Source organism: Cervus canadensis, chromosome 13 (genome assembly GCF_019320065.1).
Source record: "Cervus canadensis isolate Bull #8, Minnesota chromosome 13, ASM1932006v1, whole genome shotgun sequence".
Lineage (NCBI taxonomy): Eukaryota > Metazoa > Chordata > Mammalia > Artiodactyla > Cervidae > Cervus > Cervus canadensis.
In genome coordinates, this window is record NC_057398.1 from 19,405,490 (window position 1) to 19,693,847 (window position 288,358).

A 288,358-nucleotide genomic window follows, 5' to 3' on the forward strand; every position below is an offset into this window, starting at 1 on the left:
GGTTTGATAAAGGCATTTCTTAATGTTGATGACATAAAATGTACATTTTATGGCAAGACAAGATGGATCAAAGAAATTTTTTCTCTGCCTCTCCAAACCTCCTTTCCCTTTAGCATGTATTATGCACCTGCATTAACCTGACCTCCTTAGGAGATAACATACCTTCCTAATCTCCTCAAGGGTCACAACTCCTTCAGAGATAACCTTCCCTCTTAATCTTGGAAAGGGCCCCCATGACCCATAGTTCCCATGGGGGTTGTGCAAACTGTTAATAATGTCATTTAATGTATAGCCTCTGACTCAAAATGTAACTATCTATGACCTCTCATAGGTGGAACAGTTCTTAGAACTTTCTGAGAGGCTGTTCCCAGGTTATAATCCTCAATTTGGCTCAAATAAAAATTTTCATTTCTTTTTTAAAAGGACTTTCTAATTTTTTTCATCAACAATGCCTTTGTCCTCTTTCTCTGAGGAATTAAAGTTGATAGAAGCTGCTGCCACCCAGGACATAAGGAAGAACTCTATTGTGGACACTATCAAGTTTCTTTAGCCTCCTCCTTCTTTCACATATCCAAGTACTGATGAAAAATAAAAAGTGACTTCTTATTACTGTCATTCCTTTTGTAAGAGGGAATACAGAAAAACATAGTACAAGGAGTGCTCCACTTCTGCCTTCTTTTGAGTTCTTCTATTAGATGAAATTGGTTTTAATAGAAACTTCAAGACGTGACCACAATAAATCTGTCTAAAAATGTCTATCAATAATCTTAAAAAGGAGACTGAATGTTATAGGCTTTCTAATGTGTTTATCTTCTCAATCTCATCCCTATTAACACTCATTTCAGCCAGCCATGGACTATGATTGTCCCAGCACAACAGATGGACAGAAGGATGATGGAAGGAGGCAGACCATTAACTAGAAACTATCTAAGCACCCTGCTTTTCTAATTTACCAAAGAACTTTGTTTTTTAAAACAAGCAGCTGATGAAGACAACCTCTAAGATCTTAAGAATCCAGAACCACCACCATGAAACAAAGATCCTATTGTTAGAACACAGTGCAGACGTGCACTAGTGATCAGAGATGAAGCTGGAGAAGCAAACATGGTCTCGTTCATGACCGACCTTTAAGCCATTTTAAGCTTTTATTTTTGGGCACACCACGAGGCTTGTCGTATCTTAGTTCCCCAACCAGGGATCAAACCAGCACCCTCAGCAGTAAAAGTGAGAGGTGCTAACCACTGGACTGCCAGAGAATTCACTCATTTTAAGGATTTTTTCATTTTATCCTAAGGACAACTAGAAACCATAATAAACCATAAAGTGTTTTAATAAGCACAAGGTTTACAAACACATTCACATTTGCACTTTAGAAGGAGAATGCGTCTACAATAAAAAGCGTTCCAAACAGGGGTTACTTGGATTGAATCTTAAAATGAGAAAAAAGTAGGATTGTTTTTGGATAAAATAACCCTTACAGAGGCATGAAAAAAAAAAAAAAAGTAGGCTGAGAGAAAGAAACACCAAGTAAAAATATATACTCTGAGCACAGAGCACAAAATATTATATTCTTGAGCTTCCGGGCTGGTGAACACATGACGATGCTGGGAGGATGGCACCGTCAGAGGGCATGGAAGCTCGGTGTCCTTTCCCCATAATTGCCCTGTGCGTCTCTCCCACCTGGCTGTTCCTGAGTTATTATATCTTTTTCTAATAAAATGGTAACTTAGTAAGTAAAAAAGGAATTTAAAAATAAATTATACTCTAACTCCATAAGGTCATACCGCCAGTTCATGAATTACTTGTTTCTCTGATTCACTGCCTGGCTTTGCACAGAGAATCTTTTAACCTCACAGTGGCATGGAACCAGAAACCTGACTTTCAGGCAAAGTCGGTAACACAACAGAATAGGTTAATACAGTGTTTAAATTGACTGTCCAAGAGAGGTCTCCCCTGACAATTCACTCTAAAATTACTGCATCTTATTCTTTTCCATCACTGCACTTAATACAATCTGAAATGCTATATAGTTCTTTTTTGGTGTCTTAATGTCTACCTTCCCTGCTTGGCTTTAAAGCTATGTCTATTTGTTAACCACAGTACAGCCAGCTCTTAGCAAAGAGACTGCCAAGAAAATAGGTGATAAATACATTTCCTAACAGTTTTTGAAATCAACTCCTGCCACCAAAACTCCTACTCATACAACTGCTCACTTTACTCAATGTCTATTACTAATATAAAGCAGAAAGTAGATACTAAAAAAAAAAAAAATAGCCCTGACTTCTTTGTGGAAACTATTAAGTGGAGGGGAGTAAAAATCACCATGGTTATTATTGTCTGCAATGACTGTTATTAATTAAATGACGGCTTTATGCTAGATACTCTCTAAGGGGCTTTTATGTATAATTTCTAGTCTTAAAACAATCTCTGAAGTATGTAACAGAATGCCTATTTTACACATCAGAGATCTAAGCCTGAACAAGTCAAGTGATGTGACTTACCCAAGGTCACCACTTGTAGGCTACAGAACTAGGATCAGAACTCCAGTATATGACCTAAGTTCACATTACATTATATTGCTTTCCACCATACTTTATATAAAATATTTTCTATATGATTAACGTAAGTCAAAAAAGTAAAACCTAAAAAGTCAATGATGTACGTACATGTAGCCTGAAAATGGCAGGTAATATAGTAAAAAGGTGTTGTTTAGCAGAAATTTACAGTCCTAAGTAGTGCATTGTAATAAATTCCTCCTCCAAAGGGAAAAAAAGTCTTGAGTATAACTATTACATAGTCCTTAAGAAGGAAGCCAAAGTTCAAGATAAGCCAAGAACTAATGAAATCAGAGCTCTGAATTTTAACCCCTTTTTGTTTAAAATAAAATTCATCCTGGGCTATCTCCCAACTTAAGTTAGACTCTAATATTCTTGATATCACATTGTTATCAGCCTAAACTGACCTGAAACACACTTTTTAACCTCAACCTACTTAGGTAGCTCTCTCATCTTAACTATCCTAATGGTATATTTTACTGCTTCTCATCATCATTGCCTACCTCCTTCACTTCATTAGCCATTATTAAATGCTAGAAAATAAAAAAGGAGTAAAACTACATTCCCAGTAGTTACCAAATGATGTATCCATATAAATGACTATCATGAAATCATTTTTTTTTAAATCACATTTTCAAAGAATATTTTAACACACAAAAAAAGCCCACAAAATGATGTTAAGAAAAATACACAAACTGATTATATAAATTGATGCTGATTTTGCCAGTGTATCTATGACACAAATGCCTACATGTGTCTACCTGGATCTGCATGTATGATACAAGAAGGAAAACAAATTATTTGGAGGAAATAAACCAAAATATTATTTCCAAGTGATGGGTATATGGGTTATGTTTCCTTTTTAAACTTTGTCTCATATAAATTTTCTACATTGAGCCTATACTACTTCTACAACCAGGAAAAAACCTACATTAAGAAAATATATTCCTCCTGTTCTTAAAACAATCCTCCTGTTGTGATATGGTATCACAACATTAAAATAAAATCTGTTAAAACCTTGTGCTTTTTTTTTTTGAAGAAAATACTTAATCTAATACTCCACTGATTTTTGTTTGGCACTAAAAAAGAAAACAAATATTTGAAAAGAAAGTACCTCAATCAGTGATATGTAGAACATTACTAATTTTGATGTTTTAGATTCATTAATTACAAAACAGAGAGTAACCATCACCTGTAATTTTTTCAATAGAGCTCTAAAACCACATAATTTCTTATCACAAATACCAACTAACAGTAACATCACTTTATAGCTTTCAATGAACACTTTGCTGCTGCTGCTACTGCTAAGTCGCCTCAGTCGTGTCCGACCCTGTGCGACCCCACAGACTGCAGCCCACCAGGCTCCCCCGTCCCTGGGATTCTCCAGGCAAGAATATTGGAGTGGGTTGTCATTTCCTTCTCCAATGCATGAAAGTGAAAAATGAAAGTGAAGTTGTTAAGTCGTGTCTGACTCTTCGAGACCCCAGGGACTGCAGCCTACCAGGCCCCTCTGTCCATGGGATTTTCCAGGCAAGAGTACTGGAGTGGGTTGCCACTGCCTTCGCCAATGAACACTTTAAAGGTATCTAATTCAGTTGTTGCCCCTCTTGCTTATCCATTTTATATGTAGAATTATCAGCTAGCATGAAAAATGACTTCTCCAAAATCTAAGCTCCTAAAGTAGTACCTGACAGACCAAGGGACCAAGTTAAGTGTTGTTCACAGAACTAAATTACTGAACACTCCCAAAGGCAGTATATGGGAGGGACATTTCTTCATTTTGTAAATAAGTGATGAAATCATAAAGAACAATGAACTTTCTCAAGGTTCCAAGTAGACTAGAGACTAACACATTTATGTATTTAAATAAGAAAAGGCAGAAAGGGAAATAGAAGAATGTAGTCACACTTACACAGCCAGAAGAAGGTAAGAAATGATCAGAAGACCAGAGGTAGTAAACTACAATAGACAGTTGTTGCAGTGACTGTTACCAGTCAACCTATCATTTCCCACCCCGTTCCTTAGTATCAGGACCCTTAATTTGCTACCTGGGCATTTAAATTCCAGAATAAATAAATTTCCCAGTCTCCCTTTGCACCTTGCTGTGGCCAGGAGACTAAGTTCTTACCAATGAGATACAAGCAAAATTGGTTTGACCAAACCTCCAGAAAACTTCCTTAAAAGACAGCTGGTACCTGGTTCCTTGCCCCTGTTTCCTTCCCTATGTTAATTCTGTTCTTTGAATCTCAGATGAAATGGCTAGAGCCACTTGGACAATGAGAAAATGGGTCATGACCTACAAATGGTGAGGCAGGGAGGAGGAAGGAACCAGAGTTACCACACCAGCTGTGGACCTCTCACCTCCAGATCATTCCCATGAGAGCAAAATGTACTTCTATCTTGTTTAAGTCACAATTATTTGGGTCCATTCTGTGTTACTGTTACAGCACAAGCTAACCTCAACTTATACAAATGATCAATGAATTTCTAGGCAGAAAACACTTAGACCTGTCTTTCTAGCAGTCTTCCAACAAATCAATACACAGGGATTATCCAAAAACTTCTTTAGTTTACTCAAACAAATCAAAGTGTGAAGAGGAGTGCTCATCTGCAGACATTCCATTTCAGTCACATTCATTATGGACTGCTCCTTTAATGGTCAGGCAGCTGCATTAGATACTGATGTGAAAAACAAGACTAGAAATGGTATATTACGGTATATAAGAAACAAACAAAACATAAATGTATATTTTTAAGAAGTAGAAATAGAAAGTTTTCATCCCTTCCAATTTTCACATTAGACCTAACATTTCCCCTATAAAATCGTGTACATTGATAAAAGTTCTACAAATATCTATAGAAAAGATATCCTCTTTCCTCTTCTCAATATACTCAATTTCCTCTGGAAATTGTCCTCAAACGTGAGAAGAGGCACCCCAAGTCTAGGTTAGGGTAGTGCCATATGGCCCTGCCCTTCTGAACAAACTTCAATTCTCTCACTCGTAGACCTGAAACTCTGAGCTTAGAAAGTCTGACTGGAAAACTTATTAACTGAAAAATTCAGAAGTAGCTGAACTCTTGCCATTAAAATAAACACCCTTTCCAAAGTCTGAGTGTTCAACTTCTCCTAGGATTCTGACATACATTAATCTTTCAAATATACTTCCTTTTATACTTAAATAAGGCAAAGTAGGTGTCTGTTATTTGCAACCAAAAAAAAAAAAAAACCACAATGTTAAAGATAGCTAATTTCTCTACTACTGCAGAGAATGTAGTTCTAATCTAATCATTTGAATCTCCCTTGGACTGTTCCAACAAAGGTCTGTCTAGTCAAGGCTATGGTTTTTCCAGTAGTCATGTATGGATGTGAGAGCTGGACTGTAAAAAGAACTGATGCTTTTGAACTGTGGTGTTGGAGAAGACTCTTGAGAGTCCCTTGGACTGCAAGGAGATCCAACCAGTCCATCCTAAAGGAGATCAGTCCTGGGTGTTCATTGGAAGGACTGATGTTGAAGCTGAAACTCCAATACCGTGGCCACCTGATGCAAACAGCTAAATCACTGGAAAAGCCCCTGATGCTGGTAAAGATTGAAGGTGGGAGCAGAAGGGGACGACAGAGGATGAGATGGTTGGAAGACATCACCGACTCAATGGACGTGAGTTTGAGTAAACTCCGGGAGTTGGTGATGGACAGGGAGGCCTGGCTTGCTGCAGGTCATGGGGTCACATAGAGTTGGACATGACTGAGTGACTGAACTGAACTGGACTGTTCCAAGATCTTTAAAGGCTTGTTACAACACAATTACGAGGCTTTTAAAAGGTCATGACTGAGAGTTACACAATGCCGTATGATCCCCCTAGCACCAGATTTTTTTTAATTGAGTATTTCAAAGTTTTTTATGATGGCATTTAGATCTAGAAGTGACTTCAAGAAATTCAATCAGTTCAACCCACTAATGCCATCATTTCTCTCATTTCTCTTCCCTTAGGTCTAAAGAGTTTGCTTGACAATCTTAACATCTTTACAAGTTCAATTCCTGGGTTGGGAAGTTCCCCAAGGAAGGAAATAGCAATCCACTCCAGTATTCCTGCCTGGGAAATCTCACCAACAGAGGAGCCTGGCTACAGTCCTTGGGATTACAAAAGAGTCAGACACAATTTAGCAACTAAGCAACAAATTTGAATTTGATAAACAACTAACTTTGAGACTAGGTTATGTCTCAAATATTGCATGATGATTAACAAACTGTTGTTTGTCTGAAGTTCAAATTTAACTAGGTATACTGTATTTATATCTGACAACTCTAGTTACATAGAGTACAAAGAGTTGCCCAATACAATCTATAGATTATCTATTCTATTTACAATAGGAAGTAGAGAATTAGGAGCAAAAGTTTAAGTTAGCTACATACACAACAATGATACATACTATTAGAGCTGAAGGGGAGCTTGCAGATAACTAGTCCAGTGTTCTCACTTTAAACATTAAGGGAAAAGTGTGCCAACCAGATTGGAACATGACACCAAATAACAAATGACTAGAAAGATTGTTTATTTTCATTTGTCTTTAAAATTATTTCTAAGACCCACAAGGGAAAAGAACAAGTAAATTTCAAGACTCTGAAAAATATTCACATACCTCCCATCTCAATGGTCATTTCACATTAGTGAGTGTAACCAATAAAAGAAAACAACAAAAAAATATAACCAGTTAGACATTATTGTTATGAAAGGGAGAATTTAAGTAAATAAGGTTATATATATAAAATACCTAGTTTAAGGCCTAGCACCCAACAGGACTTCTTTTTATTTTTTTTTACAACAGGACTTCTAAATGTGGTTCCCTTCTCCTCCTTGCCCCTGTTTAGTCACTAGACTATTAAAAATATTACAGGAGCTTCCAATGTGGTCTCATCTTCAAACTCGATAGTTTCTTCAACTTTGATATCAGTATAGCATTCCTAATACATCTCCCTCAGAAACATTCTAATTCATTAATAATGGCAAGATGTTCAATCTCATTTGATACCAAATTGCCAATCAAAACACTCCTAAGTTAAATTGTCTATAAGTTCACCAGAGGAATTTTGGTGATTCATTCAGAACAAAGCTGTGTATAACAATTATAGAGTATATGCTAATGGCATAAACTAAGAACTTAGACGTATAAAGTAGGACGGGTAACATTTCAAGCTGGGGTTTCCGAAAACTTCAGAAGCACCAGCATTTGAGTTAGAATTTGAAGAATATACAGGATTTTGATTGGTGAAAGTAGAAAGTTAAAGAAAATTTCACGCAGAAAGAGCTTCATGAATAAGGGCATGAAGGCAGAGGAAAAAAATGCCTTACAATCTAGCCCAAATTTTATTTTATCATACTCCACCAGGGGCACAGATGTCAATCAAGTGTCATTTCCAAGATACAGTTTAAGTTGCTTACCTCCATACCTCTGCTCAAGCTATGCCCTGCATATCTTACATATCTATTTTTATCTTAGATATACTGTTTTACAAAATAAGATAAAAATCTAAATTTACAGTATTCTATATAAATGCATGTAAGTGAAAAAAGTTGAAAGTGTTAGTTGCTCAGTCGTGTCTGACTTTTTGCGACCCTATGGACTATAGCCAGTCAGTCTCTGTCCATGGAATTTTCCAGGCAAGAATACTGGAGTGGGTAGCCATTTCCTTCTTCAGGGGATCTTCCCAATCCAGGGATCAAACCTACAGGCAGATTCTTTACTGTCTGAGCCACCAGGGAAGGCCAAATGCACGTAAGTTGACTTCAAATACAAGGCAGACCCCCTACCCCCACCCCACACCTTGTAGGGGGCTTCCCTAATTGCTCAGTGGTAAAGAATCTACCTGCCAATGTAGGAAGTGCGAGTTTGATCCCTGGGTTGGGAAGATCCCCTGGAGGAGGGAATGGAAATTCACCCAGTATTCCTGACTGGGAAACCCTATGGCCAGAGGAGGCGGCAGGCCATAGTTCACGGGATCGCAAAGATACAATTTAGTAACTAAACAACAATATAAATGTGTATATGCGTGCATGCACATGTGACTAATTAATAAATGAAAACAGGGTTATTTCATCTACATCACTGGACATTTATATTTTCAGGTTGGCTAATCAATTTGGAAGTAATTTTCTTACTGGGAGAAAGGGAGCCTGTCTGCCTTGCATTTGAAGCCAACTTACATTCAGGCACACATAGTAGTTGACTTTTTTTAATGAATTATTATTTTTGGCTGCACTGGGTTATTGTTGATATATGCAGGCTTTTTCTAGTCGCCACAAGCGGGGGCTACTCGTCATTGCAGAGCAGAGGCTCCAGGCTCACAGGCTTCAGTAGTTGCAACACATGAGCTCAACAGTTGTGGTTCATGGGCTGAGTTGCTCTGCAGCATGTGGAATCTTCCTGGACCAGAGACTGAACCATGTCCTCTGCACTGGCAGGCGGATTCTTCTCCACTGTACCACCACCCGTCCTTCATTTTTTTAAAGTGTTCTTTGTCCTCCAGATTTCCTGAGGGCTCTGGTGAAATTAAACTTGTAGAACTGTTTCCCTTGCCTGAAAGGTCTTTGTTTGTTTACTTACTTATTTATTGGTTGTACTCAGCAGCTTGCAGAATCTTAGTTCCCTGATCAGGGATTAAACCCAGGCCACAGCAGCAAAAGCATTGAGTCCTAACCACTGGACCACTAAGGAATTCCCTGAAATCTCTTAATGTTGTTTGCAAATTGATATTTCTATTTGTTCTACACCCCTAACAGGGAATCTCTAGTTTCAGATTCAATGTTTATTGAAGGCCCATTATTTACTATGAACCATGATAGATACTTTCATACAAGCATCAACTGTGCCATGTTCACTAAACCTGAGTTTTACTGGTAAAAGCCAGGAAATGTGACAGATGGATGATAGCAGAGGGAAAAAATGATAATCTGGTTCTTAGGCAGAATGACAAGATGGTAGATCTTATCTTCCTGTTCATCACAGGATAATGTCAACTGATAAGAAAAGTAAATAGTTCTTTAAACAGTTTAGCATTAAAAACTGCACTGAATAAAACCCTTTACTCTAAAACTCTACATTTTTGTTTCTGGAAGAGAGAATTACTTACCTCTGCCTCTGCTGTCAACTGTATCTTCTTTGATATCAACTGTTTTAAATCAACCCGACCTAAGGAAAGAAAAAATGTAGTTTTTAGATGGGAGAGCTACCTATCAGCATTATTTAAATCATGAACTTAAAAAACAAGCAAAAAATGACAAGTACAAACTTTAGTAAAACCACAGAACATAACACAACTTTTAAAAAGGAAGCATGGGCAATATAAATAGAAGAAAATTTATACATAAAAATGATAAGCTGAAAAAAAAACAAAAAACTACTATAGGTACACACCATGCTTACAACTGTATTAATCATAAGATGCTACAAGATCCAATTCTGACAATAACAGGAAATTAGATTGTCTGAATGGATCCTTTAACTATGACTAGTAAAATGTACAAGCAACAATAGAAAAATTAGATAGTAGGATTTCACTAAAATTTTTTAAAAAATCTTTTCTGCTTCAAGGGATATTATCAAGAAAGTTAAAAGACACAAAATAGGGGAAATTCTTGCAAATCTGATCAGGAACCTGCATACAGAATACGTAAACAACTCTCACAATTCAATGGAAGAGACAAACAGTCCAATTTAAGTGTCTGAACAGACATGCTCCAAAGATACACAAACGGTTGATACCATCTGAAAAGGTGCTCAACATCACTGCCATCAAGAAAATGCAAATCAAAACCACAAACAAATATTCCTTTACACCCAGTAGGATGGCTGTAAGTGCTGGTCACTGTACACCTTAAGCTTATACAATGTTATGTGTCAATTATCTCAGTAAAGCTAGAAAGAGCTGTACTAGCACGAAATTTTGAGAAGAGAGCTATTTCAGGGACTGGATGTGACAACTGTTCCATCATACAGTTAGAGAAGTGTTAATACATACTTGTAAAAATGAAGTTTTTAAGAGTGGAACTACTTGGTACAAATAAAACAGTTTAAGCGAGGAGGAAAAATTTTGACCAGGATATGGAGAAATTAAAACCCTCCCACACTGCTGTTGAGAATGTAAGTGCTTTTGAAAAACTCTGGAACGTCCTCAAAAAGTAAACACTGAGTTATTATCGTATGAGCCAGAAATTCCACCTCCTAGGTAATACACAAGAGAAATGAAAACAGACTCCCTGTTTCCATTTATAGAAAATTTTTAAAAATCCAAACCCCCCCACCCCCCAAAAAATCTAACAAAATCACCCACTACCCTATGGTGTTTGCATAACTAATATTTTGGTAAATATCATCTGTTCTTTTACTTTGGTAAATATAAAATAATAATATTAATAAATATACATATCATAAAAATGGGGTCATTATGCATACTGTTTTCATTTGTTATATTGTTAATATTTGCATGTCATTACATAGTCTTCTACATCAATTTTACTGGTCTACTATTATTCTATTTTTATGGCTGAAATAAAACTTATTTAATCCTCTATTTATCTTTTCACAATAATCAACTTGGGGAAAAGGGCATGGAGAATGTGAAGGTCCAAAATACATCTAATAAAAGCCCTAAAATGAGAGAAAAAACTTGAAGCAATAATGGCTAAAAACTTTCCAGAAGTGTTAAAAAATGCCAGAGCTCAAAGGAAGATCAAAGAATCCCAAGCTGGGTAAAGATTTATGATAGTAAAACTGTATAATACAGAGGTTTTTTAAATTTATCTTTTACACAGAGGTTTATTTTAAAGCAAACCACAAAGGCTCTTAAAAGCAACAAGAAAGAAAATATCACCTTCAAGAGAACTGCAATTATGCTGAGTATTGACTCATCAATACCAACAGAAGAAGCCAGAAGACTATGCAGTAATACCTTTAATTGTTGAAAATGGTGGAATTTATGACTGGGAAGGAGGCTGGAGGTCATACTGTGAAGGGTCTGTATCACAACAGCTCTGAGGAAATTAAGAATTTTAAGCAAAAGAGTAACTGATCTGATACTAGAAAAGTCCACTCTTCGGCAGGAGAGAAAGAAAGAGTCACAAAAGTGAAATGCAATAAATCCTGACAAGAAATAATACTGCCATAAGTCAAAACAATGGTGCTGGAAGTGAACAGATGATAAATTTTGAAGATATTCTCAAACTGGTAACTTATTAGGTAAGAAATATGAAGGTAAAACAAATATCCACTTGATTTTCCTATCAGTAGTAAAAAGTACTTTTATTTAGCTCTCTACTATCTATGATCAGACATGGATTCCTAAATAAATGAATACAGAAGCTTCTTCCCTTCAACTAACGACCACAGGGAGATGGGGAAGAAGACACCAGAGACTAATTCTCACTACTTGCGCATCACTTCCAAAATGAATATGTCTATCCATAAATAACATCACCACCATTTCAAATTGGTTTTGATGAGTCAGGGACTGGAAAGCTGGGAAAGTTTTTCCCAGTTAAACTAGAATCTCTGAAGGCCCCACTCCAAGTGACAATAAAGTTATATAAAGTCAGAGAAAAATACATTAACAATTCATTTTCTTTCACCTCAAATTAACCTCATATAACATTCAGAAGAAAATTGCTTTCCTGCTATCCACCAAAACTGAAATGTCATAAAAATCAAAAGAATAATGCCATAAAAGCAAACATCCAATGATTTAAAGACCTATATATAGACAACCAACCACCTGAGTAAACTCAAGGCTTCTAAATTTCTAAAATGTTGACTCTGAAGTAGTGATAAACAAGGACTGAGTGTCTTGCAGTGTCTGAAATATCTAAATCATTAATATCACTGTTAACTGATCATAAACTGTTAATATCTACTAGTAGACCCAAAGATAAATCCTTAAAGAAAGCTATTCTAGTATTTTTTTTCCTAACCTACTGATTTCTAAGAAATCAGGCTTGCAACATTTATCTTCATGAATACTACCCCACACTTGTAGAATCTATAACACTGAACTGAATATTTAAAAACGCACTCCCTAAAGTATCAAAAATCTAATTTGAACCAGTTTTGATAAAGCCCCTCCTAAAATTAGCACCTTTAAAAAGAGAAAAAGACTGTACTATACATAATCTTTATGTTTAAAAAAAGATCATTTATTGCATCATGCTATTATAATACTTTTATTGATATTAAAATGGAAATGAGAGCAATGGAGCCTACACTAAACAGCTCCAGAAAGTTCTGCTTTTCTACCTGGGTTGCTTCTTCACGACTTTTCACTAAATCTGACTCCTGTAAAATCCTATGCTTACATGCCTAGGCCAAATTAATTGCCAGTGTTACCCAGAAGGAAAAGACAAATAACCAAGCTTATTAAATTAGCAACTCATTTATTCACTCAATTATATATTCACTCACTATGTAAAAATCCTCTAAGAACCCAATACATACAGTACTAGGCATGTATTTCAACCACCCCCTCCTTTAGGATCTCAGGAGAAATATGCAAACACAGATAATTACAATACACAGAAGGACTGTGGAATTGTCAGGGTGGAGTGAGCTTTTGCAGAGGAAGTCAATATTTGATATTTGAACTGAGTCTCAAATGATAAGGAAAAATCACAGTGAACAGGTACTAGGAAAGATTATCTCAGGCAATGGAAACAGCATGAAGACTTGTAAGGACTTGGGTCTTCTGGGACTTGACCATGAGTCAAATGCCTCTAGGTGCCAAGCTTTACAGACTATACTTACTTTACTTATGGCTCCCGCACTGGCAGATGGGTTCTTTATCACTAGCATCACCTAGGAAGCCCTATTGTACTTAACAGAGGCTTTTGCTAAAGGGCAGCTTTTAATTCCTCACTTTCTAGGTTACCAGTTACTTTCTAGATCAAAGCTGTCCAACAAATATATAAATGTGAACCACATATGTACTTTAAAATTTCCTAGGAGCCACATGAAAAAGTAAAAACAGGTGCAAGTGAGTCTTTGAAACGTGGTACGTATTTTACAACTATAGTATTATATCAGTTCGGACTAGCAACGGTTCAAGTGTTCAACTGGACCATACTGAACAGTATAGTCCTCAATCAGGGATCAGCAATTTTTTTCTGTAATGGGCTGTGGGAGCCATATAGTCCAGAAGCACTACAGGCATAAATGAATGAAAGTGGTTGTGTGTAACAACTTCTGTTCTAGAGGGCTAAATTTACTGTGTCCAGCTAACAGATATGCAGTTACTTTTTATAATCACATGTGACTATGGTGAACAAGGTTGGTGCTTCCCTCACAAGGGCATGTGTTTCAGTCCCCTTGCCAGAGACTGATTCAAGAATGGGTATGAGTACTCAGTTAGAGATGGCCCACTTACATTTACTGAGAAGAGTCTAGAAGGAACTTTTTTATAAATGTGTCAACAAATTTAAGAAAAACAATGAAAGATGGCGTAGATTTTAGGGCTAGGAACACACAACCAGAAAGCTGTTCAGTCAGTGCAGTTCAGTCGCTCATCCTGAAAAGCCAAGGAAAGCCAAAGAGAACACTTTGGAAAGAACTGAACAGAAGTGATGGTTACCCAGCCCAAAGGGAACTGATGTTACAAAAACACTTCTTACTCTCTGCCCTTGGATCTCCTATCAGTGCTGCCCAACCCAACCATACCAAACCCTACCAGGAACAAGACAGCACAGGAGCCGCTGGATTGTGCCCTGGGAGGCTGATGCTATGGACTCTAAATAGGGTAGAAAAGAGTAAAGAGGCAAAGGGAAGACAGCATAATTTATAACCTAGTTCTGGCCAATGAGGCATGAGAAGTCTGTTGGACAATTTCTAGAAAAGATTTCATTGCTCTAAAGAGAAACATAAGGAAACAGATTTTCTTCTGATGGAAATTACTCTCTTGCTTTCCCAGTTTTCTTACCCAGCTGAGAGTTACTAACCCTCTGTCATTATTTCCATCCTTTCCTTATCACCACCACCAATTTCCTGGACCTGCCAAGCCATATCCCAATCCCAGATATTGTCTATCTGCTTCTTCTGATTTTGAATTGCCACACCTTGCAGAAATAATATAGAAAATAGGTCCACTATATAAACTGATGCTGTCAAGTCTTAACCAGGCCTGTAATAAAAAATGTAGTATCTGTTTTTGCCTCTTGATGAATTTCTGTAACATTCATCACAAGCATAGATCCAAACATTTTCCACCTTTTTCAAGTCCCAACCTTACCAGGCAGCCTTATCTTCAATTGATCACCTTAGGTACCAACTCCTGAAATGTCTTGTATTTTAACGTTCACTATCTTTAATCCTCTTCTCCACTACTCCGAAGTCAGAGAAAAGGGTAGCCCATCTCTTTTTCAAGACTAACCCTTTAAACTATTGCCTTGATCCTTTTTATATGTCTTTTGAGAAACTGTTCAAATCATTCAACACATTGACTCATTTATATCACCCACATTACACTCAGAGCCAATGCAGTCTTTAAAAATTTGCTGAAATTATGATATGGATGTCATCAGTGGTACTCAAAATCAAATCTGTGAATTTTTGTCAAGTAGTACATGTTTACTTAACATTTTAGACACAAATATGTAACTGAAACAAGCCTATGCCTTCACAGAATTTATTGCTTAGGAGGAGGACTTTTCAGTGAAATTTTCTAACAGTATATACAGTACAGAGATAATGGCAAAATTAAAAATAACTGAAATTTTGGAAACAATGCCCTTTGGAAACAAATGGCAGCTCTTTCCAATGAACCTCATCTTTTGTGACCCAACCATGCTATTCTTTTCTTTTTAATAAATGCCCTAGAAAAGTTATGTATGCTATCTTCACTTTCTCACTAGTAACTCATCCCCAACCTGTTTTTGTAACTCCTCCTTTTCTGGAGTCACTATGGTCTCCAAATTTCTAAATCCTCATCCTCGTTAAACTTGCTGCCAGGAGTTCCCTGGAGGCCTAGTGGTTAGGATTCTGGATTTTCACTGACAAGCCCTGGGTTCAACCCCAGCTTGGGGAACAGATATCCTGCAAGTCACGTGGTAGGGCAAAAAAAAAAAAAAAACTTGCTGCAAAATTTCAATATTTATAAAGTATTGATCATACCTCATTACGTTTATTCTTTATAACAGCCCAGTGAGATAAGAAGATAGTTGGGGCTTCCCTGGTGGCTCAGTGGTAAAGAATCCATCTGCCAATGCAGGAGGCATAGTTTGATCTCTGATCTGGGAAGATCCCACGTGCAGAGGCACACCTGAGCCCATGCGCCATGGCTGCTGAGTCTGTGCTCTGGAGCCCAGAAGCTGCAACAAGAGAAGCCACTGTATAGAGAGGCCCACGCACTGCAACTGGGGAGTAGCCCCTGCTCACCGCAACTAGAGAAAAGCCCGTGAGGCAACAAAGACCCAGCACAGCCAAAAACAAGTAAGTAAATAAAGGACAGTTGGTGTCATTTCTATTTTCAAAACAAAGAAATAAGATTCAAAGACACTAACCATCTTGCCCACAGTCCCATGGCCAGTAAATAAATGAACTTGAAGTAAAACCCATCTTCTGATCTCTAGCCGTAGAGATCAGGAAAAAAAAAAATTGATCAGTCATAAAAAAGAATGAAATTATTCCAATTGCAGCAACATGATTGGACCTAGAGCTTATCATACTAAGTCAGAAAGATAAATAGCCTATGATATCACTGGTATGTAGAATCTAAAATGTGATACAGATGAACTTACTTACAAAACAGAAACAGACTCACAAACTTATAGAGAACAAACTTTCGGTTGCCGGGGGAAATTTCGATCAGGGGAAGGGACAGTTTGGGAGTTTGGAATGGACATGTACACACTGCTATACTTAGAATGGATAACCAACAAGGACCTACTGTATGGCACTTGGAACTTGGCTCAATGTTATGTGGCAGCCTGGATGGGAGGAGTGCTTGGGGAAGAATGGATGTATGTATGTATGTATATATGTATGTATGTGTGTGTGTATGTGTGTGTGTGTGTGTGTGTGTGTATGTATGTGTGTGTGTGTATATATATATATATGGCTGAATCCCTTCTCTGTTCACCTGAAACTACCACAACAATGTTGATGGGCTATACCTCAATACAAAGTAAAAAGTTTTTAAAAATTAATTAGTTACAATTTAAAAAATCAGGTGCTACTTATAGTGATTAAATTCTTAAAGATGACTAAGGAGTACAAGGTAGTGACTAATAACCATTTTTCAAGTTTCACTTCTTTTAGCTAGTGTTTTCTTTGTACCCTTGTGGCAAAGTACAGAATTAGCTAATGCGTAGGCACTGACTAGCAGGTTTTTACTTCTTAGAGAAGTTCAAACTCACTTTAAAATGCTGGTTATTTTCTAAAAACTTCTCATTGACTATATCACAGAAGACCTTCATCCCAACTTCACCTTGCTCTCCACAGAGAGATATATAATCTAAAACCATGATGGGAAAGCCATCTCTATGTGCACAGGATGGATGGGTTTAGGAACAGTCCTTGGAAGAATCAATCATTTATAAATCTCAGAAGCAAAGGGGGAGATTTTTTAAAAAAAATGTATAATTCATCTAAATCCTCTATTGCTCCACTGACCTCAAAAAACCTTTCAAAATTCTCTACTAGTTACATCTACACTACTGCAGAGAAATGGAAGCTGAACTAGAAATGAGGGTGATAGGTATTATACAGAAAAGGAGATTTAATAAATAATGTTCAAACAATTGGGTAGCCATTTCAAAAAACTGTAAAATTAGATCCCAGCTCACTTTTTATTAAAAATAAATTCCAGATGAATCAAGTATTTGAATCTTAAAAAAAAAATCATCCATTTTCCTTTTTCATAATCTTGGATGATTTCTAAGCATGACAAGATATCTAAAAGCAATATAAGAATTATGTGATTACATAAAAACTAACATGCACACTATCAGCAAAGTCAAAAGATAAACAGTTAAAATACTCATAGTACATGATAGTCAAAGGGAGTAACTTCCTTAATATAGAAAGAACTCTTCACAAAAATAAAAGAAAAATAACAGCCATCTGATAGGGAATAAAAATGGGCAAAAAATAACAGACAGGGCTTTTGAAGAAAAAATATAATAAATATATGGAAAAAGTTTTCTGCCTCATAAGTCATAAGAACAAATTTATGCTATATATGATACTGTTTTTCACCCCTCAAATTATCAAGCTTAAAAAAAGATTAGCAAGACATATTAACAAGAGTACAGGGAAACAATATAGATGGCAGTATAAACTGGTATAACTTTTTTTTTTTTTTTTGGTGTTTAGTCACTAAGTCATTTTCGACTCTTTTGGGACCCCATAGACTATAGCCCACCAGGCTCCTCTGACAATGGGATTTCCCAGGCAAGAATTCTGGAGTGGGTTGCCATTTCCTTCTCCATAAACTGGTATAACATTTTTAAGAAAGACAGTAATATCTAAATTTTAAAAGAAAAAAATCTTTGATCCTCCAATTTCACTTTAAAGATTGTATCCTACAAGTATAAGTAAGCAAGGGCATGGTTTCAAGAATGTTCTCTACAGCACTTTTTATAATCTAAATTCATGGAAGCAACCCAGATGTCCACCCAAAAGGGACAAGTCAAATTACTAAGCACTTGTGCAACAGGGCTCTTGGGTAGCTCAGACGGTAAAGAACCTGACAGCAATGCAGGAGACCCCGTTCGATCCCTGGGTCAGGAAGATCCCCTGGAGAAGGGAACAGCAACCCATTCCAGTACTCTTGCCTGGAGAATTCCATGGACAGAGAAGCCTGGCAGGCCACAGTCCATGGGGCTGCAAAATGTCAGACTGAGCAATTTTCACTGTGCAACAGAAATGCTACACAGACACTTTTAAGACAATTTCACTTACATATACTGAATTAAAAAGACTAAGTTTAGAAAAAGCAAATTGCAGAAAAGATCCCAAATATGATCCCACAAGTAGGAAAAAACAGAAAAGCAAAACATGATTACTTAAGGGAAGAATTATTACTTTATAACTTTCTATAATATTTGATTTTTTAAAAAAAGAGCACATATTACTTCAAATTTTAAAATTAATAAGCACAGTTCAGCAATTTGTTTCTTAATTAAATCAAACTGTCTTTTACTTCTTCAACAAGGACAACTGAAGAGGTAATAGCCCCAATCTATCATGAGGACAACAGATTGAAATCTTAAAGGTATATTATAGGTAAACTGCAAAGGCAATAAGTGGATGTACCAATCTCATCTGGTCTATAATTTTTAAGCTATAAACAGATTTCTATCCTATAACTGAAATAACCCTGAACTATACTACTCAACCAGAGCTAACTCTGGTTTATTTTTTGTCACCACACCTGTATCAACTGTATGGGCTGCCCATATACGCAATGAGAGAATTGGTCCTATTACCATTAAACTTTTACAACATCATATAATGTTATTTTAAAATCAACAGAGATAACTTTTAATAGAAATGTTAGAAGGTTTGACATAGATTAAAAAATTCCCAGCTCATGTATTATATAGCAGGGACTTCCTAAATCTACTTTAAGCCAGCACCATCAGCAAGAAGATAAACGAATACCTTCCTGAACTTAATGAAAGAATACTTTAACAGTTGCTCTCCTTGGTTCTGCCTAAGAAAAAAAAAATCTAAGTACGTCTGACGGCTGTAAGTCACACACACAGGTACTGGGTTTACCAAGAAGTTTGTTCGGTTTTAAGTAAAAATAAGACATATTTTTCATTTTCACCAAGAACTTTATTGAACAACCTATTCACTAACCGAACCAACCCAGTCAGTCAGTCAACGACTGCATATACAGTTAGTCAGACTCCAACCTGATTTCCTGATTTCAACTCCTCTGATTTCCTTCTGCCTTTCCAATTTTGTCCTCCTGTCCGTAAAAGAAAAATAAAAACACCACAAATCCATCTCTGAACTACCTTCTCACCCCACAATCCTCTCCAAAAGTGAACAAAACCCACACACATAACACTGTACAGTCTTAACTCTATACCTTTGAAACCCATTCCTTTCTACCTGGCTTTCTTAAAAGCCCCTTCCCAGTTTCCTCCTCAAAGATCAAACTGAAATTATACTTCCTCTGTGAGATACTCCCCTCCATTTGAAAGCAATGTTCCGCCTACTCCCACTGCAGGTGGTCTCCTATGCCATTTAGTCACTGTATTTATTTAATTCCTTTTTTTAACATAGGACTGTTAACTATTCTTTTGACCTTAAAAGCTATAAAAAGTACTATTTAATATTCAATAACTTTATTGCTGCTGTTAATTATGCCTCATTGTACAAAGCCTTTTTTCAGTAAAGTGGAATCTGTCATCTCTCAAATGCCACAGAGTTTATTCAAAAGGTTATAACATCCATGACTGAAGAAAGGCTGAAGCAATAAGCCTCTCATATTGCTACCGGGAGTGCAATACTTCCGGAGGGCGATTTAGCAATACTCAGCCCAAAAATCTTATGAGCATGTATTCCCACTGACCTAAAAACAATTTCTAGGGGCTTCTCTGGCAGTGTAGTGGTTAAGACTCTGTGCTTTCACTGCAGAGGGAATAGATTCAATCCCTGGTCAGGGGACTAGGACCCTGCATGCTGCCTGATGGGGCCAGTTCAGCCAAAATAAATAAATAAAAACAATTTCTAGGAATACAGCCAAGGAAAAAATCACAGACAGTTGAACTTCTGTTCATCTGCACTTTCTAAAACAAACATGTTTTGGTTTTACCCTAAGGGGGAAAAATGTGTTCTCAATCTACTTAGTTGATCAAAGCTCTACCTAGACCAGTCAGTTTTATGATTAGATGCATAAACTGAATGAAGGTGCCAAATTACACAGTAACAATAATATTCACTTTTTTTCATATATTTTTGCCAAGAGACTCTCAATTTTTACGTAAGGCAGGTTGTTCTCTCTGTTCCAACATTTATGCATGTATCGCAAAGAACCCTAAAATCAAATGAAACTAGAAGTCTACTAACCAAGTTAATATTTGTTAAACACTTAAAATAGTGCCTGGTATATGATAAACTATTAGTAGCTATTATTATGTATGCTCAAGTCACTGAGTCATGTTCAACTCTTCGCGACTCCATGAACTGTAGCCTGCCAGGTTCCTCTGTCCATAGAATATTCCAGGCAAGAATACTGGAGTGGGTTGCCATTTCCTCCTCCAGGGGATCTTCCAGACCCAAGGACTGAACCTGCATTTCCTGCACTGGCAGGCAGATTCTTTACCAATGAGCCACCTTGGAAGCCCCAGTTATCATATTACCTTTACTCATTAATCAGCTATCAAATGAACAATGTAGCAAAATAAAAGGCAGTGAAGAATAGGTACTATCTATAAATTAATAGAAAGATAGAGAATGTTCTCAACCTGATAAAGGGTACCTGCAGGAACCCACAGCTAACGTTAAGTATCGGAAAAACTAAAAGCTTTCTTCCTAAGATCAGAAACAACCCAAGAATGCCCAGTGTGCACTCCTGCCAAGTCTATTCAGCATTTTACTAGAAATTCTAGCAAGTGCATTTAGGTAAGAAAATGAAACAAAAGGCATGTAGATTGAAAATTAAGAAATAAAACTAACTCTTATGTCCAGATGCCATGATCTTGTATATAGAAAATAGCATAAAACACACAAAAAAAACTCACAGCTAATAAATGAGTTCAGTAAGGTTGAAGGATACAGTATCAATATACAAAAACAAGCTGTATTTTTACATTAGCAACAAATGATTGGAAAATGAAATTAAGAAAATTCCGCTTACAATAGCAGCAAAAGGAACAAAATATTCAGAAATAACTTAAAAGTGTAAAACTTCCAAACTATAAAACATTGTTGAAAAAGACATTAAAGAAGACCCAAATACAAATATACTTCATTTTACTGTGCTTTGCAGATATCGCAGGGTTTTGGTTTTGTTTTTATAAATCGAAGGTTTGCAGCTACTGTACCCTGAGCAAAGATATCAACACTATTTTTTCCAACAGCATCTGCTCACTTCATGCCTCTGTCATAGTCTGGCAACTCTCGCAATATTTCAAATTTTCCACTATTGTATTTGTTATGGTGCTCTGTGATCTTTCATGTTACTACTGGAAGAAGAAAACTTGAGAAAAACAGATGATGGTTAGCATTGTTTTTAAATACGGTTTTTTTAAGATTCCTTTTTTCTTTGATGTGGACCATTTTTACAGTCTTCATTGAATTTGTTACAATATTGCTTCTGTTTGGCTTTCTGGCCGACAGGCATGTGGGATCCTATCTCCCTGACCAGGGATAAAACATGCACCCACTGCATTGCAAGAAGTCTTCAGCACTATGCCTAGCGCTTTTTAAATTAAAGGCTTTTTAAATTAATGTATGTACCCTGTCTTTTTTTTAAGACCTAAGGCACATTTACTAGTTTACAGTGCAGTGTAGGTCCGGGAAGACTCCACATGCTATGCGGCAACTAAGCCTATGTGCCACAGTTACCAAGCCTGTGGGCTCTAAAGCTGCAACAAGAGAAGCCACCACAATGAGACGCCCATGCACTGTAATTAAAGAGTAGTCCCTGCTCGCTGCAACTAGAGATAACTCACACACAGCAATGAACACCCAGCGTAGCCAAAAAAAATAGACAACAAAAAAAGTTTTAATGGCCAAAGGGTATGGACAGTTCTCCAAGGAAGATCCACACATGGCCAACAGATATATAAAAAAGTGCTCAATACTACTAAATGAGAAAAATGCATAGCAAAACCACAGTGAGCTATCATCCTATACTTATTAGGATGGCTACTACTAAAAAGACAAACCAGGGCTTTACTGGGCGCTCAGTGGTAAAAAATCTGCCTGCCAATGCAGGAGACATGAGTTTCATTCCTGGTCGGGAAGATCCCACATGCCACGGAGAAACTATTGAGCAACTACTGGCAACCAGGCGCCACAACTATTGAGTCTGTGCTCTAGAGCCCGGGAGCTGCAACTACTGAAGCCTGTGCACCCCAGAGCCGTGTTCCACAACAACGGAAGCCACCGCAAAAAGAAGCCCAGACACAGCAACTAGAGAGTAGCCCCTGCTGGCCGCAACTAGGGAAAAGCCCTTGCAGCGACGAAGACCCAGCACAGACAAACCAACCAAAAACAAAACAAGTAAGCACAGGTGGATGTGATGAAACTGGAACCCTTGTGTGCCACTGGAGAACTGTCAAATGTGCAGCTGCCAGGGGAAACAGCATGCCAGTTCCTCTAATATTAAAATAGAGCTACCACAGAATCCAGCAATCCTACGTCTGGGTATCAGAGTCTCCATCTGAGCCAGTCTCTTCGTGTTTGTGTATATATCCTATTGATTCTGCTTCTCTGGAGAACTCTGACTAATAGCACATCCCAACTGAGAACTGCTACTCTTAACAGCTGTCTCTCAGACTTTAACCTACACAGGAATCACCTGGGGATCTTAGTAAAACAAAATTTTTATTCAATTAAGTGTGCGATGGGGATTTCTAACAGGCTCCCAGGTGATGCAAATACCCCTGGTCCCAGCTGGCAGGCCACAGTGACAGGCGTGGCATGGTGTTCTTTAAGCCCTCACTATTCACAAGCCACATTTTACCCATCTGCTTGCTCCCCAAAGTGAATCAATGTTAAAGTAAACGGAGAAAAACTATTTTCAGATCGGCATTACTTACATTAAAACAGGGAGGAGCTCAGACTTCTTGCTTCAGGCTAAATAATTCAATTTTCATTATCTGCACTAAAATCTGAACCAATTAAAACTTAATTGAACTAAGACAATAAGGTGTGCTGAAAACATGTAGAAGTTATACATGTTTAAACACGTTATTTTAAAAAAAAAAAGGGGGGGGACATAGAGAGAAAATCATCTGATAGCAGAAAGTTTCAATAAAAACAAAGTGAGTTAGCACCCAGTCCCTAAATCATGAAAGGGGAAGGTTTCTATACAATGTTGGCTTACCATTTTGCACAATTTTCACATTTTATAATTACACTAAAACTAGCTCATGTACCAATATAAGTATTTCATAAATAGCTAATTTAAATAAATAAATAAATAGCTAATTAAGAGTCCAATAACCAATAAACTTCATTATGCAAACTTAAGCAACAACATTTATATTCCTGATCCAGTGACTGTATTTACAATTAAATTTGAACAGGAAAAGCAAAAGCTTTTCTTTATGAAAGAAGTCTCAGGATGCCAAAGATAACCCATCTCAAAAAGTTCCACACTTATTCGTTAACCAAACAAGCTTCAAATTTCAAATCCTCATTGAAATCAAAACTATACAAATGTCACAGCAAAAATAAATAGCCTGATGCAATAGATGACATCAAGTGAAGTTGTGTTTACCAGTCTATCAGTCTTAAGCATAAACCTTGACCTTAACAAACAAGTACTGTGTCAGTCTTCTTTGTATTCATGCTAAGCAAACCTGGACAGGAGAACTAACAAAATTCCCTCATCTGTCTCTCCCCCAAGAATTTTACCTAGGTTATGTACCCTGCTAACTATGCTCATTATGCTCATTACAACTATTAAAAGAGTAATTAGTAGCACTTATTTCTAATAATCTAATTATGTTAAACAGGGAGAGGGGTTCTCATTCACTCAACTTGGAGCTCCACAAGGGCAAACACATCTGTGCCGATCACTGCTGTAGCTGCGACACTTAGCAGAACACCAGTAAATACTGATAGGAATTAGGGAGCTAAGAAATGAATAAAATGAATGAATGCTGTCTAAAACATAATAGATACCCAAAAAATGTTCAATGAATCACTTTAAAAGGGCTTATTTTCTAGTTTCTTTGTTACCAAATAAATAGAACTAAATCATACACTGCAAACTCCACTTTCATCAGTAAAGCTCACCTCTATTATGAGAGGGGCAGCAATTCACACACCAGTGTCGCAAGCAGTATTGGAAGCGGCTCTGACTGGCAACTAAATCGAAGTGTTCCTTTCTATTTCCTTAATTTCTTTCTCTCCTCTGCACTTAACAGTGCCCACCAGCACATCCATTTTTAAGAGCTTAAAAGGGACTTTCCTGGTGGTCCAGTGGTTAAGATTCCAAGCTTCTACTGCAGGAGATGCAGGTTTGATCCCTAGTTGGGGAACTAAGATCCCACATGCCTCACAGCACAGCCAGTTAAGAGCTAAGGAGATGGTAATCCTTGTTCGGGAACACTAAATTTGCTCCCTATTTCATGAATTCACCTCAGAAAAAGTAAAAGCCTCACCATTACTAGGTGTCTCTTGTGACTCCTCTGTACAGTCTCTCTGGCCTTCTTCCTCTTCCTCAGCATGGTTACTGGACTTCAACAGCCGTTTTCTTAGAGACATCTTCTCTTCACCCACTACCGTGCTGTCTAGCAAAGAAAATATAAAAAGCTTTAAGGGTATGGCATAGGTAAATTTCATAATATCACCAAATTTAATGGGAGGTGACAAATAATATATTTTCTTCCTTTTGTTATACTTTTAATCACGTTTAAACATTTTTTGAGTACAAGATACTGTAACAAATATGAAGAAATCAGTCTTGATAAAATCATTGGCTGGTTTCAAAACGGAGCCCCCCTTCTTAAAAAAAAATTGAACAAACAAGGCCTAAGTACATAAAAAAATAAGAATTAAGTAAAGGGTAAGTTAAAAGATGCCACAGGATAGAACACAATAAAGAGTCGAGTCAGTGGTAAGAATGATACATACCTGAAGTGCAGAGACAGAAGAGATCATTAAGAGGTGCAAAGGTTTCATAGGAAAGAAGGTATGTGACCTGAGTCTTGAAGGAGGAGAACGGAGCACTCCACGGGTGAGAAAGGGTGAAAGCAAGGTCCTTGTAAGCCCTGCTCAGGGGCCCATGACTGATCAGACTACTTTGCTAGAGGACAAGAAACAAGCTTCTGTTGAGTTTTACTAATTACCAGGACTCTGCTAGGTGCTTTAAGTTTTCTGTCTAATCTTCAAAATTCTGTCAAAGAAAAAAAAAAAAGATCCTATTATTACTCCTGGTTCACATATGATAAAAAACAAGGTTCCAGGTAGTTATGGTCAATGCCTTCCACGCATACACTAAGAACATACCAACGGCTGGACGAGTTTATTAGGAATGTGTGTCATGGGAAACTGTGGGGCATCTCAGGGAGAGAATATTCAAAATGACTTATTTAGGGCTTGGGATCTAACTAAGTGATTTTGCGCAGAGTCCAAAGAAGCAGGAGTTCACTCCGGCTTGAGGGTTATCAGAAAGTTAGGACAGTTTGATGATTGGGTATACCAACAAATCTTCTCTACAAGGAGGCAGACTAGAGGGTGGCTAAAGCTGTGACTAGCGAAACAGCAACAATCATTCCCAGTAGACTGGGGAGGGAGATGTTGGATTCTCTGTGACGTGGGCAACCATGATGATTACATGGTCTTATTCCTGTCTTGATCTATCATGTTGACAGAATGGTCTTGTCTAAAGCTGATGTTCAGTGAAACCATTTATGTTAAACAGATTACCCTGAAGACCTAGCTGTCAAGTGCCAGGCTTGCCCACAGAAACTCCAAAGCCTAGCCGATTGCACCAGAGCAGCTCCAGGGCTATTTGCTTCTTCTCCTGACAGTAACTTGTCCAAGACCACAAAGCTACTGGCAGGATCAGATCTGAACCTGGATCAGATCCAAACTACAAACATCACCTGCTGCTTGGATTTTTTCCCTTAACTTGATAATAGAAAAAGACTTGAAAAAAGAGCTGGGGTCAAACTGTAAAGACTTAACAAATTAGGACTTTTTTAAGGCAGTAGTGGGCCATTTTAAGCACTGACAAACATAATCAAAATCAAATTTTAGGCAGATCAATATCAAGACTATAATATGCTTACTCCAAAGCAGTGTTCATCTACATAAAAGTTTCTGGCACTCTAAAGCAAAACATAATAAAGTATTCACTACATTATTTTAAAATCATAAGATTATGGTCTTTTAAAACAGTTATGTTAGGCGGCGCGGTCCCGCGGGCCGCAGCGCGGGCGCTACTCTCGGGCCGCCGTCCGCCGCGCCGCCTAAAAAAAAAAAAAAAAATTAAAAAAAAAAACAAAAAAAAAACAGTTATGTTAAAATGCCCTTTACATACAAAATGGAGTACATGTTGAATTTGATTGTTTTCTTAAATATCAATGCTGGGCAAAGCAAAAATCTGACAAATCTAGATCACTTCCCTTCTATTTTTTGTGTGTGAAATCAAACAAATGAAGCAGAATTATGGAACAGTCCCAGGTAGCTCAGTGGTAAAGAATCCACCTGTCAAGGAGAAGACTAGATCCCTGGGTCGGGAAGATCCCCTGGAGAAGGAAATGGCGACCACGCCAGTATTCTTGCCTGGAAAACCACATGGACAGAGGAGCCTGGTGGGCTACAGTCCAAGGGGTCATGGAAACAATCTGGAGACTAAACAACAACATACCAAGTAGAAATTTTAGGAGAACAATAGATCCAATTAAGAAGAGAAACCTAGGGAAGAGGTCAGGGTAACTGCTAAATTTAAAATCATTTGTGTAACAGTGACAGAGGAAGCCAGAAGAACATCTAATTCTCCAACGCCAAAGATTAGAGAACTGACAACTAAACTCTGAGGGAAGCCTGCTAGTAAGACAAGAAGAAGTAGAAATCAGGGACAAAGAAGAGAGAAAGAAAAGATGCAAAAAGAACCAAGATGTTTCAAAAAGGAATTAATTATACAGGGGTTAACAATGTGGAATTAAAAATAGGGACTCTTACTTTTGAGTCCTTACATGTTTTACATGTATTATTATTTTAATTTCAATATAATCTTTAAAGTAAATACAACTATTTTATTCCCACAGTATTGTCTTTGGTTACCATGTCTTCCTATATACTCTTTCCTGTCTCAAAATATAGTTTACGGAGGTGATTGAGTTTCATACAGGGACTCAGAACTGCAGAATAGAGATTCAAAACCAGAATTACTGGATTCCCCAGCCTCTCTCTAGTCAGCAGGTGGCCTTGACTCATCTCTGCTAAGGTTTCTTTGATCACCTCACCTTCCTCTGTGGCCCAAATACACCTTGTGTATCCTGTCACACGAAGATACTCAGCAATACTATCTGCCTCTTCCACTCAGCATAAGCTTCTTAAAGACAGGGACTAAATGGTATTTTCTCTTTGAATTCCCCAAATCTAGTGGGAAGTATCTGGACTATGATAGGTATATATTATTACAGAAAGTGACGTATCAGTTAATACCACAACCAATTATTCTGAGTAATACGATACAGTTCTCTAAACTTAAGAGAATCAAGAGGAAAATCTACAATGGAAGACCACCAATGAGCACCATCTTCACTGTTAACAGCTTTACACCTTCTACTCAACAATAAGATTGACAATTGCTCTTAATTGGGGGGGGGGGGGCCCTAGACTAAGGGTCTGGGGAAGCTACTTTGGATATTTCAAATATAAACTGAAATAGACAATTACACATTTGTCACATAAAGCAAACAATACAGGCTAACTATGTCACTTTGCTTGTGGCTTGAGACTGTATCAACTCAGTGAGAAATCAGTAAGAGGTTTAAAAAAAAAAAAAACAAGTTTGACAAACAAATGCTGTTAAACAGATCAAAAGGGGAAAAATATCTAAGCCTGAGTACCGTGTAGAATAGCAAAAACTTGAAAGGAGTCCTTGGTGATGAGACTGGGAACCATCAACCTAGAGAGTAAAGCCTAACTTCACAAGCTAAAGCACAAGTACTGAGTTTGTACAATTACACTGCCACAGATCAACGGAGTGAGCCAAACAAGAAAACACTAACTCTTCATAAAGACCTTTATGTCATAGTCTATACCAGTATCTTTGCCCTCAATTTCCTCCATTAGCAGGAAAAGAGACCCATAAGACAGCAGGGAAAGCTCAAGATGTGGTATCACAATACAAAGAGGTAGTCAATGTCTCTGCTCTATTGCACTGCATCGTCACGTAAATCCTCCAACCCCTGAATCCTTCACCTAGAAAGTTAAATACTACTGCACACACACACAAAGATAATAAAATGTTGGCACTCCGCTGTGTATTAACAATCTAGTTTAAAAAATTAACTAAGTAAATGCAATCCCTACATATCTACGCCCTGCATGCTACATGACACAAATATAAAGTTGTATTGTCCCTCAAATTCTACATGTTTGCTCTTAATAGGTGCTAGATGAGGGCAGAGTTCCATAATTACACACTTTCTCAAATGCAGCTCAAGCATCATATGGCTTCCAAGAAAACATTAATAAACTTTGCTACTGTCATACACACAGAATTTAGGAAGGAAAACTATTACCTATGCTCCATCTCAATTTTGACCAAATCCAAGATTATGAGATGTCTGAATTGAGTTCGTCCTGCCATGCGTGTCAGTAACAGTACATGACTGCTGCGGCAGAAAATGGAAGGAAATTACAGTAACATTCAGTTCAGCTGTTCCTTCTCTACACAGATAGATCCCTTCAGTCTCTGTGTGCGGAGCAGACCACAGGAGGGCAAGAGTGTAAGCAAGGAAACTCCTTCTAACCAGGTGAGACGAAGGAGAGATGAATTTTTGATTATTCATTTCGATGGGACTGTGAATCCACTCTCTTACCAATCTAGACACAGGCAGGCTACTTCAGCTACTGCAAAGTTAAAAATTCAAACTGTCATTAATTCTAAGTGGTTTCTAGGTGCCGGCATGAATCACTGCCCTTATATGTGAGATCACAGTCTTTTCTTGCCCTTCTATTATTAATAACACAGGAGAGGAAGTTATCCTCCTCATTTCCTGTTATTTCCAAGTCACTGTTCCTCCTTCCCTTTCTTAAAATCAGTCAGATTATCACACCTGATACTTCTCTTTGTATGTATTGTCTTCCTGATCACTCCCCTCGTTTATTAAGAATGTGAATACATCACTCACTCCTCCTGTCTCCCTTCTATTAACTCTTCCACACTTTTTTTACTTCAACATCCATGTTCCTAGACCCAAGCTCCTGGCCTCCAAGCTCCTAGACTTCTTTCTTTCTCCAAAAAGCTGTTCTTATGTCCCAGTCAAATCCTCCCCCAGAACTTACTGATACCAACAAGTGCACCATGTCCATAATTCTAATTTCCAGTGGCTAATCCTCTGATCACCACCAGTTCACTCACTATGATACCCTTCTCTCCTCACCAGACCCAGACTTCCCTGAGATCCAGACTCCTATCCAAAGGCCTACCGGACCCCTTTATGTAGGTAGATGTCTCATGGGCATCTCGAACTTTGACAGGACCAAAAGTGAACTACTGATGTTCCCACCAACTCCATTCTTCCATCTTTCGTAATTCAGTTACTGGAACTAGCAGTCAATCTTTGCCCAGATTAAAAACAAAAAATCCCAAATTATCCTTCTTTACTTTCCCTTAACCAAGCCAAGAGCAGGGCCATTTTACTCTGCCTTCAAAATATATATCCCATTCTAACATCTTTTTATCCCACCCACCACCTTCAGCACAATCTAAACCACCACCACTTCTCACTGTAGTAGCCTAAACTAGTCTCTCTTCATCTTCTCCCTTCTGGTCACACAGGGCCCAGAGTAAACTTTTTAAAAGGTAAATCTGAGCAGATCATTGCCCTACCTCAAAATCCTTTAAGCGCCGAAACTGTTTCAAGTCCTCACCACGGTCGAGTAACTCCTCCGTCCATGATCCGCCATTCAGCTCCCTAGCCTTCACCTCCCTACCCTCCACCTCCTACGACAGTTCTCACTTGCTCTCCTCCTGTCACTTTGGCCTTTTGCTGTTTCTTGGTCAAGCCAACCTCATTCCCACTTAAAGGTCTCTGCTGCTGCCTTTCTCTGGCTCATCTCCCTCAGAACCCTCAAAGATTCTTCCTTTACTTGGTTCAAGTTCTCAAATGTCCCCTCCCCAGGGACTAGTATCTACCTCCAACTAAAATAAACACTCACACCCACCTTAGTCTTATCACTTCCCCTGCTTTACTTTTCTTCAGAGCATGTATGGGCTAATACATTATAGTGTTAATTGCCTATCTACCCCATGAAAAGACTAATCCCCATGAAAAGCAGAATTTTATCCACTTTATCCAACTATCTAGAACTCTGCTTGAACAGTCAGTACCTAATACATATTTGTTGAAAAAGTTAATAGCTATCAAGCATTTTCACACTGTAGGAAAATAAAACTTCCTTTCACATGTTCATGAAACAATCATCAAGAGGCTAGAATGGAGAGCTGAATGAAACTCATGTTCATTTCTAACTTTACATTTTAATACTAAAAGATAAATACAGAAACCAGCTTGGGGTTTAAGTTGTATGGATATACCTAAAAATGATCTGTTCTAGAGCTTAAGATTTTCATCAACATCTGCCATTCTGGACCCAAAAACAAACTTAGGCTATGAAAAACATCTGCTAACAAATGCTACAATTTTTACTTCACTGGAAAACCTCTCAAACTTGAAAGACCGTTCTCCTGAAATAACTCAAATAATTAGAATAAACACTACTTTCTGATAAGACCTTTGTGTATTTTACCTCCTTTAAACTTAACAATAACCCTGAGGCAGGTAATCCTGTCACCATTTTCAAAAAGAAAAAAGTAGTGACATCCAGAAGCATAATTAGAGACAACAATAAAGAAAACTTTAGAAGCAGGAAGAAAGGAGAAAGTAAGCACAGGTTTTTCCTCTTAGGGTTAAACAGCTTACATTTCTTATGAGTCCCCCAACACATCACTTCATCAAAGCAGACCCTACTTCCCTGGCCACAGCAGTGAATTCGAACCACTAGGCCACCAGGGAACTCCCCTGAAATTTATACTTTAATGATGCTGGCACACCTTTTAGAAGGTGTGCCATTTAAACATAGAAGGCAAGGAAAAAAATCTTTTTTTTTTTTTTTAAATCTTAACACTGAAAAACAATTTTTTAAACTTCTGACACAAAACATAGGTATCAAGTATCTGAAAATTCAGGTATTTTAAGCATCTCTTTCTACAATGATGTGAGATTTACCGTAAATAATACAAAGGTCTACCCCATTAACTGTTCGCGCATAACCAACCACTTGGAGAAGTTGGGTAAGTCCTCATAAAGGTGACATTAGAGCCAAAGTTCAAAGAAATGGAAGTTTGCCAGGCATCAAAACAGAACCAGATGAAAAGCACTCTGAAAACATGAACAAGTACAGACCTTGGTGATAGACCTATTTCTTCAAACATTTTATTGAAGTCTACTACACACCAGGCCCTGGGATACAAAGAAGATTGCAACAGTCTGAACCCTCAAGGAATGAAAAATTAGTAGGAGAAAGACATAAAAACATAATTACAGGAGTATTACAGAATACTAATTGAGATGTACGTACATAATGAAGAGAATACAAGTCTCATGCCCAATAGAGTTTAGGGGCAATTAGGAAAGGTTTCCTGAAGTAGGTAAAATCTAGGTTAAATCTAAAAGGAAGAAAAGGAAAAGGCTGGAACACAAGGGAAATGGTAGGGCAAGGACAAAAGTCAAGGGCCCTCAGAGGCAATTCTAAGGAGTCTGGAACTTAACACAAACAAGGAGTTGACAGAGGCTTTTAAACAAGAGAGTGACTGAGTATTTGTCTGAGGTAGTATCTGTCTTTTAGTAAGGATTCAGGCAGCAAGATGGAGGATGTGTTAAGAGAAAGGAGAGCTTGGCAGTGCTGGGGCCCAGGGCAGGCTGCCCCAAAATATGCCTCAATAGCACACTGACTGTATTGAAGAAAGAGCCGTGGTCAAGACAGACTTTGACCCTCCTCTCTGTCCTGCTTTCCTAAAAGCAGGAAATAAAATCTCCATGTAAAAGGTGCCCTCCCTGTATGGGGAAGTAGAAAGACATCCTTATCACCAGAGATGGGGAATGCAGGGCCCAGAGGCCTATACAAGGAAACACCTGGCACTTCTTTGCTAATTTACTACCCAAGCCCAAACTTTGCTTAAGATTCTTACTAATCAAGCACCCAAACCTAAGTTTCTTTGTCCAGTGAATTCCTAATTTATTGCTGGTCTAAAACATGTAAGAGCTGCCACCTTCACTCACTTCTTAGGTCCTGTTTCCATGAGTAATCCATGCCCACGAATTAAAGATTCTTTTTCTCCTGTTAATCTACCTTGTATCAAGAACTCAAGAGGGGTTCAATCAACTATATACTCCAATATAAAATAAAGTTTTCATAAAAGGTTAATTTATGTATTATTTTATCAAAATAAAAAAGCAAATTCTAGCGGGGGGAGAACTCAAGAAGGGTGAAGGGGGAAATTTTGCCCTCCTGGACCACAGGGAGAACAATGAGCTCTCACAAAATGATAAAAGCCTAAAGTAAGGCTCAAATGACATGTGTTTCTTAAAAGAACAAATTTATTTTATGAAGAAGAGATAAGAAAGATCAGATTAAGTCACAAACATTAAGCTGAGGCATCTATGAGACACCCAAGTGCCTACATCCAGACTGCACGCATGCTCAACCACTAAGTTCTATCTGACTCTGTGACTCCATGGGCTGTAGCCCACCAGGCTCCTCGGTTTATGGCATTTCCCAGGCAAGAACACTGGAGTGGGTTGCCATTCCCTTCTCCAGGGGATCTTCCAGACCCAAGGACAGAACCCACATCTCACATCTCCTGCATTGGCAGGCCGATTCTTTTAACACTGAGCCACCCAGAAGCTACTACATTCCAGAAGGCAGTTGGAAATACAGATCCCAAGTGAGTTTCTGAACTAAGCCTCCGGGTGTGACACTAAGCTAAGTAACTACAGGAGAAGTGAAATGAGTAGGTAAGTTCGTATGATATGCCTATGAGTCAGTCAAGTGATGACGGTCAACAGGCAGAAGAACATACAAACCTGGACTGAAAACAGATGTGGGATTCATTGGTATACAAGCAACAGCTAAGGCCAAGCACAGGCAGGAAGTCTCAGGAGAAACCATAAGTCAAGAAAAGAGATTACTTAGAAAATAATAAAGCTAACATTTGCCATAACTTTGTCTAATTTAAGCCTCACAACAACTTATGCAGCAGGCTTTTTTTTTTTTTTGGCGAGCTACACAGCTTGCAGGATCTTAGCCCCCTAACCAGGGATTGAACCTGGGCCACAGGCAGGGAAAAGGTCCTAACCACTGGACCACCAGGGAAGTCCTACTATTATCCCACTTTAAAAGTGGTTTATGATTTTCCCAATACTACAAGGCAATTAAAGAACTGCATAAAAGAAAGGCCCAGGAAAGATGAGAGGAAAACCAGGAGCAAGGAATGTTCCAAATCAAGTTAGAGGACTCAAGAGGTAACCTACAGTCAATATCATGGAAAATTCACATAAGACCTTAAAAAGAGAGAGAAATAAATGAAAAAAAGAGGGTGGGACATAGGCTATTTCACAATCTGGGGACATTATTAGCTACCATTTACTTGCACTTGGTTTCAGGAAGGACAAAGAAATATATTGAATTGGGTTGCAAAATAAGCTGAGGAAGTAAAAATCATGATCATAAGACTAAACTCACCAGAGGTCCAGCAAGAAAGGAACCAGGCACTCACGTTTACCATGCCAGTAACATTTACAGAGCTGGGTGCCAGTGTCAGATCATACCTCACTTAACATTTCCTTTTAAAAGGTGCAAACGATTCGGAAATACTACTCAACTCAAAGTCACATGCCAGTAAGTGGCAATAGAAACATTTACACCCAAAGTGACAGAAAGCTGACTAAATAGCTATTTTAAAAATACAACACACTGAACAATTATTCCTTAAGAATCCAATCATTCATTGGTTTTGGTATGTTCAGTGCGGTAGTATCTAACTTGTCTTACACAAGCAAAACAGAAAAAATTGGACTGAACCACTGAAACGTATTGTGCTAGAAAGAAGAATTCAAGTGTTCTCGGTTAGCCTGTCTGCAGTGTTCTTATTAATAAAGCTTTCAAAAGAACCGGTAAATCTATAAAACACTGAACACCTACTCTAGGTGAAGACTCTGCTACAACACTCCCAGATTGAGTAGTGGTAAAGAGAAACACTTTACAGATGAATCTAACAATTCAAAACATAAACTTGCTCTTCCTTCCTTCTAAAGGCTGGCCCTAGTACAACACTGTATTTAAATATCAAAGAACTAGGTCATTAAGTCAATCAGCAAAACTAAAGAACACAAATTCTCATTCAGATCTATCACAGCAGTATAAGCACTTACCCTCAGTGGTAAATTCCAAAAATAAATTTCTAGCCTTTTTTAAGAGGCTTCCCTGGTGGCTCAGATAGTAAAGTCTGCAGTGCGGGAGACCCGGGTTCCATCCCTGGGTCAGGAAGATCCCCTGGAGAAGGAAATGGCAACCCACTATGGTATTATTGCCTGGAAAATCCCATGGACAGACAAGCCTGGCAGGCTACAGTCCATGGGGTCGCAAAGAGTCTGACAGGGCTGAGAGACTTCACTTTGAACTTTGAGCCTTTGTTAAAAACCTTTTCCTTTTCCAAGGAAACAGACAACCTTCTCTAGTGAATATTTTTCATTCAAAAGTCCCCTCCCCTCTCCTCCAACTCTTTCATTGTGCAAGGTGCTGAGTCTTGAGAATTAAGACCTAAATAAGATGGACCAATCCAGCCTTCATGAAATGCTAGTAGAGGAAACGAGCGTCGAAGTAACTAATGCAGCTCATTACAGCTGACAATGAACTGAAGCAAAGGAAAACAGAACGCTGGGAGGGATTAACCAGGGCTCGGTGGGTTTCCAGAAGAGATATTTGGGCTGACACTACAGGAAATTAGAGAATGAGAGGTGGAGTAAATCCTAAAGACCAGGAGATAGTAAAGAGAAACTTTCTAAAAACAAAAATAAAGCTGGTATGGTTTGAGCCCAGAGAGCCAGAATACCCGCTCAAACTGAACTGGAGATCAGAGTGGCAGTAATGTTTTGATCTTTATCCTAAGAATGTGAAATCTCTGCGAGCTCTCAGCACGTGATGCAGTGAGACACGTGCATTTTAAAATAATTAGGCATTAAAGCTCCTTGTAAAATCCGTTCTCATGCCTAGACAACCCACAGCTTCCCTAATAAGCCATTCATCGATACTGTCCAAGTTAAAACAAGGGGGAAAAAATGCTTCAAGTTGAATTCTACTCAACAGACTCTGAAAAAATAATAGCTCAAACAGCTAAGCATCCACTTTAATATTAAGTGACCAATACACTTAATCCATATACAAACGTGGAAAATAGAATGTACCGTTGTTTCTCGCTTACAAATAACTTCTGAATATACATATCACTTAAACTGCATGCCTATTAACATTTAAGAACGACAGAAACTTAATTACATCCTAATACGGCAAAATAAAATATGAGCTAGATTAAACTCTGGCACCCAGATTTACCACACTTTCTTCCCCCGAATCAATCATTAGCTGACTCTCTGAGTGCGTTTTTGGTATCGCTCTTTCAGGAATAAAATATCTTCTAATTCATAACTTTCTTTACCAATGGCTTGTTAAAAGCCACAGAATTTGAGGGTGGACACCAAACAAACTCTAAGGTTTAAAAGGCTGCCAGCCATCCCTGCGCCCCAAGGTAACTTTCCCGCCCGCCCCAACCCCCAAAATGACCAGAACCCGCGGAGCCTCCCCCTCCCCCGCAGCCCCGGGGCAAGGCCAGGCCCGCGGGGCCGGAGTTGTAGCCGACACGTCTCTCCCCTTCCTCTTAGGCAGTGGTGGGCGGACCCAGGCGGAAAGTGAGGAGGGGAACAGAGGAGCATGGCCCGGGGGCCGGGGAACCTCACCACGGAGGGCAAAGCCGAGAAGCTGTCCCAGCCCCGCTGGCAGGAGGTCAGCTCCGGGCCGCTCGCTCTTCTGATGCTCCAGGCCGGCAATGCAGCCAGCCCAACCGCAGACGAAGATAAAGCTCCCGACCCCTCCGCCTCCAGCCTCCGAGCCCGCTACGCAGCGTCACGCGCACGGCCAGCGCCGGCTGAGGATTTCATTGGTGGTCCCGCCAGCCGCCAGGCTCCGCCCACCGCCCACGGCCGCCCCGCCCCTTCCCGGGCGCGCGCGGTTCTACGGGCTAGAGCCCCGGGCTGGCCTTGGCCGGTTAACGTGGTTAGCTTCGCGCAAGCAGCTGGTGACTCCCGCGCCAGCCGCTGCTTTCCCCATCTGCCCCAGGGATCTAATGTGCTGCAGAAATGAGACCGAGCCAACTTGGGACCCGTCTGAAAAGGCAGCTTTTGCCTGGTAGCGCGGGACTGGCGAATTTGGTTGCCTCTTCTAGAGACTTGCGGAATCCGCCTGTAGAACTGTAGACCATTGCAGTTTGAACGGACACACACCATCCCCACCGCCCGCGCTAGCCCGAAGCGTTTGTCATGGGATGATTTAATGCTTTGTAAACAGTTCTTAACTGTGTCTTTCAGGGAACTGGATAAGGATACAGTAAGATAAATGAAATAACGAGCCAATTAAGAAATTTAAAAGGGAACTTGACAATTAAAAACTGGTGCAGAGTTTTGGGACATAGGTTAGGTTGTGTGTATTTAGATCGTTTAGGTTTTAGGAAGATAAAGGTATGTGTCAGTCGGTCAGAGGTCTCTGACTCTTTGTAGCCCGTCTGTCTCCTCTGCCCATGAAGTTCTCCAGGCAAGAAGACCGGAGTGGGTAGCCATTCCCTTCTCCAGCGGATCTTCCTGACCCAGGGATCGAACCTGCCTGTCTCCTGCATTGCGGGCGGCTTCTTTTACGGACTGAGTCACCAGGGAAGCCCTTTATGAAGAGAGAAGTATAGGTAAACTTAGGGTGAGGATAGATGAGGAGGGAATGATGAGGGTAGCAGAGACTGAAGGGTCACACTGACAGCCTAAAACAAGCTAACCCAGCCCCTGTAATCACTGCAAGCAGGTTTGAGATGGCCGCCCATAACCTAATCAAGCAGCCCTGAACAAATGAATCAAGGTTACCCGAACTGGCTACTCTCCGTGGATCTTTTAACAAGATTTGTATAGTTCCCCTGGCCATCCAGTACAGCCAGTGTTGTTCACCCCAAAGCAGAACCTGGCCTCAGCATTCATTCAGTTCAAGACTCCCAGTCGTTGGCAGACCCACCCAGTTTACCTATTCTGATAGGAACTGAGTAAAAGGAAAAAGTAGGGGATTAAACAGTTAATATCACTAGGGGATTGTAAGTATAAAAAAATATGGGAGACCCCCTTTAAGTTAATGATTATTCAAGAGAGCAGATTTGCTTAGCAACAAAACCATGCAGCAGAAGCACAAGCTATGCCCCCAAAACAGTAAAACAGTGGTGGCCGAGACACACAGCCTGCCCAGTGCTAATTGTGTCAACTGGATGACAGGATCTGATAGATCCCAATGGCTTTTGTCCTTCACCTCTCTAAATCACTTCTTATCGATCATTTTTCCTCAAGCGGAATTCTTGCTAAGACATAAAGGACTATGGTACCAGAGCTCTTTGTTGGGTATGTGTTCCGTCACATCCGACTCTTTGCAACTGCGTGGACTAGATTCTGCCAGGCTCCTCTGCCCATGGAATTTTTCTAGGCAAGAATACTGGAGTGAGTTGGCGTTTCCTGCTCCAACCAGCTCTTTGACGCCACTAGAACAATTTCCAAGCAGTTTCACTTCTACAGTTGCACAGTTGGGGTTGCTAATTGTGTCAACCAGATGACAGTAGGATCTGATAGATCCCAAAAGCGTCTGTCCTTCACCTCTCCCCTCCTATCAGTTTAAGAGCAGTAGGAACGCAGTGACTCCTTTCTTTGAGACTCAGCTTGCCACTATATACACACTTGTTTGACTCGTTTATTTCCTCTGTTTCATTTACTCATTAAAAAAATACTGCATTTTGTTGTCATCACTAGGGATACAGTAGTGATTATAACAGAAACCCAGCACTTACGTGTCTAGTGGAAAATATAAATTTTTTTATAAAAGTAAATAGGATAATTGCAGGCAAAGATAAGTGTTAAGAAGAAAATAAAACAGGGAGTTCCTCTGTGGTCCAGTGGTTAGAACTGCAAGCTCTCACTGATGGGGACGTGGGTTCAATCCCTAGTCAGAAAACTAAAACCCCACAATCTGAGCAGTGTGGCCAAAAAAAGAAAAACAAAACAGAAGAGTCACTAAAGGACTTTTTGAGGAGACGATATGAACTGAGACTTAAATGAGAAGGAGCCAGCTATGCCAAGTATGGGGAAGAAGACCATTCTAGACAGAGGACATGGTGTGGAATGCAGATGTTGAGCAACTTTGGCTTATTTTGAGGAACCAAAGACCAGGAGGCTTGAAACACTTGTGTGGAGGGTATGAGACTGAGGTTGTCAAGTGAAGTAGAAGCCTAATCATGTTGTTTGTATTTTGGGGCGTTTAGTTATGTCTTGGTTTTGTTTTGCTTTGTTTTTAATAATTTTATTTATTTACTTATTTTATTTTTGGCTGTGCTGGGTCTTCATTGCTTCAGACTTTCTCTAGTTGTGGTGAGCAGGGACTTACTCTCTAGTTGCGATGTCCAGGCTTCTCATTGCGATGGGTTCTCTTTAAAAAAAAAAAAAAAAGTATTTATTTATTTGGCTGCCCTGGGTCTTAGTTTTGACATTCGAACTCTTAGTTGCGGCATGTGGGATCTAGTTCCTTGACCAGGGATTGAACCCAGGCCCCCTGTGTTGGGAGCATGGAGTCTTTAGCCACTGGACTACCAGGAAAGTCCCAAGATGGCTTCTCTTGTTGCAGAGCATAGGCACTAGAGCATGAGCTTCAGTAGTTGTGGCAAGTGGGCTTAGTTGCCCCACAGCACATGGGATCTTCCCTGACCAGGGATCGAACATGTGTCCCATACATTGGCAGGTGAATTCTTAACCACTGGACCACCAGGGAAGTCCTTGTCTTATTTTTTAAGTCAACATCTTTCGGAGAGAATGACAGGCAGAGGGTAGAAATGGAACAGGGAAAATCAGAGAATGATAGGGAGCTATTGGACAAGTCCATGGGATATAGGATGGTGACCTGGATTGGGTTGGTTGCTATAGAAATAGAAATTAAAGGATCTCAAGTTATTTTCCTGAAGTGCAGGTGTGAAGAAAAGTAGTAAACAAGGTAACTCCCAGGTGGTTTTCTTAAGCAAGTGGGATGATGCTGTTTAATACAAGGGGGAAGGTCATTTAATATGACTGAAGTGAAGTGAAGTGAAAGTCACTGAGTCCTGTCCGACTCTTTGTGACCCCATGGACTGCAGCCCGCCAGGCTCTTCCATCCAAGGAATTCTCCAGGCCAGAATACTGGAGTGGGTAGCGTTGCCTTCTCCAGGGGATCCTCCCAGACCAGGGATCAAACCCAGGTCTTCCTCATTGCATTCTTTGATATCTGAGCCACCAAGGAAGCCCAATATGATTAGAGGGCCCCTGAAAGCCTCTGCCCAAACTCTCCTACCACTGGCCTGAAAATCTCGTATCACTCACTCCTTGGGGTCAGTTCAGTTCAGTTTAGTTCAGTCTCTCAGTTGTGTCCGACTCTTTGTGACCCCATGAACCGCAGCACGCCAAGCCTCCCTGTCCGTCACCAACTCCCGGTGTCTGCCCAAACCCATGTTCTTTGAGTCGGTGATGCCATCCAACCATCTCATCCTCTGTCGTCCCCTTCTCCTCCTGCCCTTAATCTTTCCCAGCATCAGGGTCTTTTCAAATGAGTCAGCTCTTTGCATCAGGCAGCCAAAGTATTGGAGTTTCAGCTTCAGCATCAGTCCTTCCAATGAACACCCAGGACTGGTCTCCTTTAGGATGGACTGGTTGGATCTCCTTGCAGTCCAAGGGACTCTCAAGAGTCTTCTCCAACACCAAAGTTCAAAAACATCAATTCTTCGGCACTCAGTTTTCTTTATAGTCCAACTCTCACATCCATACATGACCACTGGAAAAACCATAGCCTTGACTAGATGGACCTTTGTTGACAAAGTAATGTCTCTGCTTTTTAATATGCTATCTAGGTTGGTCATAACTTTCCTTCCAAGGAGTAAGCGTATTTAATTTCATGGCTGCAATCACCATCTGCAGTGATTTTGAGCCCCCAAAAATAAAGTCAGCCACTGTTTCCCCATCTATTTGCCATGAAGTGATGGGACTGGATACCATGATCTTAGTTTTCTGAATATTGAGCTGTAAGCCAACTGTTTCACTCTCCTCTTTCAATTTCATCAAGAGGCTCTTTAGTTCTTCTTCACTTTCTGCCATAAGGGTGATGTCATCTGCATATCTGAGGTTATTGATATTTTTCCTGTCAATCTTGATTCCATCTTGTGCTTCTTCCAGCCCAGCGTTTCTCATGATGTACTCTGCATAAAAGTTAAATAAGCAGGGTGACAATATACAGCCTTGACGTACTCCTTGTCCTATTTGGAACCAGTCTGTTGTTCCATGTCCAGTTCTAACTGTTGCTTCCTGACCTACATACAGGTTTCTCAAGAGGCAGGTTGGGGTCAACCAAGGGTTGAATGAATGTATGAATGTTGGCTTCATCACGTTCAAAAAAACCACGTGTACAGAACTTCTATTAGTTGCTAGGGATAAAAAGATGAACAAAAACAATTATATATTGGGGACATTTATAATAACTAAGCCATTTTAAGACAATAAGATAAGTATGTATTATAATAAAAAGAGGTAATAAAAATGCCTCCCTCACAGAGTCATCAAAATGAGTTAATGCCTATAAAGCTCCAAGCACTGACACTGGGTTATAGAAGTACTCAATAAATATTAATTTTTTAAATTCTTATCTACACTGAATTTTATCATTATTGTTGATGTTATTATCTTCTGGATTCAGTGGGAGCAGATGGAATAATGATGACAGCCTGCTACTTTAGGAGAGGGAAGGTCGAATAGAGGAAGTCTACTTGACTCTAGCCTTCTGAACCAGTAGGAAGAAAGAGGAGTTTAGTTGGCAAGCAAGGGAGAAGGGACATTCCAAGGAAAAGAAGGTCAAAAGTTAACACGATGAGAGCAAGCCAGAACTGTCCAGGAGACAGGAAAGCTGCATATAGTTCAAGTATAGGGTGCTTACCAAGAGGAAGCAAGAGATAAAGTTGGTGTCAGAGCTTAAGAAATATATAGACCATACTGAGACATTTGAACGCAGACTCCCTTAGACAGTGGGGAGCCAGTGAAGGACATTAAGTAGGAAAGAGTCCTGATTTAGGAGACTGTATAAGGCTTCCCAAGTGGCTCAGTGGTAAAGAAACCGCCTGCAAATGCAGGAAACGGGTTCGATCCCTGGGCCCAGAAGATCCCCTGGAGAAGTAAATAGTAACTCACTCCAGTATTCTTGCCTGGAGAATCCCTTGGACAGAGGAACCTGGCAGGCTACAGTACATGGGGTTGCAAAGAGTCGGACACAACTGAGCAACTGAACACACATACACAAAGAGGAAATGCAACTGGAAGTGGAGAGACCAACTGAAAGGGCCTCACAGTAACATAGGTGAGTGATGATAAGTGCCTAAACTGGGACAGTAGGAAGTGTAGTGGGAAAAAAGGGGCCATATTTGAGAGGTATTTAGAGAGACAACTGACAGAACTAGGGAATGTTTAGATGTGGTGGTTCAGTATGTAAACAGGATTTCCAACTTAGCAGACTGGGTGGCCGAAGTTAATGCTGACTGAAGTAGTAAAAGGCATCCTGGAGAAGGAGGAAGAATAAGCTTTACTCAGATTAATATTTAAGCTGAACGAGTTCATCTCCAACTGAGACCTAAAGAAACTGAACAGGAAGTAGTCAAGTGTTGTTTAGTTTTACAATAAAATAGCTTTAAGTTTCTCTCTTCTGACTGTGCATGTGCGACCTTGATTCCCTGATTGGGAATCGAACTTGTGCCCCCTGTAGTGGACACACAGAGTCCTAACCACTGGACTGCCATGGAATTCCCTAACTTTGATGTTTTTTGCTGATTATATCAATAATGTGTTCATGTTGCATAAAATAAAATCAAATACAGAAAAATACAAAAAGACATGTAATATCCTACCACACAGGGATGCAGCTAAACTTTTTCATGCAGAGAAAGAAAAGGACAATTGGCCTGAGCCTGAGGACTGAGCCCTATTACAGGAAGACATTGAGGTCTACAGGGAAATTTAAGCATGAATCAAATCAAGTTTTAAAACAAAAATATCTCAGTTCTTCAAAGGCTCACATCTCCCTTAATGATACCAAGCAAGCAGTAAATATTTATTCCATTGCAAATATGTGTAATTTCTCAACTGGCACTCAAGCATAGCAAAAACACAGACTCATCCAGAGTTAAGGTTTCATGACTAAGGTAAGAACAATGAGGGAAGAGTGTAAATCAGGACGACCTTGATTGGTATGTCCCTGAAAACTCCTGGACACCTGAATCCTCTCTTGTTTATGTATTCTGGAAGTACCCAGCGCCATATGTAAAAGAGTACCTGATGAACATGTGGAATGAGTCTGTGAGGTCAACTTAAAGAAGTCAGCTGAAGTATAGGATTGTGGGCAGATCCCAAACTAAAGAAAGGTCAGATACAACTTCATTCCTTCTGTTAGTGATTCAGTCATCTTGCATGCTGACATCACTTGTTTATCTACTAACAGATATCTTTAGATATAAGGGAGAGCACTACCTATCCCTGTTAAGTAGACTGCAGCTTTATAAATTGCCTCTAGCTCTAAATAGCACAGTACCTTTTAGGTACTGCCATAAAATAATAGAATAATAATATCAATAGTTCAAGCAATATACACACACGTAAGAAAACACCCTCAAGAGGATTCTTATGGCCCAGTGGTTAAGAATCTGCCTTGCAATGCAGAGGACATGATCCCCGGTCTGGGAAGCTCTCACATGCCACAGGGCATCTAAGCCCGTGAGCCACAACTACTGAACCTCCACTCTGGAGCCACGAGCCCAACTGCTGAGCCCACGTGGGGCAGTTACTGAAGTCCTCCTGCCTAGAACCCAGGCTCCACAAGAGAAGCCACTGCAACGAGAAGTCCGTGCATCTCAACACAAAGTAGCCCTTGCTCTCTGCAATTAGAGAAAGGCTGTGAGCAGCAACGAAGACCCAGAGCAGCCAAAAATAAATAAATAAATGTTTTGTTTTCTTTTAAGAAAGAAAACGCCCTCAAAATTTCCTGAATCTCCAGATAGTTTTTTTTAATCTCACTTGAATTAAGTTGGTATAAATCTAAAGTAGATTCTGGTCTGTTAAGATGATATGGAAAGCCCTAGAGAAACCACTAAGAAAATAACTCCAAAAAAATATAGGGGAAAAATCATTCAAGGAATTTAAATGTTACACTAGGAAATATTAAGTTAATGAAAAAAGAGTAAAGTAGAAAGAGATGAACAAAAAAGACATGAAACATAGAAAACAAAAATTTCAATCTCAGACACAAATTCAACTATATCAATAATAATAACGTTGTGTGAATGGATTGAACAAACTACGTTAATAAGCAAGATCCATCTATATGCTATCTATGGGGGCACAGTTTGAAATCAAAGATACACATAGGTTGAAATTTAAAGAATGGAAACACATATACCATACAAAAAGCAATCATAAGAAAGCTGGAGTGGTGACAGTAATATTGGATAAAATAGACTTTATAGCAAAAATATTTAACTGGGTGCAACCACTTTGCAAAAAAGTAGCATTACTGCCATTGTGACCCAGTAATGCCACTCCTAGGTATATATCCAAGAGAAATGTCCACACAAATACTTGTACAAAAATGTTCATAGCAGCATTATTCATAATAACCAAAAAGTAGAAACAACCTAAATGTTTATCAACTTGTGAATCAATAAATAAAACATGGTATATCCATATAATGAAATATCATTCATCCACAAAAAGAAATTAAGTAGTAACATAAGTTTCAACATGGATGAAACTTGAATATATTATTCTAAGGGGAACTAAGATTGTCACAGAAAACCACAGACTGTAAAGATTCCATTCATATGGAATGTTCAGAATAGGTAAACCTGTGGTGACAAAAAGAACATTAGGGTTATGCTGAGCTGGGAGAACTGAATGGAAATTAGGGGTGACTGCAGAGATATACAGTTTCTTTTAGGGGTGATGAAAGGGTTCTGAAACTGATTGTAGTGACAGTTGCACAACTCTGTGACTACACTAAAAACCATTGAATTGTACGCTTTAAATGGGCGAATTTTATCCAAATTAAGTTATTTTTAAATACAGGTTAAACTAATACCTAATCCTGAATATTCATTGGAAGGACTGATGCTTAAGCTGAAGCTCCAATACTTTGAACACCTGATGCGAAGAGCTGACTCACTGGAAAAGACCCTGAAGCTGGGAAAGACTGAGGGCAAGAGGAAAAGGGGGCAACAGAGGATGAGTTGGTTGGATGGTATCACTGACTCAATGGACATTTCGAGCAAACTCAGGGAGATAGTGATGGACAGAAAAGCCTGGCATGTTTACGGGGTTACAAAGAGTCTAACACGACTTAGCGACTGAACAACAACAGAAACTAATATAGAGGTCTGAATGGTGGTTACCTTTTGCCAAGTTGTCAGTTGCGAGAAGGCATGAGGGAGACTGCTGGTGTGTTAGGAATGTTCAGTGTCTTGATTTGGGTGGTGATTACATGAATGTACACAAATGTAAAGTTCTTCAAACTATATACTGAAGAATTGCAAACTTTACTACATGTAATATATCAAACAAAAAAAAAAACATATTAAAATGTCATCTTTATTTAAATAGTTTGACTTAAAATATTAATATTCATTAACTATATTTTATTTTTCCCTTTAACTTTAATAGAATATTTTATAAATGAAATAACTTAAAACAAATTAAAATAATTTTTATTTTACATGTTTTACATGTATTTATTAATTAAAATATACTTAACACATTCAATTTTTGTGCATTTTAAATTCTACTACATTTTGTGTACTAATGCTTTGGATCATTACTGTAGATTTGTGTGTGTTTTTGTGTGTGTGTGTTTAGTCATTCAATCGTGTCTGACTCTTTACAGACCCATGGACTGTAGCCCACCAGGCTCTTCTGTCCACAGAATTTTCCAGGCAAGAATACAGGAGTGGGTTGTTTTTTCCTATTCCAGGGGATCTTTTCGACTCAGGGATCAAACCTGTGTCTCTTACAGATCTTGCTTTGGCAGGCGGGTTCTTTACCTCTAGTGCCACCTGGGAAGCCCATTACTTTAGAGAAGACCTAAAGAATGAAAATCTGAATGATAATAACATACTTAATGCTTTTGCTGATGGTGGCAAGATAAAAGTTATGAATAAATACATGATGATATATGAATTACATGTGTTTTAATTTTACTCCCCATCCAAATATCATTGGATCATCAGTCCTTCAAATCTAGATACATGCAATAGCATTTAAATAGTAATATTTGACATTTGACTTCTCTTTCAGTCATATAAAAACTATAATTTTTTATAATTAAAATGTATTTACATATATTTTCCCATTTGTTGTACATATTTGTTTGATATATTAATAAGAAGTTATATTTTATTGAATAGTCTTATATTAACTTGATAACTTTTAAAGACTTAAACATAGGCACGTGGGACTCAACTTATTCTTTCAGCCTCAATCCCATGTATGTTATTGGTAGGGCTTCCCTGGTAGTTCAGTGGTAAAGAATCCATCTGCCAATGCAGGAGACACAGGTTCGATCTCGATCCTGAAAGGTCCCACATGCCACCGGTGAACTAAGCCCGTGGGCCATAACTACTGAGCCCCTGTACCCGAGAGACCATGCTCTGCAACAAGAGAATCCACAGCAGAGAAAAGACCATGCACCAACTCGAGAGTAGCTCCTGCTCATGCAACTAGAGAAAAATAAGCGCAACAGTGAAGACCCAGCACAGCCATAAGTGAATAAATAAATAAAAATTTTAAAAAGAAAGTATAAAAAATGTTATGAAAAAAAAAAAAAAAGAAAAAAAAAATGTTATGGGTGGGACTACATATAGCATGTGTGACCTGCCTTGTTTACAGTTATCTATATACTTTTTAACTACCTACTTCAATTTCCTGCTTACACACACAAACATAAGCATACACAAAAACACACACAAAATTCTCTATTGTTCCTGAAGAACAGAGATGGTCTTACCCATTCTTGATTTGCCATGTAGTGTGTATCACAGTGATTGTAGGCACCAATAAATAGGTTTTGAATTTAACCAAATCACATATGTAAGAAGTGGGAGGTACACTTCAAGAGATTTCTCGAGAAATCGTGGATTTAAGAAATCCAAAAATAAGCAGGAATGATAGGTATGAAGAGTCAAGATTTTTGCCTTCAGGACACCTGAAGTATAAGCAATAGAGAGCAAGTTAACCCAGTATGCTTCACTAATGTACATCCTTTGGCACGATGAACAATTTATATAGGTGAGAATTTCACTGACAAAGAGTTGGACTGGGAAATGTGTGGTAATGAGATATTATTCATCTTCTGGTATGTTGCTTCAGAAGGAGATGTAGGAGGACATTAAACTTCACACTCAAGGATAAAAAGCCATTCTCCAGAATCATGTAAGATCCTCTATGCAATGTTCTAACAGTCCACCTTAAATTTCCACTGGAATCTAACTCTGTAGAAATTACCACTAAAAATTCAAGCAATGATTATGATGGTTTTAGAAATACAGTAAATAGCCGTCTGTTGGAAATTTAAAATTCCCTGCATGAATTTTAAATTACAAAAGTAATATTAAGCAACAATGAATTTCACCAAACAGTTATTAACTGGAAACAATCGCCCTTATTGGCTGAGTTGGTACAGTTGCGGGATCAGTATCAAACAATGGATCCAGGTTTTAAAATTTGAGGTCAAAGGCAGACTTGCACAAATGTTAGAGGATTGCTTCCCTTCTGTAGGAACACAGAATGCAAATCCGAATTTTGGTGGTTCTGGGCAAGAGCGAGTTGGCTTGTCACCGCTTCCATCTCACCAAGTGAATATTATGACCTGAAAGGTTTGGCAGAAGCAAAGCATATCAGAAGATACAATATATGTTCAGGAAATGAAGTGTAATCAAGTTGGCCAGGAGACTCAGAGCTTCTGAAAACTTTCCTGCCAAATTAATCTACTTACAGAGAAAGAATAAACCTGATTGTCCCATTCATCAAAAAATTTAAGCATTTGTCCCCACGTCTTCTCTCAATGTCTTTGACATTTCATGTTTTATCTTCAAAATGAATGCAAATATTCCATACCAGGCTATCATGTGAATGATGTTTTAAAAATGTTTCAAAGATCTATCATCAGAGGAGAAACAAGTTTTCTGTTTCTAAACTTGGCTAATATACTTTCTTGGAAAAGAAGTTTCTTTATACGTGTGTCCTTTATATAAATGCATATTTTTTGAAATTTTGTGAGAAGTACTGTGAATATATACACATATTTTAAATATTATTATTAAGCTATTTTGACATCTAATTCAAATTAAAAATCTAATATTAATAGTTTGTTACTAATCTGAACACTAAGTAACTACCACTCAGCTTAAGAAATAAAACAGCCCAGAACCTTAAAGTCCCAGTATACCCCTCCAAGATTATTCTCCTGCTTGTTTTCCCTCCAGGAAATTTCATGAATTTTATGTTATCCATTCCTGTGTTTTTTTCTCTATAATTTATTAGTTTACCACAAATGTAGGTATTCCTAAACAGTATAGCATAAAGTAGCATAAATAAACGGCCTTAATATAAATGATATATGTTTGCCTTTTCTGTTTCAAGTTGTTGTTGTGATTCTTTCACATGCATGCATGGTGTTCATCCACTTTCACTTACAAAGAGTATCTTCGTATATTTATCCTTTCCAGCATTGCTGGACATTTTGATTGTTTTCAGTTTCTTTGTGATCACAAAGTGTTGTGTCTCCAGATGCATGTGGGAAGGAATTTTCATAAGGTAAATATCCAGGGGGGTGCTTCCCAGGTGGCTTAGCAGTAAAGAATCTGTCCCCAATGCACGAGACATGGGCTGGATCTCTGGGGTGGAAAGATTCCCTGGAGAAGGAAATAGCAACCCACTCCAGTATTTTTGCCTGGGAAATCCCAAGGACAGAGGAGCTATACAGTCCATGGGATCACAAGAAAACAATTTGGCAACTAGAACAGCAACAGCAAGTATCTGGAGTGAATTCAATTTTAGCAAATGGTGCCTATGGCACACAATATTTTCTAAAGATATCTTCCATCCAAATGCTCTTTTTACAATGTGAATTTGACATATCTCCCATTAGAGGTGGAATCTATATCCCCTTTCTTTGATAGTGCGTGAACTTTTATGACTTTCAAATAGAGAATGGCAGAAGTTATTCTGTGTAACTTCCAAAGCTAGCTTATAAAGGGCCATACACCTTCTCAACTGTTAGCTAAAATACTTGCTCTTAAAAGACTTTAGCTTACCTCCAACTAATAAAAAAATTAAAAAAAAAATAAAAAAATTAAAAAAAAAATTAAAAAAATTAAAAAAAAATTAAAAAAAAATAAAAAAAAATAAATAAATAAAAATAAAAATAAAATGGAAAAAAAAAAAAAAAGACTAGCTTCTTGATGAGGACTGAGCACCCAGAGGCCTGAGGCCACCATACTGTGAGCTCAATCTAGCCGACCAAGCGGAGATCCAGGGAAGGGTGCTGAGACAACATGAAGAGTGATTCCAGGGAATTCCCTGGCGGTCCACCGGTTAGGACTCTCTGCTTTCACTGCCATGGGCCCAGGTTCAATCCCTGGTCGAGGAACTAAGATACCACAAGCCATGCAAAACAAATAAATAAATGAGAGTAATTCCAGACAGTTCCCTTAACTCCAACCCCCAGATGACCGATTGTAATTGAAGGAATGATTTCAGTGCCGCCCAACCAAGCCCTTTCCAATTTTCTGAACCATAGGAACTATGGAATTTTCTCTATTTTTGGCCACACCACTCAGCATGTGAGATCTTTTTTTTCCCCCAATTAATTATTCTAATTGGAGGATAATTACTTTACAATATTGTGATGATTTTTGTCATATGTCAACATGAATCGGCCACAGGAATACATGTGTCACCCCTTGCACCTCCCTCCCCACTCTGTCCCTCTGAGTTGTCCCAGAGCACCAGCTTTGGGTGCCCTGCTTCAGGCATTGAATTTGCACTGGCCATCTATTTTACATATGGTTTTATATATGCACCCGACTCCAGTACTCTTGCCTGGAAAACCCCATGGATGGAGGGGCCTGGTAGCCTGCAGTCCTTTGGGTCGCGAAGAGTCAGACATGACTGAGCAGCTTCACTTTCACTTTTCACTTTCATGCATTGCAGAAGGAAATGGCAACCCACTCCAGTATTCTTGCCTGGAGAATCCCAGGGATGGGGGAGCCTGGTGGGCTGCCGTCTATGGGGTCGCACAGAGTCAGACACGACTGAAGCGACTTAGCAGCAGCATATACATGTTTCAGTGCAGTTCTCTTAAATCATCCCACCTTCGCCTTCTCCCACGGAGTCCAAAAGTCTGTTCTTTACATCTGTGTCTCCTTTGCTGCCCTGCATGTGGGATCATCGATACTGTCTTTCTAAACTCCTTATGTGTGGCACTTGGGATCTTAACTCCCCAATCAGGTATCAAACGTGTACCCCCTGCATTGGAAGCATGCAGTCTTAACCACTGGACTGCCAGGGAAGTCTTGGAATGTTATTTTAACATTGAATTTAAATTTAATATTTAGATCACTAAATTTGGGGTGGCTTGTGTGAAGCAACAGAAGACTAGAAAAATATCAAATTGTCTTCCAGAGTGATTGTATCAACTTCCGCTGGTAGTGAATGCGAGTACCTGTCATTTGACACTTTTATCACTCTTTATGTTTTGCCTGAATGGTACATATGGTATGAAATATGATTACAGTTTTGGACTGACTTTCTCTGATTGCTAAGGACTTTGAGCATTTTCATATATTTATGGCCCTTTGTGTTTCTTCTTTCGTAACATCAAGACTTTTGCTTGTATTTCCACTAGATTTTCACTGTAGAATTTAAAAATAGTATGAGTACTAATGTTTTGTCAGTTATATACATTACAAAGTCTTCTAGGTGTTTTATTGAATTTTCTACTGATCCTAAGTATATATTGATGGACAAAAAGTAGCAGTATTTTCTTTTATGGTTTCGGTTTTTTCAGGTCTAAATTCTTTCGCCATGGTATCACAGAGAAGGTTTTCTGTAATTTATTTTAGGAATTTTAAAAGTTTTGTTTTTCACATTTAAGTCTTTAATCATCCACTTGGAATTTATTTTTGTTTGATATAAGGTTAATTTTTAAATAGGTCCAATTAAGCATCTTTTCTTATCTAAAAACTATTGTATATCAAGTTCCCAAAGCTTGTTCTATTTCTGGGCTTTCTTGTTAGTTTCATTGGCCTATTTGTTAATCCTTTTGTCAATAACACAATGTTTCAATAATTACAGCTGAATGGCAACTGTAATTTAAAACCTCCCAACAAACAAAAGTCCAGGACCAGATGGCTTCACAGAGCATGTGTTCCTATCTGTATGCAGAAGTTTATTTTTTAAAACTATTGACTAGACAAGGAAAATCGTTAAAATGTGAGATTAGGAAATAATTACAAGAACATCTTTTAATATTCTAGGTGCCTGCTAGGTACTCTTGCTAGGTGGAGAAGTAGCAATCCAAGTCCACTTTAAGCTATACTTGTAGCTGGAACCTTTTGTTATTTTGTCTTTAGCATAGTTCAGAAATTTCACCAAAGTCAAGTTTTTCGTTCAACAAAACTTAAGTTGAGACAGACAAGAGTCACTGATACATCTTTCTCTGTGGTATTTTCTTCCCCTTGTTTACAAGCTGAAGTAAAGAATCTCCTTAGGATTCTCAGATGTAAATAGGGATTTCTATCCAATCTTTTACCATAAGGGGACAAATCTTAGTTTTCTCTTCTGCTCACTGCATCTGTTAGAACTCAAGTTTTTAGGCCATCCATGTAGATGATACCTCCAGAGTAAATACTAACATTTGATTGATACATACATATACATATATATATATGTATATATATATACATCAGTAATTTTAGGTGTTAAATACCAGGAGAATTTTTCTGGACATCTAATCTCCATAATGCCTGAAATGAAAAATCTAACAAAGCACGTTTGTGGAGAAGTTCACACTCCCCATTCCACTCCCACTTCCCCCCACAAAAGTATTTTAAGTCAACAATAGTCTCTGGGGAAATGCACTATGTTCATTCTGTGACTTCTTTTTCCCTCTGGACATTCTCACATCAATCATTCTGTCAGGAACACAGTGGAGGAGGGAAGGAATAGATTGAAAAGTTAAGTTGGGGTCACATTTAAACAGTCTTAAATGCTGCAAGGAGATCCAACCAGTCCATCCTAAAGGAGATCGTCCTGGGTGTTCATTGGAGCTGAAACTCCAATACTTTGGCTACCTGATGCAAAGAGGTGACTCATTTGAAAAGTCCCTGATGCTGGGAAAGATTGAGGGCAGGAGGAGAAGGGGACGACAGAGGATGAGATGGTTGGATGGCATCACCGACTCAATGGACATGGGTTTGGGTGAACTCCGGGAGTTGGTAATGGACAAGGAGGCCTGGCGTGCTGCAGTTCATGGGATTGCAAAGAGTTGGACATGACTGAGCGACTGAACTGAACTGAAATGCAAACATAGGAATAGTCAGATTTCTAAATTATCACTTTTTGATACAATAGGTTGAAATTCCATGACAGGCATACTTTCAACTGAGAGTTGCTTTTTTTTTTTTCCAAATATCTTCTTTCATTCAAACTATTGATGAAAGCAATTTTCACATGGGGTATGTGGTTAAAATGGGGAAGTCAGTCTGGTTCATCCATGAGTTAACTTGAATTTTTTGTTAACTAAAACAGCCTGTTTATGGCCTATCAAACATACATTGTACATCTGCTTTAACTATTAAAGGAAAGGGTGCATTGACCAGAAGTAAAGACTGTGCATGTTAAAAGTAAACATCAAATGCTTCCCTTCCTGGGATGCCAGAGCTGGTATTCCTTTGATGATAAGACTCCCTCCCTAAATGCCAAGGCCGTACTGACTGGTTGTGTATATGGTGATCTTTTTAAACTTTGAAAGAATGTATCCCTTGTTTGATGTTCTTTGTTCTGACAAGATAGCAAGCTGCTGAAAATCATGCTGCTCTGGAGCAGTTCTTCAGAGTTATCTGAGAGGCTATCACCTGGGCTATAGTCCTTTGTTTGATTCAAATAAAACACTTTGCTTTTCTATTCCTATTATAGATTATATCGACATTGCTTGGCGTAGTTGGCAGGATATCAGGAAGCCCATCTGAGGTTACCTTGAGTCAACACTGGACCAGTGCTTGCTACCAAGCACAGGCCCTTGAGCACCCCCTGACTTCACAGAACCCTTCAGGTGCTTTTGTGAGTTTTTCCTGATACCTAGATGTTCTTTTATTAAGTGACAGTCCAAGACTTTTTTGGGGGCTGTTTTCTTAAGACTTGGAGTCTTCAAGGGGTACTGATACATTTCCTAGGTGGAGAGGGCCTAGGGGAAAGATGCTAGACAGAAGGCATAGGAGTATAAACTTTAAAAATTGTGAATCACTTTCCTGTACACCTGTAACATGTAGTGTATATCAACTATACTTCAATTAAAAAAAAGAATGATTATATATTATGGTCTGTCTACCAAAAAATAGTTTCTCCAATTTTTGATAACTTGAAACTTTGTTGTTGTTTACTTGCTAAGTTGTGTCCAGCTCTTTTTGTGACCCCATGAACTGTCTGCCAAGCTCCTTTGTCCATGGGATTTCCCATGCAAGAATACTGGAGTGGGTTACCATTTCCTTCTCCTGGGGGTCTTCCTGATCCAGGGATGGAACCTGTGTCTCCTGCATTAGCAGGTGGATTCTTTACCACTGAGCCACTAGGGAAACGCTACTTTAAACTTAAGAGTTTTGCTAAGTTAAATGAAATAGTGAGAATTCATTGAATATCCAGATCACTTCCAATTAAGACAAAATACTGAAATATTCATTCCTAAGCAAGTCAAGTTTACCTACTTTTGTCTTCTTATTAAAAGAAAAACTAAAGATTAAAGAAAAACAAAAAGATGTTTGGATTTATTAGACCTATGTCTTATACCACATTGAAGGAAGAATGCTATGAGAAAATATACATTTCTAGAGGCTACAAAATATGTTCACAAATTTGCCAGTCAGGAAGTGCTGATATGACTGTTTGCATAGCTTGCTTCTCGAGGGGTTAAGGTTTCTTAAGAGTTAAAAATTATAAATGTAATTAAAACTACTAGAAAAAATAAGGGAAATATTTCAGTATACAAGGAAAGTAAAATGTGTGTTTTCAGTACAAGGAGATACCAAGAATGGAAATGCATTTTGTTAAGGGGAAAGAAAGTGATTTTGTCCTGAAGCATCTCAAAGAGAGGTATTAAATGAATTAGGCTTATTTTCTATATTAAATTACAAGGGGGGCATTGTCAAATAAAAGATAACATGAAGTCTTCTTTATGTTATGCTTATATATAAATATCATTATTTATTATGTATAATTATACAAAATTGATGGAAATTATATAAAATTCATGGAAATCTTATACATCTTGGCATAAAATGTAATCTGTCATCATAACGTAGGGTCACCTTGAAGGGACTGAACCTGAGTATTAGAGAAATGTCCCAGCTGACTTTCATACAAAGACAGCAACAACAGAATCTGTAAAGATTATGGCACATGTAGCTAAAGTCCATTCTATTTCTTCAAAAATTAACCCCTTGTCAGACTTTTGCCATCCTAATGTCCTTATAACATGGCAAAGTCTCCTTCTCAATTAGAGAAATTAAGATGGGTATTGGTAAACAATAGCTGGGAATTAAACAGTCAGGACTACAGAAAACCCAAATAGCTTGTCTCTTCTTGTCACCCTGGCAAACCCCATTTTTTTATTTGAAGGTTAAATCCTCCGCTTGCTGCAAGATTGATGCCCTCACAATGACAAAGAGATGTAGAAAATGTGTTTTCCACTTTGGGTATATGTCTATAGTCTCCAGTGATCAAGGCACCCACTTCACTGGGCAACTCATATGAGCCTCAACAAAAACCTCAGAAACTTCTTGAAATTGCCACTGTCAATACAATGACCCTGTCATCAGGCAGTATGGACAGAAATAATGGAAAGACTGAAAACTAAAAACTCAAGTATTGCTAGAAAAAAACTTACTTACATGGATTTCAATGAACTGATAAATATGGGAATTTTTAAATAATTTATTTTTTTGCGGCACTGGGTCTTCGTTGCCACGTGGACTACCCTCTAGTTTTGGTGAGTAGGGGCTCCTCTCCAGTTGTGATGCCCAGGCTTCTCACTGTGGTGGCCTCCCTTGTTGAGGAGCATGAGTTCTAGGCGGGAGGGCCTCAGAAGTTGTGGCTCCCAGGCTCTAGAGCACAGGCTCAGTGGTTGTGGTGCTAGGGCTTAGTTGCTCTGCTACATGTGGGATCCTCCCAGATCAGGGATCAAACCTGCATCTCCTGCATTGGCAGGTGGATTCTTTACCATTGAGGCACCAGAGAAGGCCTGATTATAATTTTTATGACTTTTTGTCAGAAGTTTTACTGTCTTTTCATCTTTCTTGTCCAAATGCTAGGGAAACTTTCTCTTTAAGCTAATTATGACATGGCTTTTTAGTAAATTATATCCTTGTAAAGAGAACTGATGGAGAAGGAAATGGCAATCCATCCAGTATTCTTGCCTGGAGAATTCCATGGACAGAGGAGCCTGGCGGGTTATAGTCCACGGGGTCGCCGAGAGTCAGACACGACCAAACGACTAACATGACAAAGACAATTGAGACATTTATCTTTTCTCTCATTAGATCCCTCCAGAATTTGGAAACTCTTAGGTTCCCAGCAGGAACCTTTCAGGAAAGAAGAAAAGAAGGTCACTTTCTGGCAGTTGTAGGAACCTCAAGATATTTTGGATTTCAAGATGAGAGGAGAGGCAAATTAATGGTGAGGGTTCAAAGAGCTAAAGTTCAAAGCAGGGAGTAATACTTCCAACTTGGACTTGGGGGCGGTGACCAATGATCCTGGTTCACTGAGGACTGCAGGGCCTCCTGGAACATAGAACTTTCAGAGAGAAATCCAGGATAGTTCTGGCAAACAGGACAGCTGGTTATGTTAATAAAAGCAATGTTGTAGAGGAGTCAGAGAAGGCTTTGCAGAGGACAAGAAGCAGCAATCCCTGTAGAATTAGTTGGACTGGATCACCTGCCTTCATTAATACCTTTGACATAATTACAAACTCCCTTCAACACTCTTACAGACAGCAGTCCGAGCAACTGCACAGTGATTTCATTTACTGAGTACTTTCTTTTGATTGTCATGTGAGCTGAAATCTTTCATCAACCACAGGCTTCTGTTTTCATTATTGCACCTGTGTATCCTCCATAGTTTTCTAATTTCCAGGTGCTATACTTCCCTTCAACACTGTGTTAAAAGAGAACTCTTATAATGCCTCTTCCCCTCCAAATGTATTAAATTACAGTGGAGTCTCTACTGTTGCTGTTGTTCAGTTGCTAAGTCTTGTTCAACTCCTTGCCACTCCATGGACTGCGGCACGCCAAGCTCCCCTGTCCTTTGCTATCTCCCAGAGTTTGCTCAGAATCATGTCCATTGAGTCGGTGATGATATCTAACCATCTCATCCTCTGCCACCCTCTTCTCCTTTTGCCTCCAATCTTTCCCAGCATCAGGGTCTTTTCTAGTGAGTCCGCTCTTTGCATCTGGTGGCCAAAGTATTGGAGCTTCAGCTGCAGCATCAGTCCTTCCAATAAATACTCAGGGTTGATTTCTTTTAGGATTGACTGGTTTGACCTCCTTGCTATCCAAAGGACTCTCAAGGGTCTTCTCCAGCACCGCAATATGAAAGCATCAATTCTTTAGTGCCTAGCCTTTTTTACAGTCCAACTCTCACATTCAAACATGATTACTGGAAAAACCATAGCTTTGACTACACAGACTTTTGTCAGCAAAGTGATGTCTCTGCTTTTTAATATGCTGTCTAGGTTTGTCATAGCTTTCCTTTCAAGAAATTTAAGGGCTGCAGTCACCAGCTGCAGTGATTTTGGAGCCCAAGAAAGAAATCTGTCACTGCATCTACTTTTTCCGCTTCTATTGGCCGTGAAGTGATGAGACCAGATGCCATCATCTTAGTTTTTTTAATGTTGACCTTTAAGCCAGCTTTTTCACTCTCCTCTTTTACCCTCATGAGGAGGCTCCTTAGTTCCTCTTCACTTTCTGTCATTAGAGTGATATCATCTGTATAACTGAGGTTGTTGATATTTATATCCAGCTTCTAATTCATCCAGCCCAGTATTTCATATGATGTGGAGGCCTGGCGTGCTGCGGTTCATGGAGTTGCAGAGTCGGACATGACTGAGCAACTGAACTGAACTGAACTGAACTCTGCATGTAAGTTAAATAACCAAGGTGACAATATACAGCCTTGTCTTACTCATTTTCCATTTTTGAACCAGTCAGCTGTTCAATGGAAGGTTCTAATTGTTGCTTCTTGACCCATATACAGGTTTCTCAGGAGACAAGTAAGGTACTCTAGTATTCCCATCTCTTTAAGAATTTTCCACAGTTTGTTGTGATCCACATAGTCAATGAAGCAGAAGTAGTTGTTTTTCTGGAATTCTCTTGCTTTCTCCATGATCCAACGAAAGTTGGCAATTTATTCTCTGGTTCTTCTGTCTTTTCTAAATCCAACCTGTATGTCTGGAAGTTCTCAGTTTATTGTAATGCTGAAGCCTAGCTTGAAGGATTTTGAGCAGAGCCTTACTAGCATGTGAAATAAGTGAAACTGTATGGTAGTTTGAACATTCTTTGTCACTGCCCTTCTTTGGGATTAGAATTAAAAGTGACCTTTTCAAGGTCAGTATTGTAGGGAGTCTGTATTAGAGGTCAAAAATTAGAAGGAAGTCTGCTTAGAAGGATAAAATGGGTTTTCATTTGAATACAGATTCTCACAAGCAAGGGTTGGCTTACTTTAAACTAGAGAGGAAAAGTGTTCACCTATGTGAAATACTGTAAACCAATGCTTCTCAAACTGTAATGTGCAAAGAAACCACCATCTCCTCCTCCTATCTTGTAAAAATGGCAGATTCTGCCTAGTGGGGCTGGGAGGGCCTGAGATTCTTAATATTTAATAAACGTCCAGTCAGTTCCATTGCTGCTTATCCTAGTACCATACTTTGGGTCACAAAGGCTGTAAAGCAGAAAGCTCCTTTCTGACATTGGTCTTTGCCCAAATTGCCCCCGATTCCCTAAAATTCTTGTATGTTGCTGGTGAGCCTGAAAGTCCACCAGTTATTCTAAGTTGCAGATATATTCACAATGTAATGTTAACTCTTGATCAGATAGTTTCCTCATCATATGAACTGAATTAGGAATAATCAACATCCATGTGGATTTCTGTGCGTCCATGGGATCTCAAAGAGCCGGACATGACTGAGCAACTGAGTACACACACATGCTCAGAAAAGAATTTAGTAATGAGGAACTGTATAAAGGGGTGAACACAAAGACGGAGCATGAGGAGGTTAGGAAGAGCTGTGGGCGTTGGGCACCTGCAGAGTATTATGAAAGGAAGACTACTTGGGTTTATGCTAAAGGCTATATTAGCAAGTAGGAGGAGGTGAAGAAAGAGGTGAGAGGCTACTTATAATGAACCTCATAGTTTTAAAAGCCTTGCCTTGGGCCAGTCTGAGGAAACCCAACCCTAATAAAACTAGCAAGTCTATTCCTAATTTTGCATAGAAAGACAATATGATGCCTGTGTGTATCAGTAAAGATTCACTGTTTTTTCTCAGTTTGCTTATGCAGTTGTGAAGTGCAAGAAGTGAGCCTGTTAAATGCACATGCTAGTTGAAACTATAGGAAATGTCTTCTAATAAATATTGAAGATTCCAAGATAGGACTTAGAGCTAAAATTATGACCAGTGACTGACAGCACAGCATGATAGCACTTAAAAGAGATGGAGATCACTGAACCTCTTTAATTCCATGGATGAAGAAACTGAAAACAAGCAGGTTTAAATGGATTTCTCAACTTCGTTCAGGTAGTTAATGAAACAGTCTGAACTTGAATAGCACAACTCTTGACTTTTAACCAAGGGCTTTCTATAATATGGTGTAAAGGTCTGAGAAACCAGGTTAAATTTTCCTGAAAGTTTTCACATTTTAATTTCAACAAGTTGTTTTTTTTTAATGTCAAGAAGCATGTTTGTGCTTAATGATTTTATGCTTAGTAGTTCAATTACTTTTGACAAATTTCCAATTTTTTGAAACTTTTTCTTTCTTTCTGTCAAGGGTTCCATTTTTTGGATAACCAACAAGGACCTTCTGTCTAGCACAGGGAGCTCTGCTCAATGTTATGTGGCAGGTTGGATGGGAGGTGAGTTAAGGGGAGAATGGAATCATATATATGTATGGCTGAGTCCCTTTGCTGTCTACCTGAAACTATCACAACATTGCTAATTGGCTATAATTCAATAAAAAAAAAAAAGTTTAATGAAAAAAGAAAATAAAGAGCTTTATTTTTAAAGCAATTTCTAGAAGACCTATGCAATTTATTATATATAAGATCAAGACCAAGATAAATCCATTTATTTTCTGAATATATTCCAGATGTCGCCAAGAGTCCTCCTTTTGATAAAACAATAAAATCTACTTTCCTATCCTTAACGTAAGCCTGGTTTTTTTCTGAAATTCCTCTGTCTACTATACATGTTTTCCCGTGTCTGGACATGGATAGCCAAAGGCAGAAGCAAAGTAGAAGTTCAAGTCAAATGAGATATACTTGTGAGGCCTGACCTCTGAGGCTACTCCACCTGTCAATGTAGTCTACTTAGCTTGGTTCTAGTAGTCTACTGGTCTAGTAGTCTACTTAGTCAGCTTAGCCTTGTTCAGGACACACCTCAAAGAATTTGGAAGGTAACTAAACAAATAAAGGTTAGTATACAATGCAGATTGTAAAGCAGTGACATTTCTCACCAGAAATGACACAAACTAATATATTACTTTCCCAGTCTCCTTCCTCCCCCTTATCAAAAATGCACTACGAGGAACTTCCCTGGTTGTTCAGTGGTTAGGACTCTGCACTTGCACTGCTGAGGTTCAATCCCTGATCAGGGAATTAAGATCCCAGAAGCCATTCATCACTACCCGTCCTCTAAATGCATTATATCAAACTTTCACACTCGAATGTGAGTTTTAACTCAACAGTATGGCATTTTCTGAGACAAATTCGATCTTATACCTCAGGGCTTCCCTGGTGACTCAGTCAGTAAAGAATCCATCTACAATGCAGGAGATGTGGGTTCGATCAGTGGGTAGGAAAGATCCCCTGGAGAAGGAAATGGCCATCCACCTCAGTATTCTTGCCTGGAGAATCCCATGGACAGAGGAACCTGGTGGGCTACAGTCCATGGGTCACAAAGGGTCAGATACTAAATCACTGCCACCTCAGCGCTACCCTAAGTAAGAGTGACAAAAAGGTGAGGTTTCCAATCTCACCTATCACTGACATTGGTAGAGAACAAGAAAGAACAAGAAAGCATTGTGGAGAAGCTGTCTAGAACCCCTGAAATCTCACTTGGTAGAGAACAGGCTATTCTGGCATCACATTATAATCCACATGCCTGTGCCTGCAGGTTAACTCATTGGGTAATAAGAGTTCACCACAGTTCGCTGAAAAGGTGAATGCGAAACTCTGGACTCAACGTCTCTGAAAACAAGAGCACATCTTTTCAGAGGAGTTTTTTAAATATAAGTGAATTTATGTTATGCCAGCAGGACTTTCTTTTTAGTGCCCCATTCAGTGGAATTTTAATTGGAATACTTCTGGATGTCCATTTATATTGTCTTCAGGGTTTATGTTTAAACAACATGTTTTTAATAGATTACCTTAGAGGCTGATGAATCAAAATAATAAAAATAAGAAATATATACATTCATCTCTCAGAGGAAAGGCAATAGATAAATCCACAGTAATGTCGTTATTGTTTTAAGACTACTCTTTCTTTTCCTAGCTCAGGAAAATCTGTTTAATAATTTTCTGAATGTCTCTAAAAGTCCAAATGTCATCTCTTTATGTTGAAATTTTGTCTGTTTTAATGAGATTTAATTTATAGCAAAACTCACCCTTCAGAGATAGTTAATTGTCCTGTAAATTGATGTGATAAGCTAATCCCTGCTGATTTTTTTTTTTTTCTTTTTCTTTTAAGGGGACATTTTACTGAGACCACTGGAAAAAATGAAGATTTGAAAAGACAGCCAATACAATGTAGAAATGAACTAGCATCTCTAAAGTGAAAGTGAAGTCGCTCAGTCGTGTCCGACTCTGCGACCCCATGGACTGTAACCTACCAGGCTGCTCTGTCCATGGGATTTTCCAGGCAAGAGTACTGGAATGGGTTGCCATTTCCTTCTCCACCTGCTGATGTTTTAACAAGTATGAACTTATCAGTGTGTTCTCTAGTAGAATTACACTTCTAGAAACTTTTTGAAATAGTGTCCTATCCAAAGTCAAGATTCTACTCTACATAATTCCAAGGACACTGGCAGATCTATAATCAGGGTACTTTGGAGCAGGCAGATCTCAAAGAAGTTTTACTGCACAGACCTTTGACTAACAGTCCAATTCCTTATACCATATTACTGGACTGCCCTATAAAACTTTCCGCTATAAATGCAGCGGTAAATGAGAATTCCCCTTTCTGACAGTATATGTAAAGCCTTTTTACAGGTCAAAGATGAAAGAGTAGAAAATAAATCCCTTCAGCGTAAGAGCCAGATCATAGCATGTTGATATCTGTGCTTTCCTTTTTCTTAAAAAAAAAAACAAACTAGCAGACATCCCTCTGATAATTTTTAACCAGAATATCTTCAAATACAATTATTTGGCAAATGAATAAACATTTACTGAACACCTGCTATGTGTTAAATACTGTGCTGTGTGGCATTAAACATGCATGGGCACATTTCATTATTCTTACTTTTCTAAAGCCTTTTTATAAAGCCAATCCAGTGTTTATGAGGCTTACAATCAAGGCTCTAAATTTCATGTAAAAGTGAAAGTCACTCAGTTGTGTCCGACTCTTTGCAACCCTGTGAATTACACAGTCCACGGAATTCTCCAGGCCAGGATACTGGAGTGGGTAGCCATTCCCTTCTCCAGGGGCTCTTCCCAACCCAGGGATCGAAACCAGGTCTACCGCATTGCAGGTGGATTTTTTACCAGCTGAACCACCAGGGAAGCCCCAAAATTTCATATATGTAAATATAAATAAAATGGTTATTTGGTTTATATATTCATTAGGCCACATTCCTTGAGGTAGAAGACTGCCTGTTTACTCTTCTGTCCCCTGAGCCTGAACCTAGTCCAATGCCTGGCATACACAGGCTCTCATTAAATCTTTTTGGAATAATTATTTTTTTAAATATTTATTTACTTATTTGATTGTGCTGGGTCTTTATTGCAACACTTTGAATCTTCAGTTTTTCTTGCAGCACGTGAAATCTTTAGTTGTAGCACTCAAACTCTTAGTTGCAGGATGTGGAATCTAGATCCCTGACCAGAGATTGAATGGGAATGCAGAGTCTTAGCCACTGGACCACCAGGGAAATCCCTGGAATAATTTCCCAAAGAAACTGTGGAACATTTTAGTGGACAGATCATTTTGATTAGTTCTTCATAAGTGTGTTACTGAGTAACTGGGGTAGAAAGTTTTGAGTAACTGGGGTAGAAAGAATTAATATGTGACCTTGATCTCCCCAACAGTGCTTTGTAATAATGAGCACCCAATTGATGCTTTTGAACTATAGTGTTGGTGAAGACTCTTGAGAGTCCCCTGGACTGCAAGGAGATCCAACTTGTCAGTCCTAAAGAAAATCAGTCTGGAATATTCATTGGAAGGACTGATGTTGAAGCTGAAGCTCCAATACTTTGGCCACCTGATGCGAAGAACTGACTCATTGGAAAAGACCCTGATGCTGGGAAAGATTGAAGGCAGAAGGAGAAGGGGATGACAGAGGATGAGATGGTTAGATGGCATCACCAGTTCGATAGACGTGAGTTTGAGTAAACTCCGGGAGTTGGTGATGGACAGGAAGCCTGGTGTGCTGCAGTCCATGGGGTCACAAAGAGTTGGACACAACTGAGTGACTGAACTGAACTGAATACAGATTTAATTGAATGAGAAGCTTTTAAAAAAAAAAAAAAAAGAGCATTGCGAGGGGTACAGAGCTGTATATGACATGGTTTTATAAAAATTTTTTAAATGTCATATACAGCTCTGTACCCCTTACAATGCTTAAAAAAAAAAAACCAAAAAAACAAAAAACAGGGCTTCTCTGGTGGCTCAGACAGTAAAGAATCTGCCTGCAATGTGGGAGACCCAGGTTCAATCCCTGGGTCAGGAAGATGCCCTGGAGAAGGAAATAGCAACCCGCTCCAGTATTCTTGCCTGGAAAATCCCATGGACAGAGGAGACTAGCGGGCCACAGTTGATGGGGTGGCAAAGAGTCAGACATGACTGAGCGACTAACTTTATAAAAATATATGTAACCAGAGACTCCACTTCCCTAGTCCCCAAGCTTGAGGTTTACTCGTGTCCTTATTTTTCCTCAGAATGTGGATACTGGATTCTAGTAGTCTAGGATGCTTAGAGAATACAGGGTAATCAGTACACAGAATTTCTTGCTGCTGTCACATGAAATGGAACGCTGACAGTAAATGGCAGCTGGCTTCTACAGAGTGCTGGCTGGTCCTCTATTCTGGCTTCTTCCAAGGCATTGGCAGGATGCTTGTTAGTAGCAAGCTCCTCTAGCCGCCTGCACTGCTGCCTTATGGGCCATAATCTGGCCCTTGACCCAGAATCAGGATGTGCTAAACTGTTTGCCCCTTTATGGACCCAAGGCTCTGGCTAATTTTACTCTTTTCCTCTTTAGAAGCCTGGCAAGTTACTTCTAAATTTAGCTCCAAATAGAAAGAGACATTGTTTTTCTAGCCCAAAATTCCAGCCAAGGCTTCATCCTCAGAGTTATGACCATCTTCTAAGTCTCTGGGCCCCACAGGAGAGAAGAAATAGCTCTTTATTTATATTTATTGGCTCGCCTTCCCGTACTCTTCTTGGTTCCCTCCATAGGAGTCAAAGAGTGGACAGCAACTGCTTTTTGGTAGATAAGTAGGAGAGAGTCTAGTTTGGATATGACTAGCCCCCAGACTGCTTTATTTCTATTGTTTCGTGAGCCTTCCAGCCTCTTTTCTCCATCTTGGGTCCTCTAAGACAGAGCTTCTATCAGCGTTGGGATACTCTTTTCTCTGGGCTCACCTTTGTTTCTTGAAAACTTCAAAATATGCCTTAGCCATTATGGTTCATCCTTCTATAAATACCCACCTTTTCCAGAGCGAATAAAAGCACGGACATAGCTTGGCAATTCCTTCCGGCCTTAAAAGTCTTTGATGATTACTTCCAGACAAAGTTCAGAGCTGCTGACATTCCCAGTTGATTGCAGGCACCTTAGAGTGGTCTTGATGGTGCTTTCAAAAGGATTATGTCTTCTTTTCCTCTTTCAGAAGTAGCGTCCTTAATTCTAGAAATCTTGGAGGCAATTTTCACAGCTTTAGCCTACATCTCTGCCCTTCATTAAGAGCAGTGTCTCATGACTTAATTTCTCCATGGCATCCATTGGAGATAAATTTTTGGAGAAAAGCCCCCAAATGTGTATGATATCTTAATAATTTTTAATCTGGAGACTCCTCTTCCTCTGAGTCTAGTCTTAAAAACTTTTTGAACAGAGAGATCTGACGAGTTTCTATATTCTGAAAAAGAATTTTTTTTTTTTGGTCTTAAAGTCCCAAATCCTAATACAAGCAACAAAGTGGATGGATTGCAAAAGCATTATTCGAAGTGAAACAAAGTTGCATGCTATATGATTGCATTTATATGTCATTCTAGAAAAGGCAGAGGTAGTAGGGACAGAAAACATGTCAGTGGATGCCAGAGACTGAGAAGGCTCAGGGGAGGGACTGATTACAAGAAGACAGGGCAGTTTTTTGGGAAATGGGAAGAAATGTTCTATATCTTGATTTTGGTGGTAGTTCAGTGACTCAGAACTCACAGAACTGTACTAGTGTACATTGTTAGTAAAGAATGTTTTTTCATATTTAATTATGATTTTTTTTAAATGGAGAAAACTGTTTTGCCCAGCTGCTTTTAAGAACCTACAAACACTTCACCACATTTATAAAGATATTTCCTACCTGGGGTCATCAATAATGTTTAGGGCACCATTGCTGAAACACTTCGTTGATATCTAGTCCCTTTCTAATATCTGCTTCTTCTGCAAAACTTTAGCAATTTGTTTAAAATTTTATTTCTTTCTTTCCTGGGAATGGAAAGGTCATTCCAGACAATACCCTCAAATTCTGGAAATCATTATTTCTATAACAGGCTAAATGGCCTTTCCCATAGGTTATTATAACATGGGCATATCTCTGATGGCTTGTCCAGGCTTGGGGTAATTTGAGTTTTCTTGTATACCAAGACTTGCCACAGTCCGTGCAAGAAGATAAAACCAGTCCATCCTAAAGGAAATCAGTTCTGAATATTTAATGGAAGGACTGATGCTGAAACTGAAGCTCCAATACTTTGGCCACCTGATGCAAAGGGTTGACTCATTAGAAAAGATCCTGATGCTGGGAAAGATTAAAGGCAGGAGGAGAAGGGGATGACAGAAGATGAGATGGTTGGATGGCATTACCGACTTGATGGACATGGGTTTGAGCAAGCTCTGGGAGGTGGTGATGGACAGGGAAACTTGGTGTGTTGCAGTCCATAGGGTCTCAAAGAATTGGACACGACTGAGTGACTGAACTGAACTGATATTTCAAGAAGAGTGCTGTTATTTTTTAGAAATCTCAGGGGTCTGAGTTAGAAACTTTAGAAACTACCTTCTGTACATTACACAAACTCTGGGATGGGGATCACAAAGAAGAAATTAATATTATGTCCTCTCTCCTGCACATTCTACCAAGCACTCTGTATTTGTCTGGTTTTGAAGATAAATAGCTTAGAATCCTCTCAAACTCAGACTAATCACAAACTCTAGTCTCTATCTACCATATTAGCAGGGACTTTAAGTATCTCACCCATCCATGTGTTCTAACCTATCTGCAGCATCATCAGTTCAGTTCAGTTCAGTTCAGTCCCTCAGTCGTGTATGACTCTTTGCGACCCCATGAATTGCAGCACGCCAGCCCTCCCTGTCCATCACCAGCTCCCAGAATTTACTCAAACTCATTTCCATCGAGTCGGTGATGTCATCCAGCCATCTCATCCTCTGTCATCCCCTTCTCCTACTGCTCCCAATCCCTCCCAGCATCAGGGTCTTTTCCAGTGAGTCAAATCTTCACATGAGGGGGCCAAAGTACTGGAGTTTCAGTTTCAGCATCAGTCCTTCCAATGAACACCCAGGACTGATCTCCTTCAGGATGGACTGGTTGGATCTCCTTGCAGTCTAAGGGACTCTCAAGAGTCTTCTCCAACACCACAGTTCAAAAGCATCAGTTTTTTGGCGTTCAGATGTAGCATCATAGTCATTGTCTAAAAAACACTCAATACTCCCCAGTTTGGGAATTTCAGTTGGTCCATAGTACAAGTATATGCTAAATGGAAATTCATAAATATCCTGGGATAAGGCCACTGGTAATGTAATTTATTGTCTCCGTGAACACGTAATACAAAGATTGTCCTACTTTTTCATCTTCCAAAATAAATTACACTAGTTCCAAACCTACTTACCAGGAAGTCTAGAATTGCTGTCTCTTCAGGCTTCTTCCTCCCTCTGAATTTTCAAATTAACTCAAGGCCTTAAGCAGTTTAAAAGGTCAGTCTGACACCGTTCCTGTGACAAAGACTGTTAGCTGATCATCTAGGATTATTAGAAAACTAGGAAAACTAGGATTATTAGATTTGGCATGTAAAAAATACAAGATGCCCAAATATTAACATGGGACATACTTATAATAAAAAAATTATTGTTATCTGAAATTAAAACTTAACTGTATTTTATCTGGCAACCTTACAATAACCATTTCTTCTCTCTGGGTGTACAGTGCTACTATATTTCCCAGCTTCCCTTGCAGTTAGGTGGGGTCATGTGACTGAGTTCTAGCCATAAAAGCCACTTAAGCACAATCCTCCTTTTCTCTTTTTCTTTCTAGCTGGCTGGGGACTCTATCTGGTAAAGATGATGGAGCCATAGGATGGGAGGAATCTGGGTACCTATCACAACTTGGGTAGGAGCTGCCCAGGAGAATCACCAAGTACAGCCATATGCCATGAATCCTGAACACTGCATAAACTGTTGTTTTTATTGTTAAGCCACTGAAATCGAACATTTATTTATTACAGCAGTTTTACCGTAACCAATACAGAACTTCAGCATCTTGAAATGGATGAAATATCACTGTCGTCTGCTCAGCTGCTTTAACGGAGAACCATAGACTAAGTGGCTTATAAACAACAGAAATTTATTTCTCACAGTTTCAGAGACTGTGAAGTCCGAGAGCAGGGTGCTGGCGGATTCCGTGTCTGGTAAGGCTCTGTCTGCTTCCTGGTTCATAGAAGACCATCTTCTTGCTGTGTCTTCACATAGTAGAAAAGGGAAGGGATTTCTCTGGAGTCTCATTTAAAAGGGCCTATATCCCATTAATGAGAGCTCTATAGCTGTCATAACAAAACCCTAAAATTTGTGACGAGCTTAGTGGATCAGCAGTGGGAAGTAAGAAAACAGATATTATAAACCTAGGAAAATAGAGATGCATATTATGCACTAACAAAAGATTTGATAAGGTGTCACTTGAAATAACTTAGAAGGATGACTGTGTGATTAAATGAATTTATAATTCTAGGGCAGAGAGGTTTAATCTTTTCACCTGTTTCTTTTTTTTGCTTTCTTCTTTCCGTCCTTCCTTCATTTTCTTTTCTTTTTGGTACCATGTACCCCTTTGGCAGTTTGGTGACGCTGACAGACCCCTTTTCAGAGTAATACTTTAAAAGTTTATTTAGTTTTTTGGCTGTGCTGGATCTTCATTGATGTGCGGGTTTTTCTCTAATTGTGGTGACTGGGGGCTGCTCTCTAGTTGCAGTGCATGGGCTTCTCATTACAGTGGTTTTTCTTGTTGCAGAGCACGGACTCTAAGGCTGGTGGGCTTCAGTAGTTGCAGTTCCTGGGCTCTAGAGCACAGGCTCAATAATTGTGGCTCACGGGCTTAGTTGCTCCATGGCATGTGGGATCTTCCCAGACCAGGGATTGAACCCATGTCTCCTGCATTGGCAGGTGAATGCTTTACTACTGAGCCCCCAGGGAAGCCCCAGAGTAATATTTTTAAATGTATAAAATAAAATGTGTATAATAATACCAAGTGTATTGATAAATGCTTATCAAAATACTTTCAAAAAACAAAGATATGACACAGTAACATATTCACATCTTTCTTAATCCATTAAGTATCTAGAAAGAGAAAGTGAGAAAGTCAAGTCGCTCAGTTGCGTCCGACTCTTTGCGACCCCATGGACTGTCATCTACCAGGCTCCTCCATCCATGGAATTTTCCAGGCAAGAGTACTGGAGTGGGTTGCCATTTCCTTCTCCAGAGGGTCTTCCTGACCCAGGGATCGAATCCGGGTCTCCCGCATTGCAGGCAGTCGCTTCACCATCTGAGCCACCAGCGAAGCCCATCAGCAGGCGCCCGAACAGGACTTGAACCCAGGACCCTCAGATTAAAAGTCTGATGCTCTACCGACTGAAGTATCTAGGTGCCCAGATATTTGATCAAACATTCTGGGTGTGTCTGTGAGGGTGTTTCTGGATGAGATTAGTATTGAATCAGTATTTGAATCTATTTGATTCAAATATTTGAATCAGTAGGCAAGCAAAGCAGATGGACCTCCCAATGTAGGCAAGCCTCATCCAATCCAATGGAGGCCTGATTAGAACAAAAATGCTGAGTAAGAGAGAATTCATTTACTCTCTGCCTGACTGTCTTCACACTGGGATATTGGCCTTTTGTCTTGGGACTCATACTCAGGCTGGAACTTACATCCTTGCCTCTCCTGGATCTCAAGTCTCCAAATGCAGAATAGAACTATACCATTAGCTCTCCTGGGTCTCCATCCTGCCAACAGCATTTCTTGGGACTACTGTAATTTCAAAGTAGTGATAACTATAAATAATATCTTGAGATATGTTACAACATGTATGCAAGAACTATAATATTATATGAAAATATTGTTGTTGTTCAGTCGCTAAGCTGTATCCCACTTTTTGTCCTTCACTATCTCATGGAGTTTGCTCAAACTCGTATCTATTGAGTCAGAGATGCCATCCAACTATCTCATCCTCTGTCATCTTCTCCTCAATCTTTCCCAGTATCAGGGTCTTTTCCAATAAGTTGGCTATTTGCATCAGGTGGCCAAAGTATTGGAGCTTTAGCTTCAGCATCAGTCCTTCCAATTCATAATCAGGGTCGATTTCCTTTTAAGATTGACAGATTTGATCTCCTTGCTGTCCAAGGGACTCTCAAAGTCTTCTCTAGCACCACAGTTCAAAAGGATGAATTCTTCGGCACTCAGTCTTCTTGGCCAGCTTTTTCACTCTCCTCTTTCACCCTCATCAAGAGACTCTAGTTCCTGTTCACTTTCTGCATTACAGTAGTATCATCTGCAGATATGAGGTTTCTGATATTTATCCTGGCAATCTTGATTCCAGGTGTGATTCATCCAGTCTGTCATTTCACATGATGCACTCTGCATATAAGTTAAATAAACAGTGTAACAATATATAGCCTTGACATACTCCTTTCCCAATTTTGAAACAGCCCGTATTATATGAACCAAGAGTTATATGAAAATACCTGGAACATAAGTCACAGGTGCTACTAATACTCCTGTGATTTGTTGCCTACATTCACAATGAATAAAGGAAATGCTAACTTTCAGTTGGGGGTTAGTGATACAGCCACTGTGGAGAACAATATGGAGGTTCCTTCAAAAACTAAAAATAGAGCTACCGTATGACCATACAATCCAACTCCTGGGCATGTATCAGGAGAAAAACGTGGTCTGAAAGCATACATGCACCCCAATATTCACTGCAGCACTGTTTACAATAGCCAAGACATGGAAGCAACTTAAATGTACATCGGCAGAGGAATTGATAAAGGAGATGTGTACGTATATACAACAGAATATTAGTCATCCATTAAAAAGAATGAAATAACACTATTTGCAGCAAAATGGATGGGCCTAGAGATTGTCATACCAAGTGACATAAGTCAGAGAAGGAGAAATATTGTATAACATCCCTTATACATGGAATCTAAAAAAAAAAAAGATACAAATGGACTTATTTACAAGCAGAAACAGACTCACAGGCTTAGAGAATGAACTTATGGGGATGGGGGAAGGATGGGGAAAAGGGATAGTTAGGGAGTTTGGGATCAACATGTACACACTGTTATATTTTAAATGGATAACCAGCAAGGACCACTGTATAGCACAGGGAACTCTGGTCAATGTTATGTGGCATCCTGGATTTGAGGGGATTTGGGGGAGAATGGACACCTGTTTATGTATGACTGAGTTCCTTTGTTGTCCTACTTGAAACTATCCCAACACTGTTGATCAGCTATACTCTAATATAAAATGAAAACTTTAAAAAAAGATATAATTTGTTTCCCATGTTGGTGGACACTGTTGGTGCTCTGCCCAATCTCCCCAGATCCTTTTTAGGGGTTCCATCTGCTAATTCCAGTTTCTATTACCTAACTTTACCAGCTCTCACCTGAGATTTATTTCAGAGCACTATCCTTGGGCTACTACAGCCCTTTGTCTACAGATGTAGAAATTTGGGAATGCTTGCGTGTTTCAGTTCCCAAAGGGTGAATCATAGTCATTGACAGGTGAGGATGTATGACAGCCCAGTTTCTTTACCTTGAGAATGTAACATAGGCTCCAGTGGGATCAAGCTGAGGCTGGAACTTTGCCTAAAATTTCATTCTATTGTTATTCTGCTTTTCCCTCATTCCCGGTTACTCATTAGTAAATCACTTGCACATGAATCCTCATTTCAGGGTTTGCTTCCAGAGAACTTGACAATACACCATCCAAGTTACGAATCCCTGGGTCAAGAATCCCTGCTCTAGGGAGAGTGGTTGGAAAGAGTTTGAATGCTAGTGTATTTGAGTTTTAACTTTCTGCTCTCAGCAAGTTGTTATTCTTGAGAGAGATGGGCATAGGTTAGAACTGAACTGATCTCAATTCGGGCAGAGGTCAAAGGGGATGAGGAAAACCCAGATGTCATGAACTTTATCCGGCTGGGAAATCCTACTGCTTCTAGATTCCAAATAAAAGGATAAGATAGAAAAAGCCTTGAGCAAAAAAGGCTCAGTGAGACTGTTGGGTAAATAATGTGACAGCTGTGTGGCAACTAGGTAACTAAGGATGTCGTCTTCTCTGCCAACCCTTAAGGTGAAAGAGCAAATCATGAAGTAAAAAAGCAAAGAAGATGACCCTGAAAACTGCATCTAGATATGGTTGCCAAATTTAGCAAATAAAAACACCGGAAACCCACTATTTTATCTGGCAACCCTCAGTTCAGTACAGTTCAGTCAGTCAGTCATGTATGACTCTTTGTGACCCCATGAATCGCAGCACGCCAGGCCTCCCTGTCCATCACCAACTCCCGGAGTCTACTCAAACCCCTGTTCATCAAGTCAGTGATGCCATCCAACCATCTCATCCTCTGTTGTCCCCTTCTCCTCCTGCCTTCAATCCCTCCCAGCATCAGGGTCTTTTCCAATGAGTCAACTCTTCACATGAGGTGGCCAAAGTACTGAAATTTCAGCTTCAGCATCAGTCCTTCCAATGAACACCCAGGACTGATCTCCTTTAGGATGGACTATTTGGATCTCCTTGCAGTCCAAGGGACTCTCAATAGTCTTCTCCAGCACCAGAGTTCAAAAGCATCAATTTTTCGGCACTCAGCTTTCTTCACAGTCCAACTCTCACATCCATATCTGACCACTGTAAAAACCATAGCCTTTGCCAGACAGACCTTTATTGGCAAAGTAATGTCTCTGCTTTTTAATATGCTATCTAGGTTGGTCATAACTTTCCTTCCAATGAGTAAGTGTCTTTTAATTTCATAGCCGCAGTCACCATCTGCAGTGATTTTGGAGCCCAAAAAAATAAAGTCTGACACTGTTTCCGCTGTCTCCCCATCTATTTCCCATGAAGTGATGGAACCAGATGCCATGATCTTAGTTTTCTGAATGTTAAGCTTTAAGCCATTTTTTTTCACTCTCCTCTTTCACTTTTATCAAGAGGCTTTTTAGTTCATCTTCACTTTCTGCCATAAGAGTGGTGTCATCTGCAACCCTAGGTCAGGTAAAAAAACTTTGGAAGTAGTTACTGGCACCTGAGTTTTTCTGAAAGCAAATAGATCAGAACATCCAAGTTTTTATGTGGTTTCCGTAGTGTAGTGGTTATCACGTTCACCTAACATCCAAGTTTTTGAGGGGATTATATTGATAAAGAACCCACAAGTCTAGTCTATAAAGCGTTTGCCTATCCAGGAAATTTTATTTTTTAAATTAATTTCTATTGGAGTATAACTGCTTTTCTTCCCCAATGGCTCAGCGGTAAAGAATCTTCCTGCATTGTAGGAGACTCAGGAGATGTGGATTTGATCCCTAGGTTGGGAAGATCCCCTGGAGGAGATCTGCCAACTCACTATTCTTGCCTGAAAAATCTCATGGACAGAGGAGGCTGGCAGGCTACAGCCCAAAGGGTCGCAAAGAGTTGGACACGACTGAGCGACTGAGCAGACAAGAATATTTGCTTTATAATGTTATGTTAGTTTCTACTGTACGGCAAGATGAATCAGCTATATGTTTACATGTATCCCCTCTTTTTTAGATTTTCTTCTCATTTAGGTCACCACAGAGACCTGAGTAGAGTTTTGTGAGCTAAGGTTCTCATTAGTTATCTTTATACATAGCATTAATAGTGTATATGTCAATCCCAATCTTCCAGTTCATCCCACTATCCCCCTTTCCCCATTTGGTGTCCATATGTTTTTCTCTCTGTCTGTGTCTCTATCAGGAAATTTTAAAACAACCCTCAAGCCTCCTCGTTTGCATGGGCAGGGAGCACATGGTGAAAGAGCCTAAAGATGACACATTCTTCAACATCACCTTCAGATGTGACCGTGAAGGATAATGGAAAAGGGAGAGCCTCGCAGAAGATGTAATTATAGAGAAAAATGGTAACAGGAGTCCCACACAAAGAGCAGGACCATAGTCTAATCAAGGAAAATTTTTCCACCCCAAGGTAGGTATCTGCACAATGCCTGTCCAGCTGTTTTTCACAATTGCAAAAAAAATCAGCAACTGTATCTCCTGTTTTTCCTTTTCCTGAATGGGGGTTTGTTTGTTTTAATGAGGATAGTAATGTCTCTTCTCCACCACTGAATGTAGGGGAGGGAAAAGGACAATTTACAGAAAACTTGTTTTTCTAATTCAAAAATCCTCAGATCATGAGAACCTATATCCAGACCCAGGGGAAAATACTGGGTCACCCAGAGATCTTGTATTTTGAGATTGATGTGATAACTGAAAGATTACGCTAAACCACAGAGATTCCGAGGATTCATCTAAAACTAAGGCTAAATGGCTCCCAAAGTATGGTTCCAGACCAGCAGCATCAGTATCACCTGGCAACTTGTTAGAAATCCTAGGGAATTCCCTGGTGGTCCAGGGGTTAGGACTCTGGGCTCTCACTGCCAAGGGCACAGGTTCAATCCCTGGTTGGGGAACTAAAAATCCCACAAGTAGTGCAGAAAAAAAATTAGAACTCTAAAGTTTCAGCCTCCACCCCAAATCAGAAGTCTGGAGGTGGGCCAGCAAGACCTTCCAGTACCCTGATGCACATTTACATTTGAGAACTATTGACTAAAGAAACAGCTAGTGTTAAGTGGACAAAACTAAGAATATTTACTGTCTAGAGTCTGTGGTTCACCCACTTTCTCCTTGGCTACCATAGGAGCTGTCCCTCCTTCAGAGGGCTTTAGAAGCCATGAAGATGTGACTTCTGCTGTCAAAGCTTCCCTGAGGGCCCAGGTCACTGGCAGGCGTAAGGTACACCCTGATTTCTCTGACTCTAAGGATACCACTGTATCAGGCCAACACCTTCATTCAGTCACTGGACAAAGGTTGATTGTGCTCTTATTATGTTCTAGGAATTGTGCTAAGCACAGAAAAAAACAAACAGCTAGTGTTAACTAATATAAGAAAAAAGCTGGTATTAACTAATAAAACATCTGAGCGGGCAATCCTTAAAGTGGATCCATTTACTGTTCCTATTGTTTCACAGGAATATTATTGATCACTGGTCTAACGCTACATAGTCAAAGCTATGGTTTTTCTAGTAGTCATGTATAGAAGTGAGAGTTGGTCCATGAAGAAGGCTGAGTGCCAAATAATTGATTTTATATTATAAAATATTAAATATTTTATATTTTAATAGTTTATGTTAAACCTCTTAGGTAATTTTGATCTGTCTCTTTTCTTTTGGAAATCATCATTTTAGAGAAGGATTTCTTAACCTCAGCAATACTGACATTTCAGGCCTGATACTTTTTTGTTGTGGGAGGAGGCTATCCTGTATTTACAGAATCTTTAGCAGCATCCCTGGCCTCTACCCACTAGATTCTCATAGCACCACATCCTGGGTCATGTCTCCAGACAATGCAAAACCCAGAGGTAGGATTACCAGAAGAGCTACAATATGCAGGATATGTACATTTATGTGGGATATACTTACGCTAAAAAAAATTCACTGTTTATCTGAAATCCAAATTTAACTGGACATCCTGTATTTTTAATTGCTAAACCTGGCAACCCTACCTAGAGGTCAAAATTGCTCCCAGCTCAGAACCAACACCTGAGAACTAGGCTGGAAATGGTTACTAAAGTCATAGATAAAAATAAAACCAAGTATAATTTAATATCCCTTTATTAGAGACACATTTTATTTATTAAAAATATTCATTTATTTATTTGGCTGTGTCAGGCCTTAGTTGTGGCACAAGAGCTTGGTACCCTGGCGATGTGTGGGATCTTAGTTCCCAGGTGGCACAGTGGTAAAGAATCCACCTGCCAATGTAGGAGATGCGGGAGATGTGGATTCAACCCCTGGGCCAGTCAGAAAGATCCCCTTGAGAAGGAAATGGCAATCCACTCCAGTATGCTTGCCTGGAAAATTCCATGGACAGAGAAGCCTGGCGGGCTACAGTCCATGGAGTTGCAAAGAGTCGGACACGACTGAGCAGAGTTTTCTGGCCAGGGATCGAACCCCAGCCCCCTGCATTGAAAGGTGGATCCTGGACCACCAGAGAAGTCCTAGAGATACATGCTTTAAAGAAAGACACATTTTCCCATATATTCCTCAAATAAACAGCCAGACAAAAATGGTTTGAATGATAGGGACTCAGAAACGTAACTGGAGCTCAGGAAACAATATATAGTCTATGAAGGCAGGGATCCTTGTTTTTGTTTACTGATACATCCCACCTGCTTTGAACAGTGCCTGGCACATAGTAATCAAACAATAAATATTGCTGAATGAATGAATGAAAGCATTGGTAGTGTTGAGTATGGAATGAAAATGTTTGTAAGACTGTATGCATGTGTGTGTGCTAAGTCACTTTAGTTGTGTCCAACTCTGTGAGATCCTGTGGACTGCAGCCCGCCAGGCTCCTCTCTCCATGGGATTCTCCAGACAAGAATACTGGAGTGGGTTGCCATGCTCTCCTGCAGGGGATCTTTCTGATCTAGGGACTAAACCCACAACTCACATCTCCAGCATTGGCAGGCGGATTCTTTATCACTAGCGCCACCTGGGAAGACCAGAAAGACTGTATACTTCCTTGTAAATAATGTATCCTTTCTCCAGGAAAAAGATAGTTCTATCTCTGCCATGTGCAGGACATTCCAGAAACAAGTTGAAAGGACTATAGTCTATGCGAGTTATGTGTAGGAAAGGGGTGGGGAGAAGAATTGGAGTTGATCCAGTCCTTCAGTCTACCTAGCCTCTTTTCTTCTAAAAAAGAAATGGAGATCTAAACAAAGTATTTTGTTTTGACTTAAGTACAGCAAATTTTTTGAGACTTTAAAATATTTTTATCAATAAGGGAATGAATTCAGATGCATAAATGGCAGTTCAATCAACTCTGCCTCGTTCCAAGCCTCTTCTTTCCCATTTGCTTGGAGTCCTCCCCTTCAGTGAGGTGGTACAGAAGCGTTGATTGGCCCTTAGATTCTGTTTACTTCAAATTCATTAAAAACCTGGGGTTGGTTCCAGGACCAACTTCAGACTGGGGACCAATTCCATTTTAAATAAGAACCTTAATGTTCAAACTCATATACAGTGACATAAAGTTTTTTAGCAGCTTAGGAAAGGAAATTCTAAAATGCACTCAAATGGTTCGGATTGATCTAGAACATGAAGATTAAGTGATCTCTTGCACTATTTTAATCTTATATTATGACCTTGTTGTAGTAAGTATCTGTGAAGAAAAAGAATGATAGCAATTGAAGACGAACTCATTACTTTGTAATGGCTTGATAGCATTGTAAAAAGCAGAAGTTCATGGACTGTGAAGCCAAACTACCTGAGTTGAATGTTAACTCTGCTACTTACTAGATATGTGACCTTTAGGCAAATAATTTAATTTCTCTATGCCTCCATTTCCTCATCTGCCCATTTAACTGAGGAATTATAATAAAAGGCACAATATTGAGCAATAAAAATATCCTTTTAAATAGGGATGGACCAGCACAACCAAACATGAATAAATAAATACACAATTTTTTTTTTTAAAGGGATGGAAGCAGGGGAAACAAGTCTGGATATTTTCACTGACTTATTTTTGCCCTGTGACTTATTTATTATCCTCACATCTCCTAGTATGCAACCTAGTTCATGTGTGCCAGATGTTTGAGAACCATATAAACTGAGCTTTATTTATGTTCTGTTTAGAATTCTGAGACATTATTACACTCTTTGATCTATGCTGACCAAAGAAAAATGTATGTCTTCAAATGAGTGCTCTGGAAAAGTCCTCAGTAACAAATAGCTACAGATTTTTTTCTATCCAAGGAGGACACCTAGAGGCTACTTTTGTGACGTGGTCGCCAATCCTGAAATGCTTTCCAAATTTTGTTCTTCACAGATCCAAACATAAATCATTCATTGCAGATCCAGTAAGTCCAAGTAGAACAGTGAATAACTAATCTTTAAGGAGAGGGAAAAGGCGAAAAGAAGTTACATTTATTTTCCAGGCACAGTAGAAGTACATTACAAGGTACAGAAGAACTCTTAAATGTGATAGTTGGAGGGGAGAGTTATGAAGGACATTTGGTGAACACTTCAGAAAATTTGAGTGTTAACTAAATGTTGGGTGATGTGATTGAGTTCATGATGATATTCTTAGGTGTAGATAGGGCGTTGTGTTCTTGTAGGAGAATATTTCAGTTCTTAGGAAATTCAGACTGACATTTTCAAGGGTAATGTAGAATGCCTGAAACCTAGTTTCAGATGTTTTGGCAAAAGGGAAGCGTGAGTACACATATGGAGAGAGATGAAACAGGTGTAGCAAGATGTCAACAGTTGGTGAATCTAGGTAGGGAGGAATATGGATCTTCATTATACTGTTCTTCCAATTTTTATGCACATTCATTTTCCCCCAAAAGTTTCAAATTATAACGTAGAAGCATTGAGCTAAATCATTTAAAATAGTAACTGTAGGATGTGAAGTTAATACACAGAAATTTCTTGCATTCCTATACCTAACAATGAAACATTAGAAAGATAAATCATGGAAATAATCCCATTTACCATCACTTCAAAAAAAGAATAAAATATTTAGGAATAAAGCTACCTAAGGAGGCAAAAGACATATTCTCAGAAAACTATAAGATACTGATAAAGAAATAAAAAGATGAAACAAACATACGTGGAGAGACATACCATGTTCTTGGATTGAAAGAATCAATATTGTGAAAATGACTATATTACCCCCAAAAATCTATAGACTCAGTGCAATCTCTATCAAATTACTAATGGCATTTTTCACAGAATTTGAACAAAAAATTTAAAATTTGTATGGGCACATGCAAAAGAACATGAATAGCCAAAGCAGTCTTGAAAAAGAAAAACAGAACTGGAAGAACCAGTTTCCCTGACTTCAAGCTATACTACAAAACTAGTCCTCAAAGCAATTTGGTACTTTAAGCACAAAAACAGATATATAGATCAATGGAATAGGATAGAAAACCATGAAATAAACTCGTATGCCTAATGGTCACCTAATCTATGAGAAAGAGGAAAGCATATAAAATGAAGAAAAGAGTCTGTTCAGTAGTTGGTGCTGGGAAAACTGAACAGCTACATATAAAAGAATAAAATCAAAACACACCCTAACATCACATGTGAAAATAAACTCAAAAGGATTAAAGACTTAAATGTAAGGCTGGATACAATAAAATTCTTAGGGGAAAACATACACAGAACACTCTATGACATAAATTAAAATCTTTTTCGATCTACCTCCTAAAGTAATGAAAATAAAAGCAAAAATAGACAAATGGGACCTAATTAAAATTAAGAGCTTTTGTGAAGCAAAGAAAACCATAAAAAAACAAAAAGACAACACTTATGATGGGATAAAACATTTGCAAACCAAGCAACTGATAAGGGATTAATTTCCAAAATGTACAAAGAGCTCAATATCAAAAAAACAAACAATCCAGTAAGAAGGTGGGAAGAAGATCCAAACAGACATTTCTCCAAATAAGACATGCAGATGGTTAAAAAGCACATGGAAAGATGCTCAACAACACTATTAGAGAAATGCAAATTAAAACTATAATTAGGTATTATCTAACCAGTGGTCATGTATGGATGTGAGAGTTGGACTGTGAAGAAAGCTGAGCGCCGAAAAATTGATGCTTTTGAACTGTGGTGTTGGAGAAGACTCTTGAGAGTCCCTTGGACTGCAAGGAGATCCAACCAGTCCATCCTGAAGGAGATCAATCCTGGGTGTTCATTAGAAGGACTGATGTTGAAGCTGAAACTCCAATACTTTGGCCACCTCATGCGAAGAGTTGACTCACTGGAAAAGACCCTGATGCTGGGAGGGATTGAGGGCAGGAGGAGAAGGGGACGACAGAGGATGAGATGGCTGGATGGCATCACCGACTTGATGGGCATGAGTTCGAGTAAACTCCGGGAGTTAGTGATAGACAGGGAGGCCTGGCGTGCTGCGATTCATGGGGTCGCAAAGAGTCGGACCCGACTGAGCAACTGAACTGAACTGAACTGAGCACCAGTCAGAATGACCATGATCAAAAAATCTTCAAAGAGGGACTTCCCTAGTGGTCCAGTGGTTAAGAATCTGCCTGCCTGGAAATAGAACTGCCATATGACCCAGCAATCCCACTCCTGGGCATACACACTGAGGAAACCAGATCTGAAAGAGACACGTGTACCCCAATATTCATCACAGCACTGTTTATAATAGCCAGGACATGGAAGCAACCTAGATGCCCATCATGAATGTCCATGAATGGATAAGAAAGCTATGGTACATATACACAATGGAATATTACTCAGCCATTAAAAAGAATACATTTGAATCAGTTCTAATGAGATGGATAAAACTGGAGCCCATTATACAGAGTGAAGTAAGCCAGAAAGATAAACACCAATACAGTATACTAACGCATATATGGAAAAGGCAATGGCACCGCACTCCAGTACTCTTGCCTGGAAAATCCCAGGGGCAGAGGAGCCTGGTAAGCTGCAGTCCATGGGGTCGCTAAGCGTTGGACACGACTGAGAGACTTCACTTTGACTTTTCACTTTCATGCACTGGAGAAGGAAATGGCAACCCACTCCACTGTTCTTGCCTGGAGAATCCCAGGGACGGGGGACCCTGGTGGGCTGCCATCTATGGGGTCGCACAGAGTCAGACATCACTGAAGCAACTTAGCAGCAGCAGCAGCAACACATATATATATGATATTTAAAAAGATGGTAACGATAACCCTATATGCGGGACAGAAAAAGAGACACAGATGTATAGAACAGACTTTTGGACTCTATGAGAGAAGGCTAGAGTGGAATGATCTGAGAGAATAGCACTGAAACACGTATATTATCAAGTGTGAAACGGATCGCCAGCCCAGGTCGAATGCATGAGACAAGTTCTCAGGGCTGGTGCACTGGGAAGACCCAGAGGGATAGGACGGGGAGGGAGGTGGGAGAGGGGATCGGGATGGGGAACACATGTAAATCCATGGCTGATTCATGTCAATATATGGCAAGAACCACTGCAATATTGTAAAGTAATTAGCCTCCAACTAATACAAATAAATGGAAAAAAAAAAAAAAAAAGAATCTGCCTGCCAATGCAGGGGAAGGTGGGTTTGATCCCTGGTCTGGGAAAATCCCACATGCTGCAGAGTAACTAAGCAGGTATGCTGCAACTACTTACCTGCACTGTAGAGCCCGCGAGGTGCAAATACTGAAGCCTGCGTGCCTAGAGCTTGTGCTCTGCAACAAAAGAAACCACTGCAATGAGAAACCTGTGCATTGCAACAAAGAGCAAGCCCCACTCCCCACAACTAGAGAAAGCCCTCACTCAGCAATGAAGACCCAGCTCAGCCAAAAAAAAAGCTTTAAATAAATAAAACATCTACAAACAATAAATGCTGGAGACGGCGTGGATTAAAGAGAACGCTCCTACACTCTTGGTGGGAATGTAAACTAGCACGGCCACTATGGAGTTTCCTTAAAGTACTAAAAATATATAGCTACCATACGATCCAGCAATCCCTGGGCATATATCCAGAGAAAACCATAATTTGAAAAGACAGTGTTAGTGTCACTCTGCCAGTCATGTCTGACTCTTTATGACCCCATGAGCTGTAGCCCGCCAGGCTCCTCTATCCATGAAATTCTCCAGACAAGAATATTGGACTGAGTAGCCATTCTCTTCTCCAGGGGATCTACCTGGGGATTGAAACTGGGTCTCCTGCATTGTAGGCAGATTCTTTACCATCTGATCTACCAAGAAGATCCCAACCTGAAAAGATAGACGCACCCCAGTGTTCATTGCAGCACTGTTTACAATAGCCAGGACATGGAAGCAACCTAAATGTCCCCAAAAGAGTAATGGATAAAGAAGATGTGGTACATGTGTACAATGGAATATTGTTCAGCCACAAAAAGAATGAAATGTTTTTTGCAGTAACATGGATAGACCTAGAGATTGTCATACTGAGAAAAATAAGTCAGATAGAGAAAGGCAAATATCGTATGTTATCACGTACATGTGGCATTTTAAAAAAGGCTACAAACGAACTTAGTTACAAAACAGAAATAGAGTTACAGATGTAGAAAATACACTTATGGTTACCAGGGGATAAGGGAGATGAGGGATAAGTTGGTAGACTGGGACTGACATATACACTCTACTATATGTAAAATACATAACTAATAAGGACCTACTGTGGGCTTCTCAGGGGATACTAGTGGTAAAGAACCTGCCTGCCAATGCAGGAGACTTAACAGACTCAAGTTCTATCCCTGTGTCAGGAAGATCCCCTGGAGGAAGGCATGGCAACCCACCCTAGTATCCTTGCCTGGAGAATCCCATGGACAGAGGAGCCTGGCAGGCTACAGTCCATAGGGTCACAAAGAGTCAGGGATGACTGAATGGACTTAGCATGCATGCATGTACACAAGGACCTACTGATAGTACGGGGAACACTACTCAGCACTCTGTAGTGGCCTATGTGGGAAAAGAATCTTAAAAAAGAGTGGAGATATATATATGTGTGTGTGTGTGTATATAAAACAGATTTACTTTGCTGAACACCTGAAACTAACACGGCATTGTAAATCAACGATACCTCAATAACAATCAAAAAAATAAAGACGCTTTTTTCGAGGGCGGCGACTGAGTCTGTGGAGCCACCCCAAGAGCCGGAGCTGCCATATCCCCTCTTCCACTTCCCGCTGCAAACAATAAAAGGTCATTCGTACGGTAAAACATAAATAAATAAATAAAGACGAGGCCAGAAAAAAAGTTAACTGAATTGATACCTGTGTTGATATTTAACTTTTTATGTCTTAGATTCCCGCTGTATTGTAACCACTCACATAATTATCCACTGCTCTTTGTATCTCTCATAGGGGACACAGCAAATATGGATATTTGCTGATGCTAGAAAAAAATTTGATAGGAAACTTCATAATTCCCTACTTGTGCTCCCTCTGACCTTATTTAGGGACTGGAGGATGCTTTTCTCTGCCCTTTCCCCAACCCCCAGCTTCCTCTGGCTGATTCATATTCATCTTCCAGATTTCCATTCTAGTGAAAGCCTTCCTTGCTCTGCTTCTGTGCTCTTAGGTCATTTCCTTTCTCTTAGCACTCATCACACAATATATTACAGTGTCTGTTATCTCAGCTGAATACCCCATTAGACTATAGTTTCCTGAGAAGGGAAATTTGTGTGCCTTTTTACAGCTGTAAACTTAGATACTGACACAGTATCTGGCACATAGCAAAAATTTAGTAAATATTTAGTGAAAGAATGGCCAATGTTAGAGTGACTGACTAGAGTCTCCTGACCAATGCAGGAGACACAGGTTCGATCCCTGGGTTGGGAAGATCCCTTGGAGGAGGGCATGGCAACCCACTCTAGTATTCTTGCCTGGGAAATCCCATGGTCAGAGGAGCCTGGAGGGCTATGGTCCATTGGGTCACAAAGAATCAGACACAACTGTAGCAACTGAGCATGCATGCTATTGCTAGGTAGTTAGAGTAGGGAAAAGGAGCCCAAAATGGCGGTGGCTAAAAGACAGGAAGGGAAAAGCCAGCGAAAATAGAACAGAGGAAGGTCAAAGGAAGGTCTGTGCACACCGGTCAGATATCTAGCAGATATCATAGCAGGCTATGAAGGGGATTCCTTGGCACATTTTTCCCACTGCTTTTTCCTCCTGTCCTTCAGCTCTATCCCAGGACTCGAGCCCTGCCAAAAAGAGGCGGATTTGTTAGGATTCAGAGAGAAGCACATGCTTCATGGTGTGGGCCATTGCTGAGGGCAAGGGCAAGGGCCATGGAATGCGGCCTAAGTTTTGTGAGCATGGGGTTAATTCATATGCTAATGAGTGGGAGGATCATCCCAGCCACTGGGGAACCACTCACTCCTCCCTCTGACAGTGCCTTGGAGCTGTTCTGCCACCTCTGGGTGTGTCTTTTGGCTTACAGATTGGGGATTAAGGTTTACGTGAATTTGACTTGTTATCTTGGACCCAATTGATTTTAATCTGTATAGTTATGCCCTTGTGCTATGTCATTCTTTCAAAGGTTGTGCTCTGCCCCTCCCTTCCCTCCTGTTTCATGCTCCTTTCCTCAGCCCCATCCAGGCCCACAATGTTGCCTCTACAATCTTCTGGAGGGATAACCAGAAAATAGCTGGCCTTGGGAGGGAAGTACTGTATAATATCCAACCCCTTGATCCTACCTAGCACTGGTCACGCTGGAGACCTTGGGGATGCCCAAACTCCAGCCCAGGGGTCCCAGGAGGTCATCACGCCTTGACCTGCCTAGGGATCTGGTCCTCGAAAGGTTGTCACGCCTCAACCTGCTCGGGGAACCGCTAGTCCCAGGGGTCCCAGGAGGTCGTCACGCCTCGACCTGCCCAGGGGCCCAATTCTTGGGAGGCCGTTACGCCTCAACCTGCCCGGGGATTTGATCTCTAGGAGGCTGTCATGCCTCAGCCTGCCTGGAGATCTGCACCCTGGCCCGGGGACGCCTGGCTCTCAGGTTGCTACAGTTCTGGGTAGGATAAGCTTCAGAAAGACTCCCCCCTAAGGAAGTCCACCCATAGAAACAGAAGGAAGCCTATGACTTGTGGGACTGTACCCAGTCTCAGCAATAACTCAGGAGCCCAATGAAAACCCCATTGCCTTTCTGGAAAGGCTAAAAGAGGCCCTCCAAAAGTTTACCTGTTTGGACTTAGACTCTTACGAGGGACAGGTGATTTTAAAGGACAAATTCCTGTTCCAATGTGCATCAGATATCAGAATTAAGTTACAACAGCTACAGCAGCAGGACTCTGCTGCCTCTGTAGATGAGATGATCCAGACAGCCACGAATACCTTTTATAACAGAAAACAGGAGAAGGAGGCCAAGGCCCAGGAGAGGGAGAGAAGGAAAGAGACAAGACATGCCCAGATGCTGGCCGCCCTCCAGGGAAGCCCTATGGCACACCCCGATTCCTTGAATGACAAGGCACCAGTCAAATGCCTAGTCTGTAGACAGGCGGGGCATTGGGCCAAAGAGTGTCCTAACCATGACAAGTCTCCTAGAATGGCTTGCCACAAATGCCATCAACTGGGACATTGGGCGGCACTCTGCCCTCAGGACCCAAGAGCCTCAAGGTCAAGCGCCAAGCCTTCCCTCACGATGGTTCAAGAGGACTGAAGCGGCCCGCTCCAGCCAGCCTGTCACAGATAACCATCACGGGGCTGGAGCCAAGGGTGCAGCTGGATGTGGCAGGTAGGTCTGAGAATTTCTTGGTTGACACGGGCTACTTACTCTGTCTTGATCTCCTATTCTGGTGTCTTCTCCTCCCAAACCTGTACCATTTTGGGTGCTACAGGAAAAGCAACTACTAGAAGATTCACCCAAGCACTTCTTTGTTGCTGGGATGGACAGATACTCTCCCACCAGTTTCTGGTGGTCCCTGAGTGTCCTACTCCCTTAATGGGAAGAGACATACTCACTAAACTGGGGACCGCCCTTGTGATGGGAAGCTTTTCAGCCCCTAGGGCCCTACAGCTTCTGGTTACTACTGAGGAACCCTTTACACCTCCAATAGAGAGGGACCAAAAACTATGGGAAGATAAAATTAACCCCCAGGTATGGGACCAGGGGACTCCTGGAAGAGCCCACCAAGCTGAACTGGTCATCACTCTCCTCCGAGATCCCACTTGGTTTCCTAACCAGAAACAATATCCTCTCAAAAGAGAGGCTTGGGAGGGACTACAGCCTTTAATAAATAAATTCCTTGCTTGTGGGCTATTGGTCCCCACTAGTTCACAATGTAACACCCCAATCCTCTCAGTAAAGAAAAAGGACCGAACCTGGCAAATGGTTCAAGATCTCTGGATCATAAATGAAGCTGTAGTCCCCCTCCATCCCACAGTACCCAATCCCTATGTAATCTTGGGAGAAATCCCACCCAGTGCCAAGTGGTTTACAGCCTTGGATCTCATCTCAAAGATGCATTTTTTTTGCATACCACTGGCTAAAGAATCCCAATATCTTTTTGCCTTTGAGTGGGAGGCCCTAGGAGAAAAACACCAACAGATGACTTGGACAGTATTACCTCAGGGGTTCAGAGACAGCCCCCACTTTGTTTGGACTGGCCCTTAGCTGGGATCTCCTAGATCTGGACCTGGGACCTAATGGGAAAATATTACAATGTGTAGATGACCTACTAATCTGCTCTCCAGATGAGGAAAATGCCCAACAACATGCAATTCAGGTTCTAAACTTTTTGGCAGAAAGGGGATATAAAGTCTCCCGTGCTAAGGCACAGATGGTCGAGACAAAGGTCACTTACCTGGGAGTTCAGATTACACATGGGTCCAGGAGGCTGTCCTCTGATCGGGTACAAGGAATCCTCCAGTTGCCCTCCCCCATGACTTGAAAACAATTGCGAGCTTTCCTGGGGCTAACTGGGTATTGTAGAATCTGGATACCCAACTATGGTCTAATTGCCCAGCCCTTATATAAAAGCTTAAAGGGACGAGATTATTCAATCCCACTGATGTGTGGAACTCCTCAAAAGAAGGCAGAGGCTACACTAAAACAGGCCTTAACTCAGGCACCTGCCTTGAGGTTGCCAGATCCAACAAAAGCATTCCAACTTTATGTCCATGAAAGAGAGGGAATAGCCTTGGGAGTGTTAACTCAAAGGTTGGGATCTGAGCCCCAGCCTGTAGCTTACTTATCCAAGAGACTTGATCCAACCGCCCAAGGCTGGCCTCCCTGCCTTTGAAATCTTGCGGCTACTGCAATCATGATAGAAGATGCTTTAAAACTCTCCTTTGGGGGCAAATTAACTATTTTTTACTAGCCACCAAGTAAAACAACTCCTAAATGGGAGAGGCCATTTATGAATGTCTGACAAAGAATCCTCAGATATCAAGTAATACTGATGGAAAATCCAGGCCTCACTATATCCCCTTGTGAGGTTCTTAACCCAGCCACCCTCCTGCCTACCCCTGAGGGCTCTCTCCCCTTTCACTCCTGTCTAGAAACCTTGGACCACTGGACAAAACCCCGAGAGGGATTGTCGGAAGATCTTCTGACCAATCCTGAGGAAATCTAGTACACTGAAAGAAGCAGTGTTGTCTTGGATGGAAAAAGAAGAGCTGGATATGCAGTACTCTCCAATTTTGAGACCATAGAGGCTAAGCCTCTGCCACCAGGTACTTCAGCCCAATTAGCTGAGCTCATAGCCCTGACTCAAGCTTTAGAGCTGGGAAAAGGAAAAAGAATAGCCATTTACACTGACTCCAAGTATGCCTTTCTGGTGCTACATGCACATGCAGCTATTTGGAAAGAAAGGGGCCACTTGACCATCCGAGGGTCCCCAATCAAATATGGCGATCAAATTCTTAGACTCTCAGAGGCAGTCCATCTGCCCACAGAGGTTTCAGTCTCCCACTGTAAAGGACACCAAAAAGGGAGCACAGAAGTGGCACGAGGGAACCAAGCAGCTGATCAGGCAGCTAAGAGAGCAGCATTACAGAACCATGACCTAATAGAGATTGCCACCTTAGTTCCACAGACTAACTTGCCAGAAACTCCTTCATATACTGAAGGTGAAACTCTTAAAGCTAAGAGTGAGGGCTTTCAAGAAGATCATACAGGGTGGTTGCAAAAGGAGGGGCTCCTTTTTCTGCCTGGGAACCTCCAATGGAAGTTGATTAACTCCTTACAGGCCACCACTCATTTAGGAGAAAAGGCCCTCCAAACATTATTAGAAAGGTCTTTCAGAGGAACAGGCTTCCAAACAACTATAAGACAAGTGGTCTCCTCTTGTCCCACTTGCCAATTAAACAACCCCCAAGGAGCTCGAAGACCCCAGCTGGCCCAGCCCGTCCAACGACGTGGGGCCTATTCAGGAGAGGACTGGCAGATGGACTTCACCCAGATGCCAGTTTCTCAAGGGTATAAATACCTATTAGTCATGATAGATACATTCACAGGATGGATTGAAGGCTTTCCCACCTGAACTGAGAAGGCTGAGGAGGTGGTAAAAAAAAACTGCTCCATGAAATCATTGCAAGGTTTGGTCCGCCCAGGTCATTACAAAGTGAAAATGGGACATCATTTACTTCTAAGATCACCCAAGGAGTCTCTAAAGCATTGGGCATTACTTATTATCCCCATTGTGCCTGGAGGCCTCAGTCTTCAGGAAAAGTAGAAAGAGCCAACCAATTCTTAAAATCAGCGATAAAAAAGATAACCCAAGAGACCTCCCTGGGATGGAAGGAGGCTTTATCAATAGCTCTCCTCTGTACCCGTATTGCCCCTAAGGAACAGGTTGGTTTTAGTCCTTATGAGATGCTATATGGGAGACCTTTTGTTTATGTCAATGACCTCTTCCTAGATCCAGAGGTTCAGACCCTCCAGTCTTATACCGTGGCCATTGGGCAATTCCAACAGGATATACGCTTGTGGGGTATGAACCAGGACCCAAAAGACTCTAAGGAGTCACCACTATATGCTCCAGGGACTCAAGTCCTAATTAAAGTCTGGAAAAATGGGTCCCCAAAGGCTCAACTCCAGCCCACATGGAAGGGCCCCTACCCTGTAATACTTTCTACTCCCATAGCAGTCAAGGTGCCAGGACATGACTCCTGGATTCACTACTTATGACTCAAGCCATGGAAGAAAACAGAAGAGGATACTCAATACACCTGTGAGTCCCTGGGAGATCTCAGATACCTATTCAGAACTACAAATGAGTGCCATTCTAATAAACAACCCCAAAATCTGGTCTCTGGGGATAAGATTTCTCAAGACAGCTCTAAAGAGCCAACACAGCTTGGCAGGGATAATACTCCAAAACAGACAGGAGATAGATCTTCTGATCTCTGAACAAGGAGAGACTTGAGCCATCCTGGCGATGTAAATTTAAAATTGGCTAATGCCCCTACTAGTCCTTGTCGTGCCATACTGATGCTGCTTATGATTGTTCCATGTACTGTCAATTGTGTAACCTGTCTTGTCTCTGCCCAGGTCAAGCTGCAACATGCAGTGCCAGTTCAACAAAGGTATAAAACTACAGCTGACCACGGAAAATATCACTCACCCCTAGATGGACACCGCTATGAGGACTCTGAGGCTTGAGTCTAGCAAGAGGGGGAGGCCCAATGCCCCTCGCCATCCCAGTTCAGCAGGAAGTAGTCAGAGAGACCTCGACGCCCCTATTCCCAAAGAATTGGGCCTCCCATCTCTTGAGGGGGGAACGTTAGGTAGTTAGAGTAGGGAAAAGGAGTCCAAAATGGCGGTGGCTAAAAGACAGGAAGGGAAAAGCCCGTGAAAATAGAACAGAGGAAGGTCAAAGGAAGGTCTGAGGACCAGGGTGAGGACTTCCGGTAGAAGAGCGCTCCTGCCTAAGCCCAATTTGCATAGGACAGGCCCAGGGGGAAGGAAAAAACATATAAAAAAGAGGAGCCAAAGGGCTCTCTCTCTCCGCCTTGCGTACGTACGTTCTCTCTCTCTCTCTGCCCCCACCAACCCCGCACGATGGGGTGCTCTTCTCTTCACATCTTTGGATCGACGTGCCCTCACGCCTCAAAGATGGATTTTCCTGCTATCTTCTAAATAAAGTAGAGCTGTAACACTGATTTCTCTAAGAGCTATAACACAGTCCTTTCGAGACCTGAGAGCTATAACACGGTCTGTCCAAGACCCGAGAGCTGTGACCCGCTGAGGGGGCTTTGATATCCATCACTCCAAATCTTTGTTGTGATGAGACAAAGAACCGAGGAGCATACACTCGCCTGACACTATAAACTATATTACATGCATGCATGTAAACTATACACATGTGTTTTATTAATTTTATATAAAATATTTTAAAATAGATGTCTATTTTATATAAAAGGGTTTAGAAGAATATATGATAATCCATTTATTTATTATTGGAGCACAATTGCTTTACAAAGATGTGTTAGTTTCTGCTGTACCACGAAGTGATTTGGCTATATGTATACATATACTCCTCCCTCTAAGGCCTCCTCCTTCCCACCCCAAATATTGCATGTTGATCCTTGTTAGCTTGTTTACTAAGGCTTAACTAACTCAGCTCAGTCTATTTTAGACTGAGTATTGATGTCTTTGGGAGAGAGGAGATAACTTTTGATGAATTTAGAAGTACTTGCCTTTCTAAATCTTGATTGGTGAGACTCTCAGAGTCAGACCTTTTACTTCCTCTTCACCGCGTTTAATCTCAAATTCTTTTCTGCAAATTGTGTAGTATGCTCTGTTTTTGTTATTTACTTTTTCAGTCCTGCTACATAGCTCCTTTTGTCTATCTCTTATTAAAATAATCACAGTTGTTTAACTTTCTTTTTCAGTGATGTGGAGGTCATACTGGTGTAGGTATTGTCATTGTTCTTTCTCATTATCTGAATTCTTCGAACATATGGTCACAATATACACAATACTGAAAGTTAAACTATTACTATCTTGATATGAAGCATAATAGGCACAGCCAAAAGTGGATTGTTACAAGGTTTTTAAATTGCCCACTTAAATTGCATCAGAGTAAGGCAACAATGCTTCTGGGCAGGAAAGCTATGACAAACCTAGACAGTGTGTTGAAAAGCGCAGACATTACTCTGCCAACAAAGGTCCATATAGTCAAGGCTATGGTCATCCCAGTGGTCATTATGGTTGTGAGAGCTGGACTGTAAAGAAGGCAGAATGCCAAGAAATTGATGCCTTCCAACTGTGGTGCTGGAGAAGATTGCTGAAAGTCCTTTGCACAGCAAGGAGATCAAACCAATCTTAAGGAAAATCAACCATGAATACTCATTGGAAGGACTAATGCTGAAGCTGAAGCTCCAGTATTTTGGTCATCTGATGTGAACAGCAGACTCATTGGAAAAGTCCCTGATGCTGGGAAAGATTGAGGGCAGGAGAAGAGGGTGTCAGAGGATGAGATGGCTGGATTGCATTACTGATACAATGGACATGAACTTGGGCAAACTTCAGGAGATGGTGAGGGACAGGGAGGCCTGGTGTGCTGCAGTCCATGGCGTCACAAAGAGTTGGATACGACTGGGTGACTGAATGACTGAACAACAACAAGGCAAAATGGATGATCCTTACTGTGAACTGGTGATCAAGGTTGCAAACATCAGCCAAAGAATAAAAACAGCCATCAGCGAAGACATAAGTGGGGTAATTTCTGTTGGAGCCATTTGACACTAAAACAGTCTTCCTTTCAGTATCTGTTTCCGTCCTATGGAGGAGTTTCCCATTTAGTGGGATTTTTCTGTTCTACAACTCCAACAAACTAGAAAGGTTGATCTCTCTAGTACTGGCAGCAATCCCTAAAATGTCAAGAGAGACATAAGAGATTGGCAATGCTCAATTTTCAGAAATATATTCCTTTGAGATTATAATCAATTCCTAACCAATAGATGGGGCTTCTCTGCTGGCTCAGTGGAAGAGAATCCATCTGCCAATGCGGGACATGCAGGTTTGATCCCTGGGTTGGGAAGATTGCTGGAGTAGGAAATGGCAACCCACTCCAGTATTTTGCCTGGGAAATCCCACGGACAGAGAAGCCTGGTGGGTTACAGTCCATGGAGTGGCAAAAGAGACATGACTTAGCAATTAAACAACAATAACTGATAGATAGCTTGTCAGCATACATCCAAAAAAAGCAGTATTCACTGAAGACAGCCATTTTTCATTGTTTTTACAATTCTAATATGCTGTTGTCCATTTTATTTTATTATCATTTTTTAAATATTTATTTATTTGGCTGTGCTGGGTGGGTCTTAGCACATAGGATTTTTCATCTTTGTTACTAACACAACATTGTAAATCAACTATACTCCAATAAAATTAAAATATAAGAAGGAAAAAATAAAGTACCCTTGCTTCTTTTCTTGATAAGGTTATTAGTCAATGAAGTTAACTTCATAGACCTATGTATCTTGTTTTTTGGTAAAGCACTGAAACTTTTGACTGAAAAAAATTCACAACCTAAAAACAGAATATGCTTCACTGGAGGACATTAATTGAGGACTCTAGCTCCGGAAATGGAGAAGGCAGTGGCAACCCACTCCAGTACTCTTGCCTGGAAAATCCCACGGACGGAGGAGCTTGGTAGGCTACAGTCCATGGGGTCTCGAAGAGTCAGACACGACTTAACAACTTCACTTTCCCTTTTCACTTTCTGGCATTGGAGAAGGAAATGGCAATCCACTCCAGTGCTCTTGCCTGGAGAATCCCAGGGACGGGAGCCTGGTGGGCTGCCGTCTATGGGGTCGCACAGTGTCGGACACGACTGAAGTGACTTAGCAGCAGCAGCAGCAACTCGGGAAATCAGCCTCTCAAACTGCTTTGATGACTCTTCCAAAGAGGTAAGGGAGGAGCCAAGATATACAGGAAATTTTGCTGAAAACAATGTAGTCAAACATTAAAAGATTACTGCTAATCACATAGGAAAAACAGACATCTCAGGTTAATGAGTGCAGGGTTTTTCTATGTATGCAAGAGTCTTGGCTTGTTAAAATTATTCCTTTGATATGCATCTTAACAATCTAGGGCCAGTTTTCTGTATTTCCTCATCCAAAATACCCCTCAGGGTACACCTTTGGGTATGGTTGCAGTGACTGATGGCTTTATGGCCACAATATTCTCTTTGTTTACTGAAAAGATAGGCAACATTCTCTGTCCATTGAACTATTTGAGAGTAAGTCGCTGATGCAATGTGCCATTTTTCCTTAGTCATTATACCCTAATATATGCATACGTGCAAAATTGCTTCAGTCATGTCTGACTCTTTGCGACTCTATGGTCTGTAGCCCTCGGGGCTTTACTGTCCATGGGATTCTCCAGATGAGAATACTGGAGTGGGTTACCATGCCCTCCTCCATGGGGTCTTCCCAACCCAGGGATGGAACCCACATCTCTACGTCTCCTGCATTGGGAGACTGGTTCTTCACCATTAGGGCCACCTGGGAAGCCCATTCCTTAATATACTCATGTGCATTTCCTATAAACATTCTCCTATGTAATCACTATACAACCATTAAGATCAGAAAATTAACACTCATGCATAGGAATCTTCTATTTCAGAAGCTATTCAAGTTTTGCCAAATGTTCCTTAGAATAAACAGAGCAATCCAAGATGATGTTGTCTTTAGATTGTGATGCCTCTTTATTCTCTTATTCGGAAATAGTCTTCCCTTGACTTTCAAGATGCATTTTTGCAGATTAAATAATGTAGGATTTCTCTCATTTTGGAGTTTCAATGTTTCCTCAGTCAAACTCATTTTTGGTAGGAATATCCATGTTCTCTACTTGTAACCTATCAGCGGGAGCAGGATTCTGATAGTTATGGTGATGTTATTTTATTTTGATCACTTCATTAAGATGGTATCTGTTTTCTCCAGTGTAGTGTGTCTTTATTAATAATTACTTATTAATAAGTGTTTTGAAGGGAGTTTCTTGAGAATGTATATAACTCATGACATCAAACTTCCAAATTATTTATATATTAATTCATGTAAATGTGGACTTATGGCTTCTTATTTTATTCAATAGTTTTCTCCCTTTCCTTATCTCTAACATCCTACTCAAATAGTGAGCAACCTGGTTCTCATTATCTTGGATATATTTACTTCTTTCATAATTATTTATTTTGATGCTCAAATTTTCCAGGTTTGTAAACGAGAGCCCATTCACACCAACCCTTGTGTTCTTTCAACATGCCTCATTTTCTCTGAGCATTGCCTTCTGGCATAGCTCTAGAGTCATCTATTTTCCTCCCCAGGCTTGTTTCAGACCATTTTTCTAAGGAGCTCTGGCTCTTTTTAGTAGAGACTGGTGTTTAGAAGCCAAGATCTAGGTACTAGATGTGCTATTGCTATTGGGGTTTTTTTGATCTCAAATCTTTTCATGGTCAGAGTAGGGAATATTATATATTTTAAATTATATATCATATTTCATAATTACTAGTAAATACAAAGTACATTTCAATCTATGTAGATAGAAAAACCATGAATACACCTAGGGCTGGCATCATGGGTATGAGACCTGTGTGGTTGCACTGAACCCCATACTTAGAAACACAGCGGCAACTTGGTTTAAAACTCTTTCACCATCTTGAAATTTTTTTTCTAATTTTTATTAAAAATTTATTAAATTTTTAATTTTAAAAAATTTAATTTTTATTTTTTTTGAAATTTTTAATTTTGAACAAGGAACCCTCCATCTCTATTTTGCCCAGGGCCCTACAAATTAAGTAGTCAGTTCTGAATACACAAAAGTCTTCCAGTATAGTGTAACACCATAGGGTTCCGTTTAATTTTTCTCTTTCTGTATTTGTAACTCCTTCCTCTGGTAGTGAGAAACCTGGTTGATGTTCTGAATAAATTATAAATTTACTTATTTGATTATGCCCCTTGTATGTAACTAATCTCCCATGACTGCTGCTTCCTCCCTTATGTGGATACTCTCCTCATGGCATTTAGACTCTGACACCCCAAGGCTGAGTTACCTCTTCCACATGGTTGCACTTCTCACAATATTCAGGTTCTGGCAGTTCATGCAAGACTGTTTCTCCATGGAGACACTCTGCTCAACCTACCTGGGCTCTGACACTCCCTCTCTCCACTGGCTGGCTGTCTTCCCAACATGAATTCTTCTTCACCCTCCTGGGGCTCTGACAGCTCATTCTGAGCTGCCCCTCTGGAGGTACAGTTTTTATACAAACAAAGAAACAAATGAATATAGACTAGAGAATATGAGTATATCATAAAAGTATATATTGCTTCCCAAAGTGTTTAAATTCCAGTCATATACCAATGTGTGAGTATGTGAACATACATCCATGTATGTGTGTGTATCACTGGATTGTAATGTAAAATATATGTTTTTGCTATGGAGCAGGGTAAAATAAAATTCAAAACCACTGATACATGCAGTATGATTCCAATTTCACTTTAAAAAAATGGAATCCACTCCCCACACACAAAATAACAACATGATAACACAGGGTGCCCACCCTAGGACACTCTGTGATGACCTAGAGGGGCAGGATGGGCAGAGAAGGAGGATGGGCAGGGGAGGGAGGCTTAAGAGGGAGGGAATACGTGTGTGTATATATATAGTATATATATAGTGTGTATATATAGTTATGACTGATTCTCAATATTTATGCAGAAGCCAATACAACACTGTAAAGTAATTATTCTTCAATTTTTAAAAAAAGTAACAATATGAGGTGATGGATGTGTTAACTTTATTGTGGTAATCATTTCACAGTATATACATATATCAAATCATGTTGCATGCCTTAACCTTGTATAATGTTATATGTCAATTATATTTCAATAAAGCTGGAGGAAAAATGAACCAACTTTTAGCAATTGAGGGGAGGCTTAAAGGACAACTTTGATTTTTAATCTATGTTCTGTATAACTCTAATTCTTAGGACTGAAGAAGTTGTTTATTATTTATTTTAAAGATAAAACTAACAAAAACATACGTGTATGTGTGTGTATCAATACACAAAAAATTGAAAAGAAAAACATCAAAATATTTATCTTTTTGGTGTTATAGACATGATATTATAGGCAATATTTAGTATTATAGACAACATGGTGATATTATAGATAACCTTTGCATTTTTCTGTATCATTTTCTACATTTTCTAAATCTCTTGAAATGAGAATTTATTACTCTGGTAGTTTTCCATTTACATTTTCAGAAGAAATGTACTTGATAAATTATTTGTAGGAAAGACAGAAAATAGAGATTTCTAATGTTTTATTTTACTTAAAGGCCACTTTGCATAATCCAGACATTGTACTAGAAACTGGGGATATATTGGTAAATGAGACCAACCTCTGCCCTCATGGAGCTGAGAATCTAGTGAGGAAGACATTTCTATTAAACAAGTAATTACAATAATGGGGGATAAGTGTTGGTAGTGGGTAATGAATTGCTTTGGAAGCGCATAGGAGTTTGAAGGCGAGGTAATCTAACCTAGATTAGGGGTTGGGAAGTCTAAGACTTGGGCTAAGAGACAAGTAGGACTTAGCCAGTCAACCTGAAAAAAGTACTACATTTTAGGCAGAGGGAACATTGAGAAATAAACCCAGCTTGCTTCTTTTGCAGAAAGCAGAGTCACTAGAGATACAGTTAGGAAGCTGGGGAAGAAACAAGGAAGCTAAGGAAAGTGTGTCAAGCCCTCTTATGGAAAACATGCGAAAATATCTTTGTAGCTTCTTCATCTGCACTTGCAGCCTTTCTAGATAACTCAGGGGAAAATATAGTAGTTTTGAAGTCAATAATCACTTATTTACTAGAGGAAGACATTTGTGTGTACAATAAAGGATGGCATTTCTATGAAATTGTCAGCTTTTTTTTTTTTTAAGTCTTCATTTATTGCTAAAAGTTTATTATCAGTCACTTCAAAACATTAACATGATGGGAAAGATCCTAATGGAGTATCATAATTTACCTGCTTTATAGACATCATTCTCCAACCTGCCTTTTATGTATGAATGTGTGTTTCTTCTCAGTCATGTCCAACTCTTTGCAATCCCATGGACTGTAGCCCATGAGGCTACTCTGTCCATGGGATTTTCCAGGCAAGAATACTGGAGTAGGTTGCCATTTCCTCCTCCAGGGGATCTTCCCAACCCAGGGATAGAGCCCGTGTCTCTTGTGTCTCACACACTGGCAGGCAAATTCTTGGCAGGCCCATGTATGAGTGATACACATTAAATAAAAAAGATTGAAGCACGGCATTTGTATTGGCTGTATTGATTAGGATTACAACAACAACAAAAAATCTCAAACTTAAGCAAAAAATGGATTATAAATATAAATGCTTGCTTTTCCCTCTGCATATCAATTCCCTGTTCTTCTCTGCTCCAAATGAGGGGAAACATGGCTGCCGAAACATCTTGCATATCATACTCTCACAGTCCAAGTTCTCAAAGAAAGGCTAGCCCCTCTCAATTCCAATTCCAAAATGGCCAGGGAAGGACTGTAATTGGCCACGCTTGGGTCAACTGACTATCCTTAGACCAATCATTTTGGGGAGGGGTGAAGAGTGAAGCAATTTTGTGTTATTCTGAGAGATTCACATATATTAACTCCTCATACAACCTCTGAAGGTATACATTAACATTAACCTCATATTATAGATAAGGAAATTGAGAGAGGAGTCTTCAGAAGGAAGGCATACATCATAGCAAATGCTGAAGTTAGCCCAAACAAACTGGTAGCACTTCTGGTACCCCCCCACCCACCATTTCCTTTCTGATAATTCTTCCCATACCCATCCAGAGAAACTTTCATGTTATTCTGTGTCTTGCGGGTTTTTTTTTTTTTCCCCAATAAACTTTGGAGATCTTTTTAAGCCCTATGTACCTATTTCATTCTTTTTTTTTCACCCAGTGTTTAGTATTACATTAATTATTTCTAAGTTAATGAACAGTTACTCTGGGTTCAATTTTTCACAATTAAAAACAATACTGTAACCATACGTGAACATGTATCTGTGTAATTTTTAGGAATTGCTGGATAAAAGAATATATGAATTGTATACACAGTATGTATACTGTTTTTAGAAACCAAGTATATGTATTGACAGGTACTGCTTCAAAAATGGGTTTCAGTTTACACATGGCCCAGTTTGTCCTTCATACTAACTTCAACAACTCTAAACAGGTAACTTCTAAATCCTGGGGCATAGATAAGGGTTAATGTGGGCTCAGAGAAGGGACATCTATTCTAGCATGTTAAGGCTTCTGGGAGGAAGTGACTCCTAGGCTGAGATGGGATGATGCTAGGTGCCAAGGAACACCAAAAATTACTAGGAGATCATGAGAAGCTAGGACGGAAGCAGAGAACAGTCTCCCTCATAGTCTTCAGAAGGAACCAACCCTGCTGACATCTTGATCTTGGACTTTCAACCTCAAGAACCATGACAAAATAAAATAGTGTTAAGTCATCCTTTGATACTTTGTTGTTTTTTTTTTTTGGGGGGGGGGCCTTCAGGTCGGAGAGGTCCACCTCAATGAGGCTGGCCTTGCTGCGCGGGGGGGCTCATCCAGCGGCACCTTTGATACTTTGTTACAACAGTCCTAACCTCATTCTCCAATAGGTTAGATTGTTTACATTAGTTTGCTAAGACTTTGCCATAACAAAATACCACAGAATGGGTTAGTTAACAGGTATTTACTTTCTCAATCTTCTGGAGGCTGGAAGTCTGAGATCAAGGTGTCAGTAGGATTGGGGTTTTTTTCCTTATTCTTTTCTTAAAATTTTTTTTTTTTTTGGTGCTGTGTGCCATGTGGGATCCCAGTTCCCTGACCAGGGGTCAAACCCATGTTGCCTGCATGGGAAGTGTGGCATGTCAACTGCTGGACCACCAGGGAAATCCCAGGGTTGGTTTCTTCAGAAACCTCTGTTTGGTTTGCGAATGGCTTTTAAGAAATGAAATATTTCCTGCCATATCAGTAATCAGGGATGTCACAGTCACCAGCAATTGCAGCCCTCCACTGTGAGCCAGTGAACCCTGAGGACACTCAGGAGGGAAAGAATACCTGCCATTTAGCAGCCATCAGACTGCAGCCACTCCCTCTGGTGAGCCCTGAGGAAACTCAGGATGTGAAACACGGGATATTGGCCCCAGATAGCTAAGGTGCATGTCAAAGGAATGATTTCAGTGAGCCCCGACTCTTACATCTTTCCATACATAGGAAAACGCTAAATTCCCTAACTTGTGAAATCTGATTTTCTTTAATTTACAAAAATCTTTTTTTTTTTGACTCCATGGACTGTAGCCTATACCAGGCTCCTCCGTCCCTGGGATTTTCCAGGCAAGAGTACTGGAGTGGGGTGCCATTGCCTTCTCCAAAAATCGTTTGATTTTCATACTACCTGCCCTTTGTTGCAAAGTTTCTACATATCCTGGCTCCCCTCTCACCTCTCACCTCTTCAGAGCAGTTCTTTCAGGGTTACTGGAGATGCTGCCTCCCAGGCTTGAAGTCCTAAAAATTCCCACCAAATAAAAGATAACTCTCAACTTTTGTGTTGTGAATATTTTTTTAAGTCTACACTGTCTTCCCCCTGTGTCTATACATACTCTTTCCTTTGTGTGTCTGTATTCAAACTTCCTCTTATAAGGACATCAGCCATAGTGGGTTAGGACCCACCCTTAGGGCTTCATTTTAACTTGCTTACCTCTTTAAAGACCTTATCCTGAACCTTTGGCTCAGTGGTAAAGAATAGGCCTGCCAATGCAGGAGACATGGGTTTGATCCCTGATCCAGGAAGATCCCATATGCTGTGGAGCAACTAAGCCGGTGTGCTACAACTACTGAGCCTGTACTCCAGAGCCCAGGAACCCCAACAACTGAAGCCCACGTGCCTTAGAACCCATGCTCCACAACAAGAGAAACCATTTCAATGAGAAGCCTGCACACCACAACTTGAGAGTGGCCCCTGCTTTCTGCAACTAGAGAAAAGGCTGTATAGCAATGAAGACCTAGCACAGCTATAAATAAGTAAATAAAAAGTGTTCTGACCAGTTTATTTAAAAAAAGACCCTATCCTCAAGTACAGTCACTCTGTGAGGCACTGGGGGTTCGGGCTCTAACATATGAATAGGGAGGGAGGTGTAATTCAACCCACAACAAGAGGCCAGTAGAAGAAAATTGAGACAGTAGCACCACCTGCCAGATATGTGAGTGAGGCCATTGCCAACCTTGCAGCTCGGCTGAGGCTCTAGCCAAATGCTGCTACGTGAGTGAGCTTAGGTGAAATCAGCAGAACTATTCAGATAATTCACACAGATTGCAAGAAGTAAAAAATCACTGTTGTTTTAAGCCACTGGGTTTTGGGATAGCTTCTTATTCAGCAATATGTAACTGGAAAAAAAAAAAAAAACCATTTCACATAAATTCTAAACTGGGCTCAGTTCCACTACACTAGTTAGTGATAGGCTACCTGTTAAATGGATTGTCTAGTCAGTTATTTCATTATTACCATAGAAAAGAAGTGGTGCTAATTTATTAATCTAAAATGAATAGATATTATTGCTACTAGTGATAATTTATATAGCATTTTGCCAATTGTTTTAGATAGTCTCTTAATAATTTATAAAGTTTTTAAATCAAAGCAATATTGAATTATAGACCCCTGGGACTGAAAGGAACAAGAGGTCATTTAATCCATCTCTTTATCTTCAAAGAGAATGACAATTCTATTCCGGCCAGATAAGAATCCTCCTCCTCACTGACATCCAAAAAAACTTTTAAAATGTCGATCTGTAAATGGAATGGTATTTGGCACTCTCTAGGCCTTTAAAGATTTAATACAATGAGGCAGAGACAAACCACACTTAAAACTCAAAGTGCTGCATGCATAAACAGCTTAAAAGGAACAGATAAAAGAGATGTGACAGATACAGGCATACTTTGAGCATATTGTGGGTTCATTTCCCAACCACTTCAATAAAGCAAATATTGCAATAAAATGAGTCGAGCGAATTTTTTGGTTTCCTAATGCATGTGAAAATTTATGTTTACATTCTGCTGGTGTCTACCAAATGTGCAATAGCACTATGTCTTTAAAATGCCACAATGTACATACCTTAATTAAAAAATACTTTGTTACTGAAAATGCTAATCATCATTTATGCTCTCAGCAAGTCAGAGCAGTGACATCAAAGATCTGAATCACAGATCACCATAACAAATATGATAATAATGAGAAAAATTGAAATGTTGGCAGAACTACTAAAGTGTGACACAGAGACACAAAGTCAGCAAATGCTATTGGGAAATGGTGCCAACAGGCTTGTGTGATGTCGGATTGCCACAAACCTTCAGTTTTGCTTTTTTTTAAAGCAGTATCTGTGAAGCACAATAAAGTGAAGTAAAATAAGGTTTGCCTATATATACAATAGAATTTTATTTATGAAAAAGAAGAAAATCGTGCTATTTGTAACAACATGAATTGACCTTGAGGGAAGTGTGTTAAGTGAAGTAAATCAGACAGAGAAAGAAGATTACTGTATGGTATCATTATATGTGGAATCTTGAAAAGCCAAACTCATAAAAACAGTGGCTAGAATGGTGGTTAGCAGGGGATGGGGGTAGAGCAGAGAGGAGGATTGCTATTGGTCAAATGTACAAACTTCCACTTCAGTTCAGTTTAGTTCAGTCGCTCAGTCATGTCCGACCCTTTGCGACCCCATGGACTACAGCATGCTAGGCTTTCCTGTCCATCACCAACTCCCAGAGCTTCCTCAAACTCATGTCCATCGACTTGGTGATGCCATCCAACCATCTCACCCTCTGTCGTCCCCTTCTCCCCCTGCCCTCGATCTTTCCTAGCATCAGGGTGTTTTCCAACGACTCAGTTCTTCGCATCAGGTGGCCAAACTATTGGAGTTTCAGCTTCAGCATCAGTCCATCCAATGAATATTCACGACTGATTTCCTTTAGGATGGACTGGTTTGACCTCCTTGCAGTCCCAGGGACTCTCAAGAGTCTTCTCCAATACCACAGTTCAAAAGCATCAATTCTTCGGTGCTCAGTTTTCTTTATAGTTCAACTCTCATATCCATACATGACTACTGGAAAAACCATAGCTTTGACTAGACGGACCTTTGTTGGTAAAATAATGTCTCTGCTTTTTAACATGCTGTCTAGGTTGGTCATAGCTTTTCTTGCAAGGAGCAAGCATGAGTAACTTCCACCTACACGGTGAATAAGTTTTGGGATCTAATGTACAGCATGGTTATTATAGCTAATAATACTGTATTATATACTTGAAAGTTGTGAAGAAAGATTTTAAATGTTCTTTTAACAGAAAAAAAAATGGTAGGACTTCTCTGGTGGTACAGTGGATAAGAATGCACCTGCCAATGCAGGGGACATGGGTTCCATCCCTTATTTGGGAAGATTCCACATGCCACTGGGCGACTAAGCCCAAACACAACTACTGAACCTGTGCTCTAGAGCTGGGCAGCCACAGCTACTGAGTCTGCGGGTTGCAGCTGCTGAAACCTGCATGCCTATGTTAGGTAGTTATAATAGGGGAAAGGAGTACGGAATGGCGGTGGCTAAAAGGCCTGGAAGGAAAAAGTCCGCGAAAATAGAACAAAGGAAGGTCCGAGGACTGGAGTGAGAACCTCAGGTAAAACAAACAGCACTCCTGGCTGGCCCAGTTTACATAGGACAGGCCCAGGGAGAGAAATAACGTATAAAAAGAGGAGCCAAAGCTAGCTCGCTCTCGCTCCTGCGCGCTGGGGCGCTCTTCTCTTCGTGTCTTTGGATCTACGTGCCCTCATGCCTTGAAGATGGATTTTCCTGCTATTATCTAAATAAAATAGAGCTGTAACACTGATTTCTCTAAGAGCTATGACACGGTCTGTTGGAGACCTGAGAGCTATAATACAGTCTGTCCAAGACCCAAGAGCTGTGACCCGCCGAGGGGGCTTTAATGTCCGTCACTCCAAATCTTTGTTGTGACCAGACAAAAACCGAGGAGCAGACACTCGCCTGACACCTAGAACGTGTGCTCTGCAATAAGAGAATGCACTGCAATGAGAAGCCCGTGCACCGCAGCGAAGAGTAGCCCCCACTCACCACAACTAGAGAAAGCTCACACACAGCAGCAAAGACCCAGCGCAACCAAAAATAAATAAATAAATATTATATAAAAAGAGAAATAGTAATTATACATCCCCTGGAGGCATTAACTAACTCTATGGTGGTAATCATTTTGCAATATACGTGCATCAAATCAACACACTGTACACCTTAAACAATGTCGTATGTCAGTTAAATCTCAATAAAGCTGAAAAAAATGAAAAATTCTGCATATGAAATTACATTTTTCTTCCAATTTATCTGCATAAACATTTTGAGTCCATGTAGATTATATAGACAGAGGTTAATATAACTATACAAGTATATGCATTATATAGGTAAAAGAAAAGATTTCGAGAAACACGACAGCTGCCAAATATTTGAAGGGCTGTTATGCAGAAGAAAAACGAAACTTAATCTGTGTAGTTACTGGGTAGAACTAGGACTAGGGGTGAAACAGGTGGGAATTTCAGGGTGGCATGTATCATTTTATCTTTAGGAAGAACTTTTTGACAATTAGAATTCTTTGAAATACATGGGCACCCTCACTGGACTTACTGTACCAGGAATTCCAGAAGATTATCCTAGATGATCTCTGAGGTTCTTTCCAACCCTATGACATTGAACCATGTGTCAAAATTAAACATATTTGGGGGATATGCGTGCACGCGTGCTAAATCACTTCAGTTGTGTCCGACTCTGTGCAACCCTAAGGATGGTAACCTGCCAGGCTCCTCTGCCCATGGGATTCTCCAGGCAAGAATACTGGAGTGGGTTGCCATGCCCTCTTCCAGGGGATCTTACCCACCCAGGGATTGAACTCACAACCTGCATATCTCACATCTCCTGCACTGGCAGGCGGGTTCTTTATCACTAGTGCCACTTGGGAAACACTTGGAGGAATGTAGAGGAAGGTAATTGAATTTTACAGGTGAATAATCATTATCAGCTGTGGCTGTTTTAGGTATAGGCTGAGTAGAGTACAGTGAAACTATTGTGTGTCTATGGATAAGTCTGAGATTTTCCTAAGAAGGAGGCAAGATCTGAGTAGATTTTGGAGATTGTAAATTCAAGTCCTGAATACTGCAAAGGGAGTCACTTCAGTACCATATTGCGGAGAATCTGAGTATTGCAAAAGTGAAGTGAAAGTCATTCAGTCATGTCCAGCTCTCTGTGACCCCATTCACTTTACATTCCATGGGGAATGTAGGCCAGAACACTGGAGTGGAGAGCCTTCCTCTTCTCCAGGGGATCTTCTCAACCCAGGGATTGAAACCAGGTCTCCCACATTGCAGGCAGATTCTTTACCAGCTGAGCCACAAGAGAAACCCAAGGTGGGTAGCCTACCACTTCTCCAGGGGATCTTCCCAACCCAGAGATCAAACTGGGGTATTCTGCATTGCAGGCATATTCCTTACCAACTGAGCTATTAGGGAAACCCTGAGCATTGTAAAAATCAGAGCTAAAAAGGAAGAAATCCTAAAGTAGGCTTATTGAATAAAATATACATGCCTGCCATAGAAGGGGTGAGGGTTTGAGGAACAGGAGCTGATGAACATTAGGCAATTATAACCCAGGGTATCCTGGGAAATAATTTTGAAACATCAGGTGAAAATTTTAGACCTTGTACTTTATAAAGGGGAGGGGAAGCACAGTCAAAGCAATGACAGGAAGGGGTATTTTTGTTTTAATGAATTGTTTGGTGCTAAAGGTGAGGAATCTCTAAAGAAAAGGCTAGTAGCAGGAGAATCCAGCAGAAAGATGACCCAGATATTCATACAAATGTAGAGGAAGCAATATGGACTAATATGGGAGATAATGTAAGACTGGCAATACTCTGGAAATCCAGATCAGTCAAGACAGGGATCAGTGAAGCACTGCCTACCTGTTCCTTGCTTCTGAAAATTGTGGTATTACTTCTATTACAGAGAAGGTAAAGATGAGTATCTTTGTCTTCAGTGTGCCTTGTTGATGATGATGGGTTTGATTTTTCGTGCCATGTCCTGGCCATTGCTCAGGTGAGGCTGTCCCTATGCTACTGTGCACCATGCACTCTACCTTTTTTTCATCTGGTTTCTGTACCTGCCTGGTCTTCATCTGTACCTGCCTGGAGTTCACAGCTGCCCTCAATTCAGCTTGAGCTAGTACTACTTGGGATTGTTTTAATTGTTTCAATTGTTTCAAGTGTGTAATTCTCAGGTGAGTCACTCGGGTTTGATTTTATTGAGATGAAATAGTGTCCCACACCTAAGTAAGTAGGTTTCTCCCTGGTCTATTGCTCCTCACCCCCATTCTGAAAATTCCCATTTCACTTTGAAAAGTATCTCTTATATTTGCCTCAGTTTTGTGCTCCATCATGTCTGACTTTTTGCAGTCCCATGGACTACAGCCCGCTAAGCTCCTCTGTCCATGGGATTCTCCAGGCAAGAATACTGGAGTGGGTTGCCCACTCCTCCACTGGCATCTTCCCAACCCAAGGATCGAACCCGCATCTCATGCATCTCCTTTATTGACAGGCAGATTCTTGACCACTGAGCCACCTGGGAAGCCCTTGCCTAAGTCTAGGCAGGATCTTAATAATCTATGGTAGAGGAATCTTCACATGCTAAACAAAAGTAGTATTTCACATATAATAGTTCGCATGTGCAGGTACTGGTGATGATCAGGTAGGGATGCCTAATAAAGTGATATATGATTCCATGTGTTTTTATTGGTAGATTGGTGTTTTTGTTTTTAGTTAAATGCAAGGTATCAGGTGGTGGCGGTGGGTGGCTCACCTGAATAAATACTGTAGAGTTTGTTCCTTGATCTAAGCATATAACATTTGAAAAAATTAGGCCTGGAAATTTGATGAACTTCTGAAAACATTACTTTTTTTTTGTACTAATAGTGCTTTTTATATGCCAAATACTGTTTTAAGTGCCTTATTTTACATTAACCAATTTAATTCTCACAACAGCCCTATAAGGTAGTTACTATTGCTATCACCATCACATCACAGATAAGGAACTGATGCACAAAGAGGTTAAATATTTGCCTAAGAACAAAAAGCTAACAAGTAATCAGAGCTCAGTTTTGAACTCAAGCAGTCTGGCTTAAGTGCCTGTCCTTAAACACTGCACTATACTATACCCATGCATTGCATACTGTTAAAGAAATAGCAGAGAACCCAGACCCGTCTCCAAGTGACATTCTCTTAGATAATAAAAATCAAACAACAAAACACATTCTGGCTCTACGATCACCTTTATCCCTTATCAGTGATTTCTTTTTTTTTTTTTTTTTTGCAAACACTTTGGGAATTAAAAGAAAAAAAAGTATTTAAACACAGGAAAACTTTGATCCAAATGAAAAATTCATATTGTATCCAGTGCTAAAGCACAGTGTTTCTTTTGCCATTTGGTGGGCAATTTCAGCTATTTCTGGTGATACTCTGGATGGCAGTGGAATAATTTCATAGAGCTTCTATTGTTAATGGTTCATATTTCATCCTGTTCTATGAAAGATATGCGAAGGAGAGCTCATCCACCTTTCCCCCTGGACCTTATTTTCCCAATGGTTGTTTTGCTGGTCTTTGCAATAATTCCTATACTCTGCTTTCAAGCAAATTTTCAGTAAGTTACCTCCAATAACTGATACTTTTAATAAAGGACATAGGGAAGTTAATTGAATAGCTAAAAATAATTATCAAGTACTTTTAAGAATGTAAAAAACTGAATATTAAGATGCAAGAGTGTGCAGTGAGGGGGAGATAAGTGAAGATACAAATATATGTCTGCGTGCCTGCGCTTTGAAAACATTTCTCTTTTCTGTCTGAGTCACTCTCTTTAGACAATTTAGGCAAAAGATAAGTTCTGACTCAGAAACAGGGTCAAAGGTAATTTTATTTTTCTCCTTTGTCATCAGAAGAAGACCTGACCACGTGCACTGTATATAAAGGATGCCGGTGTGAAGATTAGCTTTACTGACAAGCGACGTAAGGGTAATACAAACACATACGTTCCTTAGATGGTAAGGAAGTTCAAGAGGACTTCATGATAATATAATAGGAGGAGTCGGGTTATAACTGCTTCCCCAATGAGATTGTAGAGTACAGACAACCAAGGTGAGTGCAACTTCCCATCATGAAATAATTTCAAAAAAATTACAATGAAATAATCGCAAAAAATTACAATGAAATAATGTACTTTATTATGTTCACATAAATTTTATATCATTTAATTTTGACTGTATGTCTGCTGTTGACACGGGTGTTTAAAGGAATCCTCCAGGGTATTTTAGACAGCCTCACCTGGATGGCAAGCATCAAACTTCTTGCGTTTTCCGTCCCAGCTGAGTCGGCTAAAGAACTGTGCACCTGGGGCGCTCAGGGCAACTGATTGATTTGACAGGTGGAGGTGGGACAGGGAAACCTTTCAACTGACCGACCCCCCAAAAGGCAGTAAGCGCGTTGAACCGAACTTGGGAGGGGTCGGCTAAGGTGGATTCGGACGTGGGAGGCCGAGCTGCAGCGAAAGAACAGAAGGGCGGAAAGACCTGAAGCAGCTGTAGACGTGCCAAAGAGGTGGGTACTGGGGGTGGCGGTGGGGGTGAACCCACCCTGCGGGGAGGCGGGGGCGCGCGGGAGGGGCGGGGCGGGGCGGGGCGGGGCCGCCGGGAAGCCCGCCCTCTGAGTAGCGGAGATGACTGGTCGGGTTGCGGGCAGGAGACGCTCTGTCCCACGCTCTCCCAGTGCTCGGTGGTTTAAAGATGGCGGCAGCGGCAGCATTGGGGGCGCGGAGCCGCGGGATGGGAAGGGAAAAGGAGAACCTGTGAGGAGTCGGGAGGCAGCGCGGCGCCTGCTGTGAGAAGTCGGGTGCGGAGCCGCAGGCGGCCGGACCGCTCAGGGCCGGGGCCTGGGTTGGGAAGGAGAGGCCGGAGCAGCGCCTGGAACCCCGAGGCCGGAGCCGAGGAGGAATGTGACCAGGGGTCGTCGGGGGCGCGGGAGTAAGCGAGCGCTGGGATGGGGCAGCAGGTGGGCCGCGTCGGGGAGGCTCCGGGGCTTCAGCAGTCGCAACCCCGCGGGATCCGGGGCAGCAGCGCAGCCAGGCCCTCCGGTCGCAGGCGGGACCTGGTGGGGCGCACCGCAGAGGCCGGCTTCAATATCTTCACCCAGCATGGTGAGTGTGTCCGGGAGCCGGCGTGAGGGCGTGGGGGAGGCCGGAGGTGGAGTTGGGGCGGGGTGGGAGGCAGACAGGCAGCCCTAGGGGGTCGAGCGGGTGGAGGGGTGCCCGAGAGTGGGGGCGGAATCGGCTGCCATCTGGGCCAGTCACGGGAGGCGAGTCACACCCCTCCCCCCTCCCGTCTCCAGCCTGGCTGGCAGCTCCCGGGGGCGGAGGAGGAAAGAGAAGTGGTCTTAGGGATCTTGGATGGACTGTCGTCTACACTGGACACGACTGTGCGGCTCGGGGGTCGGGGGGGACGGTGCATGGTATCCTTAGGGGAGAGGAGACTGAAGCGAGGTGTGAGCTTAATCCAGGTGTTAGCCTAAATCGGTTGTTAGCGAGGGGACCGTGAATTGTGCCTTGAGAGATTGGGAAATAGGAACTGAGTCTCAGGAGGTAGTGGCCCGGGAAGTAGACGTACCAGCCAGGCAATGAGCGGTGTTAGGATCGTGAACACTGCCCTGAAGTCCCCTTCTATGGGAAAGGTAAAGATTTGAATTTTTTTTATTTTTCAAAGTGGAAGTGAAGGGTTTTGCCAGACCATCCTCTGTTCTGCTCTTTTTGAGTAGAACTCAATTCTGAGATGGCTGGCAGGGGTTTGACGTTGGTGGGCATACTTAGGACTTTGGGTAGGAACAAGAGTTTTTCTGCCTATCGTGTGCATGTATACAAACATATCCTCTCTATGGCCTGGAACCTATTACTTTGGCCTCATATCAAGGTATTTTTAAGTTGTCTCCAACTCCAATTTTTGATATATCTTGATCATATACTCCAAGAATTTATGTTTGTCCCGCTGTACTAATATGTAACTTACAAATGTACACAGAAGCAGAATTTAAGAAAGGATGAGATGAAAAAATAAATATAACAAGAGTTCTAATATATTCTTTCCTGCAGTCCAGGAAAGAATGGACTTTTTTGCACTGGTCTTAGCTGCCCCCACACCTTTTGAGGCCACTTGTCTAAAGGAAGAAGGGAAAAAGCTGACCTTCATGGAGTTGAGATACCCTGAGATCTGAGGGAGGCTGAAGAAATAGATGTGACTTCCATATAAAGGACTGGATAGTTGAGGTTGGCTACGGCAGCAAACTGGACTTTCACTGAACAGGCATAAGGAAAATAATAAAAGAGAAAAGAAGGTTGTTCTTTTCTGCATAGTGTAGGGAAGAAGAGGAAGGAAATGAGAAGTGTTCCTTAGAAATGGAGTTTTGGAGGAAGTGAAGACAAATGGTCTTACACAGAGAAAGAGATGGTGAGTTTTATCAGAGTTCTGGGTTTGGATTTTGTGAACAAGCTGAGTTTCTTAATGAAAGAGAAATAGGTGATTTGGGCCATTCAAGTGTTACATGTCTACTATTAAAGATGCGAGTGAGCCTCTCTTCCAGAGATATGAACATTTTATGAAGGTGCCATATAAGTTAGTCTTTACTGAAATCACTTCCTGCATTGCAGGAGGAAAGAATGGGTAAGTAGTTTTCAGGGAAGAAATGATTCACGTAGCTTTGCATTGTGGAAGGTGTCAGTAGGTATTAAACTTGACGCTGTAGGCAATGGTGATCCTCTTCCTTTAGTTTCTATTCAAGACCTAAGATTTTCTGAGAAGGAGGAGGTCATGAAGAAGGGAATAGGAAGAGATTTTGAAGGGTGGATAGGATTTGGATCTATGGAGCAAGAAAAGGGGCAGGCTGTGCAGGAGAAACAACTTAAGTGTGGACAATTGAAATGAACCTATTTTGTTGATGAAATAGTGAGCAGACATCTGTCATGAATGAAGTAAATCTTCCAGGAGTGACTCCTTGAACAAAAATTTGCAGGAACTGATCCTGGCTTCACCTGGCTGGGTGATTTAGCCACTTACTGTCCTTGGGTTTCTTGTTAAATGTTAGATTAGATGATCTCCAAGGTATCTTCTGACTCTTAAGATATTATGATTCTAATTGAGAAGCAGTGGGAAGAAGACTTTGATTACGTTGGGTTATGGACTGAGTTATTCAAAATGTGGCAGAGGAGTTTATATCCTTCCACTTGATTGGTTAGTAAATAGGATATGTAAAGAAACCTAAGTATGAGGTGCTCAGAGACTTGGCCTTGAGTGGAGGCAATGAAAACAGGTGGGGTGAGTTTGAGAGATACTTCATTCAACAAACAAGTTTTTTGAGCACCTATTATGTACTGGACTCTGGGGATGCTGCTGTGACCATAACAAGGTCCCTGTCCTTTGTGGATCTTAAGGATTTTATGATCTGATATAGAGGATGAAAGAAGAGAGATGACTTTGGAATACTTAAGGTTATGAACTCTGGAGCCATTCTGTCTGGATTTGAAACCTGACTTGACTGCTTATTATCTGTAACCCTGGTCAAGTCATTTAACGTTTTTGTGCCTTGGATTCTTCATTTGTAAAATGAGTATAATAAGAATACCTGGTAATAATAGTACCTAGATTAATGAGTTAATGTATGCAAGGCACTTAGAATATGCTTGGCATGTAGTAAGGGCTGCATATGTTTTGGTCTGGCCATTACTCCTCCTCCTATTATTAAAAATAAGGATGAATCAAAGACAGAAGATTTTGAAATTGGTTTTATTGACAAGTTTGGAAGTTAGAAGTTGATTGAAAAGATGGGAACATGGTAAATTTGTTGCCAGAGACTAGTATGTAAAGAATAGAATTGGCAAATAATAGGTAAACAAAGAAGTGAATACTATTTTTAGATAGATGGGTATTTATAAACTTCTGTAGCTCAGAGTTTCTCAACTTGTGCAGTATTGACATTTTGAGGTGGATAATCCTTAATTATGGGAGCTGTCCTGTGTTTTGTAACATGTTTAGCATCATTCTTGGCCTCTACTAACTAGAGGCCAGTAGCACCTCTTTCTGGTAATCCCCACCCTCTCCTGTTGTAACAACCAGAAATGTTTCCAGACACTGCTGGATTGTGCCTAGGTGAGAACCAGTGCTTAGAGACACATGATAAATTCTGGTGTGAATGAATAAATTGAGTTAGATTCAGAAGCTGCTTAGTGGACCTATTGTTTGACATTTACACAAAAAACCTGGCAACTAGTGTGCAAATCACTGTCTTGAATTTCAGTATTGATGTATTAGCACATAATTTCACATATGAAAGCTAGGCCTGACAGACTGTTGAGTTTACATGTAGGTTTAAATGTAGATTAAATATTGTATGTAGTCAGAAATGTGTGTACATTATAGAAATGCTTTACCAGAGTCCATGATTTTTCGGTATTTTCTCATTGAAAATGAGAATAGTTTTTTTTTATTAAAATGTAAGTTGTTATAATAATTTGCTTTGCTGAAAATGCTTTTTGTGAAGTAACGTAAAAGGAATAAAAATAGTTGGGCTGTTTTTGGTATGAAAGAGAGGTGAGTACTGCGACTTTTCTGAACTCTGTTATTGAACCTTTTCAGTGAGCTGACATTTCATGATTGGTAATCTAGGGTTGAATACATTCCTTTTTTTAATATCTGACATACCTCGCAACAATTGAGTGATTTCACTTCAACTTTACTTTCTTCTCTCACTCATTTGCTGTAAATGCTATTAAAAATAAACTTTAAGTTGTGAAGTTTTGAATAATAAAATTTTTCCCTTTTTAAATCAGGCTCATTTTAAGTGGTCTCATTTATTTATTTAGGATCTGTAGTTCATGTTTTATTATTTGTAGAATGAAAGACGTAAGCACCACAGGTTGAAAATGATACAGTAGAAAAGAACAGGAAGGCTGTTTGCAAGGGAATTTTAACTATGGTGACCGAGTATAGTGGTCACTGATTCTTACGAGAACTAAACTTTTAAAAGTAAGTCAGCTGTTACATTTTTATTAACCTCCATATCTGTGTAAGATACAAGTATATAGTTGTATGTGTGTGTATTTTTAGAAAAGTAACAATAATTTGTGGCACAGATTCTTTTATTACAGCCCAATTGACAGTAAGGTCACAGGTAAATTTTGAAATCTGAAGTGTCTCCTTAAGGGTCTTCAACTTGCTTTAATAAGGAAATAAAAGCCAAACAAAAGAAAAACCAGTATCTTTCCCGCTTCTTATCCCTATGCTGTATCATTTTCTTTCCTCTCTTCACTCTTTTCTATCAATGTCAGTAAGGATGATGATAATTTATATTTGTGTAGTTTTTTAAAGAGCTTATGAACAACTTTTATGTCCTTTATCTTATTTTGATCTTTACAATTATAATTGGCCCTTGAAATACATGGGTTTAAACTTCGAGAGTCCACATGTAGGCAGATTTCTTTCAATAAATATGTACTGTAGTTTTATTGCGATAGGTTGAATCCACAGATGCCAACCCCAGATGTGGAGGACCCACCTGTAAACTTATAAGTGGATTTTGACTTCTTGGAGGCTAGGTACTCCAACCCCCACGTTGTTCAAGGATCAACAACTGTACTCTGAAATAGACGAGGACAGATACTAATCTTCCCATTTTATAGATGCAAAGTAAAGAGAATTGAGTGACTTCCCAAGTATTTCAGCATACAGCTCTTTACGTTATGGTGCTGAAACTCAAGCCTTTGCCTCCACATCTTGCCATTGTGTAGAGATTTAAAGAACATAAGTTTTAAAATTAGGTAGAATTGGATTCAGATGTTGCCGTGTCTTACATTAGTAAGTGGTTATAACTCCAACCATAACAGTTGAATTAAAAAAATTTTGTAAGGCTCGTAAGTAATAAACAGTAGTTTTGTTGTTGGCACTGTTATTTGCCTCAAAATGATTGTGAATATTATGAGTCTCATGTGAAAATGTAAGCTATCGTAAAGCATTCTGAAGTGTAGAATTGTCTTAGTATTTACATTTTATTTGTTTTTTTTCTTAGTATTTACATTTTAAGTCTGTTTTTCTCTCAAGTGACCCTTGATTATTAAGGGACTTTAAGAAAGCAGCAAAAAGATAGGGAAGTTTTGGGACTCTGAAATCTCCTTAGGCCTGCCTTCCTTGAAGTTAAATGTTATCCTCTTAGGATGATTGGTTTTTTGGTTCTTTCTTACTCTCTTTGTACTGGTTTTTCTTCCTTCAGAGAAGTTGAACCAGAAATAAAAGCCAAGGCAAATGTAAAGTTTAGGTTGAGACCTCCTTTCAAGCTGGCACATTTATTTGCTAGTTAATATATAATGACTTTTTATATTGTAATCTCCTTCATCTAACATCCTTTAAGACCTTTTTGTGTCTCCTTACTTAATGTTAGCCTCATGAATCTTAACAGATTTCTTCTGCAATAGATAAATTTGAAGTTTCACTGTTGATACTTCACCAAATTATATAGAGCTGTTCTCAGACTTTTGTGTGGAGACCCAGATTGCTGGGTCCCACTCTCAGTTTCTTATTTAGGTCTGAGGTGGGATTTGAGAACTTGCATTTCTCACAAATTTTCGGGTGTTGCTGGACGCTGCTGGTTGGCGCCCCACATTGGGAGCTGTTGGTAATGTGAGAGTAAGAGGAGTGGTGGATCAAAAGCAATTTAAAGATTGTCAGTTGTCAGAAGGCATAATGTATTGACTCTTCTACTTATAATTGGTTTATAAATCCATTTGTTCCAAGTCTACTGTCCACATGCAAGTGTCCACTGGTCTTATACCACCTTTTTGTGTCAGGAAAAGATGCTTTGGCCTCAACCTTTTTTTTTTTTTTTTAATCTCTAAAAGTTTATATGTTGAAATTCTGTTGAGAGATGCACTTTTGAAAGAATTTTGTGTCAGGAAAAAAGGAGGGAAGAGACATATGGTTCTGCTGACAGACCTAGAGTGGGCCCTAGTCCCTGGAAGAAGCCGTGAAGAAATAATTGCCACTTATTGAGTGCTGCTGTGTGACAAGCATGTTCTAAGTATTTAATATCAGGTGGTTTTTTTTTTTTTTTTTGTCACTTAAACTCCATAAAATCCTGCTTGTCCAAATTGAAAAAGATTAGAGGCCAAAGATGGGATACCTATTTGTGATTCTACAGTTAAGGTATGGTGGTGCCTGGTTTCCTTTTGAGGTTTGTGTTTATGTACGTATGTATTTGTATGTGTGTGTGTATGGGAGGATTATTAGTTTTTTCTTTTTACCCCATCTCTCTTGAGACCAGTGATGAGATTTTCAGCATGGTAGACCAGGGTTAGGCTTCCCAAGTGGCTCAGTGGTAAAGAGTCCACCTGCCAGTACAGGAGACAAGGATTCGACTCCTGGGTTGGGAGGATCCCCTGGAGAAGGGAATGGCAACCGATCCCAGTATTCTTGCCTGGAAAATCCCAGGAACAGAGGAGTCTGGCAGTCCATGGTGTCGCAGAGTCGGATGCGACTGAGCACACAGGAGACCAGCTTTAGATCTGTATATTGACTCTGTGACTACGGATTGAGACTTGGGTATCATGGCCTAACAGAGGGAGCAGTAGGCAATCACAGTGCAGTTTGAAATCTCATGATAGTGTTGAACTACTGGCTCAACCTCTAGATTTAGGTTTTTTCTTTTTTTTAGCTTTAGTATTACTAACATTTCTTATTTAAAGACTGACACCCCCGCCCCCACTGATAGATTATACCTCTCCATTTCTCTTTGTGTTGGTATGTTTATAGCCACTTACGGTGATCTGTTGAGTTTATCATTGCAATATGCAACTTATAAGGATGTTTCTCCTTTTTAGGTAACATGACAATTTTTTTTGAAAAAATTAATGTAACATTCCAGAGTGTTTTCTATATTTCTATGTTCAGTTAAGAGTAATTGCCTGTGTTAATGTTGCAAAGAGAACTTTTAGGTATAATTTAGGCAGAGTTGCTGTCCCAAAGAATGATGCTGCTTGAGTAGATACTGATGAGACAGTTAAAAAACTAGCCTTGTTTTGTGCGTCTGTGTGTGGAGAAGTACATATTTTGTAAAATATCTCTTGGTTATTAATCTCTGCATTTTTGGGTTGAGGGTATAATTTTAGTCAATAAATTTGTGATTATTATACTAATTATAGTGATTTCTCAGTTCAGTTATTTTCAATTGAACTTTCACTCAAATGTACAGATTAATACCCATTAAATATAATACCATGCCAAGTATAATTTTGGTTGCTTAAAAAAAGAACTATATCGAGCCTTTTCTGTCTTTGCTTCATGGTATAAATGTGCTGAGTCTATGGTGGTGGGACTGCAGGCTCCTCTGTAGTGAACTCTGCCAGTTTTGGCTTTTGATCCAGCAGAACACAAAGCTCACCAGCAGGCCCAGGCAGTTTATATTCCCTGGCTTGCTTTCCAAGGAGAGGGAGGGTCTAGAAACCTTTCACTTGATGTGGTCAAGGTCAAAGAAAACGTTCTGTTCTGGCTTAATATACAGTATGTATACAGGCAATTTGGTAACATATTCCTTTCTCTATGCTAATTCCAGCAAATTAAAATAATACTGAGTTAGGACTTAAAGAGTGCCACTTAGCATCTTGTGGTTCCAGGTAATTACTCAGAAAACATTTTCTAAAACTAACAGTGCTAACCGGCACAATTCTTATCACCCATCTGTTTCTTATGGGGAAGAAAGGTTGATACTTGAAGGTTTTTGTTTTAGTAGCTTTTATTTTGAAATTTGCATTTTTAATTGTATAAAATTCTGTAAAGAGGTACGTGTGTGTGCTCAGTTGCTTAGTTGTGTCTGACTCTTTGTGACCCCGTGGACTATAATGTGCCAGACTCTTCTGTTTGTGGGATTTCCCAGGCAAGAATACTGGAGTGGGTTGCCATTTTCTTCTCCAGGGGATCTTCCCAACCCAGGGATTGAACCCGTGTCTCCTGCATTGGCAGTTGGATACTTTACCAGTGAGTCACGAGGGAAGCCTATATATAGTACATATATCTAAAGCATATATAGGTGTTATTTCACACTGTTATTTCTCCACATGTTGTAGAAAAAAATGTCATTTGTGACTAGCATCTAGAATAAAGTGTGTAATTTATTGTATATGTTTGCACTGAGGAGGATATTCAGTTTGGTAAATACATTCCTAATGTTGACAATTTCATAGTCACAGTGCTACATCAGTAGTTGAGACCTCTGAGCATTGATTTTTGGTAAATGTAAACCTTTTATCTGTGAAAAGATGTGTTTTATGGATACTACAGAGGAGTTCCAGATTCTCTCCAGATTGCATTGGGACTTGTGTTTAGCTTTTGAATCAATATATGTATTTTTAACTTTGATAATCCGTTAGATAATTCTAAGACCAGATTCTTGTGCTGTGTTTAATTCTGTGAAACTGAGATTTAACTTTTAAGGAGGTATGAGGAAAGAATATTTTCTTTGATAAATATGTATTTTTATCAGAAGTTAACTTTCTGATACCAATAAACTCTGGTCTATTCAGAAATAGAAATAAAATGTGAAGAAAGCATTTTTTTAAAAGGAAGTATTTCAAACATACAGAAAAGTTCATATAGCAGAATGTCCAGGTACCCATCACCTGGATTTAACAATTGTTAATGTTATGTCACATTAAAAAAAAAAAATGACAGAGACGCTTTAATTGAATACACTTTGCAGACCTTCTCAAACCCATTCTTCTTTCTTTATCCTGAGGTTGACACTACCCTGACGGTGTTTTTCCTTCCCTTCCACATAGTTGGATTTTATTCCACTTGTAATTATCTATAGAATGTGTTTGTGTGTGAACACCAGTTTGTAACTTTGTATGTTTGAAAGATTTACATAAATGCTATGCCAGACATATCATCTTGCAACTTTATTTTTAATCCTGTGTGATTCTGAGATATATCCATGTTGAAATAATATAGTTCAGTATTCCATTATATACCACAGTTTATTCAGTTTTCATATTGATGGTAGGTTGTTTCCAGTTTTGCATAAAATAGATGGTTGGAGTTGCTGTTTGCTCTGACCAGAAAGCTTTTTAGTTATTTTTATCAGAGAAATATATGCGGACAGTTTATAAATAGTCAAAGAATATGACAAGATTTGGGGGGAAAAAAAAGCAGCCCCACCCCACTTCGCAGGTCGTCAGTGTCCAGTATGGCAGCTACTAGCCACATGTGACTGTTCAGCAAATGCTCTTTGTCCTAATTGAGAAGAGCTGAGTTAAAACAACACTACATTCAGAAAACTCAGTATGTAAACAAGAATATAAAATATCACATTAATATTTGTTGTTCATTACATGTTGACATGATAGTGTTTTATATGCCAGATTAGATTATTAAAATTTAATGATTACAAAATTTAATTTTTACTTTGAATTTGTCTTCCTTATCCAGAGTATGTTTTTCCTTTTACTACCCTATTTTTAGCTTAACTACACTTTCAAGTCTTAGGATATCATGATGTTTTCATTCTGTCTTTATCATTCTATTTTTCATTTTCTATTTTGAAGTGAAGTGAAAGTCGCTCAGTCATGTCCAACTCTTTGCGACCCCATGAACTATACAGTCCATGGCATTCTCCAGGCCAGAATACTGGAGTCTTCCCTCCTCCGGGGGATCTTCCCAACCCAGGGATTGAACTCAGGTCTCCCACATTGCAGGTGGATTCTTTACCAGCTGAACCACAAGGGAAGTTAATCCTGTTGTTTGGGAAAATTCTAATCAAAATTGGATTTGTAAGTTCTTTGATTTAATTATTTCAAGTTATTGGTTTCTTGAGATTATTAGCTGTCGTCAAAGAGAATAGTCATCTTGACCATGGCATGTGTCGGGATGGCTTTAGCTCTGTTAAATTTTCTACCAGGCTGTTACCTTCTCAAGTCTGGGGTCGTGGTTATCCTTTCATACTTATCTGTTTATTCTTTTTTCTTAGCATATAAAATCTTTTTATTTTAAAAATTCTTCCTCTTTTTTTTCCTCTAGCTTATTGGGATATAATTAACATTATGTAAGTTTAAGGTACATATACAGCTGTTGATACTTTTATGTATTGTAATGTGATTACCATTATAGCATTATCTAATAACACTTCCATCAAGTCACATAATTACTATTTCTTTTTTGTGGTGAGAACATGTAAAATCTACTCTTGGCAGTTTTCAAATATATAGTATGGTGTTATTATAATCACTATGCTGGTGTGTATATATATATATTTTTAAAATAATTTTTATTTATTTGGCTGCACCAGGTCTTAGTTGTAGCATGTGGGAGCTAGTTCCCCGACCAGGGATGGAACCCAGGCCCCTTGCATTGGGAGTGCCGAGTCTTAGCCACTGGACCACCAGGGAAGTCCTGCTGGTGTATATTAGATCTTCAAAACTTGTTAATTTTATAACTGGAAGTTTGTACCCTTTGACCAATGTCTCCTCATTCCCCTACTTCTTAGCCCCTGTTAAGCATCCCTTTTCTCTCTTGCTTCTCTGAGTGCAGCTTTTTTAGATTTCCACATATAAGTGCTTTCATACAATATTTGCCTTTTTCTGTTCAGACTTATTTCACTTAGTGTAATGCTCTCAAAATTCATCCAAGTTGTTGCAAATGGCAAGATTTCCTTCTTTCTCACGGCTGAAGTATTCTGTTGTGTGAATATATATACACACGTATTTATCCATTCATCTCTTGATGGACACTTAGGTTGTATTCTGTCTTGGCTATTGGGAATAATGCTTAGTGAACATGGGAGTGCAGATATACCTTCAAAATCTTGTTTTCAGTTCCTTTGGATATAAACTCAGAAGTCGGATCATTGGCTCCTATGGTAGTTCTGTTTTTAATTTTTTGAGGAACCTCTATAGTCTAAACTGGTGGTTGCACCAGTTTACGTTCCCACTAACAGTGCAGAACGGCTCCTTTTCTCAGCTTTCTTGCCAATCATTGATATCTCTTGAGCTTTTTTTGGTGGCTTTTTTTTTTTTTGCGGGGGGGTGGGGTTAAATGATAGCCATTCTAACCAGAATGGGGTGATAGCTCTTTGTGGTTTTGATTTGCATTTCCCTGGTGACAGGGATGTTGAGCACCTTTTCATATACCTGTTGGCCACTTGTATGTCTCCTTTGAAAAAATGTCTATTCAGATTCTCTGCCCATTTTCAATTAATTTTTTTCTTTCTTTTTTTGGCCTCATGGTGCAGCTTGTGGGATCTTAGGTCCAGGGATTGAACCCATGCTCTCATCAGTGAAGCACAAAGTCCTAACCACTGGGACCACCAGGGAATTCCCTGCCCATTTCAATTTTTGTACTTTCTTAATTTTTTTGGTTGCACTGCATGCATGTTATTGCATGCAGGCTTTCTCTAGTTGCAGAGAGTAGGTGCTACTCTAGTTGTGGTGCACGGGCTCCTCACTGAGGTGGCTTCCCTTGTTGCAGAGCACAGACCAGCTTCAGTAGTTGCAGCACTGGGGCTCAGTAGTTAAGGCACACAGACTCAGTACTGTGGCACAGGGGCTTAGTTGCTCTGGGGCATGTAGGATCTTCCTGGACGAGAGACTGAACCCGTATTCCCTGCTTTGGCAGGTGGATTCCCATCCTCTGTGCCACCAGGGAAGGCCTCTGCCCATCTTTTAATTGAACTGTTTTTATGCTATTGAGTTCTATAAAATTCTTCCTCCTAAAGATTAAGAGCTTGGTACATAGATGCTCAAGAAGTTTGTCTTAAATGATTATTTCTCAATTTTTATGTAACGCACCACCTGTCTTTGGTTTTTGGTTGTCCTTCTAGTTTAGGAAATTTTGACTCTCTTCCCTGGTTTCCACATTATTTGCCCTATTTTCCCTGTTTTCCTTATATTTGTAGGTTAGTTCTTATTGATCTTTTTTCAATACCTCACCATTTTTTTTTTTACTATTATAAAGTTTCATCAAATTTATTTTTGATTTACTTATGTTGAACTATAGGTATTACATACTGTCTGTAGTTACTTCTTTTCCCTTAGCAGTTTTCTGTGGGTAATATGTGTGAGTAGGACTCTTGGTTACAAGTGGGAAAGACCAACTGCAGGTTATGTAACACACAGAAAATTTGTGTGGAGATAGTGGAGACTCAAGGACAGGAATGTAGTTAGGCCGGCCCAGAAACAGGAAGTAGAAGGCTGCTAAAATCTCAGGCAGTATTTATTTATTCTCTCTTGTTTTGTCTCCTGTTTGCTCACTTTATTAATCTCTTAGACATTTAATTCATACCACGATTTCCTTTTTTTTTTTTTTTGTCATCTTTTCTGATCAAAAGGATGGTTCATATTAAACTGAGACTTCTTAGTCTCAGTTGCAGATTCTCAGGATTGGAATCACTACTGTGATTGGTGGTCAGATCACCTCTGTAACATTGACATTTCAGGTTGAATGATCCTTTGTGGAAGTTGTCCTGTGCATTGAATTTAGCAGTGGCTTTGGCCCTATCAGCTGAATGACAGTACCACTCACCATCTAACTGTAACAACCAAAAAATATCTCTAGATATTGCCAAAATTCCCTTGGAGGTAAAGTCACCCTTGATTGAGAACTCCTGATCTAGAGTGTATTTGACTGCTCTGGGCCTACCATTGTGTGAGAAGGATGTTTCAGAAAAGCCTTGTGAGCTAGACAGGTCCTGAAAATGTCTGTAAAGTATTTCCAGTTTTTTGTAGCAACTATAAATTTAAACTGTTTTTCATTATTTTAGGTGTGTCTTTTTAAAATATTTTTTTCTCATTTAAAGTATTTGATATTAATATGTTTCTTACTAAAATCTTAAACTGGCACTGTAGAACTTGCTGTTTTTGGTCATTACTCTGAATCTCTAAATTTCTCCATCTCCTGCTGATTTCTTTTCCTTGAGGGTGAGTGTATATATATATATGTGAGGATGTTCGTTGGTTTAAGATAAAATTTATGAATTCGGTAGCCAGACAGGCATAGGTAGAATATACTTTTTTTTTGGGAGGGGACACTGCACGGCTTGCATGATCTTAGTTCCCTGATCAGGGGTTGAAACCTGGGCCCTTGACAGTGATAACGTGGAGTTCTAACAACTGGACTGCCAGGGAATTCTCAGTATTCTGATGTATTTAATTTACAGGTAGATAAACTAATGCTTAGGTACATGAAACAAGTTGATCATGGACATGCAGCTTAGTAGAAGAGCACAAAAAATTAGAGTCTAGTTTTTATCTTTCTAGGTTTAGTTTCTAGTTAATCTTTGCTTTTGGTAGTATTTTCTGTAATAATAGTCAGTATTTATGTGCCAAACTTCATGCTTCAGATGTTATCTCATTAGTCCTTGGCAAATAATGAAAACAGGTCTTATAGTAAGACATGTCTAACGCTTTATGTTATTCTCCTAACCATTGTGCTTTAATAGTAACATGATAGCATTGGGAAAGGATTGGGTGCTTGTGTCCCAGACCCTTTATTCTATGATATCACTTAATCCTCAACACAACCTTGGAAGCTCTACGTATTTCCTGGTTTTACATATGAAGGCATTTAGCTGAGAGGAAGTAAGTATGTTACTTACCTTAAGGCCACATAACTGATAAGAAGCAGAGCCTGACTTAACTTTTGTGGTTTTCCCAAGTTTCTGCTGCACCTAGGGGGAAATATACTCTACACTGATGCTCCACTGTCTTCACAGAGCTTTCATGAAAATAAATAGAAGGAAAAATACAATATAACGTATGTAGTTCACTTTATCAAGGATTAATAAATATTACCATTTTGTTTATTTTGAGACTAGTCTTTGTGTACTTGTTTGTGCCTCCTTAGGTATTTTATAGAATTGAGTTTAAAAGAAATACTAATAAAAGAAAGCTAGGTAATTATTTTTAACAGGAAAATAGTTTTCTAAAAAATCATATTTGAGAGATTATTTATCCTACCAGGAATGACTTTTTGTCTGCTCCCTCATCTGGATATAAACAGTTTTCACTCTTGTAGTTGTTGACGCTTTTGGATTTTCTAGTTGAGTGCTTTTGATAACTATACAGCAGTCAGTGCCGTTTATAAGCATGCTGTTAATATTGTGGTTGCTGGTGTTGGACTATGTAGGTTTAAATCCTGGATTAAATTTATGATTTAACATACCAATATTTTGACATGAGTGGAAAATAAATAGCTTGCTGGGGTAATACATAGTTTCTAAGGTCTCTTAGGGTTCTGAATTTTTTATATGTATCTGTTTCCTCATCTGTAAAATAGTCATGTGTAATAGTCCCTGCCTCATAGAGTTATGAGAATTAAATAATTATTATATGTAAAAATGTCTAGAGGGAATGTGATAAATCTTAAGTCCTGAAAAATTGGGTTTCCCTGGTGGCTCAGATGGTAAAGAACCCGCCTACAATGGAGGAGATTTGAGTTTGATCCCTAGGCTGGGAAGATCCTCTGGAGGAGGGCATGGCAACCCACTCCAGTATTCTTGCCTGAAGAATCCCCATGAACAGAGGAGCCTGGTGGGTACAGTCCATGGAGTTACAAAGAGTCGGACACTACTGAGTGACTAAGCATAGCTTAGTATGTTTTTTTAAAGTTGCCTTTCTAACATGTTTGTTGGTTAATGTACTTAACAATTATGGTAATGTTAAGACTGAGATAATTTTGATACCTTAATACCAAGTAGTATATTATATTTAGGTTTCTTCTTCTAGGTGTAATTACTAGATTTCAGTGCTTCTGGATATATAGGTAAGTATTTTGTATAGTTTTATTTTGGTACAGTTATCAGCATTCTGATTGGATATTTCTAGCTCTTCAGTTAGATCAGTCTTTCTTTCCTCTCTCACAGAGGGCACTTCAAAATTTTCCTGAAATGCCTTGTCATTCATATGAATAGAATAGTTGTAGGAGCTTTAAGGGAAAAAAAAAGGAAATGGTGAAGCAGTGGAGTGAACCCCACTGGAAACATGTGTTGTATGTGGGTACTGTGGGGATCATGACACTCCATTGATGGGAATCATTGTAGATCTGGGCCTAATGGAAACTGGAGCTAGTGAACCATTAGAAATCAAGACTGCATACCCCATCTTTCTCTTTTAGGGGCTCTAAGGTTTTGACAACTTTGTTTCGCTCTGTGCATCTGTCCGCCTTTTCTTTCTCCCAGCTGGCTTTCTGTTTCAGCTTGTGGCACATGGAGGGTAATGGCCGCTCAGCTCCTTCATGGCCGCTCTCAGTGTATTCTTTTGGCATCTGTCCCTGCTGCTGAATGGCTCAGTCTTTTTCTCTTGTAAGATTTAAGGCATTTATTTATTTATTGAATGCTCAGTACCTTTATATAGTTCAAAAATCAAATGGTGCAGAAGTGTTTCTGCGACCGCGTTTTCCTTGACCTGTCAGATTTTGGCAATCCAAACCACCAGTTTCTTGTGTATATTTCAGAGGTGTGTGTGTGTGTGTATGCATGCATGTGTATCCCCCCAGTCCTTTTTTTTTTTTAAGACCAGTGGAAGCATATTGTGTAGACTGTTTTGCATCTCACTCCTACCCCTCCTACTTAATTTGTCTTAGAGATTCTGCCATGTTAATAAATAAAGAGCTTGCTTTTTTTTTTAATGCATGGCTTTTCATTGTATGGATGAATTATTTAATTGTTTTAAAACAGTACTGTAATGAAAAATATGTATCATTTTAAACATATGCTAGGAATAGCTATAGAATAAAAACCTTGAATTGGAATTGCTGACAGGATATAGGGATTTCAGAATAGCCACTTATTGAATAACTGTCTTTACCTTTTTGTATACTAAAATTCTGTGTGCATTTGGTTTTGTTTCTGGATTTTCTGTTCTTTCTGATTTGCCTAATTATGTGTCAGTATCACTGTTTTAATTATTGTGTTTTTATAATGTGCATTATAGCATGACGGTTAAGAATACATAGACTTTTGTGCTAAATTGCCTTGCTTTAAATCTTTACTTCCTTAACTGTGTGATCTTGGGCAAGTTACTTAACTTATCCCTGTAATTCAGTGTCCTTATTTGTAAAATGGAGATGATAATACTTATCTAGTAAGGTTGTTATAAAGAATAAATGAATTAATAAAGTGCTTATGGATATATAAGCAAAGTGCTTAGGAATAAGGTTTGGCATGTTATTAGTGCTATGTAAGTATTAGCTCTTTATTGTTTCTACCATCCAGTTGGGCTAGTTCATTTCTCTGTATTTGCAGAATATTACTGGCAATTCCTGCTTGCTTTTATTTTATTTTTTTGTATTAACGTTAGAGTCAGTTGGTTTGTTTAGTTAGGATAGACTAGGTTATGGGTTAGTAATAGCTCCTCCCCACCCCAGTCTTAGGAGATTAACACGTCAGAAGTTTGTCGTTGACACTGCGTGCTGAGTGAAGATCACTGTGTGTACTGGGGGAGGGGGTCTTGGCGGAGGTGGGAGAGGGATTCTGCCTGTTTGGAGCTTGCCTGGTGGCTCAGACAGTAAAGCGTCTGCCTGCAGTGCAGGAGACCTGGGTTTGATCCCTGGGTTGGGAAGATCCTCTGGAGAAGGAAATGGCAACCCACTCCAGAACTCTTGCCTGGAAAAGTCCCATGGATGGAGAAGCCTGATAGGCTATGGGATGGGGTCGCAAAGAGTCGGACAAGACTGAGCGACTTCACTTTTGTCACCCAGAGACCCAGGCTGCCAGTCTTATACCATCATTCTAGAATGCTGGCAATTGCATTGCAGAGGGAAGGAGAGATTGTTGAATCAAGTACTAGTGGAAACTTTAAAAACCAGAAGAGGCATACATCATTTCTGCTTATATTTCATTGACCAGAGCAAGTCGTTTGTCATCACATCATGCCATGGGGATGAGGAAGGTACAGTTTTGCTATGTGCCTGGGAGGATGGAGAGCAATAATAACTACCTTAGTTTGCTCTGTTGGTTGCTAAGTATTAGGTCATTCTTTGTGTTATATGCAACACACTTTTTGTTGTTTAGTCGCTAAGTTGCCAACTCTTTTGCAACCCTGTGGACTGTAGCCCGCCAAGCTCCTCTGTCCGTGGGATTTCCCAGGCAAGAATATAATGCAACACACTAAGCCTTTCCTTTAGAGAGAAAACCCAAATTTCTATCAAGTAACTATGCTGAGCTCAAAATCTTTAATTTCTGAGTCTGTTAGTCAGATTCAGGGGAGTTTCCTTTGGTCCAGACAGCTGTGAATAAAACAGATGTTATCAGCTGGTCTGTTAGAAAAGCATCTTCGTATCTTCTCTGGCTCTTTGGTTGTGGGAATGGAGATGTAAAAAGAACTTCCACTTTCAACTCTATGTCTATATTATTTGACAAAATTTTTTACAGTTAGCAGATACTGTGTAAAGAGAAATATCTTGAAGACAACCTACCACAAAAGAATCCTCTTACATCCTATTTACATTAATTAAATAATGTTTAAGTGACACGGCCAGAGCTGGACTATAATGTAAGACTTATTCTAGCCCACTGTGCTTTCCAGTGTACCAAGCTGTCTCTCTTAATGCATGAACTTCGGTGTTACAGCTTTTTAACAATAATATGAATGTAGGTTTTTTTTCTTGTTGTTTGCAATGAATACAGAAAGGAAAAAAGTTTACTTTGAGGAGGATAATTTTGGGGAAGATAATGAAAGTGAAGAATGATCTAAGACAGTTACCTATGTTATTTGTACAAGTATAAAATGTTCATTTATTACAGATATCTTGCTTCATCTTTAAACTAGAAAAAGGGGTGAAAAGCCATATATTTACTACTCATTTCCTTCATTTCTCTAAGGGGAAAGGAAAAAAAATTAGTTTGCTTCTTACTGTAAAAGTGGCGTATTTCATCATAGAAAAGAAAGAACATGAGCAAAAAGTAAAATAAACCCCAAACCCACCTTCCTGTTCTGGTGTGTATCCTTTTAAACTTTGTTTTCATAGTTTGTGTTGTTAACTAAAAAGTATATAAAATGTGTGCGTTTAGTCATTCAGTTGTGTCCGACTCTTGCGACCCCATGAACTGTAGTCCACCAGGCTTTTCTGTCCATGGGATTTCCCAGGCGAGAATACTGGAGTGGGTTGCCATTTCCTTCTCCAGGGAATCTCCCCGACCTAGGGATTGAACCTGGTTTCCTGCATTGGCAGGCAGGTTCTTTACCACTGAGCCACCAGGAAAGCTGTATATAAAACATATGTGAAATTTTTTTGTTAATTATTTTTTCACTTTATATATTTCAAAACTTGTAAATTTGTTTCTCTTTCTGTTTTATTTATCCTTATTACATTATTTAACTTTCATGCTTTTCTCTTAGATTTTTGTTATTCCTGTTTCCTTAGATACGTTCTTCATTGAAGCCCTCTTCTGTATTCTTTGGAGCTCATATTAAGTATATTTAAGGCCAGGAAACATTAATGGGAGAGACTGTAGAGAAGAAAGCAGAAGGCATTTCAGCAACTATTTCAAGGTACAGATCAGGATACAGATCAGTCACTAAGTCACTTGCAGTCCAGCGTTGCTTAATTTGCTGATATAAACCAAAACTAAGAAAGTGTGACTTTCTATTTAAAAACCTTTCCCCTTTTTAAGCTAAGTAAGATATTCCTATGGTCTTAATTTTATTTTGAATAGCACATACTTAGTATGAGGAACTGGCTCAAAAATAAAAATGTGGAGGAGGACAGCAAAGTTAAGTTCTATTCCTTTCAAAATGTCATGAGTTGTTTAACTTCTTTCAAGAAGAAGGAAGCGTGGGTTTACTGTCTAGTTTTTAGGTGGTGATTTATAAAAGAATAGCACTCCTACAGGGTTAGCAGCTAATTTGTTACTATACATGGCAGTGTGGAAATGTAATGGAACTGAGGCTTCCTTTTTTCTTTTCCTTATTAAAGTATTACAGTTACTGGGTTTGTTGCAGTTTATTATAAACGATCAACGATATCAAATCGCATCGAATAATTGTATCCCAATGTGCTAAGATTAACTTAACTGTCTTTAAGCCTTAAAAGGATTTTTTTTCTCACAAATATTCTCCTTTAGGATAGATACAGAATTTAATTAACATTGTGTATCTCATATACTTGTGGCTTGTAAAAGAATTTTAAAAGTTGGGCATAGGTAGCTGATAAGTTATTAAAAAATATAAATCTCAGGAAAGGAAATTTTAGTTAAAATGATAGGAAACAGGGACACATTTTGGATAGAAAGCAGGGATCACCAAAAACAAAACAGCAAAGCATTGTTTGCAAAGAGAACGTCTAAGTGGTACAGAAAAAACTGACATAGCCGACCTGACATGATGATCCTTAGAACCCCTGCCTGCAAGGTTGGCTCTTGGCTGGCGTCTGGTAACTTGGATTTTGAGAGGGTTTATTTCCACCATTCCCAGAGCTGTGAAGAGTAGTTCATTGTCTAAACTGTTAGCACAGACAATGTGGTTTATGCTAAACACCTAGTTTCCTTCTGGGAGCCCTACGAAGTAGGTAGAGGGTGTCTCCGTGACCAGTCCTAAGAAAAACCTTGAATACTGAACCTCTAAGGAGTTTATTACTTTGTGGACAGTATTTTCACATATTGTTAAAACTGATGACTGGAGGAGCTGTGTGTCTTTTGTGACTCCCCTGGGAGAAGACTCTTGGAAATGTGTACCTGGTTTCGCAGCCTTCACTCCATCTGGCTTTTCCCTTTGTTGATTTTGCTCTGTATCCATTCACTTCAGTAAATCATCACTATAAGCACAACTGTGTGCTGAGTCATCCTCGTGAATCATTGAACCTGGGAGTGATCTTGGGTACCACTGCCCACCCTCCAACACAGCAGTGGGTCAGAGAAATTTAAACTGGATTGTACCGTGCTCATGGAAAAAGCTTCTACATGGAAGCGAGCAAGAAATGTCTTTTTTTGTTTTTTTATGTCTAAATAGGGCTTCCCCGGTGGCTCAGTGGTAAAGAATCCATCTGCCAATGCAGAGACGTGGATTTGATCCCTGGGTCAGGAAGATCCCCTGGGGAAGGGAATGGCAACCCACACCAGTGTTTTTACCTGAAAAACCCCATGTACAGAGGAGCCTGTGGGGTCACAAAGAGTTGGACACGAGTAAACGACTGAGCACACCTGTCTAAATAGGGTAGTAGATAGAACAAGTGAAGTTAAAAGTAATTTGGAGGTCTGTAGGAGAGGGAAAAGGGAAAAAACTCTTAATCTATGACTGAGAAACTTCTGTCCAAGGTTCTATTATTGTGAAAATGGATCTTGATGGCAGGCTATTTGCTAAGGTTCTGTACCTCATAGAAATTTTATTCTAAAAGGAGAACTTAAAATGAGACAAGTGTGATGCAATGCACTATGATATAAAAAGCACAGGGATCTTGAAGCTAGACAGATTTCAGTCAGAATTGTGGTTTATTAATTGTGTGAATTGTTTGAACTTGCTTATTTCCTCATTATAAAATGAGGATGATAATACTGGCTGTGTGGGTGGCTTGATTATTAAACAAGATAATGTATACAAAGCTTCTACCACTATGTGTTGCACGTAAATGACTTTAAAAATTGTTAGTCTACTTTTTCTGCTTTTCAAGATTTAGAGAGATTGGAGAAATTTAAAGGGGAAAAAGGAGAGAGTGAAGTGAAGGGTGAAGCTTGTTTTTCTCTTCTTATTGGTTTGATGGGAGATTGGGTAGGAAGGTTAGTGAGGAGAGAAGAATCATTAAGTTTTAGAATATGGAATTTAAAATTTACCTTCAAAGTCATTCGGGAACTTTTCATAGTTTAAAAACTAAGAATATTTTAAGTGCAAAGTCAAGAAGGGATGAGAGGAGGCCTAGCAACTTGATGAACCTTTGTGGTGAGGTTGTCGTGAATTGGTTGACACTTGAGTGTTAGCAAGTTTCAGTAACTGATTAAACACATCCAATCTCTGATCTCTCATGATGAATACTCCCTGGTGATAATAGGACAGTTTTGACTAATTTATAGGCATGATTTCCTATTAGAATTTTTAGAATCAGTGTTTAGAAATAATGGCATCTAAAATAGAATCGTGTAATTCTGGTATATATGTGTTTTTGTTCTTTTTATAACTTTTATTTTGAAAGTTATGATTATAGAATAATTACAAGAAAAAATTAAGAACTCTTTTACTCTTTGCCCTGTTTCCCTCATTGTTAATTTTTTTTTTTTTTTTAATTATTTATTTTTGGGTGTGCTGGATCTTCTTTGCTGCTCAGGCTTTTCTCCAGTTGCGCAGAGTGGGGGCTACTCTCTAGTTGTGGTACTCGGGCTTCTCATTGAGGTGATTTCTCTTGTTGTGGAGCGCGGGCTCTCTGGCACGCAGGCTCAGTAGCTGTGGCACGCGGGCTTAGTTGCTCCGTGGCATGTGGGGTCTTCCCAAATCAGGGCTCGAACCCGTGTCTTCGGCATTGGCAGGCAGAGTCTTTACCACTGAGCCACCAGCGAAGTCCATCTCAGGTTGTTAATGTTACGTCTTGTTTGTTTTATTATATTGCCTCCTTCCTTTTCTGCCTTTTCCTCCTTTGCTTCCTCTGCTTAACTAGAAGTATGTATCAAAATCACCTATAGAATATTAAAAAGAAAAAAAATGTGTTCCTGCTAAACCAAGGAAAAACACCCTGCCTGGTAATTTGGATAGGTACTTCAGATTAAGAATGAGTTCACTGTAATATGATAATAGGGGCTTCCCCAGTGGCTCAGTGGTGAAGAATCCTGGCAGTGCAGGAGATGCAGGTTCAGTCCCTGGGTTAGGAGGATCCCCTGGAGAAGGAAATGGCAACCCACTCTAGTATTCTTACCTGGAAAATCCCATAGAAAGAGGAGCCTGGTCAGCTACAGTCCATGGAGTCACAAAGAGTCAGACACGTCTGAAGTGACTGAGCACAGCACAGCCATCCTAATAGATGTGAGATATTAACATCATTGTGGTTTCAGTTTACGCTTACCTAGTGATTAATGATGGAGAAGGAAATGGCACCCCACTCCAGTGTTCTTGCCTGGAGAATCCCAGGGATGGGGACCCTGGTGGGCTGCCATCTATAGGGTCGCAGAGTTGGACAGACTGAGGCGACTTAGCAGCAGCAGTAGCAGCAGTGATTAATGATGTTGAGCATCTTTGCATGTGCTTATTGCCCATTTATATATCTTCTGAGGAGACATGTCTATTCAAGTCTTTTGTCCGAAAATAAAGCAGATGTTTTTTGTTGAATTGTTGGCCTTTTTAAAAAAATTTACTTATTTACTTTTGGCTGCACTGGGTCTTAGTTGCTGCGCCCGGGCTTTCTGCGGTGGAGGCGGTGGGGCTGTTCTGCATTGTGATGTGTGGAGTCTCATCTCGGTGTCTTCCCTTGTTGCAGAGTGCGGGCTCAGGAGTTGAGGTGCATGGGCTTAGCTGCTTCGAGGTATCTGGGATCTTCCCAGGCCACGTATTGAACCTCTGTCCCCTGCGTTGACAGGTGGATTCTTAACCACTGGACCACCAGGGAAGTCTCTGTTGGTCTCTTTTTTTTCTGTTGATCTTTTTTGAAATGTCTTTTGTTTCTTCACTTAAAATCATTACTCTCACTTACTGGAAAAGACCCTGGTGCTGGGAAAGATTGAAGAGGCAAAAGGATAAGATGAGATGGTTAGATAGCATCACTGACAGAACCTCCTGAGTTCTTTGATCATCTTTATGATCATTACTGTGAACTCTTTCTCTGGTAGATTGTCCCTTAGTTCTTTGGGTTTTTCTCTTGTTCCTTTATCTGAAACATATTACTGTTGCCTCATTTTGTCTAAATTGTTGTTTATGTATGTTTGTACATACATAAAAATATATGTAATAGGTTAGTTGTTACATGCATATGTAATAACCGTATTACATATATCATAATAAATATACCATACATATGTGTGTAATAGGTGTGTAATAGGCTTGTAACCTGTGTAATAGGTTTCTCGACCTTGGAAAGGTGACCCTCTGTGGGAGATGTCCTAAGCGTCCTAGCAGTGCACTACCCTCTTGTCACCCAAGGACCAGGCACCAGCTGGTTTCGGGCTAGTGTCTGGCCTGAGTTGCTGGATTCGGTCTGCAGGCTGCTGAACTGTAGTTTTCTTGGCCCTAATGTCTGCCCCCTGGTGAGTGAAGCTGGTCTTGTGCAGGCTTCCTGGCAGGAGGGGCTGGTGCCTGCCCACTGGTGGGTGGAGTTGGGTCTTGGCCTTCTGGTGGGTAGGGCCATGTCTAGGGGTGTGTCTCGAGGCAGTTGTGGGCTTAGGAAGTCTTAGGCAGCCTGTCTGATGATGGGTGAGACTGTGTGCCTGCCCAGTTTGTTTGGCCTGAGGTGGTCTAGCACTGGAACCTAAAGGATGTTGGGTGGGGCCACGTCTTGGTGCCAAGGTGTCAGCCTCCAGGAGAGCTCACGCAGATGAGTTCTCCCTGGTGTGTCTGCTACCAGTGTCTGTGTCCCTACGATGAGCCGCAGCTGGCTCTCCTGCCTCTTCAGGGGACCCTCTAAGACCAGCAGGTAGGTCTGGTCCAGGCTGCTATCAATTTACTGCTTTTGCCCTTGGTTCCGGTGCATGAGATATTTTAAGAGTGAAGTCTTAATTTCCTCTAATTCTGTGGAGCTCCTGCCATCAGGCCCTGCTGGCCCTCAAAGCTGTATGCTGTGGGAGCTCCTTTTCCTGGTGCTGAACCCTTGGGATGAGTGGTCTGGTACGGGACTCAGAATTCTTACTTTTGTGGGAGAACCTCTTTATTCTGCAGCTTGTGGGTTCCCCACCCAGGGGTGGGAGGGTATGTGAATTAATTATATTGCAGGCCCATCCCTCCTACTTGTCTTCTTGTTGTTCCTTCTTTATGTCTTTAGTTGTAGAGGATCTTTTCTATCAAGTTCCTGTTTTTGTCATTAATGGTTGTTCTGCAGTTGTGATTTTGGTGTGCTCCTGAAAGGAGATGAGCTTAGGGTCCTTCTACCCTGCCACCTTGGCTGCTCTCCTTTTTACGGTATCTTTAATTATATTTGTCGTATGTTGAAATGGCCCACAAACACTTCAGCTATGTCATGGGTTACTCCCATGAAATCACTGCAAAATACTGCTGAAGACAAAGCCTGAGGCTTCAGATACCCTGCTTGGCCATGGTCTTGGCAATCTCCTTCCAAGTAATTTTCCTAATAAACTTCCTTTGTATTAAATTGTATTATTAGGAAACTGTTAAAGGAGATTGATTTTTGAATTTCTAAATTGATACTCATTTTATGTAACAGTTCTTGGAGGAAACTATACTTGAAACAGTGGAAACAATGTTTTATCAAGAAACAAATTTGATTATGTCTTGCAGGGCCCCCACTGAATTCACAATTGTGAAGTTTAAAAAAAGTTAAAAAGTTTTGCTTTGACTGTGGGAAAAAATATGCTTTTCAGGTAGGATTGTTAGTGAATTTGTTATAATCAAATACGTAAAAATTTAATTTAATAACCAAAAAAAAACCTGTTCCTCACCAGTCCACTAGGGGATACTCCAGTACTTAAGAAGAAAATTGAATTGCTACGTTAGTTTGAAAATTATCTCTTAATAAAATTATTACTTTCCTGTTTGCTTACATTTAAAGAGAATACACTTTTTAGGACTGGTTTGGGTTATTAATTTGACATTAATAATCATCTTTGGAAGAATTTGCAGCATTTCAGCTTTATTAAAGTATAATTGACAAATGAAAATTGTGCATATTTAATTAAGGCATCAAATTGTATGTCTGCTATGTTGTAGTGTGTGTTCATGATACAACAGGCATGATGTTTTGATGTTTACATTGTGAAATAAGCACTGCAGTCACACTAATTAACACATCCAGCACCTCACAAGGTTATTTTCTTTCTTTCTTTTGTGGTAAGGACACTAAAGACCTACTGTCCTAGCAGATTTCAGGTATACAAATACATTTTTAACTCCAGTCCCTATGCTGTACATTAGATCTCCAGAGTTTATTCACCTTGCATAATTGAAATGTTGTACTCTTTGACCAACATCTCTCTATTCCCTCCACCTTGCCTGCACAACGACCATTCTGTTCTCTGCTTCTGAGTTTGACTATTTCAGACTCCATGTATAATTGAGATTATGGAATTTCCTGCATTTTTTTATAGTGTGGAAATTCATAATGTGATTCGTCAGCTGCTTTTTCAGATGGTGTTGTCTTAGACTTCGAGCACTTTAGAAAAACTGGCTATTTTTTCATCCTTAGTACAGGAAAGTAATGGTTCTAATTTATTTTGTAAGTTGTGTTCTTCCTTGGAAGGTCAGAAAAGCTGATACTTGGTTTTAATTTGTTATAGTTTTCTCCATTATATCATTATAATAACATACATTTTAGCAAGTATAAAATACTACCTTAGTTGCATGTAATGCAGAGGATAATTTATGCTACTGTTAAAGAAATTCAGCAGAGTTTAATATTAACTTGATTTCTTTTTAGTAATTTAAGGCGACTCGATGCAATTACTTAATGCCTTAAAGAAAAATGTATAAAAAGTTGAGTTCCATTTTTAAGTTAGCAAAGAGTCATAATTTAGACTCTCTTGTGTTTATTAAGAAAAAGTTATCACACTTAGTGTTTCAGAAAATACTTCAGTTAACAAAAAATTTATTATTTGTTTTTCCTGAGCCATGTTTTGATTTTTGTGTGATGTGATTTTATGAGTTTTCTACAAAGCATGAAATTCATTCCTATGTACCTTGAACATAGATTCTTTTTTTATAGTTTTTTTTAAAGATTTTTTTTTGGATGCGGACCCTTTTTAGAGTCTTTATTGAATTTGTTACAGTATTGCTTCTGTTTTATGTTTTGCTTTTTTCACCCTGGAGGCATGTAGCATCTCAGTTCCCTGCTTGGGATAGAACCTCCCCCTCCTGCATTGGAAGACAAAGTCTTAACAAGTGGACCACCAGGGAAGTCCCTGAACATAGATTCTTTAAAGTGACTTGTCAGATTTAACTCATCAATTCATCTGATTTCTTCTATTTATAAGTATAACAAATGGGTGAAATCGTGATAGCATGATTTGAAAATAGAAAGTCAGGCAATCTGGAATAAGAGCAAGTATATATATTTCTCCAATGAAATTGAAAGTGGTATAGGAATTACTGAGAATTTGTTTTAGTATGAGCTTGGGTGATAATTTGATAGGATATTATGATGATAACAGTGTTGTATAGAAGGATTGCACTGTATTTTTTATCTTTATACCCCTGGCAAAATGGGGAGAGAGCTAGAGAGTGTTGGGATGATCAAGCCTTTTAGTTATGCATCTGGTTAGGTTTCCCCGGTGGCTCAGTGGTAAAGAATCCGCCTGCCAGTGCAGGAGACATGAGAGACACAGGTTCGATCCCTGGGTGGGGAAGATTTCCAGGAGAAGGAAATGGTAACCCACTCCAGTATTCTTGCCTGGGAAATCCCATGGACAGAGGAGCCTGGTGGGCTGTAGTCCATGGAGTCCCAAAAGAGTCCGACATGACTTTAGCAACTAAGTAACAATACTGGAGCATACCTTAGAATGTTCTTGGTTACTGCTGTCCTGGTGACAAAATTTCTGGTAACAATGTCCTTGGCAAACAACCTCATAGTTACTTCAGTTCAGTTCAGTCGCTCAGTCCTGTCCGACTCTTTGCACATAGTTACTTAGTAAAGGCGTTACCACACTTGGTAACTTGATGGCTGTTTTACCCTGTCTGAATGAACTAGTGAATGTAGTTAACAGCTTGCTAGTGATACTAGAGTAAGAGAATTAGTTAATATGATTCAAGAGTAAGGGAACATTTAAGAAGGAACATAAAACTTGTTGTGCTCTGAGAAATTCCTGAAGGATCTTATTAAACTATCCTAGGACATGAAGAATGTCATACTTTTACCATTAGTGTTCCACATCTTGAAAATGCAGAATAAACTGGGAAGGTTATGTTATTCCAGCATTAATATGTATATATATTTAGTTAATTTATTTTTAATTGAAGGATAATTACTTTACAGAATGTTAATTTCTGCCAAACATCAGCATGAATCAGCCATAGGTATACATATGTCCCTCCCTCTTGAACCTGCCTTCCATCTCCTCCACCTTCCACCCCTCTAGACTGTTACCCAGCGTTAGTATTACTATCAGCTGTTAAAATGTTATTAAAATTAATAGAAAGTTAACATATTAATATAGTTCAAGATTGAAATTAATACATTAATATAATAAATGAAAAGTTGACACATTAATATAGTGTTAACACGTTAATACAGTTCAAGACCTAAGAGATATACATTTAACTGTCCTGTATCTCTCTCTCTTCAGCCATCCAACTCTCTTCTCTAGAGGCAATCAATATTCCCAGTTTAAATACACTTTTAACATTTATTATTTAAAGGACTTCTTTGGCATGCATGAATAATTAAAGTCGATAGCATGGATTTTAGACTCAGATGTTTAAATTTTTTATTTACAGTTATCCCTCAGCATCTGCAGGGTTCTAGGATCCTCTGCAGATGACAAAATCTGAGGATGCTTAAGCTTCTTTTATAAAATGGTGTAGTGTTTGCATATAACCTACACATGCCCTCTGTATACTTTAAATTATTTTGTGACTAGTTATAATACCTAATTCATTGTAGATGCTGTGTAGGTAGTTGTCAATACTGTGTACAGTTTTTTTTTACCCTAAAAATCTTTGCTGCAGAGAGTTTTGTTGCAGTTTCACCACACAACTACTTGACCATAAAATAATTTTGCCTCAAATGATAAAATAGCAAAAAAAGAAGAGAGACATTAAAAATGAAATGTGAAAAATTGAAAACAAAAATTTGAAAGCAGTAATACTCCTGTTATGAAAAGTGAAAATACAAAAATACTTGAATATTATGTGAAATGAGGTAAGATTCATTGTTACAGTTGTATTCAGATGTATTGGGAAGAAAGCAATACTTCTTTCTCACAGTCAGTCATTAAGGACATAGGATATAATGTTGAATGTAAGTTTTTTACACTATAAAAAAATTTGCTGTTAAGTCTCTTCAGGTCTCCCTGGAAGTATAATGGACAAGGGAGATGGCTATTTCTTTACAATACATGTAACATAAAACTAGTAGTATTCATCTAGACTACATCTAACCATTCCATCCCACGTCCATACTTATATTTTACCAGATCATTTAAGCTAATCTAAGTGCCAAATACCAAAATTCTGTCTGCATCACATTCTTCACTATTAAATAACAAGTTTTCACCATTTTCAAGAAACTTACACTCATCAAGAATCACATAACCATTTCTTTTTGGGGGGATAGGAGTAACTTGAGTCTTCTTTTGGCTCCAGCTTCTAATATCAAGTGATACATTGGTAAAGATGGCATTACAGAACAAGCTGTTGTATCTAAATTAGCTGAGGAATTAATAATTAATGCTCTTGAAGACTGATGTGAATTATTAACCACCTCTTTGGTATTTGCCATATCTTGGTAAACTTTTGGTTTTGTTGGGTGGAAAGGATGACTATGCCCACCAAAAGATTTGAAAGAACCGATAGGTTATCATTTTCTAGTGTAATGAATCCAGAACTGTTGATCAGTTTATCTTTTAATGCAACGTGGTCTTACGGCCAATTAGTTGTTTGGCAAAACTGCTTGCCACAAAGTGTGTCATGGTGAAAATACCTGGAACCTGTGAATACAGTGTAAATGCTTTGTAAATAGATGCTAGCTTGTTGCAGATTCAAGTTTTGCTTTTTTGGAACTGCATGGTTCACCCTTTTCATTTGAAAAGATCCTGATGCTGGGAAAGATTGGAGGTGGGAGGAGCAGGGGACGACAGAGGATGAGATGGCTGGATGGCATCACCGACTCAATGGACATGAGTTTGAGTAAACTCTGGCAGTTGGTGATGGACAGGGAGGCCTGGCTGGCGTGCTGCAGTTCGTGGGGTTGCAAAGAGTCGGACACGACTGACTGACTGAAGTGAACTAATGGTTCACCCCTCCCCCCCAAATATTTCCATCCGTGGTTGGTTGAATCTTGTCAATGTCTAACCCTTGGATATGGTGGGCTGACTACTGTTAATATTTGCACTATCTTGGTACTGGTAATACGGCATTGAAAAAGTGAAACTGCCTGCCTTCTTGGAGATTGTATTGTAGTGGGTAGTTCAGTTCAGTTCAGTCACTCAGTCGTGTCCGACTGTTTGCGACCCCGGGGGTAGAGACAGGCTCTAAATATTAATTTACTGTATCATGAGTTCTGAGAGAAAAATAAAGCTGGGTAAAAGGACAGAGTGATAGGGGACAGGCAGGTTTGAATAGGGTGGTCAGGAGAAAGCTTCTGGTAGTGTTGATACCAACCACAACTCTTGGCCTTCCCCTATCAATAGAAATCAACTAGAGAGGTCAGACCAGAGCCTTTGTTGAGGGCTCTGCTGCAGCAAGGCGGGGTGAAAACAAAAGTTCCCTTGCTTGGTTGCTCACTTGTGGTGGTGGTGGTGGGAAGGTGGCAAGCTTGTTCTTTATATGGAGTGAGCATAGGGATTTGTCCAAGGGTTGGGCCAGAGGGGTGAGTTAGGTGTTTTGCCCACCTCTCTGGTGGTGTTGAGTGCAGGGGGGCCTGCTCAGTCCCCTGCTTTTGCTCTCAACATCCTCTTTTAGCTCTTGGTTCTTCAGAAGTTACAGTAGGGATTTGGGGCTTTTTTGCATATTTTGTCCAGAGTTTGCCCTGACTGGGCATGAGTGCAGTTATTGGTTTGTCCAGGTACAAGCATTGCAGCACTGCAGCAAAGGGTCCCGGGTCCCAGCCTGTCTAAAGGTGACATTTCAGTAGAGAATTGAATGATCTGAAGGACTGAGACTTAGCACTTTCAGGAGAAGTATTCCAGAAAGAAGACCATCAGAGACAAAATTTTGAAGGGCATTTGTAAAGCAGAGGTTTTTATCCTTCGAGGATGGCAGAGGAGGCTAGACTGGCTAGACAGGACTGGTGGTGGGGGAGAATGCTAAGAGATACGTAGGGGAGAAGGGAGGTAAAAGTTATGTGTAGGATGGGAATCTATTGGGGTAGGGGGGTTAGATTTTAAATGGTTCAGTCTGGGGACGTCCCTGTTAGTCCAGTGGCTAAGGCTCCATGCTCCCAATGCAGGGGCCCAGGTTTCATCCCTGATCAGGGAAGTAGATCCCACATGCTGCAACTAAGATCTGGCACAGTCAAATTAAAAAAAAAAAGGTTCAGTTTGTCTGCTCTGTGGAGAATAAACTCTTGGGGGAAGAGGTGAAAACAGAGAGACTAGTTATGAGTCTGAAATAGCCATAGAATATGCAGCAATGTACTAGATACAGTGACCTTTATCACATTTAGTTTGGTATCATTTCTCTCTAGGATTTGACTTCTAGGTTGAATAGTAGGGTAAGGAAAGAAAAGTGAATTCATAATGAATAGTTATTTTTAAATGGTAACTTTAGATATTATAGTTAAACTCTGTGATAATTTAAATTTGTTTGTATAGATCCCCAAGCACCACTTGGATCTTAAAGAAACATGGTAAGATTCCCCAAAGAACCTCCATTAGCTTTTGTAGTAATATTACAGTATATGGTAAGTTTTTTTCTTAGGCCTTCCAAAAAAGGCTATGTTGCAGAGTTTTGCCAAATATTGAGTGCTATTTTTTCCTCTCCAGTTTGATTAGGTGACGTTTTGAATTTGAAGCTGTTTTGGTTTCTTCAGCATGTATCAATACGCTAAAAAGTATTTAAAAGTCAAAATTCTTATACTTTAAGCAAGTAGGTTGCTGGTGGTGAAAATAAATGGAGTATAAAAATGTCAACATGTAAAATTTAAACTTTCAAGTGACTGAGTAATATACCTCAATTTTCTGGCAAACCTGCCTTGTTTGATATTGTGGGAAAGAGTTGTATCAAAGGAGATTTGAGGATCTCAGAACACTTAATATCTAACTGGATAAATAAAGGCATGTTGAATCAGAAATGAAATCATGGATAAGGGAGATGTAAAGATCAGACATGGTAAAGATGTAGGAAATACAAAAGCAAAACAGACATTGTGAAGCATACATAAATAGTTAATGTTGGAAGGAGAAGAGGAATAGAGTATGAAAGTTAAAGGGAAAGCCAGTATATTGAGAGTTTATGAAAACTTTTAAATAAGGAATCTCTGGATCCAGTCAAGTTTAGGGGACTACATTGAAATTGAGATATGAGATAGATGGAGCCCTGGGCTAGATAGCTGGTGTTTGTCATGTGGAATAAAACTGAAACTTTGTTCTCATAGGCTCCCCAGGTTAAGTTCCTGGCCCGGGTACTAAGCTCTCTTCTGGACAGCTCCCTGCTGTCTCTCTGAATGATCTCTGTTTGTTTCCAACGCAAACCATTCAGTATCACAGTAATCCAAGTCTATGCCCTGACCAGTGAGGCTGAGGTTGAACGGTTCTATGAAGACCTATAAGGCCTTCTAGAACTAACACCCAAAAAAGATGTTCTCTTCATTATAGGGGACTGGAGTGCAAAAGTAGCAAGTCAAGAGCAACCTGGAGTAACAGGCAAATTTTGCCTTGGAGTACAGAATGAAGCAGGGCAAAGGCTAACAGAGTTTTGCCAAGAAAATGCACTGGTCATAGCAAACACCCTCTTCAAACAACACAAAAGACTCTACACATGGACATCACCAGATGGTCAATACTGAAATCAGATTGATTATACTCTTTATAGCCAAAGATGGAGAAGCTCTGTACAGTCAGCAAAAACAAGCCCAGGAGCTGACTGTGGCTCAGATCATGAACTCCTTATTGCCAAATTCAGACTTAAATTGAAGAAAGTGGGGAAAACCACTAGACCATTCAGGTATGACCTAAATCAAATCCCTTATGATTATACAGTGGAAGTGACACATAGATTTAAGGGACTAGATCTGATAGGCACTAGAGTGCCTGAGGAACTATGGACAGAGGTTTGTGATGTTGTACAAGAGGCAGGGATCAAGACCATCCCCAAGAAAAAGAAATGCAAAAAGGCAAAATAGTTGTCTGAGGAGGCCTTACAAATAGCTGTGAAAAGAAGAGAAACTAAAGGCAAAGGAGAAAAGGAAAGATATACCCATTTGAATGCAGAGTTCCAAAGAATAGCAAGGAGAGATAAGAAGGCCTTCCTCAATGATCCAATGCAAAGAAATAGAGGAAAACAATAGAATGGAAAAGACAAGAGAGCCTTCAAGAAAATTAGAGATACCAAGGGAACATTTCATGCAAAGATGGGCACAATAAAGGACAGAGATGATATGGACCTATCAGAAGCAGAAGATATTAAGAAGAGGTGGCAAGAATACACAGAAGAACTATACAGTAAAGATCTTCAGAACCCATATGACCACGATAGTGTGATCACTCACCTAGAGCCAGACATCCTGGAATGCGAAGTCAGGTGGGCCTTAGGAAGCATCACTACAACAAGGCTAGTGGAAGTGATGGAATTCCAGTTGAGCTGTTTCAAATCCTAAAAGATGATTCTATGAACGTGCTGCACTCAATATGCCAGCAAATTTGGAAAACTAAGCAGTGGCCACAGGACTGGAAAAGGTCAGTTTTAATCCCAATCCCAAAGAAAGGCAATGCCAAAGAATGTTCAAACTACCGCACAATTGCACTCATCTCACATGCTAGCAAATAATGCTCAAAATTCTCCAAGCCAGGATTCAACAGTATGTGAACTGTGAACTTCCAGATGTTCAAGCTGGATTTAGAAAAGGCAGAGGAACCAGAGATCAAATTGCCAACATCTGTTGGATCATCGAAAAAGCAAGAGAGTTCTAGAAAAACATCTACTTTTGCTTTATTGACTATGCCACAGCCTTTGACTGTGTGGATCACGACAAACTGTGGAAAACTGATCAAGAGATGGGAATACCAGACCACCTGACCTGGCTCCTAAGAAATCTGTATGCAGGTCAAGAAGCAACAGTTAGAACTGGACATGGGACAACAGACTGGTTCCATGTCGGGAAAGGAGTATCTCCAGGCTGTATATTTTCACCCTGCTTATTTAACTTATATGCAGAGTGCATCATGCCAAATGCTGGACTGGATGAAGCACAAGCTGAAATCAAGATTGCTGGGAGAAATATCAATAACCTCAGATACGCAGATGACACCACCCTCACAGCAGAGAGCGAAGATGAACTAAAGAGTCTCTTGATGAAAGTGAAAGAGGAGAGTGAAAAAGTTGGCTTAAAACTCAACATTCAGAAAACTAAGATTATGGTATGCGGTCCCATCACTTCATGGCAAATAGATGGGGAAACAATGGAAACAGTGACAGACTTAATTTTCTTGGGCTCCAAAATCACTGCAGATGGTGACTGCAGCCATGAAATTAAAAGATGTTTGCTCTTTGGAAAGCTATGACAAACCTAGACAACATATTAAAAAGCAGAGACATTACTTTGCCAACAAAGGTCTGTCTAGTAAAAGCTATGGTTTTTCCAGTAGTCGTGTATGGATGTGAGAGTTGGGCTATATAGAAATCTGAGCACCGAAGAATTGATGCTTTTGAACTGTGGTGCTGGAGAAGACTCTTGATAGTCCCTTGGACTGCAAGGAGATCCAACCAGTCCATCCTAAAGCAAATCAGTTCATGACTACTCATTGGAAGGACTGATGCTGAAGCTCCGATACTTTGGCCACTTGATGTGAAGAACCGACTCATTGGAAAAGACGCTGTTGCTGGGAAGATTGAAGGCGAGAGGAGAAGGGGACGACAGAGGATGAGATGGCTGGATGGCACTCGATGGACGTGAATTTGAGTAGGCTCTGGAAGTTGGTGATGGACGGGGAGGCCTGGCGTCCTGCAGTCCATGGGGTCGCAGGGAGTCGGACCCGACTGAGCGACTGACACACACTCAAAAAAGATCTCTGGAAGCGAGTTCCAAAACTGTTACTTTACACATTATGTAGTTATAGCCTACAAAGACATTGATAAGTGTCTCTAGTCTTAATTTCTAGTGATTTCATCTCCTTGTCCAGGATTCCTATAGTAATTTCATCTCCTTACATAGGATTCCTTGTATAGGATTTTCTTTGGAGAATCCCGGGGAGAGAGCAGCCTGGCTGGTTACAGTCCATGGGGTCGCAAAGAGTTGTATATGACTGAAATGACTTAGCAGTATAGGATTCCTAAGACTGATAAAATAGCTGTTGAGAGTTTCAAGTTGATGGTTTAGACGATAACCTCAGATTTTTTAAAAGTACTTATAGAAGGGACTTTCTCCAGAGAAGTAGTATATATTTTTATTAGTAAGTTCTCACACATTTTTATGAGTTTTTATTTTTGACATAGTCTATATCTACAGCTGCTATCTTTCAGATAGTAAAAGGCTACCTTTAACTCCAATTATGTAATAATTTATTTTTATTTTTATTTCTATTTAAGTTAAAATAAGACATAGCCTCAGTTTGGTTCATGGAATTAATAAGGTTTAAGCTGAAAATAACCTTAGGATGATTTCTTCCTTTGCCAACCTTAAGTTTGCAGATGGGGAAATGGAAACAGTAGATTTTCATATCTATGACGGAGGAAAGATTATACCTTATGTCTTGTGATTTTTGATTCAGTGCTCTTCTGTAAGTTTTTTTTTTCTTTTTTTTTTTTTTTCTTTTTTAAAAATATGGAACGCTTCACGAATTTGCGTGTCATCCTTGCGCAGGGGCCATGCTAATCTTCTCTGTATCGCTCCAATTTTAGTATATGTGCTGCCGAAGCGAGCACTGTAAGTTTTACTTATGTTTGTTTTGCATTATGATTTCTGACTTTTAGTTGTACATTAATAAAGACAGGAGTTATTTTTTGTTGTTAAATTGCGTTTTGTGATTATCTTGAGTGGTTTGTGCATACAAACAAAGGTGCTCTCTTTACATTGAGATGCTAACAGCCTTAATTGTCTTCCTACAATTGGAAGTCAATTGTACTTTGTAGGAATATAGTATCCAAACCTTTTAATCTTAACTTCCAGCTTTCTGGTTGTGTTTATTGCTTTCTTATTTTGATTTGAATTAAAATTTTGCATTGCTAAATTTATTTAGAAGAGTTAAATTTACAGTGTATAAGTAGAAATTTTTTTGTTAAAAGCTTAGAAGGCCTTACTAATCTTAATAAGAAGGATCAGTTTAGCTTTATAGGCAGATTTATGGCATATTTTAGGAGAGTCATTATTTTTTTTGAGGTATAGGTAATTGCAAGTAGATTGAATGGTTTGGCTCATAAGAATCATTGAAACACTTGATTTGACAAGTAGCTAAGGATGTTTTTAGTAGCATTTTAATGTGCTTAATTGTTTAAAAAATGGAGAGCATATCTTTATAATTTAAAATTTTAAAAACCTTTATCCTTAAAATTTTGTTGATATTATTTAGCAAGCCAAATATTTGCAGATATGTAGAAACAAACTTTGTTAATTCCTAAGAAGATATTTACAGTTTCCAAAACTTTGAGGTAATGAGGCTGTTAAAATATGCATAAATATTGAACCCTAAAGCTGCCTGTTGGTATGTAAAGTGGTATATCTAATGATTCCAGCCACAGTGGAGGAAAAAATGGAAGCTGCTTATAACTGAAATGTGCTCTTTGTGGAAGTGTTGTGAATGAAATTGCTTTCTTGAGCAAGGTGTGCATAGCCAACTATACTCAACATTGGTTATAAAATTAATGATTGGTGGGAAAAGTCACAACTATTAAGTGGCAAAGGAGAGATCACTTCGTTCTTTAAGCACCCAGCACCTGAGTCTTGAAGGTGATGCACATTGTTTTCTTTGATAGTGAATTTTAACCAATAGCTGTATGTAATGGGCTTCCCAGTTGGCTCAGTGGTAAAGAATCTGCCTGCAATGCAGGAGGCCCATGTTTGATCCCTGGGTCCGAAAGATCCCCTGGAGAAGGAAATGGTAACCCACTCTAGTATTCCTGACCGTGAAATCCCGTGGGCAGGGGAGCCTGGAAGGCTCCATGAAGTTGCAGAAGAGTCGGAAATGACTTAGCGACTAAACAACAGTAAATAGATATATGATATGTTTATATCTATGTGATATAATTGTGTTCCTTGATTAGTCATATCCAGTTTGAGTTTTGAAAACTACTGTAGGAGAAACACCTGTACCTATCCCTTTTACTTGAAAGATTTTAACGGGAAAATACATTACAACAATAAGTTGGAATTATTAGTAGATACAGTAAAATATTGCCCTGTAGGTAGTTTGCAGTAAAAACAACACATAACAAATATGTAGTCAAAAAGTTTCTGAAACTAAAAAAAGGATTGTTTATTATACAGTAAATCAGTTTAATGGCAGAGTGGTTATATTTAGCACTAGTGGTATTATTAAACTCATATCAGTTTTAATGGTTTAAAAATATAGTCATTCTATTACTTTCCTACTTTTGAAACATTTTTCCTGGCCCTTAAACATTTTGATGCATTTTGATGCAATGGTTTTCTTATAGTAGCATATTTAAGAAGCTGACTTAAATTTAATTTATATCTTTTTGGTTTGTAAGTTTTATCTTCTCAATTCTGAATGTAGTGTAGTGGAAACAGTGACTTGGGCTCCAGAATCACTCTGGACGGTAATTGCAGCCATGAAATTAAAAGACGCTGCTCCTTGGAAGGAAAGCTGTGACAAACCTAGACAGAATATTAAAAAGCAGAGACATTACTTTGCCAACAAAGGTCCGTCTAGTCAAAGCTATGGGTTTTCCAGTAGTCATGTACAGATGTGAGAGTTGGACCATAAAGAAGGCTGAGTGCCAAAGAATTGATGCTTTTGAAATGTGGTGCTGGAGAAGACTCTTGGATGTCCCTTGGACAGCAGGGAGATCAAACCAGTCAATCCTAAAGGAAATCAGTCCTGGATATTCATTGGAAGGACTGATGCTGAAGCTAAAACTCCAATACTTTGGTCACCTCATCGGAAGAGCCAACTTATTGGAGAAGACCCTGATGCTGGGGTAGATTGAAGGCAGGAGGAGAAGAGGGCGACAGAGGATGAGATGGTTGGATGGCATCACCGACTCAGTGGACATAAGTTTGAGCAAACTCTGGGAGACAGTGAAGAACAGGGAAGCCTGGCATGCTGCAGTCCATGGGGTTGCAAAGAGTTGGACATGACTTAGGGAACAACAACTGGAAGGAATGAGTTAATAAGACAGAATCTGTATTCAAAAGGGGTTGCATGAAATTGAGATAGTTGAGAAGGGTGCATTGCAGTGTGTGACTGAGGTAAGGTTACATTTAGTTCTTTGATCCTCACAGCAACCCTATGATGTGGGTAGTGTAAGCATGTTATATAGACGAACAAACTCAAGTTGAGAGTGGCTGGACAGTTTCCCCAAGATCACAAAGCCAGTCAGTTGGCTGCGTAGGACTCAGACTCCATTACTCTGGCTCTGACTCAGTACTCTCTCCTCTACCATACTGTGTCCATTTTCTGAAAGTTGGTGACTTGTTATTTTCTGTTTGAACGTAAATGGCAGTCTTGAGTGAAGATTTTTGAGAAATATACATAAAAAAATTATTTTCCTCTTAAGGAATCTTCAGAGACTAACTTAGGCATAAGGGTGATGTTAGAGGGGTTCATTGCTACTGTTATTACCTAACTGATCTTACTGAGCACACACACATACATGAAACACTTAAATAAGACAGTTTTTGTTTAAACTCCCTTTTGTAAGGGGTTTTAAGGTGGGTGGGGGACAGGACAAATAGGAATGTACTGTTCTTTCAGCAGCATGCCTGGACAGACAGCTGTGCTGTGAGAATGTGTCTGCCCAAATCCGTGTGCATTCTTTATGGTGGCAGTTTGCACCATGGGAAGTCTCTAGGAAAGGGTAGTGGGTTATTGGATGGGGTCTGTTTGCGATATGATTCTCTTTTCCGCAGTAAGATAGTAAAAATCATATTTTTTTTCTCGGTGATCTTAGACATTTAGCATTGTGATGGGGTCCAGACTTTGAAGAGTTTTTAAACTTTGAAGGAAGGATGAGGGAATTAAGTATAATATGAACTCATGCGTTTATACATTTTTGTAAAAGTGTTTGCCAGAGTAGAAAAAATTGAGTGTCTAAATTACAGATTTTTTTCTTCTCTTTTTTAAAAAGTTGTTTTAAATTGTGGCTAATCTATGGCTGATTCATGTCAATATATGGCAAAAGCCACTACAATATTGTAAAGTAATTAGCCTCCAACTAATAAAAATAAATGAAAAAACAATTGTGGCAAAATACAATGTAAAATCTACCATCTTATCAAGTGTTTTAATATGCTCTGGTTTTATTTTGTTAATACAATATTCTATTTAAAGTGCGTAGTTCTCTGTGAATGACTCTTAATGCACTTTGGCCAGAGGGACTCCGCTTTCCTCTGTTATCACTCTTCTATCTACTATTGGTACAGAAACTTTTTACCCTATCAGAGTGGAGTCTGATGACAGAACAAGAGAAGTAGTAGACCTTAACTCCTGATGTTCATATGGTATCTTTGAAACGTGGATCATATCAGCTCCTTTTCCCCATGAAACCTTCATGCCAGCTCTTCAGAGAGATCGTATGGGACAGCCTGAAGCAGAGTGCATCGAACTCTGATCTTGTCAGTTCCTTAGCAGCTTGCTTTCATTTCTTACCATCTTCAAGATGAGGTCTAAACTCCTTAGCAGAGCATCCAAGGCTTTCATAATCTTGTGCCTGCCAAGTTTCATGCATGCTGTCTAGGCTTCAGCCATGCTAAAATACAAGTTGTTCTTGAAAGATGGTCTATGCCTGGCAAGTAGTAGGTAGTCTAAAAATACTTCTTGAAAGAATGGAAAAAAAAATACATGTCTGTGTACATATATATACCTATGCATGTATCTCAGTTGTACTTTTTTACATGCCAATGTGTAACTTTTATTCCAGGGCTGACTCTTGGCTTTCCTTTCAAGACTCAGGCCAAGAATCCTCTTTTAAGAGGCTTTCTCTGTTTTTGGCTACACTAGCCAGCACTCTTGCTCTGTGATACCAAAACATTCAGGCCACATCTCTGTATATGGCCACTGAATTACTTTTTTATTTCTCCCACTAACATGTGAGATTCTTGAGGGCCAGGGATCATGTCTTATTTACCTTATTACTCCCTAGCTCTTTACTTAATCTTCACAGGTACTTTCTGTTACAGAAAGTGTTGTAAGATAGCTGTTGCTCTTGTTTCCTAATATTTACATTTTGTAGCATTATATATTGAATGTTCCTGGGTTTTAAATTTGCCTTCCCAAAGTGAAAGTTGCTTTGACATTTGACTTGTGAAGTAATCGGTATTCCAGTGAGTATATGTCTTAAGTCACAATTAGTGTAATATGATTGCTTATTATGGGAAGAGATGTTAGGAAGATTAGAATTGCAGACTTCATCTTCATGTGGAGGAATTATTTGAGTTGTTTAAATCATTGAACAAGACTATGTAAGCCTTACCCTTCTAGATCAGTACACCTGAGTTTGTGAATTTTAAATTGGTGACCCATTAAATTGTTCCTACTTAAGATGTAACTGTTTTGATGCATTTGTGTTTCTTAATTTCCACCCTCTTTTTGTCAGTGTTGCTTTCCTTTCTATTCTTGATGTCAAAAGTTGTGTCATCTGGATACTCCTTAAAATTTAAGACTTAGTGGGTGATATATCATTTGTTCTTTCAAGAAGGCTTTACTTTAGATGTTCTTCCTTTTTTAGAGTCCAGAATCTTAATCATTCTACCATAAATTTTGGCTCTGTCTCTTCCTAAATTTAGTTGTGAAATCATTAGGTGAAACAATATTCAAGGAGACTATGAGCATACTAAAAATGTCTTGGAATTTTTGGCATGAATCTAGGTACCATAAATATTTATTATATAAATAGCAACTGTGAAATCCCAAATTTATTTAGATTTATTTGGATAATTAAAAGGGCTTCCCAGGTGATGCTAGTGGTAAAGAACCAGCCTGGTAATGCAGGATACATACAAGACATGGGTTCGATCCCTGGGTCAGGAAGATTCCCTGGAGGAGGGCGTGGCAAACCACTCCACAGGGAGTGGAATTGCTGGGACATGTGATAAATCAGTGTTAAGCTTATTGAAGAACCACCAAAATGTTTTATTTGGAAGCTGACCATTTTATATCTTCACCTGTAGTGCACTGGGGTTCATCCTTAGGAGATGGTTCCCTATAAGGCTTTTGCTCTGCCATCCTGCTGCTCTGTTATGTCCGACTCTTTGTGACCCCGTGGACTGTAGCCCACCAGACTCCCCTGTCCATGGGATTTTCCAGGCAAGAGTACTGGAGTGGGTTGCCATTTCCTTCTCCAGGGGATCTTCCTGACTCGGGGATTGAACCCATGTCTCTTGTGTCTCCTGCACTGGCAGGCATATTCTTTACCATTGCACCACCTGGGTATCCCACTTAACTAGTAATATATTACCTTGGATGAGTCTGGTAATTTCTGTTTGTATTTCAGTTTCTTCATCCTTAAAAATGGTGCTTGAGTTAGATAATCTGTAAAATTTCTTCTGGGGATTCTCAGGTGGCTCAGTTGTAGAGAATCCACGTGCCAGTGTGGGAGACCCGGGTTCTATCCGGGTCTTAGATACTTCTCACTGTATTGAGTATTTTATAAGTATTTTCTATCACTGATAAGAAAGCAGGTTACTTTTAAGAATGTAGCATCATTTGCATGTAGATAATTATCTCTAGATGCCTAATAGAAGCTTGAAATAAAGGGGAGAAAGGCATCAAGGAAAACTGAACTTAAAACACACACAACTATATTTACACATAGCTCTGCAGTTACATACCAGAGTGTATTACACATATAATGAGTAGGGAGGCCAGAAGTCTTGGATCCTGTGTGAGGGACATTCTGTTAGAAGGCCATGACACTATAATAGGCCATAATGAGTTAAGGTAAAGAAGTTTTAGGAAGAATTTTTTCCTTGGTTACTGATGATTGAACAGGGAGTAGCTCTTATTCCCTGACCAATAGCTCACTTTTAAAGTGGTTATGTAACCTGTTAATATACAGTTTACTCCACCTTTGCAGGAAAAGGGCTGTCTTGTATACTTAAGTATTTTACAAGTTGATTTTTAGTACCTGTTTTCCAGGTAGCCCCAGAAAAACCAGGTTTGTGAGAGAGGTCACAGTGTTAGTGTATTCTTGCTCCCCCAGTGAATTACGTGAAGTAATTGCTATTTAATTACATGAATTAGGAATTCCCTGGTGGCTCAGTGGTTAGGACTCCATACTTGCGTTGCTGAGGGCACAGGTTCGATCCCTGGTTGGGAAACTAAGATCTTCCAAGCTGCATGGCGCAGCCAAAAAAAGAAAGAAAAATAAATTAAATGAATTAATTGCTATTAAATCCAAGGTTCCTTATTTTCCTGTTTGTTTTGGTTTCAGTGGATAAAGAAGGAAGCAGTGTTAACAGCTCATTGCCCTTCTGATAATGCTGTTAGTCCCAGGACAAGATACCCCCAAAGACTGTAGTGGGAAGGGGATGGTATGTCATGGCTATTCTTGGAACTTGACTTGGCTGTTTCTATGCTGCTTTGGCAGAAGCTAAAGGGTTGGGTTGGATCTCAGGGCATCTTTGAAATAATCAAGATGTTTAGTGTAGCAGCCCAGCCTGCAACCACTTTTTATTTGTTTGTTTTCAAATCTCTCTAAATCCTTGTTCTTCTTGATAGTAACATAGACCTGCACCTCACTAGTCCCTTCCTTTTCCCCAGGGTGTTAAGTTACAGATTTTTTTTTTCCTATTGATATACTCAGTCCTAAATTTGGTTCATCAAAATCTAGAGTTTTACTTTGAAAAAATGATCAACTACTTGTATTTTTTTTTAAAACAGGAAAATGTAGCAACGTTAAAAATGAGCTGCTTTTAATAATAGCCTAATAAGGGTTTTGTTTTTTTGAATAGCACTTGGTTATTCAGATATTTGCCTTCATCTCCCAAAATAACAGACTCAGAATTTTAAGAACTCTTTAATGCATATAGAAAAAGGAGCTATGATTGATTTCAGTCTGTTTCTTATAACCTCTTTTGATTGTGCAGACTGGTAAGAATTTTTCTAGCCTGTAATCTCCTTTAAATTAATTTGCTTCATCATTTCTTTCATCAGCTTTTATGTTTTACTGGCTAGGGCATGAGCTCACATTCTCATTTATTAGACTTACAGGAGAGCATGCCAGACAGTAGTAAAGCTTCCTAGGATGTTTGTCTGCTAGGAGATTAAAAGTAAGAGCTAGATTTCTTAAGGACATCCATCTAGGGAGAGTACCTCCCCCTTCTCTTCAAATAACTAATTTATTTCTTTTAGGTAGCTTCAGATTTGTCTGTTCTTATATTCTAAATAAGCCACCAGATATTTGCTAAGCTTTTACTACTGAAATATCCTTGGCTGTGGAAGTCTAGCCTTTACCAGCTCCAAGTGATTGGTAGTGGCTTTTCTTTTCTGAGGCTAGTCACGAAACAGAAGGCTAATTTCAAGGAGCAAAGGGAATAGGGTAAAGGAGCTGGCTCAACATCTAATATCAGCCTGGCCTAGCATTCTGTCTCTCTTCTTTTTTCTCTGGTTTTGGCATCCCTAACTTCCTGTTGTTGCTGTGGCCATGCATGTTTTTTGCTTTGCCTATTTGTGTCAAAACCCACAGACAGACAGATCCCCCCAAGAACCCCCTCTCCTTTATATTTTCTAAAAATGCTCTAAGAAATTTCACAGGGAGTAGCCAAAGGGAAAAGCACTAAGAGAAGGTCAAGAGATAATCTCTCTTACTTCTCTGCTGTCTCCTTTTTGCTTAGTCAATAGAAAAGTTGAGGGACATTAAAAAAAAAATTATAGAAGGTTATAAGACTATATGTGGACTGATTAAGTGTAATATTTATGTATATTTATAAAATTTTCAAACTGATGTACATAAGGTGTACATAAGCATGGGATTTCAGGGGGGAATATCAAAGAGAAACAAACTATAGTACTTGATATAGAAATATCAATAACCTCATATATGCAGATGACACCATCCTAATGGCAGAAAGCAAAGAGGAACTAAAGAGCCTCTTGATGCAGGTGAAAGAGGAGAGTGGAAAAGCTGGTTTAAAATGCAACATCCAGAAAACTAAGATCATGGCATCTAGTCCCATCACTTCCTGGCAAATAGATGGGGGAAAAATGGAAACAGTGACAGACTTTATTTTCTCAGGCTCCAAAATCACTGCAGATGGTGACTGCAGGCTTGAAATTAAAAGACAGTTGCTTCTTGGAAGCGTATTAAAAAGCAGAGACATCACTTTGCCGACAAAGGTTCGTCTAGTCAAAGCTATGATTTTTTCACTAGTCAGGTACTTCTATGAGAGCTGGACCATAAAGAGGGCTGAGCACCAAAGAATTGATGCTTTTGAATTGAGGTGCTGGAGAAGACTCTTGAGAGTCCTTGGGACAGCAAAGAGATCCAGCCAGTCAATCCTAAAGGAAATCAGTCCTGAATATTCATTGGAAGGACTGATGCCGAAGCAGAAACTCCAGTACTTTGACCACCTGATGCAAAGAACTGACTTATTGGAAAAGACCCTGATGCTGGGAAAGATTGAGGGCAGGAGGAGAAGGGGCCGACAGAGGATGAGATGGTTGGATGACATCACCGACTCAATGGACATGAGTTTGAGTAAACTCTGGGAGATAGTGATACAGGGAAGCCTGGGGCGTGCTGCAGTCCATGGGGTCACAAAGAGTCGGCATGACTGACTGAACAACAAAACTACAGCACTGGAAAGGTTTTGGGTGTCTGCAGGTAGTAGAGATGGGCTAAGTTGCTTATTCCTTGATCCAAGATGAGGATGTAGAAGTAGGGGAGTAGGTGTGTTCCCAGGGCATGCAGGGGAGGGGAGGGAAAGTCAGAAACAAAGGAAGAGGACATGTTGGCAGTGACATGGTGCTCCACAGCTGTGTTTAAGGCAGATACCTAGGTCAGAACACAAAACAAAACAAAAAGGGAATTTTTTCTTATTTATCTGAAATTTGATATGAATACACACATGCACACACATAAACGATTACTAAGGGGAAACTGTAATAAAAATTCCATTTTACTAATGTATACTTCCGTATAGTCAGTCACATATCCCATTAGGTTCAGATGTCATTCTTTTTTTAATTAGTATCCAGATAAGTCCTGTTTATCCCAAGGATATTTTAAATAATTGATAGAACATATCATGTCTAATGTAATTGCTATGTATCTTTAATCTTCTTATGATCTATAGGTCCTCTGCCTTCATTCTTAATATTATTTTGTGCAAAGGAAAAGGTTGTTCCTAAAAAGTCATTGAAGGCTTTTGTAGCTTTAAAATTTTTTATGTTACTCTGATTATATCAGCTGTTTTCTAGAATATGCTTCAAACTATTTCTTGATGGTTTTGTCATTTATGTTATATCACAATTACAGTCCCTTGAACAGAATAGTACAAAAATTTGAGTGAATGAGGATTTCTGTATGTATTAATCAATGCTAACAGATTACTGAAGCTTCCACTTTCCACTTAATTCTTTGTTCTCAAATGCAACTATGTTGGGGATTTGTATTGTATTTTTTTTTTAAGAGAGGTACTATGTAATGTTTGGTCTTAATGAATAAAATAATTACCTTATTACCAGATTTTTTATAGAGTTAGAATGAAATCAGTGTTCTTAAGTAATTCAACAGGAACTACTTTATTTTCTGTATTTGACTTTTTCCTGCTTATATTTTTCATAATTGTTTAAAGTCCCTTGGTTTTGGCTTTTGATCCTTCTCCTGAGATGCTTGGTGTTTTGAGAGACTGGTTAGATTCCATATGTGTGCAAAAGGGTTTATCTCATTTGTATTATACTTTGATTTTCATCTGAAATTGCTGTTTTGAAGTGATATTTATCTAAGTCTCAACTTTCTGAAAAATTCAGGCAAGCAGAAAATAGGAGAAAATTTCCTAACTCAAAGGTATTTTAATACTCAGTATAAGCAAGCAAACCCTTTAAAGATAAGAATAGTTTCCAGTTTAAGTTCATCTGTGTCATCTCCTGTGACTATGTGGAAAAACTTGTCTCAACTGTAGTGAACCCTGAGTCAGTATATTAACCAACTCAGTTTTGACTGCTTGATTATTTGGTCCCCAGAGTAGTTTTTACTGTTACTTATTGGATATTTTTGGCATAGTTAATATTACTAAATGAACTAGAATTTGGCTGAAAATTTGAAGCCAAATTTACTGGATGAGTAAGTCATGCTAGTTAGTGTCATATAGCAGTGTTTTCACACTTTTTTGTTCACATGTCTCCTAAAAGGACTTTTGGAGAATCTAGGTTAGAGAATGTAACTTTAAAGGAATAGTATGAGGGAGGTGTAGGTATCTGATACAAACAGGTATTGGTCACATGAATCTGTACATGTCGTAAATTAATAGAACTGTACCCCAAAAGAAAGGAAAATAGATGTGTACTCTCTTGCACATGTTTTGGGTGACATCTAAAAAATTTTTTCATCCCAGGTTTCAATAGTTGCTGATTATATGATTTTTGATGTGTTATAAATAATGATATTTTAAAATAAAACATTTTTTTAAAAAAAGAATCTAAATATCACAGTGATTTACCACTTAGCATTACCATCTAACAGCTGAAAGGTGCTGGTTATTCTTTTTGGATTTGTATTTCTGTCCTACTTTCCTCATTGAATTTTATCCTAATGTTGCATTTTATTGACCGTCCAAAATCATACCATAGTTATCTGCATCTGAGATAGGTATATAAATTGAAACTGAATGTCTTTTAGTTTCTCTGTGTTTAAAAAATTGTATGCTTGATTTAGGATTCTAACCTGTTAGTACATAAGTGTGTTAGTTGCTCAGTCATGTCCAACTCTTTGTGACCACATGGACAGTAGCCTGCCAGGCTCCTTTGTCCGTGGAATTCTCCAGGCAAGAATACTGGAGTGGGTTGCCATTCTCTTCTCCAGTGTATCTTCCTGACCCAGGGATCGAACCCAGGTCTCCTGCATTGCAGGAAGATTCTTTACCACTGAGCCATGAGGGAAGCCTGTTAGTACATAATCAAAACAATATACATTTTTGATATTTAAAAGTAAGATTTTATTGGAAATACATTATATCAGCTCTTGCTGCAAAAATGCTGTGTAACAAATAATCTGAAATTTTCAGTGGTTTAAAACAGCATTTCTTTTTCTCTGATGAGTCTCTGGGCTAGCTGGGCTTTGGTTGATCTCAGCTGAGTTTTGCTGGGTTCAGCTGGATTTGGCTCCAAACTCCTAGGTCTGCTCTGCATGTCTCGGTCTCCTCGTGAGGATAGTGGAAACCCCAGCGGGGTGCGAAGCGCACATGAAGGCCGTTAGGGCTCTTACTTCACAGTTGGCTGCTGCCCGCACGGTTGGGCCACGAAAGTCGTATGACCAAGCCCAACCTCAGTGGGGCAGGGAAATATTCTCTCTCTATTCTAGTGGAAGAAAAGCTGTGACAAACGTAGACAGCATATTTAAAAGCAGAGACATTACTTTGCCGACAAAGCTCCATATAGTCAAAGCTGTGGTTTTTCCAGTGGTCATATATGGATGTGGGAGTTGGACCATAAAAAAAGCTAAGTGCCGAAGAATTGATGGTGGTGTTGGAGAAGACTCTTGAGAGTCCTTGGATTGCAAGGAGATCAAACCAGTCAATCCTAAAGGAAGTCAGTCCTGAATATTCATTGGAAGGACTGATGCTGAGGCTGAAACTCCAGTACTTTGGCCACCTGATGCAAAGAACTGACTCGTTGGAAAGGCCCTGATGCTGGGAAAGATTGAAGGCGGGACGAGAAGGGGACGACAGAGGGTGCGATGGTTGGATGGCATCACTGACTCAGTGGACATGAGCTTGGGCAAGCTCTGGGAGATGGTGGAGGACAGGGAAGCCTGGCATGCTGCAGTCCATGGGGTCACAAAGAGTCGGACACGACTGAGCGACTGAACAGCAACAACATTCTAGTGGTGGATAACTGCCAAGTCTTTGGGCCAAAGATTTGGATGTATATTTTTGTAACAGGGAGGAACTGAAAAATTGGGAATAGTAGTCCAACCTATTTTGTGCATTAAAAAAAGATAATTTTTTAAAATTTGTTTTTGGCTGTGCTGGGCCTTTGCTGCTGCGCAGGCTTTTCTCTAGCAGTGGAGAGTGGGGGCTGCTCTGGCTGTGATACACGCACTCTTCCTTGTGGTGGCTTCTCTGGTTGCAGAGCATGGGCTCTAAAGCGCACAGGCTCCAGTCGTTGTGGGTCCCAGGCTGTAGGGCACAGTCTTAATAGTTGTGGCACACGGACGTAGTTGCTCCATGGCATGTGGGATCCTCCCAAACCATTGATCCAGCCTGTGTCTCCTGCATTGGCAGGCGGATTCTTTTCCACTGAGCCACCAGGGAAGCCCTATTTTGTGCATCTTTTAATGAGATACTTTCTCTCATGTCCGTGGACTTTATTTACTAGAATTTCTGAGAATTTGAGATTGGAACCTGTAGAAATTAGCTAGGCAAAATCTGGGAAGAGGCAGTGGGCCACAGTATTAGGGGGTGAGGGAATAATATTTGACAAAATAAAAGAGGGTTTGGGGAATTAGAGAGTTGGGTATGTCACAAGTATAATATGAGAGGCCGGCTATTTACCAGAAAGAGAATGGGTAGTAGAATAAGGCCTAGGTCCCCACAGAAGAAGCTTTTATGCCGTGTGGGGGAGATTAGACTTTAACTTGAATGCAGTGTGGGGAAATCATTGGAAGGTTTTAAGCAGAGCAGTTATGTGATCAGATTTTCCTGTGCTCTAGAAGAAAAAATCATCTTTGGCTATTTGTGCATTTTAGATAGATGTTAGAGAGACCATGGCAAAAACCTAGGTGAAGAATGAAGGTGGCCTAAACTAAGGTTGTGGAATTAGAGCCTGAAAGAGATGTTGTTGAGCCACAATTAAAGTATTTTTATCTAGGGAGTACCTTGGTCATTCTCTCATTTACATGTAATTTGAATGTTAGAATAAGGGCAGTTTTTCAGGTAACATCAGTCCTCAATCTTTAATTTCATAAAACAGTATGAATGCTAGCCTGCTTGCATCATGCTAAGTTGCTTTAGTCCTGTATGACTCTTCGTGATCCTATGGACTGTAGCCCTCCAGGCTCCTCTGACCATGGGATTCTCCAGGCATGAATACTGGAGTGGGTTGCCATGCCCTCCTCACGGGGATCTTCCTGTCCTAGGGATCAAACCTGTGTCTCTTAAGTCTCTTGTGTTTCAGGCAGGTTCTTCCCAGGTGACTGGTGCCACCTGGGAAGCCCAGCAATGCATGTTAAAAAGGATTTTTACTATTTGTAAATTTTTTTGTTGTTCAGTCGCCAAGTCATGTCTGACTCTCTGTGACCCCATGAACTGCAGCATGCCAAGCTTCCTTGTCCATCACTATCTCTTTGAGTTTGCTCAAACTCAGTACTCTTGCCTGGAAAATCCCATGGACGGAGGAGCCTGGTAGGCTGCAGTCCATGGGGTCTCGAAGAGTTGGATGCAACTGAGCGACTTCACTTTCACTTTTCACTTTCCTGCATTGGAGAAGGAAATGGCAACCCACTCCAGTGTTCTGGCCTGGAGAATCCCAGGGACGAAGGAGCCTGATGGGCTGCCGTCTATGGGGTCGCACAGAGTCCGACACGACTAAAATGACTTAGCAGCAGCAGCAGCATGTCCATTGAGTCAGTGATGCCATCCAACCGTCTCATCCCTGGTCGCCCCCTCACCTCTTGCCCTCAATCTTTCCCAGCATTAGGGTTTTTCCAGTGAGTAAACAGTAGAGGATGTTTTTTTTGAATCCCTTGGGAAAAAGTTAATAAATGAATATGTTTTATTGAAGCTAGAGAAACACTGTTTAGCTGTTTGTTCAGTGACCTAGTGTATATTATCTATTTCCTTGGTTTAACTGTTCCTTTCTCCATAATTCAGAATACATATTTAGGGGCTTCCCTGGTGGCTCAGTGGTTGAGAATCCATGTGCCAATGCAGTAGACACAGGTTTGAGCCCTCATCTGAGGAGACCCCACATGCCACAGACAGCTAAGCCCGTGTGCTGCAGCTACTGAGCCAGTGCTCGAAAGCCTGGGAGCTGCAACTGCTGAAGCCTGCATGCCCTAGAGCCTGTGCTCCGCAACAAGACACTGCAGTGAGAAGCCCCTGCACCGAAACTAGAGAGCAGCCCCTGCTTGCCACAGCTAGAGAAAAGCCCGTGCAGCAAGGAAGACCCACCACAGCCAAAAAATGAATGAAATTATTTGTCTGGAAGAAAAATTCTTGAAATTGTTACTGCTATTAATGGCTTCTAATTGCCAACAAGAGAAATCTGAAATCCTTGGTATGGCATTCAGTGTTCTCCAAGATTTGGTCCTTGCTTACCTTTCATACGTGAGTTTCATTAGCACTTCATTTCATGCGTATATACCCTCCACCGCACAAAGAACAAATGGAAACCCCGGGGTCACACTAATTTTCTTTTTCAGTTTCCATCATGTGATACGCAGTTTGCTGTCATTAATTGCTTTATTTTGGACGCCTTCATCCTCATTCACTTTACTTTAGATGGTTGATAGAAAAATGACTTCTATGTCTTTAAACTGGAGGCAATAGATGAGGCCCAGATTTCATTTTTCCAGTTTACAGATACATCTCAGGTGGTTTTTATTGTGCTTGGTGCAAAGTGTATGTTTGATAAATATTTGAATAAGTAATACATTGAATTAATATTGAGAGTTAGAATTTCCTGTGGATTGAATTATTTTGTTTGTGTGGGCACAGACATCATATACATTCCATGCAGAAATATGTGTGTGTGTGTGTATGTATGTGAGTGTATGTAAGCAGTTGTTGCATGCTTCCCTAGTCTCAGTGAAACAGCTGACTCCTTGGATTACAGAGGATTGTATTGTAGATCTTTAGGAATGATCTAGGTTTGTTTGTGAGTCCCTCCCTAGGAATGTTAGCTCTGAGCTTGCATTCAAGTCATTGTACCAGGTGTTAGTTACACTGACTTTGAGAATTCCATGAGGGAAAGAGGATTGGCACATTCCTTTCATCCCTCACATATTTCATTATCTTCTGCGTAAATAACATTGGCAGTGATGCATTTCTGTTAACATGCAAAGATCTTGGAATGCTGAATTCCACAAATTTTGTGTGTTTAGGCAGGTTATTTTCTCTAAACTTTTATCACAATTCTTAACAGAAAGGTATTTATTTACATCTAAGTGTGGAAATTTTAGATTCTCAAGTTAAGCTGCAAATTCTCATTTGTAGATATTTCTAAAATTTAGTGTTCTGTGATATGGCATGACTTTTTATTTTCATAACTGGTATGAAAATGTATATGCTTCAGCTCCATTTTTTTTCCGTTTCTCTCTTTATTTTTAAAATCATCACATAGTAAAAATTGTTTTTTTTTTTTTGTTTGTTTGTTTCTTTTACAGTTCTGTGATTTTAACCTCTGCAGATTTGTGTAATCCAATAATCAGAACAATTACATCATTTCAAAAAACTTTCTTGCGCAATTTCTCTGTAGTCACGTCTTTCTTCCAGTCCTGTACCCTGGCAACCACTGGTCTGTTCTCTATCATTATGCAGTTGACCTTTAAATATTAGGTTGGTGCAAATGTAATTCCAGGAAGACTGCAAGGTTATGATACTCAGAAGAACAATCTAAAATGGCAAATTTTGGAGGGATAGGCAGAGTTCCCACCATATTTTTGAAATATAGATGACTTAAAGTGTTAATTCCTGATATATAGCAAAGTGATTCTGTCTTTGTGTATGCATACATCAATATATATATGTGTGTGTATATACATATTCATATATATTTTCAGATTCTTTTCCATAATAGGTTATTACAAGATACTTTAGTATAATTCCCTATGCTATACAGTAGAACCTTATTTATCTATTTCATGTATAGTAGCGTGTATCTGTTAATACCATGCTCCTAATATATTTTGCCCCCTTCCCTGTTAGTAGCCATAACTTTGCTTTCTGAGAGTCTGTTTCTGTTTTGTAAATAAGTTCATGTGTATCATTTTTTTTATATTCCACATATAAGTGATATCATATGGTGTTTTTCTCTGTCTGACTTACTTCATTTAGTATGATAATCTCTAGGTCAATCCATATTGCTGCAAAAGGCATTATTTTGCTGTTTTCAATATCACATCTTCTTTATCCATTCATCTGTTGATGGACAGTTAGGTTGCTTCCATGTCTTGTCTATTGTAAATAGTGCTGATGTGAACTTTGGGGTGCCTGTATCTTTGGAATTAGTTTTCTGCAGATATGTGCCTAGAAGTGGGGTTGCTGGATCATATGGTAGCTATATTTTTAGTCTTTTAAGAAACCTCTATAGTGTTCTCCATATTGGCTGTACCAATTTACATTCCCACCAACAGTGTAGAAGGGTTCCCTTTCCTCCACACCCTCTCCAGCATTTATTATTTGTAGATTTTTTTTTTTTTTGGTAGACTTTTTATTTAATGATGGGCATTCTGACCAGTGTGAGGTGATACCTCATTGTGGTTTTGATTTGCATTTCTCTAATAATTAGCAGTGTTGAGCATCTTTTCATTTATCTATAACTATCTGTTTGTCTTCTTTGAAGAAATGTCTATTTAGGTCTTCTGTCCGTTTTTTGATTGGGTTGTTTGTTTTTTGATATTGACCTATTTGAGTTGTTTGTATATTTTGGAAAGTAAATCCTTTGTTGGCCCCATTGCTTGCAAATATTTTCTCCCAGTACATAGGTTGTCTTTTTGTGTATAGTTTCCCTTTGCTGTTTAAGTTTGATTAGGTCACATTTATTTTTGCTTTTACTACTTCTGACTTGGGAGACTGACCTAAGAAAACATTGCTATGATTTATGTCAGATAAAGTTTATCTATGGTCTCTTCTAGGAGTTTTATGGCATCTTGTCTTATATTTGTCTTTAAGCCATTTTGAGTTTATTCTTAAGCCATTTTGAGTTTATTCTTATATATGGTATGAGGGGTGTTCTATCTTCATTGATTTACATATGTCCGTTTAGCTTTCCCAACTCCACTTGCCAAAGAGACCACCTTTTCATCATTGTATATTCTTGCCTCTTTTGTTAAACTCACACACCTAAAATCAATCTTTATTTCCAGGGTCTCTGTTACGTTCCATTGATCTATGTGTCTGTTTTCATGCCAATATCATGCTGTTTTGACTATTGTAGCTTTGTAGTATTGTCTGAAGTCTGGGAGGGTTATGCCTCCAGCTTTGTTCTTTTCCCTCAGGATTACTTTGGCAATTTTGGGTCATTTGTGGTGCCATATAAATTTTAATATTATTTGTCCTAGTTCTGTGAAAAATGTCATGGGCAATTTGATAGGGATTACATTAAATCTTTAGATTGCTTTGAGTAGTATGGCCATTTTAACAATATTCTTCCAATCTCAGAGCATGGGATGCCTTTCCATTTTTGACTCATCTTCATTTTCTTTTATCAGTGTTTTATACAGCATATAAGTCTTTCACCACTTTGGTCAGGTTGGTTCCTGGATATTTAATTTTTTTGATTTAATTGCAAAAGGGATTTTCTTTTCAGTTTTTCTTTCTGACATTTCATTGTTAATGTAAAGAAATACAGCCACTTTCTGTATGTTAATCTTATATTCTGCTACCTGGCTGAATTAATTTATTAGTTCTTGTAGTTTTTGTATGAAGTCTTTAGGGTTTTCTATATAAAGTATGTCATCTGCATAAAATGACAATTTTGCCTCTTCCCTTCCAGTTTGGATACCTTTTATTTCTTTTTCTTGTCTGATTACCATGGCTAGGACTTCCAATACTATGTCGAATAAAAGTGGTGAGAGTGGACATCCTTTTGTTCTTCCAGATTTTAGTGGGAAGTCTAGCCTCTTTCTTAAACAGACTGATTCTTAAACACATAGGGAGAAGATCAAGAAATCATCTGAATCAGAAATCCCATTGTAAACAGCTGTTGCTGATAATTTATGAAACAATCTGTTAGTACATTTGAGTCACTATCTTGTCTAGGACTACTTACCACTCCTTCACCAGCAAGATGTGATAATCTTCATGTGCTCTGTTACTGTTACACCATCTGTTACTTTAGTTGTGAGAAGAAAAGAAGTTAGCAGAATATTAGTATGTGTTGGAAAATTAATTGGTCTTGGACATCAGGTTCTAAGGATCACTGCTAAGAGATTATCTGTCCTTAGAGTATGCATTTTAACCACATTAAACTGGATGAAACCAGTTTTCATTGCAGCATTCAGTATAGTCTGATAGAAAAGGCAGAAACTTCATTGCTAAGGTCTGAAAATAGGGCTTGGTATACATTGCTTCTAATCAGCATTTTCATCTTCATCAACCAAATAACTAACTATTTATATAGCTCTTATTTTGTATGAGACACTGCTTTAGCATCTTTATATACAATAGCATTTAATTGTTCTGCCACTTCTGTAAGAGTAGGTACTATCATGCTCTCCTTTTTGGATGCGGAAACAGGCACAGAAGTGTTAGCTTGACGAAGGTCACACAGTGAAGTGCAGAACTAGATTCACACAGAGAGTCTGCGCTCTTCATGGTGCGCTCAGTCAGTTCACTCAGTCGTGTCTGACTCTCCGCAGCACGCCAGGCCTCCCTGTCCACCACCAGCTCCTGGAGCCTGCTCAAACTCGTGTCCGTCGGGTTGCTGATGCCATCCAACCATCTCATCCTCTGTCGTCCCCTTCTCCTGCTGCCTTCGGTCTCTCCCAGCATCAGGGTTTTTTCCAGTGAGTCAGTTCCTTGCATCAAGTGGCCAGAGTGTTGGAGCTTCAGTGGCAAACCTTCCAGTGAATGTTCAGGACTGATCTCCTTAAGGATTGACTGGTTGGATCTCCTTGCAGTCCAAGGGCCTCTCAAGAGTCTTCTCCAGCACCACAGTTCAAAAGCATCAATTTTTCGGCACTGAGCTTTCTTTACGGTCCAACTCTCACATCCATATACGACTGCTGGGAAAACCATAGCTTTGACTAGATGGACGTCTGTTGGTAAAGTAATGTCTTTGTTTTTTAATATGCCACCTAACTTAGTCACAGCTTTTCTTCCAAGGAGTAAGCGTCTTTTAATTTCATGGCTGCAGTCACCATCTGCAGTGATTTTGGAGCCCAAGAAACTTAAGTCTGTCACTGTTTCCATTGTTTCCCCATCTATTTGCCATGAAGTGATGGGACCGCATGCCATAATCTTAGTTTTCTGAATGTTGAGTTTTAAGCCAACTTTTTCACTCTCCTCTTTCACTTTCATCAAGAGGCTCTTCAGTTCCTCTTCACTTTCTGCCATAAGGATGGTGTCATCTGCGTATCTGAGGTTATTGATATTTCTCCTGGCAATCTTGATTCTAGCTGTGCTTCATCCAGCCCGGCATTTCTCATGATGTTGTCTGCATATAAGTTGAACAAGCAGGTGACAATATACAGCCTTGACATACTTCTTTTCTATTTGGAACCAGTCTGTTGTTCCATGTCCAGTTCTAACTGTTGCTTCTTGTTGCTGCTGCTGTAAATAGGGTGCGTTTATTTGTTTTCAGAGTTATTAATTGTTCAGTTTCCAGGCTGATAAGTGCCAGAGGTAGAATTTCACTCTCACTCCAAAATTGTCTCTTTGAGTATAGTCATACATTAAAATTAAAAATGCATATAGTTTGCATTATGTGGTCTGTTTACCTGAGAAATTGAATATTTCTATCAGAGTTAAGATGAGGATTAGTGGTAATAGATGTAAGTGGTTGGCTTAGATAAGCAAGTATTCATCAACTGTTAGATGTTAATTTTCTCCTATTCTCTATTTTCTAAATTGCTCCTAAATGAGGTGGTGCTCAAAAGTCCAGAATTTAAGTTTTGTTTCTGTGGGTTTGGTATAACATTGCTTTTTTCAGCCTCTTACTTATTCTTCCCTGTCCTTTATTTCTTTTTCTCATAGTTTGGCTCAGCATTTAGAAAATATTTGGTATCTGATTTGTATTCTTCCTCAATCTATCCTGTAAATGTTGTTCAGTCACTAAGTCATGTCTGACCCTTGGTGATCCTATGGACTGTATGTAACCTGCCAGGCTCCTCTGTCCATTGGATTCTCCAGGTAAAAATACTGGAGTGGGTTGCCATTTCCTTCTCCAGAGAATCTTTCGCACTCAGGGATCAAACCTGTGTCTCCTGCATTGGCAGGTGAATTCTTTACTACTGGACTACCAGGGAGGCCCATAAATGTTATTAGTGAGCACGATATTCTGTCCTTCTACCATCAAGATAGAATTAGTGGAAATCTAGCAGAACTGATCAGGGAAATTTGATATTAGTCATACTTTCGGGTTAATTTAAATACACAAAGCCACTATTCTTGACCTGGTCCTGGTGTTCTGGTGAAAAAATGCTGCTAGCTCCTGCTTGTAAGAGTTAAATGTTTTATCTTTTGGGTACCTCTAAAGTATTCTTTTTCCCTCCTTTCTGCTCTTCCTCCCCGCTTTCCCTTTTCCCCCTCCTCTTTCTTCCTTTTCCCCCTGCAGCTCTCACCTGATCTTAGATCTTGTAACCTGGAAGGACCTTATTGGTAGTGATGGTGGTGGTGTTAAAGCAGAGTTTTTTTTGCTACACCATGTTGTAAATTAAGCTAGTGATAAGAATGAAGTTTGAAAAAAAAATGAAGTTTGAGTCATAGTAGACAGTCATGTAATATGTAGTATTAATGTAGTACTTATAGAACTGTGTATTTTCAGACAGATCTTCTAGTAAAAATAGCTTTAATAGAGAGCTTTATTAACTAAGATTATCATTAAAAATTTTCAGTGATTTTGTAATTTTATTGATATCTTGTTTTAAGCTGGAGAGTTTAGCAATGAAATCATAGGGATTGAATTCTGAGTATGTTTTTATAGATTATTTGAACAAATATATATGTATGTATGTATTTATTAATATGAGTCCTAAACCAAAAGAACTTTGTAACGTGAAGTATGTTTTTTCCCTTCTTACCTCTAATCATTCATGCTTTAGGGAGAGGTCTATTGCTTTGGACAGCCAGTGCTGCTGAAATAAGGATAATGAATAAGGTCTTTGTTTCTTTTAGTTAAGGCCGTTGGAAATATCTGAGTTCAGCCAGCAGGAAATAGCTTGCAGCCAGGACTCAAGTATAGGGAGTGTGGTATATACACATACACACGGCTCTTCACAGACATTGGAAAACTAGCTCCACCAGTCTGAAAGAGGAGAAGTCAGCTTTTTTGATTTTTTAACATCACATGAAAGGATAACATACCAAGTTATCTGCAGGGCAGTGACAAGTGTCCTAAAGGGTAAGGTTAGAGGACCTTTAGAGCTCGAAGAAATATTTCCTAATGATACCCACCTATACAGTTTTTTTTGTTGTTGTTGTTGTTGTTTGCGATGTTTGTGAGATGAGCCGTACGTTAAGGAAAAACTTTTGTTCAGCTCATTCTTTCATATTTGAGGACAAATCAGAAGTAAAGAGACAGTCTGTTTTGGTCTAAATACAAGATTCTTCAAAGGAGAAATGAAAGTTGTTAGTCAATTAGAGAAAAGGTTATCTCTGTTTTAACGCATTTTGAGTTCTGGCATGACTTATACACATTTTTTAACTCTTCTCCGAGTTACTGTGCCTTGACTGTGGAAAAATTTGCAATTGCTCTGCTGCTGGAAGTAAATTCCAGAAATTTCCAGTTTCTTTTGTTGGAGTAGACTGGTTGGTAAGCACATGTCTGTCATTCTGATTCATCTCTTAGGTTTGACTTTAAATGTCATTCTATGTATAGATAGACGAGTTGAGGTCATCCCGCTTGGGGAGTCTGGCTGTCTTAAAACTCTTCTCCAGAAGGTAAGAAAAAAATCATTTCTCAGTTGTTTTTGTACCACTCTCTATTGAGGCAGCCTCGAATAGTAAAAGGAGCATGGGCTTTGGAGTTATATAAGACCTACACTTTCTTTTTTAAATTGCTTTATTTTTTATTTATTAGACACATAGCATGTGGGATCCTAGTTCTCCAACAGGGATCGAACCCATGCTCCCTCCATTGGGAGCTCACAGTCTTAACCACTGGACCACCAGGGAATCCCCAAGACCTACACTTTCAAATCCTGGCTTCACCGGCTTGCTTTGGAGCTTGAATAAGATACTTGGCATTTCCGAGCATTTGTACATTGGTGATAACAAAAACCTGTCCTTCGGGGCTATAGTTAATATAAATTGTAAAAAATCAATTAAGGTATATAAAAGTGCCTAATTTATAATGTGTGTTGCATAAATGGTAGCTATTATTTTATAATAATCATACTATAAAGAGAGCTAGAATTGCTTTGAGTCGTTTTAAATTCGCATGGAAAACATGCTGGTGGGAGTTTTGTGAACATTAATTAAAAAATACTTGAGTGCCTGCTATGTGCACAGTACAGTTATTATTACAGAGAAACATTAGTGATTATATTGTTGAATGCAAACAGGTATCTGTTTAATGAATCTTATCTGCGAATGACTGGGTGACTCTTTCCCAAATGCAAATACCTTAATACTATCTTACAACAACTATACCTTCAAAAAAAGGACAAATGATAAAGTGAGAAATATTGAGAAGGGGATGCTATTAGGGAGATATTAAAGAGTTCTCTTAGAGACAGCACAATCCCTGAGTTCTGCTTATATCACTCCTTTAAACTTGCTTGAAAGATTTCTCTTCCAAGAATGACATCTGCATGTGGAACTAATTAAGTAAGACAAGATACACTTTCTGTTATTAGAAAGAGTTTTGCCCTCAAGCCCATTGAAGATAATAGTTAGCTAGGACCAAACTGTAGATCATACCTCCGTAGTTGCGTGAAAAGACCATACATTCTAATAAAAAATAGGAGAAAAACACAGTAGATAGAGAAAATGTGGCCCAATCAAAATCTCTGAATATAATTATAGCAAGTTTTTTGGGCAAGGTTTTGGCAATTTTTTTGGACTCCAAAATAAATACAGGTGGTGACTGCAGCCATGAAATTAAAGGATGCTTGCTTCATGAAAGAAAAAGCTATGACCAACCTAGGCAGTATATTAAAAAGCAGAGACATTACTTTGCTGACAAAAGTCCGTTTAGTCAAAGCTATGATTTTTCCAGTAGTCATGTTGGATGTGAGAGCTGGGCTATAGAGAAAGCTGAGTGCCGAAGAATTGATGCTTTTGAACTGTGGTGTTGGAGAAGACTCTTGAGAGTTCCTTGGGCTGCAAGGAGATCAAACCAGTCCATCCCAGAGGAAATCAGTCCTGAATATTCACTGGAAGGACTGATGCTGAAGCTGAAACTCCAGTACTTTGGACCACCTGATGCAAAGAACTGACTCATTTGAAAAGACCCTGATGCTGGGAAAGATTGAAGGCAGGAGGAGAAGGGGGCGACAGAGGATGAGATCGTTGGACGGCATCACCGACTGGATGGACTTGAGTTTGGGCAAACTCCGGGAGTTGGTGATGGACAGGGAAGCCTGGTGTGCTGGCTGCAGTCCGTGGGATCGCAAAGAGTCAGGCACGACTGAGCAACTGAACTGAACTGATAGCAAGTACTTCATTTCCTTGAAGGTGAAGTTGATAGTCAAGATTTGAATTGTTTTGTGAGGAAAATGAAGATCTGTGAAGGGAGAGAGGAGACCTCAACATCTCTTTCATAGAGACCAATACATAATTAAGTATGACATTTAAAAATAAAATTATAAGCTCATTAATTTCTGAAATAGGCTTTGAAAACTTTGCTATTTGGTTTTAAGACCATATGATGACTATTTTTACTTTTGGGTAGTTGATGTTTTGCCCACAAAATGAATAGAATGCTTTAAGAATGGATTATAACGTGTTTCATTTTAAATTTTGTTCATCCTTGAAAATTGAAATTGTTTATCCTTTATAAAGGTATAGAAACTACTTACCTATTGATAAAGTTGCTTTGAATTTCTTTCTAAAAAGCATATCGTGGGACTTCGCTGGTGGTCCAGTACGCTAGGGCTCCAGCCTTCCAATGCAGGGGGCCCAGGTTCGATCCCTGGTTAAGGAACTTGATCCCACTTGCAGCAGCTAGAGACCTGGCATAGAGAAATCAATCAATAAAGCATGTAGCTTTTACAAATCTTGAATCTTAGGAGTCTGAATACATAGAAGAAAAGTCTAAATGATCAAACTTGCACACGTCCTAATAAACAGATTTACAAACTAAATTCTTTCTATTGCTAAGTTCCAAATCTTAAGTTATAGGAATTGGTAGGTTGTATATTAATTTTAATGTCAAGGCTAAAAATTGATATGAGTGTGTGTTAGAGAACATGTGTAAGAACAAGATAAACTGGATATAAATGTATGAAGAATATTATCAGTAGTTATTTCTGGGTGATCAGATCCTGATTGCTTTTAATTGTCTTCCTTACTGTGCATTTTGGATTCTAGAAAATGGGCAAGTATTGCTTCTGTAATTAGGAAAAAATGATATGTCAGCATATATTAAATATATATATTCTAGGAAAATGGGTATGAGTCAGACATACAGTCCCTGCCTTTTGAGGCGGGTGGGACTGGAGTCAGACTTGTAGGGAGTAGTAGTTGTATTTTTCTGTGTCGTACAATTTTTCCTCCCTCCCAGATAACAGCATCAGTGATGGCTTTCTCCTGGCTGGCTGCATAGAGGCCGCAGGATGCCTGGAGTTACCGTAAAAGATGTGACAGCAGTGTTTTATCAGAGTTCTGGTGGCCTTAAGAAGTCTGGGAAGCTGCAAGTCCTTGAATGGGTGGACTCCATCACACTTGCCAAGCATAAAGTGGTCGCTCCCTACAATGAGAACTGGTTTCTACACATGAGCTGCTTCCACAGCATGGCACCTGTACCTCTGGGGTGGAGGCGGGGTTGGCTCATGACCAGGATCTGAGGGCGAGGGGGGACCGTCAGATACGGTATCATGCCCAGCCAAGCTGCTTCAGCGAAAGCTTTAGGAACATGGCCCATTGGGTCCTCCAAGCCCTGGAGGGGCTGAAAATGGCAAAAAAGGACCAAGATAGGGGCTGAAAACTGACACTTCAGTGACAGATTGGGACAAAACCACTGGACAAGCAGCATCTGCCAAGAAGCAGCATTAGAACCAATGATGCTGGGTTATAAATTGCCTCATTCATTAAAAAATATTACCAATGATAAAAATCCATGTAATTGTAATGTAGTAGAGTTATAAACATTATTTTGGGTGAAAGTTGGTCAGTCATGTCTTGACTCTTTGCAAACCCATGGACTATATATGTAGTCCATGGAATTCTCCAGGCCAGAATACTGGAGTGGGTAGCCTTTCCCTTCTATAGGGGATCTTCCCAACCCAGGGTTCGAACCCAGCTCTCCTGCATTGTGGGCAGATTCTTTACTAGCTGAGCCACCAGGGAAGCCCAAGAATACCAGAGTGAGTAGCCTATCACTTCTCCAGAGGATCTTCCCAACCCAGGAATCGAACTGGAGTCTCCTGCATTGCAGGTGGATTCTTTACCAACTGAGCTATCAGGGATTACTTACTGACCTAAAGAGAGTTAACCTTGTACAAGTTTAGGGGCTCATCAGTTGTTTATTTTTATTTCTGTACCTTTGACTTTTTTTTTTTTTTTTGCTGTGCCGAGTCTCCGCTGCGGCTGCAGAATCTGTAGTTGCCGTGTGTGGGATCTAGTTCCCCAACCAGGGATCGAACCCCGGGCCCCCTGTGTTGGGACTGCAGAGTCTTAGCCACTGGGCCACCAGGGAAGTCCCACCTTTGACTTCTTGTTAGTCATGCAAATCTTCCTGCTTGAGCTCAACACATTTATTCTTTCAATGAATTTATTTTCAAGGAAGGCACCACTTTTAGACTACAGAGGAACTAAAATTTTAAATTACGGTGTCAAGTTCACTAAGCACTTTACATGCACTTAATCTTATTTAAGGATGCTGTAGTGCACTTGCCATTATTTTCCTGTTTTACAGGTGAAAATTGTAAGATATTTAAATAACTTGATGAAGGACACCTTACTTTTGGTAAGGTTTCATAATACAAGGTTTCATAATACAGAGTCTGAAGTCTTGGGTTTAAAAAACAAAAAGCTTGTTAACATTAGGGATTGTAGTCTTTTTGTAATCAGAGGCCAGTATTTATTCCTAAAGACTTGACGTCACAAAAGGAAAGGTAAAGATGTGAGTGCTGAGAGGAAAGTAGTATAGTGTGAAATTGATGCTCTTTCTTCTTAGAATGTTAGCTGCTCTGTTGGGAGGTTGAGGGTTAATAACAGGCACGATATGGCCACTTTAGAGATCATCTAGTTTCTACATAGCTTTGTTTCTTTATCTCAATAACAATGGAATTGAACACATTTTAAGGACTGCCATTAGATCCTGAAATATTAGTGAAAGTTCCCCTGTCTTAAAAGGGGAAAAAGTGGAAGCAGTGACAGATTTTATTTCCTTGGGCTCCAAAATCACTGTGGATGGCGCCATGAAATTAAAAAGATGCTTGTTTCTTGGGAGGCAAGCTATGACAAACCTAGACGGTGTATTAAAAAGCAGAGACATCACTTTGCCGACAAAGGTCTGCCTAGTCAAAGCTATGATTTTTCCAGTTGTCATGTATGGATGGATGTGAGAGTTGGATCATAAAGAAGGCTGAGCACTGAAGAATTGATGTTTTTGAATTATGGTGCTGGAGAAGACTCTTGAGAGTCTTTTGGACAGCACGGACATCAAGCCAGTCAGTCGTAAAGGAAATCAACCCTGAATATTCATTGGAAGGGCTGATGCTGAAGCTCATTTAACCTACTTATATAATTATATTTGAAATGAGTTGCCTGTAGCTGGATCATATATCTGTGTTTAGGCTGTTGTCATATAATGTAATTATTAATATGTGGATTTAGGTCTGCCGTTTTTATTTTTTTCTGTTTGTTCCTCTGTTTCCCTTTTCTTGCCCTCTTGGATTATTAACACTTATTTTTTTAGTTTTGCTTTTTTATCTGTTGTGTTTTTGGCTATGTCTCTTTGTATAGGTTTTCTAGTGGTTGCTGTAGGGATTTCAGTATACATATTGAACTTTTCACACTCTACTTAGAGTCGTCATTTTACCACTTTAAGTAAAATATGGAAGCCTTTCTGTCATACAGTTTTCTCTTCCCTCTTTATGTTACAGTTGTTATATTTACATGGATTGAAAAGTCCCTGCAATGATGTAAACACTTTTTGCTTCTAACCATCAAGCATATTTTAAAGAACTCGAGAAGAGTAGTCTATATGCTATTTACTATCTTCATTTCTCTTTATTTATTCCTAATAAATAGTTTCCTTCTGGTATTTCCATTCTGTCTGAAGAGCTTCTTTTAACAGTTCTTTTAGAGGAGGCCTGCTGGTCATGAGTTCTTCCCTTCAACTGAGAAGTCTTTATTTCATCTTAATTTCTGAATATTTTCTGTGGTTATGGAATTTTGGGATGACAGCTTTTTTCTCTCAGCACTTGAGATAACGTTTTTTCATTTCTTTTTAGCCTTCAAGGTTTGAAATTCAAAGTTGTCAATATTCCAGTTCTCTTGTAAGTGTGGTCCTGCAGTGAAGTAGTGAAACTTCCCACCTTACTTCAGTCTCTTACATTTGTCTCTTAACGGACTTTACTTCTGGCCTAGGCACCTGATGTGTCCTGCCTAGTAGATACTTTGCACATCATATCCACTCAATAAATAAATAACTGGATGAATGAAATGATATAGATTAAAAGAGCCAATATTTTAACAATTTATTAAGTGTGGATATAGAGTGGGTAGTGTTGCTGTCTATATATAGTTCTCAGATTTTCAATGAGTACATATCACTTTTATAAACTGAATATTTTTAAAAGAACACATCATACTAATAATTTTGTTGTTGTGTTTAGTGTTATTGGTTTTCATTTATCATTTTTTGGTGATTATTTTTTCATGTGCACTTTCATTTTATTTATTCTCTAAAATGTTAAAGGTGGTATTAGATGGCTTAGGTCATTAAAAGCAGCAGAGAATGAAAGAAGTTTTTAAAAAAATATTTTTAGAGTATCTTTTGTTAATTTTTATAGTTTTCTAACTTAGATGGCTGTTGTCATTTAAATTCATTCCCCACAGAGCTGTTTGGATATGCTTTCAATGGCCTTAATGACTTGATGAACCTTGCCTAATTTTTATTGTAGTTGTGTAGGCTTTTCCCTTTCCCTTTTTCCTTTGAGCTGTGTCACTACAGACAAGCAATATTTAATGTAAGGGTTAATGTAAGCTCCTGAATGTCCTGTCATTGTAGCTATTCTTTTCTTACCCACAAATAATAAATAGAAATTACTTATTGTCTGGACAATAGTTGCTTTTGTAGAAAAGTGTTGAATTATTGAGAATTTTTTTTAGGGGTCCCTTATTCAGTATTGTATAGTGCAATTTAGAGGGGGGTCGACATGCTTTAGCAAAAAATATTTGTTGATTTGTATTTGTGTGTGTAAGTTTATAACATAAATGGAGATATCTAGTTGCTAATTAGGACCTGAACAACATAAACAGCACTGATTATTTTTTTTCCAACTTCATGAATGAACCACTTAATTGGCACTTTTTTCACGTTCATGATCCAGAATTTAAAAACTTATTGTTTATTCTTAGTTGTCCTCATTTAAGAGTGTGGCATTTGGCATGAAATATTATGCAGCTGTATGTAGGAAAAGAACTATTTCTATGTGACACTGTGGAGTGATCTTACAGTTAAGTGAGAAGAGCAGAGTGGAGAAAGAGTATGAAATATCCTACTGTTTAAGAAGAAGGGTGGGGATGTGAGCATGTATCCATTTACATTAAAACAGTATAAGAATAAAGCATATAAATTTAGGTTTCCTCTAAGGAAGGAAACCTTCCAGATGTTCAGGCTGGTTTTAGGAAAGGCAGAGGAGCCAGAGATCAAATTTCCAACATCCGCTGGATCATCGAAAAAGCAAGAGAGTTCCAGAAAAACATCTATTTCTGCTTTATTGACTACGCCAAAGCCTTCAACTGTGTGGATCACAATAAACTGTGGAAAATTTTGAAAGAGATGGGAATACCAGACCACCTGACATGCTTCTTGAGAAACCTATATGCAGGTCAGGAAGCAACAGTTAGAACTGGACATGGAACAACAGACTGGTTCCAAATAGGAAAAGGAGTATGTCAAGGCTGTATATTGTCACCCTGCTTATTTAACTTATATGCAGAGTACATCATGAGAAACACTGGGATGGAAGAAGCACAAGCTGGAATCAAGATTTCCAGGAGAAATATCAGTAACCTCAGATATGCAGATGACACCACCCTTATGGCAGAACGTGAAGAGGAACTGAAAAGCCTCTTGATGAAAGTGAAAGAGGAGAGTGAAAAAGTTGGCTTAAAGCTCAACATTCAGAAAACTAAGGTCATGGCATCTGGCCCCATCACTTCATGGGAATTAGATGGGGAGACAGTGGAAACAGTGTCAGACTTTATTTTTTTAGGCTCCAAAATCACTGCAGATGGTGACTGCAGCCATGAAATTAAAAGATGCTTGCTCCTTGGAGGGAAAGTTATGAGCAACCTAGGTAGCATATTAAAAAACAGTGACATTACTTTGTCAACAAAGGTACGTCTAGTCAAGGCTATGGTTTTTCCAGTGGTCATGTATGGATGTGAGAATTGGACTGTGAGGAAAGCTGAGCACCAAAAAATTGATGCTTTTGAACTGTGGTGTTGGAGAAGACTCTTGAGAGTCCCTTGGACTGCAAGGAGATCCAACCAGTCCATCCTAAAGGAGATCAGTCCTGGGTGTTCATTGGAAGGACTGATGTTGAAGCTGAAACTCCAATACTTTGGCCACCTGATGCAAAGAGTTGACTCATTGGAAAAGACCCTGATGCTGGGAGGGATTGGGGGCAGGAGGAGAAGGGGACGACAGAGGATGAGATGGCTGGATGGCATCACTGACTCGATGGACATGAGTTTGAGTAAACTCCGGGAGTTGGTGATGGACAGGGGGGCCTAGCACGCAGCGATTCATGGGGTCGCAAAGAGTCAGACACGACTGAGCGACTGAACTGACTGACTAAGGAAGGAGTGACTAGGATAGTGAGGGAAGGGTGCCTCATTCTGTAGATTCAGCTTTGGAACCATGTAAATATTTTATGCAATGAAATAAAATGTATAAAGCAGAACTGAAAAATTGAAAATAAAATGAAGCAGATTAACTTATGTGCGTATCCTTGTAGCAGCAGTTCTCAAAATTTGATTGTGTTCAACAGATCACTCTGTTGACGTTTGCACTGATGGTGCCAAAGCACAGTTGGTAAAACTGCTTGGTCCTTAATAGAAGTTAGGGTAGTGACGTCAGACTGCGCCTGGCTACCACTGCGTTGTCACCGCCACACTCGCCCGAAGAATTTCCTTGATGAGGCAGTAAAAATGATTATGTTTATAAAAAATCTTGGTTCTCAGCTATGTGTCTTTTTAGTCTTCTATGTGACAAAATGGAAAGGATGCAGGGAGCACCTCTGTTGCTCACCAGGATGCTGTGGCTGTTTTTAGAGACCCGTGTCCAGCTGTGATTTGTTTCTAACTGAACTGGCTGCTTTTTTCTGGGAACACTGTTTTCACTTAAAAGATTGAATGACAAACCATTCAGAATTGGGATTTGGTAGACATTTTCTCGAAGATGAATGAAGTAAATTTGCTATTTCAAAGAAAACAGGAATTGTTGGAAATGGTAGGATTTGGGCTCTCAAAAATTAGAATTTTATAAAATTAGTAACCACCATTGTGATTGTGAGAACTTACCTGGTGCTCAAAACTTTTGTGGTGAGATTGATGGTGATAGTAATGAACAGGATGTATCAAAGTTACATAATGGAACATACCAACATTTAGTGGATATATTTCCAGATGATCAATACATGATGTTAAAAAAATGCAGAGTAGAGTACAAGATAGACTTATTTCAAGTACAAGATAAAACAATAAATTTTAGTTTGACAGATTGTAAAAATTTTATCTGTTTGGTTTCAGATTTCAGTATACAGTTAGCCTTTAAAGAGCTCCTGTTTGTTGAGTTTTGGTGTAGTATCAGGGAAGAATATCCATCATCATCTGAAAGATTGTTAAAATATCTTTTCCTTTTATACCTCCGTATCTGTGCACAGTTAGATTTTCATATACTTCAACATAAATAACATCACAATGGATCAAATGCAGAATGAAGCTTCATTTATCTTGTTTTAAGCAGCAGCAGCAAGACAGATATTAAAAATATTTGCAAAAAATGACAGTGTTACTATTACCTTTTAATTCTCTTCAAGAGTAGTTATTTTTAATAAAATGTTAACATGAGTTTATTATTTTGAAATTAATATTACAATTTCTCAGTTTTAATTTCAAATATGGTAGATAATGATAGATACAACCTACATAACAGAGTTCTTTGGAGAGTCAGTACTTAAAATTTATAAATTTTGAAGAAATATTTATTTATTTATAGCTGTGCTGAGTCTTTGTAGCACACAGGCTCTTCCTTGCTGCTCATGGGCTTTTCTCTAGTAACGGCAAGCAGGAGCTGCTCTCTAGTTGCAGTGCACGGGCTTCTCGTTGTGGTGGCTTCTTCTGTGGCAGAGCACAGGCCCTAGGGTGTGCGGGCTTCCGTAATTGTGGCTCATGGGCTTAGTTGCTCCTCGACATGTGGAACCTTCCCGCACCAGGCATCAAACCCATGTTCCCTGCATTGGCAGGTGGATTCTTGACCACTGAACCATTAGGGAAGTCAAATACTTAGTTTTTACTTTAAAAACTTTAATTAGAAAGTATACATAGTATAAAACTTACCTTTTATACTATTTTAAGGTATACAGTTTAGTAGCCTTACATACATTCAGTGTTACATAGCCACCCAAGTGCAGAACTAGATTTCCAGAGCTAGAATAGCTTCTACATATTTCATGTAAGTGGGATTGTCCTTCTGTGTCTGACTTATTTCACTTAGCATAATGTTTTCAAGGCCCGTCTATATTGTAGCATATATAAAAATTTTATTCCTTTTTATGGTTGAATAAATTCCATTGTGTGTACCATATTTTGTTTATTCATTCATCCTCTGTACTCCTGGCTACAATATAGGAGGATTAAAAATGTAACTATTCATTATTGGTAATTTAAATAGCAGATTTATTGATTAAATAGTAAATCATATGGTATAGCATATAGATATCTATAGAACATGAATTATGGAGCTCCTTTCCCTTTTATTTTTTGTAATTTAGGGAAGGAGAAATTCAACCTGGTATTTGAAATTCTGAGTCATTAATTTGAGGTAACCCGTTAGTCATTTAACTCTTACTTTCCTCATGATGTTAACAGTACTGGCTTCATGAAAGGTTAATTTGAGTTTATTTAAAGTTAAGTTTTGTTTAAGTTTTTCTTTGAGTTTCTTTAAGCTTTGTTTTTTTAAAAACTGTTAATTATTACCTACACCAGAGTCATTCTTTTTTTAAGCTTGCATTATAACTTTTGTAAATCTTTATTGAAGGCTATATCAGTTTTACTATCAATAATTTTACCCTGTTACTTTTGTTGACCTGGAACCTAGCACAGTGTCTGGTACATAACAGCTACTTAACAAATATTTGTATAATAACAGACATTCTAGAATTATTTTTGTAGGTTATATCCCTAAAATCATCCATCATTGGTAGATTTCACTAGTTTCATTTTTATAAGGCTCTTGAGTTTTATTTAACTTTGTTCCTATATATTAACAAAGATTAGGCTTTTACTTTCAAAACCTTTTAAGTTTTCAGTGCTATCATGCCATGTTTTTAACCGTTATTAAGCAATAGAGCCAAAATTTTACTGAAGGCCGTCATTTCCTGGCTTCTGTGCTTATGAATCAGAGTGTAACTATTTCTTTAATTTTGGATTTGTGGTTTCTTGAACTACTTTAAGTGATGCAAAAGATGACTCTTGTTAGGCGTTTCCTCTCTTAAAAGTGTATTTGGTGTTTTATTGTAAACACGTTTTCTCCAAGGAAACTTCTCTACAGTCTCACTTCATCATCACCTAGGAATGAAATCCCATCTACATGCACTGACGCCTGTGTATTTTATCATTTGTTACTCATGTGTATTGGTTTTTACTTATTTAGTTTTTCTAAATGTTCCAGAGGGTTTGAAGTAACTCCATTATGACTCAATGTTTTGCTGATTACTGGACATTTCCCTTTAGGTAACTCTCCACCCACTTTGGACTTGTAAATGTTACCCTGCCGTTGGTTCCCTCTGGCCACTGAGTACATGAATAAGTGTCACATGCATGTGGTATTGCTTGTCAGAGAGTAGAATTCCAAGACTTCCTCTGTACATAGAACAGTTAAACTTTCGTGCTTCTGGGCAGAGGAATGGTCTTTGGGACAGTTCTGCTTCCACCTAATTGTTATGGCAGAGATCAGGACACATCGCTTTGCTGTCTATGCAGTGAGGCCTCAGAAACGGCTCTCCCCAACTTGACAGGTATGATAACAGGGGTGATCATTTGGGGGAGGGTAGATAACCACAGTAATCAAGCATGAATGAGATTCCAAAAAATTTGTACTGCTATTGTTGTTAACATCTTTATTCTTGGCCAGTGAAGCTTCAAGTGTTTTTTCCCTATTAGGGCCTTAGTAATGAAAGAATAAATGAATAATGTGTAGTATTTTGTAGTATTAAGATATGTATGGCTTGATATTGAGAACAATTCAATGATTTATCCAACTACCCTACATAGTTTTTTTTTTTTTTTTTCCTACATAGTTTTTAAAAGAAGCATTAAAAAGTATTAGCTTCCTTAGGGATTTGCCTGGTGGTTTAGTGGTTAGATGCCATGCTTTCACTTCCGTGGGCCCATCTGGGTTTAACTCCTGCTTGGGGAACTAAGATCCTTCAAGCCATGTGGCATGGCAAAAAAAAAAAAAAAGGTATTAGTTTTTAAGAATATGCAGTCAGACAAAGTAGAATTCTGGCAAGGTAAGTGTTCATAAAAATGCCTGGAAATGCAGTAAACTGAAATTTTTTATTAATTTCTCCAATTAATAACTGACAAATTTCTACTTAAACTGATAAAATTTATTGAATGACTAATTGGTGAAAGTGTTTTTTAATAAAATTAAACATTAAATTTAGGAATTATCTGTGAATTTGAGTTTGAGTCTTGTTTAATCCTGATAATTTTCTGTACAAGCTGCTCTTTCTAGTTTTACTTTATTTTTACTGTATCCTACAGGCATATCAGTAGGAAAAAAATGACCTTTTCTTAATAGTCATAATGTATTTCTGCTGGTACCTATTTCTGAGTTCCATATTCCATAAGTAAAAATTAGTCTTCTGTTGCCTCATCGTGAGTCCATGATGTGCCTCCATAATAGTGATTAATGAAGGATAACTCACTGTCCAAGGTACCTTATATATAGTAGTCACTTAACATTGTTCAAAAATAAAACATTCCCAGCCTGTGCACTTGTATTTGGGCAGATGCGGTACCTCTGAATCATCCAGATTTGTCTGTCTTAAGCTGACGAGGAAAGGCGCATAGGCTGGATGTACTAGATAACACTGTGGCACTTACTTCCTATAGGCCCCCCTCCCCTTTTTGTCTTCATGCCTTAGCTTTTTCACCTCCATTTAGCTCTTGCCTCCATTTAGCTCTTTAACTCCTTATGATTTAAAACATGTTCATTCTCAAGAAAATGTTAGGATGTTTCTTGTCTTTGGAAAATTTCCTCTTTTGTTTGGTGCTAGTAGGTGGGATGGTGTTTAAGTGGATATCCTGTGCAGGCAGATTGTACAGGAAACTGACCCTTAGTTCTGTGAGAACAAAAGAGTGAGTGGGAAGAAAGAAGAAAGGAAGGAAATAAGATTGTTTGACTTGACCAAAAAGACTGTAAAAACCAGAGATGGGAAGAAGGGGATTGGAGAATAAAAAGGATTGTTTTCCAAGTTGTGGTTCTTTTTGCACTTTGGCCTCAGAAATTGTCTTCCTGTATTTATTATTTTGTATATTTGAGAAATGTACAGTATTGTTTGGCATGTGTATATGGTTTAAGTTTTCATAAAATTGTGCTGAAGGTCTCATTCTCTTTTCTCCTTTTGTCAAATAACATGGTTTTAAGAGGCTGACTTGCCTTTAAAAATCCTCCTTTGAGTTTGATGGAGTTCCTCTCCAGTACAGATGAATCACGTGTCATAGACATATCCTTGCATTTTGACAGTCTGTCATTCGCCTGTCATCAGTGCGAAATCCATTTTAAGTGTACTCATCCAATTTAAATGCTTTCTTTTCTCTGAAACCTTTTCTGACTGCAGAATTTTGTCTCTTGTCCTCTCAGTGTATACTCTGTAAGTATAGCAGAATGTGTGATTCATTTATTCAATAAATTGTTCTTGAGAGCCTCTTATATGCAGTAACTGTTCTGGGTGCTTGGAATTTATCAGTGTACAAAGCAGACAAAAATACCTGTCCCCATAAAACTAATATTCTAGTGAGGTGGGGCAATAGCTCACCTGAACATGATGATAGGTAAGTAAATTGCATTTTGGGGGGTGATATGTCAATGGAGAGAAATTAGTTAAGGAGACATAGGGGATGTGGAAGTGTTGTCAGGAACAGATGCATTTTAAAATAGGATGGTTAGAGAATGCCATACCAAGAGGGAAACATTTGAGTGAAATGTCGTGTCAGTAGCTTAGGGAAGATTGTTTGGGGCAGATGAAAAAGCCAGTACAAAGGTCCTGAGGTAGAAGTATGCGTGTCTTGTTCAGGTAATAACAGGGAGGCCAGTACTCAGAATGAAGTAAAGTAGGGAAGGAAGAGTAGGAAGATGAATTGGGCAAAGCCCCTCGTAAGGACTTTAGCTTTTATTCTAAGATAGGGAGCCGTCAAAGAGTTTCAAGTTTGGTCATCCTAGTTTATTTCAGTGTATAATACAGCTGTTCATATTCACTGTGATTATGTGCTTAAACAAGAAGCAAGATACCTGTTTCAAATTATCTTTTCAGTACATTTGGACATATCTTCAGGTTTGTGGTAACTTTCTTAATGTAAAATGATTTAATTAGCTGTGAAACTTAAAAAAAATATTCTTTTTAAGAGGAAGAAGGAATGTGAAGAATGAAATAAACTGTTAGGAAAGCATCTGAGCTACAAGAGGAATTTCTGTCCATAGGATATAGACAGCTATGAAGCCATTTAAAAAGCATTAGTTAATGCTATTTTAAGTTTAAAAAACACCCATTGTTTCCTGTCACTTATATTTTTATGAAACTTAGTTATTCATTTAGTCAAAAGTTACTGAACACATACTATGTGACTCTTGCAAGAAAAAAGATAAAGTTCTTATGCTAAGAAGCGCCTTGAAAAGTTGGGGAAATGAACATAAATTGAGGATAAAAATAGGAGGTATTACTGCAGCAAGTGTAATGCATGTGAAGCTTCCAAGGGGAGGTTACATTGAAGTTGAGTGTTTTTAAAATGAATAGAAGTCAGCCTGTCAAAAAAAAAGAAAAAAGAGTGGGATGAGTTCACATTCTGGGAAGATAGGACTATGTGAACAAAGGCAGAAAGGTAGGAAGCATCATGGTGTTTGTTCAAATTTAAAATTTAAGGTGTGGAATGGGAGAGAAGTGAAGCTAGAGAAGTATTAATAGGTGGAGATCTGATTATAAGAGACCTTGAAGGCCTCGTTAAAAGAGATTTTTAACTTGATGGTGAACTACTGAAGAATCTTAAGAAGAGTGACATGGTCAAATTTTTGTTTTAAATAGATCACTTTGCCAGCTGTTTGGAGGATGGATTTGAGGGAGACAAGACTGGAGGCAGTAGTCCAGGTGAGAGATGTTGGGAATCTGAACTAAGACATTGGCAGTACAGGTGGAGAGGAGGGATTGGATTGGGAAATAAAACCACAGATTCAAGGGTTTTTCTTCTTCATATATGATAACACCAAGTTTAAATTAAAAATGAGTGGAAGAGAGAGAAACATACTAGAAAAGAATTGTTATATGACAGAGGCAGTTGCATAGTGGCAGAGTGCCACTAAAACCCATTTTTAGTGACTAACAAAATTGCTACTGAAAGAACAGTGTATTTTTGGTATGATTATCCTGAACTGTGAGAAGCAGGTGATCTTGAACTAACATGGCATAAGGATCACCTGTTTGTTTAGTGTAACTAAACAAGGAACCACAAAGCCTTGAAGAAGAAACCAGGTCTTACAAGGCTTCAACCATTACAGGTGATAGAAACTCAATAAATCATGTCCATTGCTGGCTGTGTTTTCTAGAGCCCTAATAAAGTTACAGTATTTTATTAAAAGTGTACGAAAAGAAAATAAGGTACAATTTTTTTTCATTAAAACAATTACCAGTGGAAAGCTGTTATGTTATAGACTGTACATGGTAGTACAAAGGTATTTTGGGTTGCCAAGAATATTTTGTATTAAACCAAAACACTTTTCTGTTTGATAGATAATTTTAGGATTTTTTTTTCTAAAAGCATTATTTCTGTAATTTTCTATATGTAAATGGAGGGCCTGGATTAATACAATCTATACATATTTCTTAAAATCCCTGTTATCTTTTCTGCAATTTGTTTTATATGGAGATAGTAAGGGGAGAAAGGTACTTTGGGAGGACTTCACTTATAAAACATAACTGTTCCTTCTTAAAACCACCATCATCTAGACAAAATATCTTGTATGTTTTATGAAATGAACTGCCATTTCTTTTTGAGGTTGTTTTTATTCTTTCATTTTGAGGAAACTGTGTTTCCTATTCATTTACCTCTGATTTTGGTTCATGCATAAACATCACAGCTAAATGCTCATTTTGTGTTCTTTACTCTATCTTGTTATGTTTTCAACAAGTAGATTTCTCTCCTGCTTCGGAGACATGCCATCTGCTCATTTTTCATGACTCCACACCACGTGTATAGTTTTGTTCCTTGCTGGAGCCATCAGTGTAATGCCAACAGCTAAAATACTGTCTGTGTACTGAATTCAAATGAATTTCCAGCTCTTGGACTCAGTGTAAACTCCTTTCTCTCTATGTCTTTCAGAAGCCTTGCACCGCCCCTACGGTTGTGACGTTGAACCCCAGGCCCTGAACGAAGCCATCAGGTGGAGCTCCAAGGAGAACCTGCTCGGAGCCACCGAGAGTGACCCTAATCTCTTTGTTGCACTTTATGATTTTGTAGCAAGTGGTGATAATACACTCAGCATCACTAAAGGTGAGCTTCTGCATAACATCCTCTCACTTTTCAGTTTTTATTAGTGGTTAAGAAATGATGGGATCTATTCTGGATTCTGCCTCTGACTGGAATTAGGTAGGTAATTTGGGCCCAGATACCTCTGGTTCATTCTCTTTTTAAAACCTTTATAGGGGATAAAGCCACCCTATCTACTTCATAGGGTTTTTATTAAGGTTCAAATGAGACAAAGTACTTTAGAAAAAGAACACCGCACAATATATGCATAAACTCGACTCCTTCTCAGAATTCTGTTCTGTAGGTAATATGCCGGCATCTGTTTGCCACAGAGGTAAGGCTTACCGTACACCTCTTTTCAGTGACCTGTGGCTCACTGAGAGGAGTCCAGTGTCCAGACCCCAGCACTCCTCTAAGCGTCATCTGTGGGCTGACTTCCTGAGAACCATTCATTACCAGTCTACGCTGAGATTAAGAATTTGTACTCAAAATGTAAAACAACTACATTGCTAAGTACACTTATTATTTAGTTCAGCTGACATTTCTTTTTTTCTAACAAAACGGAAGAGAGTGGTCCAGTGATTCACACTCTGGCACAAGCATCTTATCTTGTTGTGGCCCTGCTTTGGGTAGCACTGGCCTGGGCGACTTAGCTCTCATTTGTGTTTACATGAGTTAGCGGAAGGACTAGTAGGAAGGGTTTCTATTGCGATAACACTCATAACAGAGTAGTAGTACTGTTTTCAGTAGTAAATTCTTAACAAAGAGAACACTAAGAACATAATCATGTAAAAAACATCCATTACTGGTTTTAAGAACAAGGGCAGAAAACATGGAATTTTTATGAGAAAGAAATAGGCCTGTGGGGCATTGTCATTGTATACGTGCGTTGGATTGATAATCTGCTTATACTTTTCTTGTCTTTCAAATTTATGAAAGCTTCCTAGTAGGAAAAAATAAGATTCTGGATAATTTTTAGCTACGTGAAAGTGTAAATTAAATGATTCTTTGTCAAACAATAATTCTCTTATTTGTAAGGTTTGAAATGAGATAGTAAATGAGAGTGGATCACCAAATTAAGAAGACAGGTCTCCACTCAAGGAATGTTACCTGAAATAAAATATTTTTATACAATAATTTTTAAAATCCAGCTAGATTCATCAAAAGCAGAAATGCTTAAAACTGAGTTTCTGGGGTATATGTATGTGCCAGAGTGGGGATGATGGTATGTATACATGCTTTTGATGGTATTTGTATGTGTGGAACTGTGTTTTATGATGGGAGGAAAATTTTACACAGTTTTAGGATACAGGACTTCAGAAATATTTTATACTTTGTGTGGTAGGTAGTCTCTTTGGGCTACAACACAGTCTTTTTTTAAAAAATTTATTTATTTATTTTGCTTTAAAAACTATGGAACGCTTCACGAATTTGTGTCATCCTTACGCAGGGGCCATGCTAATCTTCTCTGTATCGTTCCAATTTTAGTATATGTGCTGCCAAAGCAAGCACTACAACACAGTCTTTTACTTTAAGGTGCTTCAGTGGGAAAGTTGGTGAAGGTGACTCAGAACGTTCTTTCCTAGATGTAATTTTTATGTCAGTATTTTCCAAGATCGCTCAGTCACCAGGGATACATTGATAAAGTCTTTTGATTCATCAGTTAGCAGTTATGGCAACTACTAGTAGGCATCTCAAAAAGTGGGAATTCGTTTATCTTATAATCAACAGTGATTTCTTTTAAGGGTTTCCCTGGTGGCTTAGCTGATAAAGATTCTGCCTGCAATGCAGTAGACCTGGGTTCGATCCCTGAGTTGGGAAGATCCCCTGGAGAAGGGAATGACTACTTGCTCCAGTATTCTGGCCAGGAGAATTCCATGGACTGTATAGTCCAAAACCTATGAAATGCCAGGTTTTTATCCAGGTGCTTATTTTTAATTTAATATAAAATGTCATACTAAAGCTGATTTTTTTATTTTAAAAGACAAAATATTTTTTTAAATTAAATAACAGTATTTATTTTAGTTCTTTCTTTGAAGGCAGTATTTTGCTTGAATTAAAAAATTAGCTTTCCTCTGGCAATAGGGTCAATGTTTATTCTAAACATTGTTAATCTTCATGGTACTGAAAACTTCCCGAGTGGAAAATTCTCCTCTTAACTGTCAAAAAAGAGAAAAACAAATAGCCCAAAACCTGGAGTGTTCGACTGTATCCTGATTATGATGACCTGTCATTATCAGTTCTTTGTAAGGAAGAATAATGTACTTGGTAAAGAACTTAGTCTTCTCATTTTCTTAAGAGTATTAGAGAAAAGCTGCAGACTGACAAGTCTTATATAGCTTTTCTGACAGCTCTAAGGTTTATTTTCTCTACAGATGTGATTGGGGAGTGTTTATCAGCACACTTGTGCATTGCCTCCACCACATGTACACACACTGTCTGCTTATACGTGCGTATGTTTTCTGTGTGTGTGCACACGTGCACGTACCCGTGTTTTTTCTCACTGAATGATTCAAAACCCAGGGTCTTGAGTGAGATAGTAGCGGCAAATAGAAAGTCATACTATGGCAAACATTTCTGTGGACCACTGAAAAAAGTTAGATGACTGGCAGAATAATAATGTTGAGTTTTTCCCCAACAGTCTTTGCTTGATAAGTACTGGGCCGTGTGCTTTTGATTGCTGCAGCTTTCTTCTGTTGTCTGACACTGAGAGGTGGATGTGAACTCGATAGGAAGGCTTGCATCTCTCAGATGCGGGGGTGTAAGGCCTTGCCATGCAGCATGTGGGATCTTAGATCAGGGATCAAATCCATGCCCCTATGTATTGGGAGCATAGAGTCTTAACCACTGGACTGCCAAGGAAGTCTCAGGATTCTTAAAATTATCATTTGTTGATAATGATATCTCTCACCTTTCCTATTTTGCCTGTGCTGCAAGTATAGGGGAAGGATGCATGTTTAGGGAGTCTGAAGTTGATGCTCACAACTTCATTAGAGAAATCAAGGACATTGAAATTGATAGCAAAGATACTCTGAGTAACATGAGTCTTAGGCTCCAGCTTCAGACTCAGCTTTCCTTTGCCACACACTGATTTGAGAGGAGCAGATGGGGGATTTATTCATTATGGGGAATGGGAGGGAAATTATTTTAAAACTTGAGTCCTGGAAAAGGTTGTGCTTTCGAGGTCTTGACTGCCGACCCCTACCTCCTCACTTTTCTTTCTGAAATATTGCTGATAGCTCTGTGGTCTGTGCTTTTTTGGTTTTTATTTTTGCATTGATGGTTTTTGTAGCCTTGTTGCCAACTGAAATTTAGAAGTAACTTTGTGTTTTACATGTCTAATCCCTAATCCTTGATTGCTGCTAGCATTGAACCATATATATGTTCTGTGACAGACTCTTTTGAGGAAAAAATTAATTTCATTTTTTTTTGAGGCGTGAGACCGTGTCCTACTCCAGACATTTGAGTAACCTTTTAATCTTTGTGTGCTACCTTAGTTACATATATGGAGTTTCCTGTAGTATGAAAGCTTTTGAAACCCTATCGATAATGCCAGAAGAACATTTCTAAGTATGCTTCTTTTGTTTAAGCTACAAGCTAAAAATATCAATCAGGCTATGATGATAGCAAAATTCATGTTCATTACTTTAAAAAAAATTGTTTTGGTTTAAAAGTTCTTGATTCATTTTTTCAGTGAATTTCAAGCTTGACAGTAGACTACTTCTGTTTGAAATAAAGTCTTACATCTTTTCTTTCACTCTGTGATGATCTCCTGGCCAGGTGAAAAGCTCCGAGTCCTTGGTTACAACCAGAATGGTGAGTGGAGTGAAGTTCGCTCTAAGAATGGCCAAGGCTGGGTGCCAAGCAACTACATCACCCCTGTGAACAGCCTGGAGAAACATTCCTGGTACCATGGACCTGTGTCCCGCAGTGCAGCAGAGTACCTGCTCAGCAGTCTCATCAATGGCAGCTTCCTGGTGCGAGAGAGTGAGAGCAGCCCCGGGCAGCTGTCAATCTCGCTCAGGTACGAGGGGCGCGTGTATCACTACAGGATCAATACCACCGCGGATGGCAAGGTAAGACTGGCCCGCAGCCACCTCTTGGTGGGAACGGGCCTGCTCTTTAGAAACAGTGTTCAGGATGACTAAAGAATATAATTTTTGTGTCTGACATGAAAGAAACTGATCACTGATGTGAGTTTGAGCTGTTTGGCATGTGAGAGAGAGATTACTCTTTTCAAAACAATACAGTAATGGAAATTAAAAACAGTATTACTTTGAGAGTTTAAAGATGAGCTAGATTTGAAGGTGAAAAATGAAGGAAACAGCTGTAAAAGTTAACTGTTACCGTCATCATCAGTATACAGATATGCACATGTACATCCAATACATGTGTGGAATTTTATAAATTAAACCTTGTATCTATGAAAATTATAATAATTTCTACCAGAAAGTTTAAAGAGTAAAACTTTAGGCTTCTGAGACAGATGTTGATCATTAATGTACGTTAATGTAAATAGGTCAGTCAGTCATTTAGCACTTTGTAGGTTTGAAACACCAACCGTATAAGAATGGCTATGTTAGAATGGAACTGTCTTACTTTATAAACGGTAAAGCATAGGTTTATGTCAGTTCTTCTACTGAACAGTAAATTTATAGTTACGACGTGCAGGCTAAGTTACTCTGTGGCCTGTGGGATCTTAGTTCCCTGACCAGGAATTGAACCCACATTGCCTGCATTGCAAGGTAGATTCTTAAGTATTGGACCACCAGGGAAGTCCTTGAAAAATAAATTTATTTATTTTTTATTTTATTTTATTTATTTATTTTTTCTTCCCAATTATTTGTATTAGTTGGAGGCTAATTACTTTACAGTATTGCAGTGGTTTTTGCCATACATTGACATGAGTCAGCCATGGATCTACATGTGTTCCCCATTCTGAACCCTCCTCCCATCCCTCTGGGTCATCCCAGTGCACCAGCCCCGAACACTGTCTCATGCATTCAACCTGGACTGGCGATCTGTTTCACACTTGATAATATACATGTTTCAATGCTGTTCTCTCAGATCATCCCACCCTTGCCTTCTCCCATAGAGTCCAAAAGTCTGTTCTATACATCTGTGTCTCTTTTTCTGCCTTGCATATAGGGTTATCGTTACCATACATGCATTAGTATACTGTATTGGTGTTTTTCTTTCTGGCTTACTTCACTCTGTATAATGGGCTCCAGTTTCATCCATCTCATTAGAACTGATTCAAATGAATTCTTTTTAATGCCTGAGTAATATTCCATGGTGTATATGTACCACAGCTTTCTTATCCGTTCGTGTGCTGATGGGCATCTAGGTTGCTTCCATGTCCTGGCTATTATAAACAGTGCTGCGATGAACATTGGGGTACACGTGTCTCTTTCACATCTGGTTTCCTTGGTGTGTAAGCCCAGGAGTGGGATTGCTGGGTCATATGGCAGTTCTACTTCCAGTTTTTTAAGGAATTTCCACACTGTGAACAATAAATTTAGATTGAATTGTTTCTTCCACTCTTTCTCTCTTTGTGATATGAATAGTAGGGGAAAAGCATAGGCTTTAGAGCAAGCAAATCTGGTTTGCTGGGTAACTCCATCATTTATTCACGTTGTGACCTTACTTAAGCCTCAGTTTCCCATCCCATTTTATTGGAAGCATTCAGTGAGATAATTTCCATAAAAGATAATGGCTGGTAAAAGGTAGGAAACAGTAAATGATTAATTTTCTTTGCCTCACCTTATAAGACATATTTTTTCTTCGTGAAGCCAAACAGAATCAGATAAGTGATGATATAAGGGCCACTCAGCAGATCTACTTCTGGTTGTCTTCCCAACAGAAGCGAGTGTTTGTGTGTTCAGCAGACATGTTCAGAAGTGTTCATAGAAGAGTTACGTGTAGTAGCCAGAAACTAGCAACACCCACCAGTCTGCCAGCTGTGGACTGAGTTAATAAACTGTGGTATATTTGTAAAATGGAATCTCATACAAAGTGAACCTGGTACTGCTACACACACTACTAGGAAAAACTGTGACCTGCTGGCTGCCTACTTTTGTAAATAAAATTGTTTTGGGATGCAGATACACCCGTTTGTTTATGTATTGTCTATGGCTGCTTTCTCAATATTACGGCAGACTTGAGTAATGACAGAAATTACTGTGGCCACAACCCTGAAATATTTATTATCTGGCCCTCTAGAACAGTCATAGATGAATCTCTTACACATCAAGTTGAGTAGAAGGGATTAGTGATTACTGAGGGATGGGATGAGGGGAGTGGGAATGACCTCTAATGGGTCTGGGGTTTCTTTGTAGGGTGATGAAAATGTTCCGAAATTAGATGGTGGTAATGGTTGGACAGTCAATGCATTTATTAAAAATCACTGTATTGCACAATTGAAACTGTGAATTTTGTGGTGAAATACATGAATTATATCACAGTAAAAAAAGTTGGGTGAAAGGAAACAGGCACAAAACAATACTTATTGTGTGATTCCATTTGCATAGATACAGTTCACAATCTAAGCTAATCTAAGGTGTTAGAAGTCAGCAGAGTGGTTACCTTTGCAGGGGTCAATAGCTGGGAGGCAGGAGGGAGGCTGCTCGGTGCTGGTAATACTATAATTCTCTTGTGTGGGAGATGTTTATCATGGGTGAGTTATATACTAGAAATCTCTTTTTAAAAAAATAAACAAGCTCCCTTGGAAGATAAGGCTCAGAGACTGCTATCCTACTTTATCCTTCTTCTTGCTTATCACAAATTAACTACTGTTTTGTTTACTTTCTGAAATGAAATTGTGGCTCTTTTTCAAAAATGGCTTGGACACCCAAAAGGGCATCTTAATGAAATAAAAATCATAAGATATTTGAATACCTTCTCTCTACCAAAAAAAATTAAAATCAGTGGTTTTCAGATTATGTTCTGTGTAAGATTCTGAGGTGGGAGTTCATAAATTTTACAGGAAGCTGGTCCCCTCTTACCTACCTTAATCAGCACTTCTCTTTCTTTATCTTTATATTTTTTTTATCTTTATATTTGGGTTCCTTAGTTGTTCAGCTTAAAAATATTTGAAGACCAGTGATCTTGATGATCCAGAGAGATAGAAGCTTTTCCCCTTCAGACTCGAGCTACTTTAGGAATCATAAGAAGAGTAGTTTAAATGAGATTAAACTGAGGTTCTCTGGCTGCCTCCCCTCCACCCAGCCCCCCACCATCATGGTTAAATTCTTCTGTAATTCTTCCATTTGTCTCAGTAAGATAATGCCTTATTTTCATCTTTTTTTTTTAAATCAGCATTTTAAAAATTGAAGTACAGTTGGATTCCAGTGTTGTGTTAATGTGTGCTATACAGCACAGTGATTCAGTTATACATACATCTACATTCTTTTTATATTATTTTCTATTATGATTTATCATGGAATATTGAATATGGTTCTCCATGCTATAAGTAGGACCTTGTTTATCCACTCTGTATATAGCCGTTTGCGTCTGCTGTCCCCAGCACCCCTTCTATCCCTTCCCCGACCCCCTCCCTCTTGGCAACCTCCAGTCTGTTCTGTCTGTGATTTTCTGTTTCATAGATAAGTTCATTTGTGTCGTATTTTAGATTCCACATATAAGTGATATCATATGGTGTTTGTCTTTCTCTTTCTGACTGACTTCACGTAGTATGATAATCTCTAGTTGCATTCATGTTGCTGTGAATGGCATTATTTTGTTCTTTTTTTTTACGGCTGAGTAATATTCCGTTGCCATACACACACCCCACATCTTCTTTATCTGTCGATGGACATTTAGGTTGTTTCTGTGTTTTGGCTATTGTGAATAGTGCTGCTTATTTCATATCTTGAGACCAGTGAGATCAGGATCCCTTTTCAGTTGGTTTATTTTTCTCCGCTCTCCTCACCAGGTGTATGTAACTGCTGAGAGCCGCTTCAGCACTTTGGCCGAGCTTGTTCACCATCACTCCACGGTGGCTGATGGGCTGGTGACAACACTACACTATCCGGCGCCCAAGTGTAATAAGCCTACAGTCTACGGTGTGTCCCCCATCCATGACAAATGGGAAATGGAACGAACAGACATTACCATGAAGCACAAACTTGGGGGTGGTCAGTACGGAGAGGTTTACGTTGGCGTCTGGAAGAAATACAGCCTTACGGTTGCTGTGAAAACATTGAAGGTGGGTTGCTGAGAATTACAGTTTTCAGGAGTCTCTTTCTTTTGTGCTGAATCACTTGGAAATACCAGTGTGCCCTTCTTTAACTTTGGAACACTTTCCACCCACTGGTGCCAAGCACATCAGCAAATTGTGATAATTAACCCTGGTGCCATTGCTGACAATGCAGGGGCAGATTATTCACTGCAACGCAGTGAAACCCACATGTGGGGAAGGTTTGTCTCTGGAGGCTGTTGATACAGATCTTGGTGGGAGGTTAGAAGCAAATTATAACTTGTGAAAGCAAAGCAAGCTGTTTTCCTTCCTCAGAATAACCCCTGCTGGGCAGAATTCTCCATGCATTGTTGGAGAATCACTCTCTTGTTCTGTCCTTTGTCTCCCTGCTGCTTGCTTCTCCCATCTCCCTGAGATTAGATCACCTTATTCTTCATATTCACACAAATCATCTTCCTGATGCCAGCTTGTCTCTCTCCTTTAAGCATCCTGGTAGCGAATTACAAGTTTTGTCATTCATCCCATTCTCTGAAGATTTTCTCATATGCCTCAGTAACTCTGGAGGACTCCTAAGGACTGCTCTCACCTCTGAGTTGTAGTCAGTTCTTTTACCAAGCTTTTATTAAGTGCTTGGTCTGAGTGTGAACCAGTATGCACAGCCTTGCAGACATACCTTGCTCCTTAAGGAATTTGTCAGCAAGACAAATATGTAAACAGCTAATTGTTCTGGCTCCTCTTTCAAAGGCTTGAGCTATCCAGAAGGAATCTTTTCAGAGAATTGAATTGTCTATCCAGGTCTTTTGTGTTTCAGTTGTGCTAGACCATGATTGCTGAATTTTACTTACCCTACTAAATTTTACTTCAGTTTCAAATACTGAATAAATTAAAGGGGACATTTTTCTTTCTTAATTGGACTTATACAGAGCACACTATGCAGCAATAAAATTTCTTCAAGTAAGTGCTAAAATATCCAAAAGATACCTCCTTTTAAAACTGAAGTTTTAGGAGTGTGAGTTGACTTAAATGATTAAGATGGGGGCTTGTCCCTCTCCTCTTTTTCTTTCTTATCTTCCCCCCTTTCCAGGAAGATACTATGGAGGTGGAGGAATTTCTCAAGGAAGCTGCAGTGATGAAGGAAATCAAGCATCCTAACCTGGTACAGCTATTAGGTGAGGCAGCTTGTCTGAACCATAGGTTTCCTCAAAGATGCTTGTCCCCCAACCCTCTGCTGTCCCCCAATCCTCCTTTTGTATCACCATGGCAGAAGCTCTCAGTGTAAATCTATTTCAATAAATGGCTGTTACTTTAATCAGCAGTCTCTGTGTTTTAAAATTACCCAAGAAACAGTGACCGGGATTGATTGCAGTATATGGAACTGCCCAGCTTCTGCTGATTGCCCAGATCCAAAGTTCAGAATCATTCAAATGATACTAAACCCCAAACTATCCCAAAATATTTTTTACAAAATAAAGAGACATTAAGCAAAGGACTATTGAAAAGAAACAGATTAAAAATTGTGACCACCCAAGTGCTTTGCAGTGATCGATAGGCTTCTCACCTATTCAGGTCACAGAGAAATCTGACTGAAACAATTGCCCTTTTTAAAAATAGGGCCAGTTTCTTTGGGTGTTCATTGAGCCAAACTATCCCAAAGGAAATAAATCGCTTCTTTTGGACTTTTACTGGGAGTCTGCTATGTAGTAATGAAATCCTTGCAGTCTGGACTCACATAGTCTTTACCGTGTCAACAGTTGCTGTTACTTTTAGATAAACATTGTCAGCAGGAGGCCGTTGAGGATGTGAAATCATGGGCACATACAGAACTCTAGAGGTATTGGTGGTCCTGACCCCTTATGGAATTAATACAAGTAACTCTGCCTTTGTTCAAACAGGCACATTCTCAAAATGCATGTGAATTTCCAGAGCATGGTATCATTGAAAGTAGAAACTCACTGTCATCCAGCTTCTTAACGTTTGCTGTGTTCTTTTCAGAGAATGAAATGGCAGGAAAGGAAAAAATTACTGCTGGACTAGATTTTTAAAAGTTGTCAGTTATTCTTGCCAAAGTGGTTGGAGTGTTTAAATATATACTGATAAAACAAGCTCTCTTTGAACTATCAGGTGTGTGTACCTTGGAGCCACCATTTTACATTGTGACTGAATACATGCCTTATGGGAACTTGCTTGATTATCTCCGAGAATGCAACAGAGAAGAGGTGACTGCAGTTGTACTGCTTTACATGGCCACTCAGATCTCTTCTGCAATGGAGTATTTAGAGAAGAAGAATTTCATCCATAGGTGTGTAAAACCCGATAATCACCTGTGACTAACCAGGAAGCTGACATGCATATCAGATAACTCAGGAAAGTAGTTTTCTCTTTTCACAAGGACCATTGTAATGTCATTTCCAACTTAGAAACCTACTGTGTCCTCTGATTAAAGTACTAACTCAGGGCCTTTGCTGTTCTCAGAACAGAAGGCTCTTTATTTTGCCCAGGACGCTAAGTCCAAGATCATTTTGCTCCATCTAGTGGCTTGATTTTAAAAATAGTTTTCTGTCTTAGTAAAGAAACTAAAACCTCTGTTACTCACCTCTGAAACCTATCCCAATGTACTTATAAATAGGAACTGGTTTTCTGAAGCCTGCTTTATTGTGGCATCACATAACTGCCTCTTGGTGAGTATTCACAAGAGATGTATAATTAGTGGCTTTCTACCATGTTAGCAATTTTCGTGAAATACTACCATACCTGTCAGCACTTACTTATCAAACTCTGCTTGTAGCACAAAGAACTGATAATAGAGCATTCATGACCATTTTCCAGAACCATCTGAATAGAATCACAGTAGGGTTTCTTTCCCACAGGGATCTTGCAGCTCGTAACTGCCTGGTGGGAGAAAACCATGTGGTAAAAGTGGCTGACTTTGGCTTAAGTAGATTGATGACTGGAGACACCTATACTGCCCACGCTGGAGCCAAATTTCCTATTAAATGGACAGCACCAGAGAGTCTTGCCTACAATACCTTCTCAATTAAATCTGACGTCTGGGGTAAGGTTGGAAGGGACGTTTTCCTGTGTATCGTCATTTTCTTTACACATCAATGCTTAATTTTTTAGAGCTGATTTTTTTGTATATGATCAGTATCCTCTGCCTTTACACCCATCCTTCTTCAGTTATTCAGCAAGCATTTATTATTAATAAATACTATCTGCTGGGCATTTGCAGGGTACTTACTGTAGAAAGAAACTGTAAAGAATAAAGTTAAAAAAAAAAGTCCCTGCCTTGGGAGCACTCAGAGTCTAGATACTATATTGCACTGAAGTTCTAATGATCCTCTCTATAAAGCTCCCTGTTTTCCACATTAGACTTTATTGCTTGTATCTAGAGCACTATGACACAGAGTGGTAACCTCTTTTCAAGGAAGGCATGGTGAAGTTTTATCTAGAATTTGTCCTTGTAACTGATCTTGTTTCTGCTGTCCTGAAAAGGAATATTATTCAGTAGAGACTTGAGGGACAGAACGAGTCTGGATGTTTGGATTTTGGGCAGTAGAAATAGTTGAGAATGCTAGATCATGTTTTACCAGCAATCTCAAACTCAAGAGTAACCTGTGACAGAATCAAGCAAATTCTTTCTTCACATGTGAATTTTATTTGATTTCCAATGTGTCCATTTTTATATTCTTCCTTTAGTATTAGTGACTTAAAAATTGTGCAACTCATTGAATAGATTGTAAATTGCTTTAAGAATAGTTTTGATTATGCCCCAGACTTATTATATGGTCCTAGATTATTCTCCCTTGTTGTAAAGGAAATCCAAATAAAAATTGGGAAATTTATTTATGTGTTTATTTTGGACGTATCTTATGTGGCCCTTAGTTCCCTGACTAGGGATTGAACCTGCACCCCGTGCTGTGAGAGCTTGGCTCTTAACTACTGGACCACCAGGGAAGTCCCCAGAATTGGGAAACATAAAGAAAACTGTCTTTAGATTATACCTAAACTTTTCCTGTGGAAAATATCTTAGAAGAACAAGTCACCTTTTAAGAATTATAAGAGTTACTAATGTAACATTGTGAAAATTTGAAAGAGAAGTTACCTAATGATATAAATGATAAATCAGAAGAAACATAAAAGCTCTTTTTTTAAAATCCCTTCTGCAGCGTTTGGGGTGCTCTTATGGGAAATTGCTACATATGGAATGTCACCATATCCAGGTATTGACCTGTCTCAGGTCTATGATCTACTGGAAAAAGGATATCGAATGGAACAGCCTGAAGGATGTCCCCCTAAGGTGTATGAACTTATGAGAGCATGTGAGTATTCCTGCATATTTTAATTTTGAAGTAGTTTAATTCAGGATGATTAACAAAATTGAAAACATTTTTCCTATCAATGTTGTAAGATTGTATTCAGCCTCATGACATAGAGTTGGTCACTGATCAACCAGTTGGGATACTGTATGCTATACTACTGAGTCATACTGGAATCCTAAGAATCATTGTCCATGGCCCAAACACTCACTCAGTTTCCCAAAACATTTGCATGTATGATAAGATAATAAAAAATGGATTTGGAGATTAGGTTGGGGAGGGTTGTTGTCAGCTACACAAAATGAGTGTTGAAGACTGGAGAATGCATGAAAGTGACTTCTGTGATGTGTAAACAAGAGCATCTGACTACTTAAAGATGAAAAAGTAGGGAGGTGAGTAGTGAATTAAACTGCAATGTATTTGAGTCTCATTATTTTCTCATTGAGCATTGATTGCCTACTGCTCTTGTCAAATGTGAATTCCAAACTCCCCTTTTCTGATACACTGTTATGTTTTGGAATGTGTACAACTAATTGTGAGTGAGTGAGTAGACAGGTTTTACTACTTCTCATTCTTCCAATGGAAGACTTTTCTAAACCATCTCCCCACCCGCTCTGCATCCCTCTAGTGGAGCTGAGACGGCATAGAAGGACTGGCCCTAGGACGTGGGTTCATCACACCTCTGGGCTGAAACTAAGAAATAGCTGCCTCACTGTCACTACGGACTTGCTGTAACTGTGCTTTAGCTAGCACATGTCCCAGTGCTTGGAACTCACCCTCAGGTGTGCCCTGAATATTTAATTTCTGCCAAGAAGCTTTTACTACTGTTCTTTTTTGGTTACACAGGCTGGAAGTGGAGCCCTGCTGACAGGCCCTCATTTGCTGAAACACATCAAGCTTTTGAAACCATGTTCCATGACTCTAGCATTTCTGAAGGTGAGAACCTGGTGGTTTACTGTTGGTGGGGGCTAGTTCTGGGTGCTGGGGATGATACCATTCCAAAAATGATAGTGTCTTATAATTTGGGACTTCATTTCAGGGTATTGAATTGATTCTTGGCCTTTGTTATTGTTTTACTTTTTCTTTTTTTTTCTTTTGCTGTTTTAAAATGTATCTTTGTCTCTCTAGCTCATATTTTTAATGTTGAGATATTTTAGGAGTATGAACAAAGATTTAGCAGTAAGGGTGTTACATCAGAGTGTAGTTTATAATACTGAAAAACAAAGACCATTTAAGTATCCAGTATGTTAATTATTACATCCCTATAATTGAGTAGTTAAAATGATATTCTTAAATATATTGACACAGGAGTTTAGAATGAGAATGTTAAATAAGCTAAGCTATGAACAGTGAGAATCTTTTTCTTATGTAGAAAACAAGTATATGGACACATACAAGAAGTTTCCTACTTTTGTGTATAATGCCTCTTTAAAATTATATGCAGAAGTCAAACAGTAAATGTACTTGTTGGGACTTCCCTGCTGGTCCAGTGGCTAAGACTGTGAGCTCCCAATGCAGGGGACCCGGGTTGGATCCCTGGTCAGGAAACTAGATCCATCGTGCCACACCTAAGAATTTGCATGCTGTAATTAAAGATCCCACATGTCTCACTGAAGATCAAAGATCCTGCTGCTGCACCTAAGACCTGGTGAGGCTAAGTAAAAATCAATACTGAATAGATTAAATGCCCAGTCAGAAAATAAATAAACTTACTTCTTAGGAAGAGAGAGACTGGACTTCCCAGGTGATCCAGTGGTTGTAAATCTGCTTGCCAATGCAGAGGACATGAGTTCGATCCCTGGTCTCGGAAGATTCCACATGTTGCGGGGCAGCTGAGCCTACTCGCCATGACTACTGAAGCCTGTGTGCTCGAGCCCATACTCTGCAACAAGAGGGGCCTCCACAGTGAGAAGCCCGCACACCGCAACTAGAGAGTAGCTGCCACTCACCGCAATTAGAGGATGCCTGAGAGCAGCAACAAAGACCCAGCGCAGCCAAAACTAAATAAATACTTGAATAAATAAAATTAAAAAGATAGAAAGGCTATTCCTTGAGAGAGCTAAAAACACAGAATTCTGAGTTATACTTGCCTACTAGACATTTTGGTGTAGTTCCAGATTTGTATACATATTTTTTCAAATTTTTCTTTTTCTTCATAATTGAACAGAGCACTCACTACTTAAGTTCAAGTTAAAAAATGTTTGAAGAAGAAATTAGGCAAGTTGATTTTTTTCCTGCTTCCTTTAGTGGTTTATCGTGTTTTGCTAAGAAGAAAAGAAAAAGTACACCACCAGAGTTTAATGACAAGTATTTCCATCCTCGTCCTTCTATAGATGGAACTTTTACAGGTTGGGGAGGGCACAGCTCGCCCTCTGGACCAGATTAAGCAGCTCCCTATCACAGCACTTTTCTCTCCCCTTTAGTTCATGTGGAGTCAAATCCTGAATATCATTGGACTCTCACTGGCATGGCTTGAATTAATTATGTGCTATGTACCCACACTTGTGGGGGATCAATTTTGAAAAATAATTACCAAAAGTGTTGTAAATTACAAAATTCCGAAGTTTGATCCATACTTCATTTTTGTTCAGGAATGAATAGTAAAGTGAGTCTTTGTCTTATTATTAAGAGCCACAAAACCCATGGCCACTTTTAATCAGTTGAGGCTTACTAGTAATAGGGTGAACACATTTTCAGGAGCCTCATTTGCTTCATTGGCATGAAATGAATTGTATCTAGCCTCCTTTTTTTTTGCAAGGCACAGCCTGAAAATAAAAATTTCTGCAGATAGCTATTTGCTTTGTTCAACCTCTGAATAAGCACTTAGTAAATAAGGATATCCAATTGGATGGTGAGCATATGAAATCACCCATCATCAGAGAAGTACAAAATAAAACAATGAATGGCCACTACACACCTACCTCAGGAATACTAAAATTAAAATCAGACGAACAAACATCAAACTTTGGCAAGCATGCATAATAACCAGAACTTTCCTGTAAGTTAGTGGGCATGCAGATCAGGACAGCCAGTTTGGGAAGGCAGTTTGGCCCTGTGACCCACTGGTCCTGCTCCTGTATCTAGCAGATGTGCATACCACTGTTGCCGTCAAAGACACATAGTAGGATGTTTCTAGCAGTATATTCATAATAGCCCCAAACCGGAAGCAACATTCTTTAAGAGGAGAATGGATGAATTTTGGTGTATTCACATATTTGAACAATACACAGCAACAAGAAAACCCCCCGCCACATTCAGTAACGTGGATGAATCTACAGCTAGAATGCTGAGCAAAAGTAAGCCCAGACTCCAAGGGAACATACTTTGTGACTCCACTTACACGTTTTAGTGTACTCCATTCTTCAGGTCCTCTCAGTTGTCTGCCTTTTCTGAAAAGAGAAAACTCCCTTTTTTCTTTTTTGTCATGAAATTGTTCTTTTTATCATTGCCCTGTCCTCCACACAGAGGTTGCTGAGGAGCTTGGGCGGGCCGCCGCCTCCTCTTCTGTGGTTCCGTATCTGCCCCGATTGCCTCTACTTCCTTCCAAGACCCGGACGCTGAAGAAGCAGGGGGAGAACAAGGAGAACATTGAGGGGGCACAAGATGCCACAGAAAATTCTGCTTCCAGTTCAGCACCAGGTACGAGTGCCTAGGGAGGTAGAGACAACTGCCTTGTCTAAAGAGCCATGGGGTATGAAGCTTTTATTTCCACTTTCCTGCCCGTCTTCCTCAAGGAAAAGTGTGGCAGGCATCTGCTTAATTTACCACTCTAGTACATGGCCCTGCATTGCCAGTGTTAGTAGTCGTGATCACACAACTCTGCCTCCCACGCCATTTCCTAAATTCCTGATTCTCAAATAGTTGCAGTCCTCATGGTTCTAGCAAAAATTTCTTCACTGAGTCTGATAGGTGAAGCCAGGTTGTGCTGTAGTTGCTAGAGAAAAGATGGATGCTGAGGTAAAAACCAGCAGGTTTATTTTTTTCCATTTATATGTCACATCACATTTGGAACAGCAGTGTGACATGATAAAGTATTAATTAGTTTTCTCTGAGTCCTGCTAACACTTGACTTTTAATAGATGCCAACAACACTCTTCACAATCCAGCCTTAGTAACTCAGGTGAGTCACTTACTTTTCACAATACTGATTGGCTGTTCTGTTTTTTTTAAATCAGGGTTCATTAGAAGTGCACAGGCCCCCAGTGGGTCCCCAGCACTGCCGCGAAAGCAGAGAGACAAGTCACCCAGCAGCCTCTTGGAAGATGCCAAAGAGACATGCTTCACCAGAGATAGGAAGGGAGGCTTCTTCAGCTCCTTTATGAAAAAGAGAAACGCTCCCACACCCCCCAAACGCAGCAGCTCCTTTCGAGAAATGGAGAACCAGCCCCACAAGAAATACGAACTGACGGGTAACTTCTCATCTGTTGCTTCTCTGCAGCATGCTGAGGGGTTCTCTCTCACTCCTGCCCAGCAAGAAGCGAGTCTGGCGCCACCCAAGTGCTATGGGGGTAGCTTTGCACAGAGGAACCTCTGTAATGACGACGGTGGTGGGGGTGGGGGCAGTGGCGCTGCTGGGGGCGGGTGGTCTGGCATCACAGGCTTCTTTACACCACGCTTAATCAAAAAGACACTGGGCTTACGAGCAGGTAAACCCACAGCCAGTGATGACACTTCCAAGCCTTTTCCAAGGTCAAACTCTACATCTTCCATGTCCTCAGGGCTTCCAGAGCAGGATAGGATGGCAATGACCCTTCCCAGGAACTGCCAGAGGTCCAAACTCCAGCTGGAAAGGACAGTGTCCACCTCTTCTCAGCCAGAAGAGAATGTGGACAGGGCCAATGACACGCTTCCCAAAAAATCAGAGGAAGGTTCCGCTCCGACCAGGGAGAGACCAAAAGCCAAACTTTTGCCCAGAGGCGGCACCGCTCTTCCTCTCAGGACCCCCTCTGGGGATCCAGCCACTACAGAGAAGGATTCTCCAGGGTTGGGGGTGGCTGGAGGGGCAGCTGCCCCCAAGAGCAAGGAGAGGAACGGTGGGGCACGGCTTGGCGTGGCCGGAGTCCCAGAGGATGGCGAGCAGGCCGGCTGGGCTTCTCCAGCCAAGACTGCTGCGGTCCTCCCGGCCACTCATAACCACAAAGTGCCCGTCCTTATCTCGCCCACTCTGAAGCACACTCCAGCTGACGTGCAGCTCATTGGCACAGACTCTCAGGGGAATAAATTCAAGCTCTTATCAGAGCATCAGGTCACTTCCTCTGGAGACAAGGACCGACCCCGCCGGGTAAAACCAAAGTGTGCCCCACCCCCACCACCAGTGATGAGACTACTGCAGCATCCATCCGTGTGCTCAGACTCCACGGAAGAGCCGATCGCCCCGACTGCAGTCCAGCCCAAGTCAGAAACACAGGAGGCGGGGAAAAAGGCGGCTCCAGGGGCGGTGCCCATCAGTGGGAAAGCTGGGAGGCCTGTGATGCCTCCACCTCAAGTGCCTCTGCCCACATCTTCCATCTCGCCAGCCAAAATGGCCAATGGCACAGCAGGTACTAAAGTGGCTCTGAGAAAAACCAAACAGGCGGCTGAGAAAATCTCAGCCGACAAAATCAGCAAGGAGGCCCTGCTGGAATGTGCAGACCTACTGTCCAGTGCAATCACGGAACCTGTGCCCAACAGCCAGCTGGTGGACACTGGCCACCAGCTGCTCGACTACTGCTCAGGCTATGTGGACTGCATCCCCCAAACTCGCAACAAATTTGCCTTCCGAGAGGCTGTGAGCAAACTGGAACTGAGCCTGCAGGAGCTGCAGGTGTCTTGCACAGCCGCTGGCGTGCCCGGGGCAAACCCTGTCCTTAACAACTTATTGTCGTGTGTGCAGGAAATCAGTGATGTGGTGCAGAGGTAGCCACTGGTAGCCAAGTGGGAAGGTGCACACGTTGCTGAGCGGAGAGGGAAAGGGACTTGTTCTACTTGTGTTGTTTCAGAAAATGGAAGACTGATACTTGAGTGTGTTTCTGTGAAGTACCTCAGATCTCTGAGTTCTCACGTTTACAGGTTCATCTCAAAAATAACAAAAAGCAAAATCCATAGGAGAGAGGGAAAATAGATGGGGGGCAGGGCAGTCGTGGGCCAGATCAGAAGCTGCACTGAAGCATCAGGGACACGTGCCTGTCGAGCTACGAAGGACCGAGTCCAGCCCGTCCTCACCTGGAGGGACGCGAGCTGGCCAACAGGGCTGTCCAGCGAGGCCGCAGGGCCTGTGCCCAGGCAGCGGGGTGGCTGTGGCCCTCACTTTGCCCCGCTCCAGTGGGTACTAGTGGTACTGATCTCAGTGAGTGGGTGGGGACGTGCCAGGAGGGTTTGTTCAAGGCTGTTGGAAGCTGCGGTTAGCCTGGCTCCTACAAGGTCACAGCTGCAGTAAGAGCTGCAGATCAGATGGCTCAATGGCCCTGTCTGTACACACCTGTCCTGTTGTCTGTTGGTGTGTTAGTTGGTGCCGGAGGTAGAGAAAGCCAGGATGTGTGTTCAGAGAGATTGAAACCGCCTCCTCCGTTGTATACTGCCCAGCAGAAGCCACTTCTCCCGGCTGGTGTATGATTTTGTAATGGATGAGGATGAGCTTTGTGCTCATTGGTGCCTATCTGTGATCCATAGGCATAGCAGGTCTCTGGTGGTTTTTCTCTGCCCGTTGCTGGGCAGGCTGTCTTCCTCTGTTCCTGGTGGCATTCAGGGCATTAACCAGCATTGAACACTATTGAAAATAATGGTCCTGGACAGGGCTCCCAGGGGAGTCCCTGCATACTGACATACTGGCCAAGGACTTGAGCAGCTGTGTATGTTTCTTTATCAACTAAGTGTCAGGGAAAGGGTGTCGTCTTGAAACCCAGCATTCAGCCCAGGAGCCTGTGACTGAGGGGAAAAGCTAGCTTGGTCCTAATGACTCTTTCTCTGTACCTTTCCTCTTCCTCTTAGACCCAATCCTGGTAGAGAATGGGGAGAAGCGTTCTCATTCTGTGCGGATTTCAAATGAATCACCCTAAGTTATTGTCACATGCTTTTCTTCTTTCACTGACTCCCCCTGCCAGTTGTTGTGCTTGTTTGTAAAGATCATATTGGAAGTATTCTTTGATATTTATTTTTTCATTTCACCTCTATTTAAAAATGCATAATTGAAGAAGCAGGTCATTTTCAGGGGATGCCGATTAGAACCTGGAAACCTAGTGGTTCCTTTTCCTTCCCTATTCAGTTATTGTTACAGAAGTTAATTAGGATCACTTCTGAATTTAGAACCAAATCTAATTGGTTAGATGTTATTAATACTCTCGATACCAGGTCTAAGTCCAATGACCACTTCATTCTCTTTTTAAAATTTTATGCCCCCTCCATTCCTGCCTCCAAAGAGAATGCAATATTTTTTAAAAAACTCATTGTTTTTTCTTCCCAAAGGAATATTAACTTAGGAAGTTAGGAATTCAACACTGATGAACAGTGAGTTTTCTTCCTGGCTCTGTCATTGATCCACTGTCAGCCCCATAGCCCCTTCTCTTAATCTGTTAAATGGAGGTAATGATACATGTTCTCAAGGGTGTTTTGCAAATAAATGTATAGTTATCCCTTTGAGAGCCTCTCTGGAAAGCTCTTTAGTGCAGTATTGTTACGTATGAATATACATCTTTCATTCTCCTTTTTCATCGTCTTTGCTTGGTAGCAGATAATGAAATTTAAAACTGCTGAGATTATACTAATCAGGCTAAGGGGAAAAATGGTTTTGGGCAGAGTTTGGCATCTTTGACCAAGGAGAAATTTTAGTTTTCAATAGAAAGAAAGGAATTGATTCTTTCTATGGGTGTTCCAGAGGAGTCCCAGGCCAAGAGAAGAAAAAGCAGGGAGGAGACAGCATTGGGCATTCCTTTCAGGGGTTGGGTGATCCCTCTGACTGTTACTTGTTGGTGGAACACAGGCAACCAGAGATCTGGCTAATCTCTTTGTAATGTTTGAAAGAGTTCCTTTAACTTGGATTTGAAAACCAGCAATCCTCCGGCCACCTTTTTCTTTGCCACTCTCCTTCATCATATACTTCCATAAACTTGAAATTGTTTTAGCAGTTAGCCTTTTAAGGGTGGGGCAGGGAAAGCTAAAACTTTAGAATATTATTATGCTGCTTTTTAAGTTTATCCCTGTCATTGTGGATGCAAGTTGAGGGATTAGAATCATTTTTCAGGGGATTGATTTTATTCTTTCTTTCTTTTTTTTTTTCTTTAAAGCAAGGGGTCTTTCCTTGAGAGCTCTGAAAATAAGCCTTGGAGGAACACTACTGAGTGTATTTAAGCTCCCTGGTTTTCTCACCGAAGAGCAGTCTTTGAGGGTGAGGGCTGGGTCTTACTCAGGGGTAGCACCTGGCTCTGTCTCATTCATAGTAGGTGCTCAGTATGTCCACGAATGGATTCTTTTTTTCTTTTCTCAACACTGTCAAGAGTTGCAGCATTGACTGTTGCAGCACACTCCATCCACATGATGCTTTAACTGTAATTTCAGGAGTTGAGGGCTCAGGGTTCGGGTTAAAGAGACACTGTCAACTTACTATAAAAATGTAACTTAGGTTTTTTTTCCTTTTTCTACTCAAAAGGGACCAGATTTTTTAAAAACTAACCATAAATAAATTTAAACATTTGAATTCAAAGCAGAGAAAACTACGTTTAGAAACTAAAAATGTAGTTTAATTCTGTCTAGTTTAAAACAAAGCAGACAGCAGGAGCAAAAGCCCTTCTACAAGGTGTTGAAAACTTTCTAAAGTGGTTGTATGTATGCATCCCTTTGGGGTTACCCCAGATTGAATCTTCTCATGTACTTATAATATGATTTCAGTTTAGATTTTCTACCTTACAATGCAGTGTTGTGTAAAATACATCTTGTTTGTGCTTTCCATGAAGTATTTTCTTAAAAGGCTTTGTGTACTATTAAAATGTGTGTATTTTCCTACAGATCTCCATCGTGACTTTCAGAGATATAGCCTTAAAAAAAAAAAATGGCCCTGAGAAATTATTCAGTGTTTTTCCAGGTGACCTCTATACATTGAGGTTATTAGGTCTCCACTAGACCCTTTTTTAGCTGAATTCTAGGGTTTAAGTTAGAATTTTTGTACACTTCAGCTGAAAGTTGACTGGTAAAATAGTGCCCAGTTAATAAAATGCTGACTTTGCTAAGGCACCACCCATACTTATTTAACAAAGTCATGGAGCTTTTGGGCTTTAAGGATACAGTTTAGATAAGTGATTAAGAGTTCAGACTCTAAAGCTAGTCTAGAAGGCAAGTCACACTTAACCTTCCTCGGCCTTAGTTTCTTCATTGGAAAACAGGGATAATAATAGTAACTACCTCAGGGTTGTTGTAAGGATTAAATGAGGTAATGTGTGTAAGATACTTAGCTTGAGTGTCTGGCATGTAATGAGTACTCCACAAACGTTAACTACTACTGTTATTAACACTTAATCCAATGAGTTTTTGCCAAGGATGTGCAACAAAATTTCCTGGGGTTTAAAAAAAAAAAAAACACCAACAAAAATCCTGATGCATTGACCTCACCCCGTGGAGCCCCCGTGGGGCTGTGTCTCAACCAGTGTGTTTGCCGAGAGTTTCTCCAGCACTGTCGGCAGCAGCAACACTCCGACTTTTTTCTTCACAGCTTAGGAAATGGGAAGAGAGGATGTTGAAGTTACTTGCCCATTAGCTCAGAGCAGTTAATTAGTGGCAGAGCCAAGGCTAGAGTGTGTGGTTCTTAATTCACTTTCTCATTGTGGGGTCTTGCCACCGTTCCTGTTGCCTTGTGAGACACTGCAAAAAATAGTGGCTCAGATAGACAATCCGCTTGCACGGTGCTGCACATTTGTAAAGCACACTTTCCTGGCGCTCTGACCGTAAGGGACTTGAATGTTAACTAATGGCTACACTAGCAAAGCAGGCATTCGGTAGAACTCAGTAATTTAAAAAATTATATGGGGTCATTCTTTTGGACAGACCTTAGTGACACAGCAGTCTGCACTTTGTAATGAAGAAGTAGCAACTTAAAAAAAAAACAAACCTAGTCCTACATTCCTTTTTCTTAAAAAAACTTTATTGTTTCGTATCATTTTAATAATTGAGATAATGTATGAAAGCACTTTGAGAAAAAGTATCTGGTATAACTATAAAGTTGTATTATTAATGTCTATTTAGACACAGACATCTATAATGTCTATATAGATGTCTGTAATTTAGACATCTAAATTAATGTCTATTTAGATAATGATTGACCTGTTAAGCTTTTGTGTGCAAGGGACCTGAAAATAGAGATATATAAACAATCAACTCTGTGATTTATCACATTTATAAGTATGAAACTGCTAAATGAGTATGTGCAGGTGTAGTTAACTGTTTTGCTAAAATGGTAACTCAGTGCTGAATAACTTCCCAAAACTAGGGACCAACTTTCTGGTTTAATTATAAAACTTTAGTAACATGTTCTCACTCCAGAACAAAGAAGCTCTTGCAGGGACCTTGGCTCAAGAAGAGTGAGGCCCCCTCAGCCCTGAACATTTGCCCACCGCATGCTCAGCCATTCCACGTCCCAAATATAGATGCTGGAGCAGGCTCGTTACCTGGTCACGTTGACAGTGTCTTTTTTAACCTATGTCCTGTATAGTTTTGTTGTTTTTTTTTTGGGGGGGGGGTGGGGGCGGATGGCTGTAGAACCAGTGCACTTTGGGAATTACTTTTCTAGGATTTCCTACCAGTTATAGATGAGCTTGACATTTATCATCCATTTTTTTTTTTTTTTTTGTCTCCTAAGAGGAGTAGCGGAATGTAACTCACCTCTTAAATTATAAAGATACTCAAGAGGAAGTTGCGTTGGTGGCCATTTCTGCGTTGTAGCTCACTGCTTTTGGGCCTCTCCTCCTTCCTTCCATTTTTGCTACTGATGTCACTGTTACCCTCAGGCTCTGCATTCAACCCCGCCCAAGGCATTCACGTTGAGCTGACAGGGTTGTCTACATTTTTATTCTTGATGATTTTGGGGTTTCATCATCATGCTTGCATTAACTCATTCTACCTGGATCTGGGGGCCATCTCTGTGTCCCAAGCATCTGTTAACGACCAGTCATCTTTAGGTAAGTGTCTCTGGACATAAATTTCTTCTTATGTATTAATAGACTTCAGCTGTCTGTATCTCTGTCTCAGCTTCTGTCAAGCCAGTAGCTCAGTTCTTTGGCAACCTGCTTCAGTCAGGGGTGTGTGGGAACAGGCGAGAAATAAGGAAAGGCAGCCCTGGGGTTGACCGCACCTTCCATGTGACCCGACAAGGACATCACTACTAGCCAGAGCCTCACCAGTCAGAGAGGAGAGGCCTTGGGCTGGTTCTGAAACTTGTCCCACTCTTTAATAGTCGGGAATTTCTATTCTTTGGAAGGAGTTCCAGTTTTACTAGCTACCAGACTTTTAAAAAGTAAAGGTTGGCTTTTCTTTGGCAAGCCAGCATTGCCTGGAGTGACAGTTACCGTTACCTGCTTTGTTACAGCTCGGTGACAGCCAGAAGTTCACTGCCATCCTCTGCCCTCCCGTGTGACTTGGGGGAGGTGGTGGGGAGGATCTTAGGGCTGTGGAATGGGCGGCACCTTGCTCCTGAGCATCTGCCCCAGTGTGTTCTGAGCCCCCGTGGCCCCAGCCTGTCTTCTGTGGCGTTTACTGCAGGGTCCCAGAAGATGAGTCTCTGCCTTGGGGCTGCTGCTTTTCACACCACCCAGCTGAGCTGTGTGTGTTCTGTCTTGATATAACAAGGGTGCAAGGGATTTCCTTCACTTCTGACTCCACGTCCTAGACCCACATCTCCCTCGGAAGTTAGGGAAGACTCCAGCCTGTGATCACCCAGGTGATCAGCAGTGTTTTCCTCTGAGAAGGCCGGCGTCGGGCATCTTGATTCCCGGCTGACTTGGAGTGGCAGAGGTCATTCCTAGAGAATTGTGCCTTCAGAGGTGGGTTTCGTGTGTTTTGCAGAGGAGAGGACTTGTCAGCTAGGTTGATTCTGCCCTGTTACTGAACTAAAACTGGGGGAGCAAACGTTCTGGTGGCGGTGGCTCGGAGCCACAGTCGATGGGCTGCTCTCTCATGGGCTGCTGGCTAGGTAGACGCTGCATGTTTCTCCACCTGCTTGGTGAGCTGGGGGTAAGACGCTCTCAACCGGGCCCTTTCCACCCTCCAAGGTGCACTATTACAAACCTGAAACAGTTGACCTCTCCTAGAAGAGGTACATCCTTTCCCTTCCCCATTGCTCTGTGACCTCAGCCCGCGGTCACAGGTGGCGTGTATGCAGATCTTCAGACCTGCAGCCCATCTGTGGGAAAGGATGTCTCCTTTTAAGTTGAAGGGCCGTGACGTGCCGCCATCCCCCTCCATAGTACACACTGTCTGTGTCTGTTCTGTGAGATTCTCTGTTCACCATTGTACTCAAAGCAGCAGGTTTCCGGATCCTCCATGTCATTCAAGCTGCTGAGCTATTACACACAGAAGGCTTGAGGTCTCGGCGAATTCTCGCTCACTTCAGGACACAGGGGAGGTGGACTGTGAAATGCCGGTGGGCTTTTAGAAAGGAAACACATAGTTTGTCTGGTTGGAGCTTGCTTAGATTTGCCTCTAAGCCTCAGGATAGGCATTTCGAATCATGTAATTAAGCACTATAAACTCTTAATTGGAGAACGGGACTTCTGGTTAGTAAAGTTTTCACATCAAAAGATAATTTTCAGCATTTCTAACACAGTAATAACATAGATAGGCCAAACAAATTTATTCTCGATTCAGAAGTTATTGGTGGAGAATCCAAATACTGTTCTGTACAGTTCAGAAGTAGGGTACCATGTTTTATGAGTGGCAAGAATGCAACGAGACAGATGTTTCCAATAGATGAGGGCCAGATAACCAGCCTTCCTCTGTTTTGACAAACCGGTTTTCACTGTGACCACTCTTGGAACTCCATCATGAAGGACATTCGCTGAGACTTTGAGAAGTCACCTTGATTAGACGGTCCTTCAGAGAAATTAGTATTCAGCAGCTGGAAGGACCCATGAGGTACTCATCCTATTGTTCTTTAGGGCGTATGTTTGGACACCACCATATCTCAGATCTGCGCAGAGGGTACATGCGATTCCACATTATGTACATACACTGTTGTCGTGCTCACTAAGAAGGAGGGGAGTGGGAGGAGCTGCTCAGATTTCCCTGTGGTGACTGGAAGCTGTGCCCTGGTTAGTGTGTGTGCTGTGAACAGGCCGACTGAGCTGTCTGTGCATGCTCAGAGCTCTGTCCCCTGGGTAGACCCCACACTTTTCTTTCTTGGCAATCTTAATTCTGTAGTGACTATCAGTGGATAAATTCCAGTGTTGTGCTCACTTGGCAAAAATAAGTTTGAACATTTCATGGTGGTTGATAGAACTTTGTCCTTAAACCATATGATTCAGATTCTTTAAAACGTGTTTAATGTTTATACCAAAGGTCACGCTCTGCAGGTGTATGTGTGGTGGGTGCACAGAGGAGCAAGTCTGGAGGGCCTGCCCCCGGGTGCGTTGCTAAGGGGACGAGGTGAGACAGTGTGGGACTGAACCGAAAACACATCAGTCATGGTCACACTACCAGTGTTGTCAGGTATTCGTTCTTAATTGTTATTGTAATATATTTTCAGGTGTTTCGTTTTTCTAATTTAATACTTTCACCCTGTTGTCTGACTGTGAACTGCTAACAGTGTTAAACTTGATGTAAATAATGAGACCCTTGAAAGGGGAATGCTGTCTGCCTGTTGTCTCACAAGGCTTGCCAACTTGTGTTTTATTTTAAATAAAGGTTGCAATATTTTATTGTCAATATAGGCTTGTGATTGGAGTGTTTCTCCCATAATTTTAACTGATAGGTAATTTAAGCATAATTTCTTTCTCTCTCTGTATATAAAATGGTATCTGTAAGGTAAAGAAGCTGATTTTAGCAAGCATCCCCTGGAACATTCTTTCGAGTGGTCCTTTATGAGTGTGGCTACTCATCCTCTGATGGATTAGTTTTGGAAATGGCCAGAGGATCATCTGGGACCCAGCTGATACATAAGGTGAGTGATGTGTGTGTCTTCCCATCCATCCATCCAACATGAGCTGACTGTAAAATGAAACTTCATTCTCTCAAAGTTCATTCTGAGGACATCTCCAAATAAGTTCTAAAAAGGTTTGGAGCCAAAGCAGCATTAATGGAGTAAGTATAAAACCTCACAGGGAACATTCTAGTCTTCTTTGACTTGGTCTTCAATTTTTAAGAAATGAGTGATTTCATTGCTTTTAGAAGTAACATTTGAATTTTTTTTATTAATTTAATTGGAGGCTAATTACTTTACAATATTGTAGTGGTTTTTGCCATACATTGACATGAATCAGCCATGGGTGTACATGTGTCCCCCAGCCCAAACCCCCCTCCCACCCCACATCCCTCCCTGTCCCATCCCTCTGCTTTTGAATTTTTAATATATATATTTTATTGAAGTGTAGTTGGCTTACAGTGTTTCAGGTGCACAGCGAGGTGGTTCAGTTGTGTGTGTGCGTGCTCAGTCACGTCCCACTTTTTGGGACCCCGTGGACTGTAGCGCACCATGCTCCTCTCGTCATGGGATGCTCCAGGCAGGAATACTGGAGTGGGTCGCCATGCCCTCCTCCAGGGGATCTTCCCGATCCAGGGATCAAACCCACATCTTCTGTGGCTCCTGCACTGCAAACAGATTCTTTACCTCTGAGCCCCTGGGGAAGCCCTGATTCAATATATGTGTATATATAGATTCAGTTATGTATACACACATACTGTTTTTTGATTATTTTCCATTATGGGTTATTACAAGATATTAACTATAGTTTCCTGTGCTGTGCCGTAAACCTTTGTTGCTTGTTGCATATCTGTGTTTTTAAATTAGAAATCTAGCACTTTTATCTAGTTTTGTTTCACTTTTTCTGTTTCATATTCAGTGCTCCCATTTCATTTGTTTTTCAATTTCTCCTTTTTGATATTCTTTCTCAAGCCTTTATAAAGTGTAGTAGAAAAATTTTTGTACATATAAATAGTATGTATAATATATTTTAGAAAACTTATGAGTTTCTGCCTAGCTAAGAAATTTATGACATTTTGATTCCACTATTTGACTTACTATGAATAGACTGCTCATTTCTAATAGAAGTGACATTTTGCTGAAGGATTATGTAGCATATACTCAAGCGATGCGTGCGTAAGGTTCACTTAGAATGGCTGTTGTAGGGGAGCACAATTTGCCACCCCAAAATGCGCTTCTTTAGCATAAGGATTATTTTAAGTTGGTCATTTATAAGAAATTGCAGACACAGGTGAAGCTCTGAAAACTGAGTAAAAGTTATCCTTTTGTGAGAGATTTACATTTGTGAGGGAACTCTCCACTTGTTAGGGTATCTCCCTTGCTGTTCCTGGAAGAGGAGGATCAAGTCTCTAGAAACTTAACAACAGAGAAGGTGGTGACTTGTCAGTAAATCTGCAGAACAGCCTCACATTGGTTTACTGTGCTCTTCCTGGTAACCGTCTGTAACTGACCGCCGGCCTGCACCTCCCTGCCCCACCGGACCCAATATCTGCTTTTGTCTTTAGCTGAAAATAGTATTTAAGGTGATAACTTCTGCCATTTTGAAGTTAGTTTTCCTGTGTCTCTCCCATGTATACATTTTATTAAACTTTTATTTTTTTCCTCTTAATCTTATGTCAATTACTAGGCCAGCCAAAGACTCTAGCAAGGGAAAAAGGAAAACTTCCTCCTCGACCCTGTTAAGCGTCAGTTTATACACCTCGTCCCCTCCACTGTCTCCTTTTCTCCCACACAGTTTTACTTTAGGAATTCTTGTTTCAGATTTTTCTGAGGAGAACTCCCATTGTTATCTTCTCCCTCTTTGTATTGCTTGCAATACTTTCCAAACCCAAGGCTATGGCATTCACCAAAAAAAAAAAAAAAACCATTTTAGAAACAAGTCATTAAAGCATTGGAGTTGGACTGCCTGAGTTGAATCCCATTTCTCCACTGACGAGTTCTGTAGAGATAATTAAACCTCTCAGAGCCCCAGTTTTCTCAGCCATTGAATGGTGATTACACTGTGACCCCTAAGTCATAATGTTAAGGGTTACATGAGGTAGTTTAATCTGCAGCATTAAGAATTACATGAGGTTAGGCAGCGCATGTGGCACATGACATGTTTGCAAACGTTACGTTACCTCAAACCAGGGATCTGAGAGAATGGAGGGAAAGGCCCTTCCTGGGCTTTGAGTATGGTGCCAACCTTCTGTGTCCTGAGTACTTGATAAATACTAACTCATTGAATTCTCACAGCCCTGTGAGGTAAGCACAGTCATTACCAAGGTTAAACTGAAGTTAGCAGCTTTCTTGTGGTCTCACCAGGTGGTAAGTGGCTGAGCCGCTGAGCAGTTTCTGGCCCCAGAGGAGTGTCTGGAATCACTGTGGTCTGCTGCTCTTTCTGGTCTCGAGGTATGAGGTTCAGACCCAGTATTTATGACGTCGGATATGGCTGGCCTGTGCTGTAAGCAACTCAGCTGTCCCGCGGCTCTGAGATCTAAAGCCGTACAACGTACCTTTTAAAGTGTCTCTCTACAGTTTAGATCCAGGTATGTTACAGGACTGGGGGGCTGCAGACTGTTCCTGAGATGCTCTAGACTGAGACAGACACCTAAGACTGACCCCCATTTCACTGTGCAGTTGGGCCAAGTTTACTTCCGTCTCATGGGTGGTGCGAAACTAAGCTCCTTTCATTTGCTTGCGTGTTGACTGGGTATCTAATGTGGCGCGGGCTAGCTGCTCCTCACCTTGGGGCAGCTGTGGAGTAAATGAATGAATGAATGGTTAAACGGCGGAGAAGCGGAAGCGTCTTCCTTTTACTCGCACTGCTGGTGAGGGCGGGGTGGACTGTAAATAAGAGGACCACCTGAGGGGAGGACACGGAAGCAGAGCCGTGTGTGATTCCACAAGTGTGGCAGAAGGGAAGAACCAAGGGAAGGGGCAAAATGGCGAGCACCTCCTGTGTATCCAGAGGCACAGTGCCCACATCTACAGGTGGCCATTCAGTCCTCAAGGATGACTTTAAAGCTGGGAGCGTAGGAGTGCTGTTTACATATATATAAGGGCAAGATGCTGTGGAGGCCTCTTCACTAAGAGGCGGAAATAGCCTGGCTCAGTTGATGTGGTCCCAAAGCAAATGGAGGTGAGTCGGCAGAGCAGGTGACCCCCGTCAGCTCGGTGCCAGCACACACCCCATCCCCACCAGTCCCCATCCGTACCACCTGGTGTGTGGAATTTTGCTCCTGGAGCATGATTACTAGGGCTTAGTAAGAAGGTAAGTAAGCCGAGGGTTTTAGAAAAAAATACAAAATTTTAATCTTTACATATGTTAAGGTCACTAATTTAAATCTTAAAAATCTGCAAAGCAGAAGAATTCACCTATACTGATTAAAAAAAAACAAACTTCCTCTGTGCCCTTTAGCCTGAAGCTCTTGCCTGAGCTCACAGATGGAAGCTGCTCAGCCTCCCTCTGGGAATAACAACTTGAAAGCTCACCCACCCAGCCTGCAAATGTGAGGTCAGCCCCTGCCACTGGTAAGCAGAAGTTCGTCTTTCCCTTCTCTGTAACCGAGCATACTGCAGCCTCAGGCCCAACACCAAAGCCAGGGATCTGCGGGCAGATGCTAATAAATCCTTGGGATGTCTCTCCCGCATGACCTTCCCCAACCAGCTGGCTCACATTTCGGAATGTGGCTCTTTAAGGCACCAAGTGATTTTAAGCATTGGCTCTGTCTCTGATCTAAGGCCTCCCCTCTACACACGGCTCGTGTGCTCGTGACTGCTGGCTGCCAGCCTGCCCTTCCAACCTGTTACGTCCTGGACAGTGTGCTGCCACGACAGCCCAGGGTCCATTAGGGGAAGGAAGGCAGCTTCGGGAAGTTTCCATCTAGCCCTCAGGCAGGACATAGCTAATTCTCTGGGAAATAGATTTGCATCCCTGAGATGAGAAGAGCTGTTCCTCCTTGGGGATGTACACCATCATCCTAGCAATTTCGTCGAGGGCCTCTTCCGTATACAGGAGGTCCTGGCTCAGGAAAGCATCGCGTGCGCACAGCCTCACGTGACGGAACTCCAGTGGCAGGAAGGGGATGAAGAGGTCAATCAGCTTTTCCTTCACAAGACGGCTGTGCCCAAAGCCACTGTCTGAAATCAAGAGCAGCGTTACATGGGGTCTGACCTGAGGCTGAGCCCGGCCGGAGTCGAGGTGTTCCCCCACCCTAAGGCCTGGGTGAGGTTTGATCTCATATGCCAACTCGGGGAAGGCTGTCTTAAGAACTCTGCAGCTGTGTCTCCCTTTAGGGAGATGGGGTGAGAGGGAACCAGACGTGTGAGAGGGAGAGACAGTGCACGTGCCTGTCAGGTTATGGCTTCACTTGATGGCAGAAGGCAGAGGTGCAGCGACCCTACCTGTGACTGGAGGCTGAGCCACTGAGATTCACACAGTGAGACTTTCTTCTTCAAGAGTCTGTATGGCCAAGGCCAACTATTCTGTTTTTAAGGAATAGTTTTCAGAAAAGGACTTTTCTCATGCCTACCTCAAACTGACAACAAGAATATTATATGGCGTCTCCTCTGTGGCCCTGAGTACGCTGTCTTATCTCATGAACACAACTTCCAGCACATACACATTTTTCCCTACCTCCCCTCTCACCAGAGGCTTATGTTCTGCAAGGCTGGGAGTCACTTACCTGTGGACGCCACAATCTCAGCTTGGAGGCGGGACTCCAAGTGTTCCATCCTGATTTCTTCCCGAGACTGCCCAGCCTTAAGCAGGTTCAGGACCACCTCATTGATGATATTGCCCCCAAGGTTACTGAAAGAGACAAATCCTGTTAATAGATTCTTTGGTGGTGGTTTTTTAAAAATTGGAGTTAATAAACAATGTTGGGTTAGTTTCAGGTGAAACTAAGTGATTCAAACTAATCACTTTGCATAACAGTGATTCAGTTATATAGATATATGTTCAGATTATTGTCCATTTTGGTTATTATAAGACACTGAACATCGACCCTTGTGTTATACAGTGAAGCCTTGTTGCTTAACTGTTTTATATATGAGTGTGTGTCTGTAAATCCTATACTCCTAACTTATTCCCCACCTCCCGATTCCCCTTTGGTAACCACAGCGTTGCTTTCTGCATCTATGGATCTATTTGTTTTGTATATAGAATAATATGAATAATTATTTTAGATTCTATATGTAAGTGATATGATATTTGTCTTTCTCTGACTGACTTAGTGTGATATTCTCTCGGTCCATCCAGCAAATGGCAATATTTCTTCATTATGGGTGAGTAATGTTCCATTGTGTGTGTGTTTCTCACATCTTCTTAAAACAATCATCTGTTGATGAGCATTTGGGTTGTTTCCATATCTTGGCTTTTGTAAAGACTGCTGCTGTGACCGCTGGGGTGCATGTGTCTTTTTGAATTACAGTTTTCATCATTTCTGGATATGTGCCTAGGGGTGGGACTGCTGGATCAGATGGTAGATTTATTTTTAGTTTTATGAGGAACATCCAGACTTTTCCATAATGACTGCACCAATTTACATTTCTACTTCAGCAGTGTAGCAAGGTTCGTTTTTTCCATACCCTCTCCTGCATTTGTTATTTGTAGACTTTTTAATGATAGCCATTCTGACCAGTATGAGGTGATATCTCATTGTGGTTTTGATTTGCATTTTTCTAATAATTAGCGATGTTGAGCATCTTTTCATGTGTTTGTTGGCCATCTGTATGTCTTTGGAGAAAGGTCAGTTTAGGTATTCTGCCCATTTTGGGGGGGCTTCCCAGGAGGCTCAGTGACAAAGAACTCCCCTGGAATGCAGGAGATACAGATTTGATCCCTGGGTCGGGAAGATCCCCTGGAGGAGGACTTGGCAACCCACTCTAGTATTCTGGCCTGGGAAATCCCATGGACAGAGGAGCCTGGTGGGCTATAGTCCATGGGGTTGCAAAGAGTTGGACACAACTGAGCACGCACACATGCCAATTTTTAAGTTTTGCAGGGGGAGTTATTGAGTTGTATGAACTGTTCACATATTTTGGAAATTAACCCCTTGTTACATTGTTTACAAATTATTTTCTTCTTTTCTGTAGCAGGTTGTCTCTTCATTTTGTTGATGGGTTCCTTTGCTGTGCAAAAGCTTTTAAGTTTGATTAGGTCCCATTTGTTTATTTTTGCTTCTACTTCTTTTGCCTTGGGAGACTGATCCAAGAAAACATTGCCACAATTTATGTTGGAAAACGTTTTGCCTATGTTCTCTTCAAGGAGTTTCATGGTCTCATGTCTTAGATTTCATTGTTTTTATATTTGGCTTCCAAGTGCACAGTCTGATCGCTGAAGCCACTGGGGACTGGAAGGAAGGAGGGTGAGGGGCCTGGGCCTCCCGTCCTCAGGAGGTCTGGTCACACACAAGTGTGTACAGAAGAGGCGCTGTCCTGCTTTGTCATCCGCTCTCCCTGCCTTGCTGTCCTTTGCCCAACACTGAGACTGTACTATATGCAGAATGCACAAGGATGGCAGGATTTCGGTCTTTCCCTTGACTTCTGTGTGGAAGGAGAGGCCCATGTGTATGATTCCAGGGCAGCTGGGGCCCGGGGGTAAGACTTAAGAGGGAAGAGGAGGGTTCTGGGCAAATGCAGACCCCATAGTGCTCATCAGACATGAGGCAGGAAGGGCACATATCCAGGCATGGGTGGTCAGAGGGCTTCTGGGGGTCAGGAGCTGCAGGCTGCTTGGAGAGGCTGGCGGAGCAGAGGCATGGAAGGCAGGCTGAGGCTGGCATGAGGCCTTTGTCAGCCATTCACGTGGGTTTTAGCTTATAGGCCACAGAGAGCCATTGAAGGGTTGTGAACGTGGGAGTACAGGGTAGTAAGGTGGTCTGATCGGCTATACTTTCTAATAAGATTGTTCTTGGGCCACAGTGGTTGCATTGATGAGAAAGCTAGTCAGGGAGCTTAGTGCTATAGTCCATGTTTAGAGATGATAGAGGCAACGGAGCAGGGTTTAAAGTTAGTGTAGGAGGCGCTACTGAGAGGACCCTGTAACTGACGGAGGGAGAAGTGAGACAAGGGAGGTCACCAGAGAGAAACAAGTGTCTGCCTGGAGTGGCCCGCAGCCCGCTCAGCCCAAGTGCGGTTTAAGAGAAGGGTGGAGACGCCAGCTTGGATTTACACACGGTTAAGTGTTGTGCCCTTGCCTGTGACCTCAGCAGGGGTTGTAATTTCACTGGAATTGTGGGTCTAAAACACAGGAAAGAGGACTGAGTTAGAGTGATGCAGGGTAGAGGAAATCTTAGAGCGGGGAAGCTGGGAAGGAGGACGTGGAGCCAGGAGCGGGCGGCAGGTCATGCTCCCCGCTCCTGGCATCCTCCTCTCTGCCTCACAGTACTCACGTCCCCTCCCAGGCCTTCTGCTAGCTCCTTAAACAAACCGAGCTCTGCCCTGCTTTTTCCTCCAGCCCAGTACAGTGAGGGAGTATGAGTGACGGAAGCAAGGGAAGGAGCAAAGAGCCAGTATTTCCATTCTGTCCTCATCAAGCTCTGAGTGGCTGACACTCAGGTACATTAGCTCATCTGTCTGCTCGTTCAGCGTTTGAGTGTGTCCTGGGGGTGGGTTTGGGACATAGAGGAGGAGCTGGGTGGTTCTCCGCCTGCCTGCCTCCACGGATGGACAAGGAGGACACCTCCTGGGGCAGGCATCCTTTCCTGCTAAGGGATACAGTCTTCCTTCCTGTAGGGGCCAGTGTGCCCCTCACAGCTCCATTTCACTCCCGAGGCCAGGAGCCCCCAGCTGGAGGGCCTGGCACGGACGAGGGGAGCCCCCACCCCTTGTCCCCTGCTCAGCCAGACTTCCCCTGACCTCTGCAGGCGGGAAAGCTGCTTACGTCAACTCTCTTCTACTTCCTGAAGCTGCGGTCCTCCTCTTCCCGTAGGAAGGTTTACTGGGCGGGTCATCTGTATACACGCCAGACCACAACTGCGTCAGCTGAGCCAAGACCTGCCCATCCTGCATAACTCATGGGAGGTAAAGGCAGGTCTACACATGTGTTGGCTGCAGGGCAGGGATCCAGGATGAAGGGGGGAGGACTAGGATTCACTCACTCAGCGCCAGGGGGACAGACTCCAGTGCCTTCCCCAGTTGCACCCAGAAGGCCACTTGACATGACCTCTGAGATCTCCACCTACCTTCTGACTTTTCTCCTCTAGTCCCACAGCCAAAGGTCTCTCTTCTTCCTCCATGTTTCAGGCTTTATCTCACCCACCAGTACATAACCAGGGCCCCTTTTCTATTCCAACCCAACCTCAACATTATACTTTTTAACAGAGCTTGCCCTCGCAGAGTGCTTCCCGTTCCCTTGCACATCCTCCCAGGTCACCTGCGGACTGGGAGGTCTGAAGGGACGAGGGACGGAAGGCCCCCCTGGTGAGGCGCCCTCTGCCCAGGCTCTGGGAGGGGACAGCATGTGGTCTTACCAGTCCTAAGACCACAGAGGACGGGGACTCAAAGGCCTCTGCAGAACCGTGCTCGCCAACCCCAGCCTGGACTGCTAAGTCTTCCCTAAAGAAACCACAAACTTGACTCTAGCGTCATCTCCCCAAGCCTTCGTTTCCTAATTTGTAAAATGACCTGAAGCAGACAGTTTAAGAAGCCCTCCTTAGGTCACCTTAGATTCGATGGTCAGTCAACAAATAGACATTTCCACAAGTACTTTCTGTGTGCTGGGATTCAAGGCCTTTGAGTCCATGAACAACTTACACTTGTATAGTTCTTTTCATTTTTAAAGCCCTTTTTCTATTCATTCTCCTCACCACAGCCCAAAGAGAACAGGTATATTAATTCTCTCTTCACTTTACAGCTTCAATGGGAGGACCGTGGCTCTGATCTCCAGAGTTCCGTGTGCCCATCCAGCCCTGTGACACCATTCCCAGAGCTTCTATACTTGGTAGAAATGGGCAAAAGTAGTCAATGTTAGTTTTCTGGTACCCAGCCAGGGGCCCTGATTTCCTCAGGCCCAGAGGCAGGACTGGTTCTGAGGGTTCGGGTGACTCAAGCCGCACCCCGACTCCCCACTACACTCCCTGCTTCAATTGCCACGCCCTTTCTACCATCGGACACCACCACGTGGCAGGGGGGCCAGCAAAGCCAGTAGCACTTTACTTCAAACAAGCACGTTCAGGATTTGTTTCAGGATTAAACGGCTGGCCTCACACTACTGATTTGGTTGTACCATCAGTGCTTTCCTTTCAAATGTAAGAGTCCTCACCACATAGGCAAGGTCAGTGGAGAAATCAAGTCCAGAGACATCACTGGAACACCTGATGGGGTCTAGAGGTGCTGCGCTACAGGGTCAGTCTGGCTGGTCCTCGGGCTCCAGACAGTCCACCCAGGCCTGTTGGGCACCAGTGGCTCTCATAGGCTGGGCCGACATCGGAGTCAATGGAACCGGAGGCCATGTCCTTGCCTCCTGTCACCAGATTGCGTCCTCCTCCCCACGGGGCTCAGAGGCTCCTCCAGGCCAGCACGGTCTCTGCATCCCCTGCCAGAGTAGGCCCAGAGGGGCAGCTTCTCCCCAGACCCTGCCCACACTCTGCTCATTGGGACCCTCTGGCCTCAGGGCACAGAGGCCGGGGTAATGGGGGAAGGGCAGGTGGTGGGTTAGATTAGAGCGTGCTGGTGGGTCTATGACTAAAATACAACATCTGCCTAGAGATAGCAGGGTCACCTGGGTCACGTTAGGAAATCCTGCCAGCAGTGAGGGTGAGGTTTTCTATGCCGAGAACTCGTGGGAAAGTCAGCCTCTGGGCACCTCGGGCCAAGTTGGGGAAAGGTTGGCCATGGCCATTGCCAGGAGGCAGGAACCAGGCAGCGGAGAGGGAAGAAGCCATGCACAAAGGCCAGGGATCCCTGCACTAGGAAAGGGCACCCGAGGTGGCCGGGCTCCCTTCCGTTCTGAAGGAAGGACTTCCTTCAACACTGGTTCTGGGTCCCCACCCCTGTCAGGGCTTGGGGGGAGAAGCCTTGGGGAACCAAGATGACTCGTTATTGTCCCTGCATTTTGGAGCCCCCACCTAATTCACCACAACAGGAAGAGATCCATACTTTCGGGCTGCCTCAAAAGGGGATGAGTAATACACAGCTGAGGAGGAGAGCTAATTCAAAGAATTTACTGTCCTTGCCTCCTAATTCTGAACCACTCAAATCACAGCAGAAAATCTTTCCTTGCTTTCCTCTTAAAATAACCTTGGAGGCTCCTCTGCCCTCCTTCACAATGCACTGCAGTGTCCTGTCAGCCTTACTTACAGATCAAAATGCCAGCTCACTCCTTCACACTTGCCAAGCCTTGAGGGAAAACCAGACCCCCTAATTCTCTTCACAGTGAAAGTCGCTCAGTTGTGTCTCTTTGTGACCCCCATGGACTATATCCATGGGGTTCTCCAGGCCAGAATACTGGAGTGGGTAGCTGGGCCCTTCTCCAGGGGATCTTCCCAACCCAGGGATCAAACCCAGGTCTCCTGCATTGCAGGTGGATTCTTTACCAGCTGAGTCACCAGACGGGTACCCTAAAGCTGGGGAAAATCCCTGAGTGAGCATATACAGGCCTGCGAGGGGAGGGTGATGGCAGGGAGGAGGGGTTTGGCTTCCACTGAAGGCAAGACGCTGCTTGTGGCACTGAAATCGAAACTGATAAAAAATTTCCTCCAAGACAAAAGCCCAGGGCCAGATGGCTTCACAGGTGAATTCTAGCAAACATTTAGACAAGGGCTAATGCCTATCCTTCTAAAACTCTTCCAAAAAATTGCACAGGAAGGAACACTTTCAAACTCATTCTATGGGGCCACCATCACCCGGATACCAAAACCAGACAAAGACAACACAAAAAAAGAAAATGACAGGCCAGTATCACTGATAACATATGCAAAAATCCCCAACAAAATTCTAGCAAACACAATTCAACACATTAAAAAGACCAAAACCATGATCAAGTCAGGTGTATCCCAGGGATGCAAGGATTCTTCAATATATACAAATCAGTGTGATATACCATACTAAAAACCATATGATAATCTCAATAGGTGCAGAAAAGACTTTTGACAAAATTCAACACCTGTTTATGATAGAAACTTCAGAAAATGGGCATAGAAAGAACCTACCTCAACTTAATAAAGGCCATATATGATAAACCCACAGCAAACATTATTCTCAATGGTGAAAAATTGAAAGCATTCCCTATAAGATCAGGGACAAGGGTGCCTACTCTCACCACTGTTGTTCAACATAGTTTTGGAAGTTCCTAGCTATGGCAATCAGAGAAGAAAAACAAAAGGAATCCAGATTGGAAAAAAAGTAAAACTCTCACTGTTTGCAGATGACATGATACTGTACTTAGAAAACCCTAAAGCTACCATCAGAAAATTAGTAGAGCTAATCAGTGATACAAAATCAATGCACAGAAATCACTTGCATTCCTATGTACTAACAATGAAAAATCAGAAAGAGAAACTAAGGAATCAATCCCCTTTACCATTGCAACAAAAAGAATAAAATACCTAGGAATAAACCTCCCTAAGGAGACAAAACTATAAGACACTGATGAAAGAAATCAAATATGATGTAAACAGATGGGGAGAGATTCCATGTTCCTGGGTTGGAAGAATCAGTACTGTGAAAATGACTATATTACCAAATGTAATCTATAGATTAAATGCAATCCCTATCAAATAACCAATGGCATCTTTTACAGAACTAGAACAAAAAAATCTCACAATTCATATGTTCCAATAGACCAATGAAACAAGATAGCCCAAAGCCATGTGCCTATGGATACCTTATTTCTGACAAAGGAGGCAAGAATATACAATGGGGCAAAGATAGTCTCTTCAATAACTGCTTCTGGGAAAACTGGACAGCTATGCATAAAAGAGATTAGAACACTGCCTAACACCATACACAAAGATAAACTCAAAATGGTTTAAAGATCTAAATGTAAGACCAGAAACACTCTGTGACATAAATCACAGCAAGATCCTCTATGACCTACCTCCTAGAGTAATGGAAATAAAAACAAGTGGGACCAAATTAAACTTAAAAGCTTTTGTGCAGCAAAGGAAGCTATAAACAAGGTGAAAAGACAACCCTCAGAATGGGAGAAAATAATAGCAAATGATACAACTGACAAAGGATTAATTTCCAAAATATACAAGCAGCTCATGCAACTCAATACCAGAAAAACAACCAACCAAATCAAAAAGTTGGCAAAAGACCTAAACAGACATTTCTCCAAAGAAGATATACAGATGGCTAACAAACACATGAAAAGATGCTCAACATCACTCATTATCAGAGAAATGCAAATCAAAACCACAATGAGGTACCATCTCACGCCAGTCAGAATGGCTGCTATCCAAAAGTCTACAAACAATAAATGCTGGAGAGGGTGTGAAGAAAAGGGAACCAACCCTCTTACACTGTTGGTGGGAATGCAAACTAGTACAGCCACGATGGAGAACAGTGTGGAGATTCCTTAAAAAACTAGAATTAAAACCATCATATAACCCAGCAATCCCACTACTAGCCTTATACCCTGAGGAAACCAAAATTGAAAAAGACACATGTACCCAGTGTTCACTGCAGCTCTATTTACAATAGCTAGGACATGGAAGCACCTTAGATGTCCATCAACAGATAAATGGATAAAGAAATGTGGCACATATATACAATGGAATATTACTTAGCCATAAAAAGGAACACATTTGAGTCAGTCCTAATGAGGTAGATGAACATAAAGTCTATTATACAGAGTGGAGTAAGTCAGAAAAACAAATACCATATACTAATGCATATATATGGAATCTAGAAAGATGGTGCTGATGAACCTATCTGAAGAGCAGCAATGGAGACACAAACAGAGAACAGGCTTTTGGACACGGCTGGCAGGGGAGGAAGGAGAGGGTGGGATGTATGAAGAGGGTAATATGGAAACATACATTGCCATCTGTAAAATAGATTACCAATGGGAATTTACTGTATGACTGAGGGAACTCAAACCCGGGCTCGGTAACAGCATAGAGGGGTGGGGTGGGGTGGGGTGGGGAGGGAGGTGTAAGCGATGTTCAAGTGGGAGTGGACATGGGTAAACCTATGGCTGATTCATGTTGATGTTTGGTAGAAACCAACACAATACTGTAAAGCAAGCATCCTTCAATTAAAAATAATTTTTTAAAAAAGAAGCTGCTTGTGATACATTCAGGTTGGGCCAACAGGGACCCAAACTTGACTGCTAACAGAACTTGGGCAGGACTTTCTGTTGGAGCTGCCATAGAAAGATACAGTTGGACACTTGATTTCAAAATTCACTTTCTGCAAAGCCATTTCCAGAACCTGTGGCATACAGTACAGCAAAACAGGAAATGGAGTGTAGTGTTTGTAAGTGATCAGTCCTGCATGGTGAGGCTGCAAATCTCAACCCAGGAGCGGGAAAGCTTTTCATTGACATTATACCCTGACTTCCAGGCCAGTGACTTCCTCTCACGTTCAGTGAAGAAAGACTTTCCAAGGCTGGAGAAGAATTGGCCGTGTTGGACTTCATGGGAAACTATCCTCCAACTGGTTATACCTTGGGAATCTTTAAGGGTAGTTTGTACTTAAATTTCAACTAATATGCTGACTTGAAAACAATAGATTTATTAAGAAACCACATGCAAAAGAATGAAACGGGACCACTGTCTTATACTATACACAAAAATTAACTCAAAATGGATTAAAGATGGAGATAAGATGGTAGAGTAGAAGGACATGAGCTCACTTATTACAACTAACTGCTGAACAACCCATTGATGAAAAATGCCGGAACCTACCAAAAAAGGCATCCTACATCCAAAGATGAAGAAGGCACAATGAGATGGTAGGAGGAGCAAAACTGTGATAAGATCAAACCTCATACTGGCTAAATGGGTGACCCACAAACTGGAAAATAATTATATCACTGAAGTTCTCCCACAGGAAAGTTCTGAGCCTCAGGTCAGGCTCCCTAGCCTGGGGACAAGGAGACGAGATATAATCTGTCTTTGGAAGCCAGTGGCATTTGGGCACAAGAATTTCATAGGTCTGAGGGAAACAGAAACAGTCTTATCCCTCTGGTGGGCAGGGCCATGTCAAAGTGTCAAGGTGTTTAGCAGGTAGCTCTATGCTTAGGAAGACTTTAAGCAGTCTGTCTGCTGATGGGTGGGGCTGTGTTCCCACCCTATCAGCCTGAGGTGTCCCAGCACTGGAGCCTACATCCGGTTGGGTGGAGCCAGGTCTTGGTGAGAAGATGGCAGCCTCCAGCAGGGCTCACACCAACGAATACTCCCCAGAACTACCACTATAATGGTCTCTGTCCCTGCAGTGAGCCACAGTCACCCTCCGCCTCCGCAGGAGGCCCTCCAACATCAGCTAATAGGTCTTGCCCAGGCTTTTATGAGGTCCCTGCTTTTTCCTTGGATCCTGGTGCACATGAAACCTTGTGTGTGACCTCCAAGAGTATGGCACAAGCCTCAAACCTACACAAGCCTATTAGCCTCGTCCACCAGGGGGCAGACAGCAGAAGCAAGAACTACAACCCTGCGGTCTGTGGGTGGAAACTGCAATTCCAGAAAGTTAGATGAGATGAGATGACAGAGGAGTGTGTCCCAGATGAAGGAACATGATAAAACCCCAGAACAACAACTAAGTTACGTGAAGAGAGGCAACCTGTCTGAAAAAGAATTCAGAGGAATGATAGTAAAGATGATCCAAGAAAAAGAATCACTAGAAAGAGAATGGAGTCACAGATCTAGAAGATACATGAAATGTTTAGCAAAGACCTAAGAATTAAAGAATAAACAGCACTTCCCCAGTGGCCCAGTGGTTGGGAATCCACCTGCCAATGTAGGGAACATAGGTTTGATCCCTGGTCCAGGAAGGTCCCACATGCCCCAGCTAGTGAAGCCCAAGCATCTAGAGCCCTTGCTATGCAACGAGAAGCCACTGCAATGAGAAGCCTGTGCACTGCAATGAAGAGTAGCCCCTGCTCCCTGCAACTAAAGAAAGCCTGTGCACAGCAACAAAGACCTAGTGCAGCTTAAAATAAATGAATAAAATTTAAAAAAACGATAAACAAACTGATGAACAGACAATTACTAAAATAAAAATACACTAGAAGGAATCAATAGCAGAATAACTGAGGCAGAAGAACAGATAAGTGAGCTGTAAGACGGGATGGTGGAAATCACTGCCATGGAACAGAATAAAGAAAAAAGAATGAAAAGAGGACAGTCTAAGAGACCTTTGGGACAACATTAAATGCAGTGACATTCGCATTATAGGGGCCCCAGAAGGGTAAGAGGGAGAGAAAGGACCTGAGAAAATGTTTGGAGAGAGAATATTAACAGCTGAGAGCTTCTCTAAGAGAGGGAAGGAAACAGTCACCCAATTCCAGGAAGTGCAGAGAGTCCCAGGCAGGATAAACCCAAGGAGGAACATGCTGAGAAACACAGTAATCAAACAAAAATTAAGGACAATGAAAAATATTAAAACCAAGAAGAGAAAAGTAACAAATTACATACAAGGGAATTCCCATAAGGTTATCAGCTGATTTCTCAGCATAAATTCTGCAGGCCAGAAGGGAGTGAAACAATGTATTTAAAGTACCAAAGGGAAGAAACTACAACCAAGAATACTCTACCCAACAAGCAGCTCATTCAAATTCAATGGAGAAATCAAAAGCTTTACAGACAAGCAAAACCTAAGAGAATTCAGTCCACCAGACTAGCTTTGCAACTAATACTAAAGGAACTTCACTAACAGAAAAGAAAAGGTGACACTAGAAACAAGAAAATTACAAATGGAAAAAGTTCATTGGTAAAAGCAAACATACAATAAAGGTAGGAAATCACCCACACACAAATATATGATACCAAAACTATCAGTCATGGGAAGAGGTGAGTACAAATGCAGGATGTTGGAAATGCATATAAAAGCTAAAAGACCAGGAACACTTAAAACACTCTTGTTTGTAAATATACCAAAACCTCATAGTAACCACAAACTGAAAATCTACAATAGATACGCAGGGAAGGAAAAAGAAATCCAAGCACAACACTAAAGTTAGTCACCAAATCACAAGAGAACGAAAGAGGAAAGGAAGAAAAAAAGACCTACAAAACAAATCCAAGACAATTAACAAATATAAGAACATATACATCAATAACCAAATTAAATGTGAATGGATTAAATGCTTCAACCAAGAGACTGAATGAATACAAAACAAGACTCATATACATGCTGTCTACAAGAGACCCATTTCAGATCTGGGGAAACATACAGAATAAAAATGAGGGTATAGAAAAAGGTATACCATGCAAATCAAAAGAAAGCTGGAGTGGTAATACTCATATCAGACAAAATAGACTTTAAAATAAAGACTGTTACAAGAGCAAAGAAAGACACTACATAAAGATGAATGACAGATCTATGAAGATATATCACAATTGTAAACATATATGCATCCAACATTCCTAGAATGGTTCTATGAAGACCTACAAGACCTTTTAGAACTAACACCCTAAAAAGATGTCCTTTTCATTATAGGGGACTGGAATGCAAAAGTAGGAAGTCAAGAAACACCTGGAGTAACAGGCAAATTGGGCCTTGGAGTACAGAATGAAGCAGGGCAAAGGCTAATAGAGTTTTGCCAAGAGAATGCACTGGTCATAGCAAACACCTTCTTCCAACAACACAAGAGAAGACTCTACACATGGACATCACCAGATGGTCAATATCAAAATCAGACTGATTATATTCTTTGCAACCAAAGATGGAGAAGCTCTATACAGTCAGCAAAAACAAGACCGGGAGCTGACTGTGGCTCAGATCATGAACTTCTTATTGCCAAATTCAGACTTAAATTGAAGAAAGTAGGGAAAACCACTAGACCATTCAGGTATGACCTAAATCAAATCCCTTACGATTATACATTAGAAGTGACACATAGATTGAAGGGATTAGATTTGATAGACAGAGTGCCTGAAGAACTATGGACAGAGGTTCATGACATTGTACAAGAGGCAGGGATCAAGACCATCCCCAAGAAAAAGAAATGCAAAAAGGCAAAATGGTTGCCTGAGGAGGCCTTACAAATAGCTGTGAAAAGAAGAAAAGCAAAAGGCAAAGGAGAAAAGGAAAGATACACCCATTTGAATGCAGAGTTCCAAAGAATAGCAAGGAGAGATAAGAAAGCCTTCCTCACTGATCAGTGCAAAGAAATAGAGGAAAACAACAGAATGGAAAAGATTAGCGAGCTCTTCAAGAAAATTAGAGATACCAAGGGAACATTTCATGCAAAGATGGGCACAATAAAGGACAGAGATGATATGGACCTAACCGAAGCAGAAGATATTAAGAGGAAGTGGCAAGAATACACAAAAGAACTATACAAAAAAGATCTTCATGACGCAGATAACCATGATGGTGTCATCACTCACCTAGAGCCAGACATCCTGGAATGAGAAGTCAGGTGGGCCTTAGGAAGCATCGCTACAACAAAGCTAGTGGAGGTGATGGAATTCCAGTTGAGCTATTTCGAATCCTAAAAGATGATGCTGTGAATGTGCTGCACTCAATACGCCAGCAAATTTGGAAAACTCAGCAGTGGCCACAGGACTGGAAAAGGTCAGTTTTCATTCCAATCTCAAAGAAAGGCAATGCCAAAGAATGCTCACATTACCCCACAATTGCACTCATCTCACATGCTAACAAAGTAATGCTCAAAATTCTCCAAGCCAGGCTTCAACAGTTTATGAACTGTAAACTTCCAGATGTTCAAACTGGATTTAGATAAGGCAGAGGAACCAGAGATCAAATTGCCAACATCTGTTGGATCACTGAAAAAGCGAGAGAGTTCCAGAAAAACACCTACTTCTGCTTTATTGACTATGCCAAAGCCTTTGACTGTGTGGATCACAATAAACCATGGAAAATTCTTCAAGAGATGGGAATACCAGACCACCTGACCTGGCTCCTGAGAAATCTGTATGCAGGTCAAGAAGCAACAGTTAGAACTGGACATGGAACAAAAGACTGGTTCCAAATCGGGAAAGGAGTATCTCCAGGCTGTATATTTTCACCCTGCTTATTTAACTTATATGCAGAGTATATCATACCAAATGCTGGACTGGATGAAGCACAAGCTGAAATCAAGATTGCCAGGAGAAATATCAATAACCTCAGATATGCAGATGACACCACCCTTACAGCAGAGAGCGAAGAAGAACTAAAGAGTCTCTTAATGGAAGTGAAAGAGGAGAGTGAAAACGTTGGCTTAAAAACTCAACATTCAGGAAACTAAGATCATGGCATCTGGTCCCATCCCTTCATGGCAAATAGATAGGGAAACAATGGAAACAGTGGCTGACTTTATTTTCTTGGGCTCTAAAATCACTGCATATGGTGACTGCAGCCATGAAATTAAAAGACGCTTACTCCTTGGAAGAAAAGTTATGACCAACCTAGACAGCATATTAAAAAGCAGAGACATTACTTTGTCAAAAAAGGTCTGTCTAGTCAAAGCTATGGTTTTTCCAGTAGTCATGTATGAATGTGAGAGTTGGAGTATAAAGAAAGCTGAGTGCCAAAGAATTAATGCTGTTGAACTGTGGTGCTGGAGAAGACTCTTGAGAGTCCCTTGGACTGCAAGGAGATCCAATCAGTCCATCCTGAAGGAAATAAATCCTGAATACTCATTGAAAGGACTGATGCTGAAGCTGAAACTCCAATACTTTGGCCACCTGATGCGAAGAACTGACTCATTTGAAATGACCCTGATGCTGGGAAAGACTGAACGTGGGAGGAGAAGGGGATGACAGAAGATGAGATGGTTGGATGGCATCACCGACTCGATGGACATGAGTCTGAGTAAACTCCGGGAATTGGTGATGGACAGGGAAGTGTGGCGTGCTGCAGTTCATGGTGTTGCAAAGAGTTGGACATGACCAAGCGACTGAACTGAACTGACACACCCAACATAGAAGCTTCAATATATAAGGCAAATACTTCACTATATAAGGAAAATACTAACAGCCATAAAAAGAGAAACTGACAGTAACACAATAATAGTGCGGGACTTTAAAGCCCCACTTTCATCAATGGACATATCATCCAGAGAGAAAAGCAATAAGGAAATATAGGCTTTAAATGATACATTGGACCAGTTGGATTTAATTGATATTCATTGAGCATTCCATATAAAAGCAGCCTTCTTCTCAAGTGCACATGGAACATTCTCTAGGGCTGATCACATGCTGGGCTACAAAGTGACCCCCAGTAAATTTAAGAAAACTGAAACCACGTGAAGCCTCTTTTCTACACAATGCTATGAAATTAGAAATCAACTACAAGAAAAAAACCTGTTGAAAAAAAAACACCCACAAACACATGGAGGCTAAACAATATATGCTACTAAACAACCAATGAATCACTGAAGAAATCAAAGAGGAAATGAAAAATACTTAGAGAAAAATGAAAATGAAAGCACTATAATCCAAAACCTAGAGGATGTAGCAAAAGCAGCAAAAAAAAAAAAGTTTACAGCAATACAATCTTACTTCAGGAAATAAGAAAAACCATAAACAACCTAACCTTTCTCTAGCTTTAGGTGTAAGAAGAACAAAATCCAAAGTTAGTAGAAGGAAATAAATCATAAAGATCAGAGCAGATAAATGAAAATAACAGATTACTACAAATAACTATATGCTAATAAAATGGACAACCTAGAAGAAATAGAGAAAATCTTAGAAAGGGACAATCTCCCAAGACTGACACAGGAAGAAACAGAAAATTTGAACCAGTCACAAGTACTGAGATTGAAACTCCCAAGAAACCAAAGTCCAGGATCAGATGGTGCACAGGCAAATTCTATCAAACATTTAGAGAATAGTTTCCGAAACTATTCCAAAAAAAATTGCAGAGAAAAGAACACTCACAAACTCATTTTGTGAGACTGCATCACCTGATAGCAAAACCAAAGATACCACAAAAAAAGAATTACAGGCCAATATCACTGATAAACACAGTCACAAAAATCCTCAACAAAACACTAGCAAACCAAGCCTAACAGTACATTAAAATGATCAAGGGGTATTTATCCCAGGGATGCAAGGACTTTTTAATATCTGCACATCAGTGTGATACACCACATGAACAAATTGAAGCATAAAAACCATATGATCATCTTAATAGTTGCAGAAAATGTTTCTGACAAAATTCAACACTCATTTATGATAAAAACTCTCCAGAAAGTGGGCAAAGAGGGAACATACCTCAACATAATAATAAGGCCATATATGACAAAGCTACAGGTAACATACTCAATGATGAAAAGCTGAAAGTGTTTCCTCTGAGATGAGGAGCAAGACAAGGATGTCCTCTCTTGCCACTTTTAGTCAACATAATTTTGGAAGTCCTATCCATGGTAATCAGAGAAGAAAAAGATATAAAAAGAAATAAATGGAATTAAAATTGGAAAGGAAGTAAAACTGTCACTCTTTGCAGATGACATACTGTAGATTGAAAACCATAAAGATCCTACCAGAAAACTACTAGAGTTCATTAATGAATTCAGTAAAGTAGCAGGATACAAAATAAATACACAGAAATCTGTTGCATTTCTATATACTAACAAAGATCAGAAAGGGAAATTAAACAACACCATTTACCATTATATCAGAAAGAATAAAATAGGAATAAACCTATCTAAGGAGGCAAAAGACCTGTACTCCAAAAATTATAAGACACTGATGAAAGAAAGTAAAGATGACACAGATGGAAGATATATCATGTTTTTATATTGGAAGAATCAATACTGTCAAAATAACTGTACTACTCAAGGCAAGCTACAGATTCAATGCAATCCGTATCAAATTATCAATGATATTTTTCACAGAAATAGAATTAAAATTTAAAAAATTTGTATGGAGACACAACAAAAGACTCTGGATAGCCAAAACAATTTTGAAAAAGAAAAACAGCTGGAGGAATTAGGCTCTCTGCCTTCAGACTATACTGCAAAGCTAGAGTAATCAAGACAGTATGGCACTGGCACAAAAACAGAAACACAGATCAGTGAAAGAGGATAGAAACCCCAGAAATAAACCCATGCACCTAAATGTCCACTGACAGAAGAATGGGTAAAGAAGACTGATACACATATACAACGGAATATTACTCATCCATTCCATAATGAAATAATGCCATTTGCAGCAACTTGGATGGATCTGGAGATGAGTCAGATGAAGACAAATATCATATGATATTGCTTATATGTGGAATTAAAAAATGATACAAATGAACTTATTACAAAACAGAAACAGACTCACAGACTTAGAAAATAAACTTAAGGTTACTGAAGGGGAAAGGTGGGGCAGGGGCAGAATAAATTAGAAGTTTGAGATTTACATGTACACACTACTATATTTAAAATAGATAACCAACAAGGACTTATTGTATAACACAGGGTACTATGCTCAATACTCTGTAATAACCTAAATGGGAAAAGAATTTGAAAAAGGATACATGTATAACTGAATTACTTTGCTGAACACCTGAAACTAATAGAATATTGTTTTCAATTATACTCCAATATAAAATAAAATGAAGAAAAAAAGTGGATTAAAGACTTGAACTTAAGACCTGAAACCATAAAACTCCTAGAAGAAAGCATAAGTGGTAATTTCCTTGACAGTGGTCTTGGCAATTATTTTTTGGATTTCACACTAAAAGCAAAGGCAACAAAAGCAAAAATAAACAAGTGGACTACATCAAACCAAAGGCTTCTGCATAGCAAAGGAAACCATCAACAAAACAAAAAGGAAACCTAACAAATGGGAGAAAATATTTGCAAACTATATACCTGATAAGGGGTTAGTATTCAAAATCTATAAAGACCTCATATAACTCAATAGCAAAAACTAATCCAATGGAAAAATGAACAAAGCTCTGAATAGACAGCTTCCCAAAGAAGACATACAAGTGGTCAACAGAGACATGAAAAGGTGCTCAACATCAGGAATCACGAGGGAAATGCAAATAAAAAACTACAATGAGATACCACCTCATAACTGTTAGAATGCCTATCATCAAAGAGATCAGAAATAACCAATGTTGGTAAGGCTGTGGAGAAAAGGGAACCCCTGTGCATCACTGGTGGGAATGTAAACTGGTGCAGCCACTATGAAAAACAGTATGGAGGTTCCTTAAGAAATTAAAAATAGGATGACCACATGATCCAGCAATTCTACTTCTAGGTATTTATAGGAAGAGAATGAAAATACTCAAGGAGATATCTGCACCCCCATGTTCACTGTAGCATTATTTACAATGGCCAAGATAAGAAATGACGTGTGTCCATCAACAGATGAATGGATAAGGGAAAAAATGCATGTATAGTGGAATATTATTCAGCCATTAAAAAGAAGGAAATCTGGCTATTTGCAACAACATGCGTGGACCCTGAAGGTATTATGCTGAGTGAAATAGGTCAGAAAGAGAAAAAAATAAGATGAATACTGTACAAATTTCAAGTAGTAAGTCATGGGGATATAACATACAGCATGGTGGCTTTAGTAAATAATACTGCATTGCATATTTAGAAGTTGCTGAGAAGAGAATACCTTAAAAGTTCTCATCACAAGAATAAAAATGTTTTGTAACTATGTATGGTGACAAATGTTAACTAAACTTATTGTGATCAGCTCACAATATAAACAAATAGCAGATCACATTATACACCTGAAACTAATATGTCAATATTACCTCAATTTTTTAAAAAACCACTTAATGTCTACCTAAGAGGGGACTCCCAGTGTCCCTCCCTCAGGAGGCCGTGTTCTAACTGGGGAGTCTGAGGGAGCCTCCCCATCCTGAGAACCAGGGAGGAGGCCAGATAAGGATGGCTGGGTCTTCCCCAGGCTGGTCCCGGCAAGAGTTGGCCTGTGCTGGTGGTGGGCGTGGGGTCAGAGCCCTTCAGAAGTGTTTGGTAGAATCGAGGCAGGAGACCTAAAGCTCCCCACCCTTGCCGCCACCCGAGCAGCTGGGCTTCTGTTTCCTCTCCTGGAGTTTGTGTTGGTTTCCCTTGCGGTAAAAGGGAGGCAGCCTAGGAGAGCATGGAAACCCCTCCCCTCACCCCCCTCAGCTCCCAGGCTTGGCACACACACTGCCCGGACAGGGTTCTTTCTCCCCTCACCCAGTCCTTCTGACTTTTGTTTCTCAGGCCTCACCTGAGAAAAAGAAAGATGGTTCTCTTGGACTCGGCTCTCTGGTTGCTAGGGGCCTGGCGTTCCAGGTGCGGCCTGAGGGCCTCCAGCAGTCCTGGGTGCAGCTTCTCAGCCTCGTCTAAAATGAACAGGGTCTGGCGACAGTGCTCCTGCATCTTCCTGATCTGGTCCGTCAGCTTCTCCTGCGCAGAATACGGGGAGCTGCTGGGGAGCAGTGGAAGGCGCCTCCTGGCCCCGAGGGCCCTAGTCAGGCACTGGTTTCCCCAGGGTGTCTACAATGGATCACCTGGAGCTGGTTTCCACCACAGAACCACCAATCTAAACCTGTGAGGATGGAGCTAGGGCATCCTCCTTTAACAAGCCTCCCAGGTGATTCTCCTGCACCCTGAGATTTATTTATTTATTTTTTTTAATTTTAATTTTATTTTTTTTTCACCCTGAGATTTAAAAGCCAACTAGTGGAGCCAGCCTGGGGAAAAGGCCTTGGGAAATGGCCCCAGCCCTGCTTCCTCCCCTCCCGGATGAGGTTCCATCCCAGAAGTAGCTGCTAACTCACCCTCCCCAGGGGTAGCAGTCAGGCTGTCACACAGGGATGACAGGTAGAGACAGGCTCGGGTGCCCAGAGGCAGCCCTGTCTTGAACTCCCAGGAGCAGAGCACCCACCAGCTTCTTCCCTGAGATCTCAGTCCAGCCTGGTGCCTGAGGGACCCAACTCAAAACTGGGATTCGCCACCCCAGGAAGGATAGTAAGCCCTGGACTGAAAAGATGCTGCTCTGCAGGGTTCCCCAGGAGAACAGGGCCAGGTCCTGCCCCGGGGAGAGGTGTTGTTTTTTTTTTTAATTAATCAATTTTTAACTGAAGGATAGTTGATTTATAGTATTGTGTTGGTTTCTACCAAACATGAATTAGCCATAGGTTTACCCAAGTCCCCTCCCACTTGAACTTCCCTCCCATCTCCCTCCCCAAGGGAGAGGTGTTTGAGCAGAGCCCACAATCTCCATCTACCTCTAGCCTCCCTGGTTTTTTACTTCAGCCCCATCTCCCCAGTGTGTGGGTGTGAGAATGAGTATGTGTCGATTTCCACAGTGGGGAAGCTGAGAGTCACAGGTATTTTACTGCAAAGCCAGCTAGTTCTTTCTTGGGAGGCCTGACCAGCAGCCTGCCCTGCCAGGCCACACTGAAACTGCTGGGTGACTCGGGCAATCTGTCCTCAAAGGCTTACATAATCTTCCCAGGTTAACACACTCCAAATATTGAAACTAAAAGCCAAAAATAGACATAGTCCCCTCTGTCAGGCTGCAGAGGGGTTTGGTCATTGCATGGCTAACATGTCTGAATGAATGAAACCCAAAATAGCAGAGCAGCAGAAACTTTTTGTATGTGATGAGTCCACCTGTTGGCATGAAATGAGTACTTTTGGGAAGCCGTGGAAAAATCACTTATGAGAAGCCTCTTTAAAAAAAAATTGTGGAACATGCAACTTTCTGTCCAATATAATTATAAAGACATTAAAGAGTGCAGGGGAACAGCTTGAAGGAAGTACACCAAAATGCTAACTGGTTGTGTCCGTGTGGGGAGATTATGATAAAGCTTCTGCTTGCTCCGTTTCACACTTCCTGAGGCACTTCCACTACTTCTGTTGACAAATTAAACACATGGATTCTCTGGTTAAGCTCAGTGCCCTCTTGGGCCTCACCTGTTGAGTAGCTGTCTCTGTGGGTAACAGGTTTCACTGCATCGTCCCCCCCACTCTGCTGTCCTCCAACTCCCATACCAAGGGCTGGCTTCAGCCTCCCTCCCAGCACACAGGCCTGTGTCTCGGCTGCCCAGCCTCCACCGGGCCCAAGCCCTCACCCTAGCTCCTCAGCATGGCCGGCCTCACCTCGTATAGGTCCACGTTCTTGAGGTGAGGGAAGTCCAACGTGGAGATGAACATCTTGACACAGTTGCTCCTCAGCCCGTCCTGGTACAGGTTTTCCGCCAGCATCCGCGCCACGAAGTTCTTGCCTGTGCCAGACCAGCCGTGGAACGACAGAGCCAGGGCCTTGTCCGGCCGGGGCATCTCTAAGTAGCCCCTCACCGCTGTCAGGACCAGCTCCCGGGCCAGGTGCTGGCCGTGCAGGCGCACACGCAGGTCCGCCTCGAGGCCTAGGGATGGGGAAGAGGCCACGCTGAGGAGGGCACACAGGTGCATCCCCCCAGGCTTGGTGATGGCCAAGAGACTGAACATCGCTGAGCACCTCTGAGGTGGAAGCCATCCTGTCTGGAGGCCTCGTGACAAGAAGCCACTGGGCAGACCTTGCAGCAGAAGACATTTGGTGCTACTTTCTGAAGAGTTTGAGAAATCCACATTGATTTCACCCTTTCTGAAGGTTCTGAAGACACCCCCTACCAGGGTTGGCAGAGTCCTCTCTGGAGGAGGAAACCAGCCCCCCACTACCATGAAGTTGCTCCTGCCTGGAAGTTTCAGGACCCCCTAAATATTTTATGGAGACCCCCCCTTATTTTATTCATTTCAATTCAATTCAGCCAACATCTACTGAAGCAGCTAACAAGGGCAAAGCCCTCTGCCAAGGCCTTCCTTCCTTTCAGCCATGAGGGTGCAGGGTATGGGAGCCATGGTGGAGACAGGGAGGGTCTCTACCATGATGCTGGCTATGGGCAGGCTGAGGTTGGGTCCCTACACCCTGGCATTCTGAATTGCCTCCCCGCCCGCCCCTCCTCCCCCCAGATTCCTGGCCCTGAGGGCCACGTGAGGTCTAACCTGTGAAGTTGTTGATGATCCTGCAGTCCCCTCTGTCGCAGCAGTCCCAGAAGCTGCAGGACCACGTGCTCAAGATATCCAGGTACTGCTGGCCCAGTAGGGCAAGGCTCCAAGCTGGAAGAGGAAGAGCTGTGAGACAGGAATGGAGCCCAGGGCCCAGGGCGGGCTGAACACTGCCTCACTTCAAACCACCAGAGCAGTTCTTCCGTCCTTTCTCCAGAACCACTCCCCACCGCTCTGCCCTGGGCCTTCCACTCATGGCACCTGGGAATGGACTCAGGTGGGAATCTCCAGTATGAGGAAGTTGATGGCCTTGCTATAGATGCAGCTCTTGTTGCAGCAAAAGCTCAATTTACTCAACAATAAATCTTATTTTGTGCCAAAGTGTAAGTTACCCAGGCCCTGCCTGCAAGGAGTTTGCGGTCTCCGAGGGAGACAAACAGTAACTGGTGATTGCCATGCTTCCTACTTGCTCTGGATTGCAGAATCATTTGATCACGGCCAACCCCAAGTGTCTCAATTCTTTTGCTGTTGTTGTTCAGTCACTAAGTTGTGACCCCATGGACAGTAGCCGGCCAGGCTCCATTCTTCTATCAGAAGTCAACTGGAATATACTGAGCATTGGCAAAAACGGGAAAAAAAAAAAAGAAAACCATTCACTGGAATTTAGAACTTTTGATTTAGGGACTTCCCTTGGTGGTCCAGTGGTTAAGACTCTATTTCCAATGCAGGGAGCATAGGTTGGATCCCTGGTTGGGGAACTAAGATCCCTCATGTCTGGAGGCCTTGCTCCCCTCCCTGCCAAAAAAGAACTTTTAATTTAAATGAAAGATGTTTCTAGCACCACTGCAGGATTACCACCACAGAGCCTAGAGTTAAGGACATCCACCGCAAGGAGCCTCAGAAACCACCAGGGCCAGGATCTTTATGTGACGACCCTGCCTCACAATTTATCAGTGACAGAGAATAAATCAGAAGTCAGGTTTGGGGGACTCGTAGCCCAGCTTCATCTTCTGTAAGCAGCAGAGGAGGAGGACAAGGTACTTGTGGGGAGTGCCCAACTGGGGGTTTTCCTTAAAGTCATCAAGAATGTGAGCAAGAGCAGCTCCTTGGAATAATGACAGGGCAGGTTCGGAGACAGCAGGGAAGTGAAGCCTTGCCTGGAGAAGCCAGGAGCCGGCGGGGAGTGCAGCCAGGACCGCTCGTCTGCATAAGGACGCAGAGCCAGCGCTGGGGGCGGCGGCGGCAGTGATGAGGGTTCCCGGTTCCGCAGACGCTGCCCCGCTTTTAGCTCGGCCAAAAGGCTGGGCGGAACAGCAGAGCCGGCGGCTAAGGCGCTTGTCTGGTGACCCCGATCGCGACGGCCCAAGACGGGCGCGAGGCTCTGAACGCCGCGTACGGATCCCAGCGGGCCTCGCGCATCCCGCCTGCCCGCTCCCGCCCTCCTGAGCCCCAGGATCTTACCCGGGGACCGCGCCGACGCCTCCTCATCCTCCCCACAGTCCTGAGGCCAAACGCGGCAGCTGAAGCGAGCCCAGTAGTGTCTGGAGAGCGCGCCGGCCGCCCTCAGTCGCTCCCGCAGGCCCTGAAAGGCCAGCCAAGCCCTGGCCGAGCCCGCCTCCTCTGTCCCCTCCCTCGGCCTCGCCTGGCCGCCCTGTCCCCACGCACTCGGGGGCGGCAGCAGCAGCGACAGAAGCAGGAGCCAGAGCAGACGCTCTGTGCCCCCAAGCATGGCCAGGCCGGCAGCAGGTCCCCCTGCCGCTGGGCCTTCCCGGCCCTTTCAGGGTCCGGGCCTGAGGGCGGACGCCCGCACTTCCGAGGCCCGGATTGGCCAGGGATTGGCGTTGCTATGGGAACCGCAGGCGGGCCGAGCTCGTTTCCCTGGTGACCCAGGGCGACCCCGGTTCCCGCCGGAACCGAAACCGAATGGTTCTTGAGATTGCAACCCGAGGCCACTTGCAGGCGCCGCCCAGCCGACTGGGGCCTCGCTGCCAGGCAGCAGTCTATTCTGGGTGATCGTGGTTGCAAAGAAGTTGAAGTCAGGCCTTGAAATGGCCACTGTCAATCACCCAGTTACTTTCGTTCGGCTCCGGTGGCCCAACTGAGGGCTACGAAATACGGGTACCCACTGGTGCCCTGTCGCGTGTCTGCAGATCAACTTCCTACCAACCTGTTAGATGAAACCGGGCAACCATCTCACCGGGAGCTTGACTTAGCCAGGGGAAGTCAGCCCTGGGCCTGGCTTCGCTACAGAGGGAAATGAAACAGAGCAGCAAGCAATCAGCAGGTTTTCACAGCTGGGGAAGCTAATGGGCTCGACTGGAGATATTTCGATTTTGGAAACTCCCCGAGAGTCATGGAAAAATCACGAGGTCTCACGTCAATGTAATCACAGCCTGTTGAAAACAAGCTAAGCTGAGTATTGAATGCACTTTCTGGGCTTAAATTTGCAACTTTGAAATGCTTGTGACTGAACAGCTTCTCAAGACACCGCTGGCTGAAGACCTCTGGGCCTCTTTTCTCCATAATATGAGCATGTAACAAGCTTGCTAGATTTCCCAAGTACTTACTGCATTTTTTTCCCAAAGATCACTTGAGTTATTGAAGCCACTGACCTAAGAGCCATCTTGTCCTAGGAAGAAACTGGTGAATTCATGCTGATAAAATGACTAGTATTTACCCTGGTTTCTTAAAAAAAATTTAAGTTTAAGACTGTGGAAATAATTCTCTACTGGTAACTTTCATGGAGGGTTAACTGATAATATTTGAGATTGGATTTTAATTTTACATTTCACAGTATAAATAAAGCAGGTCGCTTGAAAGTTCTTGGACAATTTGATTTCAAGACATCTTTTCCCTAAAAGACTCAACTTTTTTTTTCAACCAAAGTCAGTCTCAGGTAGAAACAATGAATCCAAACACCAGTTCGCAGATAAGCCTCTATTTTCAGTAAATTTGCTATTTCATTCTCAGTGCTTGGAGACCCCTGGTTGTAAAGCTAGGAGCAACATCTCATGGATGATGGAGACCTCTAGTGGCTCTGGTGAAAACTACAGGCAGCTGTCTTTCCTTACCAGGCAAACTCAGTCCTACTCTAGAGTAGCCCAAGAACCACTGGCTTTGGCACTGCCCTGAAGCTTGTTAGAAATGCAATCTTAGGCCCCAAACCTACTCAATCAGAATATGCATTTTAGCAAAGACTTTCAAAGAGCAAATGGGCACATAGCACCTTTACTAAGTTCATCTGGATGAAACCTAGGTTTGCAATAGACAACCTCCCCACCTGCTGCCCGCCGTCAAGAGTAATATCTGCCTTGAAAACAGTCTTTACAACTGTTAACTTCATTCTCTTATTTCCTGGGACTTATAAAGCAGCTTATCTTACAAAACTCACCCATGCTAAAGCAGTGGTTATGGACCATACTTGTCTCTATTTTATAGAATGAGAGCTGCTAAAAATCGTTTTTATAAGAAATACACTGGGTAAAGATAAGCCCATAATATTAACAGAACCATTCCCTCGCTACTCCCAACTGCCTTTTTAGGCTTCAATACTGGTCTTTCTGGAATGCTTGAGAAGAAAACTAAGCCTGAAATCTCACCTAGAAAAGGATCGTATAAGGTGAGTCTGTGAGGAACATGTTCTAGGCTTCAGCCTCCCTTTTGTATTCAAGCGCAAGTGACTAAAACTGGCACAAACAAAAGTGCTACAAATCAAGTAAAAATCTTGAGAACTCTCCTCAGTTGTCTGGGTGAGGTTTATGATGTTGCATTTCCGCTGCAAAATTTAAAAGTCTGGGTGTCCCAAGAATCATTCTCAGGACCTGGTCTTGTCTTCTAGGCCTCTATGGTAATGTGCTGACAAGTTCTTCGGAATTCATAATTCTTTGAAGAAGCTGCGAGAGAGAAGTAATAAATAAAAAGCACCTAAGAGTTATCCTACTGAAAATCTTGGTTCTGTCACAACCTAACAGGCAACTTCTGAAGACTAATGAGAAGTGTAAAGGTCTTATCTGTCGTTGATTCTGTGAAACAACCCCTGTGGAAGTTTATGCAGATGCAGAAGATGTAATCTTCTGTCCCCTAACAAAAAGGGAAATCTGAATTGAAAACAAAAGAAATACCCTGAACCAGCAGGCAGAGTGAGGGGATAATAAGAGGAAAAGATGATACATTGGTACTTATTATTAAAATCTTTATTGTCTTTTTTTCAGAATTGAAACCCATAGAACACATTAGAAATTTAGGTGCATATCTGTCTTGTTTGATGTCGTACCAAGCACAACCTCTATTTGTGCAAGAGCTCTGAGAGGAAATCCTTGGCAGATCAGAACCGAGGGTAGTGGTTCTTACACCTCCCTCTTAAGCAAATAAATTACTTCCCGGTAAGTTATTCCCAGATTCCCCCCCTAAACATTTTGTATTTTTGAGTAACACCTTAGTTCCTTAAAAACCTGTGGCAGTATAGTATCCAGCCCCCACCTTTTCAACCCAGACTTGAGGAGTGGAAGGAAGGAAAACTGGCCCTCCCCTGCTGTAGAGCAGTCTCACGAGGCTGGTCTATCTGCCTCGGGCACCGGCCCTGGCTAGCACAGTAGGTGTTTCCTGGATGGTTGGTCTTTATGTCACTTAGGTTCACGCTCAGAGACTGAGAACCTTTTACTAGCTTCAGGTTCTTCAGCAACATAAGTCAGTGTTTCCCTGTGTGAAAATAAATATTTTTTTCTTGTTAGAATACATATATGACTATATACATACATATACCTTGACTCATGTTTCCTGAAGCCCAAGCTCACAAAACGACAGATGCTGTTTACCATCATTTGAGGTGTGGTCATGGACTGGTCAAACGAGAATATGGAAGCCGTGGAGCAGAGAGGGTGAAGGAACATGGTGGATAGGAGGGGAAGGCCAAAAGCCTCTTTTTTGTTTGGTTTTTTTTTTTAAAGAAAAGAAAAGATGGATTTCTTTGGAAGAACATGTGGCTTTCAGGTGATACTGAAATTTTGCCATATAGAGGATTCATCTTTCCCAAAACAATATACAATGGATGTACCTGAATTCTCCCATTTCCTTATTACATACATTTCATTTGACATATTAATCCTGAGAGCAAATACGGAGAAATGCATTATTAATATATTATTAAGCAATACTCTGAGCAAGTCAGATCCTATTAATTTGTTTTGCACAGAAAATTATTTACCCCAAACTAATAATACAGCTTCATATTAAAGAACAATTTTAGAATGAAACCTCTATACCCATATTCCCCCAAACTCTGGAATAAATATATTTGAAAAGTAGGAGGAGTGCAGAAATGCTACCCAGTTCTGATTTTCTTAGTTTTAGAATACTGAAATGTATCCATGTCTATCTTTAGATGTTAGCTAGGCATACCCAACATAAGACTAACCAAAAACCCTTCCAATGACCTGATTATAACAACCCTCAAAAGATAAACCATAAAAAGGACAGTGTTACAAAACTTTAAAAAACAATATCTACCTCTGTTTTTGAATCAGAATATAGTGTTTATGAATTTTAGGACTAAGAGCTTATGGTTGGTTTTCTCCGAGATTTACCTAAACACACTTTTCCCAGCTTAATCCAATATTGACTTAGAACATAAATTTATATTCTAAGCATCAGTTCACACCACTCTCTTAGCACAATTCTAACTTTAACCACTATACATCTGAACACCTTTTAAGATCATATTAAAATAGGGAAGGAGAATGAAGCAGTGTTTGGAAAAAATAATGAGATGTTTTCAAAGCAGCCTTCCCTCCTCCATTTTTCCTCAACGGAATCTTCTGCCTTCAGCATTATGAATAAAGTTCCCGAGTTTGAGAACAGTTCTTACTCATTCCACTGGGGCATACCAAAGAACAATATCATGTGTTTGAAAGAATTAGTTCAACTAACATTGATCAAGCAAAGCAACACTGACTACCTTCTTATTGGCTCCCTGATGCTTTGAGGTGAGCACCATCCAAGGTATTCTCAAGCTCAAATGTGTACTTCCCTGGATGCTCACAGTACATGAGTTTAAAACTGGAATCAGTGCCTCCTCCTGTTAATACTAGCTCAGTGTTTTGTGCTGATATGTCTTCTTAAATCCAAAACCTTTTAAAAAATAGCTCAGCCCATTCTGTGTACATCTCCAAATGTACAAACTAAGCACAAAAGTATCCTAATTTCATGTTACTTTAAAGTAGTTACTGGGTACTCAGTTGACTTTCAATCTGAGAAAATTAGAGCATAAATTCTAAACTGTTTTTGAAAGGGTGGTAACTGAAAATTGGTCTCCAGTGGCTGGCAGTAAATTTGTTCAACCACATTGTTTAAATATTAGTCTTTGCTTCACAGAAGTCAAAACCGGAAGAGTCCCCAGACAAAATGCAGGAGAGAAGCTTCCAGCTCTAAGGACACACAAGTGGATTCACCAGGCCAGCTCTCCTCACCCTATATTTTAATGCAACTAGTTACATGTCAAAATCACTTTGCCAGAACACACAACTAAGCCTGTTTTAGCAACCTGATATTTGAAAGTGCTAATAGAAGGCAGAAGAACAATACTACCTTGTGGGTTCAGAACAAGATTAAATGATGAAAACAGGGTATGACATAAATAAAAATCTTAAGGCTCTTCCTGGTAACCACCTTAATTTTAAGGCTCAGAAGGCTTAAAACCTGTTTCTAGCCTTCTGTGTGGCCCAAATCACTAGACAGGTCCAGCAACCAGCAGTATGTGAACTATTAGCTATAGGAGTGAGCTGGCTTTTCTCCTAAGAAAGGCACAAATAGGATCGCCAGTCTCTCGGGAACAACAGCTTTAACAACTAAATACCTTGAAGACAGAAGTGAAAATTCATTTTGGAAATCAGGATGGCAGAGATTGCAGGCAACCTAACTCTTACTCAAGGTTTGGGGCAAAAAAGAAAGTAAGCCTCCATAACAGAATTGTGCTTGGGTTGTAACAGTAGGTTCTCTATGGACAATTTTTTTGGATTACTTTGGACATAACCACGAGAATGCAAATCTTACTTAGGTACAAGTCATGCTTGCTTATGTATATGTTAAGAACTTAAATACAGGGGAACCTGTTTTTCACTAATTCAATCACCTCCTTGATTTTGGTCCTACCAAGCAGGTCTCTCTCTCTTCTTCCCTCCTTTAAGAATCATCAAAAGCACTACCACCTTCTCACTTAAAAGCCCAAGCATCCTTCCTGCTTTTGTCCTTCCCTCTAATTCTACCTTAAAAGCATAGTCCCTCCAACAGAGCATACTACTTTGGCTCAACAGAATGCCGGGTTCCTTGCTGCCACTCCCCAGGAAGCAGTAAAATCCCCAATTTGACTAATCCTGGAAAAAGGGACTCAAGAGATTGCAAAGTGTTTTTGGAAGATCCACAACTGTGGAGAAAGGACTATAAGGATGAACTCCAAATACACAATCCAGAACCAACCCCAGCATTAACCTAGTTGAATGTCACACCTCTCTTCATCCTTTGGCATGAGAAATTAAGACTGACCAATGTGCCCCCCACTGCTAGGATGGGCAAACGCCGAGGAAGTCTGAAGGTGGTTCAGCAGGTATGGTTCCGTGGTCTGAAGCTTCTAAGTCTTTGCTTTAGCTTCTACTACAGCAAACACCAAAGAAATCCAAGGCCACCCTATCCGCTATTACCAGAACGCACTGCTGGCCATTTCCAATCCATCTCATACCATCTGGAACTGATTGTGCTGTTTCTCTATCTTTGTAAAAAGCAGTTTCACTTATTTTGTGGAGAATCACAAGTGCGAGAGAGGCATCCTGTCTTCCACCAACACAGAGTCCATCCCAAACTGGTCAGTGCACTGCTTGACGGTGGCCAGGACACTCAGGAGCCGCTGGGCCGCAGCGTCCAGGTGAGGGTCAGCGAGCACTGGGGAGATGGGGTCGTGGGCCATGGCGGACTTTAAGGCAGACTTCAGCACACCATTCTTCAAGGAGTTCAGTCTGTTCCAGGTGGAAACACGAATGCTGGGAGAAATGTTTTACAACAGGTTACATAAAGTCTCTCACTGTCAAATGGAGACTGAAGCCTGCCTGGCAGACAAATGTAAAGAAATAATTATGTAAAATATCTCAACTAGAAAAGTCATTTCTGTTTTAGAAGCAGCTCTACATTATGAGTGACATTACCACATTTTGATATTTCCTTCTTAGTAACTAATAAGAGATACACACAGTATTTTCATATGTTCACTGCAGTGCTCTTTTTAAAGGAAAAATGTGAATCTGAATGTCCGATGACTGAGAAATAGTTAAATAAACTATGGTTCATTCATTCAATGAAAAGCCATGCAGCCGTTTAAGCAGTTATGAAAATTCAGTGGCATGAGGAAATGCCCATATAACATTCAATCGGGGGGGAAGTTGGAGGGAAAAACTGTTTTACTCCAAATCTGTGGGGAAAGAAAATGTGTGTACAAGCACACACACACACACATACACACATGGTTAGAATGAAATCACTAGAGTGTTAACAGAAGGTATCCTTACATTTTAGCAAGTAATTTAATTTAAATTTCCTTCTTTTTATGTTTCTGAATTAAAAATTCTACCATTAATCTTATAAATAGAAAAAGTTTATTTTAAGGGTATCTACTTTTCTTAATTATTTTTTGCCTAAAAAGGATCTTTTGTTTATTTTAGAAGAAAAGTACAAACCCCCCTGTAGGTAATGAGGGAACTACTAGGTATGCATTAAGGTTTGACTCTGCATGAGGCAGGCAACCTGTTCTGCAACCATTTGAAAAGTAAGAAAGTAAGGATCTTTGGCTAAAGCATGGAAGGGATGGATAAGCACAGAGGCAGTGTGGTTTTCCAATTCTGAAAAATATGAGTGCCTAGAGCATCAGAATTTCTCCTGCATGACAAAAGTATCACTTGACTTCCTTTCAGCTCCAAATCCACTCTTCATGTATGCCCTGCTCTCGTGGACAGAGGTCCTCTAGTCATCTCTCCTCTTAGGCTTTCTCAGTAGAGGATGCTGGAGGGAGATGCTTCTGGGTGCTATACAAGGCAGGAGTGTCAGGGGAAGGTCATCAAATGAAGCTCTGCCCTGGCCACATTCCCAGAGCAGGCAGGTCCTCTGTGCCACTGCAGCTTCAGCCTGGCTTGGTGGTAACTTTCCTAAGGCCCTCTTGACATGGAAACCAGAGCCCCAAGGCCACCCACCCATGCTGGTATCCTTATTCCCTCCGTAGGCCCATAAATAAGCCTTGCCTATAGCTTGGAGGGCTTCTACTGAGTCATGGCTCTCTCTGTACAGGCCACGACCTGCGGATGGCCTGTGCCTTGCCTGCACTACGGAGGGTTGCTTCCTGCACGCCCAGCATCTGCAAACTAGTGCACGTCTCTGCTGTCAAGTGGGCTGGACTACACCTTCTCCACTGAGGACCAAACCCAGACTTGGGGTGTGGGGGTGGGGGTGAGGGTGGGGTCTCTTGCAAATTGGTTCCTCTCCCTCAGCCCTACTTGTGTATCAGAGAGTTTAATCCTCCTTTATATTAAACTTTCCTGTTGAACCCACCATGTCTTTTCTATCTTCTGACTGGACCAGACTGATAGTACTGATTAACACAAAGACATCTTCCTTCACAGATGCAGGTTCTGACTGGATGTATCACTGCTTCCCAGTATTAATGAAGATAATTTAGGGTAGCCTAGCTAATACTTTCTGCAGAATCCTGTTGTTATTTAAAAAAAAAAAAGAGAGAAAGAAAAGAAAAGTAAAACAGACCAACTGCCAGAAGGGGCAGTCTTATGTGATCAGTGTCTCTCTGGGAGTTGACCAGTAGTATCCAAGCAAGGTTGGTCCAAGCTGATTCTTAGTGCTCACGCTTTAGTCATACTGGCAAAGATGATCTGAAAAGGAGCTCCTTAGAGCCCAGTCTTTACCTCATTTCCTTGATTTACTTTTTAATTTCTTTGTTCTCTAATATAGACTTTCAAAAAATCAATTACTAACTACCTAGGGAGATAGTTATTTTTGGTTTACACAACTTCTGACTGAGATAAGCAAACCACAGGTGTTGTGGTGGTGAGAGGAAGGTAAACACAGTAGAGCAACTAGGGGCATGGACGGCACCAGATTCTGTAGGGGAGCAGGGACTATATTCTGACAGTAAAACAAACTGATATACATTATTAAATAAGCTGATAATTTTTATTCATATAAAACTCAAAATGCTGTCTAAGCCTTGCTGTAGAAATCATTCCCTGATCCCCTACATATCAGGATCTCCAGGGGGTTCTGGGTTAGAAAAGTACGAAAAGCACTGCAGGCAAATGCATTTGATCAAGTAACTTACATGCAACACTGATAGAGAGGGGCGAGAATGCTTCTCTCATCCAGTGAGGGGTTCCCAAAGCTGAAAATTAAGTGAAAACTTAGTGAATTAGATGAAAGCACCAGTTCCTTTCTTGGCATCAAAGTAAGAACAAATTCTGTAAGAAACCCAAATGTGATCCTAGATAATTTTATGCTCCCACAGCTCAAATCACTTAAATTAGAAATACACAGGGTATGACCAATTAGACACAGGGCTCCTAACAGCCTGCACTGCAGCACTGAACAACAGATACACTCCTTTACAAGGGTCCCTTCTCCTGCCGAGACACTGCAGGGTGCTGAAGCATGCCCATTGTGACAAAGTGTGAAGTCCACAGGCGGAGGGAGAACCTGAAGACCCCCAAACTTGAGAAAGTTTTACGGGTGCACAGAGAAATAAAGGCTATTCACATTAGGTTCTCACAAACAAGTAGAAACTCATTTCCTATAAAAAGAAGTTATACTTGTTCTACTCCAAAATTACCAATAAGAAAAGACTTAGATTATCCTATTCCCTACAACAAAGAATATGGTCAGATTTAAACTGGAAAAAACTGCTCTCAGAGGCTGAGAAAATGGTGATTGTAAGCAGATATATAAATGCTTTAAGCAGTAATTCAGAGTTAGAAAAGAACTGATTCTGGAATAACTGTCAACCTTCCACTCTTTAGAAGCTCACCTTAATAGCTGGAGGGTCTGGTAGCCCTCAGCACAGTATACGCCCTCGAAGAAAAAATAGCAAAGGCAATTATTTCCATGTGTATTTCCACAGCACACATGATCACTTTTACAAGTAAGGATAAAGATATTCAGGAACTGAAAATTTAGTATAAATGAAACACACAGCACTGGCCAGTTCCTGCTGCCTCACACTCTGTAACTGTCACCACCTTCCATGGGATATGAGGGGCCTGGTGCTCAGTATAAGGCAGTGGCCTGCTTAGCAAATGCTGCCCAAGTATTCTCTGCTGAGGACCCATGGCTCAGCTGATTCTCAGCAACAGACGTTAACAGTTAGTGACCTAGAGTCTGGACAGTTCTGGCTCCAAGGAAATATTCTATTTAGAAAACATTTATTAAGTGTAACTAAAAGTCTGGCACTTAACTGGGTACCATAGGGAATGCAGAGTGCAAACTGAAAATACAATGTGCTCTTCAAATAGCTCAGATCTAAATAAGGACATTTCATTTATTCAAAATTAGTAAAACTGTCTTAGTCAAGATAGTGACTTGTCTTTATAATCACTAAGCAATTGCTCTCCTACTCATAATAGAAAAAATCTGGGCCTAGATTGCCATAAAAATAGCAAAAACACCCTTCCAAGTAAATTAATTTTTTAAACTGCATGAACCTTTAGATACTATATATATAACAGTAACTAAATTAGAGCTATCAAGGGAACATTCATGCAAAGATGGGTTCGATAAAGGACAGAAACAGTATGGACCTAACAGAAGCAAAAGATATTAAGAAGAGGTGGCAAGAATACACAGAAGAACTGTACAAAAAAGATTTTCATGACCCAGATAATCATGATGGTGTGATCACTAACCTAGAGCCAGACATCCTGGAATGTGAAGTCAAGTGGGCCTTAGAAAGCATCACTATGAACAAAGCTAGTGGAGGTGATGGAATTCCAGTTGAGCTATTTCAAATCCAGAAAGATGATGCTGTGAAAGTGCTGTACTCAATATGCCAGCAAATTTGGAAAACTCAGCAGTGGCCACAGGACTGGAAAAGGTCATTTTCATTCCAATCCCTAAGAAAGGCAATCCCAAAGAATGCTCAAACTACTGCACAATTGCACTCATCTCACACGCTAGTAAAGTATGCTCAAAATTCTCCAAGCTAGGCTTCAGCAATACGTGAACCATGAAATTACAGATGTTCAAGCTGGTTTTAGAAAAGGCAGAAGAACCAGAGATCAAATTGCCAATATCTGCTGGATCATTGAAAAAGCAAGAGAGTTCCAGAAAAACATCTATTTCTGCTCTATTGACTATGCCAAAGCCTTTGACTGTGTGGATCACAATAAACTGTGGAAAATTCTGAAAGAGATGGGAATACCAGACCACCTGACCTGCCTCTTGAGAAACCTGTATGCAGGTCAGCAAGCAACAGTTAGAACTGGACATGGAACAACAGACTGGTTGCAAATAGGAAAAGGAGTACATCAAGGCTGTATATTGTCACCCTGCTTATTTAACTTATATGCAGAGTACATCATGAGAAACGCTGGCCTGGAAGAAGCACAAGCTGGAATCAAGATTGCCAGGAGAAATATCAATAACCTCAGATATGCAGATGATACCACCCTTATGGCAGAAAGTAAAGAGGAACTGAAAAGCCTCTTGATGAAAGTGAAAGAGGAGAGTGAAAAAGTTGGCTTAAAGCTCAACATTCAGAAAACTAAGATCATGGCATCTGGCCCCATCACCTCATGGGAAATAGATGGGGAGACAGTGGAAACAGTGTCAGACTTTATTTTTGGGGGCTCCAAAATCACTGCAGATGGTGACTGCAGCCATGAAATTAAAAGACGCTTACTCCTTGGAAGGAAAGTTATGACCAACCTAGATAGCATATTAAAAAGCAGAGACATTCCTTTGCCAACAAAGGTCCGTCTAGTCAAGGCTATGGTTTTTCCAGTGGGTGGTCATGTATGGATGTGAGAGTTGGACTGTGAAGAAAGCCGAGTGCCGAAGAATTGATGCTTTTGAACTGTGGTTCTGGAAAAGACTCTTGAGAGTCTCTTGGACTGCAAGGAGATCCAACCAGTCCATCCTAAATGAAATAAATCCTGAATACTCATTGGAAGGACTGATGCTGAAGCTGAAACTCCAATACTTTGGCCACCTGATGTGAAGAGTTGACTCATTGGAAAAGACCCTGATGCTGGGAGGGATTGGGGGCGGGAGGAGAAGGGGACGACAGAGGATGGGATGGCTGGATGGCATAACCAATTCGATGGACATGAGTTTGAGTAAACTTCGGGAGTTGGTGATGGACAGGGAGGCCTGGTGTGCTGCGATTCAAGGGGTCGCAAAGAGTCAGACATGACTGAGCAACTGACCTGAACTGAACTGAAATTTGATGTTAACTATGTATTTCTCAAGATTCTAAAAATCCTAGTCAAGAAAGAACGATATAAGTAGCAATAAATATAAGACTTTGGTTTCCAGTTGTCTGTGAAGAGAATGAGAATCTTTGACTCCTTGGAAAAAATAACTTTTCCATTTTTATTAAAGTCTTAGGTCCCTGCGGGTGAAAGGAGTATAAGCTCTAAACAAGCTGGAAGGGTGGGTGCCCATGGCAAAGACCCTGAGTGGAAACAGGAAGGACGCCCACTGTCGAGTCTGTTTTGGAGGTTTCCCAGGACATCCTAGATAGCATCCTTCTTGTATATACCAGACCCCTAACAGAGAGGGAGAGTCCTGCTGGCCCTACCTTTTGGCATTATCGAGAAGGATGAGCATACTAGCGCCTTCATCGTCTTGGAAACTCTCATAGTGATGGCGGTCAGCATTGCCAATCAGGTAATCAAAGACAGCTGTATCAATGATGTCCAAGAGACGTGGGCCGGAGTCATAAGGAGACGTTTTCTTCACAGCATCGCAGTAGCTCTCATCATACTCCCACCTGGAGGCAAGCAGCACGGGGGCTGTTTACTAAGTGTCTGCACCGCATGTAGCATTGTTTAAAATACAGAGGCGAGAAAGTCCCAGACTAGCAGGTTTCCCCTGTACCCTCCACAGTCCTTTTTATTTGTGGATAGAACCCCTGGCTCCTACACAGGGTCAGCACCTGACTAGGCACGGGAGAGAATAAAGTCATGGCTCACAGGAGCATTTACCTGGCCAATTTGCCCTCTCGGTAAGTCCTGCCCCATGGGTGTCGGTGTTTCTGTAGAGGCCACACATCTGGAAGCCAAAGTGTGACAGACCCCTCCATCGTGTCTCCGTCAGCACAGGCTGGCTCTGTTTCTCGGCAGTAATAACACTTCCCATAGAAACAAGTATTATTTCCTAAAGCAGAGAATGGAACCAAATACTTTTAGAGAAAAAGGAAGACTCCAAATTCTCCCCAAACAATGCAGAAGAGAAGAGCTTTATGCGAAAACAAAGATCCTGAATTCATTTTAAAATCTTTATTTTCGGTATAGGAGATAAAAGCACATGGTGTTAAAAAAAAATTCAAAAGGATATATATCACAAAGGTAACTCTCCTTTTCCCTCTCTGCCCTGTCTACCCAATCCCCTCCCAGAAGTCAACTACTGTCACAAGTATCTTTCTGAACTCACTTTAAGTAACAGCCTCTTCTCCTTTGACAGGACTAAATTTTGGCCAGAATGCCCAGGGGAGGGAGAGAGGGCACGATGGCCCAGGACTTTGTTAATATACTGGTTGGGGAGTGGGGTCTTGAGCAAATGAGTCAACAGACTGAGGATAATGGGAACCAGTTTTCTAATAGATAGACAGATAAGGGAGTTTAACACATACAAAGGGAGAAGGCCAGAGTAAATCCTTCGCTGTTGAATTATAACTGGCGATACTGGTTTAAATAGATGGTTTAATACACAGGGATATAGAAGAAGACAAAATACGAATGTTTGTGTGTGTATATCTATGCATATATATATACACACACATGTATATATATCACATAGGTTTTCTACCTCTGCCCCTCTAGAAAATCTAGAAACAGTGACACTCAGGCAGTAATGAACACACCTAGCACTCATCTATTAGTTTCTAAATATTGTTTTAGTGCTATATTAAAAGTAACCAGGGTTCCCTGAAGAAACAGATGACCCGAGGGCAGGAGCAGAGAAAGTACAAAATGAAGTCTGGCTCATATTGCTATGCCAGCCATAAGGAAGCACTCAGAGAATGATGGGAACATTCCAAATGACACGTGACAGTTTATAGGGGTTCCCCCTTGCCAAATCTGTGACAGTTTGAGTGTCAAAATAAATAATAATAGTAACATTGTTACTGAATAAATTAAGAGCCTGCATGCTCATAGTTTTATAAATAAATAAGTAAATAAAAGTGGGGCAGGGTGAGGGGAGGCCTACTCATCAATAGAATGGCAACCAGTTAAATCTAGAAGAATTAGCAAATCACCATTTGACAACTATCACAGTAGTAACTGGTGTGGGCAAGAATTATCAATGAATGCTAAAACTGCCCGGCAAAGGTTTGATGAGGATATGATGCTTATATAGTTTTGAGTTTCTCCCTACAAAGTACTCAGTGATTACTTATTATTAAGTACAAAACACTGGAGAAACCTTGCAGACACTCACCACCTTAATCAAGTGATGAGTTAACATCACAAATAATGGGACCAACATCATGCGCCTCCTGATACTATGCACTGAGAAGTGAACAATAGCACTCTGCTGGCATTTTCACTAAAGTCTTTAAATCACAATGAAACATGAACATCAGAGATGTGCCAGAAAGTAACCAGCCTGCACTCTTCAAAAACCTCAAGGTCTTGAAAAACAAGAAGAGTGAGAAACTGTTTCAGCTTGATGGAGGCTAAAAAGACATGATAAGTGAATGCAAATGAATACAATATCCTAGTTTAAATCCTGGATGTACACAGGCCATTACATAGACATGTGGCAAAATCTGAATAGGGTCTATGTGATTAGTGATATTGGATCAGTGTTAATCTCTTGATTTTGATGGTTGAATGATGTTGTGTACAAGAGTGCCCTGGAAGTTGCAATATATTCACTCAAGTCTTAAGGGAGCATATAATGCAGTAATGGATATTCATGTCTGCAACCTGTTCTCAACCAATTCAGAAGTATTAACAGTTGAGGAATCTGGGGGTGGACTCCAGATCATTTTCTGCAACTTTTATGTAAACATAAAATTATTTCAAAATAAAAACTTTAGGTAATGTTTTCTTTGCCCTCCACCTCTATGAAATATAACCATCAAATAAGTTAATTTCCTATACCTATAAAACCTCACATACTATTTTAACAACTGTTTGTGTTGTTAAAACATAAACATGTATAGGGGTCCTTGAAGAGACTTATTAGTATTTCCACCCTCTGGCCTAGTACACACTAAATAGAAGCTAATCCACTATACACACCCCTCCCCTAAAGTTGACTTGATCACTCTCTATTACTTCACAAACTTTTCCAGATAAAAGAGATTTGAACACTAATTGAAAGATACACCATCTTTATAATGTTTATAATTATAAACATATAAACTTAAAAGTTTAATTTGATCCATCAAAAACACCAATGGGTCTTTTAGGGGGTCACTAGATGTGACAATTTTAAAGGTCACAAGAAAAAATATAAATAAGAACTGCTAGAAAACTGTTAAAATAACTGCAAAGAGAAGGGACTAGATTTGTCAGATATCAAAACATAGTATAATGTCTCATAATTAAAACACAGACCAGCTGATGAACAGATATAATGTCCGATGGAACAGAACAGAAAGTCTAGAAACTAAAGCTAAATCAGCTGAAGGAAATTTATTACAGGGGAAAAACAAGTGACTCTTTAATAAATGCTACTGGGGCAAATGATAGCCATCTAAGGGAAAAAATAACAACAGTGGAGCCATACTTCATTATAGCTCCAACAATATCAAAACCTTAATGTGAAAAATAAAACTACAGAAGTATTAAAAAGAAAAAAAAAAAGAATTTTTCCATAATGTTGGAGTGAGCAATGTGTAACTATTGCTGATTTTCTGATTCAAAATCAGAAAATCTATCAGAAAAGATGGATACACTAAAAACAAAAAATTTCTAAAGCATCTGTAATTATCCTTCAATTAAAAAATAAACTTTAAAAATTCTATAAAGCAAAAAAAAAAAAAGAGAGAGAAAAAACTAAGCAAAGTCAAAAGAAAGAATTGGGGAAAATATTTACATCTCCTATCACAAAGAGCTATTATCCTTCCTAAGTATGAACTCTTATAAATCAGGACAATGACAGAGTTAAAAATGACTGAGGATATGCAAAGATAAAGAAAATACAAATGGCTCTTAAACAAATAAAAAGATGCTACATGTGAAACAAACAAAACCCGAAGTTTGGTAATATATTATTGGTGAAGCTAGGGGAGAGGCATTCTCATGCATCACTGCTGAGAAGGTAAACTGGTTAAATATTTATGTAAAAATACATGTGCCTTTGACCCAGCACTTCCACTTCCAGATACAGTTGATCATGCATGAAATAAAATATGTACAAGGTAATTCTGGGAAACTGGTTGTAAAAACAAAATATCGTAACTTTTAGGTCCAACAAGGGACTGGTTAAATGAACTCTGGTACATCCATGCAATGGAGCACATTGTAACTGGTAAAACAAAAATCTTTATATGAGACAATACAAAGATTTCTAAGATGTATTACATAAAAGAATAAGATGCAGAACCATGTACAGTGTGACATGTATAAAATGGTAGAGTTAAATAAAAATATATATCCATATTTCATACAAAAAGGACATAAAAAATTACTAATAGAGATTGCCACTGGGAGTAGGGAGAGGGAGGGGTTGGATGAAAGTTTTTTCATTGTACTCCTTTGGTAGTTTTAAAAAAATGTGAGTTGTGGGAATATATTATTGATTTAAAAAACATACAAAATAAAACAAAACATTGCTTGGTGTAGGAAACTTGCTATCTATGTGATGAAATCTGTTAGGTAGTTAGAATAGGGAAAAGGAGTCCAAAATGGCAGTGGCTAAAAGACAAGGAAGGGAAAAGCCCACAAAAATAGAACAGAGGAAGGTCAAAGGAAGGTCTGAGGACCGGAGTGAGGACTTCAGGTAGAACAGGGCTCCTGCCTAAGCCCAATTTGCATAGGACAGGCCCAGGGGGAAGGAAAAAACATACAAAAAGAGGAGCCAAAGGGCGCTCTCTCTCTCTCTCTCCCATGCGTGTGTATGCTCTTTCTCTCTTTCCCGCCCGCTGGGGCACTCTTCTCTTCGCGTCTTTGGATCGACATGTCCTCATGCCTCGAAGATGGATTGGCCTGCTATCTTCTAAATAAAGTAGAGCTGTAACACTGATTTGTCTAAGAGCTATAACACGGTCCACTCGAGACGTGAGAGCTATAATACAGTCTGTCCAAGACCCAAGAGCTGTGACACGCCGAGGGGGCTTTAATGTCCGTCACTCCAAATCTTTGGTGTGACGAGACAAGAGCTGAGGAGCATACACTCGCCTGACAAATCCAAACGCCTGAGCTTGGTAAATAAGACCCTTTATAACTGAATGGAGTCGGGTGTACAGGCTAAGAGTGTGATCTAAGGTCAGGTTTGCGGGTACAAAATATAGACTATAAATAGTCATTAGACTGCAAGACATTAGGCATGTAATTTGACTCCTCTAAGATTCCTCCATAAAACGGAGATAATAGTTCTTCAACCCACCACTGGGCTGTGAGTGAATGAGATAATCTCCAGTAGTGCTCAGCACAGTGCCTGATACACTGTCAGAGACCAGTCAATGCCAGCTATTTATTATGAAAAATATCTTTCCAGATTTCAATATTCTGGTTTTACGGCCATGAACCTGAGGTTCTCAATCTTTCATTATTCCTGGATGCACCAATTTTAAAAAACTAATTTTCTGATGACTTTGATCTCCATGCTCTCCTGGGATGAACTACTACTTATGATGGTAAAATCTGTATTTCCAGCCACACTTCTTTCCTAAGCTGCAGACTTTAGCTTCTAAGTGATTAGTTAATGTTCACTCCTGAATGTTCCTGTCAAGGTAAGAGTCTGCATCCAATTTCACTGAGTGTGGGTTTTCCCCCACCACCAAGCAATTCCTGGACACTGGTGAGGTGTCCCACAAATTAACTTAATTTTAACATTATCTACCCAGAGATAGCATCAGACTTCACAGGTTAAGGGCTCGGTCCCATAAGTCTTCCACTTCAGATGACAATCACAAGTCTAGGTTGTCACCTGTGCTTCTTACCAACTGGCTATAAATCAGGGGTTCCTATTAACCCCTGTTAGGGTTTAATTTGCTAGGGTAAAGAATATATAATGGGGAGAAGACAGTCTCTTCAATAAATGGTGTTGGGAAAACTGGAAAGCCAGATGCAAAAGAATGAAGCTGGACAACTATTTTATAACATACACAAAAATTAACTCCAAATGGATTAAAGACTTGAACTTAAGATCTGAAACTATAAAACTCCTAGAAAAAAACATAAGCAGTAAGCTCCTTGACACTGGTCTCAGCAATTATTTTTTCGATTTCACACCAAAAGCAAAGGCAACGAAAGTAAAAATAAACAAGTGGACTACATCAAACCAAAAAGCTTCTGTACAGCAAAGGAAACCATCAACAAAACAAACAGGCAACCTACTGAATGGGAGAAAAGATTTGCAAGTCATGTATCTGACTAGGGGTTATAACTCAACAGCAAAAAATAATCGAACGAAAAAAGGAGCAGAAGCTCTGAATAGACATTTTTCCGAAGAAGACAAACAAGCGGCCAACAGAGACATGAAAAGATGCCCAACATTACTAACCACGAGGGAAATGAAAACAAAAACCACAATGAGATACCAACTCATACCTGTTAGAATGGCTATCATCAGAGAGACCAGAAATAACCAGTGTTGGTAAGGCTGTAGAGAAAATCTTTGTGCATCACTGGTGGGAATGCAAACTTGTACAACTACTATGGAAAACAGTATGGAGGTTCCTCAAAAAATTAATAGAACTACCATATGATCCAGCAATTCTACTTCTAGGTACTTAGTATCTGAAGAGAACAAAAACACTCATTCAAAAAACAATCTGCAGCATTATTTACAATACCTAAGATATGGAAACAGCCTAAGTACTCATCAACATATGAATGGATAAAGAAAAGAAATGTGGTATGTATATGTGTGTGTGTGTGTGTGTGTGTGTGTGTGTGTGATGGAATATTATTAAGCCATAAAAAAGAATAAAATCTTGCCATTTGCAACAACAATGATGACCCTTGAGGGCATTACGCTAAGTGAAATAAGTCGGAGAAAAATAAATCCTGTATGATCTCACTTACAGAATCTAAAACCAAACAAAACAAGAAAAACAAGCTCATGGATAGTGAGGACAGATGGATGGTTGCCAGAGGCTGGGGGTGGGGGGGTGGGAGAAGTGAGTGAAGGACACAAACTTCCAGTTATAAAATAAATAAGTCATCAGGACGTAATATACAGCATGGTGATTATAGTAAATAATACTGTACTGCATATTTCAAAGTTGCTAAGTGAACAGATTTCAAAAGTTCTCCTCCCAAGAAAGAAAAAAAATTCTGTACCTATGTATGGTGACATTTGTTAACTAGACTTATTGTGGCAATCATTTCACAATATATACAAATACTGAATAATTATGCTGTACATCTGAAACTAACATAATGTCGTATGTCAATTATGCCTCAATTAAAAAAGTTTTTGCTAGGACAGCTCCTAGGTCTCGAGAAACCAGTTTACTCCCTAGATTACTGGCTTATTACAATGGAGAGCAATCAGCAGCCCGATGAAGAGATATACAGGGGGAAGTCCTGAACAAAGAAGCCTCTGTCCTTGTCTGGGGCCTGGCATAAGGGCACAAGGAAACTTCTGGTTCACCAACTGGTAAAATACCCCAAACCCTGTACTGCTGGATTTTTATAGAGACTTCCTTACCTAGACATGATCAATTACTAAATCCAGCCATGATCGATTATTTCCAGCCCTTTGCCCCCTCTCTGGAGAAACTGCAAGGTTGCAGTGCTGAAAACTCCAAGCTTTGAATTATGGCCTGATCATTCACAGCTTCCATCCAGGAGGCATCCAGCAACCCACCCAGAATCATCTCAATAGAATAAGGTATGCTACCAGTGTCCTTAGGTAGGAATTTATAAGGGTTTCAGGAGTCATGTATCAGGAACTAGAGACAGAAACCAGTATATCTATTTCCTATCATTTTATACAAGGAAACAAAATACCCCAAATTAAATTCATTATCTTCCTCTGCTCTATCTCCCTAAGTCTGTTCCTTTCTGAACATTCCTAAAATAGCTAACAGCTTCATTATCTAGTCATCCAATCCAAAAATTTTAGAGTCATTCTTAAAACTTTTTCTTCTCTCAGTTGTCTCACTTAGCTCAAATGTTTACCAAAGTCTTCCCATTCTAATTCTTAAAGTGAAGTGAAAGTTGCTCAGTCATGTCCAACTCTTTGCAACCCCATGGACTGTAGTCTGCCAGGCTCCTCTGTCCATGGAATTCTTCAGGCAAGAATACTGGAGTGGGTAGCCGTTCCCTTCTCAGGGGATATTCCCAACCCAGGGATTGAACCTAGGTCTCCTGCATTGCAGGTGGATTCTTTACCAGCTGAGCCACCAAGGAAGCCCAAGAATACTGGAGTTAGTAGCCTATCCCTTCTCAAGGGGATCTTCCCGACCCAGGAATTGAACCAGGCTCTCTTGCATTGCAGGTGGATTCTTTACCAACTGAGCTACCAGGAAAGCCCAGATACTAATTCTTGAGTATCTCCTAAATCATTCCATACCTGGTCCTTGTTTTAGTTCTGACTCCCTGCATGTGAATCTACTACAATAGCCTCCAAAGGCTCTCATCTCATCTTGCCTCTTCCCAACTCATCCACCACAGTGTGGCTACTACTAATTTTCTAAAACTCAAATCTCATCTTTCCATATTCAAACTCTTTCAGTGGCCTCCCAGTGTCTAAGGAGAAAGGCTTTACTTCAGCTAAACTATGCAGTTTCCTGAGCTTTCAATGTTTCTCTCTCATTTCTTGTCATTGTTGTGTCTGTTCTGCGTTCCACCTGGAACAAGGTTAACTCAGAGAGCCTGTGAACTGGATGGAAACAAAATGACATTTTTCTTTTCATTAACTTCTATCTAAAACTTAGCATTTCCTTCAATTATGATGGTAGGGAGCAAACTATAATATTAGCATTAGCTGTGATTTTTTTTCACCAGAAGAAATCAACAGATTTTCATATCATATTAGCATTGTTGCAGATACTGCAAACTATCAATTATACTTATGGTCTGAAATCATGGTAGTTACTGGATCACTCTAAATCTTGTTACTTAATGTGTAAAATAACAAAGCACATGTTACTCTATCACAAAATTGCTTTTTGTAATTTTAGGTCAAAAATATATACTTCAATATTGTTGGTTTTATTTATAAATCTGTGTATTTTATGTATTTAAAAACATTATTTTAAGAATGGACAGAAAAGCTGCTTTAGGGTGCCAAAGGAATCACTTGCACAAAGAACTTTAATAAGAGTTCTTTTCCAAACCTGGAGTGTTCTTTTCCATTGTATCTTCCTGCAGGACTTCTATTCTCTCATTAACTTGGTTAAAACTATCACCCTGACCCTAACTTCTAGACCCTCTCCTCTTCCTTCCACAGCCCCACAGGCTCTCTGTACATGTCTGGCTCCTCCTCCTTTAGACAAAGCTCCTTGAACGCAGGAAGGTGTCGTTCATTTTTGTATATTCAACACCTGGTCTGGAGTCTGCCATACAGAAGTGAAATGAAATTTTGTTCAATGAATAAATGAATGAATATAAAAATATAAGCAGATCAAATATTTTAGAGTCTTAAAATCTGGGTCTGAATCCTGGTTAACAATTAGTAGATCTGTGACTTGGAGAAAGTCTTTTAATTTTTTTAAAATTTTTTCATGTCTAAAATGTGGATAAATCTCCCCTATTTATTGCACTCTTTATCAAGAGGATTAAATAAGGTAACTGTGTGAAAGTGCTTTCTCAAGCTGCAAAGGCTACCCAAAATTTAGTTATACTGTGCTAAGGTCATTATTATTTAAAAACCTGTCTCCAGCGAATCCCTTGAATGGCCTGCTATGGAGTGAAAGCTCATGTCCATCCTAAAATTCACACAGTGAAGCCCCAGTATAGTGGTACTGGGAGCTGGAATTTTTGGGAGGGGGCCTCATGATGGGATTATTGCCTTTAATATTCAATAAGAAGAGACATGAGAGAGCTGATTTCTCTTTCATTCTATCTCTGTTATGTAAGGATACAAAAGAAGATTGCTGCCTGTGAATCACAAACAGGGCTCTCACCAGACCCCAACCTTATGGGCATCCTGGTCTTGGATTTCCAACATCCAAAACTGTGAAAACAATAAATCCCTATTCTTTAAGCCACACAGTCCAAGATACCTTGTTACAGCAGCCACACTAAGACACTGCCCTATGCTGCAGGGTGTATGCAGAAGCTCTTTCCTAAATGTAACAGTTCTGTGTACTTCAGGTCTCTGCCCTTGTCTCTCTTTACTTCTTGCTATTTTGCCCAAAGCCCAACCCTCTACGCTGCCTGGATAGCATATACAGATTCTTCAATACTTAGTCGAAGTGTTAATAACTTCCTCTACATTCTTATTTCGGGCCTCTCCCTTCTCCCCACACCTTGCACAGTCAGTATAGGAGAATTAACCTCCATTGGTCTCTAGATAGCGGTCCTATTCTTGACCTCCTCTCACCCATCAGGAATGCATGTTTGCCTGAGCACAAAATTGGACAAGCAAAAGTGATTAGAAAATATATGAAACAAATCACTGACACTGTATGCTTCTGATTATTTCTAAGAACGGCAGAGAAGTAGCCTGTAAGTGTAAATTCTGAACGATGAATCTGTCACAAGTGCTTTAAATATTCAGTTTCATCTCATTATAAATGTAAATACATTCACTCTAGCAAAGCAAGGTGAAGTTCATCTTGCAATGTCTATTTCAACAGTCATATCAATGCAGAGCACTGTGTTATTGAAAATGTCACCATGAGGAGGCTCAGACAGGAGACCACAGCACCTTTGAATTCCTCCTATCCTCACTGTGTCTGCAAGGAGAACAGGAGTGAGAGTTCTACGCAGACCCCTCAACTCAGAGCGTGACGGTGGAGAACAGAGGCCAGAAGGGTGGCAGTCAGTTCCACACACAATGAGCTACAGGCTGACCTTCGCAGAGTAGGAAGCGGCAGTGGTGATCTTCCAGGCCCAAGTACAACCCTACAAGGGAATTTCTGACCCTTTTACAGAGCTGCCTTAAGGTTTGCTCAATTTTCAGGAAACAGGACTCAGTTTCCAGGAAAGTACAGGGGTATGAAAGAAACCATCAAGGCAATGATATACAGACAATAATTGATTTAGGCCAAAATTTGATTTTGAGATTTAAGATCAAGCAGAAGGAAATGAAATTATTCCCTAACTACACTAGCATAAACGATCTCACTTCCAACTTCATACACAAAGTGCACATTAGGGAAAACTTTCAATTTCCTGCCATCTACCTTTAGATCTATTTCCCCCAGTAACCTGAGAACAAGTTGCCTGCTTTGCTTTTGCATTCCCTTGAGTTCTTCAATTCCTAAAAGTCATGAACAAGCTTGCTCTACGATGATTTATTAACTATTGCCTTATCTAAACGTCCTCTATAACCTTCTTACCTACGGTTAGGAAGGTGCTCAAGAGCTGCTCCGTGGCAACAGGCTTGATCTCTGTCCGCAGATTAACAAATCTGCCAACCACCAAGGGAGCTCGGCGGAAACCTAGAATCCTGGTTTGGAAGGTTGAACAGAAGAGAAAAATCTTTGGGGATATATTTTATTTTTATTTATTAAAAATTTAAAAAAATATATATATATTTTATTGAAGTATATTTGACTTACAAAGTTTCAGATGCACAGCAAGGTGATTTAGTTACACATATATGCATATATTTGGAGATGGAAATGGCAACCCACTCTAGAATTCTTGCCTGGGAAATCCCATGGACAGAGGAGCCTGGCAGGTTACAGTCCGTGGGGTTGCAAGAATCAGACACTACTTAGCGACTAAACCAGAATACGCATACATTATTTTTCATATTATTTTCCATTATAGGTTATTACAAGATATTGACTATAGTTCCCTGTGCTGTAGTTAATCTTTGTTGCTTGCTGTATATCTATGGTGATGTATTTTAAACAGTAGGGGGTTTTTTTGGGTGAATTGAGCAGCTTATAGGATCTTAGTTCCTTGACTACGGAATTGCCCAGACAGAAATCTTAAAGATCACAGTTAATCGTGTTAGGTGTGTAAAGGTACTGTTGTGTGTGTTAGTTGCTCAGTCATGTCTGACTCTCTGCGACCCCATGGACTGAAGTCCAGCAGGCTTCTCTGTCCATGGGGATTCTCCAGGCAAGAATACTAGAGTGGGTTGCCATGCCCTTCTCCAAAAGATACTGTTGATTGCTGGTAAATGTTTTTCAGAAGTACATATATTTATGAATTTAATATTGAGATGTAATTGATTGAAGATAAATCTGGCAAAATGTGAGCAACTGTTAAACCTAGGGAGTGGGTCTATGGGTTCATTATAATGTTCTCTTTATGTTTGTTAGAAATTTTTCATAATAAGATTTTAAAATAAATTTAACAAAGCATTAAAAAAAGATTGGGCCTAAACCGACACACGGTTTCAAATCTTTGCATAAAACAGAATACTGATAAAAAACTATACAAATTAACCTAAAAGGATAAACTCATAGGACAACTTAAACACAGATACATTTTAAGATACTTCTAATGGTCTCAAAGTGCAGCCTTATGGTCAAGCACCATCATTTTTTTAAAAAAGGAAATTTTATTGCTAAAAAAAATACACACTCCCTGAAGAAAAGTTGGAGGGGCAGAATTCAGAATACACAGAAAATTTATGGAAGAAAATTAAAATCATCCATAATTCCACAATCCAGAAATAACTAGTGACAATTTGGCATTCGACCATATTTTTCAGACATGTATATATAGATACTCTTACATACATATAGATACACACACATATATATATATACACACACACACAAGAGTGTGTGTATATACATAATTGAAATTGAAATTGAAATTATACTACATGCAATTTTGCCTCCTGCTTTTCACTCATCATTGCATCATGAGCCTTTTCTGACTCTTAGAAAGTTGCCTTAAGGTTTCTACAATTACAAATGACTGTGCAATACATAATCCATTGTTCAGGGCTGCTGACTGACTCTCTATCCTAAACTCATTCTTAAAAAAGCTACAAAAGCAAGGAGATCAACAGATCTATCGAAATAACATAAAAATTGAGAGAACCTTCTGAGGCCAGAGGAGGGGGTTAAGTCCTAATGTAATGGAGAAAGAGCAACTCAGAGCAAAAAAGTGTAAGGAGCACGGGGTGGGAAAGAAAGTGGGGAAGTATCTTTTCTCCCCACTGACCACTGTCAGATCAAAGAAGGGCATCCATTTAATGCTGGGAAGCCATATTCAGTGGCACCTGAACGTGGCTGGGGCAGTTAACAAAAGGGATAGGGGTCTGGTCAGAGAATAGCTTTCAGAGGGAGGGAAGGGCTTTTAAATACAAGACCCCAAAGCACAGGTCATAAATTGAAACATTATTTATTTAATTAATATCCAAAGTAATAATTTCTGTACAAAGACTACTTCACTCCAAGTTAACAAATAGGTGCTGCGCTGTGAAAAGATGAGGAGGTATCTCTGCCAATAACTGGCGGAATATAAAGGAACAATGAGATACCACTATACATATATCAGATGAACAAAAATTAGTATGTTGGGTACTATGAAATATTGGTATGGTTATAGGAAAAAGATCTTCAGGCACTGCTTGTGTCCATCAACAGAGAAATAGGAAAGGGATTAGGGATGAAGAAAATAAGGAACAAATAAGGTCTTACAAAGACTGACTCTAACGTGCAGTTAAGTGATGAGTAGGATTTATACAACTCTTTCCCACTAGGTCTTAATAGGGGCAGTGAAAATTCATGGTATTATGAATGAACATTCATTTAATGTTCCCTGTCATTAGATGTTTAGGTTGCTTTCAGACTTTCAGTACTGAAAATGCTACTAGCTAAGATCTTGCTATATGTATCTTTGAATGTCTGATTCTCTAGAGTACTTTTTAGAAATATCTTCTGAGAAATGTCTTAGATGTTTGCATAAAAAGGTAGCTATTCATTCAAAGGGTATGAACATGAAGATTCTGGATATATGGTGCCAGAGTTCTTAAAGACGGAACCAATCAACAATGACACAAGCAGTATATGGATGCCAATCTATTCCTGCCAATAAAGTACTGTCTTTTTTCTAATCTTTGTCACTTTCAGTAGGAGAAAACAGTATCCCATTATTTCACTGAATTTTTTTTTGGTCGCATTGTGTGGCTTGTGGAATCTCAGTTTCCCAACCAGGACTGAACCTGAGCCTTCCAAAAGTGTGGTGTCCTAACCGATAGACAACCAGGGAATTATCTGGATTTTTTTTATTACTGGTGAAGATGAACTCCCTCTGTCATATTTATCAGCAATCAATAGTTCCTATTCAGCCAACTGTGTTCTTAGTCCATTTTCTACTAGTGTTTTAGAGTATGTATAAGATTTTATAAACTTATATATTAAGGCTATTAATGCTTAGATTATATATTAGATTCAGGTATTTTCCTCCCAAGTTAGTTTGCTTTTAAATTTTTACGTTTTTTGACATATGAGTTAATTTTTTTTTTTAGTTGAATCTACTGAGTTTTTGAAAATTTATTTATTGGCTGCAGCATGCGGGATCCTAGTTCCCTGAACAGGGATCAAACCCATGCTCTCCTGCAATGGAAGCACAGAGTCATTCACTGGACCACGAGCAAAGTCCCTCTTTGTGATTTTTAAATTATTGCTTTTATACCCAGAAAATCCTTCCTAATCCTGAAAAAAGACAAAAATTCATCTTTATTTTCTTCTAGTTCCCTTATAGATTCATTTAAAAAAATAGAGTGAATAATTTCTTTTAAAGTCTATCAACATGCCCTGATTAAAGAGCTGATCAAAAGGAGCAACTGGGACACTAGACAATTCAGTTACAAGAATCCTGACTAATGACTGGATTAAAAAGTATTAGTTTTCCTCATTAACTTACACATTTACAATTCACATTTATCCTGGTTATTGAAGCTGTGCATATTTTGTATGAAGGAAAATAATATTTACATATATGTCATGTTATGTTTCCAGCATATGAGGATAAATGAGTATTACTTAAAAACAAAATCAAAACAAAACAAAAACCAGGACTGCCAGGCCCAATTAATGACCAGTTCAATTTAGGGATTTGAAGTCAAACTTTGGTTTTCTTCTTGCCATTTTATTTACCCAAATAATGAGGCACTCACACAAATTTAGTGGAAGCAATCAGTTATCTAAAGTAAGTTAACAAGTCAAAGTTATTAGACTTTTTTTTTAAAACTACACTCCTTTGAAAGGAGTCCACAAGTCCTCTCCAAGATATTTTTAAAAGGAAATAAAACGAATGGGACCCGCTGTGATTACACATACCTGTCCAAATGAAAGGCTGCTACCTCTGCATTGTGTCTATCATAACCAGCATATGGTTCCCCTTCTACCACATAGTCCCGGTTATACCTGCAGAGTGAATGGGAATCACAGATGCAGACATGAGTTACATCAGTACCAGAGGTGACAGTACATGAGGCAGAACAGAAACTCTGCAAGCCTGATTTCGCTCTAGTAACCTTCTCTGTCAACCCTGAGAACAGTCATGGGTTAGCATGGATCACTAGTGGATGATGTGGAGATGAAGTGGAGAAGAAAACTAGAATTATACATCTACCTCTGCAATCATTCTATGAATAAAACACAGATGTTATTTCTACCCCTCCTAAAGACTTTCAACATAGCTTAAGTAAAACTATAAGGTACTTTTCTGAACTCTTTGTATCTTTAGCACAGTGCTAAGTCTATAGTTGGTGCTTAATAAATGTCTACTGAAATGTCTATTAGACTAAACTGAAATAATGAAGACAAATATGTAATTAAAAGGTTTGCCTACCAGAATGGCTATGGTAAGGCTTATTAGAGAAGTTCAAATTTCTTGGGGAAAACAATGGTCCTGATATGCTTCAGGTTTTGTTAAACAAGTAGGAAAAGGAAAAATTTTAAAAAGTTATCTGAATAACTATTTTCTCTTTAAGTTTATGATGATGCAGTGAAAGGAATACTGCAGTGAGAGTTAGATAAAGCTCTGTCATTACCTGCCTGGATAACCTTGAGTAAAACCCTTCTTTTCTCTGGGTCTTAGATTTCTTATCTATAATATTAGGGGCTGGATCAAAAAGCAAGTTCTAAGATGTCTTTGTGAAGAGCTGACTCATTGGAAAAGACCCTGATGCTGGGAAAGATTAAGGGCAGGAGGAGAAGGGGGCGACAGAGGATGAGATGCTTGGATAGCATCACTGACTCAATGGGCATGAGTTTAAGCAAACTCCAGGAGATGGTGAAGAGCAGGGGAGCCTGGAGCACTGCAGTCCATGGGGTTGCAAAGAGTCAGACACAATTTAGTGACTAAACAACAACGAAGATGTCTTTCATCTCATATTCCATTCTGATGATTTTATATCACATGCATGACATAAATGAACGATAATGAAAACTGGCATATTTCTTTCTATTAATTATATAAAAAGATACAGCTTAAACTTGTTAATGGGAAGAACTGAACACAATTCACCTATGACTTCTACTGTTCACTTGCATTTCCTGAATCAAAAGGAGACCTAGTAGGCTTTACAAGACAGAAATAAGTTGAGAATGATGTGAAGAGGAGCCACTTCACTAAGGTCACTTGGATCTCCAATGCTGAAAAGGCCATGGGGAAGTGAGAAACAGTACTATACAAGTCAGTGACCTTCAACATAAATGACCACAGAATATAAACTGCAACCATATTCATTAAACACATTTTCAAGTCAAAGCAATGAAACATTTATGTTAGGAGACAGATGTGCCTCAACACCTGGTTGGACACCAGTTTCTTCTTAGCCTGGTCAATATACTCATATGAATTTTTTTGTCTCTGGTGTCAAAGCATCATTTAGGCTGCCCAGGATTACACCTGCTACCTCCAAATTAAAAGTCTCAGTTTTTAAATGGGACTGCAGCGAAAGCTGACACTGTTCAAGCATTTCTCTCTCCACTACAGCTGCAGGTGACAGGCCTGGAACACTTTATTTCTCAGGACTCCAGCGGAGCCACAGAAGATTGTGGTGATATGCAGTCCACTCCTTTCAGTGAAACGTTAGAGAACTTTCCAGAACATGGAAAGGCTGCACAGAGTGAAATGTAAAACCCTAGAAAAATTCAGAAACTTTGGGAGTGGGCTGGAGACACAGGAAGGGAAGGAAATGGGAAAGGAAGAGGAATCAAAATGAAAGAGCTGCACCGGGGTCCAAAGGTCTGAATCCTTAGTTCATGTTTTGGTTTTTGTGAAACATGGAAGTCAGAACCCTGGATCTCACTTTCCCCAGAAGTAAAACTAGTTAAGACTAGTTGATCACCATGGGCCCTCTCAGCACTTCCCATGATCCTTCACCTCTCCCAAGCTCTGGGCCCTTGACAGCTTGTTCTTGTCCCACCATAATTGCAGTTTCTGCCTATGAAAACCAATGTACTTCCAGAAAAGATACAGCTACATTAAAAAACAAAATTACTTTTATAATAATGTAAGGCAAAATGTGCAAATAAAGGCATGACTGTATTCCTGTATATTTCATGCACTATACAAATCTTCCATCTCTGACAGGAGGACATGGACAACCAGGCTTCAGAAATGCTGAACCACAAGTGGCTGTTAAAGAAAGGTGCATGTCTCAACTCAGCAGGAAGGACCTAGATCCTCCTCTCAACAGAGCGATCCATCTTAAGTCACTGACAGAACAACGAAATTCATACAGTAACTGCCGATAAATCACTCCTATCCTCCTGGTGAAGGACATCAGAATGTGAACAAGGACATTAATTTGCACTTACACTAGGACTAAATAGTCTCAGAGGCCCCTGGGGTCAGAATAGCAATTTGCTGGGTGTTTTCGGACTGGAGTCAATTTCTACAAGCACTTATATGTGCACCCACTTTCCCCAGCCTGCGAGAGTGCCAGGTATAATCAGCCCAGGTCAGTGTGTGCAGTGACTAGGGTGCTACCACCCACTGCAGGGGCCTCAACAGCTTGCAGGGAGTGGGGGAGGAACAACCCTGGAGCCGAGCATAGACAAGGGCTATTTGGGAGATGATGGGAGATGAAGGGGCTGCCTTGACAAGAATAAAGAGCTGGGTGGAGAGAGGAGGACCAGGCTGTTGGAGGCTTGGCCATTAGGCTGTGGAGGCTGGGTTTCATCTGGTGAGTAATGGGAATCCCTGGAAGTTTTAAAGCTGGGGAGCACAGTGATAATATGGGTATTTGGGAGAAGAATGAAAGTAGTTTTCAGGATGGTCTGGAAGAGGAAAGTAATGGGAAGGCTGCAGTGGTAGTAAGAGATAGGAGATGAAGCATCAGTGACTAATGTTAGCTTATGCATTTATCTGCTGCCACTTCCCCTTCTCACTAGTCTGGCCTCTTCCACCCTCCATTTATATCATATCTTGTCTGAACATTGCAGACCTATCTGCAAAGCGCCTGAACTAACACTAACATTGTACACTGTTAGTAATATCTGCCTTCTAACACTTCCTGCTGTCCCATCTCACCTTTAATTTCCCAGTGTATAAACAGTGGTGTGAAGAGGGTATCCTTTTATTTAAACACAAACTGCCTGCAATTCATCTCTTTTTACACAAACTTGATTCTTGTTTTTAGTTTGCTTTCTTTCCATCAGTCTGCTTATGCTGCTGATCGCTCAGGCTACAAATCAAGAGGTCAAGGATCACATTTCAAAAGGAAACTAGCAAATTTTCGAAAATGGATGATCCATGCCATCTCTCTTACAGGACGACAAACAAGCGTGAGAGGCTCGCGTGTGCGGCAGGACCCCAGCTGCTCTCACCCTGGCAGATTCAAACGCAGCTCCCTCTCACTGCAGGGTGGCCCTGTCAAGTTACTCTTCCTGCGTCTCAGCTTCTGGGTCTGGAAATAAGCACTGTAACTGTCCACGGCTGTGATGAAGGTTAGAGGCATTAACATACAAAAGTCCTTAGTGTAACACCTGGCAAACGGTGTGCATGCAACAGAAATTAGATTCACGGTCCACATAACCATGCTTTTTCCACATTACCTAATTTCCACATCTTCCACACACCATACCTCCCAGTCCCAGGCCAATGTAGATCCCTTCCATTTCTGGAATCCCAATATACTAGCTCTCTGGCTGCCTATTATCCACTGATATTTGGATCATGAAGAGAGCTAAGCCAACTATTCTGGTCACAGTAAGTTTTTGCACATCATCACCCCATGTTTCTTCTCCCACTCCAGCAAGAGACCCCAAGTTATGTGTTATAATTCTCTCCAAAGCTGCACTGAGGAATGAAAAAAATGTTTAGCCCACAGATAATTTCAGACCTTAAAAATTTTGAGAAAATGCACTGGTAACTAATTCCTGTCAAAAGAATATAGATTACCATCATGTTAACCTATTTCAAATTCATATACACACAGGAAACTTAAAAAATAGTCACACTATAGAACTGCCACACAAATCCTCTCTGTAGATCCTTAGAAAAGTCCAAAGGGATCACTGTTTAATAGTATATGAACTAGCTCTTTCTCCAGTTCAAATTTGGACTGAGGCAACTAAGATGACTCAGTTCCCTGCTTAAAACAGGCAAAAGAAACGAGGTATTACTACATACACATTAGAATGACCAAAATCCAAAACACAGACAACACCAAAAGTTAACGAGGATGTGGAATAACAAGAATTCTCACTCATAGCTGATGGGAATGTAAATTGAAACAATCACTTTGGAGGACAGATTGGTAGTTTATTACAAAATTAAACATACTATATAGTCCAGCAACTATGCTCCTTGGTATTTACCCAAATGAGCTAAAAACTTACATCTACACAAAAACCCGCATATGAATGTTTACAGAAGCTTTATTCACAACTGCCAAAACTGGGAAGTAACCAAGGTAACTTTCAGTAGGTGAATGAATAAACAAACTGTGGTACATCTACACAATGGAATATTATTCAGGAAAAAAAAAGTCATCAAGCCACAAAAACACACAGAGGAACCTGAAAAACATGGTGAGAAGCCAATCTGAAAAGGTTACAAAAGGTATCACTCCAGCTATATGACATTCTGGAAAAGGCAAAACTATGGAGACACTAAAGAGATTAGTGGTTGCCAGGGATTCAGGGGGAGGAAGGGAAGAATGAATAGCTAGAACACAGGGGACTCTGAGGTCAGGGAAGCTGTCCTTTATGATGGTGTAATGGTGAATACTTGTCATTATAAGTTTATTAAAACTCACAGAATATACAGCACAAAGAGTGAACTTTAACATAAACTATAGACTTTAGTTAATAAATTAATGTTGGCTCATCAACTGTAACAAAGGTACTAATTTGATGGAAGACGTTAATTATAGGAGAGACTGGGGAGGAGGAGCAAGGGCAGATAGGAACGCTCTATACTTCCCCCTCGATTTTTCTGCAAACCTAAAATTACTAAAATAAAGTAAAATAAAATAAAGCCTATTAATTAAAACAAAACCAAAGCTCAAGTGAAAGGACTTACGTTACCCATCCAAAACTCACTCCAACCCTCCACAGCATTTGTGACACATGGTTATCTGGTCTTTAACTGTACACTTACGTTGACAAGTTGCTTATTTCCTAACCAATTCATTTTGTATCTCTAACATCTGGCACATAGTACTTGATAAATTTAGAAATCAAGGAGAGCTCTCACTGTAAAGTGTTCAATCTAATATAGTACACCAAAACATATTCCTGCAAGTTTCCCTTACTCAAAGAATCATGGAGCATTAAGAGCTAGAGAAGACGTCAGAGACCTTTGCATCTCTCCCTCCCATTTCACTGAAGAGAATAGTAGGAGGAGGGGATGAGCACTCAAACAAATTCCAGGTGAGAACCAAACAGCACAAATAACTTCCAAGGTGAAAACTTACCGCTTAGGTTTGAAGACAACTTTCTGTCCTCCTTCAAGTATCAGTAAGGCTTTCAGTTGTGTCCCTTTATAGCCCACATCAGCTTTAATGATTTTCTTGGTGGCCATGGCATGCAAGATTGCTCCCAGCTCTGGTGTCTCTTCAGGGTACACTTCCCGGGGAACCACCCACTGGGCTGCAATCTCCCAGGGAGACTGCAAGGTGTGGTCCAGCTTGGGCACCAGCTCCACCCGCAAGCCCGCCATCATTCGGTGAAAGGCCCTCTGGTCCTCCCGGTTGGCAGCTGATGTATCTAAGTTGTCAATCAGGAAAACTTTGGTGAAGATAAAGATGACAAGGAGAATTGCTAACAGCACGACTCGCTGCTTTAGCTTCATGTTGACCTCTTTTCCTTCTCCCCGACCACTCTCACTTATCAAGGAGAGCAGGTGGTGATGGTCAGCAAGGAGACTCCATGATTATACACACTGGTCCATCTCTTCACTGAGGCGCCTCCCACAATTCCTGCAAGCCCAAGTATAAAGCACAGTTCATTCAGAAATTCTGTCCTTCCACCCCTAAATCTTTTGCAAGCCTCAAAGAGATTGCTCACCCTTTTAGCTGGACTAATCCTATGTCTGAGAAGACCCAATAATTTTGAATGAACTGGTCCAAGGAAGGATGTAACAGTTAAGAACTAGGTACACTGAAAATTTAAAAGCAAATACTCCTGTTTTAATAGGGTGCAGAGCCATTCCGGAGCCATTTGGATGGCCACCAATTCTTAGAAACCAAAACACTGAGAAAAAGCACAAAAAAGTTAAACACTAAGATATGCATAACTCCTTAACTTTCATTTATCTTTCAAAACCCATAAATGACTTTTGATTATCCAAAACCACCGGTATTTGGTAACTTTCCAGTTATTGTCTCCAAATACAAGTATTATGACATATTATAAGACAAGAACTCTTCAAAAATGCCAAAGAGGGTACAGAGGAGAGTAATAACTCCCTTTCTGAATTCAAATACCTAGCAAGCCTAAACATGTCATATCTGCTGCTCACATACTGAAATACAACACCCAGACATGTATCTCTACTTATCAGTCTTCTACTAATTATTTTTCAAAATTAAAAACCCTGTAAAATACAGATAATCAAATCTGGATAAATTAAGCAAAGGAAAAACATATCCCTATACCATCTGGCTATCAGAAGAACATGACCAGAAAATTAATGAAACCTGGTACTATAGCAACATGACTAAATCTGGACTGGTCAGGCACATAACAAAGATACTCATGCTATAGACCTAAAGAAGTGCTTCCTCTGTGGGGCCCACCACACTGGTCAGTTCTCAAGCTGAAAGATTCCAAATGTAAGATTTTTTGCCAAGGTGTCAAGAACATAAAATTCAATCTCATTTGCATGCTGACAGGCTGCTTTCCACTCCAGAGGGCCATTTAAAAACATGCACAAGCTTGCTCTGCTGTATGCCTACAGGCAGCACTGTGCTGGGCTAAGGCAAAGATGACAAGAAGACAACAGGGTGTTGCTTCACTCTCCAATTCATTTAACAACTCAAACTATTAATTGAAGAAATAAAACCAAGGCAAAAGATGGGGCAAACGATTCAGGCTGAGCCACTCCCAGTCAAACCGGAGACTGCTCCCCTATTAACAGCTGGAAACACACCCCAGAACAGTATACTAGAGAAGCAGTGTGTTCTAAGGGCAGCGCCTTGCTGAGAGCTTGCTGACACACAGTTTATTCTTGGTGATTAACCACTCCCATTTCATTTTCAGGAAGATGGCAAAGTGAGAGTCGAATTCAAATTCTAATTATCTCCAGCCACCTGTTCAGTTGCATCATCATCTCCCAGGGAGTACATAACACTATTAGCTGAAACACAGGCAATTCAAGTGTATCCAAAATGTAATTGTGATGGTATCAAATTTGGTGTAAAACTCAGTAAAATAGTTCCCTATGATTACTGATAACAGCGATGCCAGTAGAACAGATTTCAGAGATTTTTGCTAGTCCTAACATGACCTAAACCACACAAATTCTTCGGTTATTTGTTCAACAGTACAGATCTCTGGCTGCAGTGGTAAAATGTAATGTGGAAATCTCACTGTGTCGGCAATCTTTTCCTTAGCCCCTCCAGCTGCAACTCCCTCCAGCTGAGGTGCTACCCTGGCATAAAGGGGTCAGCTGAACAGCCTTTCATGTCCTACAAACCCTCCTCAGGACTAAAGTCTGGTTAACCCGAGATCCTAATGATGCTGCTCATTTCATTTAGAATGAAGAAATTCCTCCCTCGTGTTATATAAACATATCATATCTAGACATTTAGCACAAAGGTTGGGGACAGTGAGGGTTTTTTTTTTTTTTTTTAAATCACCAATGCAATGAGAAGTTTGAGTAGCTCCAAAATTCAGACAAAACAAAGTGAGCCTGTGTGCTTTTAAGTTCTGAAATCTCATTACCTTTTGATGGGCCACAGAAGAAGGCACTCATCAGTTCAGGGCTGCAAATACTTCATCCACTCAACTAAGAAATTCCTATTAAGTGGCTGAAGGGTTCAACTGTTACCTCACTTCACTAGTCACCTCTGCAGACTGGTTGTGAGGGAGGTTTGAAGGAGGGGCGTTTGTGACTAGTCACCACATCCCAGTGGGACAAGTCAGACTGCAGTCTGGCTCTCCTCTCAACAACTGCCTGGCATGTCCGCAGCCACTGACTGCCTCTAGTGAGGGTACGTTTTATTGAATCCCCGAAAGAACAGCCTGTTGGACCTGCAGGTCTTCCAATCCAGGATAATGCAGCAAAATCATTTTTCCAATCACACACCATTTGTGAGCTCCATAAACCCCTCAGCAAAGCGATGATGGCGTCGGCCAGTCTGTGTTGCTAGGCACCACTGTCTCTCTTCCCTCCTCACTTGTCAGCTTCCGCCAAAACAGAACATGAACACGGTCCCCTACGGGTCACTGCTCACAAATTTCCTCTCAAAATTTCGCTCTCAAAATTCCTCTTGCTCTTATCTTTTCTTCCCATCTTCTCCTGTTCAAAGCCTGATCTAGCTTTCAAGGACCATCTTCAAAGCCATTTCTGGTCCCTCCTTACTATAGTCACCTCTCTCGCCTTTGGGCCAGTACTTAACTACATTCTGCCGCATCCAGTGTCTTCTTGTAGATTGTTCTTAATTCCCCTCTCAGAATTCTGACTCCTTACTGATCTTAGCTACTTTGGCACTCCCTACAGTACGCAGCATAGTAAGAGCAGATGTCTTTTCCCCTTAAACTGGACAAACCACTGCAAATGAGGCTTTGCAAGTATCTCAAGACTCTGCTATTAATTTCCTTCGGTACTGTATTTGGTATCAAATAAGTGTGTATCACCTGGCACCTTAACTTGGCTATCTTTAATCAGCTACCCATTTTTAGGCAATATACTTCTCTACTGACACTACTCAATTTAGCTGGTAGTTTCGGAGGACAGCCTTTTTCTGAGTAAATATTGACAGCTCAGAAAGAGGTTTTCCTTTCGTTGGAAAGCTGCTACTCCTTCAGCCTACAGGGCAAGCACAAAGATATTCAAGAAATTAAACAATACAGAGTTTTTAGTGGAATTTCTACAAAAAGCCTGTGAGTTTGCAAGATTCCTTTCCAGGAAAATGTATTAGATACGCAATATAGAATGATTCCATCCTCCAATGATAGTAGTCTCCTTTCCTCTTTACAGTAATCCCCTCCTCTCCTGTGTCTTTGAGAGGGGAGGGTACCCAAGACAGAGCTTCCATACCGTATTATCTTCTTTAAAACAGCAGCATACTATATACTCTGCAAACTGGGTTTCTAAGAGGATCCCCCATTTCAGATACTAAGGAGATGAAAGCAAGATCACTGGGTATATTCCAAATTATTCATGAAAACTTCTCTTGCATTCTCAGGAGTCTGCCTGCTCTATTTCATGCCTGCACCGCCTCATATAAATGCCTCCAACAGTGTAACACTGTCCAGTTATATTATGGTCATTTATTTTAATGTTTCTGTTATGCGGAACAGAGCCTACCTCAAAGAACAAATAGACTCAAGGTAATAATATAACACAAAAAATGTTTCATATAAAAAAGGCAGGGCTAATGGTGGTCTTCACACTAAAAGCTGGCATAAATTCCCACATTGGAGTTGTGGAAGAGAGACGTTTATAAGAAGTCTTCACATTGAACCCTGGTTTCACTCTTGGCTCTATCAGTGAAATGAGGCTTGATATGGAAGCTGGTATGTCATTCTTCTCTCTCTTACACACATACACACACACACACTCCTACACATACGGTAAGTGTTTTATAAGGATAAACTTATGACTACATTGTAAATTGTTTTGGGAGAGGAAATAGAGGTTTTACAGAAAAAAGTGAAGTCATAGTATAAAGACTAGATCCCTCTGTTCAAGAATCTGACTGATGTCTGAAGGAGCATATACAGAAATACACACTGGTGCAAATATCTGTAAGCCACTGTGTGATAAAATTCAATGTATGTGACTGCTGAGGAACATGAAAAGACCTGGCCCCAACACTTACTACCTTACCAGGTGCCACCAGCAAGGTGGCTTGTTTATAAGCCACCAGCAAGGTTCCAAACCTCATTAGTAGCTGTGCCATCTTGAATGTCCCTTTAATCAAGAGACCTCACACTACTTCACCTGAGGTCACAGAGAAGAAATCCCAACTTCTGTTCAAAGCAACTGAAAACAAAAGCTTCAGTAATACTTGTTTTCTGTGTTTTCAATTCAATGGTCAAATCAAGTTCTTACCACACGAAGGGAATGCAAGACATTCTGAGAGTGTCTGGTACCAGAAGGAAAACATTCAATATGAACATTTCATGCAGAGGGCGATTAACAAAGAAGATGGTGAAGGGTGTAGGATTTATTATATAACTAGCATATTATCATATTTACTCACACAATCTCCTTGCCATTCATCCTGAGTGGAAATCACAAGGACAATTTCACAAACTTCTTCTTTGGTCATTGCCGGTTTCAGCAAACCTCTGAAGGTTTGGTAAGCATAAGAGGCAAGACCTGAATTTAATTATAGTTTTCAGGTGACTGTCTACAAAGACAGAAACCAACAATTCTTCCCATCAGGAAGTGGAATCTATTTTTCCTTCCCTAGAATATGGACTGGCTTTGTAACTTGCTTTGATCACAGAATGCTGTGGAAGCGGCCTAGTGCTAGGTGTCTTAAGAGACCTAGCGGCTTCCATTTGGGACCAAGGTACTATGTAAAGCGGCTCAGGCTAGACTACTGAATGATGAGAGGCCTGGTCAGCCCCTAGTTATTCTGGCCACCCCAGCTGAGAGCCAGATACACAAGTGAAGCCACTTAGGGCATCCCAGTTCCAGCGGAGGTCTCAGCTAAATCCAGCCACCCACGTGACTCCAGCCATATCATGTGTGTAGAAGAACCAATCAGCTGGACCCAGCTGATCTACCAAGTATGAGAAATAAATCATTTAGTCTTAAGCTACTATATTTGGGGGTAATTTGTAAACCTAACATTTTCATGTCTATTCTGTCCATATCAACTATCTGGGATATATTAATTAACCATTTAAGTACAAATAAAAATTGGATTAATAAATAAAGTCTCTTAAAGGTAACAAAAGAAAAAAATAGCATCTCAAATGGATCATTTACTAAAGTCCATTTATACACTTTATAGCAATTAAGGCTAACCCCACACACTCACAGAACTATACACACCCAGGTTATAAATTCTAACCTTTAAACCCCAGTCAAAGCATAAATAATAGCAAAAATTATAACCCTTTAGTACCAAAATAAAATAGTGTATTTCCACCTTGGGGCGAGACTGATATACTGCCCTTTTGTTTTTTTCAATTGGTAGTGACCTTAGAGCACTTTGCTACATTATTATTAGCTGCCTCCTAGAAATAAATGCAGCCTCTCCTGATGGTTAGTGATAATTCTTACAAGTAAAATAAAGGGCATTCAGAAATCTTCCCGCTTAGCATTGTGAGCCTCTAGCTTAAGAAGTCAAAACCTCCAATTCTAAGTGGTATCAAGTGTTCACTACTTAAATAAATCTATATCCTCAGAAAATCAGCCCACTCCTGTGCTGCCACCACCGCCTACAGCAGCATAATATTATTCTTTCTCATCTTCAGTTGGGAGTCTTCAATTGAAACAAAACCTAGCAATAAACAATATTATTAATCAGTATCTACATGTAGCTTTCCTTTTCACTTAAATAGGTTCTTAATTCACCTTCTTTCTGCTAACTTCCCTGGGCCTCCATTTCTTTATATGAAAAATGAAGTACAAACACTATTACCTGACTCACAGAACTGTTAAAAATGAATGGTACTACCAGGTGTATTGTGCTAAAACTAGTGCTTGGACAACTCATAGTAGTTGCTTGTTGGTCATTATTACCATATCAAAAACCCAAAGATGACTTCCTGAGAAGAAAGAATGGCAAAGAAAATAACCCTCATTGGTTATGCTGTCTTCTGGGTTTACACAGTCAGGAGCTGAATACATATGTTGCATTACCAAGAGTTCTAGTAATCTTATATTTTTGAAGCAAAGACTTCCGTAAATTTGAGTAGGTAAGACTGTAAGCAAGTAGGTATCGTCAGAGTGGATGCCAGGTGAAGCAGAAAACTAGGAGGTTTTGTCACTAATCTGGCCAACCTTAGGCCAATGTTTTTCTCTTGTCTACAAAGTTCAATTACACCACATTCAATGTAAGTGAAACAGATGGGAAGCATGAACTTTTTCTATTTCATGAAAATGGCTGAACAGAATGCCCTTCACAATGTTCTTCAGTTTGGAAGATTAAATCTGTGTTTTAAAGGTGACAGCTTTGCATGTCCTAGAGCAGCCATGAAATTAAAAGACACCTGCTCCTTGGAAGGTAAGCTAGAACAAACCTAGACAGCACATTAAAAAGGAGAGATATCACTTTGCTGACAAAGGTCTGTACAGTCAAAGCTATGGCTTTTATAGCCATGTATGGCTGTGAGAGTTGGACCATAAAGAAGGCTGAACAGTGAAGAATTGATGCTTTCGAACTGTGGTGCTGGAAAAGACTCTTGAGAGTCCCTTGGACAGCAAGGAGATCAAACCAGTCAATCCTAAAGAAAATCACTCCTGAACATTCATTGGAAGGACTGATGCTGAAGCTCCAATACTGATGCAAAGAGCTGACTCACTGGAAAAGACCCTGAGGCTGGGAAAGACTAAAGGCAATAGAAGAGGGTGGAAGAGGTTGAGATGGTTAGATAGCATCACCAACTCAATGGACATTAGTTTGAGCAAGTTCTGGGAGTTGGTGATAGGCAGGGAAGCCTGGCGTGCTGCAGTCCATGGAGTTACAAAGAGTTGGACATGACTGACAGACTGAACAATAAAGCTTTTAAGATAAGCCCTGGAATAACTTATGAGTACAGAAAATCAAACTTCTACACAGTCCAAGTCGGTTCAAGTGTTATATATTCCTCAGTTTTCACTTCCACTTAAATATTTATTCACATATATACACTTGTGTTATGTGAAAATCTCTAACAGTTCCCTGTGAAGGAAGGAACTAAAATGATCACCAGACATTAATGAAGTATAAGGTAGCCTTTCTTCCTGGGTGTGAGAGTAAAAATGAAACAGGCAACAGAGTGTTTCCTCCCTCTTTGAAAAAAATCCAATTCCTGCAACCTGTCCCATTTAAATCTTGATCCAGGGGAATCCTCTAATGATTTTTTTGAAAAGTGAAAAGAAAAAAATTTCAGCTCATACTGCTGAGCTGAAGCAGTGAGATTTGTTCTAAAAAACCAACAGAGGCAGTGTTCACTCATCTAGAAACTCTGTGGAAATTCCTAAGAATTTGCGTTGTTTCAAATGAGCCAGGTATAATGAACTTTCCTAAGTTCTAGGTATTTCACTGCTCAATTATCAGATCTAACAATCATTTAAGGCTATATAGAATGTGATTCCTATATACTGTAGAAAATACAGAATTTCAAATAACAAAAAAATTTACTTCAAACTTCATGTTTTCTATCTTTACTGTTCTTGAAAAGGTATGTAAACTTCATTCAACAGTAAAAAGTTGAATGTATGAAAAAGTATGTAAACTTCATTCAACAGTAACACCTCACAATTTTAACCTTATGTTCTAGGGTCAGTCAAGCTCACAGGCTACAGATCACTTTAGAAATAGGAACCCCAAGCAGGTCTGTGCTGAATTATGGCTGACTGGCTCCCGGCATGATCCCTTGTTATGCTGCAGCTGCTAAGTCACTTCAGTCGTGTCAGACTCTGCGCGACCCCATAGACGGCAGCCCACCAGGCTCCGCCGTCCCTGGCATTCTCCAGGCAAGAACACTGGAGTGGGTTGCCATTTCCTTCTCCAACGCATGAAAGTGAAAAGTGAAAGTGATGTCACACAGTCGTGTCCGACTCTCTGCGACCCCATGGACTGCAGCCTACCAGGCTCCTCCATCCATGGGATTTTCCAGGCAAGAGTCCTGGAGTGGGTTGCCATTGCCTTCTCCCTTGTTATATATGAATATAAATACATATGCACACATACATACACACATATATTTTTTGGCAGCCTGTCTCTTCTACCCTACTGTGAATTCCTCAAGGACAGGGGATATTTTACTTTCTTTGTAGTCAGAAGTAAGCTAGTACAGTTCAGGACACATGAGATAAACACTTACTGAATAAAAGGAATGAAGAGTGAGGAAAGTAGAGACCTTTATGGTTTTAAGAATTTCTTTAGCTCTTTGGTTTAAAGGTGACCTCTTTTTTTAACCAATATAGGGAAACTAAGTCCTGTAATGAATTCAAATATACATACAGTAAAAATGTTGAAATATCAAATATTAATACCAATTTTATACACTCAATTTTATTATTTATTTTTTATACACTCAATTTTAAACTGCTGCCTTCTATATACCTTGCTTCCACCTTTCACGGCCATTGATATTGCCAAGCTGGTGTCTGGTGTTGGTTGGGACTGGGAGTAAAGATGATTTGGAAATGCTAAGAGGAAGATTGGAGATGGTCCAAGACATTGTCCAAGAATGATACATGACAGGGCTGGAACCAAGCTTTCAAGTGTTATTGGCAATACTTTCTGAAATGAGAACCAACACTGCTATTTCCATATCACTTTCTTTTTTATATAGAAAGAACTACAGGGACATAAACGCACCTGTATAGAGTGCAAGTTCATTATCTAAACCAACGATAAGAAACAGAGAACAAAAGGTCTTTGGGCAGCCAAAATAACGGTCACAAAATTCATCCACTAATAAAGAAAAGCCAGGCAGACCCTCACTAAGCTTATTTAGCTGTTTTACATTCAATTTCAGGAAGCAGAGTTATCTGGGTTGCTCCTCCACAGAAGATTAGAAGCTGCAAAAAATTTTAAAAAGGGCAGCAGGGACACTAACAGCAGCAAAAGCATTGCTTTTTCACCTCTGAAAGAAGAGACAGACTGACTTCTGAAAGCAAATTCAAGAATTCCAAAAGAGGAAGGGGCAAACAACCTACATATGTCAATCACCTCCAAGCCCTGCAGGATTACTGTCTGTAACCATAATCTCAAATTAACAAAGGTTAAACTACATTGTTTAAAAAGCATATGAAACATAAAAAAAAAAAGGATTTTTGCACACAATATCCTATTCCCACACTGGTAATATCATATTCCCACGCTGGTATCGATACATAAAGCAGAATCAGCATTCAAGAGCAAAGAATGATGGAAATGATAGACTTCACTGCCTCACCCTGTTCTTGGTTCTGTTCCACATTCATAATTTCATATTCCTTGACCTCCTTTCAAAATGTACCCAAATAACACCATCCCCTCCACAGGGTAGTTACCTTGCCAGAAAGTAGACTCCTAAACACACACGCCAAAGCTCAGTGTCTCTTTTCTGCATCAGCCTTCATTTCATATCTCATACACACCCCTCAGTATGACAGACACACCCCTCAGACTGACCATGTCCAGAGCTGGGCCTTCCCTCTCCTGATTCTGGATATGAACAACAAAATCACAAGTGAGAGCTTTGTATTACATTCTCTCCTAGATGGCTCTAGCAGTCATGTTGACGTTACAAGTTGGTCAAAAGCTGGTTTCAGTTGCAAAGTAAGGTCTTCTGTTTAGTACCCAAGGTCTGTGCCAATGAATTCGTCAGTCCTTGAGGGTTACAGAGGCAGTCTAAGGAAGGAAAAGAGGGAGAGATTTACAGGTGTGGGATGACAAGCACTTCAGGGAAGGATAAATCCCCTCTCCCATCCCCAATACGAAGGACCAGAAGATGGACAGTCAGGGTCAGTGATACTGGCATGGTCAACACCAAGAGCTCGAGTTCTTCTACTAGTGCAAAAATAGTGTCTACCAGACCAACTGCTAGGTGAGCTGAGTCAGAGCAGGCTGCAGGAGCAAGTCTATGAAGCTGCACCCAGGTTGCTGGTGGCGAGACCACCACCCAATCACACAATCAGATCTTAGGGCAGCTCCAGCAAGTAACACCCATTACAGATACCCATCTCAACTGAACTATTTTCAACATGAATCCGAAACAATTTTCTTGGCTTTTTTTTTCTTGTAAAGAGGAACTAAACAATTTAATATCTGCACAAGGATGTGTCCTCCTCCCTCATACTGTTTTCCATTCATTCATTCAACCACCAAATATTTACTCCACACCTACTATTCACTATACACTGTCAGGTAAAAAAACAAAGCACATCAATCATTATCACTACAACACCAAACTGTAGTTTCTCATTATAACTGTACTTCCACCCAGGTGGCTCAGTGGTAAAGAATCCACCCCAAAGCAGGAGATGAAGGTTCAATCTCTGGGTCGGGAAGATTCCCTGGAGAAGGAAACAGCAACTCACTCCAGTACTTTTGCCTGGAAAATCCCATAGACAGAGGAGCCTGGCAAGCTACAGTTCAAGGAGTTGCAGAAGAGTCAGACATGACTTAGCAACTAAACACATTGTAACCATGCTTCTCTGCCCCAAACTACCTGGCACTTAGTCCCAGAGTGGCCTGACATCAGCTTCAAAAGACAGTGTCCTTTTTACTATTTCCAACTGTGGCCAGAGAATACAAAGAGCAGCCTCTTAATTCTATAAAGAGATTGCAGCAATTGCCAAGAGACAACCACTGTGGCTGCTATTTTTAAAAGTTATCAATTCAAGAGTTGAAGCATCTGGCTTCAGGGTTTATGCCATTAAAATGATGGGCACACAAAGTGAAGGAAGCTGAAGACTGCCCTGCGAGCAGGAGAAACAGACAATTTCATTTAGAAATTCAAAATTCAGGAAAAAAGCAGAAGCTTTAACGCTATATGAAAGAACTGGAGTCTACAAATAGAAATCAAGAGAATGGACTAAAAGTCAGGAAATTATCAACTCAGCATAAAGTAACTATGACATAAAGGAGTAAATGATAGGAACAGTGATCTGTTTGTTCCCATATCAAAGTATCCTGGGCATGTTTTCCAATTTTCATTCTTTAACTAAATTATGGCTACTTTCCTAACTAGTTCCAGAAAAATAGGACAAACCAATGTCACATTTTTATCAGTCAAACTGAAGAAAAGCTGTGAGCTCCAAGATTTCCTGATCATTTTTTACCACCATTCATTTCTATCATTGCACTGTAATGTGAGGCAGAGACCCTGAATTGCTTGTCTGTGCCTCTTAATTCTCTTTTGACAAGCACTTTCAAAGGTGAAAGGACCTCCAGCTGACTGACTGCACTGAAAGGTTCTAGGGGCCAAAATCCATCAACTTCACAAACTTCAAACATTATTAATTTAACATAAATCGACCTTAGACTGGCTTTAAGGCTAGGCAAATAATTTAGCATCTTTAACATCTGTATCTCAGATTCTCAAGGATACGTTTTGATGATAAATAACAATATATGCAGAAGTGCTTTAAGGCTTGGCTCAAGAGTCCTGCATAAATTGAAGGACTGTACTACACTGAGGTCTCCAGCCCAATTTAAAATAACCCCAGTGAAATTTACACATTAACTTACAACACAAGGATAGCAATTGTTAATAAACAGTAATCACAGTTACAGTTCTACATAAAGTCCTGCCATTTGAAAGCTAAAAGATCCCACATACCTATTCCTTCTTTTCAAAGTGAGAAATCAAACCTCGGCTGGGTGGGGATGATACTGATACTTGGCCCTAGACTCAAACTGCTGTATCAAGCATTTCTCATTTCCCAGAATTATAAATCCTCACTCCTCCAACCGACGATATGGCCGTTTAAAGGGCTAATAAATCCTTAATGACCAACCATGTCTTGTCCCCTCCACTTTCCCTCCAACATCCTCTACCGTTTCTCGTTTCTCGTCCTATCCAGGAGACCTGCAGGTAACAGAAGTCTGATTAGAATGAAACTCTTATCAGATCTCACAATCAAGGACGCAACTTGACAACTGCTCACGCTTATCAATGGCAACGTTTCGGTTCTCTTTTAATTTGGGGGGCCACAGCACCCGGAAATGAAATCTCAAGCGCAATCCACTTTGCACAACCCTATCGTTTCCGTAAGTTGTGCCCTACTGCGAGCGCGGGGTGCACGACACTGAGGGGACCGCGGACCCCTAAGGCACGGTTACCCTGCCTCCCGCCTCGGGCCTGGAGGTCACTCGCGCCTCACGGCCACGAGGTGGGCCCGCGGGCGCGCGATCCCCCCACCCCGGGCCGCCGCAACGGGCGCTCGGCAGGACACTAGGGCGGCACCGGGGCCAGTCGGCTCTGGGGACGGCGTCCGGGCGCAAGGGTGGGTCAACTCGACAGACCCCCGGCTTCCTGAGGCGCCCCCAGGTAAGGCCCGCGCCTCAGGCGGGCCGAGGAGGCGGCGGCCTCGGTCGCGTCCCTTCAGCCGCTTTTACGACCGGCGGGAGCCCGCTCAGGGCCAATGAGGTGGGGCGCCCGGCCCGGGCCGGTCTCTAAGGCAGCCGCCGCTCGGGGACCGCTCGGGGCACCGGTGCCCAGCCCCTCAGGGAGGCGCCCCGCCCTCAGACGGCCCCCGCCCGGCGCGCGCCACGCACCGCGCCCCGCCCGCGGGCCGGCCCGCACTTTCCCGCCTCGCCTAGCCTCGCCTAGCCTCGCCAGGGGCGGGGGTCGTGCGCCCTCCCAAGCCCCCACGCCGCTCACCTGCAGGGCCCTAGGCTCGCTCCATGGCCGCCCGCGCGGTGCGGTGCGGCGCGGCCCCGGCCGCCCCCGCCGCCTCCGGGGAGGGGCAGCCCCACGCCGCGTTCACCGCCCCCAGCCGCCGCTACTGCGGCTCCCGCCCACCCCTGGCCCGGCCATTCCCTGGCCACCTCTCCCGGCGCTAAGCCGGCGGTCCCACACCCACCCCCCGCCTCCGCGGCTCGCGACTGTTGGTACCGTCCTAGCCTAACGCCTTCCCTGCGGCCAATCCAAGGGCTTCTTCCGCGAGGCTCCGCCCCCCCGCCCCGGTGGGCGGGTCTACTGGACTCACTCCGGACCGCCCTGCTTAACCCTTTGCGTCCCGGGCCGGCCCAGGTTAACTCTCTCGACGCCGACTCAAGCCTCTCCTGCTTCTCTCTGTCGCCCCACCCCGCTTACATAAATTGACCACTCACTAGCCTTCGCTTTCTCTTTCCTGGTTTTCGTGAAGCAGATAGGCAGCCAGGCAGCGGGACTGGAAGCCGCGGTCCCTAAGTTCTGTTTGTGAGAAACAGTTTCCCTCCTTCTTTTACCCATTTTGCCTCCACTTCACTGCTTCTGCCTGTGCAAAAGTAACCTCTTGCCCAAAAGAAGCCAACCTTCCCATCATGAGAGCTCTTCCTTTGGACCAGACAAGAGCTCCCCGCTAACATTTTGCAGCATTTAACAAAAAGTGTGACTAGTTTGCTGCAAGTTTCTGAACGTCTGTCTTTTGCAAAGGACTGTAAGGCCCATGAGGGCAGGGCAGTTGTGCCTGGGTTTCCAATGCCTGACTCAGTAGACTCCCTATGTATGTATAATTTTGTTATGTTTTGACCTTGCTGCCGGACTTGTGAGATTGAAAGCACCAAGTCTTAACCACTGGACTGTCAGGGAACTCCCTCCTTGTAAACAATCTGAACTAAAGATTCTTCCTTTTCTTAAATTGTCTCCTTTCCACTGACTCCATACAGTGCATCCACTGTATAATGTATCTATTCGTTTATTCATCATATACTAAGCTTGGACTTCAGTGTTCCCATCCCTGAAATACTGTAATGCATATTGATCCATGTGAAAAGGTGTGTGATGGGAGAGACGGGGCTGACTCTTCCGGCTTTCAGTTCAGTTCAGTTGCTGGGGTGTGTCCGACTCATGGACTATAGCACGCCAGGCTTCCCTGTCCATCACCAAATTCGGGAGTTTACTCAAACTCATGTCCATCGAGTCGGTGATGCCATCCAACCATCTCATCTTCTGTCATCCCCTTCTCCTCCTGCCTTCAATCTTTCCCAGCATCAGGGTCTTTTCAAATGATTCAGTTCTTCGCATCAGGTGGTTGAAGTATTGGAGTTTCAGCTTCAGCATCAGTCCTTCCAATCAATATTCAGGACTGATTTCCTCTAAGATGGACTGGTTGGATCTCCTTGTTGTCCAAGGGACTCTCGAGAGTCTTCTCCAACACCACAGTTCAAAAGCATCAATTCTTTGGCACTCAGCTTTCTTTATAGTGCAACTCTCACATCCATACACGACTACTGGAAAAACCATAGCTTTGACTAGATGGACTTTTGTTGGCAAAGTAATGTCTCTGCTTTTTAATATGCTGTCTAGGTTGGTCATAACTTTTCTTCTTCCGGCTTTAGAGTTCATTTAAGCAAGGGAAAGAACTCCTTACTGGCTGTGTAATATTGGGCGTGCCACTTGATCTTTCAGAATATTGATTTCTTTATCTGGAAAATGGGAGTTAATCATGGGACCTACTTCACAGGGTTGTTGTGAGAACTACATAAGGAAATGTGTGGGGAGAAGACTTGCAGATTATTGCATAATGTTATTATTCATATGTATATTTATTAAGCACTTAGTATTGGGAGATCTTAGAGGAAAAATTGGTCTTTATACCTGTCCCAGACAATCTAGTTACAGAGGGAGCCCCTTTGCAGAAAGCATGAAATCAGTGCAAGAATGAGTACACTGTCAAATGCCAGAGGAGTTGTATCAGCCTTGCACTGGATGTATTTGAGAATGTTTGGAGGTCATTTTCGACCATGGAAATGAGCTGGGTATTAATGAGAGTCTACCTGATTTCTCTACACAGGAACATTGGTCTGCCTGCAGTCAGCTAATCCTCCTGAACCTTGTTCATTATATCAGGAGATCATAAAGCAAAGGGCAAATCAATGTTTCCTCTAAGAAACTTTGTCCCCAAAGGACTCTTTCTTACCTGTAATGCTGATAAAGACAGCAAGGATGGACTGTCCAACTGGTACTCAGGAGAAGCTCGGTGCATCCAGCAGTCTTAGTTCCCTAATGTCTTTAGGGACATTCAGAGAGAAGGGTTTGTGACTTCTCCAGGCAACCCACTCCAGGGCTTAATTTCACATCTATCAAATGCTTCCATCCACCCCGCTGTGCTGCAGGACATACACACTTTCTCCTCTTCTGTCCTGGGTTTGGGGCCTCTGTGTTAAATGTAAAACTGTTCTGTCCCCCAGTGTTCTCTACACTAGGCCCCATTATCCAGGCTCTTTGTGCATGTATGTATAGCACTAGCACCCCAGGTTGTGTTTCTGCCCTCCTCCTGTAATGGGCCTTACTGCCCAGCCAATCAACAGTCAATATGTTCTAGGACTGTGGGGGAAGCAGTCATTTAGGAAGGGGACTCTGCCTTCAAAGAGTTTACACAACTAGTGCACAGGAAGCAGCTGCAAGGAATGCGGAGTACTTAAATTATGCAGCACAGGCTCTGTGATCACTGCGAGAATCGAGGCCCAGGAAGATAGTGTGGGCTGGTATTGCCAGGGAGGGAAGATTGAGGTGAGCAAAATACAAGTGGGAGAAGAAAGGGACAATAAGAACTGAAGTTAGGCAGTGCTATGTGAATTTAAAGACAGACATCCTCAGATGATTCACCATTGGGAGAATTGTTTGTTCCTTCCTCCCTTCCTTTCTTCCTGCATCCTCCTCCCCCCCACCTTTTCTTCCTCCCTCCTTCAACAAAGTTCTACCAAGTGCCAGACACTGAACTAGACCCAGGCCATGCAAGGACCAAGAAGTCCAGGTCCTCATCCTTGAGAAGCTTACTGTCCAGTACGGAGAAACAGACTGGAAGGGCAGGCGGAGCCCCCGTTAGTTAGGTCTGACGCTTTGCCAAGGCTTCTATGATGCTTCTTTCACAACTCACGTGGTATCTTGTGGTTCTAGGTATCTTTGATCACCCCCTTTGCCTCTCTCTCCCCTGTCCTTGAACTGCAAGGCTTTTAAAGACACAGACTGTCTTTATTTCATCTTTATTTCCATCTGTGGTTCTGCCTCACACAGGGTGGCATCTCTGCACTGATGTGTGGAAGTGAGATTGGGTTGAAATCAGAGCGGGGGTGGGGCTGTCCCCCTCCAGCCTAGGGCAGTGCACTTCCCGCAGGATGCCCCCCCCCCCCCCCCCCATCTTCATCCCTGAAAATGTTAACTTATCTCTCAGATGCTGCTTACTCGGGAAGACTTTCATGATTTTTCTAACTGTGCATGTTTTCCTGGGCTTCTGAGTCTCAGTCCTTTGTACCTCTCCTGTGGTATGGTTTGTATTACTGATGTCTTTGGGGGATATGTCTGACCTCGTCCCCTGACAGGTAAACCCTTTGAAGCTGAAAACAGTGTTTTATTCACATCTGTATCTCCCATAGTACACAACGCATGGTAGCTCCTCAACATTTGAAAGAGTTTTAGGAGAGCAAGTCCTGCAGACGTGGAGGATTGGGAGCACTGGAGGTTTCTTTCTTGGCCCCTTCATCGTTGTAAGCATTTCCCTTCAACTCTTTTAGAATTTCCAAGTATCTGACAGTTTGTCAAGCCCTAGGACTCCAAGAACCGCCCAGCAATCCCAGGGTGTAAGGGGAATACTGTCTCAAGGCGCCTGTACACATGAACACAGCACACACTCCTCCTTTTCAGAGCATACACCCACTGTGATGGATCCTGCTGAAACTTACTAGGTCGATTCTGTACCAAGAAATTTGAAGGGAGCAGTCGGAGAGAGCTCACGCGGGTCCAAAGCGCTTGGAGCCTGGGAGGAGGTGGTGGAAGGGCGAGTGAGTCAAGGAGCGGGCATGCTCTGCCTTGCTGCCTCCAGGGTAGGTTTGTTCCCTGCATAGGGCTCTCTGTGGACGCTGCTTCTGCATTTCTTTCCCAACTGGGCAAAGACATCAGTACAACCATACCACAAGAGAGGTACAAAGTACTGAGTCTCATTTTGCCACCAGCTTTGCAGAACTATTTCTAGCCCACCCTTTGCTTACAGCATCGGGACTGCTCATTTAATCCGTCCTGTGGAACCTGGGTCGTGCCCAGACCCACTCAAGTCCCAGGGACAGCATCTCACACACACACACACACACACACACACACACACCCTCCCTTCATTGTCTAGAAATTCAGAATGCATATTAACTGTTTTTGGTTATTTTCTTTCTATACTAGTATTATGGTTTTTATTAAAGAGCAGTTTTATTGAGCTATAGGTTACATACCATAAAACTCACCTGTACAAAGCGTGCAATGGTTTTTGTTACAGAGTTGAGCAACCATTATATAATCTAATTTTAGAATATTTTCATCACCCTGAAACTAATATGTGCTATTTTCTCTTTTATTCTAGAAATATATTTATCTAAATACAAATATTTATCTAAACTAAAAATATACTTCATTTTGGTTTTTTAATCTGCTCATTAAAAGCAAAAATAAAAAAAACCATTATGGACAAAGTGAAATTCCTAGAATTATCGAGAATGCAAAGGGGTTACAGCTCACAAAGAGTATTTCACTTAACTGCCGTGTATGGCTGAAACCAGGCTTCCCTGGTGGCTCAGCAGTAAAGAATCTGTCTACCAATGCAAAAGGTGCAAGTTTGATCCCTGGGTTGGTAAGATCCTCTGGAGAAACAAATGGAAACCCGCTCCAGTATTCTTGCCTGGGAAATCCCATGGACAGAGGAGCCTGGTGGGCTACAGTCCATGCGACCACAAAATAGATATGACTTAGTGACAAAACAACAGCATGGCTGAAATCATTGAATTACCCAGGCCAAAAATCCATACTTTGTTGGAGTGTGTGCTCTTGAGTGCATGTCCAGGGCCACGTTTTGGAATGTTTTCCAGTTCTTTGGGCCTTTTTCTAATGCCAGTGGGCACTCCAGTGGGTTTGGCAGAGATAACATTGCAGATTCCAAATTGTAAATTCCCACAAGGTAGGCATTTTGTAATGTGCTTAGAATGCTACCACATGCACAGGGATATTTAACACCCCCAGCTTTTTTTTTTTTTGCTGTGATGCAAGCTCTTTTATTTTCACTAACTCAATTTAATGCATGAAGTAATTGCATTAATTACTGCATGAGGTAATTACAGCCACATGGAAGCTCTGAGCTCCTCAAACTCAGCTCCCATCACCCATAGGTAATATGCTGAGTTACTTAACAGGTAAGTTAAGCTGAGACTCTTTGAGCCTCTCTCAGGACTAACTCAAGGATGTCCTAAAGCTGCAGTCCTCAATCTGGCCACACACGAATTTTGAAAACATTGCTGTGCCTGCCCCCATCCTCAAATATTTGAATTTAATTATCTTAGGAGGAGGTCCTAGCAAGGGTAGTTTTAAAGAGCTCCTGGCTTACTTTAATTTGCAACCCAGTCTGAGAACCACTGTTCCACTAGTGACTAAGCCAGGATCCTATTAATCAACTGAATTGTATAAAATTGCCATCTTTTTTTTTTTCATTTATTTTTATTAGTTGGAGGCTAATTACTTTACTGAAATTGCCATCTTCAGGGCAGCAAAACCAGCTCAATATCGGCAATTTCATACAATTTAGTCTAATATATATATGCGACAGGTTTTTATTTTCTACGGGGAGGTAGCACTGTCCTTCCAAAGGCATTCACGGAAAACCAGTCATTTCTCTCCAACCCCCATCCTGAAGGTAATAAAGATGTGGCACGAAGCCAATGACCTCTTCTGTCAAGATGCTGCCCCTTGATGGACCAGACCCCCACATATCCTCTTCCAGTGAAGTTAAGTCTTTCAGAAGCCTGGTGCTGCCAGGCATGAAGGGAAATGAGCAAAGTAGGCTGAGGATGAGACAACCAGCGGTTTCCAGGGAACATGAGAGAAAGACTCTGTCCCTCCTTCAAAGTCATTTATGTTTAAGAATTTTTTTTTTTTTTTTTTTTTACTGTTTTGTAATTTCTTTTATTTATTTATTTGCTTTTGGTTGCATTGGGTCTCTGTTGCTACTCCTGGGCTTTCTTTAGTTGCAGCGAGCAGGGGCCACTCTTCGTTGCGGTGCAAAGGCTTCTCATTGCAGTGACATCTCTTATTGCAGAGCGCAGGCTCTAGGTCATGCCGGCTCAGCAGTGCAGCTCGTGGGCTCCAGAGTGTGGACCCAATGCTCCATGGCATGTGGAACCTTCCTGGACCAGGGATTGAACTTGTGTCCCCTGCATTGGCAGGTGGATTCTTAGTCAATTGCACCACCAGGGAAGTCCAAAAAGATATATTTTCAGTACAGGGCAAGCCAAATAAAACATGGGTGGGGGAAATCTGGTGCTCAGGCCTGCAGTTTTTGTGACCCTGTCCTGGAAGGCAGATGTTCCTGGAAGAGGGAGGTGGCCCAGGACAGAGGAAGACAAGATACTGGACGCAGCGGGCCTAGGATCCCAGGGAGAAAGCAGCCAGCAGCTCACTGGTGTGCCCCAGGGGACCCTGTAGGAGAAATGGGGAGGCAAGACATGTTGGCACAGGGGACCCCTTGGGGGAGGGAGCACAGGGGACCCATGAGAGGACTGTGCAAGCATTCTCAGAGAGGTTAGCAAACTGCTGGCAGATGTGGTACTACCGGGATAGCATTTTTTTCTATGGCCATGCACAAGAAAAGGGGGGGGGGAGAAAAACAGTTTAAGACATTCTCTGACCTGTTTCTCCTTTGGCATTCTGGTCTTTGTTCACTGTGGCGACCACTCACCCAAATCTGAAGTACCCACTCTCCTAGAAGCGTTATTCTCACCCACCTCCAGTCAGTACTAAGTTTTGCCAACCCGGGTTTCCTAAAGACTCCTCAAATCCAGCTCCTTCCCTCAAGCCTCACCCCTGCAGCTCCTGTTCAGGCTCCGTTTTCTCCCTGCTGGATTATGGCAGCATAATCCTTTCCAACCTCTCTGTCTCTGATCTTTCCACCTTAACCCCTTGCTACCTGTTCCAGAATATCCACATAGAAAGCCCCATCTGGAAAGATCTTTCCGAAAGGAAATCTGGGGACCTCCCTGGTGGTCCAGTGGCTAAGACTCCATGCATCCAATGCTGGGGGTCCTGGGTTCGATCCCTGGTCAGGGAACTAGATCCCATGTGTTGCAACTAAGAGCAAAGATCCCATGTGCTGCACCTGAGACCCAAGCAGCCAAATAAATAAATATTTTAAAACAAAACAAATTATATACCTACCTGCTTATAAACTTTCAGTTACCTGCAGATGAAAGCCCAAGGTTCTCAGCAGAGCATATAGAACCTCAGGGCTGGGAGTCACAGCCTTC

General features: G+C 40.5%; 4 protein-coding genes and 2 non-coding genes across 21 annotated transcripts in view; 1 reads left to right on the top strand and 5 right to left on the bottom strand.

Annotated features, from left to right (window-relative positions):
• Positions 1 to 36,629, bottom strand: part of SOAT1 (sterol O-acyltransferase 1) — a 66,258-nt gene extending 29,629 nt beyond the window's left edge. Inside the window, exons 1-4 of one of the 4 annotated variants that reach the window (XM_043485433.1) lie at positions 36,477 to 36,615; positions 25,569 to 25,615; positions 24,882 to 25,010; positions 9,683 to 9,741 (exon numbers count right to left, since the gene is read on the bottom strand). In XM_043485433.1, the coding sequence (XP_043341368.1) occupies positions 9,683 to 9,741; positions 24,882 to 24,984 (162 nt within the window). In that variant the 5' untranslated portion in view covers positions 24,985 to 25,010; positions 25,569 to 25,615; positions 36,477 to 36,615. The other 3 variants (XM_043485434.1, XM_043485432.1, XM_043485431.1) reach the window with 3 other exon arrangements.
• Positions 36,630 to 106,616: 69,987 nt separating this feature from the next.
• On the top strand, positions 106,617 to 206,827 carry ABL2 (ABL proto-oncogene 2, non-receptor tyrosine kinase). 8 transcript variants are annotated; one of them, XM_043484754.1, is made up of 13 exons: positions 106,617 to 107,092; positions 178,997 to 179,059; positions 180,288 to 180,458; positions 184,215 to 184,510; positions 188,368 to 188,640; positions 189,716 to 189,800; positions 190,753 to 190,930; positions 191,499 to 191,683; positions 192,798 to 192,950; positions 193,794 to 193,883; positions 196,413 to 196,586; positions 197,123 to 197,356; positions 197,666 to 206,827. In XM_043484754.1, exons 1-13 carry the CDS (start codon positions 106,936 to 106,938, stop codon positions 198,844 to 198,846), a joined length of 3,240 nt encoding a protein of 1,079 aa, XP_043340689.1. In that variant the 5' UTR covers positions 106,617 to 106,935; the 3' UTR covers positions 198,847 to 206,827. The 8 variants fall into 8 exon arrangements, with proteins under 8 accessions (XP_043340689.1, XP_043340685.1, XP_043340692.1 ...); XM_043484755.1 differs by lacking the exon at positions 106,617 to 107,092 and adding an exon at positions 174,319 to 175,708; XM_043484750.1 differs by having other exon boundaries at positions 197,123 to 206,827.
• LOC122452695 lies at positions 141,672 to 141,778 on the bottom strand. Its single transcript, XR_006272843.1, has one exon. It is a non-coding gene; the product is annotated as a U6 spliceosomal RNA (small nuclear RNA).
• LOC122452609 lies at positions 181,842 to 181,946 on the bottom strand. The gene has a single exon (XR_006272773.1). It is a non-coding gene; the product is annotated as a U6 spliceosomal RNA (small nuclear RNA).
• Positions 206,828 to 210,368: 3,541 nt separating the features above from the next.
• Positions 210,369 to 234,959, bottom strand: TOR3A (torsin family 3 member A). Its single transcript, XM_043484741.1, has 6 exons — positions 234,596 to 234,959; positions 233,132 to 233,245; positions 232,250 to 232,515; positions 230,370 to 230,548; positions 211,767 to 211,891; positions 210,369 to 211,221 (listed from the first exon to the last, which is right to left on the bottom strand). The coding sequence occupies exons 1-6, from the start codon at positions 234,861 to 234,863 to the stop codon at positions 210,965 to 210,967; spliced, it is 1,209 nt and encodes a 402-aa protein (XP_043340676.1). The 5' UTR covers positions 234,864 to 234,959; the 3' UTR covers positions 210,369 to 210,964.
• Positions 234,960 to 237,315: 2,356 nt separating this feature from the next.
• Positions 237,316 to 280,916, bottom strand: FAM20B (FAM20B glycosaminoglycan xylosylkinase). 6 transcript variants are annotated; one of them, XM_043484736.1, is made up of 9 exons: positions 280,764 to 280,916; positions 277,568 to 277,786; positions 267,530 to 268,033; positions 261,936 to 262,022; positions 258,021 to 258,130; positions 247,372 to 247,543; positions 246,966 to 247,157; positions 243,498 to 243,557; positions 237,316 to 241,161 (listed from the first exon to the last, which is right to left on the bottom strand). In XM_043484736.1, exons 3-9 carry the CDS (start codon positions 267,904 to 267,906, stop codon positions 240,930 to 240,932), a joined length of 1,230 nt encoding a protein of 409 aa, XP_043340671.1. In that variant the 5' UTR covers positions 267,907 to 268,033; positions 277,568 to 277,786; positions 280,764 to 280,916; the 3' UTR covers positions 237,316 to 240,929. The 6 variants fall into 6 exon arrangements, with proteins under 6 accessions (XP_043340671.1, XP_043340673.1, XP_043340669.1 ...); XM_043484738.1 differs by lacking the exon at positions 280,764 to 280,916 and adding an exon at positions 279,720 to 279,888 and having other exon boundaries at positions 277,644 to 277,786; XM_043484734.1 differs by lacking the exon at positions 280,764 to 280,916 and adding an exon at positions 279,720 to 279,888.
• Positions 280,917 to 288,358: the final 7,442 nt, after the last annotated feature.

Excerpts from the sequence above, each read along its gene's own strand:
- ABL2 (XM_043484750.1), top strand. The coding sequence starts at position 106,936 with ATGGGGCAGCAGGTGGGCCGCGTCGGGGAGGCTCCGGGGCTTCAGCAG. Across the intron at positions 184,511-188,367 it reads ATACCACCGCGGATGGCAAG|GTGTATGTAACTGCTGAGAG; the intron begins GTAAGACTGGCC and ends TCTCCTCACCAG. Across the intron at positions 189,801-190,752 it reads TAACCTGGTACAGCTATTAG|GTGTGTGTACCTTGGAGCCA; the intron begins GTGAGGCAGCTT and ends TTGAACTATCAG.
- TOR3A (XM_043484741.1), bottom strand. The coding sequence starts at position 234,863 with ATGCTTGGGGGCACAGAGCGTCTGCTCTGGCTCCTGCTTCTGTCGCTG. Across the intron at positions 230,549-232,249 it reads AGAACGTGGACCTATACGAG|GAGAAGCTGACGGACCAGAT; the intron begins GTGAGGCCGGCC and ends TATTCTGCGCAG. Across the intron at positions 211,222-211,766 it reads TGAGATTGTGGCGTCCACAG|ACAGTGGCTTTGGGCACAGC; the intron begins GTAAGTGACTCC and ends TCTTGATTTCAG.
- FAM20B (XM_043484736.1), bottom strand. The coding sequence starts at position 267,906 with ATGAAGCTAAAGCAGCGAGTCGTGCTGTTAGCAATTCTCCTTGTCATC. Across the intron at positions 247,544-258,020 it reads GAGCACCTTCCTAACCGTAG|GAAATAATACTTGTTTCTAT; the intron begins GTAAGAAGGTTA and ends TCTCTGCTTTAG. Across the intron at positions 243,558-246,965 it reads CTTCTCGATAATGCCAAAAG|CTTTGGGAACCCCTCACTGG; the intron begins GTAGGGCCAGCA and ends CTTAATTTTCAG.